General features: G+C 45.7%; 4 protein-coding genes across 24 annotated transcripts; 1 reads left to right on the top strand and 3 right to left on the bottom strand.

The window, feature by feature from the left end:
* Positions 1–22,764: 22,764 nt before the first annotated feature.
* Positions 22,765–29,370, bottom strand: LOC130883605 (uncharacterized). Its single transcript, XM_057784191.1, has 6 exons — positions 29,197–29,370; positions 28,516–28,677; positions 27,779–27,915; positions 24,455–24,520; positions 23,995–24,141; positions 22,765–23,848 (listed from the first exon to the last, which is right to left on the bottom strand). Exons 1-6 carry the CDS (start codon positions 29,368–29,370, stop codon positions 23,716–23,718), a joined length of 819 nt encoding a protein of 272 aa, XP_057640174.1. The 3' UTR covers positions 22,765–23,715.
* A 735-nt stretch (positions 29,371–30,105) lies between these two features.
* Positions 30,106–32,311, top strand: Tmem200b (transmembrane protein 200B). 2 transcript variants are annotated; one of them, XM_057785613.1, is made up of 2 exons: positions 30,106–30,191; positions 30,651–32,311. In XM_057785613.1, the coding sequence occupies exon 2, from the start codon at positions 30,671–30,673 to the stop codon at positions 31,517–31,519; it is 849 nt and encodes a 282-aa protein (XP_057641596.1). In that variant the 5' UTR covers positions 30,106–30,191; positions 30,651–30,670; the 3' UTR covers positions 31,520–32,311. The 2 variants fall into 2 exon arrangements, with proteins under 2 accessions (XP_057641596.1, XP_057641597.1); XM_057785614.1 differs by lacking the exon at positions 30,106–30,191 and having other exon boundaries at positions 30,242–32,311.
* A 517-nt stretch (positions 32,312–32,828) lies between these two features.
* Positions 32,829–184,570, bottom strand: Epb41 (erythrocyte membrane protein band 4.1). 20 transcript variants are annotated; one of them, XM_057785599.1, is made up of 22 exons: positions 184,452–184,570; positions 110,832–111,292; positions 108,837–109,043; positions 105,545–105,649; positions 101,159–101,201; positions 95,526–95,601; positions 93,412–93,630; positions 86,731–86,818; positions 82,792–82,944; positions 79,609–79,706; positions 78,778–78,950; positions 72,736–72,923; positions 69,207–69,263; positions 69,014–69,055; positions 68,050–68,112; positions 63,200–63,376; positions 44,368–44,817; positions 43,140–43,268; positions 38,905–39,006; positions 37,352–37,432; positions 35,269–35,373; positions 32,829–34,745 (listed from the first exon to the last, which is right to left on the bottom strand). In XM_057785599.1, exons 3-21 carry the CDS (start codon positions 108,888–108,890, stop codon positions 35,275–35,277), a joined length of 2,397 nt encoding a protein of 798 aa, XP_057641582.1. In that variant the 5' UTR covers positions 108,891–109,043; positions 110,832–111,292; positions 184,452–184,570; the 3' UTR covers positions 32,829–34,745; positions 35,269–35,274. The 20 variants fall into 20 exon arrangements, with proteins under 20 accessions (XP_057641582.1, XP_057641579.1, XP_057641580.1 ...); XM_057785596.1 differs by lacking the exons at positions 44,368–44,817; positions 184,452–184,570 and adding exons at positions 61,161–61,211; positions 156,675–156,861 and having other exon boundaries at positions 110,832–111,309; XM_057785597.1 differs by lacking the exons at positions 44,368–44,817; positions 184,452–184,570 and adding exons at positions 61,176–61,211; positions 156,675–156,861 and having other exon boundaries at positions 110,832–111,309.
* Positions 184,571–214,347: 29,777 nt separating this feature from the next.
* Oprd1 (opioid receptor delta 1) lies at positions 214,348–249,295 on the bottom strand. The gene is made up of 3 exons (XM_057784171.1): positions 248,970–249,295; positions 221,400–221,749; positions 214,348–218,432 (listed from the first exon to the last, which is right to left on the bottom strand). Exons 1-3 carry the CDS (start codon positions 249,194–249,196, stop codon positions 217,891–217,893), a joined length of 1,119 nt encoding a protein of 372 aa, XP_057640154.1. The 5' UTR covers positions 249,197–249,295; the 3' UTR covers positions 214,348–217,890.
* Positions 249,296–254,583: the final 5,288 nt, after the last annotated feature.

Raw genomic sequence — 254,583 nt, 5'->3', positions numbered from 1 at the left:
AATCTGAACTGAAGCCGCTGGGTTACCTTCTCCCGGTCGTTCTTGCATTAACTGCTACTTAGCTTAGGAGATCCCCAGACCGCTTCTCCAACCTGGTGCTTGAGGGTTAGCACAGCAAGGACGGTACTGGGCACCTTAGTCCATGTGACAAGCAGGGAGGACAGAGCTGCTGCACAGGAGTCTGCTGATCTGTCCCTGGAGTGCAAGCTGTTCATAGAATACAAAATAACTGTCCCCTTCCCAGAGTAGTGACCTGTCTGTAAATGGCCAACACTGAAGGCGGCCACTGAGGCTTAGGCTTGAAGACGTGTTCAGAAGGCACACTGGTTGGAAGGAAAATTGAGCAAACCGCCCAGGTTGAAAAGCATAGGCAGTGTTCCAAGGAATATGGGTTTGAGCAATTGGCAGGGCAAGCCCAACAATGGTGATACCCAGATAAAGGTATGGGAGGAGCGCCAACCTCTGACCTGTCAGCACTGAACAGGAAAGTGCTCACAGAGCAATGCTGGGGGCCTGCAGGCTGGAAGGTGCAAAATACCAAATGGCATGGAGCATGGTCAAGGCTATGACAGGAGAAAACATAAGAATGACCAGTGAGGCATAGTCAGTGGCCTGGGCAAGGGATTTGTGAGCAGAAGAGGTGGTGAACTGGCTCAGTTTGGACCATGGGACCCTACAACAGTCCATGAACAGTCTAGGCAGCTAAACTATACATCTCCAGGACTCTGGTGAGCTTCCCATACCTTTATCTGGGTTCGTTACGTGGTTGTGACAAGGTAAGGAATCCACCTCAGTATCATACAGGTCCCAATATAAAAATACACTCTCTCCTCACTTTACCCCTGTAAGGATGGGGACATTCGAGGCATTTTAAGTGTGGTGGTTTGGGGCTTTTTTGTGTTTTGCCTACATGTGCACACCATGTGCATGCCTAGTGCTCGTGGAGGTTAGAAAAGGGTTTCAGAGCCCCTGGAACTGTGCTGGGTACTGAATCCAGGGCCTCCACATGAGCTGCAGATGCTCTTGACATCGCGCTGTCTCTCCAGGCCCTACAATTTTTAAAATTCATCTGTATTTCACTCTTATAAGTTTTCCATCCCACCTTTCAAGCTTTGTCCGTTCCTTTGGCTTCTAAACAAAGGTATGCTTCTAAATTAAGCTTTGTATTGGACGTGGGGCGTTCACTTCACTTGACACATTGATTCTAACCAATGACCTTTAGGTGCAAACTTACGAAAATCCTGTATGTGCTCAGATCCCTGGTGGTGGGTTTCGCTGGCGGTTCCAAGTGTGAAGCTCTGAATAAAGATAGCCAAGAAGGTGTGGAGTCCTCGTCTCACTGCAGGGAAGACACACTCCCTAAACATCGTTAGCCTTGTTCTCAGTTACCCTCTGTTTCTGTGTCATCGGTCCCTGTGGCAGCAAGAAAGCTACATGCAGCATGCTATGCAGCCTCTCCAGCTTTAGAGTACCATTTGGAGGTTAGTTTTGGATGGGTCCTCCCTCTTCTGGTGGAGCATAACAGTGCTCCTTGGCTGGGATCCTAAGGACTGGTGTTTGCCCATTGAGTGCTGCTCACCCTCTTCGGCCACAAGTTTTTATTGTCAAGCAAATCCCTGGGGACTCGGGGACTCTTCCTGCCTCCCCAGTGAAGTTTGTCTACAGTCTTCACTTTGGATCACATTATGTTTCCTAGACATTGGGTCAGAGAGTTAAGTTCTTTTAAAAAAAAAAACAGTTGAGAGGGAAGTCCCCATTTCCAGCATTCCTTCTTACTGTGGGGTAGGTGTGCCCATGGATATTGTTAGGGTGCCCGTTACAATGAAAGCTTAGAGATGGAGTGGTTTAGCCAGCAGGGCACGGTGACAGCTACAGAATTCTCATCTGCAGTGGTGAAGTCACATCAAGTGAGTAACAGTTGACATTTGAGCCCCAATTGAAGTCAGGCAGGTTTGCCACGGGGCTGAATGTGCTTTCCTGCTGAAGACCTAGGACGGACAAGGTGGCACAGGGGGCAGAGTGCTTGGCCTGCATTTTGTTGGATCCCAGATTGCCACAAGGGGGCAGGCGAGAACCAACTCAAGAGCTCTACAGCTCTACTCATGGGCACCAAGGCGCATGCCCATTGCTGCACTCACACTTGGACTGCACAGTCACAACGTGAGAGCCAGGCGAGCAGGTCTGAGACCTTGTCTCAACAACAAAGGTTGTGACCATACAGCTCTCACCCTATTGTGAATATTTTATTACATTATCTGACCTTATTTGGGAAGAATCATGCATTTAGGAAATCAGTTTCCCCCTCCATGTGTTATGTGGACTGAACTTAGGTCCTGGAGCTTGGTGACTGGTGCCATATCCCTCTGAGCCATCTCAGCCCTTGCTGTGAAGATGTCAGTTGCTCTACCATTTGACCAACTAAGCCTATTCTGGGCTTCCCACCTGGCCAAAACCAGGACATCCCACAATAGCAATGGCAGAAACGGGGCCCATTTTCATCTCAGCGGTGAAAACAGGGCATGCATGCGCTACCACCCCCCAAATAAGCACTGGAGGGTCCCCAGGAAGCAGTCGCTGCCATCTGCCTTGTTGGGGCTCTGAGTTCACACATACCTCTTTCCCAGCGGCCTCTGCTCTCCACCTGTGGGGTAGAGGATGAAAGAGAAAACAGCACAGCCAACAAGCAGCACTGATAAGATGCTCAGATCACTAGGTCCCATGGGGTGAGGAGGTGACTGGCCGGATTGAAAAGGCAAGACGCAGCTGTGATCCATTAGAGACCACAGGAGCCGGGGTGTGCTCTGGTACAGTGCCTGCCTACCATCCTGGACCCTGGGCTTTGTTCCCCTTACCATTATATGTGAATAGTTAAAATGGGCACTGACTTTGGGGGCTAGAGGAAGACAACCATGGTAGTCCTAACAAAAAACTGGGGGCCAGGCATCACTATGCATTTAATCCTAGCACTGGGGAAGTGGAACCAAGCAGATCTCTGATTTGAGGCCAATCTGGTCTACACAGTAGGTTCCAGAACAGCAGGGCTATCTAGTGAGACCCAGTTTCAAAAGAAAAACCTCAACTACCCATATATCAAATTTTCAGATCATCTCTTGAAAATCAGTAGAACATACTTGAACAGACTCCTGCAGTCAGTTGGATCTAATGTTTATAAAGGACTTCATACAGCTGCTGGAAGGAGTGGCTCAGTTAAGAGCAAGTACTGCTCTTGCAAAGGACCAAGTTTGGTTCCCAGCATCCAAGTCTTAAAACTGCCTGATCCAACACCCCTAACCTTTGAGGTCACATGTTCTTATGCATGCACACACATTTTTCAGAACTCTGGGCTGGGCAGTTGTGTACGCCTTTAATCCCAGCACTCACAAGGCTGAATCTCTGAGTTTGAGGCCAACCTGATCTACAGAGCAAGTTACAGGACAGGCTCTAAAGCTAGATACAAAGAGAAACCCTGTCTCGAAAAACCAAAAGAACAAAAACTTGGCAGCTAGAGCAAAGACGTGGGTTTCCCTTCCAAACAACCCGTGTTTGACTGCCAACACCAACAACTATTGAGTCAGTTCCAGGGGATCCATCCCATCTCCCTCTTCTGGCCTTTGCAGGCACTGCACACACGTTATACATACATAATGTTCCAACAAAACACCAATTTCCAGGGGCTGGAGAGATGGCTCAGCGGTTAAGAGCATTGATTGTTCCAGAGGTCCTGAGTTCAATTCCCAGCAACCACATGGTGGCTCACAACCATCTTGTAGTAAGATCTAGTGCCCTCTTCTGGCCTGTAGGCATATATGCAGACAGATTACTGTATACTTAATAAATCTTTTAAAAAATTCCCAACTTAAATGGAACATTCATCAATATGGACCACAGTGGCGCAATAAAACAGACCTTAACATAATTCAAAAATAAAAATCATGGGCCGGGCGATGGTGGCGCACGCCTTTAATCCTAGCACTCGGGAGGCAGAGGCAGGTGGATCTCTGTGAGTTCGAGACCAGCCTGGTCTACAGAGGTAGTTCCAGGACAGGCTCCAAAGCCACAGAGAAACCCTGTCTCGAAAAACCAAAAAAAAAAATAAAAAATAAAAAAAAATAAAAATAAAAAAATAAAAATCATGGAAACGTTGCTAGAGTGATGGCTGAGTGGTTAAGAGCCCTTGGCTGCTCTTCTAGAGGGACTGGGCTCAGTTCTCAGCACCCACATGTGGCTCCAGCCTCCAGTAGTTCTAGTTCCAGGGGATCTGATACCCACTTCTGACCTTCATGGACACCGGGCACACAAATGCACAGACAACCATACACACCAGTGGGGTGTGGGGACAATGAAAGGTGCTCAGTGAGTAAAGGCCTGACAACCTGGAGTTTAATCCCTGGAGTTTGGGGTGGAGGGGATTCCACATGCCCCTACACATAATGTAATTTTAAAGATTTTTAAAACGAGAAATTTAAGGATGCAACTATGTCAATATTAAACAAGTAATTTTTTAAAGTGGATATCAACAGAAGGAATGCCATGAAAAATATTTAAGAATTTCTGCTTTGGGGGCTCGAGAAATGGCTCAGCAGTTAAGAGCACTGACTGCTCTTCCAGAGGACCCAGGTTCAATTCCCAGCACCCACATAGCAGTTCACAACTGTAACTCCAGGATCCTCAACACCCTCGCACAGACATACATGCAGGAAAAACACTAATGTGTACAAAATAAAAATAATTGAAAAGAATTTCTGCTTTTTTTTAAAAGATTTTTTTTAATATTTATTTATTTATTATGTATGCAATATTCTGTAGGCCAGAAGAGGGCACCAGACCCCATTGCAGATGGTTGTGAGCCACCATGTGGTTGCTGGGAATTGAACTCAGGACCTTTGGTAGAGCAGGCAATGCTCTTAACCTCTGAGCCATCTCTCCAGCCTCAAGAATTTCTGCTTTTTAAGACAGTCTCTTAACCCAGGCCAGATTCTAACAGCCTTCTTAACAGCTGGGGTTACAGAATGAGCCGCCACGCCCAGGTGAAAAATATTTTGAACTGAGGAACATGGAGGGGCTCAGAGTGCAGCTCAGAACCTAGCTCGCATGGAGCACTGCGGAAAAACCAGGTGTATGGGGCATGACTGATCACAGCATGCAGGATGTGGGCACAGATAACTTACTGAGATTGGCGACACAGCCTAAGTAGTCCCTAGGTGAACTTTTATAGTAATCAATACAAGAACAGAACTAAAATGAACTAAACTAACTTCTGCCTTAGAAAACTAGGCATGGGACTGGACCCAAAGCTCCAGGAAAATATAAAAATACAAGGGTATAAATGAAGCTGGACACAGGAAATTCAGAAAGCCACGAGAATTTTCTTTCTTGAAGATAAATTTGATCGACTAGCCAGGATAACAAGGTCAGCTGTGACACCGTGTCAGGGCTGAAGACAGGGTAGAAGCTGGGCCTGCTGTGGACAGTTCTTACCGCATTTCCTGGATGAATGGGACTGAAATTTGCCAGAACAGCAAACTCGTACCAAAAGGGCCATCGTGTTCAGGAACTTGAGTCAGCAGCTTCCAGAAGCCAAGCACCCAGAATACTACCAGTTCTATCAGTCAGACACTTACATCGGGCTGGGGGTGTGGCCTTGCTGGAAGAGTGTTTGGTGTGCACAGTGCCCTGTGTTAGATCCCAGCATAAACCTAGCACGGTCCCAGTCCTGCAAGGTGGAAGCAGGAAACCAGGAGTGCAAACCCATCCCTGGCTGCACAGCAAGCTTGATGCCAGCTTGGGATACATGATACTGTCTCAAGATTTTTTCCATTAAAAAAAAAAGTGAAATTTTTATGTGTATTTTTATGTGTCTGCATGTGTTTCTGTGTATCATGTATGTGCACTGCCCGCAACAGCCAGAAGAGGGCATTAGATTCCCTGGACCAGAGTTATTAACAGTGTGAGCCACTATGTGGGACTGGGAATTGAACCTGGGTCCTTGGGAAGAGCAGCCAGTGTTTTCTTGACTGTTGAGCCATGGCTCCAGCCTTCAATTTTTTTTTTCCCTTAAAAGGGAATAATCTTAGACCTAAACCTCTCAATTGAGGTTCCCTCTTCAAGTGATATTAGACCATGTCAAGTTGACACTGAAACTAGCCAGCACAACTGGTGTCTATGGTTCTCTCCCCCCACACTCGTCTCCTCTCTTCCCTTCTCTCCTCCCCTCTCCTCATCTCTCTTCTCCTCTCCCCTCCATCTCCCTTTCCCTGGCCCATCCCCCCCCTCTCTTGCAATATAGTCTCACTCTAGCCTAGTCTAGCCCTGAACTCACTTATTTCCTGTTCACTCAGGTGTTAGACCTGCAGGCATGAGCTGCCACATCTGCCTGTCTGGAAGAACTATGCAGCTGGGTGTCCAGCCACAGAGTGGGGCCCTGGGGCAGCTTGTGCAGCTGGGAAGGTGATGCTCCCAGCACCCACAGTGACTCATAACCATCTGTATGGTAGTACACGCCTTTGATCTCAGCACTTGAGGAGGCAAAGGCAGGCGGATCTCTGTGAATTCAAGGCCAGCCTGGTCTACAAAGTAGTTTCAGGATAGCCAGGGCTACACAGTGAGACTCTGTCTCAAAAAAAAAAAAAAAAAAAAAAAAAAAAAAAAAAAAAAAAAAAAAAAAAAAAAAAAGTTCAGTTTTAGAGGATCCAGTGCCCTCCTCTGGTATCTCAGGTCTTGTATGCAATGCACATACATGTATGTAGGCAAACATGTATAAATTTAAAAATTAAAAGTCAACTCTTGATGGTTTAATGACTTATGTTGGGGGCCGGAAAGATAGCTCAGCAGTTAAGAGTACTGAATGCTCTTCCAGAGGACCTGGGTTCAGTTACCTGCACCCACATGGCAGCTCACACTGTCTGTAGCTCCAGTTCCAGTGGATCCAACACCCTCACACAATCATACATAGGCAAAACATCAGTGCTAGGGCTGGAGAGATGGCTCAGAGGTTGAGAGCATTGCCTGCTCTTTCAAAGGTCCTGAGTTCAATTCCCAGCAACCACATGGTGGCTCACAACCATCTGTAATGAGGTCTGGTGCCCTCTTCTGGTCTGCAGGCATACACACAGACAGAATACTATATACATAATAAAATAAATATTTAAAAAATTAAAAAGAAAACATCAGTGCTTGTAAATTTTTAAAACATTGAAAAAAGTTGCAATTTAAAAAAATCACACTAACACCACTTAGAGTTGAATAACTAGAAATCTAATGAAATATGTAAAAGACATATGAGAAAAACTACAAAACTTCAATGAAGCAAGCTAGAGACCTAAACAAAGAGATATCCCATATTCATGGATGTTGTTAACATGTCCTTCATTCCAACCTGAATTACAGTCAGTACCGTCTCAATCAAAATTCCACTACATTGTCTCAAGTGCCCATAAACAAGCCAACTTTTAAATTACAAGGAAATACCACCACCACCCCAAAAAAAGATAATCCACACAGTATTGAAGAACCCAGTGAGAGTACCAATGCCATCCAGGCTCGAGGCTTACTACGACCCCAGAGCAGCTGAGAGGTTTTGAGAGAATAAGAGACAGAATGAGAAGAACACAGTGGAACTCACTGGATAAATGCTCTTTGCCAAAAAAACGACAAAAGATGAAATTCTTCCAGTGCTTCATTCAGAGAAGACTAGACAGCCACACACAGAATAATGAGTCCAGAATTTACAGCTTTAATAAATTCATCTGTGGTGGCTCACGCCTTTAGTCCCAGCACTCAACAGGCAGACTTCTGCGAGTACCACACCAGCCAGGGCTACACAGTGACATCCTGTCTCAGAAAACAAACCCACTGCCAGGCAGTGGTGGCACACACCTTTAATCTCAGCACTCGGGAAGCAGATACAGGGAAGTCTCTCTGAGTTAGAGGCCAACCCAGTCTATAAAGTGAGTTCCTGGACAGCCAGGGCTACACAGAGAAACTGTCTTTAAAAATCAAATAAGTAAACAAACAAATTCAACTCAAACGGCATCAATATAAAACAAATTAAGGCAGGAGACAGCCTGTCGCTCGCCTCCAAGCCTGATGACCCCAGGTCACCGGCAGGAGCCCGAACAGTGGAAGGAGAAACCGATTCCTGAAAGTTGACCTCTTCTGACCTTTCATACCTGCCCCATGACACACACACAAATTAAACACAAGACCATAAAAACTCTTAGGACACCATGGGAGAAAAGCCTAGATGAAGTTGGGCCTGGAGAGATTATTTTAGACATAATACAAGTAGCAATTCATATCAGAAAACTTGCCAAGTTAGACTTCATTAAAACATACTTATGGCCGGGCGGTGGTGGCGCACGCCTTTAATCCCAGCACTCGGGAGGCAGAGGCAGGCGGATCTTTGTGAGTTCGAGACCAGCCTGGTCTACAAGAGCTAGTTCCAGGACAGGCTCCAAAACCACAGAGAAACCCTGTCTCGAAAAACCAAAAAAAAAAAAAAAAAAAAAAAAAAAAAAAAAAAAAACATACTTATGGCTCTACACACACACACACCAAAAAAAAAAAAAAAAAAAAGTGAAGGGGTGGAGAGATGGCTCAGTGGTTAGGAGCACTTGCTGAGTTCAGTTCCCAGCATCAATCTTGGGTGGCTCACACTGTACGTAACCCTAGCTCCAGAGGATCTGATGCCCACTCTTCCAGACTCCACAGGCACCTGCACTCGTACACATATCCAAAATGTATAAAGTTCTTTTTGTTTTTTTTTTGTTTGTTTGTTTTGGTTTTTTTTTTTTTTTTCTTTTGGTTTTTTGAGACAGGGTTTCTCTGTAGCTTTTGGTGCCTGTCCTGGAACTAGCTCTTGTAGATCAGGCTGGCCTCGAACTCACAGAGATCCACCTGCCTCTGCCTCCCGAGTGCTGGGATTAAAGGCGTGTGCCACCACCGCCCTGTATAAAGTTCTTAAAACTCAGCAGAAACCAACCAATCCATTTTTAAAACAGGCCAAAATTTAGAATGGACTGTAGCTGACTTCCTTGGACCGCCAGTCCCCAAATCAAGACACAAGGACTTATTACCAAAGTTATGCCCTAGCTTACGCTTGCCCCGCTGGCTCTTTTTTTTTTTTTTTTCGAGTCAGGGTTTCTCTGTGGCTTTGGAGCCTGTCCTGGAACTAGCTTTGTAGACCAGGCTGGTCTCGAACTCACAGAGATCCGCCTGCCTCTGCCTCCCGAGTGCTGGGATTAAAGGCGTGCGCCACCATCGCCCGGCTCCCGCTGGCTCTCATAATTTAAATTAACCCATGTATTTTATTCTGCATTCTGTCACATGGCTCATCATTACCTCATCTCCATACTGCCTATGCTGCTTCCTCCACATCTGTCTGTCAACTCCCCCTTACCTTCCCAGAATTCTCTGTGTCCAGAAGTCCTGCCTAGCTATTGGTCAGTTAGATTTTTATTACATCAGTCATAGCAATACATTTTCACGCAGTGTACAAATATCCCACATTTCCCCCTTTTTGTCCAAATTAAAAGGAAAGGTTTTACCAGGCAGTGGTGGTGTACACTTTTAATCCCAGCACTCAGGAGGCAGAGGCAGGCGGATCTCTGAGTTTGAGGCCAACCTGCTCTACAGAGGTTCCAGGACAGCTAGGGCTGTTACACAGAGAAAACCTGTCTTGAGAAAAATTTTTAAAAAATGAAATATTTTAACTCTAACATAGTAAAACTATATATAATAAGAACAATTATCAAGTAAGAATTATATTTACAATATTTAGTCCATATGTATTTGGCAAATTTGAAGAAAGTTCTGTATTATCTTTCTAATATTGATGAGTCCAAAGTTTTGTACCTAATTCGCTTTCTACCCTAACTTGTATTACCAACACGAAAACTATCTTTTTAGATCTCCAAAGCATTTTCTTGGATAATTTAAGCTTTTATGCTTCTAAACCTTATATGCTTTATACCTCTCTTATGAAGTCTCTTTTCTGAATTTGGTAACAAGAAAAACTCTATCTAGTCTTCAACTCAGAGACCTGAGAAGGAAATAATATTACCTAAGTAAACAGGAAATGGAGAGCAAGTATTTTTCAAAACTATAAAAATGAAGCAGCCGGCTGCCTAGACAATCACCCAAAGTTCCTCTGTAAGGTTGAGGTATCCATCTTTAGCCTACAGGCCTAGATTATTTGAAAGACTTTTCTGTGAAGCAGGAATTTTGAAGGACTTTCCTACCTTGTCTTAGAAAAGTTTGGCAATCACCTTCTTTTGTGTTCTGCTTGTCCAATTTGAACAGCATTCTGTCAGCTGTCAAGACAAGGACAGTTTCTTTGCTCAGTGGTAGTTTTGCCACGCTGAAAGCAAACTCCATCTGGAGGTTCTCTGATGCCCATTATCCTCCTCTGAAGTAAACTGGTGCTGCTAGGAATAGATGTGTCTCACTGTCGTGAAAGCCTCATGCTATTAAAACATCTCAAATACCATATTCTGTAGGTCTCTGAAGTGTGTGGAGACCACCTATCTATAATATACATATATATATTTAGCCTCGAAAACACACCTAACATGACTTCAAGTTTGATTATCATAGGTGACCAACTTCTAACCTGTATTTGTTAATTACACACATTTTTAAATGAGCTGCATAGGTAGAAACCTTAAACAGAGTAGAAACATATACGATAACAAAAATAACCTTAAATTGGTATCAGTATCCAAAAACATACAAGAGTAGGAACATATATAGAGTATGTTCTAAGAAAAATAACCTTGCCGGGTGGTGGTGGCGCACGCCTTTAATCCCAGCACTTGGGAGGCAGAGGCAGGTGGATCTCTGTGAGTTCGAGACCAGCCTGGTCTACAAGAGCTAATTCCAGGACAGGCTCCAAAACCAGAGAAACCCTGTCTCGAAAAACCAAAAAAAAAAAAAAAGAAAAGAAAAGAAAAATAACCTTACATTTGTATCAATACACCAAAGTCCATACCAATTTGAGATTATTAGTTGCTTTTTTAGTTTAAAGTAGATTCAATAATCTACCCTTTTCCCTATCCTTTCCATATCCCTCCTTTTTTCTAGAAAGATTCTTAAACCCAACCTCCCTTGCTTAGTTTCCTCCTTTACCATGACCAGTAACAATTTACAATCAACCCTCCTGAACGATGCAAACATCCATAAACCACTGAACAACCAAAAAGCACCACTCCCACCTCTTGGGAATGTGGGCATTATTCTCTAGACTGCTTCCTGCTGTCAGGGTAATGACATCTTTAGGGTACTCTGAGAAAATTGCAATAATGGTCAAGTCCTGAGTGAGCTAGCTGTTGTCCAGTCTCTGTAATGGGAAAGTGCAGGCCTTATCGGAAGTCCTGGCTGGAATAGTCTGTGAGGCTGCACCTTCTCAGCTAGCAGCTTTGAAGATGTTCTAGATGTAGAATTTTGAGAAAACTGCAACAGAGGCAGTCTGTGAGGCTAGATCACCCGGGCTACTTGTTTTTATTGATGTTTGGTCCTTTTAATGGTAACATATCTGTATTAACAGAAGTCTGGAATGTACTGTGTGCACAAGTCAATTAAAGAAGACTGTTATGTTTCAGCAGGTTAAAGGCATCTGTTAACTTTATCATTTTGTATGGACTGCATAACCAAACTGTAGTATAAATATCCATTCCATAGGAAAGGGTGGCGTGCAATGAATCATAAGGACCCTATAGCCAACAAGATCTATCATGTCTTATCCCGTCTAGATGGTTCCAATGTCAAAGGATCAGTTATACACCATCCGTCCTGTAGTTTTTCTTTCTTTTTTTTTTAAGTTTGTAGCCAGGACTCAGGAGGTCTCCCTGGTTGAACCTAATCTCAATTAACTCTGAAGGAATTCATAGTTTTTCATTTTCTGTGGAAACAAAAGTACAACCTCCTCCCCAATGCAACACATTTTTTGACTTCCATTCTGAAGCCAAGACATCTCTAAAGTATATAGGCTGGTTTAATTCAGCAGTCCTTTTCATAATCCAATGTCTCAGCAGCTGCCATTAGCTCAGATTTAAAAAAAAGCAAAGTCAGCAAAGCACCATATTTTCCATCTTTATGTGGCTTATGTTTATATTACTTTATTCTCTCAAAGACTTTACTATTATTTTTAAACTATTTATTATGATTGCCTACACCCATTTTCTTTTCTTCAGCATCTGAGCACATTTTTAAACACACTGTACCTTTTTAGAGGTTTTCTGCCTGTTTCTGGCTCTACTAAGTACCTGCAGCATCCTCTGACTACGTGAGAGAAATCTTAAAGTGCCATGTCAGCTGCCACGTCACAGCTCAGTGCGAGGTGCTCACGGCCGACTCCAGCCTGCAGGCAGCAGCCCGTAGCTGTACCTCTGTATGTCAAGCACTGGCCTGCCTGAGACACTGCAGACTAGGAAGCCATGTCTGGCTCGTTATCCAGAACTTTTCTTAGCTTTCTCAGGCCCTATGTTTGGATATTCAAGCCTCCGCATTGGATGCCATACGTAGTGGGCATTCTTGGAACGCCAGCTCCCAAATCATGACACAGACTTATTAATTACGAAAGCTCGACTTTAGCTCAGGCTTGTCCCACTAGCTCTTATAGCTTAAATTAACCCATTTATTTTCATCTACCTTCTGTCACATGACTCATTACCTCATCTCTCCCTCCATTACTGCTCTTGCTGCTTTCCCCTCATCTGGCTGGCAACCCCCTTCTTCCCAGAGTTCTCTCCGCACGGAAGTCCCTCCTATACTATCTGCCTAGCTATTGGCCATTGAGCTTTTTATTACATCAGTCACACCAATGCACCTTCACACAGTGTACAAATGTCCCACAACAATGGATGCTGTCCCTGATTGCTATCTGTTGCTGCACTAAAACTATGACCAGAAATCAACTTGGGAAGGAAAGAGTTCATTACCTCGTCCAGGCTAAAGTCTGGCATGGAGCGGAGCCAGGGCAGGAACCAAAGCAGAACCATGAAAGAAGGCTGGCTGGCCGGCCTCAAACTCATAGAGATCCACCTGCCTCAGGTGTCTGAGAACTGGCATTAAAGCAAGTACCACCACACCCAGCTCAACCTATTTTTTCCTACAATCCAGGACCACGTGCCCTAGGGGTGGTACTGCCCACGGGGGGGGGGGCTGGACCCTCCCTACATCAATGATTAATGAAAGAAAATGCCCCACACTCTCTCGCCTGTCGGCCAATCTGATGGAGGAATTCTTTTAGTTGAAGTTCCTCTTCCCAGATGACTCTGGCTCTAGTCAAAAACTGCCCAGCAGAGACACTAAGAAAAACAGGCCCCATGGCGCACACCTGTAATGCCAGCACATGGGTGGTACCTTGAATATCTGAGTTCAGTGTTTTCCTTTTCTACGTAAAGGATATAGAGTTGGAAGCCAACCAGGCTACATGAGACCTACTTAAAAAAGGGGGAAGGGTTAGAGGAAAGTATAGCAGGTAGCTGATCATCGAAGGCCACCAAGGCCCAGCAAGGACATCCTAGGGGATCCAAGTTAATATGTGGCAACCAGAGGATACAGTTGTTTGTGCTAAAAGCCCTTCACACAGAAAGAATTTCTATTCCTTCCCTTGCTAAGGTCCCAAGGACAAACCAAGGCATGACTCCACCAAAGCTCACCCTGGGGAGCCACTGTGTCTGTTGGGCTTCCCTACAAAGCATGAGAGGGGTTTCTCACAGGGGTATAGGTGCTCCCGTCCCAACAGGCTGCAAGGCATGAGGACGCCCCCAACACCCCAGTCTTCCTGACATACTCCAGCTCCTCTGCCCGGCCCTGTGTGATTAGGACAGAACTGCAAGGACAGGTGGTAGGGAGTGACCGATGCTCAGGTGGCAGTCCCAAGGCCCTCCCTCCCTGCTGTGAGGATGGAAATGGGCCACCAAGCCCAGCTAGGATGACCTTTTGCAATGGGGCACAGCACTGAACGCCAGCAGTTGCTTGTCTCCCATGACAATCACAACACTCTACACCCCTCCCAGCTCTTACATTCGTTTTGCCCCCTTCTTCCACAAGGGTCCCCGAGCCTTGGAGGGGTGACATAAATGTCCAACTGTTCTCCAGCTCAGCTGGGATCCTGAACCGTCGTGTGCCCTCATCATGCCTGTTTCCAGAGTACGGCTGTTGGCAAGTCTTGGAGTTGTTTTTTCTCCCCCTCTATTACAAAACACGAATGAGGAAATGGATAAAAGCAGATGGGAAAATGTCCCGAGGGGCATGGGTAATAACCTATGATTGTAAACACACATGTGAGAAGCGCTTAAGCTGGTACATCACTTACCAATCAATAGCAGCTGTTTCTCCACCGGAGCCCGTGACAAGCTGGTCGCAGGATTTTTCCTAATTTCCCGGTGCCAGAAGCAATTTACCTCCTGTGGCGCGAGCGAGCCTTAAGTCCAATCAGAAAGCTGGTTCCGACAGTAACTGCGCACATGCGCACACTGTTGCTCTGGCTGGCACTTCCACTGCGACGAATGCCTGACCCACAGCTGGCGACCCACAGCTGGATATGTCTTTAAGCCTTCGTTCTTCCCCAGCATAGTCGCAGCAACTTCTGACACTTCAAGTTTGCTCTCAGGGGACACTTCAGGCCCATCCTGGATACTTCTCTAAGCCTCAACAGGGTCTCACCATCAGCCCCGGAATGTAACAACTGTGACTGTGAACTTCGTTGTCTTTGTGGCCTCTAGGGCGTCTGTAACAAACAACCCTCCTCAGGAGAGAACCCAGTCCTAGCACTGAGATTCCCCCAAACCACCCTACGGCCTCTGGGAACACACCTCTGCTGACCTGCGGACTCTCCCAGTTACAGGTGCAGGGTTTTAGAACTTCCCCAGGCTTTGCAGCCTTGGAGAACTGCCCCCACCCCATGCTTCCTTCTTCAGGTGCAGGCACGCGTCTCTTAACCGAGTCTCCAAACGGACAAAACACTCAAGGGTGAGCGCTATACTACCTGGACCCTCTTCGCCACACAAACACAAAAGCAGGTCTGACACCGCGACCCTGTTAGATTACTTACAGGCTCCCAGTGCTTTTAACAACTGCGCTAGACCTTCCGCCTGCCCGTACTTCCGGGGCTCCCACCATCAGGCAGGGGAACCCACTCCACACCACCTGGAAGACGACTGCCAGTCCGGATTTTCCCCGACAGCCCCTGCCACTGCTCCCGCAAACCCTGTAGGGACAAATCCCCATGTCAAAGTTTCCTCTTCAAACATGGCATCTCCCTCCCCCGCCCTGACTCAGCTTCATCTGTCCCATTCCCCGTATCAGGGACAACAAACACCTTTGCTCTTCCCAAACACTTCCTCAGTGGCTCCCACCTGATTACTAGGCCAAGTGTTACTAAAATCTCTTCCACGGAGGCGACAAAAGCAATGCCTACCCTTCTAAGGTCTCAGGGACAAACTGAGGTATGATTCCACAAAAGGTCACTCTAAAGAGCACAGATGAGATTTATACAGGTGTGGTCTCCAACAGACAACACCTGGGAAATCTTTACCCAGCAGCGATGAAGTCATTCAAACTCAGTCGGGATGATCCTTTACAAGGGGGCACAGCTGAATGTCCAAAGATGGCGACTGCCTGGTTCAGGGGACGGTCCGTGCTGTATAATAAATAGTGGTCGACTTTAGGAAGGAACAGAGGTGAGAAGTTTAGGGGGGCTCCTCTGACCGTGATGTTGGAGGCAGAGAAGCGTAGTCTCAAAAGCCAGGCTAGGCCAGGTACAGACCAGCTGAGGTGTGTAAGCCAGGAACCCACAGAGCTCTGCCTGTCTTGTCTCTAGAGTGCTGGGATTAAAGGCGTAAACCACCAAGCCAGGCTTTCAAAACTCTTGCTATGTATGTATGTATGCATGTATGTATGTATGTATGTATGTATTCATTTATAGGCAGTTTCCCATTCAGTAGCCCAGGCTGCCCTGGTACTCACTATAAAACCCAGATGGCCGCCATCCCATAGCACCTCTTGCCTGCCTCCGTCTTCTGAGAGCTGTGGTTACAGGTGTGAGCCACCAGGTCTGACTCTTGTCAACCAAACTGGATTGACAGTCACATAGAAATATACTTGAGAGCCAGGCACTTGGGAGGCAGAGACAGGCGGATCTCTGAGTTTGAGGCCAGCTTGGTCTACAAGAGCTAGTTCCAGGACAGGCTCCAAAGCTACAGAGAAACCCTGTCTCGAAAAACCAAAAAAAAAAAAAAAAAAAAAAAAAAAAAAAGAAAAGAAAGAAAACACTTGGAGATGGGGCAAGGGGTGGGGGCTGTGAGGATAAGGGAGTGTTTTCAGAAAAGTTCCTGAAGAGGGATGAACTCCCAAGAATGTGGGTGTCACCATTGCATAGGCTGGGATCTGGGAATGAAGGAAACAGAGAGCTGAGCCGCAGCATGTAGCCAGATACAGCTGCCTCAACAGCCGTGTCTTCCCTGTGTCTTACCTCCCATGACGGACAGTTTCCTCTAGCTGCCTCAGGCCGCCATGTCTTCCCTGCCATGACGGACAGCATCCTCAAATCGTGAACAAAGATAAACCTTAAGTTGCTCTGTGCGGTGCTCTGTCCCAGCGGCGGGAAGGAGTAGTTCATCACTTTAATTCCCCGCAGTCTGAGGTTAGGGGCTGGCAAGCCACAACCCGTGGCCGAAAGCCTGGTGCTCACTAGACGTGCCCTGTGAGTTCAGAAGGAGTCTAGCTTTTCAAATGGTTGAAGACAAAAATAAAAGCCATACCAAGTGAAGCCAGGTCCACTCTGGGCCCAGCCACACCCCCTCTGCTGAGTGCTTGTCTGTTGCAGGAGAGCTAGGCTGGAAAGATCTCGAAGCCTGAAATAATTACGGAGCAGGGCCGGCAGCGTGTAGTGCCTGCACTACGGGATGGAATGCGAGCCGGGAACGAAGCTGGAGGCTTAAAAACACACGCACACAGACAGACACAGGGACACGGGTCATCCTTGATACAAGAACGCCAACTTTATTGTGCGCAGGGGCAGCTTATCTAGGGCTCTGGCCACGCCCCAGCTCTCGGGATCTTTTAGTCGCAGCCCCACCAGAAACCACTCTCCTGCCATCAAGGTCTCGTGCTCAGAGCAGCTGCAAACACAGGTAAACAAGTTGTTTTGCTCAGTTCACTCCAGCAGGCAAAGGGTCTGAGGCCGGCAAAGAAAGTCAAGGGGCCAGGGGTCTACAGCCATATAATCCCTCTTTTTCATATAATTAGACCAGGCCTGTCTTGGGTTGCAGAAGCGACTCACAGGCTCCTGTCTTACCCGTCTCTGGCTCACTGGTCTTTCTGTAGCCTGCTAACCCATACTGCTCTCGGAGGAAGCCCACTTTCCTGGGCAAATCGCTGCTGGTGCTGCTGCTGCCGCTGCCGCTGCCGCTGCCTGTTGTGGAGGCAGAGCAACAGAAACCCTCCCGCTACAGGAGTTCCTAGCTGCTCAGCAAACCTAGGCCATATGGGAGTGGCTGGATTGGATAGGGCGTGGCACAAATACAATGAAAGGAAAGGGAGCCAACCGTGTGCTCCGACTGTTAGGTCAAACCGAAAAATGCCCTGGCGAAAATTATATAGGGAATTCTGGATCTCGAAGGCAGTGGCAACCTGTCTGGCTAGGGGATCAACAGCGCTAGCCACAGCGATTATCTGGTTGTCTCAGAGGCTGCAGCGGTGGCAATCCAGCCACCCACGGTGATCCCAAAGTCAGCACCAGTTGACTCACGGGAACAGACACCAAGCCTGGAACCCGGCCCACAGTGGCAGTCATCTCGTTAGCCCAACAGCTGTTCAAAAGACACAAAACTTGAGAAGAGTTAAGGGCAGAATCATGCGGCACAGACAGCCGCATGAGAAGCCCTATTTTGGCTCTGGTTTTCCATCTTGTTTTCTGTTAAACAAGGTAGAATCCTACACAGCCAAGGGTCCAAAATTTAAACAGGCACGAAGTAGGCACTGCACCCCACTGGGCTGGATTCCAGAAAGGAACTGAGAATCCTTGCTAACATTCTTGTAAAGTGATCACAGTCCCCGTCACCACAATGAATAACGTGTTCTGGCCATAAATCGTAGTACCGGGCCAACATTTAACACGAGAAGGAAAATTCGGCAAATATAAAACCCAAACTGCCAGATAGTTTCCACATACCAATAACGGCTGGCTGTTCCATAGCCCAATCAGTGGAAAGGAAGTACGGCCACACGGGACTATCCAGGCCTACCGACATCAGCACCGGAGGATTCCTGACCGGGGCCCATTGTACCTGTTGGCCGTGGCTGATGGTCAGGAGAACTGTCCATAGGACACACAAGCCATTCAGGAATCCAAGTGGGGCTTTCAGTACCCTACAGAAACACGCATGCACTCCCACACCGCCTTCCACTGTACCATCGATGAGTAGAGCCACGGGGCCGCCAGTGCCTCTGAGCAGCTGATGTTTGAGTATGTGATTCAACTGTTAGAAAATTTAATATATAGAAAACATTAGAAAGGATATCCCGGGGAGTACTATACTCCCCCTTTTTTGTTTTGTAAATATAGTTTTTGAGAGTTTGGTAAATCTATTCCACTATAGCTTGTTCCTGGGGATTGTAAGGAATTCTTGTTTTATGAAGCATGTCATAATGGTCACAGAATAATTGAGAGCCTTTGCTGATATAAGTTGGTCCACTGTCCATTTTAATCAATTTTGGGGCCCCCATGTAGGCAAAAGCTTGGAGGCAAAGGCTTTTCACATCCCTCACCTTTTCCCCGAGTGGGCAGAGGGAGGTAAAGAGCATGCCTGAATAAGTAGCCACAGAAACATGCACAAATCCCAATTTGCCAAAAGATGCCACATGAGTAACATCCATCTGCCAGATATGATTGTGCAAAAGACCCCGAGGATTAACTCCCAGATGAGGGGCAGGAGCAAGTTCTGCACACAAAGGACTTGCTTTGACAATCTTAAGAGCTTGTTCCTTAGAAATTTTATACGTGAGCCTCAAAGAAGTAACATTAAAATGGAATTTATCATAAGCCCACTGGGCAGAGACCAAGGAATCCTGGGGCAGAGAGATTAAGAGAGCATGGGTCATTTGATCAAGCTGTGCATTGCCTTCACTAAGAGGGCCAGGTAAGCCAGGATGTGCCCGAAGGTGGCCAATATAAATCTTACGAGATCTTTTCCAGAAAAGTAATTGAATGTTAGTCAACAATTCATGAACTGCAGAGGTAGTGGCTATATTTCCTGCCATTTCCAAACGGGGGAAGAACCTTAGCAACATATATGCTATCAGTAAAAAGATTCCTAAGTTCAGCTGGAAAGGTAACTAAGGCTAAATGAATAGCAGCCAATCCTACTATTTGTGCAGACTTGTAGGGCACTTTTATTTTACCAGTCTTCTGGGCTGTGACTGCAGCAGCCGTGCCATTGGAGGGTCCATCCATAAATACATTAAGGGCACAATCTAGGGGAGCTAGCAAAATAATTTTAGGAAAGCAAACCGGATGTTCCTCAAAAAGTTTTATTAATTTATTAGGGGAGTAGTGGTTGTCAAATTCAGCAGACTGAGTGGTTAGAAAGATGGTCTATTCTGGGCTAAATAACTGGAGCCAGCTAAGCTGCTCCTTATTGCACGGAACAATCACTTTACCAGGGATTTTGCCAAACGTCCTAAGACTTCCCAGGTAGGCAGTGTGCTACACCTGCAGGACAGCCAATTGATAGGGCTGCACAACCTTTTTGGGAGAGTCTCATCCATGAACACAGGGAATAGGTCCCTCCTGCCAAAAGACTGCAGTGGGATGCAAGGCTATGCAGAAGACCAGCAGAAGCAAAGGCTGGCGATAATGAATAAAATTCAGATGGACTTCTGCTAACTGCTGCTTGACTAATCTAAGACATTCACGGCCTTCAGGTGTCAATAGCCCGGGAGACATATGGTTTGAGTCACCTCTCTCTTTTTTTTTTTTTTTTTTTTTTTTTGGTTTTTCGAGACAGGGTTTCTCTGTGGCTTTGGAGCCTGTCCTGGAACTAGCTCTTGTAGACCAGGCTGGTCTCGAACTCACAGAGATCCGCCTGCCTCTGCCTCCCAAGTGCTGGGATTAAAGGCGTGCGCCACCACCGCCCGGCTTGAGTCATCTCTTAAGATTTCAAACAAGGGGGCTGGAGAGATGGCTCAGTGGTTAAGAGCATTGCCTGCTCTTCCAAAGGTCCTGAGTTCAATTCCCAGCAACCACATGGTGGCTCACAGCCATCTGTAGTGGGGTCTGGTGCCCTCTTCTGGCCTGCAAGCATACACACAGACAGAATATTGTATACATAATAAATAAGTAAATAAATAAATATTTCAAACAAGGGTTTTAATTCTCCTGTTGTTCACCCCATTGATGGTCTAATCCAACTAATGTCTGCCAAAAGCTGTTGAAAGTCATTAAGAGTGAGGAGCTGATCTAGTCTAAGAGTGATTTTTTTGTGGCCGAACTCCAGTCTGTAGGAGCTGATGGCCCAAATACTGAAAAGGAAACATAGTCTGCATTTTCTCGGGGGCAGCAACTAAAGCAGACTGTTACAGTCCTCATAAAGTGTCTGCAACTCTGCATGCAAATCACATTCCTTTGAGCCTGCAATAAGAATATAATCCATATAACGAATATAGCCGGGGATGTTGCTCCCTGAGGGGCCACGAGGCTCTGGAAACATAACTGGCACAAAGTTGAACTATTGACCATGCCCTGGGACAACACAACCCATTGATACCTTTGGGGCAGCTCTCTGAAATTATTAGAAGGAGCACTGAAAGCAAATTCGGGTGAGTCCTCAGGATGCAAATAGTAAAAGAGCAGTCCTTGAGGGCAGCCACCACCATGTGATAATCCTTAGGGAAAGCACAGGTCCTGGCAATCCTGGCTGTAATGATCCTATAATTTCCATGCATTTATTAACCTGCCTGAGGTCCTGCAATAGTCGCCAACTGCCAGATTTCTTTTTGATAACAAATATGGGGGTATTCCAGGGGGAAGGGGATGGGACTATCTGCCCAGCAACTAACTGTTCTTGCACAAGCTGCTGAGCAGCCAGTAACTTTTCTTCTGATAGGGGCCACCGTTTTTCCCATACCAGCCTAGTTTCTCTCCATTTGATGGGAATTGCAACTTGTGGCTCAACAGTGGCCCTCAGAATATTTTCCAACCTATTCTGTCCCCACCACGCTACATAGTCAACCCTTCCTCAGCAACAGCCTGTGGATGCCCCTGAAGATCTTTGCCCAGCCCCCACCCGAGGCTAAAACCCTGGTCTTCTAACATATGCTGCACAGGTTCAGTGGTCAGAACCGCCCCCATAGTTTGCAAATCCTACTGGCATGTGCCACCATAACGGGTAGGGGCAGCAGGCAGGCTTGGGAACCTTCACCATTAGCTACTGCGTGAATTGGGGTCCTGTGGGGAAGCCTGCTGCTCACGTTGCAGACTCCTGGGTGGGCAGAGCTGGGAACCACCACCTCCTTGCCCTGCTGCTGCCTTCTGGGCCTCTCTGTGAGAATTCACAGCTGTCTGCTGCCCTTGCCACGCTCAGTTCCAGCTGCCACCTCTCTGCTTGCGGGGACTCCAGGAAGCAGGCTCACACTTGGGAAGTACGGAAGGGACCCGAGCTCCTCCATTCCTTGGGTCCACAATGGCAGTCAGGCTCCCAATCCCCACTTCCTCCAATAAACAATAGTTTAGGGAATTTGGGTGTGCGTTTTCTCTGTAAACTAGTTCCTGCTGCTCATTGAGCAACATAACCTTGGGGGTATTCACAGGAGTCTGGAAGGATCCCACAGGTTCTCATGCTCAGTGGAAACAAAAGCAGAACGTCTTTTCCAAAGCAACATATCCTTAGACCCATATTTTAAAGTCAAGATACCTTTCTTAGCGGTTGCCAGAATCAAAATGTCTTTCTCCAGTCAACCAACCAAAAGACAACACAATAACATACATCTGAACACGTTCCATCTTTTCTTCTTTTAATCTGTCTATACTCTGTCTCTTTAAAAAAAAAAAAACTTACTCTTTTCTTCCATTCTTTTTTTTTTTGGTTTTTCGAGACAGGGTTTCTCTGTGGTTTTGGAGCCTGTCCTGGAACTAGCTCTTGTAGACCAGGCTGGTCTCGAACTCACAGAGATTCACCTGCCTCTGCCTCCCAAGTGCTGGGATTAAAGGCGTGCGCCACCACCGCCCGGCTTCCTTCCATTCTTTTAAAAACACACAGACATACCCATCTTCAATCCACCCTCACCATTCCTGAGGTGATCTCTCAGGATTCCCTGGTTCCTGATCTTGTGGTACCTGAGCCTTGGGTAACTAAGCTGGAGACTTAAAAACACACGCACACAGAGACATGGGGGCACGGGTCATTCTCGATACAAGAATGTCAACTTTATCGTGCGCAGGGGCAGCTTATCTAGGGCTCTGGCCACGCCCCAGCTCTCGGGACCTTTCAGTCGCAGCCCCACCAGAAACCACTCTCCTGCCATCAAGGTCTCGTGCTCAGAGCAGCTGCAGGCACAGGTAAACAAGTTGTTTTGCTCAGTTCACTCCAGCAGGCAAAGGATCTGAGGCCAGCAAAGAAAGTCAAGGAAGGGGCCAGGCGTCTGCAGCCTCCAACAGTAGTGTTGTGTGGTTATTCAATCACAGCCTCTACACACCACATTGAGGGCACGGGAAAGAAAGAAGGAAAAATGAAAACAGGGACATTTACACATGACATGCCCAGAAAAAAACCGATTTATTCAAGTCAGTAGGGTCCACAGTGCACTTCCTTCTCCCTCCCAGGACACATTTCAGTGACATAAGGCGACACTACCCTGATGATGCTGATTTACAAAAAAAAAAAAAAAGGTTTGTTGTGTGTGCCTAATGTCTAAAGAAGTCAAAAGAGGGGGCTGGAGAGATGGCTCAGAGGTTAAGAGCACTGGTTGCTCTTCCAGAGGTCCTGAGTTCAATTCCCAGCAACCACATGGTGGCTCACAACCATCTGTACTGAGATCTGGCTCCCTCCTCTGGCGTGCGGGCATACATCAAGGCAGAATGTTGTATACATAATAAATAAATCTTAAAAAAAAAAAAAAGTCAAAAGAGGGTGTCAGATCCCTAGATCCCTTGGAACTAGCCTTACAAACAGTTGTGAGCTACCAAACATGGGCCTGGGTCTTCTATACAAGCATCCAATGCTCAACCATGTCTCAGATTCTTGGATGAAGCTGAGTTTTAAGTGAAAGAAGGTTCTGTGTGTGTGTGCGTGTGAGAGAGAGAGAGAGAGAGAGAGAGAGAGAGAGAGAGAGAGAGAGAGAGAGGGAGGGAGGGAGGGAAGGAGGGAGGGAGGGAGGGAGGGAGAGAGGGAGAGACAGAGAGAGAGATTGAGATCTCAGACCTAGATTTTAATACAAGCTAGGCAAGTCTTGTACCCTCTGGTTTCATCACAAGCCTCTAAGGCTTCTTTTTGGTCCCTGTGGAAGCTGGAAGGTCTCCTTTGTTAATGGGTAGGATAGAGGGCCATTCATGAGAGCAGGAGGAAGTCAGGCCATGGTAGGAGCTAGAAAAGGCACTGGTTCCCCTCAGCTTCAGCAAAAAGGGTGAGGCAGGGCCTACTCCAAGTAGGGTAAGGCTGGGGGCTGGGGCGGTGCCTGCAACTTTGACACCCTGCAAAGCCCCTGCAGACCCTTAGGCTACCTCCTAGGAGGGGGATGAAGAAACGCTAGGTCAGGAAGACCCCTGGATGTTTCCCAAAATATGAAAGCCACACAGAGCCGAGTGCACACTCCAGTTCCACATGTAGGGATTGTCAAAACTGAACAGGAGCTATTAAAAACAAAACAAAACAAAAAACACTATCTTAGTAGAACCAGGGTATCCTCCTCTTAGGAGGAACTGACACTCAGAGAGGGGCCAGGTCTTCCCTGCTTGGCCAGTGTGTACAGGACTTTGCATTTATCTTTAATCCTCACCTTCCAGACAACCCCGGTTCTTCTAGTCCAGTGAAGAACCGCCCGAGCTGTTCTAAAGAGACGCCAATCACAACCACCGTGCGGGGTGCGCGGCACCTGACCCCAGTCATGATCCAGGGTTGCGGACCTGATTGTGAACTGCTGCTGCTGGACGAGAACCACAAACCACGCCGGGGGCGAGAGGAAAATCAGATTTGGCAGAAGCGGGATAGTTCTTGCCTCCTAGACATTAATCCCGAGAGGGCAGAGAAAAGCTGCCCAGGACAAAGGCGTTTACGCGGGCCTGATTTATAACCGACCTGGGGAAGGGAGGCCAGCCAAGCCCCACCACGCGGCCGGCTCGTAAATTCAGGCACCGTGCCGCAGCCGCCGCAGCAGAGCGTGGCAGTTGCCTCCCTCCCAACCCGCCGCGCAGGCTCCGGTAGCTCCCGGGGTGGGGTGGAGTGAACCAGGAACCTACCATCCAAGTTGACTGTGGAACTTTCGGTGACTTCGTTCATCTTCGTATTTGGCCCTCCAGCATCTCCTGGCAAGAGAAGATGAGTCGGTGAAGATGTTTGAAAAGCCTCCTGGGGCATCATGGGTGATTCTTCCAAACCAGGAATGTGGACCGCAGCCCATAACAAGGAAACACATGTAGGCAGGGTAATTTCGGACCAGCCAGCACAGGCTTCCGCATCGCTGAGCTCTGGGGAGACCCTTCTAGGACCTCAGCCCTCCGGGGACATTCTTTCCTCTCCCCTACAGTTTTTAAATCAGGGGTCTGAGCTTCCTGGGAGTATGGTGGGGGCGGGGAGGCCATTGATCTGGCCCTGGGCAAATGGTGTGCTGACGGCGTTTTTTTGCGGGCAGGGCTGGAGACTCAGTGGTGAGACTGCCTTTGTCTTCCTGCTGGATGGCCTTGGGTAAGTTTAACACTCCCGGCCTAGCTGTCTGCCAGCTCAGTGTGGAGAGGGCTCTGGACTCACACGGACTTGAGGTCCAGATCGTGTCTGCACCCGCTTCACCTTCAGGAATGGGCTCAGAGCTGGGCAGAGCGGCATCCTCTCCTCCCACCTCAGCCCACACTGGAGGCCGCCTGGGTACCATCTCGCCACTCAGGGCCTTGACATCAGGACGGTGACACCCATTGTGGCCTGCAGCCCTGCCCTGTGAAATGAGTGACGTGGCTGTGGACGCAAAGGTTCACCAGGCAGCCTGCTGTGCAGGGATGAGGGGGACTTGTGAATGGGCTTCTGTCCCCTGTGCTGGTGGCTGCCACAACCTTCAACAGACCTGTCTGATAAAGAGGGGCCTCTTCGGGCCTGCTGGATGCCCAAGCGAGGGCCGTGTCCACGCAAGCCGACAGGGAAGAATGGGTGAGTGGACCCATTCAGTGAGGTGGGATATAGCTGTCGTTATGGGGTGATCTTGCACTTCTTAACCTCAAGTTTCCCGAGGGAACCTCAGGGAGGCGAGCGGTGCAGCCCTCTCTGGCCTCTGAGAGCACTACCAAGCCGGCCGTAAGCTGCACGTGGCAAACACCCGGATGGACATCTGCTCTGACCTCTCCAGGGGAGCAGGGTGTTTGCAGGGAGTTCACACGAGGCCTGAAGGCGGGTGTTCCTGGCAGATCAGCAAGAACACGTGGGCACCAACGAGGGCAGCTGGCACACTCGGGCAGTGCTGAAGCCTGGCCGCCAGGGGGCACCCCACACCTTCTCCACCCCGCCCCCTTCAGGCTGGGCGCCTCTTGCCCTGGTGAGGGTCCAGAGCCCACTTCCCATGAGACACGGAGCCCACTGCTTCATTGTGGGCTCACTGTCACCAAAAGGAGTTGCCGCACGCCCGAGGTATCTGTGGCTGACTCCTGGTTGTCTCAGAATTCACTTCCCAGCTCCCCACGAAATTCCGGCTGTCCTCTGGGGTCCCCAACCCCTCTGCTGGATTTAGGCGCCTGGGGACAGGGGACAGCAAAGATCTTCAACCACAAAGGCAAGTGCCACAGCCTAGGGAAGGCAGACAAGCCTGCAGCCTCCCCAGCAGCTCCTCTACTAAAGGGTCCTGCTGTGAGGTCGGGAGACAGCCGCTCTGCCTTGCTTTTCCCAGCCCCTGTGCAAAACAATCCCGGAAACAGCTACACGTGGCACCATGGAGGTTCACAGCACACAGACCGCTACTAGGCCAGGGTGGGTAGAAGACCCGCTGCCCGGCTCCTCTCAACGGCTTAGCCTGTGTACAAACGTCATTTCCCAACCTTGCAGCCCAGGCCCAGAGATGTAACACCCCCCCCACACACACACACACACACACGCCCACACTAGCCAATTTTCTCTTGGTTTTGTTTCAGAGGTTCCTGCTGGGACCTGTCAGCTGGGAGCACTCAGGAGTAGGAGGGGGAGGATCTAAGGGACACACCTGTTTTGGAGAAGACCCACGGAGGTCAGCATGTGTCTGTGGCCACATTTCCAACAAGCGGCCCTGTTCCAAGCCCTTGGCAGATCATCTGTGAGCCCCCTCACTCCCAGGGTTTTGAGAGAAATCTCTTCCCAGCTCTTGCTCATCTTTGGACTTCCTATCCTACCCTCCTCCTGGTGTGTGTGGGGGGGAGAAGATGTCCGCTCTGAGTCGGCCCAGGTGGAACTTTCAGGACTGAGGTGGTACCCCTGCTAAGGTGACTGCCGCTCAAGCAGTTAAGGTTTCTGGGCACTTCACTTCTGAGCAGGGCTCGGCCAGGCCTCCTGGGGTCTTCAGAGCAGAGTGGACCACTTCCTGGAGGGACTAGATGGGACTCCCCGGGGCAGCTGCTGCACCCGCAGTCTTGGAGGGACAAAGTCCGTCGCCCCCAGGCAGGAAGCACCTGCTCTTCAACAGCCAAACTGATTGGCCTGGTTCTCACACATCCTTGTTTTGGCACGTGACCATAGGCAAGCCCATTACTACCCCTCCCTTCCCTGCTAGCACACATGCACCCGAGCACACACACACACACACACACAGGTGACAGCCGGGGAGCCATTTAGTCTTCCACCCAGGCACTATTGTGGAAGCTGCTGTGGCCACAGGGTCCTTGTTCCCGCAGTGGCTCCTGGGTCAACCAGGCTCTTCCTCCTCCTCGCTGGGCTTCAGGGAGCCACAGAGCCCACATTCATTTTCCCTAGGCTATGCCAGCAGCCTAAGGACACCTAGAAAGCCCATGTCACCCAGTGTAGAGCTTCCAGAGGGGGGGCATGAATTACACGGCACACAGCCACTACCCTCTAAAGGCCTGCACTCCGGATGTAACTGTGATTCAGAAGCCTGGATCCCAGCTTTGCCAGGCATTGGCTGAGCTGCCCTGGGCAAGTCACTACCCATCTCTGGGGTTCTGCTTCAGGAAATGGAGCCTGTGTTTGGGATTCTGGGTTCACCTTGTGAAACACAGCTCACTGAACTGTTCCCACCCCAACGCTGCCAGTGAGGTGAGGGATGCAGGGTAGATGCTGACGGGGGAAGTATGACTCCCCTACAGCCATTCTGCAAAGCTGGAGAACCACACTCCCTCCCCTGGGCGGCTCTGAAAGAGCCCTAGGCATCTCTGTGTTAAAGTCACCAGGAGCGGGGGCCATACAGCCATCAGCTGTGCCCTCTAGAGATGGGGCAGACTTTTCTAAAGTGATGAGAGAGATTCCATGATCTGAGCATGGTAGGGCTGTGCCTGTCCATCAGTCCGTCTTTCTCTGTAACTGTGTGTGTGTGTGGGGGGGTGCACTGCACCCAGTCCCCCACAGTCTCAGGGTGATGGTGTAACGTTTCCAGCTTCCACCTCATCCATCCCGGCTCCTCCTCCCGGTCCAGAAGGAAAGGCGTCCCGGTCACACAGAGGCCAGGGCAGAACTGCGTGGGATCCAGACGCCTGGGAAGCATCACTGTCCCAACACAGGCCACTGGCCAGCCACACATCTGCAGAGACAGGATGGAACCGTCAGGCTGGGAGGTCCCTCTGCAGGAGGCCGGTGGGAAGGAATGTGTGCTCCCCTCCCGGGTTCCTTATCTCCCCGCTTGTTACTTTCCAGAGCTCCGAAGAGAATCAGAGGGGTTTACACCTGGGAAAGGGACCTGTCGCCACAACCTTCACAGCTCAGACCCCGCCTGAAGCCCGCGGTCGCAGGGCAGGGCGGGCAGTTTGTTGGCATGCGCGTTGTGCCAGGTGTTCAACATGTGTGCTCTCCTTTCAACTCTGAAAACACTCCGTGGCGTTGTTTTTTGTTCTTATAAAGATGGGGAAACTGAGCCGCGGAGAGCTTAGGTGTTCTTTCTTTCTCTCTCTCTCTCCCTCCTCCTCCCCTTGAGCAGGGCCCCAGCGTGGAGAACAGGAGGAGTGGGGGAAGACACAGGCCTCACACATGTTCCTCCAGCATGGAGGGCCAGCTGGGACACACATTCCCCTGAGTACAAGGCTCCAGGAAGAAGCAGGGCACAAATAGCCTTGCCCCTCGGACTTCAAGGCCGGCAAGGACCCAGGAAAAGACACCCAGTCCCCAGAGCAATCCAGGGGCTCACCTGTGTGCAGAGAGAGCGCCAAGCAGGGAAGGCCTGGCCAGGGGCTGGAGCAAGGGCCCAGAGCCCCGCAGGAGCGTGAGGTGGAGCGGGGAATCGGTGTTTCTGACAGAAGAGCCAGGAACTGGCTGAGGCCTGGGGCCAGAGCTCAGAGGGGCTGGGGACCTAGAGAGATTCGGCCACACCAGCCAGGTGAGAGGGTCGGGGCATGCTCAAACAAGACGGGCTCGGAAACCTTTTGGACAGCACCAGGGAGCTGGGTTTCAGCTCAGTCGGATTCGTAGGATGCTCCGTGCAAAGCGCCCCTAGCAGGGGCAGGCGGTGCCAGACCACTGGGACTCTAAGAGATGGAGTGGCCTAGGGAGGACAGTGGCTACGGGGAGGGGAGGAAAGCAGGATGATTCTAGATGAAGACCGGGAAAAAGGGGGGGGGGGGGGAGCTAGACTAGGACTGACGGGCAGGGGAGAGAGCTGGGAGCCCGACAGGAGTGTGCTCTGGTTAGGGAGGCCCTCGCTGGTGGAGGTTCGGGTTCAGGGACCACAGAACGCCCCGGCCTCTGAGAGTGAAGCTGGGCTTGTGGCCCAGGTCGGGGAACACCCGGGAAGACAGAAGGACCGGGGAGGCAGGAGAGTCGCACAAAGGCCCAGCGAGTGAGTACGGAGCTGGGGTCAGCAGAGAGATGCCTCCGCACGAGAACACAGGGAGCGGGAGGTCTCCAGATCGCCTTGGGAGGCTCCGCGGCCGGGGGATGCCGGTCTCCGGGGGCAGAGGGGCGCGGGCCGCGCGCAGCCGGCTCTCATTAGCGCGGGCCACGGACTAATCAATCCCAGGCGGGGGCTCCCGAACCGAGTCGGCATCATGGAAACTGGCCGCGCGCCCGGAGGCGCGAACGGGGCCGTCGGCGGGGCCGGGCCAGGCGGGCGCCGTTCCGTCGAGGGCGCGGGCGGAGGCGGGGTCCGGGGCGGGGCTCAGTCACCCCGTGGCCTTTCTGGAGCCCGCCAGGGGGTCGTGGGGGTCGGGGCCGGGCCTGAGGGGCCCTAGGCGGGGATCAATCCGGGCTAGGCCCGGGCTAGGCCGCTTCTCACCGGGACCCCGGGGTCGTCTCCGGCCGAGAGCCCGTGGACGCCCCGATCCCCGCTGCCCCGCGGCCTCTCGGTGCCCGGGCCACGGCGAGTGGCCTCCTGGAGCGGCTCCAGCGTGCAGCCCCGACCCCTGGGCGGTGCTGCTCCGGCCCGGACGCGGCCCACGGAGGCCTCGGGCGGAGGAGGCTGGAAAAGAGGCCAGGCGGCGGGAAAGGGGGATGATTCATCCCCGGGAGCCCGAATCGGAAACACCGCAATCTGGGAACAGCCTTGCCTGGGCCGACGAGGGATCCGGGAGGACAGTCTGTCCCACGAGGAGCTGCGTCCCGCACTGGCAGTCCCCTGCCTCCAGCCCCGGTCCTAGCCCGGCCGTGGGGGAAGGGGGAGGTCTTTTCTGGAGGAGTGGAAAAGAATCCTGGACAAAGTCCGCCGCTGCCTCCTCTGCTCTGACTGGCTGGTCTCGGCCAGAACGGTCTTCCCAGAGTCTAGCTCAAGTCTCTCCTGCTGCAGCTCCAGTGCTGGCTGAGGAAGTCTGCAAGGAGTGGGCGAGCAAGCAGAAGCCGCTGTCAGAGACACCCCCGGCGGCCCTCGCTGCGGTATGTACAGCGCAGCACGGGGGGAGGTGGTACGCGGGCGCGCGACCCGCAGCCCCGGGGCGGTCCGAGCGCCCCCTCCCCCGGTTACTTCGGGGCGGCCACGTGCGGGGGTGGGGTCGAGCCCGGGAGGTACTTACCCGGGCCACGGTTTCGGGAGGAGGGGGGTGCCGGTGCGGGCGGGCGGGCGGAGCGCGCGCAGGCTGCAGGAGCCCCGCAGCCCCGGCTGCACCCGAGCCCCGCAGCCCCCTCCCTGCGCTCCGCCCGCGGGCCCGGCCAACGCTGGCTCCCAGCTCCGCTGCGGAAAACCCGAGCGGGGGCGGCTCCCTGCCTTGCGGCCGCGGGAAAATCCGGGGGTGGCCGCCAGGGATCTCCAAGCGGCCGACCGAGGCGGCCCCGCGCGTCCCTCCCCCGGAGCCCGGCCCGTCGGGTCACCGTCTGCCTCTCTGCTTGTCCCCGCAGAGCGCCCGGACGAGCGCGCGATGACGGCCGGGAGCCCCGGAGACGGCGGCGCGCGCAGGAGCCCCGAGGGTCGCGTCTCGCGCCTGGGCCGCCGCCTGGGCCGGCGCCGGAGACCGCGCTCGCCGCCAGAGCCGCTGCGGGTGCGGGCACGGCTGCGGCTGCGCTCGCCGTCGGGGGCGTTCGCGGCGCTGGGCGCGCTCGTGGTGCTGGTGGGCATGGGCATCGCCGTGGCGGGCTACTGGCCGGGCCGCGCTTCCCACGCCCCGAGGACCGGCCGCGCGCACGGGCCCCACGAACGCCTGCGGCTGCTGGGGCCGGTGATCATGGGCGTCGGCCTGTTCGTGTTCATCTGTGCCAACACGCTGCTCTACGAGAACCGGGACCTGGAGACGCGGCGGCTCCGCCGGGGCGTGCTGAGGGCGCAGGCGCTACGGCCGCCCGACGGCTCCGGCTGGGACGCGCTGCTGCCCAGTCCGGCGCCTGGATCCCCGGGCACCGTCGCGGAGCCCGAGACTTGGGACCTGGCCCCAAGGAGGGGTCCCTCGCCCGTCCCGTCGGTGCGCAGCCTTCGGTCCGAGCCTGCCAATCCTCGCTCTGGGTTGCCCGCGCTGCTCCATGGCTACCCGTTGAAGGGCCCGGGGCTGCCACCACCCTGGGGTCCTCGGACTCAGACTGGCCACGTGATCATCACGGTGCAGCCCTCTGGTTCCTGCATTGAGCACTCCAAGTCTCTGGACCTGGGTCTGGGGGAGTTGCTCCTGGGGACCCCAGCCGCTCGGGACTGTGCCCACCGAAGTTGGCCACGGCTGGACAGACTCAGTCTGGGGGGCTATGCCAAACTGGGTGGAGACTTGGGGGCCCGGGTCTGAGGTGCAAGGGATAACCTGCTGTGAGGCTACCAGCGTGGACCATGGGACCAGGACACCAGAAGTCCAGTGTCCACTAGCTGCTTCAGTCACTTCTGAGGCTAGGATGGATGCTGCGGTGACAGCCGCCGCTCAGCCTCCTGACCTGCAGTGCCAGCTGCACCGGCCAGCCTCAGGGGCATGTGTTAACGTGGATACCAGCATGGTTCAGCCTCAGGAATTTCTTCAGCCCATGTGGCCTTAGCCCCGGGACAGGTACCTGAGGGGCTGCAGGCTAGGCCAGGAGCATCCAGAGATGCGCGGGTACCTAGGCAAAGGCAACAGTGGTAGGTTGGGATGTCTCAGGCTGGGACAGCCCCCTCCAAGGTGGCAGTGGTGATGGAGGTGGGACCTCCAGGGGGAAGGCGGGAGATGAAGTGGAACAGAGACCGTCTGCAGCTTTCTGGGGCCGTGACTGCACCTCTGACTGCCACTTCAGGCCCATTCTTCCTCCAGCCATGTGGGCTATCCGGCAGGGCTCACTACTGCCAGTGCCCTGCTCCTGGGGTCAGACAGCTCCCCACAGAGACAGGTCTGTCTCACTTTCCTCCGGGGCCGTGCCGCAAAGTCTCCCCCAGCTGGCAGAAGGCATCCGCCAGTTGTCAGCAGTTACTTCCACAGCCCGGAGCTGCACTCTGGCCAGCGTGGGCTGCTTAGCGCACACACAGTGGCTCCCCTTCCCAGGTTTAATTTTTTCCATGCTTTTGTTAGAAATTTTAAAGTGGATCAATCCTCACAGAAGTTTTTTTTTTTTTGTCATGTTTATTGAAAAATGCCATACAAGAAGCAAGACCAAACACTTAGCTAAAACACTCAGCCACATCTGTCGCTATGAAAGGTGCGGACGGCAGGCCCATCACTGCCTCTCTCACCTAGGGTTTTCCAGTTGGCTCTACCGCCATCGTTCCTATTCTGTCAAATGTAAACAACTACTTGATATGATTCATAATTTTTAGAAAAATTTACAAAGCTCCTTCATTTTTGTCATCAAAATAATAGTAATCTGAGAGATTTGTAAAAACAACCAGCCTGGGGCTTGTATTTCCCATCAGCATTGGAGGTGCTGGCTAGGCCATAACTCCACCACCCGCCGGCCCCAGCTGCTCAGCATCCTCCAGAATACACTGCTGGCCTGGGGGAGGGTCCCTAGAGTTAGCCTCCTTGGGCCCTCAGCTGAGGAATATAGGGCTCGCTTTGTGGGTGGGTGGCAGAGATCTCATGTGGTTTGAAGGAAATCTACTTCTGGAGTAAAAATAAAACTGCAGTTGGGTTTGTTAACTGTGCTTGCCTGAGTCACTTTGGGAAAATTCCTGCCAAGTCCCTGACCCTGGAGATGGGATTCCCCTCCCCCTCGCTACTTCTACCTGGACAGAGTTTGTTCTTCACACCAACTGCAGAAAGAAAAAAAAAAAATCCAAACAATTACTATATCCCAAGATCTGTTGCCAGAGCTGGCAAAGGAGGGGGAGGAGGCCTGGGGGGATGTCAGAATTCTGGTCCAATTTCCAGACAAAGGCAGCAGAGAGGAGCAGAGGTCAGGTGCCCAGGTTTGAGGTCCTGATGAGGATAGCCCAGAGCACAGCGCTCAGTGGGCAGGCGGCCCTTCTCTTCCTCCTCCTGGGTCTCAGAGCTGGAGTCCATGCTAACCCCACTCCCAGCACAGCCTCCTCTGGCTCAGTCCCACCAGGCCCCGTACCAGTCTGTAGGCTTGTGTCTGGGAGCAGAACCCAAGGCTTTCCCTCCTGAGAGCAAGCTGCTGTTGCTAACAGTCTCACAGGAGCTAAAAGAAAAATGCACACTCAAAACCAGTTCAAGGTCGCTGAGTCTGTGTAAAGAGCACTCAGCCAGGCTTTACGCTGGCTCACTGTCCTTCAGCCAGTGCTGCTAGAGACCCGCTGTCAACCCTCATGAAGTTCATTCCTAGCCTAGAATTAGGAGTCTAAGAAGCTTCCCAGGCAGATCTGTTTGTAGGAAGTAAGCTGGAGGATTACAGAGGCCCTGTTTGGAGAAAAGGAAAAAAAAAAGGCCACAAATTCTCACCACCAATTGGGGATATCAGGCTCCTTTTTCAAAACCAATATTAAAAAAGAAAAAGGAAACTAAATCCAAAATCCACAATAAAAATAAAGTCCAAAAAAACCTGACAGACATCTCAAGACATCTCAAGCGTTGGGGGGATGAGCAGAGTTGCTCACACCCACCCCACTCAGGGATGACCACCAGGAGGTAAGCAATACCCTTGCTTCTGGAGGGCACCCTCAGGCACAGAGCGCACCCTCTTCCCTGAGCCACATCCCTTACCATGGAGGAGGCGGCCCGGCTGAGGCTGGGAGCACTCTCCGTGGGGTCCAACCAAGGTAAGGGTGCCACTCCCCTGGGTGAAGTGCGCTCCTGAACAGCAAGACCTGATTTTTAAAACCTCATTAACTTTTCCTTCCCAAACTACAACTAAAAATGTTCCACCGGCACTTTTGGCTAAGAGTGCCTAATTTTTCCGTAAATTCTGGTCTCCTGAGATGGGAGCTGGGGAACACTTGGCAAAGTTGCTGTTTCTGATGAGGGACAGGACAGCTGGGGAGGTGAAGGCCACAGATGCATTCAAATGTTCACAGTATTAGTTCTACCTGAAGCAACTGATGTCTCTGACCTACAGCTCCCAACAGAAGTAGGGTGTGTGACACCAGGTGCTCAGCTGAGGTCCCTGCCTCATCAAACACCCTGCAAAGGGACGTCTGTGACCAGGTCGTCTGCCCTGCCTGACATTCACTGGTGCATGAAGTTTCTGTGTCGTCCAGGATAGGAAGCTGCAGAAGGAGCAGGAGGTCCCATGAGCTGGCTCTGGCCTCACGGCTGACAGGGTCTCTGGAGGGCTCTCAGGAAGTCTGTGGATCCTGTCAGGGTCTGAGTTGGAAATGAGTGAGGAGAGGCTGAAGGGTCACCAACCACCCCATAAAAAACCCAAAATGTCTTAAAAACAGTTCATAGACTGAAAAGCTGACAATTTCTGTATCACAATATAGAAAACAGCTGTGGCATCTAGAAGAGTCTCGGTATAAATTCCAGTAGAAAATCAAGTTGGTTTTCTGTGGTGTGGAACAGTCTTCAAAGTCTGACTGTTGCAGGCTGGCTTCTTTATGATATGCTGGCTTCTCTTGGATGGGGAGGGGTGGGGACCGGGACAGGACAGTCCCTAGAGGGAAGAAAAGCACGAGTTTGAACCCCCACAAAGGAGCAAGCTTCCAGCACCACCACCATGTTCTCGTGGCCGTGACATGGTGAGCTGCACTGGCTTTCCTACCGAGCGTCCACTTTAGATATTCATCTGTCTGTATTTGTGCATGTCCCAACCCCCCGTGCGTTCATGCAGAAGTCAGGCCCTGTTCTCAGCTCTGTTCTCTAGCCCTCCCTGGTTCTGGCCCACAGATCCTGGAGTTGCCAAGAGCCAATAACAGCGAGTGCAGGGGACTCCAGAGGTGGGTGACAGTTCAGAGCCAAGTTTTAGGTATCTCCTCCTACCCAGTGATGCTGGCACGCTAAGGCAGAAGGACACCTATGACCTAGCTGCTCTGGTTGGAGCCACATAGTTAACTGCAGCTTCTGCCTTTACTTTCTTGAGTTCCAGAGTGGACCTGTCTTGGGGTCAGGGGCTCCCCAAGTGTCCAGAGCTCTGGCTGAGATGGTGGCATCCCCCATCCCAGCAGGAACACCCTTACCTGAGCTCACTCCTCAGAGATCTCGGTCTCCTGGTGGACGACCACCTTGGTCACTGACATGTCTGGGTGCTGTTCCTTGGCCTCCTTGATGGCTTGTACAAGGACCTGTGAAAGACAGAGGCAAAGCTGGTCAGAGAAGCCTGGTGCATTTCTGTTATGATGGCAGCACCAGAGCAGCACACTGTACAGCCCGAGTGGACCAGCACCTTGCCCTGCCCTGCCCTGCCCTGCCCTGTCTTGCAGAGGAGGCTACTGGACTTGGAATAAAAAGGCAAGGAAGGGCAGATGTTTTCTTCAGAGAAACAGGCAGTCTTAGGAGTGAAAAGATTTGTTCAGGTGGTGAACCTAGGGCACAAACCGTGTTCAATGTGGGAACAGGGAGAGTCAGGCCAGGAAGGTGAGAGAGCACACAGGTTTCTCTGGCGAAAGTTAAAGGCAGGCAGGAAGACAGGCTGACCTGTGGCGTCCTGTGCACTGGTTTAAGCACATTTATCTACCTAATCTTCACAGCCCAGAGAGTCAGGGCTCTGCGCTAAGTCCTACCCTGTAAACAAGAGCACTGCAGGCGACAGGCACAGACGCCAAGTTGTTTCACAGCTGAGAGGGAAACCGGGCTTTTGAATTTGAATTTGATGCTCTCTTGTCAGAGTCCCTTAGGTTCCAGGGTGCCGGTCTGAGCCTCTGAGTTTCTGTGACACCACTGTAGCCTGTTAGAGCCGGTTGCCTGATGGATCCTCAGGACAACCTCCAGCCAGTCAAGGGGAGTAGACGACAACTTCTGGCATCTGGATTTCCACAAAACCTGCTGTCTTTGCTGGCCCCTGCTCCTCTTCCCTGACCCAGCTGCTACATAGGTTTTCTCTGCGCTCAGCTCAAGTCCTCTCCCTGGAGGCTCCGCCTCTCTCTAAGAAAGCCTGGATTAAGCTTTTCTCAACAGAGTTCTTTCTAAAGTGCATCCTCCCAAGCAGGAGCAAACCACACCTCCTCCACCTTCCTAGAGTCTTCGAGGGTCCCAGGAGCTCTCCTCTGAGCCGTCTAGTATCACGACATTAACTCATGAGGATCTTCATTTTACAGGGTAAAGGCACAGCTCAAAGTGGCTGCAAGGTGTCCTCAGTAGACAGGGGCGGAGTCAGGGTGCAGGCCTGTCCTACTCTCTGCCTTCTACCCCACAGCATTGCTGCCAGAGATCGCAGGCAACACAGCAGGGCTCAAACCATAGGTGGCAGGCTGGCAGTAGGAAGGACCCACTGAGCTCAGCACCCAGGCTCAGGCCCCTACCTGGGCTTCCGGCCTTGCTTCTGGGACCCTGAGCACAGTATCCACAGCAGTGCGTCCTAACCCTGCAGCCCCTCTTCCTGTTCTTGGCACACCAGGGTCAGCGATGCTTTGGCAGGCCGGCCCCCTCCACCAGGCTCTTCCACCCCCTCTCCTCGGAAGCTTCACTGTTCCAACAGCACCCAGCAGTGAATTAGGAACATTAATTCTGACCTTATTATTTGCTAATTGCTTGTAGCACACAATTAGTACCTAATTAACATAAAAACATAGAGTTTTAGCACCCAGAAGGGCCCTGGAATTATCTGGATCAACCCACTCTCTTTTAGAGAGGAAAGCATCAGATGGAAAGTGATCTACGCAAGGTCACACAGCAAGTTGGCAACAGATCCAGGACACCACATCTCCTGGTGTCTTACCCTCCTCCTGCTGTCTGTTGAGCTACTGTGGCACTCTGGAGCAGGGACAGCACCTCCTCTTTGTTTCTGTGTCACCACCACCCCTGAATAACAACTGGGGATCCATGGACTTAAAGCCCACATGCACCCACCATCTCCTCCTGTATACACACTTACTTTTTGTTGTTTGAAACAGGATCTCACTGTGTAGCTCAGGCTGGCCGTGGTAAACTTCCTGCCGCAGCCTCCTGAGTGCTAGGACTACAGGTGTGGCCAACAGGCCCATGCACTGCCTGTCCACCCCACTAACAGCCTCGCCCCCTCAGGCTTCCCTGTTTCTTCCCAAGAGCTAAGGCAGCTGTTTGAAGACGCTGCTGTGCCCATCGGGGCCCCTCCTACATTCCCACCTGATCGTGGTCAACATCAGCATCTCCTGTGATCACAATTCTCTTCTCAATTCGGGTCTCAGAAATTCCACCTTTGACAGTCTGCAACCAAAGGAAGGGGCCAAGAGAAAGCCATTACACAGCGGGAAAGAAAAGCAAGACAGCCCAGGTAGTTCTAAAAGCTCCCTTCAAAATGTTCTGTTTGTTTGTTATGGTGAGGATGTGGCTCAGACTGAGCACCGTGATGCTGGCTCTCCAGCACAGCCTCCCACCACATCTCAGCACAGGTAGGACCTGCCAACAGGAGTGTCCTGCTCCCCTCCCCCTCCCCTCCCCCACTAGATTCTAGCACATGCACAAAACCACGCAGTTCATTATCCACTTTCTTTCCCTTCGTCCCAAACACTAAGAAGAGAAGAGCGGTGCCCCTTTTTGTTCGTCTATATTTTCACCTTCAACTGGGACCGCCTATTTTAAAGCATTTCACATTATTAATGTCAAAATAGCCTTAAATAATCTCAAGTGAGGACAAATAGGGAAAGCCGAGATTGAGACACACAGAGCCGGCTCACTGCATCTGTGTCTGATGATAACGTCCAACCAAACTTCCTCTTTCTAGATTTCTTCCTTATAACTGAGTGCAGGTCAGACGTGGGGGTGCACACTGCTGCTCCAGGTCAGCCTGGGCTACACGGCGAGTTTCAGGCGAGTTTGGTACAGAATGAGACGTCGAGAAAGAAAAGAAAAGAAAGGGGAGGGGAGGGGAGGGAAAGGGGTAAAGAGAGGGAGAGATGTGGAGGGGAAGGAAGGAGGGAAGTAAAGAGGGAAAGAGGGAGAGATGGGGAGGGAAAGGAAGGGAGCGCATTTCTTCTAGTGCTACAGCAAACATGGACTGCCTGATTGTGTAAGGATAATTCATATTTTTGACATTTTGTCTGCCTTGCTTCCTATAAAGTGGTCTAGTGATTTGAGCATTTCAGCTCCAAAATATGGTTTCCCATGGCCTCAGAATGCAACAAAAAATGATTCATCAGATCAGAAATCTGGTTTCTAGCTCAGAAAATATGGTTGCACCATATCAACAATCTCTACCCTTAAACTGTATGCCTGAGTCAGGTGGTGGCGCACACCTTTAGTCCCAGCACTCAGGAGGCAGAGGCAGGCGGATCTCTGAGTTTAAGGCCAGCCTGGTCTTAGAACTTAGCAAGTTCTATGTCTGGCTCCATAGACACTGGGAAACCCTGTCTCAAAACAAAACAAGAAAAAAAACAAAAATAAACACCTGTATGCCTGTGTATGTACACATACTGAGGATGGAGCCCACAGCCTGTGTGTGATAGGGAGGTGCTCTCCCACTGAGCTATACCCTACCCCACCCCAAGCTGATATTTAGACCTTGTCCACAGCAAGATGGACAGATGTGCAATGAGAAAGACTAAACATGGCTTTCCAGGTGAATTCTGGGGAAGGCATCAGGTCCTTCCAGCTGGGACAGAGCTGACTGCCTTTGCTTATGTTGGTCCCCTCTATCTAGGTGCAGCAGCTAGCCCAGCGGCCGCTGGAAGCTCCGGTACCTTGGTGATCTGAGTCGTGGTCGTGCTACTTGTCGTCTCAGATGTGATGGTCTGAGCCGTCAGCAAGATTCCAGGGTCCAGGTCCCCATTGCTGTCCTCAGTCTGCAGAAGAAAGCACACAAGCACACACAAGTCAGCCCCTCCAGAGGCCTTGGGCTGACACCCCCAGGGGCAGCGTGGCTCTTCAGCTCTATCTCCCGCTCAAACATCTACTTCCCTCACGCGACCTCTCAGCTAATAAGCAGAACCACTCTCGTAGGAACAGTTCTTTCTTCCTTTCTTTCTTTCTTCCTTTCTTCCTTCCTTCCTTCCTTCCTTCCTTCCTTCCTTCCTTCCTTTCTTTCTTTCTTTCTTTCTTTCTTTCTTTCTTTCTTTCTTTCTTTTCTTCTTTCAAAGATTGATTGATTGATTGATTGATTGATTGATTGATTTATACAGTATCCTGCCTATAGGCCAGAAGAGGGCACCAGATCTCATTACAGATGGTTGTGAGCCACCATGTGGTTGCTGGGAATTGAACTCAGGACCTCTTGCAAGAGCAGTCAGTGCTCTTAACCACTGAGCCATCTCTCCAGCCCAAACAGGTTCTTTCTTAACAAGTGGGATAAATGGGGCTGGAGAGATGATTCGGGGTGGTTGGGGCACTGGCTGCTCTTCCAGAGGATCTAGGTTTGATAGGGCCATCCTTCTGTAGCACCTACATGGCAGCTCACAACCATCCGTAACTCCAATTCCAGGGAAATCCAACAGCCTCTTCTGTCCTCCCTGGGCACCAAGTACGTGTGTGGTACCCACACATACATGCAAACAAAACACCCATATACACTAAATTAAAAGTTAAAACTAGGTGTAGTGATACATACACGCCTTTAATCCCAGCACTTGGGAGGCAGAGGCAGGTGGATCTTTGTGAGTTCAAGACCAGTCTGGTCTACAGAGTGAATTTCAGGAGAGCCAGAACTACACAGTAAGACCCTGTCTCACAACAAACAAAAAGTTGAATGAAGACAGGTGTGGTGCACATCTCTGATCCCAGCACTTGGGAGGCAGAGGGGAGCAGATCGCTGAGTTTGAGGTCAGCCTGATTTATAACTTCCGGGCTAGCCAGGGCTATGCAGTGAGACCCTGTGGCCCCTTGCCCCCCAAATGCTGAGGAATACAAGTTTCTCAGCACTAGGTCAGTAACTGGAGTGGTGCTGAAAGAGGCAGGAGTGTGGCACAGTTTGAAGAGTAGCTCCAAGCTACCCAGGGGCAACATCCCACAGTTCCAAAGGGGCATTAAGCATCTTTAGTAAAGCCAGCCTATGAAAGCGACAGAAGGGACGAACCATTCGCCTGCTCCGGCGAGAAAACTCAAGACTTGAAACTGCCAAGGAGTCAGTGCATTCTCCCCAGAGCTCATGCTCTTCACGCCCAAGGCAGGAGAGGAAGGGCTCCTGGTGGCTGAGGTGCGAGGGAGCGACATCACAGGATGAAACAGGAAAGACTGTGCTAGCCAGCGAGGGAACAGTTCCACCTCCAACAACTGAGCCGGGGACTGAGCAAATGAATCAGAATGCAGGACACATGCACAACAGGAGTTAGTGATGCTGCTGACAGCAAACTATTACTGTAAGGGCTCCTCTTGCTGGGAGGGGCTTAAATTATCTTACATGCCAGTTTATGCAGCTAATCTACATGGGAATCAAACAAGGACTGAGGCTGCTTATTATGATTAGCTAAGAATGACATTAGCGAGAAGCTACAAAGATGGTGACGGGGCCATCAGAGATGCTATCAACAGGTAGATGGGCAGTCAGAGCTGCACAGGTCTCCACGGGAACACACATAAAGGGGATTACAGCAAACACGCAGATGAGTGCCTCCTCCTCCTCCCGTGTCACCAGAACAAGCAAGCACTTTCAATTTTATTTTAAAAAGACATGGTGCTGCTCAGACTGGCCTTGAATTCTTAGGCTCCTGTAACTCTCCTGCCTCAGCTCCTGGGTAATTGAGACCTCAGGTACGGACAGTGTGACTGGCTTTACTTCACTTATGAGCAGGACCACATTTCATCCAGACTCTGAGGGACTGGGGGCGGGGAAAGGGAAGATTAAGAAGGCGCAGAATCCCTGGTGGAGCCTGGATTCCCGTCCCCAGGCTAATGGTGTATACAATTATGAAGCAATTTTTCTTCCCTTCCTCTTCAGTCCTCGCCCCTGCCAAGGCCTACTCGATAGCTTTTTTCCGTCTCTCTTGACTGACAGGCCTTTCTCTTCATTTCCAAAGGCGACACTTACTGCTGTTCTTATTATCATCCCCCAGATCTGCCCTGTCCCAGTCTCATCTTCAAGCCCGTCCCGACTTTAATACAGTCACCTGCAGCTTTAGGAATCACCTTTAAAGGCCATTGCTTTAATGATGCTACTTTACCATCTACTCCTGAACAACGGAAAGCAACTTATCACTCACCAAATTAAATTCTACGCTCTCGACCACAAAGAGAGCGGAGGGGAGCGCACAGACACAGACACAGGCACAGGCACAGGCACAGGCACTGGCTGACATCTCTGGAGACGCCGGCACTTGGCAGACACCATCTCACCTAAACTTCCTCCAAATCTTGCGGCAGCAGGGGTAGAGCCAGGGAATGGATGGGCTGGGAGTTTGTCTGAGGTTATTCATAAGCAGCTACCCCTTTCGGGACACACAATACTGTGTCTAACTACAAAGCACAGGCTTTATCTTCCAAGCTTCCCAAGGGTAAAACATCATCTGGTTCATGGTGCCAGGAAGACCGACTGAGAAGATCTTCAGTGTCCAGCTGCCTCTTTACACTGTGCCCTACCAGTGAGCTCCACCCTAGCTCCCTGGATTTACCCATTTCAGCTTCTACACAGAACTTTCTAGTATCTGATATTTGTTTACGTGGGTTTCTTCCTCCTTTTTCATTTTTGGTCGCTGTTAATTTTTCCAGTCAGGGTCTTTCAGGGTAGGCTGGGGATGGGGGGCGCAAATTCCCAGTCACCCTGCCTAGATTCCACTGTGGACCACTGTGTCTGGGTGTGGCAGGACTTATGGCAACCTTTCTCTCCTTACTAGAATGTTCCCTACAGAGGGTGGGGACTGCCTGCCCTTACATCACCACTTTGACTTAATACATAAAACTTAATAAACATGTTGTAGAAGTAAATTAAGAGCTCATCTCATAGAAGATTAACTTTTTACCTTCTGTGACTAATTACAGAGAGAGAGAGAGAAAGAGAGAGAGAGAGAGAGAGAGAGAGAGAGAGAGAATTCAACAGAACATAATTCTAGCATAGTCGGATTGCCAAAAACAATGAAGTTTCACTGTAACTAGAAAGTGAAAGACTTAAAAACAATTTGAACCCTCACAACAATACCATGACATGGACACTAACACTGTGGGCAGGGCTGGTCAAGGCGTGATGACGTGCCCAAGTTAGGACCCAGATGAGCAGAACCGTGCTCAGATTTCTCTGACCCAAAGCCCATGTTCTTCACATTAGAATAACTTTCCCAGATGACTTGGGTGGAGAACATACGTAGTCAGACCTGTGGCAACTTCATTTGCTCTTTGGTGTGGGGGAGTAGACTGGGGTTGCCCACATGTCAAGTGCAATGTTCTTCCACCAAGTTAAAACCCTCAGCCCTGACGTTCTGCATTTATTTCCTTTTTAAGATAAATTATTTTGAGAAAGGGTCTCACGTAGTCCAGGCAGGCGTCACACTGTATAACTTCGGATGACCTTGAACTCCTGATCCTTCTGTTCCCACGTCCAGAGTGCTGGCACCTCAGGTGTGCGCCAGTCACACCCAGTCTTCACTTTTATGTGTGTGCCCACACAAATAGGTGCAGGTGCACATGTGTAGAGGTCGGAGGACACCACAGGTCCCAGTCCTCGGGTGCTTTTCATCCTATATTTGAGACAGGCTCTTTCACTGACCCATAGGTCAGACTAGCGAGCCTGAATCTTCCAATAGGAGAATCTGGGGGTCCAGGGTCAGGTCCTTGTGCAGTGAACCATCGTCCCAGCCCAAATCAGACCCAGTTTTGTGTGGTTTAGCGACTGACCCCAGGTCTTCGTGCATGGTGAGTACACTGATTACCTGAGTGCCCAGAGTGCTCACTGGGACGCCCTTGTGCTTATAGTAAATGGGGGTCCTGAAGGGAGAAACCATCTACTGTCTTCAGCCCCATCTTTGTTCTGGAATGTCTGGAGTGTCAGTCTTACCTGGGCAGCCTCATAGGTGATGGTCTTGGTCTCAGTGTGGACAATAGGAACATCTTTGGTTGGGATTTCACTTTTCACAGCATTGGCAGTGTCTGAGATGGTGACAGTCTGAGTCTTTACCAGGGGAGGCTGTGGACAGTAAGGAAACAGAGTTGGCCAAACCTTCCTGCAGGCCATGGGGCGCTGAACCTCTGACACTGATCTGATCAAAGGCTGGAGCCACTCTCCGAAGACACAATTCCCAAGAAGCCCCTAAAGGGTGTCACACCTCGAGAAGGGCATTCAAAGCAGCATCACTGTAATTACGTTCATAAGCTTAATGGAAAACTATAACACCAGACAGTTTATGACCGGTGATATAAAACACTTTAGACTGACCTTCAGAATTTGAATATAAAATTATTTGCCAAATAGAAATCACTTTCATTCATCCTTGTGACTGTATATTATAATTAAGAAAACCAGGCACATTTCTCCACTGAGTACAAATGTACACGAAGCAGAGAGGCCTTGGAACGCATTTCCTTGGAATTCATTAACTTCTTTCAAATCAATGTCAGACATTCACTTTGGATTCACTAAGAAGAAATAGTGTTTGGAAAACCAGAAAGAAAAAAAAAATCAGTTCTCCCACCACCTGATGATTAATTTCAAAATTCCAAAAGAACGAGCATTAGTGGGGTGGTACAGACCCTCCTGATCATCTGTTCACCTCTTCCAGGACACCAATCACCCTAAAGCTACCATTGGATTGTGATAAGGTTAAGTGGTCATTCACCTCAGTGCAGAAGTTAGTGCCTATAATCACGGAGTCCCCTGGGGGGCAGTGGAAGTGGTGGGTTGCACAGTAGAGCAGTATAAACTGTCATTTAAAATCAAATGTTAGTAAGGAACACTGGAAAATGTCTGAGCGTGGTCTCAGAACCCTGAAGGCTCCTCCCCACAGGAGTAATTCGTCTCTTGCCATAGCTCATCCTTGAGAGAGGAGAGGAGCATTCTTACACCAGCTCCACGAAGGGAAAGAGCTGGAATTTACTCCTAAGAGTTTTGTTAAGTCATCAGAAGAGGAAACCATGTCTAGTTGGAGTTAATTCCTCTGATTGAGTTCCTTTACGACATCAAACTGCAGAGGCCATGTCCTTTACCACCACCGCTACCACCTCCTCCACAGATTCTGGCCCTCTCCCAAAGAGTGTCATTAGACCTGCATCGTCACATCAGTTACTACCTGGAAACTTCGAATGAGGGTGGGGACCTGGTTACCCACACGAGAGTCAAGAGAGGATCCGCTCTGGGTCTCAAGGGTCTCTGCTGGTGCAACTGGCTCTTCACTACTGTCTGCCTTTTTTCCACCATGTTGCAGCTGGCAGGAAGCTGGAGTTACTGGGAAACTTATGGTATTGGGCTGTTCCTCCACTCCTGAACATTCCCCACTTGGGCCTGTTGGCATCTCATGAGCATCATGATAGCCAGCTGGCCCCTGCTCCTTCTCTCCCGCCTCCTTGCTGTTTATGGAGAGGGAGCCAGAACCATAGCTCTGAGGAGACGCCGGTGGGGTGGTCATCAGATTCTGACTAGGGACCACTGACTGCTTGGGGCTCTCCCATTCGGAGGCAGGGCAGGTGGATGGCCCTTTTGTCATGACAGCCACCTCCTCTGTGCGAATGTCATTAACGCTCTACAAATGAACGAACACACACAAAAGCAAGATGAGTAAGTGGGGAAACAAGGGTGGAACTCTGAGAATCAGCAATGATTTTTAAGAAGTCTCAAACATATTATCACCAGACCTCTTCGCTCCAAAGATGGTCAGAAGAACTGCTATTCATATATGTATCAGGAGCTTAGGCAGTTTCGACTCTGGTCCTATTTCTGGACCACTGCTAATATGAGAACAATTGCAATGCGCCTCAGTGTTCTGTGCTTCATGCCCACAGCCCTCAACATACAGCATGTGCTTTCGTATCCGAAGGAGTTACCTGCCACCCCTACTCACCAGTTCAATAACGCAAAAGACAATGTAACTTGGGAGCTAATCAGAACACGTTCTCGATGAGTTCTCCTATCTCCAAACCATACATACCTGTAGAGATACGAGCGGCGGGCTACGTTCCTAGCGCCCAGCCGCCCGCATGGTTACCTTTATACCAGAAATAATTACACAGAAACTGTATTCTTATAAACACTGCTTGGCCCATTAGTTTTAGCCTCTTATTGGCTAGCTCTTACATATTGATCTAACCCATTTCTAATATTCTGCGTAGCACCGCAAGCTGGTTTACCAGGAAATATCTTAACCTGCATCTGTCTGGAGTGGGAGAATCATGGTGATTCACTGACTCGGCTTCTTTCTCCCAGCATTCTGTTCTGTCTACTCCGCCTACCTAATTTTCTGTCCTATTAAAGGGCTAAGGCAGTTTCTTTATTTAACCAATGAAATTAACTCCTCCATCACATATCATCCTGGCCCCTCAGAGAAAGCTAAAATGTAGACTTTTGTCAGCAAGGGGATGGGAGTTGAGTCCATGCTGCATGGATAGCTTCGGTCCCAATCCTGATGTCAGGCCCAATACCAAGGGAAGGGAAGTGACCAGCAAGTGACATGCTTTTATACAGATGAATGACACAGCGCTCCAATAGGAAACAGAGTTCCGGCCAGGCGGTGGTGGCGCACGCCTTTAATCCCAGCACTCGGGAGGCAGAGGCAGGCGGATCTCTGTGAGTTCGAGTCCAGCCTGGTCTACAAGAGCTAGTTCCAGGACAGGAACCAAAAGCTACAGAGAAACCCTGTCTCGAAAAATCCAAAAAAAAAAAAAACCAGAAACAGAGTTCCCTCCTGGCCACACGGGGTGGACATGTATGCATGTATATGTGCACACACGTACATATTTAGCTTTTGCAATGTCATTTTTTAAATTAGTAGCTCTGAAGCAGTTCATCATAAGAAGTTAAGCACTGACATATATAAACTAATATGAGCTTAAGATTCCCACACATTCATTCCCTTTTCTAGCCTGACTTTCTAGCAGTCTTCAGTGTCCCTGGTTCTGGCTGCTATGAGATTCTCTTTTGTCTGGAGTTAAGTCTACTCAGGCCTCAAACCTCAGAAAGACCATTTTACCACTTCACATGTTATATAGGAATGTAGCGACAGAAAGGGGGTCTTTTAAAGAAGGCATTCCAGGAGAAAAGACACGGCTGACACATTCCAGTGTCAATCAATCGTCTGTCTACCTACCATCTGTCTTTCTGATTATAATTAAAAATCACCGTGCTCTTCTCCCGTAAACCAGCCCATGTTGTATTGAATATAAACTAATCCCTCTTAAGGCTCTGAACTCTGGATCCACTTCACTCCTGAGCCATCTCCACATCTGGAACAGCTGCACTCGGAGTCAGACAAGGGCATCTGTCATTAGCTGATTGTGAGTACTATATAGTCATGCAGGAGAAGTGAGCAGTTAGAGAACTCAGCTGTCTGTAGAACAGACACATAAAATATTTTGGCTAATAGCATAATTTCCTCAAATTAAAATGAGACTAACATTTTAGCTGGGCTCGTAGAGGTCTTAGGATCAAATACAATAACATCTATGAAAACATTTTGCAATTCTAAGGTACCAACCCACTTTACGTAATTCAACCAATCAGCAGGGCAGCTCCAACGTGCTTGGCCTAGAGGGCACAGAACAGATTTGTCGTTGCTATGAGCACACTGGACTATTTTCTAGTGTCCTTCTCTCACAAGATCTTGGGGTTTTTTTCTTCTTCTCCCTAAGGAGTTGACCAAAAGTAGCTCACAAATGGGCTTTCTCAAGCTGTTCACCCACCCCAGCTCCGGGAAGGACCAAGCCCTTTTACATGCAGAGGGGTAGCAAAACTTCTCTGCACAATCTCCCTACAACTGGAAGGCTGGCTGATTATGACAACCGAACAACAAACAATTTTGTTGTCTGTTTGTTTTTAAATAGCCTCACTGTGTATTCCTTGCTGGCCCTGAGTTAGTGGTTAATCCTCCCAAGTGCTGGGATTATGGGCAGCAACACCACGCCTGACAAGCCAATCTGTGTCTGTCTGCAGAAATGATAACTGTCATCAAGACGTTATTTGCTAGTTAAACACTGCTTAGGCTAGCACCTCTTTTTGATTGTTTGTTTTGGATGCCCTTGGGCAGAGGTGATGGCTCTTTCTTTTCACTCTGTGGGTCCTGGGAACTAAACTCAGGTCACTAGGCTCGACAGCAAGTGCTTTTAGCTGCTGAGCATCTCCAGGCTGGCCTCTGGCTGAGTTGTGCACTGCTGAGCAAAATCAAACAGGTTGATTTTTCCCCTAATGCAAATATAGAAGCGATCAAAGGTTCAAGAAGTAGTGAAAGTAATGTCAACAATAAATACTCAGAGTGCCTAGAATGTTCTAGCTGTCATAAAGAGAAGACCGGCAGCAGCTGGGCTGGTCAGCTACACTCAAACACCAAATCAACCTTACTGGTTGGTGCCATTGTCTGATCTCAGGGGCAATAGAAAACCACTTACTGGACATCCCCCGGGTATGAGGAGTGTAACATGCCTGAAATTAAACTTCCTCTGTCGCTGCCTGGCCCTCTCGTCAGCTGCTTCCTTCATTTCTTCGCTGATAAAGGATAGCACTGTCTAGAAGCCAGGTCAAACCCTGAGTCAGCTCCCATGCTATCCCTACGCTCACTACCATTTTTAAGCACTACATTTATTTTACTTAGCGTGTATTTATGTACTTGTGTACAAGTGTGTAGGTGTGCACCTGCATATCTTACACGTGGAGGTCAGAGGATAACTCCACCACGTGGGTCCCGGGAATGGACCTCTGGTGGTCAGGCTTGGCAGCAGGCTCCTTTATTCCCGGAGCCACCTCACTAGCCTGTCATTTTCATTCAGTAACACTTACCCTGCCTGCCTGTCTCTGTGTTCACACAGTAGCTCCACTCAAGCTCCACCTGGTTTTAAGAGACGAAGGAAAGTCTCTGACTGGTGTGGAGCTTGCTGGGTAAGCTGGGCTGGCTGGTCAGCAAGCCCAGGAATCCCTGTCTCCATCACTCTGCTGGGATTTTAAGCACATGTCACCATACCCTGCATTTTTACTTGGTTTCTAGGGAGCAAACTCAGGTCCTCACGCACGCACAGCAAGTGCTTTCCCAGCTAGACCACTTCCCTGGCCCTCATTTAATTCTTTACAACCTCACTTTGAGGTAATCATTATCCTTATTTTATAAATGAAGGAACGGAGAGCTTAAGCAAGTTAGAGCTGGGGTTTCCATTCAGCTCTGCCCTGGCTCTGAGAGCCTCTTCTTCCCACAGCATTAAGCGGTATCCTGAGTAGGACGGACACGCACGTCTGACCGCGTCATAGAATGACCTCGACAACAGTCCAAAGAACCATAGAGGACCTACTTTAGTGGCTGGCATTAGAAGATAGGACTGGCCAGGGGGTATAAAGCCTCATGACAAGAGAAGCCCATGATCTGGCATCTAATGTCAGTGAAGAATCTTAACGGACAGAGCTGTTGCCTGTGGCCACGACCATCAGCACAGGCCACTGTTATATAACACTGCACCACCACATGAAACCGAATTAGCCTAGAAACTATGAAGGGATCTTGCCAGAAATATGATTTGACATATGGCTATGTCTGAACCATCCACAGTGAAAGGCAAAACTGAGGCTGTATGTGACTCAGGTGTTTGTTGGTCCAGCTGTTGCTTATCTGGACCACTGGGAGACACGTAGGAAGAAGCAGGCTACAATAATCGGCCAGATACCCGTACAAGGCACTGGCAATATCCAGCTGGTTTTAAGCACATGAATAAGGACCAGGTGCACACCTCTAATCCCAGCACTTGGTACAAAGCAAGCGTCAGTGAGTCAAGGCCAGCCTGGTCTACAGAGACACCAGTCTTAAAAAACCAAACCAACATCACAGTTTGAAAAACCTTTCTAAGATTTTGTTACTTAAGCAAGCTTTCCTGAGGAATTGATGTAATTTCTCCCATGTTTATTCTTTCACTTGTTCCCTACTTGGTGAAGGTCGGGTTGCCTTTAGGTTGCGGGGCTGTGATAGAAACCCAGCACCTGGCCGGGCGGTGGTGGCGCACGCCTTTAATCCCAGCACTCGGGAGGCAGAGGCAGGCGGATCTCTGGGAGTTCGAGACCAACCTGGTCTCCAAGAGCTAGTTCCAGGACAGGCTCCAAAACCACAGAGAAACCCTGTATCACCAGTTAGAATCTTGAAAAATCTCTGATAGAAGAACTGAAATAGGTACGCTATGCTTGTATCTAAAAGATATTCCTGAACCAAGTTTTAACAGACGTTGGCTAGGCTGTTTTGAGTGTGTGTGTGTACACAGTATGTGTGTGTGTGCATTCCTGTGTGAGTGCACATGAATTCCACAGGGGTGTGTGTGGAAGAGAGCAGTGGCCAGAAGACAGCCGCGGGTGATATTTGAGAGAAAGTCTTCTTGAGCTTTGCTGCTCTGTATGCCAGACCAACTGCCTCAGACGCTTCTGGAGAGTCTCCCGTCTCCTCCCATCTTGAAGGAGCACTGGGTTTGTTGATGCCCCCACCAAGACAGCTATCCGTGTGAGTAAACTCCTTGAGGATCCAAGCCCAGGTCCTCACGCTTACAGGCACTTATCCACTGAGCCATCTCCCCAGCTCCATGGGCTACTTTAAAAGATCACTTCTTCTAGGAGTATTCAATATCCAGAAGGATAGTACTGACTTAGTCACAAAATCTACCACCACTTTAATGTATAATTAGCTCATTGTTGTTTCCAAGCCTCAAAGCATATCTTTCTATATTGTAATTACCCAAACGTTTGCTTTCTGAAGTTAATATCCTCCAAGAATGCCTTAGATTTGTAATCAAGCCTACCATCGTTATTAAAAAAAAAAAAGACTTAAGGCTAGCTTCTTAAGTACATATATATATATATATATATATATATATATATATATATTTTAAGACAGGGTTTACCTATCTTGAAATTCAGTCTGTAGACCAGGCTAGCCTCAAACTCACAGAGATCCGCCCCCCTCTGCCCCTCAAGTACTGGGATTAAAGGCTGCGCCACTACCACTCAGACTTAAGTGCCTACTTAATGGTACAAAAAAACTCTGTTAATATTATCTGCGATGATTTGTGGTTTGTTGAAACACAAATATCTCAAGGAAGATTGTTGATACACTAAACACATCAATCAGCGCTTCTCTATGTTAAGAGGAAAGGAATTTGTTAGACTTTTTAAGTCAGGTACAGTGACCTGTGCGTGCACACGGAGTCCCAGGCTGACTTGAAGTCAGGTTCAGAGAGACTTGTGTGTGTGCACACCGAGTCCCAGGCTGACTTGAAGTGTCTTGCTCAATCGTTCTCCATCTTTCTCACTGAACCTAGAGCTGGCTGTCATAGCATCTTCCCTTTTCTGCTCACCCAGGCACCAGGGCTATGAGTGCACACTGCCATGCACAGCTTTTTAGGTGGGCACCAGGATCCAAACTCAGGTCCCATGCTTGCACAGCAAGAATTTCACCCACTGAGTCAGCTCCCCAGTCCTAAAAAGACAAGTTTTGATAAGAAAGGGGAATGATGGAGATGACAGGAGGATTGGGGGTAGAAGGTTCACGCAGACACAACACCCCCAAGAGCACATTACCCTTGATTTGCAAACCCAATAAGAAATGCACTGCGCTGCCAAGGCCACAGAGCCAGCAGGAGTCCAGGCTATCTTGCTAAGCACAGTGGGAAGACACCGAGTAGAAGAGTTCAGCTCCTGGTTCCTGACTAAAGTAAACAATAAATATTACAGTCACAAATATCATCAACAATGTGAGATTCCCAGATGGTCTGCAACATGCAAGCTAAAGATGTAGACTCCGCTCCTGATAACATCAGTCAACTGCAGTGCTCTTCCTGCATTCTTCCCTTTCAACAAAAACATGGCAAGGGTTCATGTTTCAAGGAAGAATGGCTTTAAAGGCCTCAGGAAAAGGCTTAAAAAATACAACATATGTCACTACATATTAACACGATAAATATTTATAATCTTTTTCCTATTTTGAGAAACTATAAATATCAGTGTTTGCCTTGATCGTATAATAACCAGTAGGAACATCAACCTGGTAATTAACAAAGCAGCATTCACTTTCAAAATCGCTTTTCAATGGGCACTTGCAATGAAAGATAAATCAGATGTGGCAGTGGCTTCTCTGGTAAAAAGCCAGGTGTAAACAGCACATAAAGATGACAAGGCAAGCAGCAGTAGCCCATACTTCAGCCAAAAAAGGAAACAAACGAAGAAAGAACAAAAGTTACAGAAAAGAAAAACATCCCTGGTCCCCACCCCCGAAAGCTTGTAAACAGAAGCTGCCGCCATATGACAACCCAGGCTGCCAGCAGCTTTCAAAGGGACATCAGAGTGAGGACCCTGCAGACGGGGATAAACTAACAACAGAGCTAAAGTGCCTAGAGGAGGTGACTTAGAGTCCTTCATCTTTACCACACAATGCTCCTCCCCGCTGTGTCTTCAGCTTGTGTGCTGGAAGTAGCTCCAGTGCTCACTGGCGTCCCCATGAGACACAGTCATGTTCAAGGGTCACTGCATAGAAAGCTTATAACTGGGTAAAAGAGCTGGTCTGGGCAGACGTTTCCTCATACCGTTATTTAATTAACTTGATAAAATGTTTCTAGGATAAGAACACACAACATGGCCTTTCTTTCTCAATGAAGGCGGTGAAGCTCGCCAATAACAAGAATCCCTCAGTTTTGACCTCGAACCTGCGAGGCATGGCTCTGAGCTAGCCTCTGCCTCCCCAAATGCAGTCTGTATGGTTTTCTAAACGGTACTGTTATTAGATTATCCCCGAATAGGTGACTGCAAAAGCAAACATCGTCAAAACCCATGCCTGATGCAAAATTTTAACTATTAGCTAATAGAAAATTTTGCTTTTGTACTGCACTCACCCGCACGAACTCCACAGATCACGTGAGAACCTCACACCTGGGCAGATCTGCAGAAGTCAGAGTGCTTAAGCAAATGTTAAAGGTTATGCGGAACACAGCTGAGAAAACAGAAACCTGGGGTGGTCAGTTTTACCATGTTACACTGTAAAGGGTCAAGATAGACCAACGGAAGAGGAGAGGAAGAGGCCAGAAACAGCAGACACTCCAGTCATTTACAATGGAACAACATTAAATTTGTGAGCAAGACTTCACAGAAACCTCACAGAAACTTATTAAAGTCTCTCTCTCTTTTTTCTTAAGAGATAGGGGCTCACATGGGTCTTGACTTCACTGTGTAGACAAAGCTGATCTTCCTGACTCCGCCTCCCAAGTGCTGGGGTTACAGGTGTATGCCACCACTCCTGGTTTGATTAAAATCTTAATAATCACTTAAAAAATTATACCCCAACCTGATGTCTAGAAAACAACAGCATATTGATTCCACAGAACTAAAAGCAACAGAAATTATTTTTAGATGCTAGCGATCTGTAGCTCCTCTCCATCAAAAATAATCCTGCAGTAATGAAATGGCTTTCTATGCTAACAAGTTCAACAAATTCTGAAGAAGAACGCGGCTCAGAGAGAGCACAGCAGCACTTTTCTGTTATTTAGACATAACCACAGGTTATATATTATATATATAATATATATTGAGCTGGTAAACAGACCACTTCAAAGTGTGGATTGTTTGGTGCTTTTAGCCATCAACAGAAAAACACAGTATGATTCAGAACTGTGACACCGAGAGGGTTTGCCAAGGTGAAGAATGACAATGCGTCTTAATTCCATGTGAGAGGAATAAGCTCTCTTCACACCCTCACAGCCAGACCCACTCCCCTCTTCAGTCTTCAGTCTGATCAGAGTGGCAATACTGGATGGTTAATAACTACTAATTTATTCAGGGCTCTTAAAAAAACACAAAAGGCAAATCAGCATAATCAAATGTGATAACTGCACGTTACTGTGGCGGGGTAAATTAGTTAGAAAAAATTATTTTTAAAATCTGACACAAATAAGTCAAATGAACACAAAGTGATTTAAACAATATTTTAAGGACTGAACACATGCAAATAGTTGCCTCTGTATCAGGAGTAAGCAAAAGACAATTACTGGGCGTGGGCGCTGACAGTATTTTCTAGGCGATCAACTGAAGCACACGTTCCCCTTCCCTCCCATCTCTTTTGGGTCTGCCTGTGTCCAATGTCACCAGCTTTAACTTCCATCACAATCACTAGCAACCAGAAGCTGACTTGCAGTGAGAGCTATTCATCATAAATCTACACAGTAACTGAGCAATTAACGTGAGAAAAACAATAGAAAAAATGTCCCTAAAGAGGAATTTTATAGCAGGTTTCTTTAGGCTTAATAACACACCAAACTGGTAATGAATAAACTATTTAAGTAAGTATGAGAGTCAAAGGATCTTGGACAAGAAAACAAAGAAAAAGGGGGTTGGGGTTTATTAAACACTTCCAACAAGCAGTTACATAGGTCAAATTACAGGGAGCAAAGACTCTCAAAAGGACATTATTTTCTGCTAACTCACCAACAAACTACTGCCCCAAGTAGACTCCAAATCAGGGACTTCTCATCAAAAAGTATTTTATTTTGACAGTAATAATTAGAAAAGCAAATATGTCCCTTCAAGGGCTAATCGTAAATTTATGCAACTGTCTGAAACACAGAAGGGCACTAAGTGCTCAATGGGGTATCAGTTCACTTAAGAGGGGCTTATTTTTGATTATGTGCACATGTGTAAGTGGGTGTGGCATCTGCAGAGCTTGCAGGTGTGAGCATTGGGTTCCTCTTCGAGCTGGAGTCACTGGCAGGCACAACCACTTAACATGAGTGCTGGGAACTGAACTCAGGTTCTCTGGAGAGCAGGAAGCACTCTAACGGCTGAGCTATCTCTTCAGCCCCTCGTTATGCTTTGTTTTTTCCCCACAAAAGGTTTAATGATTATCTATCTATCTATCTATCTATCTATCTATCTATCTATCTATCTATCTATCTATAATTAGGTGTACAATGTTCTGCATGCATGTATGAGGGTGCCAGATCTCATTATAAATGGTTGGGGTTGCTAGAACTAGAACTCAGGACCTCTGGAAAAGCAGCCAGTGTTCTTAACCTCTTGAGTCATCTCTCCAGCCCCCCTTATTATGTTTTTAAAACCATGCTACCTCTCAGTACCATGTCTGTATGCACGCCAACATGACAACAATGGACTAAACCTCTGAACTGTAAGCCAGCCCCAATTAAATGTTTCCTTATAAGAGCTGCAGTGGAGCCAGGTGGTGGTGGTGGCAGTGCACACCTTTAATCTCAGCACACAGGAGGACCTCTGTGAGCTCAAGGCCAGCCTTGGTCTACAGAGTGAGCTCCAGGACAGCCAGAGCTACAGAGAGAAACTCTGTCTCAAAAAAACAAAAACAAAACCCAAAAAGACGACGAGTTAAAAAAAAAAAAGTTCCCATGGTCACGGTGTCTCTTCACAGCAATAGAAACCCCAAGACACAAACTTATTACATAATTCTAGAATCTGGTTAGAGAGAAGGTGTATTTAGGAATTACTATTTCTTTATTTTATATGGGAAAATTGAGACAGATCCTTTAACCCCAAACAAAACAAAGAGGGTGGATGGGCGTCAGCAAATCTGTTCAGGCCTCAGTCAACACAGCACGCTGGAAGACGAGTCAGACACGGGCACGGTGGTGTCACGGACTTCACGTTCCAGGTAAGAGGCTCCTGGTGCCAATTTCCAATTTCTAGCCACAAACAAAACAGTACCAAGGCAGAACAACAAAAACAAAAATAACCAGTCAGCTTCCTAGTCTGTGAGGGAAATCCAAAAACTAGTCCCTGCTGACCGAATTCCAACCGATCCTTGTTTTTGTATGGCCGTCAGCTAAGAATAGATTGTTTTTAAATGGGTAGGGAAAATATTTAGTGGCATAAAAATTGTACAGAAACCAACCCTCAGTGTCCAATGAAGTCTGACTGGTATGCAACCACATGACTCCTGCTGCCGTTTTTGTAACTTTCACTGTGCTATGGCAGAGCTGAGCAGAGCTGACCACACAGCCTGCAAGGCCTGGCACCCCCTGTCACTGTACAGAGAACCACTCAGCGGCCTAACGTACAAAACTCGTGATGATCTGATAGTTTTTGTGGTTTTATAACATAAAACATAAGAAAAATGTATCAGATTGATGTCAGCAATGTATTTCAGATAAACACACATTCCCTTATGACATCACACTCCAAGATGAGCTTATTATCCATGTGAGCATGTAAACCAGTCTTGACAATATATTCTGGGGTGAAAATAGCTGATTATTAGCTGTAAGAAAGGATAACTAAACCAAATGACAGATGTTAACAAGGGAGATCAGCATTTGCCATAGCGGCATCCAACTTGAGGTCCTTTAAGTAAGACAGGGACTACCAAAGGTTCATAAAGAAGGCTCTGCCCTGGCTTTCTTGGCTCCCTGCATGTACTGATCAAGCATACAGTGATCAAATCTATCTTAATACAACAGTCCATGTCATTTATCCATTGCCATCTGCTATTAGTAATTTAGCCAACAGACTGATTATCTGTTATATACAAGGCAAGGTAGCACCTGGGATACAAAGGTGACAGATGTCAAACAAAGATGAACAAACCAAGGGCTCACCTTTGACCCAGACAGTAACCCTCAAAGGGCAATGACTAAGATTAACTCCATGAGAGAGTTCCCTTTAACTTTAACAAGAACTTTCATGTAGAGGATAGAAATTTCTTTCTTTTTTTTTTTAAAATTTATTTATTTATTATGTATACAACATTCCTTCCATGTATGCTTGCATGCCAGAGAGGGCACCAGATCTCATTATAGATGGCTGTGAGCCACCATGTAGTTGCTGGGAATTGAACTCAGGACCTCTGGAAGAGCAGCCAGTGCTCTTAACCTCTGAGCCATCTCTCCAGCCCCCTAGAAATTTCTTTCTCTTGTTTTTTGAAACAAGGTCTCCCTATGGTATCTAGTCTGGCCTCAGCCTCCCAAATGTCTGTAATACCTGCTCTGCACAAGTGCACCCCACTCTTAGTAAGAAACTCTTTATAATCCCTGCATTCGAGATCGATAAACTAAGCTGTGGAGAAACACCGTGACTTAATGCAAGAGTGACTTATATAAACTCTCGGCTGTCCAAAAACGCGATCTTCTATCTTGGGAGATACCGAGGCACAGCTGCAAGGCTAGTTTCTAAAGTTCTGAATGACACTGCACCTGACAGTCAAATGCTGGAGGGGAGGGGGCTGAATTAAGATCTTGTGAGACCCTAAAATCCAGAGATGCTATCTTTCTGCATCCGTGCAATGCACAGAAGAGTGCAGGAAGTACTCATGCATGCAACAGCGGGGCAGCAGTTCATTGTGGTTTGTCCTTTCTCAACAAATGGCCACTGAGTGAAGTGTAACTATACATTCTTATCGGTAATAACCTCTAAAAACAACTGAATCTCGAAGGCATAGACTGCCCCATAGGTTTATTCATAGAAGTGACTTAAGAAGCCCTAGTTTCTCCGATGACAGCAGGATAGTTCCAGATTTTACCCTTGCTCAACAGGAAGTCCCATAACAATGTAAATAAAGTAGTAATACTTCATACTACAAATGCCAGCCATAAGCAAACTGCTAAAAAACAGGTCTGAAATACAGAAGCTGGGCTTATTCCCAAGCACGCTCTATTCGACGAATACCATTTGAATTTATTGAGAGACGGATAAATTTGGAATGGCATTTTAAATTCCACTAGTTTTAAGTGCTTGGTCAAATACCAATCAGGAGCAGACAGAAACAAACATAGCTATTTGCTTACTTCCAAAAATAAGACTCTCAAGAGGTTCATATGTGATTGCCTTTTCCTTAAATTCTGTCTTCCTAGCACATCTAAGACTGAGGACGGAACCGGCATCGCTTCCTGAAACATGCTGAGGTTCGTCCTCATGAGGTAGATTTAGGTAAGGAACTAGCTGGAAATATGGGCACCAAATGGTTAAGCGACCCCCTTAAAAGTCACTCTGGAAATGACCCACAGGAAAACAAGGCAAAAACCCCAGACTTTACACAAGTCAGTGTAGATATTCTTAGTCCAAATTACTTCTGGATCTGCCATTAAGAAGCCGGTCCACGGTAAAGCAATATCCAGCAGTTGGAATGCCTGTGAAGCCGGGGGGGGGGGGGGGGGGGGGGCAATGCTGTCTGCAGCCTCATGTTACAAATACTGGCAGCATTAACTTGAGATCACACAGGGCTGGAAGAGGACGTGTGTCCTGAAAACTATGACAGATCTATCTTTTGAGCCACGTTGGTCAGTTTTGTTCAATATAAGGGTTGGCACTCTGCTCTTAGCAGCTTCACTAGGGAGAAAAGGCTTCTTTGTCAGCAAAGATCTCTGGGGATCCTTGCTATACTTCAGATCACAGAACAGCACCGTTGGCTCACACTAAATTTTTAATGGAGTTGAAATAATTCCAATATAAAAGGAAACAAAATTCAGGGTGACGTTTACAATAATTAATAAAAAGTTGTGTACAATGATGAAACTGGAACTTTAGGAAATATAATTTGAAAGTTACAAAAGTACTGATAAAATTTTTAAGATTATTTCCTTTTAATTCCTAAAAAAAGACTTACAGTAACATGACCAACGCTAGTTTCATTCGTTATTTCATTAAGGAAATCTTAACATCTGTTTCATACTTAGGATCATCAGATCCTCCCCGGAAAGCAGTTTTGCAGCACTTTAGGTGGCTTTGCAATCTTTTCTTACGAGTGAATCAATAAATATGCTTATTTACAAAATACCTGTTATAAATAGACATAACAACTTGTGACACAAACCATATATATTAAGATTTTTTTTTTTTTAAATCTAGCCTGGTGCTTGCTTCTTTTTCCAGTTGTTTTTTTTTTAACTCCAATAATGACAGTAATAGCAGTTTTCAGTAGATATATGATAATCACGTCGTCTGTGAAGGCAGCAGATCAATACTAGTGAACACTGAAGAACAACAAAAATCTTGGTTTTACTGTTTCTCTCTCTCCCTCCCTTCCATCGTTTCAAAGGCAAAGCCATCTTTAGAAATACTTCAGGAACCAAAAACACTAAGAAGTAATACAAAATGTAACAGTCTCAACACGACGACCCTAGCAACTCAGTCCAAAACAGAGTTTGCAAAATTAACAATTTGTCCAGACTGAGGCGTTCAAACGCCACAGGAAGCAAGCGACATCATGCAAGGTTAATGGTAAGGTGAAACGCCAGTTTCCGCTTCCGGGCGGTGCTCTGAGGAGGGCCTGCTCACCGTTACTTCAGGGAAGCCTCATAATCAACATGCAAACTGCACGCGTGTCACAACAGAAGCGTAGCTCTCAAGGCGAGTGATTAGAAACAATTGATTTCAACACAAGTATGAGAACATGTCTGAAGGATAAGGAAACAACGTATCTTTTAAGCTTATTATAACAGCTAAACATAGCTCCTAACAATAATTACTTTAGCCATAAGGAAATAATAATATTTTAATTTAGAGAAAAGTGTGTTTACATACAGATCTTGAGTTAATCTGTACTCCAGGACTTTAAAAGGTAGGTAGTCTGAAATTTTCAGCCCTGGCTGGAAGCCAAGGTACACCAGCACCGTTTCCCTAAACTAAATCAACTCTACATATGAAAAGACAGCATTTAACCTCTGTGTGACTCTTCCACATCCCAGGTGGGATACAGTTGTCTCCTGTGCAGCTCATGAACACTGACAAAAAGGCTGCAGGTGCCACAGCCCCTTCCAGAAAAGGCTTTGTATGCACGGATACATTACTCTAAGAAAAGGAGTGGTTATGGATTTTTGGATTAAAACTATCATTTTAAGGCTTTTGAAAGGTTGGGAAGTTGAATTTCTTCTTAAAACTACGGAGCCCATGCCACATGAATGGCTATATGAGGCTGGGAAAATAGTCTATCAGATGTTTTTAGGGTTTCCCAGCCTCTGTGAAACAGTGGAAAGGAGGACACAGCAACCGTTAACAGGAAGAGCATGCAGGGTAGCTTTCCAGTGAGTACCACCTGCCGTGCGCCTCAGTCTGATTTGCCTAAGTGTTGACTTTGGGGCAGGAACTCTGGCTTAGACAATCCATTGCTACTCCTTTTTCCTCACAATTTGTGCTCTCCAACAAAGTTCCACATTTTATTATTGACAGGAAACATGATCAGAAAAGGTCCCTATAACAGTGAATGATCAAGACCAGAGGCATGATGTAGGTAGGCAATTACACAGTTCAAGCCATAGACAAGAGTTCAATGGTTTTAGTCTTGACATGTCAGAGGAGCACCCTGTTTTCCAATCACAGAAAGATCAGCCACCAGACAGCCAGCGCAAGGACCAGGAGAAAAGACATCATGAAAGGGACACGAGGAGATGGGAAAGCACTAGAGTAGAGGTGGCACTTTTTGAGAGCCTTGTGTTCCTCAGGGATTGGAATAGAAACCTTGGGAGGACTCTCTTCATTTTCTTGCTGGGGCAAGGTTCTTTCAGTGGATCTCTCTGGCCTTTTAGTTCTATCTTCACCCTGTACTAACAGAGCACGCTCCTGCGTCTGCTTTCACAGTAGAAGATCAAGAAAGACAGAGAAAGATGAACAAAATGACAGATGGAAAACGCTTAAAAGTGACACTCGGGGATGTGCAAAGGTGTGGAAAGATATCTGGATGCTCTTGAATTTAGTTTCTCTTTACATTGGCAATTTACCTAGCAATTTCTATAACCCAGAAGGTTTGACTATGCAATTAAATTAAAATTTAATGTTTTGAATAAACTGGCATGGAAGCCTCAGGAGCTCGAACGGTCACTGACTTCCCTGCATTCTATCACTTATTCCCTCATTTCAGGTTACTCATACATTTCGTTTTGCTTTGTTTTTTCACTAATGGATTCCAAGTTGCTTTAAATTGCTTTAGTGCTGCAGATAATTACTGGATCAGGCAATGTCAAGAATGAAGTATTCTTGCCATGAGTAAAGTTACTTTTACTAACAAACAGAATGGTAGAATGTAAAGAACAATTTTCATATCTCTTCAAAAAGACTTGAAATGCCAATAGCTCAGTATGAGAATTAGATTTTGCTCAGGGAAACAGAAGTAGTAAAGACTGCAAAATAAGAACAAAATGTATAAAAATTTATAATGTGCCTCCAGGGTCTACCCTGGGGTGGGGACGGGGGCAAAGAAGAACAAGAAAAGAAAGGAAAATACATTCCCACAAGAGCTCAACTATTGCACAGCCTCAAAATCCTGACTAAAATAGTAATGATCATCATGAAGGATTATACTCTTAGTCAATACTTCTGAAAACTTTCAAGGAAAGATCCACGCCCAATTGGCCAGCTGAGACTTTTCTCCCCCTGCATCTCTGTGTTCTGCTTTCTGAAGTCAAGGCCGATGGTATCTACGAAAGGAAGAACTTGGCTCTGAGCTCTCTTAGTTGAGCCAGCCTTCTCTGGTCAGTTTGGAAGTTGAATACTGGTTCTTTGCACACCCCTAAGTGATATGTATCAGGGAGAAAGTAGCTAGGGGACTGATCAGCAAAAAGAATAAAAGAAAAAGGAAGGATGCAAAATCATAATGATTTTTAAATGAAAATACGGTGGGAGAAGAAAGACAACATAAAAAGAATAGGGTATAATTAAATTCATTTTCTCTCTGAGTACATAGTAACATCTTCATGCAGCTTTTTCAACCAGCCATGCGCCGAAACAAGCAAATTGAAAACTGCAGATGCTGCAGCAGTGGAAGTGTGATGTGTTAGGCCAAAGGCTGAGGGTGTGGATTTACTAGTGTAGCAAAAGAAAAACACTGTTCAGCCACTGCTGCTGAGTACTGGGTTCTCTGCTTAGAGCCATGGCCGGGGCAGGTTCTAGTGAGCAGCGCAGCCACAGCAGCAGCTTTACCTCGGGCCCACCAACCTTTCTTCCCGAGGGGAGGGCAGACGTTCTCTTCACCTGGTCACACACAAATCATATGAGGTTCAGTTGCCCTGCAATGCAACAACAGTGCTGCCAAAGGCAGGAGAGGTGTCCCCAGAGAACAGAAACGCTGGCATGACCAACCATAGAATTGTCCCAGCACAAAAGATTAAGGCAGTACAGTCATTTGTCCCATTATTCATTCAGAGGAAATATACATATGTATAGAGAGCTAAAATTATCTGAGTACCCCTCAGGGATCAATGTGACTTTATAAGAAGTCATTTCTTTCAAGTTTACAGAATGGCACCGCCATCCCCAAATTGGCCTTAGGATGATTTCTAAAGGGTTTCTATGTGAAGACATAAGCTATTTTCTGAAAATGGAGACCAATACAAATGTACCCAACGACATCTGAGCCAGCATCAAGATACTTTTTCAAGCTACTTTTAGAGTTCAAAACAGAACTAGAAAAATATGTAGGTGTGTGTGTGGGGGGGTGAAAGACAAGATAGCAACAAGCCACTCACATGCAGACACCAAAGTCAGCAAGGGCATTTAACACCATTCTGTAAGCAGGACCAACAAGACAAATAGCTTGTTGAGAGCATTTCATTAAGCTTTGACTGGCCAGACCCTCTCAGTCAAATCAAACCGCAACTATCCTTGAACCTTTATGATGAGTCTTATTTCTGAGGACACATCAAAATGACTTATCTGTTTTTCGGAGTGATGGTCTGACCCAGAAGGGGTTATTTTCCCAGTTTAAAGTGCATACTACAGACTTAGAACACAAAACTAATGGACGCGTATGTCTGGAAACAGGGTCTAAGAGGACAATGCACGGGAGTAGCTGTAACCTGTCACCTCGGTAACTATGCAGCTGCCTGTTACTGAGGTGTCCTCCCACCTCACTTGTGAAACTGTTAGCTAATTTTAATCTAAATTTGAAAAAAAAAAAGGTTATCTTGGAAGAATTTTTAGCCCTATCTGCAGCTACAGAAACTAAGTAATAAATGATTTAACTGGATAGTTTACCAAGAAGCCTGAAAAAAATTAAACCAATTTGTGTTTTGTTTTGGAAAAGAGTCTCACTATGTTATCCAGGTCTACCTCAAAATCCTAAACTCAGGCACTCCTTCTGCCTCAACCTCACAAGGAGTGGGTCACAGGGGCAGGCCTGCTAAATCTCAGGTTTTTAATGGGCACACTAGTTTGCCTTTCTCATCTAGAACTGCTATTGTTGGGGGGGGTGCAAAGTAAGCACATAATTAAAAGATATATAATCAGTCATGAAGTTATGGTCACTGCTTATACAAATGACATACTGGCTAGAGATGAAGACCTTTCAGATCTAAGTTCGACAAGATATCACCTTTAAACGGATTTATGTATTCTGAGGTAGGGATTCCAAAGCAGGAAAAATAATAATAATAGAGAACAGACTCTGGAAGGGACCTCTGGCCTCTTCTGATGGTAACTGTCTCATAAAACAGCTGGTTGAAGGTCTGGTGTTACGCAAGACAAATCATCAGTTGTTTTTCTGAAATTGAGTGTTCTACATTCTCTGGCTTCAGGGCTTCCTTGTTTCTTATATAACTGTGAGCAATCATTCCAGACATTTCTAAGTTGTACAAATGTTCAAATAAAGTTTTAAAAAACTATTACTCCCTTCCAATTGTGACCTTACTAAGTTTAGCTAACTGGTCCTGGAAGGCACATTTTGAATATAAACAAAGTTTTACTGGCATAAAGTCAACTTATAAACACAAACTAGCCAGAAGCAGGCAGCTTCAAGCAGTTCTCAGAGCCTAGACATCCACTTGTAATTCTAAAGGACTCCCACAATTGAGCTGAGCTGTGTAAATTATCAGGAGTGTTGTTATTAATGTTTCCTAGCAGCAACGAACTTCTAGGGCACCAAAGCCAACTTTAGCTCTATGCTTCCAGATACAGAGTGTTAACACACATAGCTAACATACTTATTGCCTTCAGCCTCACAGACATGTAGACAAAGGACTTACTCCATCTCCAGTAGGGACTTGCCCGTTGATGTTAAGAGTTCGGAAGGGCGAGTGTGTGGATAAGCGCTTGTCCCACTCACTAGGCCGTGGTTCGGGTACCGATTCCATAAAGTTCTTTTTCAGCTCACTGATGCTGGCGTGATGCTTTTTGATTTCTTCTTGACTCTTGTCTAAATCCTACAGTTGGAAGAACAAAGACGGAAAACAATAAATAGTTGGGACAAAACACACACCAAGGGCAACCTATCAGAGACTGGGCCCTGGTAGAAAACAGCACATCCAGGGCAGATGGTACTGGCCCGTACTGCATTAGCACCATAAATACACAACACTGTTTGCCCCCTTTCTTCTTTCACTCTTTTTAAAAACAAAGTGCTGTACTTGGCAGCAGTGAAGTATCACAATCCCACAGCTCTTGGAGGTTAAACAGTCCACAAAGAGCATGCTCCTTGATTGTGTAACTCCTCTGCCATAAAGGATGCAAAATCAGATCTCCACCTCCTCATCCTGAAAAGGTAACCCCATGATTCAGTTAGCTTCAGCTTGATAAGAACTAACTTAGGCTCAGCTCAGGCAGGATGGAGATAGCAACAGGGAAACCGATGAATGAGGGACATGACAAATGACCTCAGCTTCCACCAGCTGCTGTCCGTGGTGAGCTGCAACACTGCAGAGCCCCTCTCTGTCCGCTGCAACACTTTGCTTCTCTATTACTAAGACTTTTCTAATTCAAGAATTTATTATTAAAGTTCCTAGTTCCAGCCTCCAAAATCAATTGTTACTAACTCTAAAAAAGTGACTTTGGAGATTTTTGGACTTGTGCATGTGTAAGTGCAGGTCAGAGGTCAACCTCAGGTACCCCCCTCAGAAACACTGTCTACCTCTCTTGAGACAGGGTCTCTCATTGGCCTGGAGCTTATCAGGGGCGAGGCTGGCAGGCCGGGGGGGGGAGGGGGGGCTAGGGATGTTCCCACGCTCACTCCCCGGCTCTGGGATTACAAGTATGCAACCCCATGCCCAAAGCTTGTGCATGGGTTCTAGGCATTGAGCTTCGGTCCTCACACTTTACAATTAAATATATATATATATATATTTTTTTTTCTTTTTCACATTTTCCCTACAATATAAAAACTTTATGTTTTCCCGCTTCACTTCTCTTAATACAATTCAAAATAGGGACTTACTGGGGCCGGGGAGAGTGGCTCACTGGTAGAGTGCCCTGGGTTGGATCGTCAACACCACCCACAAAAGGGCTTCTAATGACCATCAATAGTGTCTCATCTTTCTCCTTGATAACTTAAAATAATACACTAGAGGTACATGAAAAGCTCTTTGAGGTAACATTCTAGGGAGAGATGATCAAAACTAAGGCGAATAAAGCATAGGCTAAGACATATTCAGATTTTTCTTGTTAGAAAGAGATACATAATATTTTTTTTTTTACAAAGGGCATCAGATGAAAAGGAGTCTGATAAATTTAACTTGAAAACAAAGACTCAAATGTTCTTTGTCTAACAATACATATTTACTTACACACACACACACAAAAAAAGAAAACCTCAAAAGTTTGAGTTTCAGGTCACAATATCTGGGGCCTGAAGCTATAAAACAATCTTGTGTTTATGATGCTAAATAATCTCCCCTCATGCTGTGTGAACTTTGGGATTCATCTATTTTTGGCATTGTGGGAAATAATTTCATTTTGGAAAAAAATAAAAACAAAATAAAATAATTTTTTTTTTGATCAACATGTGTCTACAAGTTTGTTTTTCCCCCCTGCAGGCAAGAAAGATCCTAACGAAAACCTTCTCCAATCCACTATCAAAGGAAAAAACAACAGAAAACCCAGGAACTCCCGTGACATCTGGACTCTGGAGCGGCTCCTTGAGAAACTCATGAACTAGTCTCTTTTCTCTCTCTGTTTGCAAGACTGACCTGACCCATGTGTATTTGCTTTGAGCGCAAAGAGAAGACTAACCCCAATAGTAACTGTAGCTCTCCACAAGGAGCATCTCTTGCTTACTAAGAAGAAACGTAAGTGTATCTCATGAACATGAGCTTCCCCAGGGAAACGCCTGTGTTAGAGCTGACAGCGAGGAGGGTATCGTTATGAGCTGAAGAAAACAGCACGTAGGAGCTCAGTACTCAGTCTTGGGCTGAAAACTGACACCCATCAGGCTTGTGAGAGTGTGACCCAGCTCCTAACTGATAGTAAATCTGTTTTGGCTCAGAACAACCGAACACATTTATGATGATTAAAAGCACAAACAGGGCAAAACAAAACCAACTAACAGATGTCGCGACAAGCACAATTCTGAGCCAGCCTGAGCTGAGCCCGCTGATTTGTAACTCTTCTTGCCTAGCTTTTGATTGGTTTGGATCCCGAGAAAAATAATTTTTTCAATAAAACTGATAACTTCTGAGGGAGCTTTCTCCATCCTTCTTAGCTGGCTTTGTTGGAAACCTGTGGGGGCACAGAATAAAATTAAGATCTCAAAGGGACCTGTTCCAAATAGAATTTGTCATAGACATTTGCTACAGGTTCTCTCTGGGAGCTGGAGGAGGAGGCGGTAGATCTAAAAATGAACTCGACCTTATTTGTGCCAGAACAAAGCATTAGTGAGGGTGTGATAAGAGAAGGAGGAAAGGGAGGCTAAAAAAAAAAAAAAAAAAAAAACAACCCTGCCAGATGGATAGATAACTTAAGAGAACTTTCTTGGGGGCACTTTTTACAATAATTGAGGAACGAGGGTCAAATTATATCAGGTTATATTCAGGTTAGATAATTTTTGAGGGCCATCATCTTATGATTTTAGCAGCAATAAAACCAAACACTTCGTTAAACGTAAAATGTTCTCAAAAGGCAGTTAGTAGTTTTAAATTCCAAACACACACTTATTCAGAAATCCCCTCCCAGGGCTCTCCAGAAGAAAAACACAGCATAACACAGGAGTTTTGTGAGTCTCAGAAGCCACCACACACCTCGTGGAACGAATGACAAATATATGATTGGCACAGCAGGTTCAGGAATGTGGGTATTGAGTGAGGAAATGTCACACCGAGAAGAGGGGATCACTGGACGTGTCTTGTCCTTCCTAATCCCAAAGATATGGGCTAAGACAGAGACATCCATTCAAGTTTTTAATAGGAATGCTATGTTATATGAGACAAATATACCTAAGGCACTTGGCATTGTGTCCATAATTCAATATGCAATTAATAAAGGACACCCAGAATTTTCATTATTTGTATTAAAGTACCTTATACAAGTACCTTACATAGCAGATATTCAAAATATAGTTATCAAAAAATGATATTAAATAATCTTTACAGGCATATTAGTAATGAGAAATCTATTTTTTTTATATGCCCAGGCTGTTTTCTTGTTGGTTTTTTGTTTTGTTTTCATTTTAAGACTGGCCTTATAATATAGAGAGAGCTGAGAATGACCTCTATTCCTTGATCTTCCTGTCTCAGTCCCTCAGGTGTGGAGATTAAAGATGTCCTACCATGCCTAACCAGAGATCTAGTTTTTTAAAATTTCTTCAAACTTTCAGATTGGAGATATTTAATACACAGTTTTTCTTCAGGTCGCAATTAAATGCTATCTCACTGGCTACACTGGCATACATCTGCAATGCCTTCAAGAGGAAGACAAGAAGGCTATGAAAATGCTCCCTCCGTAGAGACCATGCCTGTTTTAGAGCAGACCGCCTGTAGCACAGCACAGTCTTACCTCCTACATTTCTCCTTAACTGACTGTAGCTCTGCATTGCTCTTCGCTCTCTTTCCTCCTCCCCCAATCAGATCCCCACACTGTGAGCTTCCTGCAAGCAGAGACCATAGTGGTTGTTTCCTTCAGAGGGAAGTTAATCCCTGTGAGAGATGAGTTTATACTCATTTCTTCTGGTTCCGCCTTGAGTTGTTATATTATATAGTCTTCAACTACTATACAGGAGTTTTCCTGATGGACGAATTATATTGGTCTTCCTTTCCTCCACTTAATTTCTTTAATTTTTCTCACGGAGTTCCTCTAACCTCCAAACAGGCTTTAGATCTCATATCCAGTGTGCAGCTCCAGACCAGATATGTCTGAGTATATGAGCTGAGGTCAAAATCTGGTCCCTGCTGAATGTAATCGGAGACAGACCTTAGCACTCCTCTATGCTACTCTTTCTGAGAAGAAACCTGTTGTTAAAAATTATAAAACGCCTACGTCAAATCCAGCTTTCCCAAATTACCAGCTCTGGGGCCACAGAGAAAGTACTGACATTTCCTGGCTTCAGTGCTTTCATCTCTAAAAAAAATCCCACTCACAAGCTTGCTTTTACTGTTAAGCCAAAGTAACCACCCCTCAAAAACCGGGCTCTTTTCTTTCTTGATTTTTCTTTTTCCTTCCAACTTTCTTCAGTAATTTTTGCTATCTCCAATGAGTAAGCCCTTATCAATCGTGATCACGCACGTTCCCTCTATTTTTGATACTCTTCTCAGTTCAGGAAAAAAAAAAAACAAACCTGCAAATTTATTTCTTGGGAAATTTAGAGTTTATATTCTTGGAAAATTAAAGAAACTTGATGTTTGAACATTCTGAAAGGGGGTAAAAGAGCAGACATGAGAGGGAGAGACAGCTCCAATCATATATTTTTCTAGATCGTATGAGAGATGGAAACTAAGAGTTAGGAGAGGTGACTGCGTATCTTCATGTTTACCGGCATGCAAAAGCTCTTTAAACCTAGAAATCTTACATGCAGTGTCATGCAAAACCAAACGCAGCGGAGAATGCAGGGATCAGCAAAGAATGCAGAAGGTTCCAGGCAACCAACTGAAATAAGCTTCAAGTTCATACAAACCTCCAACATTAAATTGCTATGTCTGATATAAATGTTTTCACCATCTAGTCTCTCTCTCTTTTTCTGTGAAAATGAAAGGGGGAAAAACAGAAGCATAAAAAATTAAAATGTTGTTCTTGCGGGGGAACGAACTGCAAATTGGCAAACAAACAAAAAAAGCAGTTAAAAGTAAATGTCTGTGATGCAACATATGCCAACATGAGATGGTCACAGAACTACACGGACACAGAGAGTGTGGTTACCAGAGAAGAACGGATGACCTCGTTTGCGAACGATGGGAAGTGGTGATGATGTCATTTAAACAGACAGTGCTCCTGGCTCCACAGCTTCTAACACAATAAGCTGCTCGATGTTTGTTTTTGAAATTGAACTATCTGAATATTACCCATATGCATATCTCAAAAGCTCTGAACACCATGTATCATGGAGTGGAGAAATGCTGTAAAAAGAACTTAGTTTTTTGGAGAGTTTTATACTTATGAATACTGCAATATCTGGATCTCTACAGTGTTCTGTATCCAATCAGGTAACAAGTATATCCAGGAAGAACTGGTTCATCCCACTCTGAGGTTGGGAAATAAGCACGCAGCAGCTAACCCCATACTGTTAATGGGAGACGGTGCTGCTGTGGTAGCTCTTGTGATAACTGTGGATAAAATGCTCATGGGCCTAAAAGTGTGATGCCATCGGGAAAGTTTTGGTAGCGTCTGAACATGAAAGATAAGTCTGCCTCCATGACTGCATTTTATTAAGACACTCCTCTGCTGAAAACCTGTCAACAGTCTCAGGTTCTAATGTGTAAATACACATCACAACTACACTGTTTGAAGGTTCTCCACATCCTGGCTCTCCAAAGTAATTCCTGATGAGGGAAATCAAGGGCTGGACCACTGTCTTTTTAACACACTGTCATCAGCACGGGTGAAATGGTGGCGCAGCTGTGTGAAAGCAGAAAATGTCTAACCTTCCTCATTCTTATCAGATCTTCAGCTTTTTCTGCAGGCTTCTGTTTTGGCCACAATTCAATAAAGAAAAAAAATAGACAAAATATTGGTTCTTTGAAATTTGTTTGAATATTTTATTTATTTTTAATGAAAGAAGAATGGGGGAGAATTTAAAAACTGAGGGGTCTAAGGGGAAGGCCTGTTGGCACAAACCTGTGTTTGGTCACCATTTGAGGTAGGAACTGTGACCTCGATGTGGGTTTTTTCCACCTACATTTAAGAAATAAAATAGTGAAACATTTCAGGTTGCAGGCTTCCATGAACAGTTAGACAGCATCATGAAGCTGGGGGTTAAACATACTGAAAAATGATCACCACAGCAGGGAAGGTTTTATTCCCAGTGCAATCTGTTAGTTCATCATCATAGTGTCAAGGCTGAAGAGGTAATATGGATAGCCAAATTATAAAATGGAAAACTGAGTTAATCATTCCAATGATGAAAAAGCATTTGAAATCTTATTTATATATAAAAGTACCCACTAAAGCAATAATCTAGTCTTAGTACTAAGCCATATGTTCTTGTTTATGACCTGGAAGTACTTTAATGAGAGCGCGTGCACGCGGGTGTGAAAGCACTAGTGTGGAGGTCAGTTTTTATCTTCTACCTTGCTTAAGACAGGGTCTCTCTTGTCCACTGAGGTGTGTGTCTTATCATATTGACTCTGTCTCCCTTCTCCGGTAGGGTGTTGAGATCACAGACACAAATATTACTGCCTCTGGCTTTTTTTTTTTTTAATTCACATGAACTTTTTTACATAATTCATTTAACTTTATTTTTATGTGCATTGGTGTGAAGGTATCAGATGCCCTGGAACTGGAATTATAGACAGTCATGAGCTGCCATTGTGGGTGCTGGAAATTGAACTCAGATCCTCTGGAAGAGCAGCCGGTGCTCTTAACCACTGTGCCATCTCTCTAGTGCCCACCTCCGGCTTCTTATGAGGGCTCTGAGGATTTGAACTTAAGCAAACACCTCATCCACTGAGTCATCTTCCCAGCCCTAGAAGTACTTTAAATCATACTTAAGAACAGATTTCCAAATAAAAATATAAATGTGTGATCACATGATATAAATAAATAGTTTTTACAGCTAAAACACATGTAATAAAGCATGTAAGACACTAAACGGGTAAAGGTAAAAGTCAATCATTTAAGGAGATGATTTTACTCTTCAGATTATCAATAAAGATGGCAGCAAAGGAAATTGCGTACAAATTGTAACTGACGCATGCAACTACTGCCACCTCAGCTGCAGCATCCAGCATCGCAGCCTCCTCTCTGGAAGCTGGGACCACGTGCTTGGCAGATGGGCAGGATTTATGCTTAGTAGTAGCAGAAGAATAACTATCCTAGGGACGCCTGTGTATCTTTGGAATACCTCTAGAAATAACCACCTTACACCCAGAAACTGGAGTCATTATTTTAAAACCCGACTGGGATGAGGAAACAGTGAGTACTGCATGAAGCACCATGTATTTCAAATTTAGAAACCGAATTGTCTTTTCTAATGGTTAAATAATTTTTTCACAGAACTTCATCAACTTGTGATTTTGGCACATTCTTTAACTCATACAAAGCAGCATTGCTCTAGAGAACAATGCCACTTTGCTATCTTCCCTAGGTTGAATATAAATTAACACCAGGTAACAGTAGACTCTGCAATACTGCCAAACAAATATACATGCACATCCAACCACGACACTTTTAACTACAGAGTAACTAACAACTGGGTCATTCTGTTCTAGATCCCAGGGAACAAGTTAGTTCATTTGTCTGAGATTAACCGTCCTTAAGTAATAAAAAAAAGAATGTCTGCTTTCAGTTTGTTTGTTTGTCTTTGAGACAGAGTTTTACTATGTAGCCTGGGCTGGCCTCCAACTCCATTTCCCAAGATATGGAATTACAGACATATGCCACCATGTCCAAATTAAAACAGACATAATGTCTTTATAGAATTATGCAAATACTAGTTTTAAGTTATTTCATAAGCTTACGTTCCTTTTTTAAACAATAACATCCTTCTGGGTCCTTAGTAATCTAGCAGCAGAAAACAGGGAGCCACTACTTCAGTTTAAGAATTAAAGCTAATAGCTGGGAAGTGGTGGCGCACACCTTTAATCCCATCACTTGAGAGGCAGAAGCAGGTGGATCTCCGTGACTTTGAGGCCAGCCTGGTCTACAGACTGAGTTCCAGGCTAGCCAGGGCTATTACACAGAGAAACCCTGTCTCAAAAAAAAAAAAAAAAAACCAAAAAGAAAAATAAATAAATAAAAGAATTAAGGCCAAAAAGAAGGGAGCAGTGGCACATACTTATAGTGCTAGCTACCAGGAAGAATAGAGCAGAAGGCTCTCGTGAGTGCAGGAGTTCAAGGCTAGCCTGGGAAACATAGAAAGCCCATTTCATTCTGCCAAAGAGCCGAGAGTCAAATTAGCCTATTTTTGAAGTACCTGCATGTTTTTATGGGCAGAAGGAAAACTAGTGAGAGCTATCAGAAGACCAGGGGCGTCTCAACCATTCAGAAAAAGCCCCTGATAGCTTTAACCGCCAACACAGTCAGAAGTGCTAGCTGATATATTCCAACATTACAAACCACGCAGGTATTCCAAGGCCACACAGAGCCTGAAGACTAACGTCATGAACACCAGGCTGGTTACAAAGAAGCAAATACCCACCATTCATTCACTCAAAGACAGAGAATCTGATTGCCATATTTAACAGTTAAAAAAAAAATTAACAGCTGCCCACCGTTCTATGTTAAATAAGATATTAATCTGGCTCCAAAAGAACAGGTCTGATGTTATCAGTATGCAAAAGAGAAGGCACTTTTCCTAAGGCCTTAACATAAAATTTCTTTTTTCTTTCCTTCTTTTTTTTTAATTTTATTTTTTGAGACAGGGTTTCTCTGTGTAACAGCCCTGGCTGTCCTGGAACTCACTGCATAGACCAGGCTGGCCTTGTACTCATAGAGATCCACTGGCCTCTGCCTCCGAGTGTTGGGATTAAAGGTGCATGCTGGGGGGAGGGTGTGCGTGCCATTCTTATGAAGGCCATTTCTCACAGTCCCTGCATCTACTTTTACAGACCTAAGCTAGCACTGTGTAAACGTTATTTTCAAAGCTTGAACATATTAAAAAGATCAACCCAGTTACGGTGTCTGGGAGATCTGCTAACTAACTGGTGATTTTTCAGCTCAGTGCAGGGACTGTGGGTCCTCAGCGCAGCAGATCTTCTTCATAGCTAGCTGTGTGCTGTCTAAAGAGCTGGGCTGGAGATGGCTCAGCAGTTAAGAGCACTGGCTGCTCTTGCAGAGGACCTGGGTTTGAGTCTCAGTAACTATATGGTAGCTCACACTGCAACTCTAGCTTCAGGGATCCAATGCCCTCTTCTGACCTCTGAGGGCACCAGGCATACACATGGTGCACACACATAAATGCAAGCAAAACATTCATACACAGAAAATAAAAAATAATCCTAAATTTTTAGAAAAGATTTAAATAGCTATATAAACGTGCTTTATGCAGTATCTATTCTTTGGAAATCAAATTCTATAAAAATATACAAGAGGCTGATGAGAAACGATTTCTTTTAGAAACAATGAGAAAAAGCAACTTTGCTGGGAATCTACAGGATTCAGTTGCTCTGAAAGATGCGTTAGCTGATGTGAGGTACCTAAGACATACCTTCCACGCTTCTGTGGGCTCTGGCTCAGCTTGCTCAGGTGGTTCTTCTTCCCCTTTCACTTCAACCTTTGCATCTTCCTTCTGTGTTTTTTTAACAGGTACCCCTGGCCCTTCTGTGACCTGACTCTGAGCAATGGCTGGTGCAGAGGTGGGCCGAGGACTTCGGTCTGTGGGTTCAGCAGCTGCTGCTATGTGAGAAAAAGAAGGAAGAAGAGTTGAAGGCACGTGTCACTGTCCTGGCCTTCAGCCACAGGGTGAAACTGAGAATTCTGTAGTTATCATATAGAATGAAAGCAAACATGAACCATTAGTGCTTTTCAAGGTAGCTTATGGCAACAAAAAAAGGCTTCCTCAACAGAGAAACTAGGACATCTAATGACCACTTCATAAATGCTGAATTTGGGGGCAGAATGAAGAAAGGAAGCAAAACCAAAGTGTGGATTCAGGATGGTTCTCGCGATAAGCCTTTTTGAAATAAGTATCTGTTTATTTTTAGATGATCTCAGGAACCTAAGCATCTAATTTAAGGGGGGGAAATGAAGTCTCTTTATTTATTTTTGTTTTGTTGTTTTCTGTGAAATCTCTGCAGAATGATTACAAAATAACTTGATAAATGGCCCTTCCGATAAGACTAGGACTACTACTGCTGTTGATGTGTGTGCAGGCAAATCTTCGAGCCAGACATTCTCCTTTAATAAGCCATCTGATTAACATTAATTCAAAAACTTCTTTCATTCAAAACAAAGAATAAACTAATCGAGCCCCCCACCCCACCTTACCAATGTCTTACAGCCTGTTCTCAAAGTATTAGAACACTGGCTCTCAACTAGGGCTTATTTTTCCCCCAAGCACATCTGACAATGTCGGAGAAGAGAGAAAGGAGGTGCTGACATCTAGTGCGCAGAGACAAAGGGTGCTGAGGCTGAGAAACCCTAGTTAGGGGAGAAGCCTGTCTAGATCACTTTGGAGAGAATAAACGATACAGGCTGACAATAGAAACTTTGGCACATAATTAACTGCTGCATGGATTTGAACTATTTGGTGTCTATACATAAGGTAACTTAATTCAAAACAGGGACTGGAACTACAGCTCAGTAACAGACTGCTTGCCTAGCAAGGAGGGCCTGTGTGCCACCCCCAACAGCACAAAATAAATCAAGAAACGGTCATTATTTTTAATTTTTAATCTTCATTTTTTTCTTTTAGGACTTAAATGAAAATACCCATATATTTAGTCAGAAACCTTACTAATTAGACACTACCTAAGAAAGTAAGTTTTTAAAACATGATTTATTTTGTTTGTTTGAGGGTATTCTCTCCATAGACCTGGTTCTTCTGGAACTCAAAATGTAGACCAGGTTAGCCTTGATCTCTCAGAGATCTGCCTGCCTCTGCCTCCTGAGTGCTGGGACTAAAGATGTGCACTATCACACCGAGTTTTAGTATGTCATTTAAAATTGTGTTTAATTTCGATTACCAGTGTGTCTGTGGGCATGGGGTACAAGTGTGTGGAGGTCAGAGCATAACTCTGGGACATCAATTCTTTCCTTCCACTTTGGGATCAGGGACTGAACCCAGGCTGCCAGGCTTGCATGCCAAGTGCTTTTACCCACTGAGCCGTCCCAACCACTCTGACTTAATATTCCAGATAACGGACCATCATCCTTTCTTGTACTGAGACTTTAACTTTCACTGAAACCTCACAATTTTATCATGTACTTTCCTTCCTCTTCAGACTGCTGAACATAATTTGTTCTGATACATTTAGATTTATAAACTTCAAAAATGAAGCAAAACAAAGAAATTCTTTCAGCTAGAACAGACTGAAAAGTGGAAAGCTACACCTATCTTACACGTATGACACCAAGAGAGAGAGATGCTTATTAACCCAAAAGGATCTCCAGGGAAAGAATTCCTTAGAGGACGCCTAGCAGAACAGCAGAAACACAGAGCCAGTTTCATCTTGCAATGACAGATCTGTGGCCGCTTGCAAGTCCCTGTTGCTAATGCGTGCTCTCAGCTAGTCAAGGCAAGACTGGCAGATGGCAAAGCAAACCTAACAAAACAAGGGAAATGACAAAATATTTGTCTCACAGTTGTGCTAAAGCCTCATATTACATGTGTATTCACACCTCCTCCCAAAGAATTAATTCAACTCTGCCGGGAATCACAGAAGCACAGCCCTTGCTTGCACCATGTGCTATTTTGCCACATGAATTTGGTTCTAATCCAATACTAATACCGCAGAGCCGAGTGATTTATGTCTTCAGCATTCCTACAGTGTATGGGAACACAGACGCAAACACAAAAACTGATGGTCAGACACAGAGGTGGCGACAAGTCAGAAACTGGAAAGCACCAGTTGCAGTGAATTATCCCTCACTAAGAAAAGCAGCAAGAGCCGGGCGGTGGTGGCGCACGCCTTTAATCCCAGCACTCGGGAGGCAGAGGCAGGCGGATCGCTGTGAGTTCGAGACCAGCCTGGTCTACAAGAGCTAGTTCCAGGACAGGCTCCAAAACCACAGAGAAACCCTGTCTCGAAAAACCAAAAAAAAAAAAAAAAAAAAAAAAAAGAAAAGCAGCAAGAAACAGGCAAGGTCCAAACTCAGAATGACACACACAGCGGTGCTAGGAAAAGAGACTGGAGTTTCCTCGCCTGTGGAATGTGGAAGATACTAACTGTAGGAGCCCTGGGGAAAGAACACACAAAAGATAAAAAAGTATTTTGTGAGCTCTAAATATCAGTAACTTTTAACATCACACTTCAGTCCTCATATTTATTTTTTATAGGCTATATTATTTAAAGAATATGCTGGGCAAAAATTAATTATGCACATAGTGACATATAACTCAAATGAAAGCTATCACTTAGGAGCCCTGAAGAAAGGCAAATTTTCTTCATTTTCACAGTAGGGATACTACAAACTATAGATCACAATAAATATGGTAGGGGTTGGTTTTCAAAAAAAAAAAAACAGCTTTCTTGGGATATAATTTACATATTGTACAACTTGCTCATTTAAAGTATAATTAAGCGTTTATTAGTGTGTTAGTGATTGGTTTTTAGGATGCTTTGGCTTGGGCTGCGGAGGTGACTCATCTGGACTCATCTGGTGGTAATGTGCGTGTGGTGCAAGGGTAAGGACCTGATTTCAGATCCTCGGCGCCCACGCACCAGCTAAGCACAATCTGTGAACTTGGCCCTGGGTGTGAGATCAGACCCCTGGAGCTCACTGACCAGACAACCTATCCAACTGGGGAGCTCCAGGTTCAGTGAGTGACCCTGTCTCAAAATAAAGGTGGAGTGTGAGCATGGAGGGCACTGACGTCACCCTCTGGCCTCCACGTGCACTGTGTAGCACAGCTACTACAGCACACACTTTAATTCGGGGATAGAACACAGCTCAATGGCAGAGCACTTGCTAAGCATGCCTAAGGTCCTGGGTTTGATCCTCTGCACCAAAAAAAAAAAAAAAACAAACAAAACAATAACATTATTACTTCATTTTTAGCAATTAACAATTCTGGAGTCTGTATAGAGAACACTTAACTTTAAAAAGTCAGTGTCTTCCACTTCTAAGATTTCAGCTGTCAGGCCACTGCTGGCTGACAAGAACAGAAGCAGACCTGGATGAAGTGCCATTATTTTCTAATTGTGTGTATTGGTGTGTCCGTGTGTGTCCGTGTGTGAGTGGTGGGTGTGTTCACATGACTGCAGGTACCGACAGAGTCCAGAAAGGTTTGGAATCCCCTGGAGCTAGTGTTACGGGCAGTTGTGAGCTGCCTGATGTGGGGGCTGGAAATTGAACTCAGATTCTCTGCAATAGCCCCGCATGCTCTTAATCACGACATCACTCCAGCCCTAACCTTTTTTCTGATTTTTGAGACAGAGTTTCTCTGTGTAACAGCCCTGGCTGCTACTCTTCTGTCACCACAGCGGCTCACCTGAATCTATTGGCCCTAACACCCTCTTCTGACATCCAAGGGCACCCACACTCATGGCTACACACCCACACTCATACACATACGCACATAACTGAAAATAAAATAAATCTTATTTTTAAAGCACACATCTCAGAGGACCGTCCTGGCTTCTGTTTCTACTTCCAAATAGCTTTCTGACTTTGGTGAATTGCTTAAATTCTAAAGCTAAGAAAGAATGATAAATACTAGTAGACAACTATCTGAAGAAATCAGAAAAAAAAGGATTCAATAAAAGTATAAAGTTTCAGGGCAGTGGTGGTGCACGGCTTTCATCGCAGCACTCAGGAGGCAGAGGCAGGAGAGAACCTCTGAGTTTGAGGCAGCCTGGTCTACAGAGCGAGTTCCAGGACAGCCAGGATTACACAGAGAAGCCCTGTCTTGAAAAACAAAAAGAAAAAAAGAAAAGATATGAGTTGGGATGACTTAAAATAAAATACATAACAGGAAGAAAAAACAGTTCTAGCTAAGTGGTAAAGCATTTGACTACAGAAAAATACAGGCAATCAATACATATGGTTTCTGTAAATAAAGTTTTCTAATTTGTTTAAATTACCAAAGACCATTAGCACTTGAAATTTTAATTTTGACCATGTGAAGTCGGGTGGTGGTGGCGCACGCCTTTAATCCCAGCACTCAGGAGGCAGAGGCAGGTGGATCTCTGTGAGTTCGAGGCCAACCTGGTCTACAAGAGCTAGTTCCAGGACAGACTCCAAAACCACAGAGAAACCCTGTCTCGAAAAACCAAGACTACACAAAGGTATGGAGGGGGAATGAAAACACAAATGGAAACCTCACCTCTCTACATCCCAGACTCTGCCCCCTTCTGCAGTTCCTTCTTCCAGTAACTGATCAAACACAGGAATAAAACCTGATTTTCTCTTCCTTGCCATTTCCAATACTTAATTTATTAGCAGTGCTGTCAGCCCTACTTCCAAAACGAATCCCTACCTGCCTTCCACTGCGGTGGACAACACCTAAGCAAGCTGTCACCATCTCTCACCCATGTCCTTCTCCCCTAAATTACTAGAATTTACACCTGTGCTGTTCAGACAATTGTCACACGTAGTTTTGGATTTTTTTCTTAAATGAAAGCTCAGCTCCTCGGCAGCAGCCACATTTCATGCTCTTAACAACCACACACGGTGACTCTGAATCAGCATCACAACACGTTTCCTTGGGCACAGGAACGTCAAGGGACACAAGCTCATTCTTCCCTTCAAGAAGATGCACTTGCTACTCTTTCGGTTCATCTAGGCTTTCGGATTGCTAGTTACTTCTCATAGTTCACGTTTTTCTGGGGAACCTTCTGAATTTAACTGGATTACCTAATCTGAAACAACCTTTCCATGTCCCCATTTTGCAATCTACCTGTTTTAATTGTTTCTGTTTCTACCTATGGAATGAAAATTCCATGAAGACAGAGGCCATGTTTGATACCCACAGCAGTATCTCCAGGGAATACTAGGCACACAGGAAGTGCAAAATAAGAGATTGAACAAAGTAAAAATGAGTTAAATACTTATATAAGTCTATTGGTATTCATCCACTGCTGCCCTGCAGTGAAACTTCAGCTCACATTTTCTTGAGATGGCTTTAACTCAGTTGTTGGGTTTTGTGTTTGTGTGCTTTTGAGACAGGGTCTCACTACGTGGCCCTGGCTGGCCTGGAACTCACTGTGTAGACCAGGCTGGCAAAGAGATCCACCTGCTTCTGCCTCCAGGTGCTGGGAGTGTTAAGATCAAAGGTGCACAGCACCAGCCCCGCGTGTAGTTTTTAGGTCTGAATTAGACAGTAGCATCACTACCACTTTACCACCGAGGTTCTTTGTAAACCAGAGACAGTTGGATTCTCTTATAAAGAACCAGGCTTCCCAGTTGGGCATGGTGGCTCGTGTGTAACTCCAGCACTCAGGAAGTCAGGAGAGGAGGCTAAGGAACTTGAGGTCTGAGATACAGAAAGCGCTTGTCTCAAAACAACACAAAAACAAAACAACCAAACAAAACCCACTTATACTTCCTTTCTCTTTCTCCAAGGATCTCAACTACATCTAATACAAACCTCCATCAAGGCTCCTGGATGCCCGTTTGCTTGCTGTCCGCTCAAAGTGCGGGGCAGGCCTGTCAATCAGAGCACTGGCTTGTCTGGTCTGCGCCTGAGTTCGGCCACTGTATCGAAATTTAGATCCCAGGGCAAGAAATTTACTTTTGGGAATGGTGTCTGTAGAAGTCAGTCTGGAAGAGAAAAAAAGATCATAACAATTGTGTTATTTTATTATTTTGTTATTGTGACTATAAAACTAAATATCAACCAAATCCTTGTGGTTAAGAGATTTCTAGTCAAGTAATAATTATTGTAAATGTATGCTATATCTCAAACAACCAGAATAAGTTTAGTAGGGACCTATATTAAAACATCGTTAGGTCTCTATAGATAAGGTTTTATGGTTTTCAAAATAGCTGATAGCCCTGTAGAACTTACTCTACATCCCTGAAATGTTTTCATGGCTTTACAGACACAGGATACTGAAACATCCCAGGAAGAAGTTCTTTGCTTAAGGCTACAAAGCTATTAGGAAGTTGGACTGTAACAACCCAAGCCCAGGACTGAGTTCAGCTGCTGTGAAAGCACAAGAGCCCCTAGCAAGCACCAGTTCTCAACCTCACTTCCGCTGTCCTTTTATGGTGCATGGAAAGGCGCTGTGGGAATGCTGAGGCATGCTCTCCAACCAAAGAGGGGGGCTAGATTCACTTTCCTAGGTTAGTTTTCTTGGCTCACTCTCACCTGAGCTAAATAAAATGGCAGCCCCACAGAGAAGACAATTTCAACAGCAGGCTCAAAATAAATGTGCACAAATAACGCATCCTTGAGGACCACTGGTGAGGACAATACCTGAAAAACGTGTGATGCTCCACACAGACTTTCCATAATTTCTTAGCTGCTCGGTAACTTGGAAGCTTGAAGCCAATGGTACTTTCATATTGCTCTTGCTATAAAGATACAAAAACACACAGAACATAAGTATTATCTGATGACAGTGATACAGGGCCAGAGAAATATGATACCACCAAAGAGATATTTTTTAAATACAAAGAATGTCTTCGGGTTTGAGAGATGGCGTAGTGGTTCCAGAGGATTCTATGGGTTCCATCTCCAGAATCCACATGGTGGCTCACAACCAACTGTTGCTCTATACCCCAGGGATCTAACACCCTCTTCTGAACCCCATGGGTACTAGGCACGCATGTGATGCACAGACATACGTGCATGCAAAACATCCATACACAATATTCTCAAAAATTAAAAAAAAATACACTAAGTTTTTTTCTAACTAAAAGAAATCTGCTCAGTGTGGGAGACTTTTTCTAAAGGAAAAAGGGCAGGAAACAAGTCTTCTATTACTTATGCATCTTTTTTTTTTTAGAACACAGAATACAGGGGTTCTTCTGAGACACTTCATTCAGCTCTTCTTCTGGCTGTTGGAACTGCTTTTCCTTAGGCACATACCTGCACCTGTAACTTTAGATTACTCAATAATCAGAGAAGGAAACAGCCAGTCATTTCTCCAGCCAGTCTATATTATTATGCATTAGGAATTAGTAATGGGAGCTAAACATTTGTCTCAAACCAGATTACTCTTTTATTTTCTTTTTTCTTTGTAAGGAAGGGTCTCACTATGTAGCCCTCACCGGCTGCCTATGAAATCAGAGCTAGTGCACCCTCAGCAGTTTTCAAGAACACACTCATTTGTAACCTACAGTCACCACATTTTGCAATAAGTCTCTGACACTTAGTTCCTTATTCTTGGATAGCTACAAGTTTTCCTTCCCCATTTTTTAAAATTCATTTTTATTTTTTGGTGTTTTGCCTGTATGCATGTGAGGTTGTTGGATCCTGGAGTTACAGACAGTTGTGAGCTGCCATATGGGTCCTAGGAACTGAACTTGGGTTCCCCTGGAAGAGCAGTCAGTGCTCTTAACTGCTGAGCCATCTCCCCAGCCCCTTCTTTTCCTGATTAACTGATCTGTAAGTGCCTTTCAGACTGGTACTGTGACAGCTACTACAAACACATGCTTTGGTCAAGCCCACGTTGTAAGATGGAAAGGAAGCAGGCTTCTTTTGAGTGTGCCGCTGCCAGCAACAGTATGAGGAGACACTACAGCTATAACTTCACACACGAAGAAGCTGCGCTCTAGAAGTTATCTGCTCACTCAGCTACAAAATGGCGCAGATCTCTGCTGGAGTCAGCACTCTACTTCTCAGAATCCTGCTGTTCAACTGCTCTGAGAAAGAATTATGCATTTTACTATATAATGGACATTCGAAACTTCAATGCCAAGGATTTCCCACATTTATCAATATTTCTATACATGTATACTTTTCTCCTTTCCTACATTAAAATGCAAGCTAGTTGAAGAATGGCATATTTTTACTTACTGCTATATTTAGAGCCCCTAGAAGAGTCATTGGCACAAAAAAAAAAAAAAAAACCTGTTTAATAAACATTTCTTGGTTAGCTGGGCATGGTGGCGCATGCTTTTAATGTCAGCACTGGCAGACAGGGCAATCAGATCCTGCAGGTTCCAGGCCTGCTGGGTCTACACAGTCAGACACTGTCTTGAAAAAGTCTTTGTTGTTGAGACTCCAGGATTTTAACTGAGGAAAGATACTGATAGGCACTTGCACAGGTAAATGATGATGGTATGAAACAGTTCTTCAAGGCACATCCAGAATGTCCAGGTTGAGACAGTGCCACTTTTCACCAGCAGATGGTGATATACACACACAAAGCCACTTCCCATAGCACAGGACTTCAGGGGTTAAGAGCAGATACTGCCCTTGCACAGGACCCAAGTTCCATTCCCAACATGCATGTCAGGTGGCTCACAACTGCCTGCAGCTCTGGCTCCAGGGGATTCAGTGTCTCTGGTCTCCTGGAGCATCTACATTCATGTGTACATATCCATATCCACACCCTTCCCACATACATACTTAAATAAATCTCCAGGACAGTCAGAGAAATAGAGATCCTGTGTAAAACAAAACAACCTTAAACTCCAATTTAAACAAGTTTCTGTTGCACCACCATGGTACTTCAATATAAAAGCTAAGCTGATGGGTATAAAATGAAATTTGACCACCAGTTACTGAGGTTTTGTTATTGTTGTTTTGTTTTTATAGGTTTTGTTTTGTTTTCTAGGTATTACAGACAGTTCTTGTGTGTAGACTTGGAAGTCCTGATCATCCTTTCTTATAGTGATATTTTATTTATGTTTTAATAAATAAAGCTTGCCTGAATATCACAATGGCAAAGCTAAGTAACTAGAGGTCAGGCAGTAGTGGCACACACCTTTAATCCCAAGTTTTGGGAGACAGAGGCAGATGGATCTCTGTGAGTTCAAGGCCAGCCTGAGCTACACAAGATCAATGCAGAGCAAATCCAGGTGGTGGTACTTCACACCTTTAAGCCCAGCACTAGAGGGAATATAAAATGGGAGGAGAGAGAGGCTCTGTCTGCTTATACTGTAGTCGCCCAGCCTTGGTAGAGGTAAGACTTCTCTAGTTGCTTGGCTGCTTTGCTTTTCTGGTTTTGGGGTTGAACCCCAAGATCTGTCTCTGGGTTTTTATTATTTGTGCTACATTTCCCCCATTTTACAAGTGCTAGGATTAGCTGAATGAGAACTTCTTAGATGACATAATGGGAAATGGGAAGAAGAAATATTTGATTGATTCATTCACTGCTTTTCTTTCAAGACAGGGTTTCTCTGTGTAGCCCTGGCTATCCCTGGAACTCACTCTGTAGACCAGGCCTCGAACTCACTGAGATCGGCCTGCCTCTGTCTCCCAAGTGCTGAGATTAAAGGTGTGCATCACCACCACCACCCAGTAATTCATTCATTCTTACGACAAGGCCTTCCGAATAACTCAAGCTCAACCTGAACTTGCAGTTTTCCTCCTGCCCCAGCCTCCAGGATTACACGCAGAGGGATTGCAAACACTTGCTAATTATGCCCAGCTAGAAGGGATGGTTCAGTCTACATTTGGCTCGGGAGAAAAGAAACTTAAATTGTGTACCTCTCCAGGTCGGATCTTGATGAAGAAGCTGCTACGTTTGTAAGAAATCTTTAGCACTTTGGGCCAAGGAAAGCGGTTAATTCTCAGCTTATCTTTGTAAACCAAAAGGCCACTAGAGCAGACTCCTAGGATGATATCCACTCCCTCCAAGTCCTGAAAAAGAGAAGTATCAGATTCCACTTGATTGAAGTGTTCAACATACTGTTGCCTATTATTAAATAATCAGAAGAGATCAACGACCCAAAACAGCTACAAAGCATACAATAAAAACAATAAAGACGGGCGGTGGTGGCCCATAACTTTAATCCCAGCATTCAAAAGGGAGAGGCAGGCAGATCTCTGTGAGTGTGAGGCCAGCCTGGTCTACAAACCAAGCTCTTGGATAGCCAGGGCTACACAGAGAAACCCTATCATGAAAAAACAAAAAAAACCTTAAATAGTCATCACCCACTGGAGTATTATGTTTCAGAAGACAACTTCAGTGATCCTACTGGCACCATGGTAAGAGTCATCACTCTTAGGCCAGCGAGATGGTCCAGCAGATAAAGGCATTTGGCCACCAAGCCTGACAACCTGAGCGCAAGCCCCAGAATCTCTATGGTAGAGTGGAAAAATTTCCACATTGTCCACTGTGATGTGTGCGTGTTTATTACTGTAGAAAGTTAGCAAAGAGATCTGACAGCAAAAAAAACTTGATGCTAAGTATAAATTATAAATACTGTCCCTAAGCTTAGAAAGAACACTAAAGCATTATATCAATGTACCTAGTTATTGAGAAAAAATAAAATATTAATCACATAATTCAAAGAAAACAATCTGCACCTGAATTAGTTATATGATTATTTATCTAGTTAAGTAATCAAACCCAAAGCTAAATGCTTCCCAACTACTTTTCCTAAAATGAGTACAGAGGAAAATTATAATTACCTAAAAGTGTTAAAAGAATTACACAGATAAAGAAATCCAGCTTCAATTCCAAGACCATGTAGCTGAGAGTTTACCAGAAGATGCCCTCTTATGCTTTTTTTTTTTTTTTTTTTTTTTTTTTTTTTTTATACCTGGAGGGACAGCCGTGGGTGCTGGGAACCGAACTCTTATATTTTTGGTTGTGAGCCTAGCCTTGCTTTTTTGTTTTGTTTTGTGTTTTTTTGTTTTGTTTTGTTTTGTTTTGTTCTGACACAGGGTTTCATTGTAGCTTTTTGGAGTCTGTTGTGGAACTAGCTCTTGTAGATCAGTCTGGCCTCGAACTCACAGAGATCCGCCTGCCTCTGCAATGTGCGCCACCACCGCCCGGTACCCTCTCACATTCTTTTTTTTTTTTTTTTGGTTTTTTTTTCGAGACAGTGTTTCTCTGTGGCTTTGGAGCCTGTCCTGGAACTAGCTCTTGTAGACCAGGCTGGTCTCGAACTCACAGAGATCCGCCTACCTCTGCCTCCCAAGTGCTGGGATTAAAGGCGTGCGCCACCACCGCCCGGCCCCTCTCACATTCTTAAAGGCCACAGGTTACAACTATCTTCCTCTTCTTAATTTTTTTTTTTTTTAAAAAGGGCTGGAGAGAGGGCTCAGTGGTAAAAACACTCACTGACTGCTTTCCCAAAGGACCCAGGTTCAATTCCCAGCACCCACACGGCAGCTCACAATTGCCTGTAACTCTGATTCTAGGGGATCTGACACACTCATATAGGCATACATGCAGGCTAAACACCAATAAACATAAAAATGTTTAAAATTTAAACTTAATTAATTAATTATGGGTGGGCCCAGACCTGTCACAATGAAAGTACTTGTGGAGGTGAGAGGACAATTTGCCGGAGCTGGCTGTCTTCTTCCGCCATGTGGGTCTCGGGATCAAACAGCTCACCCGGCTTGGCACCAGGTGCCTTTACCCACTGAACCAGTTTGTTAGCTTTCTTTCTCTTTTGATGACATTACTGGGAGGAACATCGCTTTGCGACATTTTGAAAGGGCACGTGTTACCTGGCTCCATCCACTCCTGACGCCAGCCTCCGTTAGGAAATGAAAGCTGACACACGGGTCCTAATGGAGGCACGGTGCCCTGTGCAGAACAATGCAGAGCACAGCGAGGGCTTTAGAAAGCCATGGTCGTGCAATGACATTTTACTAGGATGAGAAGAACCCGGAAAATCGTCCACAGGTCTAAGTAGAGACCAGATGCTTGAATGACCTCATGCCTGAATGCTTCTAAATTCCTACCAAGTGATTGTTCTGCTTATTCTGGAATAAACGGAGCAAAAGAGAGTTCATCATCCTCTGAGATAAGCCTATCACATCTTTGAAGAGTTCTGCTAAACAACTTGTCACACCAAGCTAAAAAGTAGATTTCCCTGTAGTTTCCATGTTTCTATTTTTATGTCATTGGGTTTATGCCTGGAAGCCATGATAAAAATCTCTTTACTTTAAAACATTTATTTATTTGAAAAAGGGTCTTATGTATTCCAAGCTGGCCTCAAATTTCCAAAATAGCCAAGAATGATCCTGAACTTCTGATCCTCCTGCCTCTACTTCCTAAGGGCTGGGCTTATGTATGGGCAAGCACCAGCACGTCTGGTTTATGACTGCAGGGGACTGAACCCAGGAATTCACGCACACTAGGTGAGCGCTCCATCAGCTGAACTTTATCTCTAGCCCCATTTCGTGGCTAGGTATCTCTATTCCTTTATTTCTTACTGGCTGTGGCTTCCTCTACATCACAGCTACCAGTTCCTCTAAACGAGCTTCGGGATCATCCCTTTGCAGCACCCCTAGCCATTTTAGTAGCAAACGACCTGCATTAATTAGGCAGGTCTGTGATGGAAATTCACACTTCTGATTTCTGACCCCAGTGGCTCTCCAAAGAGCTACAGCTCAGCCAGAGTGCATGAGTCACTTGGAGAGCTTGTCCCAGACTGCTGAGGTCCTCCCCACCTTCTGACTATTAACTCTGGGAGAGACCTGAAACATGGACTTCTAACAAGTTCCTAGATGGTGTTAAATGCCATTGACTCAGAGACCACACTTAGAATCACTGGCCTTGGGAAATGGCTCTGATTCCGGCATCGTGAGCACCATTTGAATGCTCATTAAGTCTGGAGCGAGAGCCGCTTCTGAGCCAGCCTATAAATCTGGGCAGAGCTCTGGAATCCGCATATTTAGCAGGCGACCACGTGATTCTTTGCTTGTGAAACTGAAATATCCCTTGATGACTCTATGTATTTTATTTTTTTTTTTGGCTGTCTGTATTTTCAAATGTAGCTTTATTTTAGAAAATACAACTTATTTTCCTTTTGATGTTCATATTTTTATCTTTACATGTTTTGGTTGCAATTTTTTTGTAAATAGGAAACATTTTATTGATATAGAATTCATATAGCACACAATCTTCCCACTTAAAGAATACAATTTATTTTTCAATATTTAGAGGCATACAATCTCCTCCCCCACCAAAAAAAAAAAAAAAACCTTAAGAAGCTATTCTCTAACATGGCAGTGGTGGCATATGCCTTTAATCCCAGCACTTGGGAGGCAGAGGCAAGCAATCTTTGAGTTCGAGGCCAGCCTTGTCTACAGAGCAGCAATGTTCCAGTATAGCTAGGGCTAGGGCTACACAGTAAAACGCTGTCTTGAAAAACAAAATAAATAAATAAATAAAACACCATAAATAAATGTTGTTAAGAGGGATAAAACAAATGTATCATATACATTTTCTTGCGGGGGGGGGGGGTTCGAGACAGGGTTTCTCTGTAGCTTTGGAGCTTTGGTGCCGGTCCCGGAACTAGCTCTTGTAGACCAGGCTGGCCTGGAACTCCCAGAGATCCGCCCGCCTCTGCCTCCCGAGTGCTGGGATTAAAGGTATGCGCCACACCGCCTGGCTCACCATATACATTAATAAATCTGTGTCATATGCAAATACACACACATTAAAGGCAAAGTTATCACTACCTTTGCTTTGTGAAGATCAACTCCATACATGGATAACTTTTTGGCATTCTCAAGAAACTCCAAGTCGGCCTGAGCTGGAGTCATGGACCTTTGGCAGAATAAAAACAGAAAATTCATTGACACGGCAGAAGCATTTATAGCAGTAACAACTGAATATTCACTGTGCTTTATATGAACACACATCCCCCAACATATATGTATAGAATTGAGCCCTCAAAGCAATTATGGAATGAGACTCTTCTCACTATGTGAGTCTAAATAATTTAAATATGTCTTAGAAAACAAAAGTTTAAAAAAAACGGATGTCACCCAAAAGCTATCGGAAAGGCAAACTCTTATCCAACTACTTGCTTCAAGCGACCCCATCCATCTGAAGCTCAGCCCCCTCTCTTCGGCCTTTTTCTGTGTCACACATGAATTCCTCCTACTTTTTCTTTTTAACCAAGGAGATGACCAAATTAAATCCCCAGTAAAATTTACAAAATCCTCTTAGCTACCCTTTTCTCTCTATACCCTGAATTGAGTTATTATGGAAATTAAACTGGAGGGCAGGCTACTGTTACTTAACTGGGACTCTTAATGGGGGCAGATTTGATGAAAAGAAATTTTCTGGTAACAGATGGTGTCCTGCCCACTAATCTCAACAAATAAGCTGGCTAACAGAAGCATCCTGAAAATGGGACTGTTTTCTGTTATTAAGATGTCTTCACTGCCAGCCATATAATGAGTTAAACTTGTTTGGAAACAATCAATGCACTGGGTAAGCATTCACTGTGCCAGCCTCTCCTTTATAAGTTTCTTCTCGAAGGATGTGCTTGAGCTGTTCTGTTAGCTTTGGAGACAAAGACATCACTCATAATGATGCACAATCTGGACCAATTACGACAGGTTCACAGTAACAGCAAGGCAGTCGCATCCCCAGGGAGAACCACTCAGGACAAGCAGCCTTCCCCTAAGACTGCCTGGAGTCATCGAAGCAGCAGGGGCGTCTTCATTTAACCAGGAAAGGCCTCTGCCAAACCCATCTGTCTTTTACTAAAAAGAACAAAGGGTTTCTTGGAGCCACCAAAGGGAGAAGAAAAAAAAAATCCCCCTAGCTTTCCCGAATAAATGTTTCAAAAGCTCTAAAGCGTCACACCTGAACCTATTAATTGACGGTGTAAACAAAGGGGGTGGAAATCTGTGTGCAAGTTATTCAAACACCTCGGGCAACTTTTGTAATTGCATATATCTTTCCATGTAAGCGACGTGAGGTTAGTCTCAGCTATTTTGTTTTTGTTGTTCCTATTATTACGTGTTGATAAGTAGAACCCAGATAATGTCACCAGCAAATCAGAATTCAGTAAGAGGCAGTAGGTTCAAGTCACATCCTGTGGACTGGAATCCTGCCCTTAGAGTCATGACTCATCTCCTTCAGTTCCCTCTATTAGGTATGAATCATAATAATGTCTATTTGTACATCACAGGAATAAATAATGATTTTTTTTTGTCTCTGGTAAACACATGAAATGTGATTATCAAAATCAAATGAGATTATGTTTGTGAAACTGCTCTGTAAGCTATAAATGTTTATTACTAACTGAAACTTTAGTTTTCTAGTAGTTCAATGGTCCATCTACATACAGAGCATAAAATAAAAATACAAAAAAATACTTCGTAGCCAGGAGTGGTGGCACAGAACTGGAATTCCAGTACTTGGGAGATGGGGCAGAAGGACAAGGTGCTTGAGTCAGCACAGGTTACATGAGACTATCTCAACCCCTACCCTCACTCCCAAAACTTTTTTTTTTTTTTTTTTAAAAAGAGAAATAGCCAGAGGTGGTGGCACAGGTCTTTAATCCAAGCCTTAGGTAAACAGAGGCTGAAGGACCTCTTTGAATTCAAAGTCAGCCTGGTTTACATATTGAGTTTCAGGGAGGCAAGGCCACACAATCAGATTTTACCTCAAGAAAGATTTTTTTGGGGGGGAGGGTTAGATCACTTAAATTCATACACAAATTTTAAAACAATAAATAAAACACACAACAGAAGCCTTCCTCTACAGCTGGGGAGATGGCTCCCTGCTTGTTGTGCGAGCATGAGGACCCGAGCTCCCAGCACCCACAGAAAAGGTCAGCAGTGTGTGCCTACAATCCCAGTGCTGAAGAGGCAGAGGCAGGGGGATGCCAGTCTTCCTGGCCACTTAGTGCAGAGAGCTCCACCGTCGGTGAGGCTGACAGGAGCTGGCGGGCTGGTAAAGATATGGCTCAGTTGGTTCAGTGTTGACCGTGCAAGCAGGAGGTGCAGAGAGAGTTCAGATCCCAGCATCCATGTGAATAAAAGCAAAATATCATCCACATCTATAACCCCGGCCGAGCAGGACAGAGGCAGGAGAATTGTTGGGACTTGCTGGCTGCCGGCCTAGTTAAGAGAAGATGAGCTCCAGGTTAAGTGAGAGACCATATCTCAATGGCACAAAGTGGAAGAAAATGAAGGACACCTGATACCACCCCTGAGCTCTGCCTACACAGGCGCCTATGCATGCATATGTGCACATACACCACACACAAAAACATCTCTCACACAATAAGGTGGAGAACAACAGAGGAAGACATTGATGGTACCAGTCTCCAAAGATGCTTGCATAGATACATGTTATCTGCATACATTTCTCTCTCTGTCTCTCTCTCTCTCTGTCACACATACAGTTTAATTTTCCACTATATTCACTTTTCAACTCTAAGGGACATCAATTTGAATATACATATTCAAACTATGTATCTAGGTAAGTGTGCTTCTACACACGAGGAGGAGGTAAATGTATAGATCTTCATTTATTGATACAAATTTAAGGCAAATTTTGTTATATGTATATTTCTGCTTTTGACTAAGGCATTGTGTCTGAGCAGTTCATTTAAAAATGTAATGTATAATTAAGAAATAAAGGTTAATAGATAATCATCTATAATAGCCAAGATTGTAGTCATGTTAGTTAGGTTTTCTAGATATATAGAGATATATTTCAGTTAGATATCCTTCAAACTTTTCAAAGACTAACAGAATATGGCATTTAAAATGTTTTAAGAACTTAGTACTTTTCATGACAATGAGACACATCTGCTCCTGGCAGCAGCAACTACTTCAAGAGGATGATGGACAGCAAGGAGGCTCCTTATGGAGTTTGCTACCCATTGGGGGGGGAAAAAAAACCTTCTCTTGTTTGGATGGCTTGATGTTATGCTGTATGAACTGGACATGCAGGACCCACAGGAAAATGACTGCTCAACTTGCCTAAAGGTGAGACAGTCCTTTGGGGTCCCTGTTTCATGAAAGAGTCTGCCAGACATTCTGCAGGAATGCAGAAGAAAGTGACTGACAAACTGCCAATATAGGCAGAATTATCTTTGAAACTTCCTGCTTCATGGAAAAGTCCAGGGTGGTCCTAAAATCCTTGACCCAAATGAGCCTTCCACCTCACCCTCCAGAGTACATGCATCATGAAAGTGTACCAGTACAACAGTCTTAAATGCTATTTTTTGTTTGAAGGCTTGATTTTTAGTTTTTTAAAAAACTTTTAGTTTTTTTCTTCTAAAAGTACTGGCTCATTCCTTTTTTTAAAACGTATGTCAAATAACCAAGTCTGAGCGATTATAGATTGTTGATCTTTTTTTCCAATAGTGTTACAGAAAAACAGTGGTGAACTTCAGCCCACAATGTAATCATGATGCTTTTGCTGCTGTACACAGCTGTACTTGAATTGGCAGGCAGAGGGATGCTTTAAGTACATTTCATTAAGTCATAGACCATTAACTAAAATACATTCAAGATTTGGTAAAATGAACACTTTTTTAAACTATTTAATCAATATTGTCTTGGGCTGAGAGCGAAGCTCAGATGTACAATGCATTTGCCTGGCATGCTCAAGCTCCAGGTTTAACAACGGCATCTAAACTAAAATAGACTGTTCTTCAAATTGCTGGGCATAGTGAGGCAATGCTCATAATCCCGGCACTCAGGGGCAGAGGCAGGAGGACGAAGAGCTGCTGGCCACTCATACTCATGAAGAGTATGGAAGAAAGGAAAGATGGGAGGAAGATAGGTTAGTTTTGTTGTTTCATTTTTTAATTCATTTGTTTACACAAATGCAGGCCATAGCACTTCTATGGAGATCAGAGAACAATTTGCAGGAGTTGGTTCTCTTTCTCCCATGTGGGATCTAGGGATTGAATTCAGGTTATCAAGTTTGGTAGCAAGTATCTTTACTTACTGAGCCATCTCATAGGTCCCTGTAAGAAAATTCTTAAATGAACCGGCCTTTTTATTTATTTTTTTTTAATTTACACGTGTGTGTCTATGCATTACGTATGTGCATATGGGCACTCCCACTCACGTGTGAGTATGTAGGGGTCAGAGGTCAATGTCAAGAGTCCCCTTCTATTGCTCTCCAACTTACCTTTTGAGGCAGGGTCTCTCCCTGAACCTGGAGCTCTGCGACTGTTAGTGAGCATCCTCCTGTCTCCACCTCCCAGGGCTAGGATTATGGGTACTTATATTGCATACTGGTGAGAAATATGGCTACTAGGACAGTTTTGTGCCTTAGTTTGTGCTTCAGCTCCTTCGACACAGTGAAAAAGTCAAATACCTTAGAACTACCATGGAAACAATTCTGAGTTCAGAGACCTCTTTTTGAAAAGCAGCAGAGTTTGTGGACTATGCTTTTAGATCTGCTGGCGAGTTTAAAAGGTGGCTATAAAGGTTAAGTGTGACACTGAGCACAAAGTGCTTAGCACACTATCTGGCGTGTAGGAAGGGACGATTATAACTGATGACTTATAATTATCATGATTATGTAACAACGGTATAAAGAACAGTCAAGCGTTAGACGAGAGACTGTACAAAGTCCTTCCAAATTTGAATACTACTGTGATCAAATAACTATTAAAAGTATCATCAGAAGCCGGGCAGTGGTGGCGCATGCTTTTAACCCCAGCACTCAGGAGGCAAAGGCAGGCGGATCTCTGAGTTAGTGGTCTCACACATTAGTACCTTAGGACGCATAAGCCCAATGTAGAAGTAAATTTTGAGAGCTAGAGAGACAGATCAATAGTTGAGAGCACTTGGTGCTCTTACAGATGATCCAGGTTCAATTCTCAGCACCAGCATGGTGGCTTAATAGCATTCTGTAACTCCAGTTCTGAAGGTGACCCAGTGCCCTCTTCTGACCTCCATGAGCACAAGGCACACACACAGTGCATATAATACATGCAAACAAAACATCCGCACACATAAAATAAACAAATGTAGCTGGGTGGCATCTGAGATGACTGCTACACGGGCTATAAACTTTACACTTCTTAGTATGGGTCTTGGGGGGTGGGGGGCAAAGACACTTATCATCAAGTCGGAAAACCCGAGTTTGAGTTCTGGAACCCACACGATGGAAAGAAATCTGACTCCTGCAAGTTATCTTCTGATTTCTACACATGCACTCTGGAACACACATGTGTGGGGCATATACACACGCACACACACATACAATCAATTAATGAAATTATGGCTTTCATGACTAAGACATCTGAACCTTAAATGCAATAAGACAGTCAGAACCAGGCCATATTAAGGTAAAGATCTCTCATTAGAAGCATCTCATGATCTATTAAAACAAACTCAAAGAGAACAGGACAGTTCCACAGACAGACAGAACACTGTGGCTACCGCAGCAAGCTCCAAAGACCATACTTTGGACTTCTCTTTGAACAAACTGACCTTTTAAATCTTTGTAACACAGTGCATGCTCACACAGCTCAGGATGCCATGCTAATGTGATGTCAACCAAAGTCAAGATCAGACTAAAGCAGTTTGTGAAATTTAACTACAGTAAGTCATTCAAATAAAAAACAGGCATATGGAGAAAGAAATACAGCGGGGGTGGGGGGAGTTCATTTTGGTATTAGACAACAATTACTGGGTTTATACGTCACACACACACATTCTCTTTTCTAAACTTACTCTTTGCCTCATTTCTTCTAAAGTAATAAACTCAATTAGACACTCTAGGAACCAGATCAGAGAAAACTGAAGGGACTTAAGTTCACAGGGAAGGAACAAAGCAGAGGCATGACCTCAACCTGCCTCAAACCAAGGATAGGCCTTGCTCTTGGTCATGGTATGCTACCTCCCAACGTTACTAATTAACTTCATTAAAAGCAGTAAATCAGGGAATTTGATGAAGATGTGGCTTTAGAAAATACTTTCAAGGGTACCATGACCCTCTGAATCCACACCCACATGCACAGCACCCAAGTCAGAAGGTCTTGCTCTAAGGCTCTTAAGGCACCTAATATAGCATATGTCTAAAACCTGGAATAGAAAAGTTAAAGCAATAATAGTAATAGCTACCGTTTACTGAGCACCTACTATGTAAAGGCCTTGTGCTAAGTGGTTTCATACATACACACACACACACACACACACACACACACAAATTAAACCTGGAAACAAAAACAGAAACAAACAAAAAAAATTTTTCCATTACCCTGATAAGAAAAACAGTCAGAGGGCTTGAATGCCTTTCCCAAAGTCAAACAATAAAGGGAAATGAATTCAGGGTGACTCTCCCTATGATAAACAATGAATCAATAACAAGTCACGGGTTTAAACTCATGGCCAAAATAAACCCAGAACATCTGCAGACAAGTTCACCTGTACGATTTATGCAATTCCATGACCTTCTCTTCAAGTTCCCTGGTCTGATTTGGAGCCAGTTTAAATTCACTAACATAATCCACGCCATGCAGTTCCGGGTCATAGTCTCCCAGTTCAGACTGGATGGTGTAAGAGCCGAGGAGGGCTAAGGTTGCAAAGGAACAGGGTAGCCGTCCAGCAACGATGTCCTGCCGAAGCTGAAGACATAAATAATATCTACATCCAAAATAAGAAAAGATGTGAATATGTCAGTAATAACAAAAGAACACAATACAGACAGACAAAAAATAAAAAAGGGAAAAGAAAGAAGAGAGAAGGAAAGAGGCTAAGGAAACACAACATGATAATTGTTCAGTATAGGACAGGGGACACATGGCTAGTCATTGTGAAATTGTTTCTTCCTTTTATTTAAAATATTTTCATAAAAAGTTCAATAACTATATTGAACAGAGTTGGAAAGCAGTTTAGAAAAAGAGGAAAAGCAGGAAACATCTGAAGGAGGTAAAGAAATTATTTTATTGAGTACATACTCTTTTTGGGGGGTAGGGGCGGAGGTCTTGAGACAGTGTTTCTCTGTGTAGCCCTGACTGTCCTGGAACTCACTCTATAGACCAGGCTGGTCTCAAACTCACAGAGAGCCACCTGCCTCTGCTTCCTGAGTGCTGGGATTAAAGGTGTGTGTCACCACCGCCCAGTGAGTATACACTCTTAAGTATTATGCACACACATGTATACCATAAAAATGAAATAAACAGTTTTCTCAGGGAAGGAGAAGACGTCTCAAATGAGAATGACTTTACACAAAGTAACCTTAGAAAATGCTATAGGCAGCTGGGCGGTGGTGGCACACGCCTTTAATCCCAGTACTCGGGAGGCAGAGGCAGGCGGATCTCTGGGAGTTTGAGGCCAGCCTGGTCTACAAGAGCTGGTTCCAGGACAGGCTCGAAAGCTACAGAGAAACTCTGTCTCGAAAAACCACACTTGATCTTAGCCAAAAGGCTGAGAAGCGATTGCCTCGAAAAAACAGAAAAAAAAAAAAAAAAAAAAAAAAAAAAGAAAATGCTATAGGCTTTTCACAGCACTTAATCATCCGATTTTAGGAGTTTAAATTAGTCCCTCATTTATATTTTCTTGTATTTTTATTTTATAAATGGGTATTCTACATGCATATATCTGGGTACCATGTGCATGCACTGTCCGTGGAGACCAGAATAGGGCTTCTGAGTCACAGATAGCTGTGGGCCACCATGTGGGTGCCGGGAATTGAACCTGGGTCACTAGGAAGAGCAACCAGGGCTTTTAACCATCAAACCATTGCTTCAACCCCTCTCTCATTTTAGAGAGATGAAAACTGAATCCTAGACTGTAAATTCCTCACAAATCAGATTATCAACAACAAAATCAGATTGAGAAAGTATTTTCTTGGCAACCCAGCAATTCAATTTAACAAATTTTGCCAAGTATCTACAATGAAGAGGGCTCCTTGATGACATCACAGGTGTGAATGCTCACATCAGTACTGTTCAACATACAGCAGTTTTCCGTTTAGTTTTTGTTCATCTTTGATAAAATCAAAAATAATTTTCTTAAAAATTCAATAGGTTTTTTTGTTTTGTTTTGTTTTTGTTTTTTGTTTTTCTCTATAGTTTTGGAGCCTGTCCTAGAACTCACTCTTTAGACCAGGATAGCCTCAAACTCACAGAGATCCGCCTGCCTTTGCCTCCCGAGTGCTGGGATTGAAGGTGTGTGCTATAAATTAAATAATTTCAAAAATGGGTCAGTACAAGGGGACGGTTTAAAGGAGAGATAAAGAAATAATTATCATGTGATTTTGCTGTTTTCAACCCCATGGGGAATACAGTAAAACAACTGGGTCTTGCCAGGGGAGTGTGGTTTAAGAGAGGCCCCTCCCACGCTGTACTGTACTATGTGGTGTAGCACATAGTAAGCAGGGTGGCTCCTGCCAGGTTCCAGAAAGCCTGGTTTGAAGGCACCAGAAACTCTGTATTTTAGAGTAACCATTTAACATTTTCTCCTGTTCTGAGTGGGGAAATTCCCAGAGCTGATGATAAGAACACATCTCTGGATTTCTATGCCGACGAAGTACTTACCTTGTTATGTCTTCAGTCAACTGTGCTGGGTCAGGCGGATAAAACTTCACATTAAATGTGAAGTTCCAAGGAACACCTATAAAAATAAAGACAGGAGTTTTGTTTTTTATGTCTAAATTTGTGACTTTTTTTCTTTTTTTTCCCTTAAATCTTTCAACATTTTCTGTTTTAAAACACTATTACCTTGCTTAGATCCCACCAAGGAAAGCTAGAAGACCTCATTTATCTTTTAACCTTAGCACAGTCTTCATTATAGTGGATTAGAACCATACAGGCACAATTATATGAAGAAACAATCCTGCATCTTGACTTGCTCACAGAACTTATTTTAGGAATGTGATTTATATTTTGCTCTGAGCCATCAGAAGTCAATGGGTGCTCTTTTGCAATTTTGAAGATATTTATTTATGATATGTAAACACTACCTGAAATAAAAGTTCATGTGCACATATATACACACAATTCAATGTATGTAAAAGAAACAAAAATTTAAGATAAAATAAATTCAGCAAAATAATATTTGAGGAATTGGGTACAGGCCACCTATGAATTCTTATACTATTCTCTTTAATATTTTCCATAAGTCTGAAGTTATTTTAAAAATTTATTAATAATTTAAAAGATTTACTTCTAACTGTGTGCGTTCTCTATATATGCATGTGTGTGTATGTACACACACACACATGTATGCAGCTGCTCACAGAGGCCAGAAGTTGTTATTGGATCCCCTGGAGCTAAAATTCTAGGTGGTTCTGAGCTGCCTGGTATGGGTGCTGGAGACCAAAGGGTCCTCTGGAAGAGCAGGAAGCGACCACAATTGCTGAGCCATCTTTCCAGCTCTCTCTCTCTCTTTTTTTTTTTTTTTTTTTTTTTTTTTTTAGTTTTTCAAGAGAGTCTCTCTTACATAGTCCTAGCTGTCACACTCTGTAGACCAGGCTGTCCCCAAACTCAGAGACCTCCCCGCCTCTGCCTCCAAGTGCTGGGATTAAAGATTTACTCTAAAACATCCCAGCCTAATTAATTTTTTTTTTAATGGTTTTCTGGCACTGAAGAAAGTTTGGTTTAGCAAGTAAGAACAATTGCTACACAAGTATGAATTCAAATCTCCAGAGCCCATGCTAAGAAGCTGGACATGGCTGCACATGCTTGTAACCCCAGCACCAATATAGGGGCAGGCAGAGAAATCACTGGAGCTTGCTGACCACCAGCCTAGTTACAGCTTCAGTGAAGAGACTCTGTCTCCTGGGAATAAGGCGGACAGTGAGGGAACAAGACATTCAACTTCCAGATAGCCTGCTAAGCCCTATTTCCAGGCATACATCCTAAATCAGGGTTGTTTAGCTTTTTTTTTTTTTTTTAAGTGTAGGTTATGATCCATTGTAAACCATTTTGGTGGAGGAAATATCAGCACTAAAAATATGAAGTAGATATAAAAGAAAACATAAAGATGTCACTCACAGTAAGGGTAGGAATAGTTGGGTGAAATTTCTTTCTGATGAATGTTAAGTTTCAAAAATGATGCTGAGTAAGACAAGTCACTTAATTTTTATGGCATTCAAACGGTTTTAATACAGCCATATTTGAAAATAATAAAAACCCAGAAGAAATTAAAAACACTCCCAAAAATTCAATAGAATAATTATCTCAAAGTTCAAAAAAGTGGTGACCTTTGTGGGAAAAGTGGAGGAGGGTACATGGCTAAAGGTTTTTTAAAATGTAATTTGGGTAAATTACATGTAATTTTCAGCACACAGAAAAGGTGTAAGCATATCTTGCCTGTGGACTATCCCTTGTTTAAATTTTCTAAAATTCTGAAACTGTGTTAAAACATTTTATTAATAATTTTAAGTTAACTGGCTGTTTTTGTAATTTTTTTAAAAAAAATTATGTGTATGGGTATTTCTCCTGCATGTGTGTCTATGTGAGCAAGTTGGATCCCCTGAGATTTTGAGTTACAGGTAGTGTGAGCTGCCATGTGGGTGCTGGGAATTGAACCTGGGTCCTCTGGAAGAACAGCCAATGCTCTTAACTGCTAAGCTATCTCTCCAGCCCTACTAATAAATCTTTTAAAGAATTATTTCTATGGGTGTGTGCTGCATGTGCAGTTACTAACAAAGGCCAGAAGAGGTTATTGGATGCACTTGAGCCAAAATTACAGATAGTTGTGAGCTGCCTGACATGCCTTAGGATGAGGGTGGTTAGCCTGACTCAGCAAGAGAGAGCCCTCATCCAGAACCAAGAAAATAAAGGACCTTAAAGTCAAGTGGGCAGGAGAAAAAAGACAGATAAGCCTAGAAGAAGACACACAAAGCTGGCTCTGAGGAAATTTCACAATACAGGACAAAGCAACTTTGTATGTTCTGCACGTGGATGGCTATGAAAGGGACAGAAACAGAACTGGAAAGTCCCCCGGCTGACAGCAGACTTCTACAGGCAGGGGAGATGTGACTGGAAAGAAAGCCAAGGAGCTCAAACTGCTCTCTGCTGACAAACAGAAATGCTAACGCATGTTAATTCTGGATGGATGGGGAACATGGGCTCAGTTACATGGCCTCCATTCTTTGTTGAATTTCTATTACAATTTAAATTTTGGGGGTTTTTGCTCTGGTGTTTTTTTTTTTCCTTTGTTTTTTTTTTTTTTTTGGTTTCTGCTAGGCAAGTGCTCTATCACTATGCTATACGGCCAGTCCTGAACTTTACCCTATTTTTAAGAATCTGGATTGGGGAGATAGCTCAGTTGTTCAAGCACTTGCCTTTTAAGCATGGAAACTTCAACTTGGTTCCAAGAACCCATAGTAAAGAAAAAAGACTGTACATGATAACACACTTTTGTAATCCTAGCACTGTGTAGGTGGAGACAACAGATTCCTGGAGCTCACTGCCCAGCAAGACTAGCATACTTGGTGAGTTTCAGGGATTTCAAATAACAAGGAGACAGTGCCCAAGGAATAGGACCCAAGGTTGATCCCTGCCCTCCATACACAGGTACACACACGTGTACCTCTACAAAAACAATTACTCATACACATACCAAAAAAAAATCCATAGACACTTAGCGAATACAGAGATATATCCAAAAATGCAAACATGAATGCAAAGGAAACTAACGAGAGTAATCCAAAATACACAGAAATATGATTATTTATATATAGTGTATGTGATCATTTTTTTCTTTTCTTTCTTTTTTTTTTAAATATTTATTTATTTATTATGTATACAATATTCTGTCTGTGTGTATGTCTGCAGGCCAGAAGAGGGCATCAGACCTCATTACAGATGGTTGTGACCCACCATGTGGTTGCTGGGAATTGAACTCAGGACCTTTGGAAGAGCAAGCAATGCTCTTAACCACTGAGCCATCTCTCCAGCCCTGTGATCATTTTTTTAAAACAATGAAATATAGATAGATGGAAGAATAGATAGATGGACGGATGGATGGATGGACAGATGGATGGACAGAGAGAGAGAGATAGGCAGGCATAGATACCAATACCCTGTTATACAGAAAGATGAGTCACATATTTAAGTAGACACGACCATGGGTATGTGTTTAAATGTACTCAGACTTGTCTAGAAGGAAGACAGAAAATTAGTTGCCATGGTTGCTTCCAGAAAAGGAAACTGCATGACTAAGGCAGGATAGGAAGATTCACCTTGTGCTATTTTCGTTTGCACCTTTAAATGTTATATTGTATACCTGTAACATTTACTTTTATAATTGGGTTTTAAAACCATGTACAGCGTAATTGCTTTGGTCTGCTTGTTTTGAGAGAGGCCCTCAAGTAGCTGAAACCCAGAAATGTATATCTCTCCTGGGTACATTCTGAAAAATTCCTATCTGCCTAGAAATATCATACAGATTATACCAATCTAATTGATTAGATTTGATGATGTTTAAATTATTCATGGGTTACAGAGATGGCTCAGCAGGTAAAGGTGCTTGCCACACAAGCCTAGCTACCTGAACTGAATCCCTGGAACCCATGTATAGGTGGAAGAAAAAACTGACGCCACAAAGCTGTTCTCTGACCTCTGCATACAAGCGCATGTGCACACATACATGTATACTCACAATAAAACTTTCAAAATAAAATTGCCATGAGTATACACTAATTATATGAAGAAAAGGTTAAAAAGGAAAACTCCTTTGTAACATGCTTCCTGACAGTATATATTTGATTCACTAGTAAAGTTTTTATGGATTTTCCCCCATACGGTAGGAAGACTTTCATCATTATTTTTAATAGAGTCTTGGATATGTAGATTTATTTATAGCTTGCTTTGGACTATCTAGTGAGACTAGTCTCAAAATAGTAATAACAAAAATAGTAATTATAAAATAATAAATTCAAGCTTTTATCAGTGAAGAACAAATGTAGAAAGTTGCCAGTCCAAAGGGGAAAAATTTTTTTGCTTCTCTATTTTAAGAATGCTAAAACAAAAACAAAATGAAATAAAAGAATGCTAAAACAGTCGCTATCAAGGGCTAAAGAAAAACGTTTCATGGTAACAGAAATGTTTCAAGAAACAAGGGGACAATTCTCGCTGGGTGACAAAAGAGTTAAAATCCACTCATCAGGATGAGTAACAATCACCAAGTTCCCCGAAGGTTCTTCAGAAATAAATGAAGCTACAGTGATAGCTAGCTGGCTTTAGTCAAGATGCGCCATCTCAATGAGTCCACTGGGTCTGGAGCTATGAAGTACTAATCTGCACATTTTTCACACCAGAACAGCAGTCAGTATGGGTATGCTAGACAAAAGGGGACTCCTGGCCTAGACATGGTAGTGTAGGGTCACACAGGTTTCATTACCACCCAGAAAAGCACACAGCCCAGACAAAAAAGACACAAGAGTCTAGAACACTAAAAGAACAGAGTCTAGAACACTAAAAGAACAGAGTCCAGAACACTAAAAGAACACAAAGCCTAGAACACGAAGGGACGCAGAGGCTAGAACACTAAAAGAGCACAGAGTCTAGAACACCAAGGAGACCACAGAGTCTAGAACACCAAAAGAACTAGAACACTAAAAGAACACAAAGTCTAGAAGGCTAAAAGAACACTAAGAGGGTACAGAGTCTGGAGCACTAAAAGAACAGAGAGTCCAGAACACTGAAATAACACAGAGTCTAGAGCACTAAAGAGAACACAGAGTCTAGAACACTAAAAGAGCACAGAGTCTAGAACACTAACAGAACACAGAGTCTAGAACACTAAAAGAACACAACAGCATAGAGCACTAAAAGGACCAAGATCCAGCAGCAAACTCCTGCCGGTGGCTAGCACAGTTCCGTCTCTGCCATTTTGAGAACTGAGTCCCATTTTCATTTTCTCATTTTTGTTATTTTCCAACCTTCTGTTTACTCTCACCTAGTCCTACTTTTCCAACTTTGCCCAGTTGGTTTTTGTTTTGTCTTTTTATGGTCAAAATCTGACCTACATCTCAATATTGTCAACCTCTAGTATATTGTTCTACTATGGAATCAGCTCTTCCAGGAAAAAGCTTTATCTCTATTTCAAAGCAGTTTGCCACAGTCAGGACTCTCAAGCGAATGACTCACAGCCAGTGATGGCTGGGATCCTCTGGCCCAACTGAAAAAGAGAGATCCATAAGAGGGCTGTATCCACTTACCTCGAACCTGTTTTTTTATTTCTTTGGCAGAATCCAGCCATGTCTGTAAAAAGAAGAAAAGGCATTCACACGGAGCTCCAGAACACACAAGCAATTCAGCTCCCTGGCCACCTGGGGAAAAGGCTTCTGGTTGAACCTCCATTTCCCCCTGGAAGCCTTCCCGTTAACGTTACAGAGCATAGTGGTTTCTTAGCAGCAAAGAAGGGAACCAGAGGTTGGTTTGAATCCGTGCTCCAGTATGTCCTGGCTTAGTATCTAGAGACTCTCCATACCTAAAATGTAAATTTTGTCACAGTATCCATCTTACAGAGCTGCTCATATATGTAAGCCTGCTTGTAACAGCAAATGTGAAATAGCGTGTACTATTTATAGTATTAGGGAAAGATTAGTAAAGATCTAGACAGTGAGTGAGAGACATCATCCAAATCCTATTTTCTCCTCTAACCTTTGGTCTTGTTCAAATTTTCTATGTCAGCCCAGCTTCTGGAGCACGGTTCATTGCCCAGTTAATGTTTCTCCCCCTTCTCTGTTCTTCCACAACCCCACTATACATCGCCACAGCAGGCCTCTTCAACCTGCACATCCTCTGCAAGATGCTGGCACTTTAGAAAAAGTTTCACTATTAACAATCCTTCAAAGGCCTCAATGAAAGATGTTTAAAGACAAAACACCTAAATTTCTAGTATTATTTAAAACAGCTTTTTTTTTTCCTTTGCAGCTCTAAATGGTCTGAACTCATTATGTAGACCAGGCTAGCTTTGAACTCAGAGTTCTGCCTGTTTTCCAAGGGCTAGGATTAAGGTATGTACCACCACACCCAACTTATTTACATTAGATTTGAAACTATTAAAATATTTAAAACTGTAAGATACATACACATTTTGGGTACAAACTTGGTGATGGAATACATACTTGCATGTGCAAAGTTCCCAGGCTTAGTCACCAGTACACACACACACAAATAAATGAAGTTACAAAGCAAACACATAAGAATTACAACATTAACAAAATTCCAGATGCCCTATTCTTACCTAACTAACCCTTTTCTTTCCCTCATCCAAAAGATTTAAAATTGAATTTTAGTAATTTCCAGGGTGGAGGAAGTATGGTTTTCATTCCTTACCTTTTACCAACACAGACGGAACACAGAATGACCAAACAGATACCCTTCCAAATGGACAGGCTCAACCACTACAATTTTTACACTTGCTTATATACTTACTACTTTGGCAGTTATAGACAGTCAAAACCACAAACTATATGCATAAGAATGAGGAAAGTTTCCTTTTCTATTTCCCCAAAATTAACATAGAAGACTAAGGAATATTTATTAATAAATACCACTTAATAGGAAGCTATTTTACAGTATGAAAATGAATTACATACGTGACTGGAGATAGCTCAAGAGGTAAAATGCGTGTCATGTAAGCATGACGACCTGAGCTTGATTCCCAGCACCCAGATAAAAATTTGGGCTTGGTTGTGTATGCTTGCAATCCCAGTGCTTGGAGTGTGGAGACAAGAAGATCCCTGACCAGTATATAAAAACCAGGGGGCTCCACCTCCACTGAGAGCCCCTGTCTCAAAAACAAGGTAAACATCAAAAGAGGAAGACACCCAGTGTCAACCTCCTGGCCTCTATACACATGTATACATATGTACACACTTGCACAGACACACACATAAAAATGAAGCACATACATGTTTGAGCCTTGTTGTAAAGGAAGTATCTGAATGTTTTTTTCTTTGCCTCCCCTTTGGTCCAAAGGCAAGGGAATTAAACACCAATGCTAAGTCTAGTGGGACCTCTGAAAACCCTCAGTTTATATGCAACCCCAAATGCTTACTAATGGCAACTTTCTATCGCCTTGGGGAGGGTGCCTGCTCCAACAGCAGAGTGCTCTATATTCTCCACTGTTTTTGTTTTGTTTTGTTTTGTTTTGTTTTGTTTTTTTGGTTTTTCGAGATAGGGTTTCTCTGTAGCTTTGGTGCCTGTCCTGGAACAAGCTCTTATAGACCAGGCTGGCCTCGAACTCCCAGAGATCTGCCTGCCTCTGCCTCCCGAGTGCTGGGATTAAAGGTGTGCGCCACCACCGCCCGACTCTCCACTGTTTTAGGAGACTTCCCAGATCTTCCTTCCAGAAGTCCCAAGAGCATATATAAGACTGGGGCCAAAATCCCCACCAAGCTGACACTGAAAAAGTAAATCCAGATTTGTGTCGATCACATTGGAGCTTCACAGTCTGAGCTGTCTTTCCGAACCAGTAGTTGCTTATGATGTGAGATGGCTCAGCAGGTAAAAGCACCACTGCCAAGCCTGAGTCGAATCCCCAAACTCTTGTGGTAAAAGGAAAAAAACCAATTCACAAAAGTTATCCTCTGACCACCGCACCCCCCACAAAATAAATTGATGTAATTTATAACTTTTTGTTTTGTTTTGTTTTGTTGAGAGAGGGTTTCTCTGTGTAGCTTTGGAGCTTGTCCTGGAACTCACTCTGTAGACCAAACTGCCATCGAACTCACAGAGATCTGCCTGCCTCTTCCTCCTGAGTGTTGGGATTAAAGGCATGCGCCACCACCACCCAATTTATGTTTTGAAAATGATCAAAAGTAAAGGTTAAAAATAGATCAAAAGCAAAACTAAGACTTTCTAATAATAACAAAATCAATATGTATACTTTTATGCTCAATTTAAAATATTCAATTCTCGGGGCTGGAAAGATGGCTCAGTGGTTAAGAGCACTGGTTGCTCTTTCAGAGGACAGGGTTTCAATTCCCAGCACCCACAAGGTAGCACACAATTGTCTATAACTCCAGTTCCAAGGGATTTGACACCCTCACACAGACATATATGCAGGCAAAGCACCAACACTCATGAAATAAAACTACATTTAAAAAAATTCTCACCAGGCAGTGGTGGTGCACACCTTTAATCCCAACACTCGTGAGGCAGAGGTAGGTGGATCTTTGTGAGTTGGAGGCCAACCTGGTCTACAAGAGCTAGTTCCAGGAGAGGCTCCAAAGCAACAGTGAAACCCCGTCTCGAAAAAATAAATAAATAAATTCTCTGTATTTTATTTAGCCAACAAATCTTTGAGAAATGACTTCATATGGATGGCATTGTGGTTATAAAAAAGACTAAAAATAGCACTTAAGGAGAGGTCACTAATGAGAGAGATGATCGATGAACAACAATTTGCTTGCCCTGGGTATAAACAACTATGGCACTACGCTGATGCTCAGAGCATCTCAGAACACGGATCCAGGGGAATTTTAGGAAATGTTTCTCCAGGTATCTGGAGAGTCTGAGTCTTGAAATATAAATCAGTCAAAGATGAAAATAATTAGATGGGCACAAAAGTACAAAAGAGTTGCTCTGTGCAGTTCAGCATTACCTGAGCACAGAGGTAAAACTGAAAGGTACCGTGAGGGTCAGAACACGGAGACCGTATTTTGTGTGAAGAAACCAGGCTTCATTAAGTTCTAGGCAAGTAGAAGAAGCCAATGAAGGGTTTAAATCTTTCTTCTTCTTCTTCTCCTTCTTCTCCTTCTTCTTCTTCTTTTTTGATTTTAGGAGACAGGAATTTACTGTATAGCCTTAGTTGTCCTGGAACTTGCACTGTAGACCAGGCTAGCCTTGAACTCACAGAGATCTGCCTGCCTCTGCCTCCTAAGTGCTGGGATTAAAGGTGTGTGCTACCACTTGGCCACTGAAGGGTTTAAAATAAAGCAGCATTTGTTCTCAATTATAGTCTCTGTCTACCGTCACATTTCCTATAATTAATGCCATTCCTGTATCACTGAAGGGTCTAAAATAAAGGAATGACATTAATTATAGGGAGCGTGACGGTAGACAGAGGCTGTAATTGAGAGTAAATGCTGTAGTCAGTGAAGGATAAGGGTCAGGTATCTTAACTTTTCCACCACTCATTAGCTGTACAACTTTGATATGGATAATTGCGCTGAACTTCAATTTTCTTATCATTAAAATTGTAGGAATAAGCATGGTAGGTATTTTCACTTGATGATGAAAAAAGCACATTCATAATGTTCTCTCTTTAAAATAGAAAAGAAAATCTCTTTTAAAAAGAAAAATCTCTTTAAAAAAGAAAAGAAAAAATCTGAGACAAAATTTACCAGTGCCTTAGAGAAGCAGATACAAACATTGTTACCAACATGATAATAGGCAGGCAGACATCGTTACCAACATGAGACAAGGCAGGCACAGACATTGTTACCAACATGAGAAAAGGCAGGCACAGACATTGTTACCAACATGATAATAGGCAGGCAGACATTGTTACCAACATGAGACAAGGCAGAAACAGACATTGTTACCAACATGAGAACTGAAATTGCCAGCTGCTTATACTGCAGTCTCCTTACCTTAGAGGTTGCACTATCCCAAATAGCCAAACCAAAGTAGTCTTCCTCCAACAGATTGAGGTGCTCACAAACTCGCTTAAGCAAATCCTGTCCCTTAGCATGTTTCTGTGAAGATACACAAACATTAGTTAAGGGTTCTTATTCCTGTATTCATCACCAATTTTTTTCAAAAAATGTTCTTTTCCAATTTCCTTTTTTACCTTTGGTAATTAATATATTCTCAGTCTAAATAGAACATGATTTATAAAACCCCCCTCTTCCTGGATATGTCAGCTCATAAACAGAACATATTATTACAGCACTTTGGAAATAGCCACAATGCTAAGTAAAATCCCACCTCCCCTCTTTCTCCACTTCCATTAAAAAAAAAAAAAAATCACACCCCCAAACCAGGGTCTTATTCTATTCTGTGATCCTCCTATCTTAGATTCTTTTTTGTTTGTTTGTCTGTTTTGGTGGTGGTTTTTTTCGTTTGTTTTGTTGTTTTTTTTTTTTTTTTTTTGGTTTTTAAGAGAGGGTGTGTAGCTCTAGCTGTCCTGGAACTCACAACTCACAGAGATCCGCCTGCCTCTGCCTCCCAAGTACTGGGACTAAAGGTGTGCACCCCCACCACCTGGGTCTGCCTTCGATTCTAGGTGCCAGGACTACAGGCATGTCCTGCCACACCCAACTAAGCACATTCATTCATTCTCATTCGCTAATAATTTTTTTGTGCAGCATTTCCTGAGCCATGCTACTGGTCACTACCAGTTACCATGATCAACTAAATTACTAACTCAACCTTTCAAAACAGATGATAATTGTGGCTGTGGAAATTATTTTCAAAATAAGTATCAATAAGAATGAGTTATACCCGAACTCCCTAAAACCCCTTTCTGAGGAGTAGGAAACAGACAGCCTACAGACATTAGATGTTATAGCAGTTACTCAGCAGTGTTACAAATCATTTTCTTTACAAAGTCAAACAACTTCTAAAGCTGGCACTTAAGCTCTAAAGGAAGCATGCCGTAATTTACAGGCTGTGAATTAAAGCTAAAACAACAACCTGGCTCCTCTATTTACCAGCTAACCAGCTGTGTCATTCAATTAACACTAGCTCTTCAACTGTAAAATAAGAATTTTTATACCCATTTACTAAAAAAATCAGAAACAGGTTAATGCCTTCTGAAAAATACATATAAAAATACTTCAAAATTTACAAATCTTTCCTTCCCAGTTCTAGGTATGAACCCAGAGCCTTTCGGGTGTCAGGAACATGCACTATATTGAGCCATGCCCTAGCTACACAGATATTTTTAGTATATACAGTTGACACAGTCTCCTGTTAATGTATTATTTTAAATAACTATTAATAATTTGCATAATTGTTCATTTAGTGTTAACTCATTTATATAACATCATTAAATTTAATCTTTTTTTTTTCTGATTTCACTCTAAATGAGGGTCAATAATTTGAGAATTCAGGTACAAGTCCCTAAACACTTTCATTCATAATTCCCAAATCCAGGAGTTCTAACAATCAAAAAGTTTATCATTAAAACTTATTTGTTGAAAACTTCTGGCTGTTTATTACCCTCAGTAACCCATATCAGAACAAATATTTATATTTTCTCGTCATAGAAGTAACATGTTTGAGTCAGGCAAGGTGGCACACGCCTATAATCCTTGCACTTGGGTAACACAGGCAGGAGATTCAGGAATTCAAGATCATCCTAGGCTACATGACAAGACCAGCCTGAACTACATGACTCTCCATCTCAACAACAACTACAAAATTAAAATTATAGTTAGACAGTGGTGGCACACGCCTTTAACCCCAGCACGCAGGAGGCAGAGGCAGGTGGATCTCTGTTAGTTAGAGGCCAGCCTGGACAAATAAAATTCTAGAACAGCCAGGGCTACACAGAGAACCCTGTCTCAAAAACAACAGTATTATATACAGAATACATACATACATACACACACACACTATACATAATACTTTAGAATGCTTGTGATTGGATACATTTATAGTTGCACAAAATCTGATCAGTAATAATAAAGCTCAAGCACATGAACGACATGTTTTGTCCATAAAAACTACTAGTACTTGCAATAATTGTGCATATAGCAACCACAGCACAACTGGCAACTACTGGCAAGTTAAAGCAACAGTTAACAGATGTTTTAGTTCATCCTGAAGGAACAAAGAAAGAAGCTGAAAACTGACATTTGTTAAATCCTGATTCAATTACTGATTCTTTCATAAAACATTAGAGCTTTTATGATATGACATTATATTTCAGTCTCCTTCTAACTGGGAAAAAAAGAAATGGCATTATATAATTTATATTTCTATAGTCTATTCATGGGACTAAAAATATATCAGATTGATTGAGGCGTAGATCTGGGGGAACAGAAATGTTAAACAGAAACTGTGTGTGTATTTGTGTGTGTGTGTTTGTGTATACACAAAACTGTGTATACCACATGTTTGCAGGTGCCTGAGGAGGCTGTAAGTGGGTGCCCAATCTCCAGACAGTTATGAGTACTGGGAACCAAACTCAGTCCTCTGCAACTTCAAGAGCAGCAAAGTGCTCTGAGCCATCTCTCCAGCCTCATAACTACTTTCTATGTTAATTATTTGCCCCCACCCGTGTGTGTATATAACATGTATATATGTGTGTTTGAGTTCCATGGCATGCATGTGGAGCTCAGAAAACAACCTCCGGTGTCAGTACCTTGCCTTGTACCTTATTTGAAACATCCCTCATTTTGTCTCTGCCTACACCAGGCTACCTGCGCACGAACTTGAAGGAATTCTCCTGTCTCTGTACACACCTCACTGCAGGAAGACAAGAATAACAGATTCTAATGCAGCCAGCTTTGTGTGGGTTCTAGGGATTTGAACTTACAACTGAATTGCAGGTGCTTTTACCCTGAGACATCTAGAGATTTCATTTCCAAACATAATTATGGGGATAGCTGGACCTAGTATCAGAAATTCAGCCTACCTTGGGAAATCTGGTCATAGAGAAGTACTACACACACACACACACACACACACATAAAATCTTTTGAAAAACAAAATGATTCTAAAATTATAAAAGTAACCACATGCTTAAATCTCAAGACCTTGACAGATTCAGGGAGGAGAAAATAAGACTCCCATTTTTCTACCACTTCATCTCCAGAAAGTCACTGTTAACATTTCTGTCCACAGAATGGTCCTCAGAGTAGGTCTTATCTTTATTAGCCCCACACGCCACACAAAGCGATTGTAGCTCTGACTCTGGGACTAAAACACACTCACCTCCACCACACACTCAAAAACTGTGTCGTCCAACAGAGAGACCTTGCAGTGCATGTCTCGGTGCCTCCTGACCGGCTTCTGTGAAGCCTCGGGTTCTCTCTCCGCTTTTGACTCGGGGTCCTCCTTCACGCCTGTCCTGGAGCACTCTTCAATCCCTTCTTCCCTCGTTTCAGACTCCGGATCTTCTCTGTGTTCTTCCTGAGCTGGCTGCACATCCACCACACCAAGACAGTGAAAAGACATTCACAAAACAGGTTACACACTCCTACCTACAGTAAGCAGAACCCCACCAATAAAAACACAAACAGAAGCTGGACGGTGGTGGCGCACACCTTTAATCCCAGCACTCAGGAGCCAGAGACAGGCAGATCTCTGTGAGTTTGAGGCCAACCTGGTCTACATTAACAAGTTTAGCATATATTTTCTTACATTTTGGGGTTATTATTATTAAAGACAGCTAACTAGCCTCAAACCTGTAGTTCTCCTGCCTCAGTCTACTAAGTGCTGGGATTAGAAGTCATACTGGATTATTTTCTTGCTTTCAACACATTGTTGAAATGAGTTTTAACTAAATTCTATGAATTCTTTTCTTCCAAAACAATACATGGTTGGCATTTATTAAAAAAAAAAAAAGAAAGAAAGAAAGAAAAAGAAAAAGAAAAAGATTGAATTGTTTTCCTGCTATATTAGATCCAGGAGGTGGCCGACAGGCTGATATGCAGTTTTGATTATTAAGAACAATTAGAATTTATGCTACACTCCTGTCTCCACCCTCATCTTTCCAAAGGAATGCTGGGATTACAGATTTGTGCTACCACATTCATCATTTCATGGGGGTTCTAGGGATTTGAATTAGGTCACAAGGCTTGTGCAGCAAGCCTTCTTACCCACTGAGTCTCCTATCCATCCCGGGGTATTGTTTTTAATATTGTTTCACTAACAGCGAGTACCTATTATGATTTCATCCTAAAGTCAGCTTTTGACACCCTGAACATACAGGTAATATTTCCAGAAACACATGTAATAATTTTAGAAAATCCTAATGAAACTATATACCTCTTTAGACCTTTCAAAGAAGCACATACAGGACTTAACAATCCAGATAATGTTCAAAAGCTACAGAAGTAAAATCTGAAAATAACTCTTTGTAAGCAGTAAGGCTATAAACAAGTAAGATTCCCAGAAGACAGTCTGAATTATGCTAGTTGTGCTTTTACGTGTTTTTTGGAGAAAAGAACAACTTATGTTTAATTACACTGTGGCAAGGTTAAAGCCCTGCATGAATAAACACTACAGGAGGGGCCAATGAGATGGCTTATCAGGAAGCAGCACATGCTGCCAGGCCTGGCTACTTGAGTTTGATTACTGAAGGCCACACTGTGGAAGAAAAGAGACTGACTTCCCAGAGTTGTCCTCTGGTCTCCATATGTACACTATGATACAAGCATGTTCAAATATGTACATACACACATGCACAAATAAATAAATAAATAAATAAATAAATGTATGTGATAAAAAAAACTTAAAACCATTACACATGGAACGTAATTAACAGTGCAGTGATACGCTCCCTAGCATAGAGCCCAAATAGGGCAGGCGTGGCTCAGATTGACCACATGAATTAATTTTTCACAAAAGGGCCACACTGACTGGTAACTATCCCATCCCTAATTCCACCAAAATGAACTCAGAACCACTTCTTTCTTGCTCTCTCATTAAAACTCAAATTTGTTCTGTTGTTACAGCAAGATGATACATGGACTGAATAAACTCATCTGATAGTTTCCTTCATTTCTTTGATTTATAGAGCATATTTTTTTAAGTCAGGTTTCAACTGATTACATTAATTTCTTTAGAGCAGAAACTCTTTATGCTATTTATCACTATCAATGCCTAAGTCAACTGACTCATAAAAATAATAGCGAATATTCTTCTATGAAAAGTACAGATATAATGTATCTTCATTATACTCTCCCCCACAGGCGAACGCCTTACCTGTGTTTCTATACTGCTTAGTGAATGAAGATCCAAAGATGGGTCTGTTTTGAGTTCAGGCTCAGGAGCTGCAATGGGGGCCTTTAAAATGATGTCTTCATCAAGGCTGGTTCCAAATTCTATCTCCTTTGGACCTCCTTCACCTTTTTCTTTATCTGACTCTACTTCTCTGCCTTCTTCTTCAGAAACCTGAGATTTGGGCCTTTTGAGCAACGAGGAGAGCAGTCGTGACAGGCCTCTGCCTTCTGATGTCCGTTCCCTGTTCTTGGTCAAGTCTTCATGCGTCGGAGTGTCCCCATTGGATGCTCTCAGCTTTGGCTCACACTGATTAGCGCCCTCAGCTGCCAGTTGGGAAGCCTCTTCCAGCTGAGTTTCTTGTTGGCCTGAGTTTGTGGCTCCCTCACCTTCTTCCTTTTGTTGCTGGTGCTGAGAATCCTCAGCTTCAACCACCAAGCTCTTCTCTGTTGTCATGATGTCCCTATTAGAAGGAAGAGAAGGGGGGACTGTTATAAGCAAAACACCTTGCTAAAGGCCAAACCCAAAAACCTCAAAAGACTAATATATTTGGATTTGATCACCAACACACTTCCAATCCATTAAACAGAAGACCTTACATTAAAGCACAAAAATATTTTACCTATACATCCTGGATAAATTATTAATGCCTTAAGTTACGAAAGACTAGCTTAAAATAGTATCTACCAAGGCCACGTAATGAAACATACCACAGTTGAATTCAAGGCTCAGAGCTGCACAGGGCAAATGCGCCTTCATGCTCCTAGAACAGGGCCTTATCTGGACACTGTCCTTCCACAGGGTCAATGAGAAAATGCAAGATCTGCAGGAATCCCATACTCCAGAGACGACTGGATTAGAAAGTTCCGCAAATCTCTTTTGTTTTCCTTCCTCATATTTCTTAGCGTGAAGATTTCTCCATTAGGAGGAACTAATGCAGAATTCTGATCAATTGCTAGCAGAGTTGTCAACAGCAAGAATAAGTATGGAGCCAAAACAACCACATAAAAGATGCCCTTAGGTTTCATGATGCAACACCAAACTCCAACCTCTTTCAGTGGCATCTGATTTTAAGCTCTTCAAAACAACTTTTCTTCTGAGAAACATGATTTTGAATGCTCAGCAATTTTGAAAGTAGGAAGTAAAACCATTATACTGGGGGTGAGAAGTCAGAGAAACGCTGCGGGGGAAGTCTTAGGAAGCTAGTGTTGATTCACTTATTTGAAACTTGATGGTCTCTAGTCTTTTGATGTCGAATCTCCTGCATTGCCACTCAAGCCTCACAATAAGAATCAAAGGGCATCGCCACTGCTGCTGCAGTTCAGAGGTCAAGTCTCTGAAAGAGGCCTCCCAGGCACTCCAACTAAAGTGGCAGCCCTCATTCCCAAACACAGCCTCTCAGCCCTGCCATACCACAATCTTGTTGACGCACTTACTGCCCCTCCTCCATATAACCCTCTCTCCATAGAAAATACAGGATCTCATGAGGATAAGACCTTAGGTCTTTTTTTTTTTTTTTTTTTAACAGATTCATTCTATCTTTAATCTCTGTATGTGTCAGTATACATGTGTGCGCAGGTGCCCAAGGGAGCCAGGGAGGGGGTCAGATCTCCTGGAGCGAGAGTTACAGGCAGTTATCATTTTTAAGCCCTTCCAGTGTGGGTGCTGTACATCAAACTCAGGAGCTCTGCAAGTGAAGCAATACTCTTAACCACTGAACCAACTATACAGCCCCTGAGTCTATTTTACCACTTGCACACCCAATGGCTAGAACAGTACCTGCACAGACTAGCTACTAAGTGTTTGTGTGTGTGGTGTATGTATGTGAGGGTGTGTGTATGTGTATAAGGGAGGTCAGAGGTCAACTTTAGGTATCTTTATCAATTGTCCTCCACTTTGTTTTTGAGACAGGGTCTCTCACTGAACCTGGAGTCCACTGATTTGGTTAAGCTGGCTGTTCGATGAGCTCCAGGGAGCTGACTAGCCCTGTCTCCTCAGTACTAGGGATTACAGGAATGTGACACTGAGCTCAGCTTTTTTCCTGGGTGCTGAGGATCTGAACTATGATTCTTTTGCTTGTAGGGCAGCAGGCACTTTTTTGACGGACCCATCTTCACAGTTACTTAATAAAAGTTTAGGGGTTTTTGTTTGTTTGCTAGTTTGTTTCTGTTGTTGCTGGTGTTTTTTGAGACAGGGTCTCACTGTGTGGCTTTGACTGTCCTAGAACTCACTACATAGACCAGGCTGGCCTCAAACTCAGAGAACTCAGAGACCCTCTGCCACCCAAGTGCTGGAATTAAAGTGTATGCACCACGCCCGGCTCATTTTTTTTTTTTTTTGCATTTTTCGAGACAGGGTTTCTCCATAGCTTTTGGTTCCTGTCCTGGAACTAGCTCTTGTAGACCAGGCTGGCCTCGAACTCACAGAGATCCGCCTGTCTCTGCCTCCCGAGTGCTGGGATTAAAGGCGTGCGCCACCACCGCCCGGCTCCGGCTCATTTTTTTTTTTATTGTGAATGTCAGAGGGCAATTTGTGGGAGTCAGCTCTCATTCCAGCCACGGTTTCTGGGCTTAAACTCTAGTCAGATGTCATTATCCACTGGACAAGTAAATTTTTTTAATGACTTCATTTTATCTGAGTACATCTGATGTCTATAAACTTCAAAGGCACCCTCTAAATTTATTCAAGCATATTCATTCATCCATCAAGCACTTAGTACAGGACCAAGGTTAAGCGCTAAAGATGCCACAGTAAACAAAACAAGGTCTCTGTCATAAAGAAGTTTACTCTCTCCATTCAGCTTTGATACAATGGAAGAAGAATGCAACAGGAATCTTGTTTTAGCAAGAGCCACACCTAGAATAACTGTGCACACATGGAGTGAAAGGGGAAGCAGCTAATGCTTGCACTGGGTACTGTTTTCTGTGTCAGAGTCATGTTAGGGGTCTTACCTACATTACCTCAAATCTTTCAATAACCCCAACCCCCAAAAAGGCATGAATCATCTGATCTTGTAATTGAGGACATTTAAATTCAAGAAATACCCTGAATACGCTCTATCTCATAGCATCCTGGACGGTAGGTTGAGTCAGGAATGGCTAATACTTAATTGGGAAAGAGTAAACTTGCCCAAGCCAACACAGCTAGTAGGTTGTGCTACTACAAATGGTGCTGAAATAAATGAAGGCATAGTTATAAAAAGAAAGGCCTTAGAAGAACATTGACTCTATTTTGAAACATTAATAGTATTTTTTTTTTTTTTTTTTGGTTTTTCGAGACAGGGTTTCTCTGTGGTTTTGGAGCCTGTCCTGGAACTAGCTCTTGTAGACCAGGCTGGTCTCGAACTCACAGAGATCCGCCTGCCTCTGCCTCCCAAGTGCTGGGATTAAAGGCGTGCGCCACCACCGCCCGGCTTCATTAATAGTATTTTTAAAGTCATGATATTTAAAGACATAAATCTATTCTCATTTACTAAGCCACTGAAATGACTCTGAGCTAATACAATATAAAATATGGTCTTTGTAAATACTGCACAAAGCATTGGCCAATCAACACTCAGATTTATTTATTTATTTGTTTGTTTGTTTGCTCCTGAGGCACACCTGTACTTTAAGAGAAATAAAATAGTATCAGGAACACAAAACACATAGATCCCAAAGTATTTTTCCTTAAACTTCAAAGCAATTAAACAACACAGAAAGAAAATCTGGAGTAGGGTGGTGGTGGAGCATGCCTTTAATCCCAGCACTTAGGAGGCACAGGCAGGCAGATCTCAATGAGTTTAAGGTCAGCTTTGTCTACAGAGTGAGTTCCAGAACAGCCAGAGCCGTTACACAGAGAAACCCTGTCTCGAAGAAACCAACAAAGGAAGGAAGGAAGGAAGGAAGGAAGGAAGGAAGGAAGGAAGGAAGGAAGGAAGGAAGGAAGGAAGGAAGGAAGGAAGGAAACCGGGATCTGGATGCTGACCTATGTTACTATGCAAGATTAATGAGAGCACCACGATAGTCTCTTGGCAAAACTAAGCAAGGAAACTTGAGGATGACACACTATTGTCCATGGGTTGCACACACGCTCCCCATCTCCCTGATCAAAAGGGAACAGAAAGCATCTCTGCACTAAAATGTCCTGACGCAGAAGACTGTACACCAGCTTCTCTCATACAGACCTTCAAAACACTGCAAACCTGTCAGGAAAGTCTCAGCAGGCATGAAAACAACTTAGCCTCTGATAGTCCTGAACTTTAGTGGATAGAGTATTTATTCTTGTGTTTTAGGGCTTTTTCTTCTTCTGGTCTTTTTTTTTTTTTTTTTTTTTTTGGTTTTTCGAGACAGGGTTTCTCTGTAGCTTTGGAGCCTGTCCTGGAACTAGCTCTTGTAGACCAGGCTGGCCTCGAACTCCCAGAGATCCACCTGCCTCTGCCTCCCGAGTGCTGGGATTAAAGGCGTGCACCACCACCGCCCAGCTCTTCTTCTGGTCTTAAAGACAGAATATCTTCCAAGGATATCGTGATATCAGCAAGTGCCGAGTAAGTACTCTAACTGTTACACACGCATAGACAGTAACAGGCCATGTGCTATTTGTGTGCTTGTTAAACTTCAACCTACACAGAATCAATTAGTGATCTTGTTAAAATACAGATTTGAGTTCAGCCCACTTGGAATGTGGCCTGAGAGTCTGTCTTCCTATCAAGTTTGATACCTGTGCTACTGGCCCTCTGAAAACACTTTAAATAGCAAAGCACAAACCCCACAAACAGTCACTGAAGGAAGGTACTTCAAAACGCCTAGCAAACAAACAAGAGCCACTTCCAGAAAGAGGAAAATGTACGGTGGGAAAGCTTTACTCAACATGCTTGCTAAGCTAATGCAAGAAGCAAACAAAGCCCCATGTTATTGAGCATGCGAGCAGAACTATTCACATTCTTTAGAACTCAAAATCAGGCTTTGGAATTTTTCTAACCACAGAAGCATGGCCCTGCCACATTCCCCATGCAGACATGACATTTGCCCAGACTCAGCATTCTGGATATCTCTCCCCGTTCAGAAAATCTCCTTACCATTAGAACACAATGATTAAAACATGCAAAGAATTACGGAATAACAACGATCAATAAAGAATCAATATACTTTGCCACAAAACTGAACATATTATTTTTTAAAAAGAATGGGGTATGGTAGCCCACACTTTTAATCCCAGCACTCAGGAGACAGAGGTAGGTCAGACAGAGTTTGAGGTCACCCTGATCTATAAGTTCTAGGATTGCAAGGGCTACACAGAGAAACCCTGTCTCTAAAAACAAACAAACAAAAAATTAAACAAGTAAGCAAATAATCTGTTTTTGGCCTTTTGAGACAAAGTCTCATATAACCCAGGCAATCCTCAAACTGTGTAGGTAGCCAAGGTTGACCTTGAACTCCTTCCTGATCCTCCTGCCTCTACCTCCTGAGTACTGAGACTAACAGTGCCAGCATGCCACCAATTCAGCTCAATAAATAATTATTTTTCAGTAGCTCAAACTTGTCCTGGCAAATCAGTGATACACGCAATCAGGTTCTTCAGGTTACAGACGACAGGTTGGATAGTGAAGGAAGATACAGTAGCAGCAGAACCAGGACACCCTCTGCAGACTCGCCGCTGAATGGTGCTGTTCTCATCCTGGATACAAAACCCTGAGGAAAGTATCTATTTACTTCATGTCACAAAGAGCTCTTTTGATTGTTGTAAAGGAAAAAAAAATCCGTACAACATTGAAGACAAAGTGATGAGCCCCCATTCAGAATCAATCCTGCAAATCCTGAGACGTATAAGGCATCTGGAATCAAAGATGCATTTGTCCTAACAGTGTGAATCTGTTATCTTCAGGGAAATCAGATCGTTATGGCCCCATACTAAGCTGGTTGAAAAGGCCAAATGAGGACTTTCATCTTTTTCTTTTTTTTAAAATCTTTCTTAAATTAATACAGTTGGTGTTCCATTAATGCTTTGTAGGTAGAAAACTTTATGAGAACAATACTATTTGGTGGCATTTATAAAAGCTTTCCTTGCTGTCCACATTAATTATCTCCTTACTCCAGATATCTCTCACAGTTACCTCCCCATGGTTACTGACTGCTAATCAGGTGTGAGGTTTTGGCTTGGGTCTCTAATACACAATTCTAAGGTAGGTAAGAAATGCATGAATAACTAAAACTAAAAGGTAAAATACTGTTTAATCTGACAAGGTGTTCTGAGCGGAATCAGGACTCTAAAGTAACAGAGAACACTCTAAAATAAGAACTCACAACTCGAGTGACCAAGAAAAGTGACACTAAGAAGGTGGCTTTTAAGTTAAGGATGAATCCAGACGTCAGTAGAAAAAAACCTGAGGTGCATGAACAAATGGAATTCCAGGCAGAGGAATTAGTAAGAATTGTATAAGTCCTTAGGAACTAACAAGATCCCCAGACTGGCTGGAATAAGATCACAATAGGGAAGTAGGAAGAAGTACAGTTAGAAGAGAGCTATCATTTAAGATTAGATTTCAAGTGAAATAATAGCAGCAGCAAGCATTTATTATCTACTTGACAACACACATTATTCTTAATGTTCACCATGCTATCTTATAACCATTCTGTAGACATCCTCATTTCCCAGATAAGCAGTCTCTTCAAAGCCTTAAAAAAAAGCTTCAATTCAAAGTCAACCTGTACTTTAATAAAAATTTTAATAAACCAGGAAGTGGCAACTCTATAGTAAATTCTCAGGCTAGTAATTGTAAAAACGTGGCTGCTTGGATGTTTCTGCCCCAGGGCGGTAGGTACTATGGACCCACACATTTGTACAAATTTCCCTTTCTATGAGATCAAGGACACAAGGAGAGGACAGTGCGGAAAGACTTGGCTATGCTGAGCAGTGTGTCCTGAAAACAGGGGAGTCTCTGAAGTTCTCTGAATGGGGACGTGAACAAATGGAGACCAAGAGAAACTCCACAAACAGCTGTGTAAATTCAGGTTATCAGCGGATGCCCACAATGGGAATCCCTAGGGAAGCTGAAACTAATACTGGGTAAAGAATGTGCAAAGCTTGAAACCCCAGCCTTAAAAATCACCGCTGCCCTTATCTCCCGGGCTTTGGTTGCAGTTCAGTGCTAATCTTCAACACAAGCACTGCAGGTCCGATCCTAAATGCATTTTGTAATGTATTTCCCTTGGCCCACGCTGATAATGACTTAGGACACAGCATGCTGAGCGCAGTGGCACAGGCCTGTAATCTCAGCACATGGGAGGCTGAGGCAGGAGAACCTGAGTTCAAGTTCAGCCTGAAAGTTCACAGTGAAAGACGCTGTCTCAAACCCAAACCAAAACAAACAAAAGACATACAGCAATGGAACCAAACTAGAAGAGGGAGATCTCACAACTATCTGAAAGTACAATGGCACTTAATTCCCTGTTTTACCTAGCTCAGTAAGTAATTAGTCAAATCATACACCTAAGTGCCACCCCGTAGTTTTCCTGTCCTTCCCAGCCCCTTCTGTTACTTGCATGGATGTCACTGGGGACACAGAGAGAGGTGGTCCATCTCCACTGCCATCATGTTTGTCAAGTCTACACTTTTAGCTCGATCTACAGCCCCTTATAGGATCTGGCTCTTGCCCATCTCACCATCTCCAATATGACAACAGCTCATAAGAAAAGTATCTTAAGTCGGGCGGTGGTGGCGCACGCCTTTAATCCCAGCACTCGGGAGGCAGAGGCAGGTGGATCTCTGGGAGTTCGAGGCCAGCCTGGTCTACAAGAGCTAGTTCCAGGACAGGCTCCAAAGCTACAGAGAAACCCTGTCTCAAAAAACCAAAAAAAAAAAAAAAAAAAAAAAAAAAAGAAAAGTATCTTAAGCCTTGATGAACAGGACACAAGAGAAATACAACTCTAAGACAGAGCTCTTTAGCTGCATTTCTAAGGCTGTGGAGACAGAGAACTTATTTGACAATTCACTATGTATTTTATGAATGTTACAATGTTACAGGCACCCAGTAACTAGAAGGCGGCAGCTCTGGAAAGAACTCCTCCATTCACAGCAATTATGCTGTGACTTCAAACTCCCATTCGATTCTGGTGGTTCAAAGAAAAGACAAAATAGTAGAATTTAAAGGCGACACAGAAGTAATTCCTCCAGGAAGAATTCACTAGTTCCTGGAAATTATAAAGACAGTTTTTATTTATATAAAAACAAAAATATCCTAATAATCAACTACTTTTAATAATTAAGTGGTCTGCTTAGGAACTCAGTTTATTGTAACCATCCGTTGTTAGCCATGGGAGATGGGATCTAGGATTCTCTAATGATAACCAAAATCCACAGATGTTCAAGTCTCTCATGATTCCTATAGAAGCCCTCCTAAAGTTTTAATTATTGTTAGTGGGCAAGGGGCTTGTTTCTCAAAATGTATGCGGGTGAAGGTCAGAGGACAACTTTGAGAAATTGGGTTTTCTCCTTCCACTGTGGACTCTGGGACTGTGGAGCTTGGGTTGTCAGGCGTGCAAGGCAAGTGCTTTGCACACTTACCAGCCCTCCTACATGTGTTAACTCACCTATAGTTAGCTCACAGAACCTCACATAATGTGATGTTAACAGCTGCTGTGCTATACTGTTTAGAGTAATGAGAAAAATAGTACGGGCGCTATTTTTCCCATTTTCGGAGATGCTTGAATTGTAAAACTAGCAGACACAGAGACTCAACTATCACCAAAAACATTCAATCAGTAGATGAATGGACACGTGTGACAGAGGCCAGAGAAAGGATTCCACCAAGTGGAGCTTCACCTACATTAACTGAACTCAAGACTTTCTTCCAGGGCCAACATTTTACAAACAGAAAGGTAGGAAAGAAAACAAAAGGGCTATTAGAGTGATAAAACGAATGGGGTATTTTAGAAGTTTACATTGTAAAGTGAGAGTTACCAAATAGATTAGAATTAAGAAAAAACAAAAACACACCACAGTGGTAGCACGCGCCTTTAATCCCAGCACTCCAGAGGCAGGTGGATATCTGTGAGTTCAAGGCCAGACTGGTCCACAGAGTGAGTTCCAGGACTGGCTCCTTAGCTACTCAGAAACCTTGTCTTGAAAAACCAAAAACCAAACAGACAACGCACCTCCCCTCCACAAAAAAAAAAAAAAAGAAAGAAAAGAAAAAAAAAGAAAAGAAAAGAAAAAGGATAAAGGCCTTTTCTCAGAAAATGCAATCCTGGAACAGTCTTTCAGACAGAAAAAAAAAAGTTCAAACATTGAAGTTTTAAGAATATGCTCGAAAACAGCCTGTTTCCCAGTAAAATCAATTCTCCCCAAACCACAGGAAGGTGTCTTTCCTTTATAATTCAATTTAAGTGCACTAAACAGCACTTCTGGAAAAATGAGAGACACATCAATGTGATTTTCAAAATTAAAAAGGTAACCCTCCCTCCTTCCTCTTGAAATTATTTTGAGTTTCAATGACTCTCTAAGACTTATCTGCCATACTGCATGAATCAGGGGTGATACTCAGCATGAACAGGCTGTTTTCAACAACTTGATTTTAATTTAAGTCATTTCTATGCTGACTAATACCATTGGATCAACTCATTCAAAGATAGTTTTTAAATAAACAGATTCTTACTCATCTCCTTCTAAGAATAAAAAAAAAGTCCTATATTTCTATGTAGAACTCGAGCTTGCACTTAAAAAATGTCTAGGTACATCCTAGACGTATTAATACTCTGGCTTTCTGAGAAGAATATCTAAAGCCTGTTGACCGAGGAAAAACTGAGACAGCACCCAAACACCCAAAGCCATTTTCATAGAATGACTTTGCATTCTCTAAGTCTCAAAATGTGTAATTTTAGCCATTCTCGGTGGAAGTCTTTATAATCAGGTTCTTCTTTTTGGATTTTTCTAAATCTATAGAACATAATTAAACTTTACTAATTTAGTCATCACTGTGGGTTTCAATTACTATGCAGAACTATGTCCTAGAGAGAGAACGAGGTTCTCGGAGTGGCTGTGCTCTTCCAGTCTTGAAGTCTGCCTTTGAGAGTTGTTTGTTCGCTAGCTGTCAGCTCACACTGCTGCTATCAAGGACACCTGTCAACAAGCAGCTTGCAACATCTCCTGTTCTGACACACTAATCTACCATTTGCCGAGAAGTCAAATAGCCAGCCATGTTAAAATTGTGTCCGAATTAAGAGAAAGTCCTAAGAACAGAAAGACTGAGTCACATTTCTGGAAAGCCTCCAGAGCATGAATTTTTATGAAAATTGATTTAGTTCTTCAAATACCTCATAAGTCCCCACTGAGGTTTCCATTATAAGGCTATCAGATAAGTGACCTTTGGGAAAACCACATCAATACAACGGCCAGTCTCTTTCTTTCCAGAGTATTCTAGCTTGAATCTCTCTTGTGATAAACACCACAACCAAAAGCAACTTGGGGGTGTAAAGGGCTTCGTATATCTTATAGGTTACAGTCCATTCATGGAGGGAAGCCAAGATAGGAATTTAGGGCAGGAAACTGAAGCAGAACTGAAGTGGACTGTGGAGGGATGCTGCATTCTGGCTTGCTCAGCCAGCTTACTCATACAGGCCAGGACCACCTGGCCAGGGCTAACACCACCCACAGTGGGCTAAGTCCTCACACTCCAATCACTAATCAGAAAAACTGACCCACAGGCATGCCCACAGGCCAGCTGGCAGGAGGCAGTTCTTCAGGTGAGGCTCCTTCTGCCTGGGTAGTTCTTAGTTTGTGTTACATTGACAAAAACAAATGAGCAAACAGAGACAGTAAATCCCCCCCCTTTTTTTAATGTGCATTGGTGTTTTGTCTGCATGTATGTCTGTGTGAGGGTGTTAGATCTTGGAATTAGAGACAGTTGTGAGCTGCCATGTGGGTGTTGGGAACTGAACCCAAGTCCTCTGGAAGATCAGTCAGGGAAGATCAGTCAGTGCTCTTGACCGCTGAGCCATCTCTCCAGCCCCGACAATAGGTCTTTAATGCTGTTATTTCTAGAAGATGCTGCATCCATATAAACTCTTCGGCAAAACATGAGCAAAAAACAGCAATAATTTAGCCTGAAAGACCCAACACAGAAAGAAAACCACCCAGAAGGGTCTTTGTTTGTTTATTGGTTGGTTTCTTTTTTTGGAGACAGCATCTCTCTAAATAGCCCTGTCTGTACTAGAACTAGCTCTGTAGACCAGGCTGGCCTCGAACTCACATTGATCACTGGGATCAAAAGCATATGCCACCACTGCCTGGCATAAAATTCTTAATAACATAACATTAAAAAAAAAATCAAGATAAATAGCAGCCTAATTTCTAGCTACAAAGAGGTTTTAGCAGCAGAGACTATAGAACTTTTTACTCTCTTATGTGATCTCAAAAGAAAACAAAACACATGGGTGCACTTTTCTAATTCCAGCACTCAGGAGGCAGAGGCAGAGACACGCAGAATTCTAAGTTCAAGGCCAGCTTGGTCTACAGAGAGAATTCCAGGACAGCCAAAGCTACACAGAAAAACCCCATCTTGAAAAGTTGAAAGAAAAGAAAACACAAAAACAAATGTGCTACTTTTGTAAAATTGATTCTGACAAAGAATACTCATCCTAAAAATATTTTTAAATTTCTAAACTTGAGAAAGTCCACAAAGTTTGCTACACTGGTAAAGTTTACTTTAACCAGATCACTAGCTGATGCTTAGATGTGATGTGGTAACAGTACAAGGTAAAGCAGAAACCTGCACAGAATCGAGGCTTGTTTCAGAAGCAACTCTGGCGACTGGAAAAGATGTAGCAGCTATCTCTCACACTCTCAACATAAATATACTGCAGACTGCCACCAGATACAATACAGGAGGAGATGCGAGATAGTAAAATGCTGGGATATTTCAAGTAACTTGCTATTTGTTAAACTCATCCAATAAAATTATCAAGTAAATTTGATGATTACTTTCCTTCTTTAAAAGGTTCTTTTGGGGCTGGATAGATGGCTCAGAGGTTAAGAGCATTGCCTGCTCTTCCAAAGGTCCTGAGTTCAATTCCCAGCAACCACATGGTGGCTCACAACCATCTGTAATGAGGTCTGGTGCCCTCTTCTGGCCTTCAGGCATACACACAGACAGAATATTGTATACATAATTAATAAATAAATATAAAAAAAAATTAAAAAAAAAAGGTTCTTTTGTTGGACATAGTAGCTCATGCTTATAATGCTAACGTTTAGGAAGCTGAGATTGGAAGATTAACATGAGTTCAAAGAATCCTAAGCTATAGAGTGAGACTTTGTCTCAAAAAACTCACAAAGGGGAGGGGGCCCTATTATCACAGGCTGAGTTCTAAGCAATAAGTGGACACACAGAATTCCCAGAAAAGGCTAGCTTGCTATGCTAGGCAAATCATTGAGCTCTGGGCTCCTGTAAGACACCTCATCTCAATACAGGAAAGGGAGGCAGACAGTGTCAACCTCTGGTCTCCACAAACATCCACGTCTACCTGAACACACACAAATATGTAACATTCAAAAAAAGAAGTTTATTAAAAAAAAAAAAGACAAAATAGTGAAGTGGCTCAGTGACTTAAAGCACTTGCTGCATTTGCAGAGGGCCCAGGTTCAGTTCCCAGAACCCACATGGTTGGCTCACAGCCCTCTGTGACTAAGTTACAGGGGATCCGATGTCTTCTGACCTCTGCACACGGTACGCATACACACGTAAGTGCAGGAAAAATACTATGTCTTTCAAGACAGGGTTCTCTGTGCAGCCCCGGCTGTCCTGGAACTCACTCTGTGGACCAGGCTGGCCTCGAACTCAGAGATCCGCCCGATTCTAACTCCCAAGTGCATCACGACCACAAGGCAAAAATAAGTGTTTTTAAAAGGAAAAAATAACCTGCTCTACAAGTAAATTCCAGGATAGCCAGGGCTCTGCAGAGAAACCCTGTCTCAAAATAAACAACAACAACAAAACACCAAAAAGAAAGACAGTCTGCTAAAAATGGCAACATGGGGAAGGAAAGCAGGGCAGGATGGAGTGAGGGAGGGGAGAGGAAAAAGAGAAAGGAAGGTCAAATTCATACTACATCAGAGACAAAATTACCTGTTCCCTTTCAAACCTAGCAATATAAAGAGGAATCTGCAACCAAAGAATTCAAGCCAATATAATTAACCTTAAGTTAAACTATAGTGTTAGTCTTAGAAAAACTGTACTTCAAAGTTCAGAAATTGCAAAATTTTATCTCAGATTCACTACTATACTACGAGCTCTTAGAAAAGGTATAATTAGTAGGATTGAGTCATAATTCAAAACCATCTTGAGAAAGACAGAACTAAAACCAGTAAGGCAGAATTAAAAAGAAACCCAAAGTTTATATACTGAAGCTATAAAACGCTTTTTAAATTTTAATTACAACATTAATTTGTTAAATTTATTGTGTGGCAGCAGAAGGACATTAATTAATATGTCATCCCACACAGAAGCATAACACTTGACACTTAAGTTCTTGCCAATCATCTTCTCTTGCCCTCCAGTAGCGAAGATGTTGCCAGAGCAGAGTGAGGAGCATCCCCTCCAATGGCAGCGGCACTCGGCTCCACAGGGATGTGGTTCTTGGTCATCTGCCTGGAACCTGAGTCCACAGAGAAGCAGGCTAGCTATTCCTGCCTGACCGCCAGGCCACATCTCATTTACATGTGCTCTGAAAACATGAGGTTTTATTTCAATTTTGCCAAGATCATGAGTCACTCTAGACACTCAGACCCTGGTACTTCATCCCACACCTAGCCATCTTGCCTTCGTTCCATTTTACAGTTTCCAGACTAACGCATTACTCTCTAAACGAAATCTCAGCAGGAAATAAGTTTCAAATTTTTTCTTTTAAAATAATTATAAAATGCCATTTTATTATTATAAATGCTCTTCCAAAGGTCCTGAATTCAATTCCCGGCAACCACATGGTGGCTCACAACCATCTGTAATGAGGTCTGGTGCCCTCTTCTGGCCTGCAGACATACACACAAACAGAATATTGTACACATAATAAATAAATATTTAAAAAAAATAAAAATAAAAGAGAGGATGGGGGAAAGCCAGCTACCACCGATATTCTCTCTCTCCCCCCTCTCCTCCACCACCCTGCTTCCTGGCTGCAGCGACAGCAGGTCTGCTCTGCCATGCCCTCTCCGCCACACTGGCCTGAAGGCTATAAGAAATAATGAATAAATGAAGCTCTGAATAAAATGAAATAAATCCTTTCTATCCTTTCTGCCTTTACAGACCTAGTTCATCAGTTTCTCCTAAACTGGGAACTTGGGGACATTAAACTTCTTTAAACTTCTGTCTTTTCATTTGGGGAAATAGTATCGTACTTTAGAGGATCGCTGTCATGATTAAATGAGCTATCATTCTAAGAGAAAAAAATAAGATTAAGTTTTACAGACTATATTAACAAATGACAAATATATGTTTTAGTTAGTAAATTCATTCTGCCTCACTAAAGCATACTTGCTTCTCATTTTCTATATTTAACACAGAGTATTGGCAAAAATATACTTTCTCTTTAAAATATGCTGCTTTGGAATTCAGATTTGTAGTACAGTTTGGACAGATTAGATATAAAAATTTAAGATTCAGTACCAGATAAAAAGTAAAGTAGCAGAAGATTTTTGTATTTTGTGTCTCCTGTATCTCAGGGTGGCCTTGAATTCATGGAATCTGCCTGCTTCTGTCTCCCGAATGCTGGGATTAGTGGCACAAACCGCCATGCCCAGCCCTTCTCTTCTGATTAGAATACAAAAATAGAATCTAGAAATCTGCCTTTGATTGTTTATGTTCCATAAAAGCCTTCATTTTAAAATATTTTCACATTATTGGGGTTAGAGAAATGGCTCAGCAGTTGAGCATGCTTGCTGTCCTTGTAGAGGACCTGAGTTCAGATCCCAGAACCCACACTGGGCACATCAAAACTGCTTGTAACTCTAGTTCCTGGAGATCAGATGACTTCTTCTGGAGTCTGTGGGCACCTGCACTCATGTGCACATGAACACACACACACACACACACACACATATGTATAAATAACAAAATAAATCTAAAAATATTTCCATATCATTATTATTACTAATAATGCATTGGCATTTCTTCACATATTTCTAGCAGAATTTAAAATGTGACACATTGGACTGGAGAAATAGCTCTGATCTTCCAGAGGTCCTGAGTTCAACTCCCAGCATCCACATGGTGGCTCACAACCATCTGTAATGGGATCTGATTCTCTCTCCTAGTGTGCATAAAGACAGGTCACTCATAAACAGAAAATAAATAAATATGGGGAAATGTGATACATTTAGTGACAGAATTGCTGACACAATATCAGAATATCTACATGCAAAGGAGTCTAGATCTGGGGCTAGAGAGATGACTCAGTAGTTAAGAGCATTGGTTGCTCTTCCAAAAGACCCAGGTTCAATTCCCAGCACCCACAAGGCAGCTCACAATTGTCTGTGAGGGAAATGTAATCAATGGTTATTAATTTAAATAAACTATCAGAAAAATAAGTGCTGATGAGGTTGACTGGTCTCTCATACACTCACCGCTGTTAGGACTATAAAGGTACAGCCATTATGAAAAAAAAACTATGTAGGGCTACAGAGGAGGCTAAGCTGTTAAGAACACTGGATGACCTTCCAAAGGTCCTGAGTTCAATTCCCAGCAACCACATGGTGGCTCACAACCATCTGTAATGAGATCTGGTGCCCTCTCTGACCTGCAGGCATACATGCAGGCAGAACACTATATACTACATCAAAAATAAACAAATCTAAAAAAAAGAAAAACCATATGCAGTAATTCTTTAAAAAGTTAATCACTGAGTAACTACATTACCCAGAACTTTTACTCTTACAGATATATTCAAGTTGAAAATACATTCACACAAAAACATGTACATGAATATTCATAATAGTATGACTTGAAATACTCAAAAGTCTAGAACAACTTGAGTGTCCATCAATTAATAAATGGATAAAGGAAATGCGGCATATATACAAAATGGGTATGATGGCTATTCTTGGTTGTCAGTGTGACTACATCTAAAATGAACTAAAACCCAAATGACTGGGCACACCTGTGAATGACTTTTTTCTTAATAAATCATTTGAAGTGGGAAGATCCATTTTTCTTTTTCCCGAGACAGGGTTTCTCTGTAGCTTTGGAACCTGTCCTGAAATTAGCTCTTGTAGACCAACTGGTCTTGAACTCAGAGATCCGCCTGCCTCTGCCTCCCAAGTGCTGGAATTAAAGGCGTGCGCCACCACCGCCTGGCCCTTCCTTTTTTAAGAAAAGAGGTAAGTATTCCTTTGGCTCCTGGGATTTTGTTTATTTTTGTTATGTTTGAAAAAGCGTTTTCAAACCCAGGGCTTGTGCATGCTGAACCAAATTCCCAGCTACACCTCAATTCTAGGGGCTTGGGGGAGACAAGAAAGAGGAAGAGGAAAAAAGGAGAGGGAGTGAGGAGAAAGAGGAGGAGGGGAAGAAAGAGGAGGAGAAGAATGAAGATGAAGACCACCCCCAATAATAACTAGAGAAATCCATTTAGGAAAAGAGCAAAACCGGGGCTCAAGAGGTGGCTCAGCAGTTAACAGTACTTACTGCTCCTTCAGAGGAGCACACACACAGACACACACACACACACACACACATACATACATACACACACTGGGTGGCTAACAACCACCTACAATTCCAGTTCCAGCAACTCTCATAGCCTCTTCTGCTTCTGCAGGCACCACATGTACAAGTTTGCACATACACAAACACAAAATGAAATATTTTTAAAAGTACAAAACCATCTTAATACTTATCATAAAAAAATAGTATGTTGGATGTAATGTCCCACACCTTTAATCGCAGCACTCTGGAGACAGAGGCAGGTGGACCTCTGTGAGTTTGAGACCAGCCTGATCTACAGAGTGAGTTCTAGGCCAGCCAGGGCAACATGGTGAGACCCTGTCACTCCCCACCACACTCGCAAAAAAAGGAAAAGAAAAATATGTACATTAAAGTCATCTTTGCATAAAACCTATAAATGTAAGTTGAACTTATAAATGTACAGGATGCCATGTGTTCTTCTCGAGAAGGGAAAATAAGCTGGTGTTTCCTCTAAGCTCAAAGCTTCACTGAACCTGGACTGGAGGAACCACACCTGACCACACTAATCTGCATTGTTATAACACTGATTTTTAAAGTTTTTCTTTTGTGAAAGTATCAGAGTCATGTTAACCTATGTATTCCTGAGAGACAGGTTCGAGGCCATTTGAGGCCAGCCTGGTCTACAGAGTGAGTTTCAGAACAGCTAGAGCTACACACAGAGAAACCCTATCTTGGGAAGAAAAAAGAAGTACTGAGTGACAGACATGTTGAATGGAGGAGAAAATGGCACACTACTAATGCCTAATTCTTACAAGTTTTTACATGTGTGTGGGAGGAGAGTTGTCAGGGTCTCACACTGTAACCTATTCTGGTCTGAATCTCAACCTGCAGCTCTTTATATGCTTCTTCTAAAGAACTAGAAGAATGCAAAGGTTCCCAATTTAAATCAGCATCCCTGCCCTTGAAGCTTACTTTGTAACCCTGTATTTCTAATCCTCTGGCTTCTGCCTGCTGGATTACAGGTGACACCATCACACATAACATGTTCCCAACATAAATGCTAATTATCTTAACTTAGTCATTGCATACCGTATACAAGTACCTATCACAGTATGCCCCCATTGTACATACATAAACACAACTGCTATTTCAGCTAAAAAGGGCCACTCAGTAGTGGAATACTTGCTTAATATGCATACCATCCCCAGCAGTAAGAAAAGGATTTTGTAATCCTACATTTTAAAAAAAATTGTATCACTCTTTAAGAAAATAAAATTAAGATTTTGGCCAGACACGGTGACAAACAGCTTTAATTCCAGCACTCAGGAGGCAGACACAGGAAGATTTCTATGAATGAGGCCATCCTGGTCTACAGGTCTACACAGGGAATTCTAGCACAGCCAGGGCTATGTAGAGAGATCCTGTATCTAAATAATAAGTAAGCATGGTGAGTGTATGGAGGGGAGGTTGGAGACAGAGGCCAGAAGAGGGCTTCAGAGTTCCAGGGGGCTGAGAATTACTCTCACACACTGAACCACCTTTCTGACCCTCTGTGTTACTCTGTTCTTCACTCGGTTATCCAACGTGTACTAAAAGATCAAAGTCTAAAGACCTTTAGGAGTTGCAGCTAAGATTCCAGGTGTTTTCCCACTGCTGCGATGTGCCCTCGCTTTCCCAGCTCAGTCTCGCTTGCCAACAGCCCCAGCTGAAACTACTAGGGGTCCTCACACCCCTGTACTTGTGATACCCATCCCTTCCTCGCCTTCATTGACGTGCTAATACCTTCAAGGCTTAACCAGAATGCTGTCTTTCCCAGGAAACCTATAATCCTTCCTATCAGAATAAATCCGTCCACTTAAGTCATTGTTTACTTAAGACAAGTGAACATCTTTTCATAAATATCCACCTCGTTTCTTCAATCGTACGGTACTCCACTGTCTAAACACAATAGGTTTTATTCAAACACGACAGTTTTTCAAACCCATCAAATTTTAAAATAGAGGATATTTTAAAATCTTATACTTAATGGGTTGGAGAGATGGCTCAGCGGTTAAGAGCACTGAGTGATCTTCCAAGGGATCCAGGTTCAAATCCCAGCATCCACATGGCAGCTCACAACTGTAACTCCAGTTCCAGGGAATCTGGCATCCTTCCAGACACACATGCAGGCAAAACCCCAATATACATAAAAAAATAAATCTTTTTTTTAAAAAAGAAGTATACTCAACTCAAAAGTCAAGAGAGATGGCTCAGAGGCTAAGAGCACTTGCTGCTCTGGCAGAACCTGCAGCACAGCTCACGGCTATGTGTAACTCAGCTCCAGGGGGTGAGACACGCTCTTTTAACTTTGATGGGCATTGTATACCCAGACATACAAGCAGTTTAACACCCATAGAAATAAAATAACAAATAGTCTTTTTTTTTTGGGGGGGGGTTGTTTTTTTTTTTCAAGACAGGGTTTCTCTGTGGTTTTGGAGCCTGTCCTGGAACTAGCTCTTGTAGACCAGGCTGGTCTCGAACTCACAGAAATCCGCCTGCCTCTGCCTCCCGAGTGCTGGGATTAAAGATGTGCGCCACCACCGCCCGGCGAACAAATAGTCTTTTTAAAGGGAAAAAAGAAATTCTGATCATTTAAAACAATAATTTATCAAGCAACTTTCTAGGAGAGAACCAACCCACGACAGTTCTCTAGTTTAAGGGAACACCCGTCTCTTAAGGACACGCAGTTCAAATCTGCTGAATGAACTGGCAGTTCCTTACTTCAATTCTTAAAAACTAATTTTCCATACAGCTGTGTTTACTCACAGCGTGTCTCGTTTATGCTGGAGGTGTAAAACAGCAGAGCCCGGATCTCTCCCTTCTCCTTCTATTTCCCCCGCCTTTGTTATTGGCCTCTCTGCAGTTTCCCAGCCAAAGCTGTAATTAGTACCCCACAGGGATCTATACTTTTCTAATAAAGAGCAGCCTACTGAACAATGACATGTGTGCACACACAGTCATGTGTGCTCCTAACAAATTAGGAATATTTTTGCACAAGCAAGCCTTCAAAGGATTTTAATAACTTAATGAAGGGCACTTTACATAGCAGCTGCAACTGGCTCATAACACTGCCTGGATTGATTCATCCCTTTCTCTCACTGCACATGCATCCAATTGCAAGAAGGGAAACAACTCATTTGAGACTGAGTAAAATTATGAATTCAGTCCCAAAACAAACCTTCATAAGCAAGCCACATTTGTCAAGGAAAATTATCCTCCAATTAGTTCAAAAACTAGTGTTTGTTTCATAATAGTTTTATATATATATATATATATATATATATATATATATATATATATATATATATATTGGCAAAGTCACTGTTGATAGACAATTAATAGTGCTTCCAGAACTGGCAAGATAGCTTAATTCCTGGAATTCAAATGATGGAAGAAGAGAACTGACTCCCACCAAGTTGTCCTCTGACCTCCACAGGTGCACCATGCCATGCTGGCGCGTGCGTGTGTGCGCGCGCATACACACACACCACACACACACACACACCATAAATAAACAAACAAACAAACAAGCAAATGTAAAAAAAGAAAACGTAGATTTTTTTTTTTTTTTGGTTTTTCGAGACAGGGTTTCTCTGTGGTTTTTGGAGCCTGTCCTGGAACTAGCTCTTGTAGACCAGGCTGGTCTCGAACTCACAGAGATCCGCCTGCCTCTGCCTCCCGAGTGCTGGGATTAAAGGCGTGCGCCACCACCGCCCGGTGAAAACGTAGATATTTTAAAAATGTGTTTCAAAAGATAGTTAAACAAGCAGCAAGATGAATTTAGATCAGAAGTGGAATGCAGAGGTCAATCCCCAATACTGCCCCAAACAAAAACCATACAAAGCACATGTGTGTACCTGAGTGTGCATATGTATATACATATGCACACTCCAGATCCTGTCTCACATTCCCTTACTGCCCAGCCTCTTCTCTCATCCAACACCAAGCTTCCACAGCCTGCCATTAGTAAAGTCCTAATCTACATTTCTTCAGTAACCTGCAGACAGTCAGAAAAATAACCATCAGACTATAAAGGAAAATCGGCCAACAACTTACTTTGCCAAGCACCTAACTTACAAGAAGAACTTTGATGGAAAGACAAGCCTTCCCCTTCACTAGAGAAATAAGAATGAAACATCCTTCATTTGTGCAAGTCTACGTACCACAAGAAACACTAATAACCAATCTACTTCATTGCAAGTAAAGATTACTGACCCTTAGAGGTTTTTCAGTTTATAACAAAGGGTTCAAAAGTCATGTGCCCCAATGCTGTCTATAACTTGAATATCAGCTCCAATATATGCAGAGTTTAGGATCTAAGTTTTCAGATTTCAAAGGATGGGGAAATTTGTACATAGACAGACAGACAATTACCTTGGTATAGAACCCAAGTCTAAGCATGAAATTAACTTCACATATAACTTTCTATGCACAGCCGAAAGGTAGCGTTACACAGTATTTTCTGTGTACTTGCATTTTAAGTGTATTATGCCATACGTAGCTGGGGTAGATTTTCCACATGTCGTGTCAAAATGTATCGTTCAACAGGTTTTAGATTATGAACCATTTCAGACTTTTTATTTTTGGGTTAGAAATGCTTGATCTGCAAAACTATTTCTCATGTATATGTAGATGCTGCTGTGATTAATAAAATCAAAGCAGGCTTACAAGATTTATTGACACGTACTGGGTCTATCATAAATTTTATTAAACAGTAATTTTTTAAATTATTACTATCACATGAAGATCCAGAAAATATTTTACTTTGCAAATAAATCTACATAAGTAATGCTTGCTAATTAAGGCTGGGAATTAAAATTGGAAATTACTTCATGAGACTGGGCCCCTTGAACTAAAGCAGTGTCTGAGTCATCTTCTCACTCAGGGACAGACGCGCTAAATACAAGGGCTTCCTAGCCCTTCTGTGTTCTTTATTTTGGCAAAACGTTTTTAACTCTTAAAACTGAGAGGCACAAAGTATAAAACAAGTATTAATCAGGGAACTTGCCAAATGGCTCAGGGGGTAAAAGCACTTGCCACCGATCCTGACGCCCTGAGCTGGAGCCCTAGCACCCACATGATAGGAGAGCTCCCATGCACTATCTCCTGATTCACACGTGTGCACTCACAAGAAAATAAAAAAAATTTAAATGCAATGAAAATATTTCTAGCTGGGTGTGGTGGGGCACATTTTTAATTTCAAGGCTCAAGAATCACAGACAGGAACTCTAGGGGTTTCAGGCCAGCCTGATCTACATAGTGAGTTCAGACCAAAAGGGATACAAATTATTTGCCTCAAGTAATTTAAGAAATAGTATTAATGGGTGATCCTCAGGTTGGAGACTTTCCTTAGAAATTGTTATTCAAAACCTTAAAATTTGTTTTTGTCTGGTTGGTTGGTTGGTGTCTTGCTCATAGTTGCGTGAGACAGGATTCTTGCTACACTGCCCAGTCTGGCCTAGTAATCAGAATCCTCTTGCCGCAGCCTCTGGAATGCTGGGACTACAGACGCTCGTCACCATGTGGTAAGAACTTAAAGCTTTTTATCTCACAATTGTCACGTATAATCTGTAAGATTCTACTCTATAGAGCACTCCTAACTGATAGGTCAAAGGAAGTTCAGATTCTCATGCTAAAGTTTCTTTAAGGAAAAGCAACCTCAAACTAAACTAATTTTAATTTCTGTTTGAGAATAATTAATAATCTTAAAATAGCAATTATGCTTTTCAGCAAACAAGAACATTAATATTGATTGTACAGGTGCCAAGAGCTCTTTACTATCTGGCATTTTTTTACTCTGCCTCCTACAACGACAGACAGCTCACTGTAAAACAATGAATCATTGCTAATCGCCTGTCCTGTTTGCCACAATATCAAAAGTCTAGAATATTTTACAATGGGAAATGAATGAGCTTTTTTTAGAAATTATGGAGGGAAAAAACTATGACAGGAACAGTGAGTCTCAGCATGGAATATGCATCAGATTCATTGTAGCCCCAGCCTAGCATCTTTAAGAACGTTTTTGTTAAAAAGCTGATTCTAACACCAGCCCCTCAAGTCCCCTAACCAGGACCACCAACATCACCTGGGAGCCTGTTAGAAACAAAAATCCCTGAATGAGGGATGGGGAGTGATGCTCAGAACACTGTTTCACAGCCTCAAGCTACTTCAATGCCCGTGAGTTTTGAGAATCCTGGTTTTCCTCCTATAGGACCCACCTATTCATCACTAACTCCATTAAGATGAAAATGAGACTTAACTAACACAGTGCACTGAAGGCACGATGTTCTTATTTAAAAGCATTCGGTTTCATCTTAATCATTAAATTAGCACTAATGTGATCTCACTGGAAACCATGTCGATTGAGCAGGTTCTTAGATTGGGCTCTTTTTTAAAAACGCGGTGTCCTGATTAGCCAAGAACTTTAAAGCCAGTATGTTAAGGATTTCTCCAATCAGGATGTAATTGCACCCCCTGAGATGAAATACATATGTGTGTGTGTGTGTGTGTGTGTGTGTGTGTGTGTATTCTTTCATGACTTCAAGATTAAATTCAGGCTAGGCAAGGTGACTCAGATTTATACCAATGAGGTTGAGGCGAGAGAACTGCCAAGAGTTAAAGGCCAGTTTGAGCTGTGGAGTGAGACCCTGTCACAAAAACAACAAAAATGACTGAATTGTGCCTCAATTCAATTATCAATCTACAGGAAATGCAAAGAAACCTTGAGCTAGGCAAGCACTCCGTCACTGAGCTACACCAAGCCATGACCTCGTTTCTCAACAAACATAAGCAAAAGAAAAAGATCCAGATAAGGGTATACTTCTAGATCAAGATAAACTTAAAATATATGTCACTCACCTGCCACAAGGAGACCTTATTTGAATTGTAATTCAAGCATACCACAAAAAGTCATGAGACAACTAGAAATCTGAACACCATCTGATGGTAAATAATTATCTTTTTGTTAAAGATGGTAGTAATGATGTAATATATTTTATTTCTAGCCGGGGTCTGGTAATATAAGCTGGTCTCTATCTTGCTATAGTTAAAAATGGTCTTGAACTTCTGATCTTCCTGCCTCTACCTCTCTCTCCATGTAGTGGGGGAAGCAAGTCCAGAGCTTCAAGCATGCTAGATAACACTCTACCAAGTGAGTTATATGCACAGCTCTGTAAGGTTATTTCTAGAGTAACTGTCAGACTGAACACAATAGTGCACATCTGTAGTCCCAGCCTTTGAGAGGCAGAGCCAGGCTGATCTCTGAGTTCCAGGCCAGTCAGGGCTACATAGTGAGACTTCCTTGTCTCAGAGAAAAGTAATGACCTTTAGGGAGCTAGCAAATTATTTAATCTAAATTTGTATAATGTCTAAAATTTATTTCTATACAAGAAGAAAAGCAGGTGGTTAGAAAAAAGGGTGACTAGCCATGAGCTGGTTGCTGTCAAAGCTGGGTGATGAGAACACGTCACTGATTATAGCGTACAGGTTTTGTACATGTTTAAAATTTCAAACTTCGTAAGTTTGTTCTACTTATATATTTATTTAGGTTTTTTGAGACAGGGTTTTTCTGTGTAGCCTTGGCTGTCCTGAAACTCCTTTCTTGTCCATGCTGGACTCTAACTCACAGAGATCTGCCTGCATCTACCTGAGTACTGGGATTAAAGGCATGTGCCACCACTGCCTAGCTTTACAAGGTTTTTGGGTTTTTTTGTTTGTGTGTGTGTGTGTGTGTGTGTGTGTGTGTGTGGTTTTTCGAGACAGGATTTCTCTGTGTAACAGTCCTGGCTGTCCTGGCATCTGTTTTGTAGACCAGACTGGCCTTGAACTCACAGAAATCTGCTTGCCTTTGACTCCTGAGTGCTGGGATTAAAGGTTCACGCAACTACTGCCCAACCTTTCACCCAGCCACTTACAAGTTTTAAAATACAAGAAATGAAGAGAGACTGACTAATCTGTGATGATAGCATTTGCCTCATGTCTCTCAGGAAATACAGACTATAAAGCTATTTAGGGCTTTTAACGTTTAAAAATATACATGTGACTTTAATAAGGGAGATGATTCAAGCTCATTCTCTGGAGCTGTTCAGCTTTGCCTTTTCATTCTCAATAAATACATGGTCAGTATACTTCCATCCTCGTACCCAGGCGCGTACAGATATCATGCCGATGACCCCAGCTGCCAGGCCCACTAAACGACTGTGGATTCTATACTTACGCTCATTCTTTCTTGAGCCACTCCACCAACCGATCCTAAGTGAGATGATGAAGAAAGCACAGCTGAGGTCCTAAGAAAAACCTCATTTTCTTTATCTCTGCCTCACGTCACATAAGAAATTTACAAAGCAGGAAAAACTTCTAGATTAACAGTGTTTAATGGGAAATACTTTCTTCCAGATGTACTTAGTGGACATAATTCATAACCCGACACTATCACTATGGATAGAGCATGTTCATTCAAAAAACGCAGCCCAGTGGCAGAATGCAAGCTTAACATGAAAGAGGCCCTGAGTGTAGCCCAGAATCCCACCCACTGGCAAATACTCTGCTGAAAGAACACACCAAGTGAGGAATGGTTATCTTCCTGTGGAGAGATAGTCTTCTCTCTGTATTTTTCAGATTTACAACAATGAACATGAATTATTTTGGTAACTGAAAAAAGATATTACTCAAGAGAAGTGAATTTTTAATTTTAATTACATTTTATTGCACATGTGAAGGGCAGAGGAGAACTAACCAGGGTCAGTTCTCTCCTTTGATCACGGGGGAGCAGGACGGAAGCTGGGTTGGCAGGCTTAGCAGCAAGCAGTTTTACTCACTGAACCATCTTGCTGCTCCAAGGGAGAATTCTTATTTTGCCATATAAGCACAGGTCTCCTTACAAAATTCAGTTGGACTTCAGGATTTGGTGTTCTTTTTCTTCTAATCACATCCTAACTTGCATCTCCTAAACAAACTAGGTGTCTTTTTCCTGCACCCCCTTATCAGTGAGGAGGCAAGGTACCACTGAAGAAGATAACACTAATTCTCAAGCTACTTCCTAGTTTGTTAAAGACAGTCCCCTTTAGACCTCCTAACACAAATTCTTCCTGACCAAGCCACATCACATTCATGGCCAACCACTCTGCAAGTCTCCTGATTGGCTTCTCTGCTACTGTGCTCTAATGCTTTCAAACCACTGTGCTCTGGGATAACTCTCCTGTGGAGTCGCTGCATCTACGTCTAAGCACTGGGAGAGTAAATAAATTAAAATTCCATCTGGGACAGACTCATGTTCATCAGGTTCAGCTGATTAGGCTTCACATAATTTGGTTCCTCAATAATTAAAACCAGTAACTTTAATGCCATCCACAGCAAACTGAAGAGTTATTTCTTCACTTAGCCTTGCGATAATTGTGCAGAAAATGTGAGATGCCTATCCATATAATTAAAAGCAGAACCTTGCCCACTAAAAGGCTGTCCTTAATGACAGAGGCAGCCAGTAGGATATAAATGGAAGTCACTGCCCTTTGGCCTTCTCCCCGATCCCCAAGGTCTTCTTGCCTAGAGCACATATGGCTGTCTGGATGTGAGCATCCATCTTGGGACCTTCAGAAGTGCAGCCATATGTTAAAGTTCATAAAGTGTAATTTTAGAAGACAAGAGCTTTCTTCGTGCTTCCAAGAAAGCGTTTTTCTTATTAATATTCACATAGAGTTCGCTCTCTAAAATAGATCCATGACTCAAATATGCTCAGTAAAAAGCATCCCAGTTACACTTTTTTTCTAACGCCTAATCACACTTAAAAAGGCAAAACAACTTACAAAAGCAAACATGGATCTGAACTTGCTCAGCCACTTGCTACTTAAGTGGTTGCTTGGATACATGACATCTCTGAGCCAGTTGCTGCATTGAACTGCTGATGGGGTGAGTTGTTCTGAGTACCAAACAGAGAACTAATACTTAGGACCATTCTCTGATGATCTAGTAAGGCTGAGCACACACTGTGACACAACCAGTCTAAGCATCCCCTTAGAGAAAACACACACAGGCACACGCATGCAAGCATGACACAGATGCAAGCAGTCATGTACGGTGGGTTGGGAAGACAGCTCAGCAGTTGAGAGCAATGGCTGCTCCTCCAGAGGAGCTGGGTTTGATTCTCAGCACCTACACTGGGCCACTCACAACTGCCTGTAACTTGTTTCTGGGGATCTGACGGCCACTTCTAGGCTCTGAGGGCACCTGCATGCACATGGTAGGCAGACACTCAAGCATGCTATGTACATATACATAAAATGAATCATGTTTTAAAAGAAAAACTAGAGAGTAATTTTTTTTACATTTATTTGTGTGTTTGTGTACACATACACATGAACATGCAAGCATCACGGTGCACATGTGGAGGTAAGAGAACACCTTGTTGAGGCTGGACCTTTCTACCACGTGGATTGAACTTAGGTCTCAGGCTTGACGGCAAGCATCCTTAGCTACTGATCCATCACAATGGCTCCTAGATAACATATTTTTAAGGTTCTATCATCATATGTTCATATGTAATAATACACAGCAATTTTTTTTTTTTTTTTTGGTTTTTCAAGACAGGGTTTCTCTTTGGTCTTGGAGCCTGTCCTGGAACTAGCTCTTGTAGACCAGGCTGGTCTCGAACTCACAGAGATCCGCCTGCCTCTGCCTCCCAAGTGCTGGGATTAAAGGCGTGCGCCACCACCGCCCGGCTCACAGCAATTTTTTTGAGATGGAGTTAAACATATTACTCATGATGGCTTTAAAGTCTTAGGATCCGGTGACCCTCCTGCCTCCGATTTAAAAAAAAAAGTAATATAAAACATATGTGCTTTGCAGCCATTAATTCTAAGGGGGAAACACCCGAGCAGTTAAGAAAAGGTCCAGCAGGGGCTGGAGAGATGGCTCAGTGGTTAAGAGCATTGCCTGCTCTTCCAAAGGTCCTGAGTTCAATTCCCGGCAACCACATGGTGGCTCACAACCATCTGTAATGAGGTCTGATGCCCTCTTCTGGCCTGCAGACATACACACAGATAGACTATTGTATACATAACAAATAAATAAATAATTTAAAAAAAAAAAAAAAAAGAAAAGAAAAGAAAAGGTCCAGCAGTGTGGACAGTACTGAGGCAATGCCCCAGTTCTTAAGCTGGATGTGGGCTTGTAAGGCTCTCTTCTGTTGCAATATATCCCAAATTATACCTTATGTTCCATATGTTCCTTTAAAAAAAAAAAAAAAAACAGCTTAGATGTACAGCCCAGGCTGGTCTTGACTCCAGTCTTCATGTATCAGCCTCTGGAGTGTTATGATTACAGGTGTGCAACCACACCCGGCTTTGTTCCTTTCCAATATATTAACTGTCATATAATAAGGATATAAAAAAAGTATAAAGGGATATTGTCAACTTAAATCATTAAGAAATGACATCCATTCTTGCTACCATCAGTTTATTGCTTCAGAGAGTCAATAATCTGTTTCTCATCACTTAGTGGAAGACAGACAGTACTGTCCTCAGCAGCTTTTCAAGAACTATTTATTGATTTGTCTTATTTTCTGATGATGTATTAAGTTTCTTGGAGGAATAAAATTTCCACATAATTTGAAATATAGTAAATATAACTTCTAATAAAGTATGAATAGTACATGTTACCGCAAGTATATCTTACAAGGAATCTGGGACTGTCTAAAAAAAACATGAAAAACACATTTCTATTTATAAACCACAAACAATATTTCAATTTGTAGCTCACCAAAATACAATCTACTCAGTGAACTAACAAACTGAAACAAATTAGCTAGTTAGCAAAAATTAATATAAAATATCCTAAATTAACCATTGAGATGCCCATCCTATTCTTTGTATATCTAAAGTAACTGTTATTTTTAATGGCATTCAAACACTAGAAGAATTCCCCAGTTGCATCTAACAAGAAGAAAGCCATTCATCCTTAAGGGATTAAGGAGGCCTACTTAAGATTCATAATTAAGCAAAGAATCTCAAGTTACACTGACCCATTAATTTGGCCTCCCTTCTGCATTGCCGCAGCTGCTCCATTCCCACTCCCGAATAATGAGGCATTCTCCCTTGCCCCTTTATGCAGCCCACCTCGCTCCGCACACTCACTCTACAGACAGGGTCTGTCGCTGGGATGTGGGCCTCACCACCTCTCTCCTCTCACTGAGTTTCATTCCATGCTAAAAACATAAATACCTGAAGTATTTGCTAACACTCCATCTGTCTTATAAATATATTCAATAAGTCAAATCTGTTGTTTTAAGACAATGAACCTTAGAACAGTCCTGTGAGAGTTAAATGAGTTACCTACACTCATATTTTATTTTTACTGCTTAAAGTTGCATATTGAGAGAGGAGGCATGAGACAAAATATCATCCAATGGGCATCAATAGACCAAAAGAAGCAGAGTCTAAAATGTCAAATATTTCAAAGTTTCATCATATGCCTAATTATCTTAGATTATGTCCACATTGGACAAACATACAAGATTCATGTCTTGAATGAGAAACTGAAATAGGTCAGTCTTAAGGTTCTTTTCTATCATAATAACATTACATCTATTAGTAAAGGGCAACAAACACTTATTAAAGGAATAAAATTGGCCGGGCAGTGGTGGCGCATGCCTTTAATCCCAGCACTCGGGAGGCAGAGGCAGGCGGATCTCTGTGAATTCGAGACCAGCCTGGTCTACAAGAGCTAGTTCCAGGACAGGCTCCAAAAACCACAGAGAAACCCTGTCTCGAAAAACCAAAAAAAATAAAATAAAATAAAAAATAAAGGAATAAAATTTTACAAGTCAACAAAAATCCTAATCTGTGTGGTGATATTTTTATTCTCACATTCATTAACAATATCTTCTTGAAAGACAGAAGTGGGAAAATGCTCCTGTACGCTGTAAAGATATGTCACATCTATTGATTTAATAAAACATTAATTAGCCAGTAGCCAGGCAGGGAATATAGGTGGGGTGACCAAATAAAAGGATTCTGGGAAGAGGAATGGCAGAGATTCAGTTGCAAGCCAGACACAGAGGAAACAAGATAAGAATGTCTTACTGAGAGAAAAGGTACCAAGCCACGTGGCTAAACATAGACAAGAATTATGAGAGCCGGGCGGTGGTGGCGCACGCCTTTAATCCCAGCACTTGGGAGGCAGAGGCAGGCAGATCTCTGTGAGTTCGAGGCCAGCCTGGTCTATAAGAGCTATTTCCAAGTCAGGCTCCAAAGCTACAGAGAAACCCTGTCTCAAAAAACCAAAAAGAGGACTGGGTTAAACAGAAACTTCCATCTACAAAAGTCATGGACAGATCTTCAATGGTGAACTATATAGCATACACTATTAATTCTCCTGTTACAGTTGGGACACTGACTCACAGATATAATAGCAGCCCAAGGTACTACTCCAGTGGTTCTGGTAAATCTATTAGATGCTGATCTAAACCAAAAGCCAACGGGATTTGTAGCACTGAAAGGAAACTTATTTTGTTTTTGTGTCAAACATAGCTAAGGAGTTTACAAAACAATTAAACTTGAAAATATTAAGCTGTCAACACACATTACATTCTAATAACTCATCACATATAGGCTGTTTTCTAAATTAAACAAAAGCAAAACATTAAATACATAAAACTAATATATTTTACTGGCCCTCAAAACCCTTCTTCATTAGAGTTATAAAATTCCTTTTGTCCTTCAGAGATAAGATATTATATTATCTCTGTCCTTGTGTGTATTGTGTTTGGATCCAGGACACACCTTCTTTAAAAACCACTAACTTAAAACCTCTGAACTAAAAGACTAGAGAGATAGCTCAGTGGTTAAGAACACTTGATCTTGCAGCGGACCCAGGTTCAGTTCCTAGCACACAAACAGTAGCTCACAACAGCTGCAGCTCTATTCCAAGGGATGTGACCCCCTCTTTGGGCTTTCCTGAACCAGGCAAGCATGCTGTGCCCACACATGCATGCAGACTGTGGTGGCTCAAATGAGAAAGATCCCAAAGACTCATATATGGTCCCTAGTTAGCAGAGCTTTTTGGGAAGGATTAGGAAGTGTGGAGGAAGTGTGGTTTTGTTAGAGGAGGTGTATGTATCACTGGGGGTAGGCTCTGAGGTTTCAAAATCCCATGCCAGGCCCAATCTCACACTTTCTCTGCCTGCAGCTTCCCTATCAGATGTGGGCTCTCAGCTACTGCCACCTAGCTCCTGACCATGGTGATCACAGACCAACCCTCTGAAATTGTAGACAAGTCCCTAATTAAATGCCTTATTTTATAAGTTGTCTTGGTCATGATGTTTCACCCCAGCAAAGAATAACAACTAAGACACAGGCAAAACACCTATACACATAAAAACATATACATAAACTTTTTCTAATTCTAAACTGAAAAGATTACCTAGTCATTGTCATAAATAAAAATTAACTGAACTCCATTATGTGACAGAGAAATCCTTAAAGAGATATGCACACCACCTTTACCAATATGGTAAAAGTACAAGCCAGGAATGGTGGAAACTCTAGAGAGGTGGAAGCCTGTGGATGAAATTCAAGGTCATCCTTGGCTATGCAGTAAGTTTGAGGTCAACCTGAATAACACAATATCCAGTCTGGGGGGGAAGAGATGGATGGATGAATGGATGGATATATACACACACACACCCATCTATGTATGTGCAAATATGACAAAAAAGGGAGAAGAACTATGTCTCAGATTCCCTTTAGAAATACACAGTATCTACAACAGTGTTTGGCTAGATGTGGTAGCACACACCTTTAATCCCAGCACTCAGGAGACAGAGGCAGGTGGATCTCTGTGAATTTGAGGCCAACCAGGTCTACAAGGCGAATTCCAGTACAGACAAAGATACACAGAAAAACCCTGTCTCGAAAAACAAAAAAATGAAAAAATAAAAATAGTAAAACAAAATACTGTCTGCATATGTTTCTCAGCAGACATCTACGTATCGAGAGGGATTTCACATTCATAAGGACAGTACAGCACACTCAGAGTCAATTCAGTTCACAATATGACTAGGTAGAACCATTTTAGATAGCAAACTATTACACAGAAACATAAAGATTTAAAAATGGAATGATATTCTCAGTTTTAAAGTTAGTTTTTAAATTATTATTCCCTGGAATAAAGGGACGGTTCCAAAGTAACACCTTAATTTGTTTGTTCTGCTGATCAGAGCTGAAGCCTGCACTCGTTTAAGCATGCAAGCAATGTTTCTCTGCCAGTCAACTACACTGATATCCTATGACACTTAAAGGAATTTTCACTGGAACAAATAAAAGAAAGGTTGGGAGAATGAAATCCATAAAGCTACATGTTACCTAGTGTGGTGCTGTGATATAAAAAGAAATACACATTTGCTCTCTGTTCCAGCTCCTAAAATTCTTGAAATTATCAGTAGTGAGTAGCATTTCAATGAAACAGAGATAACTGACAGGGCTCCTGGAAAAGCCTGGGAAGAGGGCTGCTTACAGAGGGACCTACCCCTCAACCTCCTGAGAGAGGAAAATGGCTGAAGACCGGGTTAATTGCCAGTGACCAATGGTATAGTTAATCACGGCTCTGTAATGAAGTTGTCTATCTAGTGTCAGAATGAGGGTAAGGCTATCATGGATGCTCCAGCTTCAGGTCAGCCACTGAAATGGATACCCTTGCCTGTGCCACAGAGGAGAAATGAGCCATTTCACAAAGCTTTTTCATGGCTCTGACTGTGGATCATGAAAAGGTTTTAAGTCACTAAGTTGAAAGTGATTCATTATATAGCAAAGGTGAGGACTTTTAAAGAAAAACCTTAAGGTCTTTAAAAAGCACTGCACACAAAGACTGGCAGTACAGGGGAACTAGCAAACAAACCAACAAAAAACAGGAGCTAGGAAACAGCAGCAGATATAAAATCTCCCTTATCTGTAAAAAAGGACTTCACATGCACATACACTTGGTGGGATATGTAGTGCATGTCTGGCATGTTTGAGGTTCTGAATTCAATTCCTGACTTGGGGGTGGAGTGTGCTCCCATCAAAAGAGTGAAAAGACAAGACACAGAATGTAAAAGAACAATATCATATGTCTGAAAAAGATCTACTCTACGGAATATAAAATTCTTGGTTAGGTATGGTGGCACAGACCTGTAATTATAGCATGCAGAAGACTGAGACAGGAGCATGGGGGGGGGGGGACACAGGATAAAGGGTGTGTACCAGAGGGAAGAGGAAAATGGTTTTTCCACCAGAAAGCAGATATGCATTACAGGCCACGAAAGGGAAATATCCCAAACACAAGCACATCCTGAAGTGGGGCAGTGTTCCTTCTAAGCCACGTTACAGAGAGCCATACTAGTGCTGCACATGCTACGCCTATAAGATGGGCACAGAATGTTCCAGGCGGGTCTCAGCTGCGGACTACATGAGTTTTAAGAGAAGGCTCTCCACTGGGACGGAAAATGGAAGAGAAAGCTGCACTCCCTGAGGTCAGCAAGGAACTCCCCAGGGGAAGAAGAATCTTTAGGAACAAAAGTCCTTACTATGATCTCCAATTACTCTGCCCTACATGCAGAAACTCTTTCAAAGTCAAGTCTGGATGATCGTTTTATTTAGTGCAGTAGAAAACTTTCTTTTTCCTATCAAAACATAGCATTACTGAAAACCCATGTCTGACTCCAAAACCTGTATCCTTACTAGCTCCAACATCACATTACCCTTAAAATACTGACCAGGCATGGTGAGCACACCTTTAACCCCAGCACTCTGGAGACAGAGGCAGGTGGGTCTCTTTGAGTCTGAGGCCAGCCTGTTCTATACAGTGAATTCCAAAACAGTCAAAGATAGATAGAGATCCTGTCTCAAAAAAACAAGACAACATCAAATGTATCCTCAAAGTACTATTAATAGAAAGTATGGGAAAGAGTCGTCCTGAGAAGATGAAGAAAGGGGAGGAGAGAGATTTTCAATAAAGCCGTACAAAATTCTTTGTGGGACCGGAGAGCTGGCTCAGTGGACAAAGTGCTTGCTATGCAAGCATGAGGACCTGAGTTCAGATCCCAAGAACCCATGTAAAAGGCAGGCAAGGCAGGCGTGATGGCCACCTGTGATTTAAGCACAAGCCATAAGAAATCCCCAAGCTGGCTATAGACTAGCTGGAACTGGCTAGCTCTGGGTCCAAATGACTCTGCCTCAACAAATACAGAGTAATCAAAGAGAAACCCAAAGTCAACTTTGGGTCTTCATACACACCCTCCTCCCACACACCTCCTCCACACTCATGGACACATATATACAGGAACACACACCACACACAAAAATAAATAAATAAATAAATAAATAAATAAATAAATAAATAAATAAAACTTCTTTGTAGGCTAATATCAAAGAAAAATATTTGGCTGGGTGTGGTAGCGGGCACACACCTTTGATCCCAGCACTGGGGAGGCAGAGGCAAGGAGATCTGTAAATTTGAGGCCAGCGTGGTCTACATAGTAAGTTCCAGACAGGCCAGAGCTACATAGTGAGACCCTGGCTCAAAAAATAAAGAAAAGGATAGAATACTTAATTAGTCCAGAAGGCCTGCAGGGTAGTACCGGATTTATAGCTAGCATTCAATATGATATTCCCTCTGTTAGGAACAAAGACCCAGAGTAGAAAAATACTGTCTTAAGGGCTGTACTTTAAGCTCAAGCACAATACCACCAGAACAGATATCCTAAAAAGTCAAAAACTCCACATTTCCTTGTTGAAAGTTCCTCCAAACAGAAAGAGAACCTAGGATTAGGGTGGTTCTAACATAATCGAGGGCAGGAGCATAGCTCAGGGGCAGAGAGCCAGGGGTCTTGCTAGCAGAAGAGGCCCTTAGTCTTGATACTCAGCACTATGAAGAAAAATCATCTCAGTTCTTTGTTTCAACTTAAAATAGGAACATTAACTACTTCTCCAAAATGTGTAAAAAGCAAAAGTATATTACATTCATGACTGACTTGATTAAACTGCATTTTCTTTAAATATTTACTTTTAAAAAATGAGGCACCATATCTTTTCTAACAGATTCGAGACTCTTAAGATTATGTGGCTTGAATAAAAGCTGCCGTGAAAAGCACCCTCCCAGAGAAAACCCCTTCCTGTTTTTCAAGTGTGTATGTTTACTTTCACATCTGCTTCAAAAGATAAAAGCAACAATGGAGACACCAACCGCATAACTGTGTCCTACCAACCCGGAAATGAAGCTATGAAGCCAGACTTGCTGTGAAATGGGTCTTTAGAACACTCGCGCACAGGCTAACACTCAAAAGAGAGCTTAAAAATTTCAGTATGAGTCTAAATCAAAACCAAAGACCAACACTAGACAAAACCTAATGCTTTTTATATAAATGTATTACATACTTACATATAGTAATTATACAGACAGATATCCAATTTCAGTAGAAACAGGTACAAGTAGAATGCAAAACTGAGCTGGTTCAATGGGTAAAGATTCCACACAAGCCTGGAAACCTGGGTTCAATCCCAGAACCCATATAAAGATGGAAAGAGAACTGATGCTACAAAGCTTGCTTCTGGTCTCCACACATGCACACATCATGCACATGTACACACACACAACTACAGTAATAATACACTAGTCAAAAATATTTAAAAGAGCCGGGCGGTGGTGGCGCATGCCTTTAATCCCAGCACTTGGGAGGCAGAGGCACGCGGATCTCTGTGAGTTCGAGACCAGCCTGGTCTACAGAGCTAGTTCCAGAACAGGCTCCAAAACCACAGAGAAACCCTGTCTCGAAAAACCAAAAAAAAAAAAAAAAAATATTTAAAAGAGGGGACTGGAGAGATTGCTCAGAGATTAAAAACATTGACTGCTCTTCCAGAGGTCCTGAGTTCAATTCCCAGCAACCACATGGTGGCTCACAACCATCTATAATGAGATCTGGTGCCCTCTTTTGGCGAGCAGGCAAACATGCATATGTATGTGTGCATATAGGTGTGTATATACATACATACAAACATACATACACACATATATATAAACACACATACATACATACATATATATGAGCCTAGAATGATGGCAAACACCTGCAATCCTAACATTTGAGAGATGAAGGAAAGAGATGTGGAGTTCAAAGTCATCCTCAACTACATAGCAAGTTTCAAGGCCAGTCTGGGGGTACATGAAACTCTGGCAAAGAGAAAGGAATGAAGAAGGGAGGGAGGGAGGAAGGGAGGAAGGGAGGGAAGGATGGAAGGAGGGAAGGGGAGGAAAGAAGGGAGGGAGGGAAGCAGGGAAGGAGGGAGAAAGGCAGGGAGAGAAGCAAGGATAGAAATGGGAGGGAGGGAGGGAAGGAAAGGCAGCTACTAAAAAAAAAAAACAAAAACAAACAAAACAAAACAAAAAACACAGATTATTCCCCCTCATGTCCATGAGGTTGTAGTTTATCAAAGGGAAAAGAGAAGCAGCATTTATTTAGTATCTTCGTGTGATGGGCACATACTACACGTGTATTACCTGAAATAAGGATGTCATCCTCATTTTACACAAGAAATACAAGCAAAGAAAAGAACTTTCATAAGACAGCAATTACTAAAAACTCATCAATTTTGACAGGAAAAGGTTTATATCCAAATCTCCTATCCCCCACTTGCTCATGGACGTGCTGAGCAAGCAAAAGGGTCCTAGTAAGACTTCCCTCTTGACGCCAATTTTCAACTGTGAAATTTTAAACAAGTCACTTAACTTTTAACTTGCTACCTAAAACGTAAAGCAGGATTGCTAACACTCCAAAGATCTGTGAAAATCATGTTGACCAGCATCTGATGTCAGCATGACTCTAAGAACATCACACAGGACTAAGGACGTGGCTCACAGCAGGGTGCTTGCCTAGCATGTGTCAGCACCTCAAAAACGTAAATACTTAACATCCTACCTTTTTAGCTTATTTAATCATAACAACATTAAAGGTATAGAATATCCCCATATTATAGAACGGATAAAATGTTACAGATACGAATTAACTTGTCCATGGCCGCTACTTAAAGACTGACACTAGAATTTAAAACAAAGCATTACCCCAAAGCCCATATTCTTTAACATCTACATTATATCTACACAGCACCCAGCACAGAGTCTGGACCACACTAAGCAATCAATGAAGGGGCATACTAAATAGGCCCCAGTGAATCCTGTTGGGGATGTGTTGAGCCAGAGAAGAGCCAGAAATGTTAGCACAGGTTGACTCTGCTTTTTCTGTATGTATGTGCCACTCCCACTCCTCTATGTAGGTGCCTAATCAGTCCTACTCAGACCAGATCATTAAACTCCTTTAGGGCGGGAGCATGTCTTCTACATTCTTTTATGATCACATATATTCACAGGATCCTGCTCATCATGGATAATCAATATGCAGTGAACGAATGAGTACACCATTCCTCTTCTCAAAATCCTTCCAAGAACCCTGCTTACGTTAACATGCAAAGACATTAACACAAAGAACTGAAAGGCTTACCCTTCCTACCTATGACATCTGAACTCGACGCTGACCCTACATCATTCTGACTCACTGTGCACACTAACTTAATGTTTCTCAAACACACCAAACAAGGAAAGTGAGATGGCTCCCCCTGATAACCTGAGCTTGACCACGGGAACCCATGGTAGAAAGAACCTGACGTCTCCACCCACACCATGCATTTGCTAGTGTTTATGTCCATATACACATAAACATACACAGTAATAGATAAAACTGCAAAGACCACACCAAATAAGCTTAATCCTTTTTATGCTTAAACCTTGCCTACACTGCTGGTCCTCCAGATGCCCCTTACTTCATCCAGAATTCTGCTCAAATGACACCTTGGAAAGGTTATCTCTGACCTCTATGATCTAAAATATTAACCCCCCCACCTTACTCTTTGTTCTCTTACTCTGCTTTCCCCATTCCTCAGTAAAATCTAATGCCTTGTTTCTTATCACCAACTTACTATTTATCTGTACCCTCTCACTAAAATGTAACCTATAAGCAAGGTGTGGTGTCAGTGTTCCCCTATAATCTCAGCACTCAGGGTGATGGACAGGAAGACCACAGGTCAAAACCAGCCTGGGCTACATAGCCCTGTCTCAAAACATCAAGGACTTGGGATGTACTCAAAGGTGGACTGCTTGTCTAGCATGCACAAGATGCTAGAGGTTTGATCTTCAGCATCATGTACACACAAAAAATAACAAAAATCAAGAACAAAACGCTTAGGGGCTGGACAGATAGCTCAGTGGTTAAGAGCACCGAGTTTAGTTCCCAGTATCCTTGTCAGACAGCTCACAACCACCTGGAAACCCAGTTTCAGAGAAAAAGACACCCTCATGACATATCTTGAGAACATTTAGGCCCACATGTTAGGAACCCCAGTGGTTATGTTCCACTCCAATGAAATATAATCCTCTAAGCCTAATTTTAGGAACAAATCGGGGGGGGGAGTACAAGAAATCAGATTTTCACAGGGAAACCAGTGTACTTGAACAGCAAAAGGAGTTCATTATCTTTCTTTTCTTTCCTAATTTAAATCCTCCAGATTCATTTCCAAGAGCCAACAACATATATAAACCCCCAAGGATCCATAGATGCCCAAAACCAATGGGAACAGGTAATTGGGAACAGGATATTTACAATGTCAAAGTTTCTCCACAAATACTAAAGCATACACCACTACACGGTAGTTACCACTTTAACCAGGTGGCCAGATTAGCAACACTGATTGTGAAACAGCCTGACATTCTGAACTTCCTGATGATTCAAAACAAAGAACACATCATGCAGAAAGTCTTGCCAAAAATGTTTAACCTACGTCTAATCAAAGCTACAGAGATAAATTTCTAGTTTATAGGAAACAAAGCAAATAGAAGAACAAATTAAACAAAACCTTAAGGGAACAATCAGCCAAATTCAGAATAGAACATTCTACAATCAGCTGGCACCAGGACTTACCAAAGTTAATGACAAGTGTGAGGGGGTAAGTACTGTTCTAGATTAAAGGAAATGAGAGAGATATGATCTAATATTTACATTTAAAAATCTAACGAGGGCTGCTGAAATAGCTCAGTGGGTAAAGGCACAAATCTGGCAACCTGAATTCAATCCCTGGAAAATACATAAGATGGAAAAAGAATAGAACTGACTCCACAGAGCTGTCTTTTGGCCTCTGTCCACGTACCCACACATACGCATCATAGATATGCATGCCACCAACAAATAATTTTTTTTTAAATCTAACTAGGGACATCTAAATTTGGGCTAGATATTGACTGATATTGTGGAATGCTATTACTGTCTTAGGCATATAACCATGGGTTATGCTTATGTAAGGTAATAGCTTTATTCTTCAGAAATGTACACTAAAATGTTTTGCAAGTATAAAGTACCTGACTTCTTCAACTTCAAGAAGAATCACACAGCCGGGCGGTGGTGGCGCCCGCCTTTAATCCCAGCACTCGGGAGGCAGAGGCAGGCGGATCTCTGTGAGTTCGAGGCCAGCCTGGTCTACAAGAGCTAGTTCCAGGACAGGAGCTACGGAGAAACCCTGTCTTGAAAAATCAAAAAAAAAAAGAAGAATCACACAGAAGGACAGAGGAAGGAAGGAAGGAAGGAAGGAAGGAAGGAAGGAAGGAAGGAAGGAAGGAAGGAAGGAAGGAAGGAAGGAAATACGAATCTAGAATAGAATTACAACACAGATCATAAATCTTAATTATCCTCTCATTCACATCATACTATGCACTCTATGTTGTAAGTCTAGCTAATGCACTAAACCGTATCTGCATTGGGGAGGGAGGTACAGGAAGGGGCAATAGTGATAATCCTTTGCTTTCTAAAAGCTGACTGTCTTACTGTGAGTACCAGCATCATATGACATATCTAGAAAATATGCAAATGCTGCAAGAGCTCAAAAGAACACCAATAAACCTTTAGAGACTAAAATAGCTTTGGAATCATTGCCTTGCCCTAAGAACATATCTTTTATCTACTTGGTAACAACCGACTTTTTTCTACCTGACAAAATTACCAGAGACTATGGAAACATAAAATGTCTGTGTTTTGCCTGTAAGGAACACAGGGTATGATTTTAAAAATAAAACACTGCTTCCATTTCCACCGAAAAAGCTACTAATAGACTATGTGGATGTTCTCGCCTCCCAGAGCAATTGTGTTATTCTGAGTGTTGAGGATGCCAAGAAAGCTGGAAGATTTAAAAATAACCTAACAAAGAGCTCATTCCAATACCAGATGGAAAAAAAATTACTCTAAAGACACATGTGTGGGAGGGCATATATACAATTATCATATGACACTATGAAAAAAGGATTTATGTAATTGCATAATACTATCAGGATTGGCAGGACTCTGCAGGTAGTAAGCTAGCAACAGTATCAATTCTCTGAATCATTTTCTTTAAAAGAAAATGGGCAAGAAACAGCAAGTGGGTGGTAGAAAGGAAGGGAAAAGCGAAAGAGAAAGCCTTCCCTGTAAGGCTGCCTTCATGTGTCCCTCTTGCATGCTGAAATGGTTGCCAGGTAAAATTTGAGGGCTTAAATCCTTGGAGCCCTTGACAGTTCTGCCTGTGAGTCCATATGGCTAAAAACTAAGGTAGTAGTAGGGGGTGAATATCAACAACATGTTCCTAGTGCATTACCAAGGTGAAATACCCTTCACGTGAATGAATACATGTAGCACTTCAAACTGGCAAATTAAAACACATACTTACAGAGAAAACATGTCTTAAAAAACAAAAAATAAAAAAGTGAAAGATATGTTTGACACACAAGTCAAATAGTATTTCATGGCAAGTACTAGTTTCATAGGACATATCTGGCATATAAGCAAATGCTGCAAGGCTGGGGAGACAGATGGCTCCCTGGTTAAAGCCCTCACCATAAGCATAAGGACCTGAGTTTGGATCCTCAGAACCCACACAAATGCCATAGTAGAGAGAGTAAAGTATCAAGAGGCTACTGATTTTTTTCCAATCTATTTTATCAATATAAATTCATGGTCATAGTTCTTACCCATTTCATCAAACTATCTTTCCCCTTCAAATTCACTCTGTCAAGATTACTGTAACCATATCTAAGCTCCAAGTCACATAGCCAAAAAAAAACAATTCTAATGTTTATAGGCAGTGATCACATTGGGAATCAAGAATGATTGGTGAGAGCCTAGATTAACTGAAAGGAAAAGACTCAAAGAATCCATAGCCATGGAAGGTAAAGAATGAGAGCCCAATAAACAATCAAAGTTTAATTTAATCCACATGGATTTATCTTGGAGATAATAAAGAGATAATTGAAAAAAACAGAACTGATTCTCATAAGTGAAATAGTAGAATAAAAAATAGAAAAATGAGGGGCTGGAGAGATGTCTCAGTGGTTAAAAGCACTGACTGTTCTTACAGTGGACTCTGGTTTGGTTCCCAGGACCCATAAGGCAGCTCAGAACACGTTACTCCAGGTCCAGGGAATCCAACGTCTCTTCTGGCCCCGGTGGGCACAAGGCACACAAATAGTACACATATGTACTTGCAGGCAAACACTCAAACATATAAAACAAAAATAAAATTTTCAATGTAGTAGAGTAAACATGATGCTAGAATTTCTATAATGAAAGAACATCAAAGGAAGTTCTCTGACTGTAAAGAGAGGGAATATTTGCACATCACACTCCAATTTCTCTATTCAGGCTGCATATTTACTTTCAGTTACTTTGGCGGATGCTGATGACAAATGGGTTAGAGATATTAAAGTTCTCTCAAGCCATCCTTGACATTATACGAGCCACATGGTATTTTTCTTATTCTCAAATAATTACCTATTTTTCTAAACACTTCAAGATGTTTGAAATCTTATTCAAATAAAAATAATTCAAGTCAGAAGATGGTGGCACATGCCTTCAATCTCAGCACTTGGGAGGCAGAGGCAGGTGGAACTCTGTGAATTTGAGGCCACCCTGGTCTACAGAGCGAGTTCCAGGACAGTCAGGACTACACACAGAGGAACCCTATCTCAAAAAACAAAATACTCAGAAAAATAAGTGAAAACAAACTTAACCATAATCTGATTCTCCTACTACACTTTCCTAAAACTGGTATTTGAAGGATCAGCAAGATTGTTCTAGATGAGATCATCACACGCGTTCTCCTTCCCAAGGCCTCTAAACTCTGAACGGTACTCACTGTTGTGGTTCTTCCTTTATCCTTCTCACCACGCACTCATTAAACAGCAGCAGAGGAAGCCAAAGTGCTAATCCAACTCCGTGTGCTCTCCAGAGTATTGGTTACACTGCGTTTACCTGGCACACCATGAACTCGCTTAGGAAAAGAGCACACGGTGTAGGCGACGCATCAAGAACTGTAACTGACAACAAAAAGCTACACATAGATTTGGTGTCCGGCCTTACCGCTAGTTGAAAGCTACCACGAATGCAGCAACTACCGTCTAGTAATTCTGGGTTCTTTTAAAAATAATGCCTGAGCCAGGCGATGGTGGCACATGCCTTTAATCCCAGCACTTGGGAGGCAGAGGCATAGGCAGGCAGATCTCTGTGAGTTCGAGACCAGCCTGGTCTACAAGAGCTAGTTCCAGGACAGGCTCCAAAATCACAGAGAAACCCTGTCTCGAAAAACCAAAAAAAAAAAAAAAAAAAAAAAGCCTGTAATTGATCAATACAGGGGAAATCCTTGTAAAAATTTCATCTTTGCAGATTTTATTCAGAGAAAAAAGTGAAGTTTTTCATAGAAAAGAGTAATTGAAATTATTATTGCTTAGTTCACAAACAAAATAAGGTAAGTGATGTTGTGTCCAAGCAACTGGAGGAAAAACAAATCCTTGAGAGGTAGCGATGAATCCACTTCTGAATATGCATTTGACTAATCGCCAACCCAGTAACTCTTGGAAAAATATGCTGGCAGCACCACAGTGGGCACCAGCCCGCTTCTTAGATAACAAGGAAACAGACTGTGGTCTAAACATATGCTACTCTTGACTTCAGAACCAAATTCAGGTCCTGATGGCCACTGATATTCCAGAGCTATGCAATCAGGTCATGATCACCAATTTTGTATATTCAAAGAGTAATGGAAACTCTACCTATCCCACCAAAATCTACAGGCAGAAGAATATCACAATCTAATGGCAAGCACATTAAAAGCACCTGCAGAATTCAAGAATCTCATGGCTTTTAGACAGGGTCCCTCCCAAACAATTTAACTCTGAAGCTTTCTTAGGAACAGGAGGAAGGCAAAACAAATAGCATCTTAAGTATGCACTTAAGAGTATGAATTTGTGCTGGGCGGTGGTGGCGCACGCCTTTAATCCCAGCACTCGGGAGGCAGAGGCAGGCGGATCTCTGGGAGTTCGAGGCCAGCCTGGTCTACAAGAGCTAGTTCTGGGACAGGCACCAAAGCTACAGAGAAACTCTGTCTCAAAAAACAACAACAACAAAAAGAGTATGAATTTGTTTGAAATAAAGACCATAAACACTCGCACTAGAGAGATGGCTCAGTGGTTAAGAGCACTTGTTGCTCCTGCAGAGGACATGAGTTCAAGACCCAGGACCTACATGATAACTAACAACCATTTGAAACTCTAGTTCCAGGGGATCCGACACCCCCTCTTCTGACCTCCAAAAACACCAGGCATACACAGGTACACCAGGCAAAATATCCACAAACATAAAATAATTTTGAATACTATAAACCTCTCTACCTTTAATCCTATTAAAGGAGCTGCGGCCAAGGATCAGCAATTAAGGCCACTATGGGCAACATACTGAGTTTGAGATCAGCCTAAACTATGTAATCATACCCTGTTTCAAGACAGCTATACACACTGAGCAACCACGAACTAAGGGATGAGATGATGGAAAGCTGGATATGTAATTTTCAATTTTGTTAGAGTTGAGCTAGGTGTGATGACACACACATTTTAATAATCCCAGCACTGGGAAGCTGAGGCAGAAGGATCTTGAATTTGAGGCTAGACTGAGTTACATAGCAAGACTGCTGGAAGGAAGGAAGGAAGGAAGGAAGGAAGGAAGGAAGGAAGGAAGGAAGGAAGGAAGGAAGGAAGGAAGGAAGGAAAGAAGGAAGTTAGAGAGGTAGCTCAGCAGTTAAGAGCTCTGGCTACTCTTGAAAAGGACCTGGGTTCAACTTCCTGCCCCCGAGTGGTGGTTCACAACTGTAACTCCAGTTCCAAGGGATCTGATGCCTTCTTCTAGCCTTCACAAGCAACAGGCATGTCTTGCATTTACGTACATGCAGCCAAAACACCCATACACATACATTAAATTAAAAAAAAAAGTAGAAGTTGGAAATTTAGCTTACTAGCAGAGAGCTTGCCTAGGTCCTCAGCTCTGAAAAAAAAATTTAAAAGACCAATGAAAAATTTAAACTCAAGCTGAACACAAAAATGTACCTATTTGATATAAAAACACTGGTATAATGCTGAAAGAATTTTAGTGAGGTCTAAAGATTTTAAGTATTTATTTCTAAACCTGCACTTATACAGTGGGGGATATGACTTCATTAGCAGAAAAATCAGGTTACTATGCTGAGCCTGGGGGCAACATTGGTTTTACTTTTTAAAATGGCAAAGACATGCAGTACTTCCATCCCAAGGCATCTGAACAATAGCTATCTTAGTCATAAGGAAAGTGGCCAGCTACAGTGTCAAATGCCTTTAATTCCAGCACTCAGGAGGAAGAGGCAGGTGATCTCTCTAAGTTGGAGGCCAGCGTGGTCTACAGAGCGAGTTTCAGGACTGCCAGAGCTACACAGAGAAACCCCATCTCAAAAAACAAAAAGGGAGAGAAGAAAAAGGTTAGGAAAGCGAAGAGTAGAAACTTCTTCAAAAAAGAGCAAAATTAAGATGAGAAGAATTACATAAAGGGTGTGGTGTCTATCCGCTTCACTAAAAGGGTCAAACCAACTGCAATCTTTCTACCAGAATAAGAACAGTGAGAACAGTCATGAGCAACCGCATGGAGTACAGTGGGTCCCCAAGAGAGCACAGACCCGCTGTAATAGCCCTCAGGACACAAACGGAACCATTTCTTGCAATTTTCCCTAAAAACAGAAGGAACAAAATAGTAGCTGTGAAATCACCCGGACTACTAAAATTAAAAGAAAAAAAAACCTCTCAGCATCTCTGAAAAACACAAAAACAAACCAACAAAACAAACAACAAAAAAAACCCTAGTCTCCACAGGCTAGTCATTTATGGTAGGGGACAGTTCAGGGAACAACAGGAAGACAGTCGCTGCCGTGTGACCCCAAAGCAGCCCGCCAGCGATTTGTTCCAGGTAAGACCGCTTCCTGCCTGCAGAGAACGCGCGTCCCCAGGGAGGACGACCCTGTTTGGGCAGAAGCTCCCTCCAGGAGGATCCACCTGGAGATGAAGTCAGAGGCGAGCCCAGCTCCAGGATCGCCACAGGTACAGGCAGCCCAGCAAGCCGGGAACGATTTCCAAGCCGACAGATGCGCGAACTGAAAAAGGAGGTCACGGAGCTGAGAGAATAGCTTTAACCCTTGGCTCGCTGGGACCCCCGAAGATCACGAAGCAAGGCACCGGATCCGGCGGGCTCTGAGATCCGAGGGGATTCTGGAAGGCCTGGGAGCGCTGCGAAGCGCCCCGCGCCCTCGGATGCCGTCCGACTCCTCTGCCCAGCTTCCCCGTCCCCGGCGGCACCAGCACCTTCGCACCGCTGCCCACCTGGTTTCCTGCCGGGGCTCCCGCCCACCGCGCGGTGACTGACAGGCCGGCACGGGCCGGGGACCCCTCCGCGGGAAGACACCCCAGGCTGAACTTTGAGACGCGAGGCCCGGTGCTCTCCCCCCTCCCCGCGCTCTCCACAGCAGCGCCCGGGCCGCCGCCGCCCCCCTCCTACCGGCTCCCCAGGCCGCGTCCCTGCCTCTAGCCCCCCGGCTCCCCGTGTGAGCCCGCACCCCGGCTCCCGGGCCTGCAGGGGGGGGCTGGAGACAAAGGCTGCGGCGGCTCCGCGGCCGCCCGGACCGTCCCCTCGGGGCCAGCGCCGCGCCCCCCACCGGCTCGCCTCGCGCCTCGCGCTCCCTCGCGCGCGCGCCTCGCCTCACCAGTGGCTCCCGGCCGCGCCAGCAGCAGCTTCAGCCCGACGAACAATGGCAGGAGGCGGCGGCGGCGTCCGAGGCTCCGGTCCTCTGCGGCTCGTCGGCTGCAGGCGGGCTGACTAAACCCGCCGGCCGAGGAAGGGAGCGAGCGAGCGAGGGAGGGAGAGAGCGAGCAGGCAGCCCCGGCGCGCGCCCTCCCGCCTTTCCTCGGCGAGCAGAGGCCGGCGCGGCCCGCGGCCCGCCCGCGCCCCTCCCCCCCGGCTCGCCACAACATTGTAGTAAATTCTTATTGGGCCGCGCGGGAGGGAAGGAGGGGGCCGGGCCCGCGGCCCGCCAGCGCATTGGCTGAGGCCCTGTTCGGGCTCCCGCGTCTTACCTCCCCCTCCCCTAGAGCGGTAAGGAGAGGGGAGGGGGGGGGGAGAGGAAAAAAGAGAAGGGGGGGTAGCAAGGGTCTGGCGGCTGTGCGCACGCGCAAATCGAACCCGGTCTGGCGCTGGAGACCCCGGGTTCTGGGCTCCAGAAGAACCCGTGTGGAGAATGGGGCAACTAGTGACCAGAACGCTGGTGAGACCTTTCCACCCCATGGAGGGCCAGGGAAGAAGCTGAGATCTGGGGGCCTCAGGGAAAGCAGAATTCACATAGATGCTGCTCAGTTGACCAGGCTACCCCAAAAGAACGCCCCACCCTCAAGCCTTTAGTAACCTCAGGTAAGTCACTCCCCTTCTTTGAGCCTCAGTTTACCTATCTACTACCATGACCCTATGTCTCTAGGCTCTCTTCCAACCCTGACATTCAGTAAGACTTCACCTCTCCTGGCAGCTATGCAAGACCTAAAAGTGCTGAGGCCACGCCAAGAGCTCACCTGTCTTCTGTCTTCACTGAAGAGTCTCCTATTTCTGCCTGGCATTCACAAAATTATTTTCAAAATCTAGCTTCCACGGTCTGGCCTCCAGATGAATTCAGGGTTGCTCTGAGAAGTGCACACGAGTATATTTCTCTCTAGAAGTTTCAGAGGCTGCCTGACCCTTCTACTTCCCGCCACGCTGATGTCTGAAAAGGGCTGCCTCCCCACAGGCAGAAAGAGGGTTCTGTTGCTGGCACATACTTAGAAGATAAGACAGGTCCTGCTATTTCATTTCGGAGATGAGGAAACCAAAGCAGAAAGGCTTAGCCCTGCGGAGATCAGAAGCCAGGCAATGTGACCCGAGAGCCTGCACACGCCAGCTAGACTGCCTACTGCTGGAGAATCAAAGCCGTTCACAATCTCAGCTCAGCCTCTGGGATCAGACTGCTCAGGTTCAGTGCTCAGGCTCAGCCCTCCCTAATTGTCTCACCTTCTTTGTGCCTGGTTTCTGAACCCATAAAAATAGAATAAAGGCTGGGAGTGGCGGTACATGCCTGTCACCCTAGCACGTGGGAAATGACAGCAGGAGTAACACAAATCCAAGGCTAGCCTCCATGCACAGTAAGTTTGAGGCCAGCCTAAGCTACACGAGACTCTGTCTCATAAAAGAGGAGGAATGACAACAATCCCACCGCATAGAGTTACTGTAACAATTAATTAATTGATTAACTGATTAAACTATGTACAGGGCGCAAACAGTGCTTAGGACATAGTAAGATCTCAGTTAAGTGTTAATTATACTACTACTTAGAGATGAAAATACCAACTAAGAAGCACATGGCAGGCAGATAAACACTCAACTGCGGTCAAGTCTGAGCTCATTTCTACAGTATAAGTCATAAAACCCTTGAGAACCACCTGACTATCTAAAATAACCCATTCACACAGCCTTCCTCTGTTTTTGATTTCAGTTTTGGTTTGGTTTTTTTTTGTTTTTGTTTTTGTTTTTTTGAGACAGGGTTTCTCTATGTAACCCTGGCTGTCCTGGAACTTACTGTGTGAGACCAGGATGACCTCGAACTCAGAGATCCACCTGTCTCTGTCTCCTGGGCACTGGGATTAAAGATGTGCGCAGGCCACTATTGCCTGGCTTCCTTCTCTGTTTTAATCACGGCACTTTTCATAGCCTTTACCCCTGCAGCCTTATCTACTGAAGACTGGTGGAATCTCTCAAACTGGATCCAGAAGACTAAGCTGGAGAGGACGTGGACTTTGTCCTTCTTGTTTATTGCACAGAGTAGTGCAGGCATATTAAATATTTATTGAACCAGTGAATGGACTGTCCTCGTTTTATTAATAAAGAACCCAAACATTTAAGTGGTCTGGGCCAAGGAGCACCCATTTTTACATACCTTGGTTCCCTGCTTGGAGCCCTCCAGGTTTAGCTGTGCTTTTGATTGGAAAGTTCCAGGGCTCCCACCTCTGAGCCTCAAAGGCTTCCTCTACCTCCCAGACAGGAAAATCTGGTACCATGAAGGATAGATACTGAAAATCCACCACCAGACAGATCGTTTCCTCTCCTACCACATTATCCAGGAAATTCACACCTGCGGCGCTAAAGGCTCTGTACGCTAGCCAATGGCGCATCACATGTCAGGATGCTTGCAGTATTCATAGTGTTTAGTAATCATCACCCTGAAAAGACGTACAGGTCTTAGGCTACAGAAGCAAGGCAGATGTAAATCACTCCTTGAGTGTTGTGTAACCCCACACCAAAATCTGTTGGTCTAACTTTTAAAATCTCTAAGTCAACTGGGTGGTGGTGCATGTCTTTAATCCCAGCACTTGGGAGGCAGAGACAGGCAGATCTCTGTGAGTTCAAGGCCAGCCTGGTCTACAGAGGGAATTCCAGGACAGGGCCACACAGAGAAACCCTATCTCAAAAAAAAAAAAAGAAAGAAAGAAAGAAAAAGAAAAAGAAAAGAAGGAAAGAAAGAAATCTCTAAACCATGAATTCCAAAGAATTCCAACAGTGGCTTTTCGTTCTTAGCCTGGAGATGAAAGTGTCTGTGACGTGCATCTGCACATAAGAGATTTTCTTGTTATTATACTCCATCGCCTGTTATGTGTCTGATCTCTGAGTATGGCTGAGCTCAACCAATAATGAGGACTAGGGATATAAATAGCATCCACTCAGAAGACAAAGAAACTAGCCTTACTCCTGGGCCCATCTGCTGAACCAGAAATCCAGTCCCAGCTCACCCTACAGAAGCTCCCACTGGGTACTAAGGGTAAAGGTCCCAAGCACCATCTCTTTGGCTAATTTCCTAGGCAGAAACACTTCTGGCTCCATGCTCACATCTGGGCGGTGGCTGTGCCATGCTCCAAGGCCCAGGATAGGGTCCCTCAGGACCATCTCCATCCCGTCTGCCAGCTGAGCCCCAGCACTACCTCCATTACAGCCCTGCTCCTTTCTAGGGAATATAGACCCCACTAGCTGTTGGTTAGCCCCAGGAGCGGTTCGAGAGCTCTGAGATTAAAAAAAAAAAAAAAAAAAACCAGCGTGAAAGGATCTTAATCCTTCCCCATTGCAAACTGAGCGCCAGCAAACACATACACCAGCTGCATGAAACAGGATGAAATGAGATAGTGAAATTAGGTGATGGCCAGTGGGGAGAGTCAGGGAGGGAAGATGTGACCTGGAAGAGATGAGATTGGAAGGAAGAGGGAGGGGGGACAGTTGGAGTCTGACCCATGCTCAAATCTGGGACGGGGGCGGATTAGGGACACAGCTGGTCTGAAGCCCTGGCAATAGGGCTCATGGAGAATGTTCATCTGTTGTGGCGGGCTTTGAAAAGCTGGGTACGTCGGCAAAATGTTCTGAACAGTCATTACGGAGTAAAAACCAGCCCAAGCACTAAAGGCACAGAGAGAGCAGAACGCACCTCCCATATTCTCATTGCCATCAAACTTCCACCATTTATTAAGTTATTTTATTTGAAACTAAGGGCTCGCATATGCTAGGCCACCGTCCTGCTAGGCAACCGTCCTGCCACTGAGATACTGTTTCACTCTATAGTCCAGGTTGGCCTATCACTTGAAGCAATTCTCCTGCCTCAGCCTCCTGGGTAACTAGCAGCCCAAACCTGGCTTTTTAGGCCTTTTAAACACAAACAATCAAACTACACTGGGATGGAGGAAATTAATATTATACAAAAGGAATGTCTTTCTAAGGGAATATTTTTCTTAGGAATGCTTGGATTTTAGAAAGTACAGTTAAGAATAAGTGTGGATCAATAAAAATATAAATCACCATAAGTCACCAATTAGAAATATAACTACCACAAGGTCCCAATGTAAGACTTTCCCTGTGAATACCTTTCACACATGGGCACACACACACATATTTACACACACACACATTTTCATTTATACATCTTAAATTAAATAATAGGAAACTGCTGACTTTAAGGTTAAAAATTATTAAAAATCACCAATTTCATATGCCTCAGCCGAGTGCATTTTTCTTCTTTGTGTGTGGCACTTATCCATGCTTGTTTGTGCCCGTGAAGGCCAGATGTCTTCTTCTATCTTCCCATCTTTGTGTGGTTTTGTTACGACATAGTCTCTCATTGAACCTGGAGCTCACTGTTTTCGGTAAACTGGCTGACCAGGGAGCCCCTGGGATCCGCTTGTCTCTGCCTTCTACAACCCCCACCTCACCCTCAGCACTGAGACTCCAAACACACACCAGCTCTTACACGGGTGCTGGAGACCAAACTCAGGTACACACACAAATATGGCAAGCACTCCACCCACTGTCAGCCTGAAGTATTTTTGTTTTTGGTGTTTCTGAGACTGGGTCTCTGTAGTGACAGTTTTGTTTGTGATCTAGCAAATGAAGCTTGCCTGAAGATCAGAGTGCAAAGCTAAGCCACTAGTTAGCCTTAGAGGCCAGGCAGTGGTGGCACACACCTTTAATCCCAGCACTCGGGAGACAGAAGCAGATGGGTCTCTGTGAGTTCAAGACCATCTTGTGCTACATGAGACTGAATCTGTCTAAAAGAGAAACAGAGCTCAGGCAAAGGGCTCCCTATGTAGCCCTGACTGATCTAGAACTCACAGAGATCTGCTCTTCCTCCTGAGTGCTTGGCAGCGAAGGTTGATTTTTATTTGTTTGCTTGTTTCCAATGCATTGTTTGGAGCTGACTTTCTACTTCACAATAGATTGCAAACATTCAAATCATCATCTTTTTTTTTTAACAATGCTATAGGTGTTCTGTAATTTACTTAACCCTCTTGTGATAAAGTTAGGTTTGTTTCCCGTTTTCTCCTCTTACAAATGATCCCTGATAACTGTCCCTTTGTGTAAATTATAGCTGTAATTATTTTTTAAGGGTACATTAAACATAGCATGTTACTTCTTTTAATTAAAGCGTACAAGACTGCCTGTTCCCATCTTTTCTGAAACAACACAAAGGAAGCTAGCAGATGCAGTAACTTTCTACAATATCTTGTCTTTTGTGTTCAAAAACACAAAGCCTGTTTTTAACTCTTGGACAGAACGTACTTTTCTAATTAAAACTTCTCTTAAGCAGCTGGAAAGATGGCTCAAGTGGTTAAGAGCATTTATTGTTCTTGCAGATGACCAGCATTTGGTTCCCAGGACCCATGTCAGGTGACTCACAAACCCTGTAACTCAGCTCCAAGAGATCTAATGCCCTCTTCTGACCTATGCAGGAGGTACCTGCATCCATGTGTACACACACACTCACATAATTTTAAAAATGAAATGAATCTGGGGCTAGAGAGATGATTCGGTAGCTAAGAGCACTTGTAGCTCTCACAGAGGTCTTTTTTTTTTTTTTTTTCCGAGACAGGGTTTTCTCTGTGTTTTTGGAGCCTGTCCTGGAACTGGCTCTTGTAGACCAGGCTGGTCTCGAACTCACAGAGATCCGCCTGCCTCTGCCTCCCGAGTGCTGGGATTAAAGGCGTGCGCCACCACCGCCCAGCGTCTCACAGAGGTCTTGGATTCAGTTCCCAGCACCAACATGGCAGCTCAAAAACTCCAGTTCCAGATCTAACACCCTCTTCTGACCACCTCAGATACTAGGCATGCATACATACATGCAGGCAAAACACTTATACACATATAATTTTTTTTCACATATAATTTTTTAAATCTAAGAAATGCAATAAATCTTTATAAAAAAATCTTTAAAAGTTTTCTGTCACTAAGAATGGCAAGACACACCTTTAATCCCAGTCTTTGGGAAGCAGAAGCAGGTGGATCTCTGTGAGTTTGAGGCCAATGTGGTCCATAGAACAAGTTCCAGGACAGCCAGGGCTACACAGAGAAACCCTGTCTAGGAAACACACACACACACACACACCTTAAAACATAATCCAATCCAAACAAATAGTGATTTGGAGGTCAGGGCCCCTCTTGCCTCTGAGTGCTGGAATTATAAGCATATGTAACCACACTCTCAGCTGGACATACTAATTTGATTTTTACAGCCTGAGGAATGATGTGGGAAAATATTAAAAGCCTTAAACCAAAATGTTTCTATAAGAACAGAAAAGTTGGTATGGATAATTCAAAATACTGCAGTTTATTGTACACTGAAGTCTCAAGTCTGAGCCAAGGCATCTTAGGCAGCACTCACCGACATGGCATAGGCACAGTAAATCTGTCAGATGTTCAAAGCCAAGGCTACAGTGAGGTCGGGGTGAAGTCACACACTGTAACATGGGGTCATGGGCAAGTAATGCCAACAATGCTCCAATTCCTGATGCATCTGATTTTGAAACTGATTTTTGGTTGTTAAATGATGGAGGAAGGTCATTGGTTAACTAATAAAGAAACTGCCTTGGCCCATTTGATTGGCCAACCCTTAGGTGGGTGGAGTAGACAGAAGAGAATGCTGGGAGAAAGAAGCCGAGTCAGGAGTCGCCATGATTCTCCCACTCCAGAAAGACGCAGGTTAAGATCTTTCCTGGTAAGCCAGCTCATGGTGCTACACAGAATATTAGAAATGGGTTAGATCAATATGTAAGAACTAGCCAATAAGAGACTGGAACTAATGGGCCAGGCAGTGATTAAAAGAATACAGTTTCCGGGTAATTATTTCCGGGAATAAGCCAACCATGCCGGAGGCTGGGTGCCGGGGACGCAGCCCCGCCGCTCATAGTACAATGTAAATATTGTAATTTTTACTTGATAACTGTTTTGTTATATGTAATTTTGCTGTTAAAGTTAAAGCCTTCTTTTTTTTTGTTTAAACAGAAAAAGGGGAAATGATGGAGGAAGGTCATTGGTTAACTAATAAAGAAACTGCCTTGGCCCATTTATAGGCCAGCCCTTAGGTGGGTGGAGTAAACAGAACAGAATGCTGGGAGAAAGAAGCCGAGTCAGGAGTCGCCATGATTCTCCCATTCCAGACAGACGCAGGTTAAGATCTTCCCTGGTAAGCCAGCTCATGGTGCTACACAGAATATTAGAAATGGGTTAGATCAATATGTAAGAGCTAGCCAATAAAAGGCTGGAACTAATGGGCCAGGCAGTGTTTAAAAGAATACAGTTTCCGGCCGGGCGGTGGTGGCGCACGCCTTTAATCCCAGCACTCGGGAGGCAGAGGCAGGCGGATCTCTGTGAGTTCGAGGCCAGCCTGGTCTATAAGAGCTAGTTCCAGGACAGGCACCAAAGCTACAGAGAAACCCTGTCTCGAAAAACCAAAAAAAAAAAAAAAAAAGAATACAGTTTCCGTGTAATTATTTCGGGGCATAAGCTAGCCATGCGGGCGGCTGGGTGCCGGGGAAGCAGCCCCGCCGCTCCTATTACAACAGTTAAAGGTTCAGACATCTCCTACATTGCCAAATTTTTCATGATACCTATTTAATTACACAATCATAACTGGGATTACAATCCATAGTTTTAGGAGTCCCGCTAAAAGGAGAGGAGGCAACAAGATGGCTTAGCAGATACAGGTGCTTGCTACCAGGTCTCATGACCTTAGCTTGATTCCCAGGAGCCATATGGTAGAAGTAAGCAGCTCCCAGAAATTGTCCTCTGCCCTACACACACATACAACCACACACATAAATAAAGAAACAGAATTTTAAAAGGCTGTGATCTAGGTTCCCCTATTGTTTTTTGTTTGTTTGTTTGTTTTGGGTTTTCGAGACAGGGTTTCTCATAGCTTTTTTGGAGCCAATCCTGGAACTAGCTCTTGTAGACCTGGCTGGCCTTGAACTCACAGAGATCTGCCTGCCTCTGCCTCCCAAGTGCTGGAATTAAAGGCATGTGCCACCACCGGTGGCCCGGCGGTTCCCCTATTGTTTATTTCCCCTTTATTCATATATTTTTACATGCAGGTGTTTATCAAAAAGCCTCAAAGGTCTTGTTCAAGGCCCCTGTCTCTGCTGTACCGTTGATGCTGGGCCCTCACTGAGACTCTCCCTGGACATCCTGCTGCTGCCCTGTGTCATGGAGATTCTGTAGGCCTGGGTTCACAGGACTGACCCCCCTAACCTCCCCACCCCCATGTTCCAGTTGATCACAGATGGGGTGGTTGTTGTGGGACCAATGTATAACCCTGGTTCTGGGACTGGGCAGTTAATTGCAGGGTTGGTCAGTCCGCCAGCTCTCCAGCATCTTCACCACCAAGAAGGGCTCTCCAGCATTGCCCTGGCCAGTTCACCCCTTGCAGTGATGAGCATGGGGCAGGGCCAGTTCTCTGGCTTTCATGCCCTCAGGATCAGCTCTCCCAGGCCTTCAAGGGCAGCTCTACTGTGCTGCCCAGGCATCGTGGAGGGCTTGCTCTCCCGACTGTGGCAGCCAATGTGGGGAAGGAACAGTTCCCTTGTCCTTATGACCTCAGGGCCAGCTCTCCCATCTGCCTCAGGCATTGAAGTGGGGGTACCCCCCCCCCATGCCACCACGAGACAGATGAGTAATGGGGCCAGCTCTCCCATGCTCACAACCTCAGGGCTGGCTCACCTACTGTTAATTAGGCCTTTAGAGACTACCAAGCCCAAGCTGCTAACTTTTGAGCATTTTGAGAAACGATCTTGAAGACTACAGCACACTTGGCCCAAGGTCACACAGCACAATGATGACGGAGTCCAAGCTTGAACCCACCTTTTCCAACCCTTACTACAGGTCTCTGCTCGTAGCTTTTTAAAAAGTCTAGCTATATTTACTCTACAAAGCTGGAGACCAAATTAAATTCTGCAGCCATCCAGGCACAGTGTTATCTGCATGTAATTCTGCCACGGGGGAGGCTGAGGCAGGAAGATAATGAGTTTGAGGCCAGCTGAGCTATAGAGTGAGCACTGTCTCAAAACATTTATAAGTAAAAATAATACAGCCAGAAAACTGAGGGATAGCTGAGCTGAAAGAGACCTTTAAGGTAATTTATTTTTAAGCAAGAACTGGTAGTGCAGGTCCATAATCATAGCTACTCAGGTAACTAAGGCAGAAGGATCAAAATTTCAAAATCTTCCTGGGCAACTTAATGAAACCCTTTCTCAAGATCAAAAGCAGCACGAGGGCAATAACTTAGTGATAAAGTGCTTACACAACATGCACAGGCCGCTGGTTCAACTAACACTACTAAAAATAATACTAATAATATTTTACCACTGAAAAGAAATAACAATTGGGGATGAGATGTAGCTTAGTGGCAGGATGTTTGCCGAGCATGCACAAGGGCTTGGTCCCCCAATGCCACACATAAACAATAGCAAACGATCGTAGTGGCACACGCCTGCAAAGGGTTGTAAATCTGAGGGCACAAAGTGAGTTCAAGGCCAGCCTGTGCCATATAGACTGTGCCTCAACTCCTCTACATCCCCCAAACCTAAAGATAAAAACTACATTTATCAGGGATTTATAATGTATTAGACACATACTGAAAGTTATGTGTATGTTATTGCATTTAGCTACTAGCGACCCTTCGAAGAATTATTAGTGTCAATTACATGTGAAGACACTACAGCTTAGAATTTATGCCACCGTCCTCAAATTGCCCTCAAGAAAGCCTTTAAGCCAGGTGGTGGTGGCACCTGCCTTTAATCCCAGCACTGGAGAGGCAAAGGCAGGTGGATCTCTGTGAGTTCAAGGTCTACAGAGTGAGTTCCAGGACAGCCAGGGCTACACAAAAGAAACCCTGTCTCGCAAAGAAAAACAAAAGAAAGCAGTGACGTGGATGGGAAATGCCGACATCTAACCAAGCCCCTAGAGAAAAACTGTTCCTGTGCTTCTGATCGCAGCTCTGAGACACCTGAAAAAGGAACCAGGAGGGTCTGACCTCCCGTGACCCTCCCCAATCCTCTTCCCCCAAAGCCATAAAGAGCCCAGTGACCCTGATCCAGCAAAGCCTCCAGCTCCCTCAGGCTTAACTCACTGTATATCTCTCCCAAGAGCAGGAAACTCCCTTGTCCTAAGAGGTTTGCTGGGGGACAGAGAGAGGGTCACGTGACACCTGCTCACAGAGGCCCTTCTAAAACTTGTAAAGTCGGCCTGGCCCAGCCCTCAACTGAGCCAAGAACAAGAGAGAAAGAAGATAAAGGGAGCAGGGGGATTGACTGGGTATCCAGAAAGGGCTGTTAGACCTGCTCGAAGAGCTTCCAGCGCTGAGGTGCAGGACGGTCCCTGAGCCACCGAGAGAGCATTCAGCTAACTTCAGTTTCTAAGCTATGGTGTGACTGGGGGTGTGTCGGAGAGGGAGACGGAAGCCATAAGAGAGCCTAGAAAGGCCTACAACCTCAACCTGCTAGAATTTGACTGTGTGACTCTGGGTAAGTCACTTCTGAAGTATTGGCCATCACCACACAGTGGCGACAGAACTCAAAAGACAACAGGCACCACTTCTTCCCAAGTTCACCTCTACTCATCTTCAGAGCTGGAGAGCAAGCTCGATTCTAGAGCCATGAAGCCAAGAAATACCTGAGCTGGAAGAAGCTTAGAGACGAGGCCGCCGAGATGGCGGCTCTGCAGGTAAAGATGCTACAGACAAACTTGACATCCTGAGTTGGATCCCCAGAACCTCCATCGGGGAAGTGGAGAATCAACTCCCACAAAATTTCCTCTGACCTCCCCAGCAGCAAGCACAAGTAATAAAGAAATAGATAAATGTTTAGCAGGGGGAAAAAAGCCTTAAAGATAATTTATTATTAAAAGCAGTAAGAATGGGGCTGGAAATGTCACTTAGTGGCAGAGCACTGGTCAGGGACATCACGGCCCTGGGTTCAATCCTCAACACCAAGCCCCAAAGAGGAGGGGGAACAGGCATAAACCAGATGGTTAAAACAACTGGATGGATTTTCTCACATTTTAGGAAGCTAAAAGTTCAAGATCAGGATGCCAGCGTAGGTGAAGGCCCTCTTTCTAGCTTGCAGTCACTCTCTTCCTGTGTCCTCACATGGCAGAGTGACTTTTCTGACATTTGTTCTCATGAGGGACCTTCATGGTCTTCAAACTACCATCCAAGAGCTACATCTGCAAGCACCATCCCTAAGAATTCTGTGGACACAAATACTCAGTCGGTACCACCTCCTCCGATCTCTGGCTCCCTCACCAGTCAGATGAAGGGGGTTTGCTTACCAGGCTGTCTCACAGGGTGGCCAGAAGGATCAGATGGGGTGTACAGGAGTTCTGCAGATTACAACACACACTACCCTGCACTACACCTGATATTTTTTTTGAGGCAAGGTCTTGCTAGCCCCAAACCCTGATCTGCCTACTTCTTCCACCTCCCAAGGCATATACTATCACTTTGCCCTAAGTAAGACTTTTTTTTTTTTTTTTTTTTTTTTGGATTTTTCGAGACAGGGTTTCTCCGTAGCTTTTGGTTCCTGTCCTGGAACTAGCTCTTGTAGACCAGGCTGGCCTCGAACTCACAGAGATCCGCCTGCCTCTGCCTCCCGAGTGCTGGGATTAAAGGCGTGCACCACCACCGCCTGGCTAAGTAAGACTTTTTTAAAAGAAAAAAAAAATTTTAAGGGGACTGGAAAGATGGCTTACCAGTTAAAAACATTTGCTGCTCTTATTGAGGACCTGGCTCAGTTCCCAGTACCCACAGGGTAGCTCACAACCATCTGTAACTCCGGTTCTAAGGACCCAACACCTTCTTCTGGACTCTGTTGACACCAAGCACATACATGGTACACATACATGCATACAGGCAAAACGCTCATATAAATAAAAACAATCTTTAAAATATATTTATGTGTAGCCGGGTGATGGTGGCGCACGCCTTTAATCCCAGCACTCGGGAGGCAGAGGCAGGCGGATCTCTGTGAGTTCGAGACCAGCCTGGTCTACAGAGCTAGTTCCAGGACAGGCTCCAAAGCCACAGAGAAACCCTGTCTCGAAAAACCAAAAAAAAAAAAAAAAAAAAAAAATATATATATATATATATATATATTTATGTGTGTGTATGTATGTATGCTCCTATGAGTTTATGTACATCACATGCACATGGAAGCCTACAGAGGTCAGAAGAGAAGTCAGCTCCCCTGGAACTGGTGTTATAGGCAGCTTTGGGGTAACTGATGTGGATGCTAGAAACTAAACCCTGGTCCTCTACAAGAACAGTAAGGAAGCAATCTCAAACAATGAACCATCTCTCCAGCCCCAAGACTTTTATTTTGGGATTTTTTTGGGGGGAGGGGCGTCAGTTTTCAAAACAAGGTGTCAATATATACCTTTGTCTGGCCTGGAACTTGCTATGTAGATCAGACTGGCCTCAAACTTGTAGCGATCCACCTGCCTTAGGGCCCTGAATGCTGGTATCAACCCAGCTTGACTTTTAATTTAAACCTATTATAGACCACACAGAAAGAACCCTCCAGTCAAGGCAAAAGACTCCAGAAGTGAGCAACCCACATTGAGCTCCTCTTCCATGCAGATCTGGGGATGCCACCAGGAGCACGCTGAGCCCCTGGAACTACAGTAACAACCACCAGCACCATCGCACATGTGGGTGACGACGACGGCAGGAAGAGGCAAAAAGATTGTGGGGTTCTGAGCAAGGAGACTGGTTTCAAACCAAAGTTGCAGTATCAACATACTATGTCACCTTCCCACCCTCCTTATCTATAAACTGGGGGTGGCACGTGTCAACCTCAGCGTCAAAGTGTTACATGCAATGTCACTACGCCTCAACAACAACCTCCTGAAGAAGGCAGGATTACCTCCTCCCATTTATAGATGAAGCAGAAGCAGGAAATTTGCCCAAGATCCCTCAGCTAGTCAGGCCACTTCAGCTCCGCCCTGCCACGAGTCCACTAGTCATTCCCACGGCGGGCTCTGTAATAACTCCAGCAAAGGCAGACAAGCTTCAGTGCTGGGCTCACACGCTTGGGGAACTTTCCACTCACCTCTGGAGAGGGCATAAATAACCCTATTTTCTAACTTCAGAAACTGAAATCAGGTGGTTCATCCTCACAGCAGGAAGGAATGTAACTGCTTGTATGACTTATCTAGTCCCTTGTCCATGCTACTCTCCTGTCTCTGCCAGTGAAGCCAAGCAGGCATCCTTATCCAGTTTGGCAGATGAGAACACAGAGAGCTCATAAGAAATATTGTTGTAGCCGGGCGGTGGTGGCGCACGCCTTTAATCCTAGCACTTGGGAGGCAGAGGCAGGCGGATCTCTGTGAGTTCGAGACCAGGCTGGTCTACAAGAGCTAGTTCCAGGACAGGCTCCAAAACCACAGAGAAACCCTGTCTCAAAAAACCAAAAAAAAAAAAGAAATATTGTTGTGCCTGCGGTGGCCCAGCAAGTCAACAGCTAAGAAGACTTAACTAGGCTCCTAGCTTTGTGTTTTTTTAAAGGTTTATTTATTTATTATGTATACAACATTCTGCCTCCATGTATGCCCGCACACCAGAAGAGGGCGCCAGATCTCATTACAGATGGTTGTGAGCCAACATGTGGTTGCTAGGAATTGAACCCAGGTCCTCTGGAAGAGCAGTCAGTGCTCTCAACCACTGAGCCATCTCTCCAGCCCCAGCTTTGTGTTTCTTTAGATTTGTGTGTGTGTGCACATGTACGTGTGCGCGTGTGTGTGTCTGCCTATATGTGTATGTGTGTGTGTGCACTCACACCTTTGGAGGTCAGAACAGGATGCAGATCCCCTGAAGCTGAAACTGGAGTCACAGGAGGTTATAAGCTGCTGGAAATGGGTGCTAGGAACTGAATTCAGATCCTCTATGAGACTAGCATGTATTCTCAACCACAAAGCCATACCCACAGGTGCCAGCCTTTTTTTTCAGTGCTGGGGACCCACGCCAGGGCCTTGTGTCTACACAACAAGGGCTCCACCACTGAGCTGCACCCCTAGCCCCACATTCCTGGTTTTAAACCTAGTGGTATTTTCTCTACTCATAACTGCTGAATCCTGAACATCTGAACATGTATATCTGAAAGCCCTATAGCCAATCAATACCATAGGAGTGTGAGAGCCCTCGCTACACCAGGCTAGGCCCAGGAAGCAGAGAGTCCTGGGGAGAAGGTGCAGGATACAGTTCAGGGAGACAGCAGCTGAGCTATTGACCTATGAGTCTCCTGCTTTGGAAACCTCCATCTTCATCTCCCTAAACTGATGGCTCAGAGCTGGGAGCTGGGTCCCCACTCCGTAGCGCAGCTGTCTGCTATGATTTCTGCTGAAAAAACAAAAAACTTCATCATGTGGGCCTACGTGGTAATTACCAATAATGACATAATAACCATTGTGGGCCCAACAGCCAAACAGCCCCAACTAGAAATTCTGCATAGCTCAGACTTAGTAACAAAAGACTTGGACACACCAACTGAAACTGATGCCCTGGCAGAAAATATCAGGAGCAAAAGGGCCTCAGAGTTGACCGAGCCAAAGTATTATCTGGCAAACGGACAGGGGAATGGGCACTCCTTCCTCAGGTCATAAACACTTGTGTGCCTTTACTGAGTATCTACTACACATCCGATGCATTTGAAACTTACACAGAAGGAAGGCTTCATTTACTCATCAATACACAGACAGTTATTAACACATGCTATGTGCCACGCATGCTCTTCTAGGGACAAGGTAAAACACTGAGTAGGCAAAGCCAGCCCCATCACCAACCTTACATTACAATGAAGGAAAACAGGCAATAAGTAAATAATCTATAAAAGATGGTAGATTAGAGCGATAAGCGATATGGAGAAGAACAGGCATGGGAGGGAGGGAACTGGTGTCAAGGTTCAGAGAAAGAACAGTGTTTAGGTGAGTGTGGTGTGCACACCTTTAATCCCAGCACTCAGGAGGGAGAGGCAGGTGGATCTCTGTGAGTTTGAGGCCAGCCTGGTCTACAGAGTGACCAGGACAGGCTCCAAAATTACACAGAGAAACCCTGTCTTGAAAAACCAAAAAATAAAAAATAAAAAGAATTAAAAATGAGTAGAGAAATGCCACTAAGGGGATGCTCCCTAAACTCAATGAACTGCTTTCCGGATAGCCTTTTCTTCTCCTGCTAGTTATAGGACAGCGACAGTAGCCGCCCCAGTGTGTCCACCTGGATTAGCCACTTTACATGGATTACATAAACACTCGTCCGTGGGAAGGCACTAATCTGCTTCCCTTTGATAATAAGGCAGCTGAGACTCACTGAAGTCAAGCAATGAGGCTCCATGCCAGTGAGTGGTGGAACTGGGGTTTGTTTGTTCGTCTGTCTGTTTGTTTTGAGGCAAGGTTTCCCTTTGCAGCCCTGGCTGTCCTGGAACTCACTCTATAGACCAGACTGAACTCAAACTCAGGGATCTACCTACTAGGGTTAAATCACTGCCTGGCTGGGACTTTTTTATTTTATTAGATTTATTCTTTTTACTCTATGTGCTAGTGTTTTGCCTGGAGGGAGGGAGGGAGGGAGGGAGGGAGGGAGGGAGGGAGGGAGGGAGGGAGGGAGGGAGGGAGGGAGGGATAAATGGGTACCACGTCCATGCCTGGTGCCCATAGAGGTCAGAAAGGGCATTGGATCCCCTGAACCACCATGTGGGTTCTGGAAATCTTTAATCCAGGTCCTCTGCAAGAGCAAAAAGAGCTCATAACCACTGAGCCATCTCTTCAGGCCTTAGGCTGGGATTTAAACAAGGTCTCCTATAGCTCTGACTGGTCTCAAACTCACTATGTAGTTAAAGTTAACCTTAAACTTCTGATCCTGCCTCTACCTCTGGAGTGCTGAGATCGCAGACTTGTGCCACTATGTCCCATTGGGCTCATGTGATGCAGGAGGTGCTGGGAATCTAACCCTCATGCATGCTGGGCAAGCACCCTACCAACTGATATATATATAGATATAGATATCTATATCTATGTCTATATCTATATATCCTAGCCCCCAGGAATCTACTCTTAAACCTATCATGTGTCAGGAACCTGCGATCACTCCATACCCTTTCTTGTAGAAATCAAAGCAGAGGCAAAGAAGCTGGTGACCCCCAAATCCTGGCAGAGGAAGAGCTACAAAAGCTGATGCTGCTTCCACCCTCCTGCAGGCCAGATGTTCTCTTTGGAGCCTTCATGACTTCTGCAGAAGTCTGTGTCATCCTTACTCCCAGAGGTTGGTTCCAAGGAACTCACAGTCTATCTCTGTCCCTTTGGCCCAGACCTGGCAGGGCAGGACCCTTGCTACTATCTACCTTTCCAACAAGTGTGCAGAGGTGGCATCCAATCAGGGGAGGCTGCAGAAGAGAAACTGTAGTGGGTGAAGAGATGATATCCTAGCCAACCGAGAGAGAAGGTTAAGATGCTGAGCCTCTGGCTTCAAAACTGGCTCTTCGGGTTCCATTTATTCAATAAGAAACCCATCAGACAGGCGCGGTAGCACAAGCTTGTAATCTCAGGAGGTTGAAGTGAAAGTATGTGAGTTCAAGGATAGCCTAAGCTATGTAGAGATTACCAATCAGCCTAGAATATATATCAAGACCCTGTCTCAAAATCCTAAGAAGAGGGACTGGAGAGATGGCTCAATGGTTAAGAGCATCTGCTGCCCAGCCATGAGGACCTGAGTTCATATCCAGCACCCACATAAGACGGGCATGATCTGAGTGTTCCTCTAACTCCAGTCCTGTGCAATATGGGACAGAGACAGGAGGATCGCTGGGGCTTGCTGGTCGCCAGCCTAGATGAACAATGGGAACTTTGCACTCAGAGAGAGACCCTGCTTCAAAGGTATAAGATGGAGAGTGACAAAGGATACCCAACACCCTCCTCTGTCCTTCACACACATACATGCATGCACTTATATACCACATACATATACACCACACACACACACACACACACACCAGATATACACATATCAAATCCAAAAAGAAACCATATTAAACTCCAGATGGGATAGGGTAGAAGTTTAAGAGATAAAAGTCTGTGATCCTAGAACTCAAGAGGCTGAGGCAGGAGGATTGCTGTGAGCTGAAGGGCTCATAGTCAGAATATGTTTCAAATAGACAAAGCAGTAGCTGTAACAACAACAACAGTAGCTTCCCACTCTCGAGGAGCTACTGGCGCTCCCTCCCTCTTCACCATCAGCCATCCTCACAGCAAGATCAGACCCATTCCACAGCAGAGGAAACTGAGGCTCAGAGAGGTGAAGCCAGAGCCAGGGTACACATATGCATTGGGGACCAGAGCAGGGACTCCAGAGAGCTGAAACCCTTCCAGGAACACTGACCTCCACACCAGTCCGAGGACCCAGGGTTGCACTGGCCATGGCCTTCAGAGACACAGACCTCTCACCTACCTCCTGTCCCCCTGCCAGAAGAGAGGGAGCCTGGTCACCAGCTTCCAGGGAAAAAGAAAAGCTACAAATTTCCTAAATGTCTGTCCATGTTTCCGGACCACTGCTGGCTTTGGCCTCCAACCAGAGAGGGTCATCTAGGGTAAGGGACAGAGGGTGCCCAGGCCTCAGGACTAAGAGTCCTTGGCCTGAGTCCAAAGGGGGTCAAGGAGCAGGAAGGCAGCCAGCTCGGCAGGAGGCCAGGACCCCCCTGGAGACTTAAACTTGTTTCTTACTCTTTTCCTTCCTTTGGGAGCAGCATGGCTGCCAAGACAGACAGGGGAAGCCACGGGTGGGGACAAGGAGGTGGAGAGGTTCCATGATTGCTTTACTAGAGCTCCTGTGGGTGGTGACACAGGACAGACATGGAGCCAGTTCTCAGGGGTCACCCACTGAAGTCTGACCCGCACACTCTGAGGAAGGCCAGTCCCCATTCCCTGACAAGGACATGAAGATGCAGAGAGGGCAGGAGTGCCTGAAGCCCACACAGCTCATCAGCGTCGGGGCTGGAAGAGAACCCAAACCGCTGGTCTCAAAGGGAACCACTGAGTCACTCGGGGTAGAGATTGGAAGGGGGAAAGCAAAGAGATGAAAATACAGTGTTAAAAAAAAAAGGCCCAGGCTGTCTCAGCAAGTGGGGGTTCAGGAAGGTGTGGAGAGTCAGAAGTCAGCCCCCAAACCCCACATAGTGTGACCCCATTTCCCTTCCTAGCTTCATCTCTCATCTCTACCTGTCCCTTTCTGCCCCAGCCACACACGGTGTTTATCCACCCTGATCACATTCTCCAGGCTGAAGCCTTTTACTCACGCTGTGCACAGCACCCAAAAGATGGTTCCCTCCACCGCCCACCTAGAGAACTCATTGTCTAGCTCTTCAGTCTTTCCTCTGGTTCCTAGAAGGAGTCACTGGTGCTCTGGACTCACTGCGCATCCGAGGGACAGGAACTCATGGGAGTCATCTGGGCCCCAAGACTCTAACCCAAGCCCATGCACCACAGAGATTTATTGTCTCTGAAAGTCACGCAAAATAGGTTTTTATATGTTTGCATTCGAGAAAAAGGAGGGTAAGAGAGAGGGTGGCGTGGAGAAGTCTAGAAACCCAGGGCTTCTCTGTACCACACAGAGCTTGCCAGGCACTGACACCCAAGAGCACATATCCCTGCCAGCCCCACCAGCATCACACAAAGGACTCCCCGAGATAGGAGGATAAGTCCTGGTGGCTGGAAACCGAGACTCCATGTCCAGCTCAGACAGCGCTGGAGAGGGAGGGTGCTGAGACCCAGACAAGTGGCTTCCTTCCCTATCCCTGCTGTCTTCCCTGTCTCCCTCGGCCAAAGCATCCAAATCAACCCCCAGACCCCAGAGCCTCACTCTCCTCAGTCCTCGCTAGCCTGTCCACTGTAGTCCATCATTATGCCCCCCGTCCCCGCCTCCTACACAGACCTGACATCTCCCGCGGCTGCGTGGCACAGTTCCCAGACCAGTATCTCAGCCTTCCTCCCTTAAACAGATGGCCCCGCCTCTCTTCTCCCTGTGTAACACCCCAGGGCTCCCACTGCCCTGAGCTCAGGCCTCAAGTTCTCCCGAGCCTGTCTTTGGAGGGACATTTCCCCAGGTGCTGGTCCCGGCTCCACATCTTGGCATGTACAGTTCCTGCCGGGAGGAACGGCCTTTCTTCCCCCCACCTAATCACACTTCAGTGGCAGTCAGAGCTGGACCTGGTGCTTTCGGGGCACTTCAGCCCAACTAGACACTGCGCTTGCCCAGGAACCGAGAAAGAGTCTGCATGGAGTCAGTTCTAGCCCCATGCCAACATAGGGCCTGGCACAGAGTACGCACCAGAAAAAGCAAGTGGCAAGGACATGAAGGCACATTCTTACCTCTATGAAGCCACCTCCCTCTCTTTACCCTACAAGCACCTTTTGGAACCTGTCAAACTAGATTGCTAACCACCGGCTCCCAGCAGTGCCCTCCCAGACCCGATTTCTCCTGTCCCGAGAGAGACATCTTTACATTCCCGGAATGGATGCCCAGACTCATAACTGTGGTAATAACAACCATTACCATCATTTATTGGGTTCTCATTGTGTGCCTGGTTATTTAACCCTCACAGGAACCCTAACAGGGAAGGAGCTGTTTTATTGTCCTCATTTAACAGATAAGGAAACTGAGGCTCCAAGAAGCTATCTTGCCCTAAGGTCACACAACTAGTAAGCAATCAGTACTGGGTTAGCAGTCAAGGTCTGTCTGACTGACCTACGGCCACCCACCCCCACCCCCTGCAGCCAGGTCTGTTTGACTGACCTACAGCCCCCCCCTTGCAGCCAGGTCTGTCTGACTGACCTACAGCCCCCACATCCAGGTCTATCTGACTGTCCCACAGCCCCCCACAGCCAGGTCTGTCTGACTGACCTACAGCCCCCACATCCAGGTCTGTCTGACTGACCCACAGCCCCATACTGCCCAGCGGCCTCTTGCTTTCTACAGTCTCACCTCTCAGAACCTAAAGCAGCAGCTCCGCTCCCACCAGCCTGAAGCTGGGCATCAGAAGTGGATAGAGAGAGCACTGACACAGTACTGATCCTTTAGGGGCAATGAGATGGCTCATGGGGTAAGAGCACTGGCTGCTCTTTCAGAGGACTTGGGTTTGATTTCCAGCACCCACATGGGAGCCAGCAACTGTCTGTAACCCCAGTTCCAGATGACCGACACGCTCTTCAGGTCTCCAAGGGCAGCAGGCACACATGTTGTGCATGGACATACATGCAGACAAAACATGCATACTGGGCTGGAGAGATGGCTCAGAGGTTAAGAGCACTGACTTTCCTTCCAGAGGTCCTGAGTTCAATTCCCAGCAATCACATGGTGACTCACAACCATCTGTAATGAGATCTGGTGCCCTCTTCTGGCATGTAGGCACACATGCAGACAGAACATTGTATACATAATAAATAAATCTTAAAAAAAAATGCATACACATAAAATAAAAAACAATATTTTGTGTAGGAAAAAAGGGTCACATGATGGGGAGGCTTTGTTAACCAATTATCTTTAAGAGGTGGGGCTAAGTTAAGGTGTTACTTTCTGGGACCAGAGAAAAAACAGGCTAGGCTCAAGGCCCAGGTGCACTCTCTCTTTGATTCCCGTGGGGCACAGTGGAGCTTGGACTTCTCATTTCTGTTTCTTTAGTTTTCCCATTATAATAAATAAAAATAAGATTGTTTTATCCTTTAACTAGCCTGGTTATTTCCCGAATCAAGCTAATTTCTACAGTCCTGGGTCACTGGGAGGAAGACAAGAGGTACTGTGTCGTCTGGAAGAATAGATAGGGCTAGTCAGAGAGATGGCTCAGCTGGTAAGGCACTCGCCTAAGGACCTGAGTTCAATCCACAGGAAAGAAAACCAACTCCCAAAACTTGTCCTCTGACTTCCCATGCGTGCTGTGGTACAGAAACATCCAAACTCCCTCATTCACACACATATATTCTCTCTCTCTCTCTCTCTCTCTCTCTCTCTCTCTCTCTCTCTCTCTCTCTCACACACACACACACACGATAATAATACAACTTAAAATTTAGGAATAAATTTTAAAAAACAAGTTAAAACAAAAAGATTAAAATAAATCCCAGCACTCAGCAGGTAGAGACAGCTTGGTCTACAGAGCGAGTTCTAGGACAGACTCCAAAGCTACAGAGCAACCCTGTTTCGAAAAACCAATACCAAAACTACAAAATTAAAGGATTAAACTAAAACAGCAAATAACCAGACAATTGGCAGTAATGCAGATAACTTAAACTTCTCAGGACACCTACACCTAGGGAACAAAATTCTCTATGACCCTTTGTTGTGGAAAATTACTTTAACTAGGCAAAGATGTATTACATTAGTTCATGCTGCATTTGTTTAACAATGTAAAGATGTGCTGTTTTGCCTGCTTAAGGCACCTGATTGGTCTAATAAAAAGCTGAATGGCTGCCGGGCGGTGGTGGCGCACGCCTTTAATCCCAGCACTTGGGAGGCAGAGGCAGGCGGATCTCTGTGAGTTCGAGACCAGCCTGGTCTACAAGAGCTAGTTTCAGGACAGGCTCCAAAACCACAGAGAAACTCTGTCTCTAAAAAACCAAAAAAAAAAAAAAAAAAAAAAAAGCTGAATGGCCAATAGCTAGTCAGTAGGAGGATAGGTGGGACTGGTGGGCAGAAAGAATAAATAGGAGGAGGAGGAGTCTAGGCTCGAGAGAGAACAAGAGGAGTGAAGGAAAGAGAGAGAGAGACACCTGGGGCCAAGAAGCAGGCAGACAGACACAGAGCAGGACATACAGACTGAAAGAAAAGTAAAAAGCCCTGAGGCAAAATGTAGATGAAGAGAAACAGGTTAATTTTAAATTCTAAGCTAGTGGGACAAGCATTAGCTCAGGCCGAGCATTCGTGATTATAATAAGTCTCCATGTCGTGATTTGAGAACTAGTTGGCGATCCAAAAGAAAGTCTGCTACAGCCTTCCCCAGCTAAAGCCAAATGGCCAGTAATGCTAATTTAATGCTTATCTACCTGTCTGTTTGAGTCAAGCAGCTCTCCAAGGGAAGAGCCCAGGCAACCAAGGATAAGAAGGGTAACGGAGCCAAGTCACACAGAGCCAAGTCGCATAGTGAATCACACCAGGCAGAGCCCAGTCCGTATTCGGGGTGGGGAGGGGCGCTCAGGGACTCCTGACCCCTGGATTCTAATCCAGCTACTAAGAGTTAAAAATAGGGAGTACGGAGAATAAAGGATGAACACTTATTTGAAACCTCCTCCAAAAGAAGCCTAGGGCAGAGGAAGCCCCATATTGGACTGCTTCTGGCTGCTCCTTCCCACAGCCACTGGGGGAAACGTCTTGTGATATGTCTGTCACAGATAAAGTCACAAGATCCAGAGACGTTTACCACTTGTCCAAGGGTACACCACGAGGAAAATGATAATACCTTGGAATCCCTCCTCACCCCTCTTACCTTCAACCCAAGCCTTCCCAACTGCCCCTTGGGAAGTTTCGCATCAGAGGAAACCTAAAGGCTCTGCCACGCCCTCCCAGGAGGTCCAGTTGCCTTTCACAGTCTCTAAAGAATTCACAATTGTGCGGTGATGAGATAAGGGTCGTTCAGTCTCTGAGCCTCAAAGATAGTGGACACTTTGTATCCATCTTAAACTTTCTGAGCCTCCAAGAAGGTGAATATTTTGTATCCATTAACTATTTAGTCCAACACACAGCACATGGCTGGGTGGTAGTAGAGTCTCAACAAACATCTTCATTTATTCAGAAATGTCCACTGAGACCTACTACACCCAGACCTTGGTGCTAGAAACATAGGCATGGAACAGATGAACAAGCCCCCGCCCTGGTGGGCTCTGTGTATAGGAGCAAATACATAGCTATTATTGAAGGCTATCGGTGTTCTCACTCTGCAGAAATGAGACTGTGATTCAAAAGCCATCCATTTGTAAGTGGCAGAATAAAGATTCTGTTCCAAGCCGTCTGCCCTAAAGCCCTCTAGGTCTTCGTCAAGTCACCCAAATCACTACGCACTATGTCAAGCAAGAAAGAAACGACTCGGTATCTTATAATTCCAGAGAGTACCTTCTCTCTGTACTTCTGCCCTGACCTCTTGTGCCTCCCAGTGGCCTCAGAGGCACACACATGCATCAGAATGGCACAGTGCAGCCGGTTATGTCAAAGCAGTACTTACCCAGAAGTAGCAGGTGTGGGCACACAGCCAGTTGGGGAGAGACAGTGGAGCCATCATCACAGCAGCACATAGAAACAAAGGACAGAAGTGAGACACAGCACAAACAACAAACTGTCCTGATCAGCTAGACCCCGGCCAGCGCGGCACCTGCCCCCCTAACCCCGGTGTGCCTCTGGCATTCGGATGACCAGACACTATCCAGGAAGCTACTATCTGACAACCCACCCTGAGCTCATCAGGCCACCCTGGGCCCAGTCTCCAATGGGCATCCACAGCAGCACCAGGTGCCAGGTACTGGGAATGGGGTCTGGTCAGACAGGGCCTTACCCCTGTGAACCTTCAGAGCAGCACGGAGGTGTAAGTTTGCTAAATTCCTGCTGTGATGCATGCATCGAGGAGACCTTGAGGACCTGGGGTCAAATTCTGCCTCTCTCATTTACAGCTCTATGCTGGTGTCATCCAGGGGGTTTCCTAATTTCTCCACACCTCCTTTACTTACCTGAATCATAGAGGGTAGCCCAGATCCCTCGCTTAGGTCTAGGCAGGAGTCTAAGAGTTCACATACTGAAAAACTTTTCGAACGATACTTGGCATACAATTTGTTTATAACTTGTAGCTCCAATGACTACAAAGGGCTATGGACAAGGACTTTGGAGGGACCTGGTGTGGGTGGGGCTACCATCTCCCTAAGAGGAATGCTGCTGTTGGGGACGAGGGAGATAACAAAAGGTGAAGTCTGGGCACAATGCCTGGGTGCTGCGAAGACTCTGTAAACGCTGCTGTTGATCGTAGGGTGTTCTTCAGCATGTCCCCACCACGAGAAGTCCCATCAGGGCTGTGGCAAGTGCCCCTCCCCACAAACACACCCAGGACTGTAACTTCAGACTGAAAAATGACCAGCCACCATATGCTCCCAATTCCACAGATGTTCCAGTTTGATCGTCAGTCACCCAGGACACGGTGCTAGTGAAATTGATACTGCTCCCATTTTACAGACAAGGACAGAGGGTGAAAGGCCTCCCTTCTCCCTTGGTGGCCTCATGTGGGTCTCCAAGCCTATGGAAGTGATCAAGCTCTCATGTCCGCTTGGATTATGTTCTCTAGATTTCTCTGACTTCTCCCGCTGGGTCTCAGCAGAGTTAGCTGCATGGCCCAGGCAAGCCTTGGAACTCTTTGATCTGGAATGGTCATTGTCAAACAGCCAGCTTTAGGATGCAAACTGTTCCTGAAACCACCCTCCAGGCTCAGTCATTAGCACCACGACCCCCCGTCTATCTCTATAGCTGACCGCAGCCACTAACTTATAGGTCAAGAGATGTCTACATTCACTCAAATCCACATTTTATAGATGAGGAAACTGGGGTCCAAAATAGACCCAAGATTACTTTTCAATGTCCAGCTCTTAAAGCAGACAGTTGAGAAGATATGGCCTCTAAGTAAACACCACTGGGCCCTGAGATGTAGGTGTCTCCTCTCTCTTTTTTCCAGCTCCCCAGCTGAAACACCCCAGAGTTCAGAGGTCCATCCAGAAACTATTAGGGGTTTCAATAGGTTAGGACTGAGGAATGGCAGCACCTCGGTATGGACAGAGTACTGAGACGTGAAGGTTTCCTGTCTTAGGGAGGATTGGCCCTAAGTCAGCCACTTCACAGCTGTGTGGCTTTGGTCAAATCAATTTGCCCCCATGAACTCCTAGGAAACAAGGGTGATGCTTCATGAGGTGCTAAAGATTTAATGAGTTAATGCTACATGTGACACCCTTAGAACAGCAAATAGGCAATAGCCCTAATTAAAGAACAAAGCCAAAAACAGGGTATGTGGCCTCGCTACACACAACCTCAATCTAACCCCATTCTATTTCCTCACAGTTATGAGTCTAAGTTCTAAACCAGTTCATGGGGTGTGATCATTTCCTACTGTCAAAAGTCACCAATACAGGAAACAGTAGCAATGGTGTTAGAAGACACATAGAAACTTTTGGCTCATTTCCGTCTCCATATTACCGAGGGAAACTGAGATCCAGGAGGAAAAGCACCTGACCCACAGGCCATGAAAGGATAGAATCCTGCCCTGTGATAAACTGTAGAACCTGGGGAAATTCTGAACACACACACACACAACACGAACATGCACACACACATACACACACACCTCCCTGTCATAAGAACCCAGTCTGCAAACCCAACAGATCTCAGTCACTACGACCTTGGCAGCCAAGCCTGTGTGAGTATCCTTTCCAGTTACTGGGAAACCTGTATGGCACACAGTAGGTACTCAGGAGGCTTAGAAAACAACCCAATGAGGTTTTCTGGCTTCAGGCTGAGGGTCCCTGTTAGGCCTCTCTCTTTGAATCCTCCCTCCTGACTCCCACCATAGCCTCTGCCTCACCCTGTACCCGGGTCCTATTAACTGGGCCTAGTTCCAGCTCACAGAGTACTGGGCCTGCCCGGAGTCAGCATCTTCCCAGCCAGCCTGGGATATTCCTGTTCAACCCAGCCAGCCAGGCTCCTGGCCAGGGTCCACTCTGCAGAGTGGGTGCTGGCTCTACCAGACCCTCACACCCACTAACCTATAGGTGGAGCAATCAGGTGGTCCTAGGAGCTTCTATCGGCACCCAGGGCCTACAGAGGGAAGTCAGCCTGGTCTAGACAGTGCAGGGACATGTTGATCAGGAGACAGTGGGGTGTGCCACCCACACAACCAGCCGCTCCACCCAAGTCCCATGTTGCTGGGACCTAGCAAGCACTGACGAAATCTCCTGCGTACACAGGGAAACCTAAGGGTTCCCCACTCCATCCCTTTCCTAAAACACCCCACACTGGTGTGTTCTCATACCGACCACCAATCTGGCCCCGCATACCTTCTGATTCATTTGATTCTGCTAATGCCTGTAAGGTCCAGATTATTGGCTAAGGGGACTGGGAGAGGGGAAGTGACTTATGCAAGGTCACAACGTGACGACAGCTGGACTGGGATTCAAACCTAGTTCTTCCGCATGTAAAATCCGCGTGGTACTGATGCTGCCCTCCCTCTCTGTTCCCTATGGTTTCCGGGTCCCTTTCTTCCCCGACCTTGCACCTCCATCTGCAATCTCCCTCCCCCATTCCGACCTTACACCTGATATCACACCTTGCTTCTGTGCACCCAACAGCAGCAGGTACCACAGGCTGACACTGAAAGTTATTTCCGAGATCTCTGGCTTAGGAGGGCCTTGAGTGCAAGCAGTAACCCCAGCAAATGCTCCTTAAACAAGTCTGTTGTTTCTACCTCTTTACTTCCTCCATCCCCAAGCCAATCTCCATGGCCTCCCTTCCCCACCCCAACCCCCTGCCAGCATCCACCTCCAGGCCTGTAACCCGGATGGGGACGTGGGGACAAGAATTTACTAACGTGTTGGGAGAGAAGGGGTTCTGAGACAGTGCTCTGGCCTCTCCCTCTCCCCTTCAGTAGCTGAGGACCCGACTCTGACTTGGCACCAAGCAACTATGGCCGGACTCTCAGCTGCCCTAAAGCCCATCCCAACCAGCCGTTCTCCCAAAGCCTCTACGTTTGGGAGAAGGTTCCAGAGGAAGAAAAGCGGCTATAGCTTAAATTCAGTCATTCCCTCCCAGGGGACTCCAAGGGCGCTGGAACAACTCACTACACCACCCTCCCTAGTCTGTCTCAGCAGATTCCACCTAGGGTCCTTTGGAGCAAGTCCCCGCCTCCAGCCTGCAGGGCTGCAGGGGTCCGGTCCTCCCCAAAGAGGTGGGGCCTGCGGGGAAGTGCGGGTTGAAGAGCAACACAACTCTTAGGGAAACACGGAGAGAAGACCGGGAAATATGTAAGACAGAGAACCCAGAGACGGCAACGTAGGAGCCTGGCCCTGAGTAGACTAGGAGACCCGAGGCAGAGGAAGTCCCAGCCTGGACGCGAGTACGTGCGTCCGGGCGGCGACCCGAGGGCCACCCTGATCAGCGGAGCCAGGGTCGCACCTCGCGGGTCCCGGGGTCCGGAAACTCAGAGTTAGTTACGTAAGGACCCGAGCTGGGCTCCCGGGGTCCCCCTCCCACCGCCCTCTGGGCCGCCAGGAGCACGCGGGGCGCGCAGGGCGGGGCTGGCCGGACGGCCTGGGGCTGCGCCACGGCGCAGAGACCCGCAGCGGACACCCACGACTGGACTCCAGTTCCGGAGCGAGCTCCTACACGCCGTCTCCCGAGCTCCGCGTACCCTCAACTTTGAGACTCCAGAACCCCTGGGGACCTCAAGTTAGGAGCATGCAGTCCAGGACCTCCAGCACCCACGCCGGGGATCCGGTGACCCTCGGCTCGCTGCTCCCGGGATGGCCCGGGCCCTTGGGAGTGGGTTTCTGGGTCCTGCACCTTGTCCCTCCCAGACACCGGGGGCCACCCCCTAAGGCGGTCCAGGCTCACCTGAGCTGCGTAAGGCAGAGACCTGGCAGGGACCTGGCCAGGCCGGGCCGGGCCGCGTCCTCGCTCTCCGCGGCTCTCTCCCTTTAAGAGGTTCCTGCCACTTTGCCCCGCCGGGGGCCTCCACCTGCACTGACAGGGCAAGTCTGATGCGAGGCCCCGCCCTCTCCACGGGAGGTCCTCTAATTGGTGCAGACAACTGCCAATCCTTGGGGCGGCGGGCAGGCCCCAGCAAAACAGCCCGACTGTCGCAACTGGGAAGGGGCGGGGGCTGCAGGTGCGGCCAGACTGGGACGCCCAGCCTAGGACAGCTCCTGATAGACCCAGAGCGGTTAGGGGAGGGGAAGCATGGAGTTCCTGGATTGGCTGCTGCGGTCCTTGACGTCATGTGGCAAAAGTATAAAGCAATTTGCAACGTGGTGCTAACCCTAAGGCTGCTAGGTTGGCTTGGAGGTTGTTCTAAGGGAGTTAGGAAAGTGACCTTGACATAGACTTACCTGGACCACAGGTCTCACTATTCCATTCTGGGTGACCTCGAGCAAGCCACTTCTTTGAATCTGAATTTCCTCAACTAAAAATCCTCGGATGTTTTCTTGAGAATGAGTGATATTTGCTAAATGCCAGTCGCAAGCCTGGGGCCCAAGAAGGTGTTCATGAGCTGGAGTTCTGGCTTCCCTTGTGCCCACCTTGTCCCTCTTCTTGGGGTAATTAGAAGCAGCTACCCTCTTCTAACGATCTGCCCCGTTTACCCTGGAAGGGGTTAAGTGGTAAACCTCAGACCCTCTTCTCCCTTGCCCTTCAGACCTGTCCTCCCTCGCTCACATAGTGCCAAGGTCAGGAAGCTGGCTGGCTCCCAGCGTGGATTCATCCTAACTAACCCACCCCAGGGTTTCAAAAGCTGTTCATGAGATTAAGGCCAAATCTGCCTTAGGATTCCCACCTAGAAGAGACAAACATAATCCCCCTTTTATGCGGAGGAATCAGAGAATCCTAAAATCATGGAATAGTCGTGATACCAGGGAGCCCTGGTGAGTTAGTCTGTTGTGTGGGTAAACTGGGAAACTGGGGATCACCAAGGGCAAAAAACTTCCTGAGTTTTGGTGACATGGAAGAAGCTCACTCAGGACACCAGAGAAGCCTTTGAAACCCTCTGACCAGAAATCTAGATGTGTTTCGGTCTCGGCTGTATGAACGCTGTACAGAAACCTGGGGCATACGTACCCTCAGGCGCCAAAGCTGACTGATACTCCGCTCCCCGCCTATCCATGGCAGTGTTGGCCATTGGTCAAAGCTAGAAACTCAGACAGCGGAGGCTAGACTCCTTGCTTAACTCAGCATTGAGTGTTGGTAAAACCTCTTCCCCTCTGGGGCAAAATATGCTGTAGCACCAACCTTAGGTAGAATTACTGTGCTGATTGGAAGTGAAAACTACGTATGTAAATATTCAATCTTGGATCCAGTACTGTTTTTTAATTGCTCTCACATGTATCCATGCCTGCCAGAAAGAGCAAACAGGCTATGAATTCGTTAATTTGGCCTCAGGAAACGAGGGCTCCCCAGCCAACTGCCTCCTCTCCTGGACTCAGTCGAAGGGCTGAGGAGAGGAAAACCCCAGCCTTGGGGTGGCCGGAGTTATTCTAAAGGGCTGCAAGAGGCCCCACCTCTCGGCTGGGGCACGTGGCTCCAGCGCTGCCGGGTTAAGCTGCCAGTGGGTGACTCAGCATAGGCAGCATCTGCCCCAGCCTGATAAGCGAGTGTGTGCGTTTGTACTTGGGAAACACGGAGGAGAATGTGAACTTCTGTGTTGGCTGTCAGTGTCCTGGGGCTGGGGCTGGACTGGGGGCAGGTGCGTGTGAGCTTATACACAAAGGGACGACTCTTTATGTTGCCTGACCCTGGAGAGCTTTGTCCTGCCCCTGGGACCTGTGTGCCCAGCCATCCATGTGCTTTTCCTGTTGAGGTACTCTGTAGCCAACCAGGACCTTCTCAGGAACTCTGCAGGGGTAGAGGTTGCTGTCAAGGCCTCTTCCAGGGAATCCGTAGCTTCCACGGCCTTCCTAGAGAGAGGCTCCCTGTGAGAGATGATCTCCTGAAGGAACAGCTGGTATTTACTCATCACTGGTATTTTATGTTATCTGCTCCTTTTACAGCGTCAAATTCTTCCAGTCAGAAGTGCTTGGAGCTCAGAGAGTCGAAGTGACAGCGTCAAGTCACACAGTTCTGAAATAACTGTGCAGGTGACAGGCAGGGGGCAGTTTTCCTCCTCCCGGAGGCTGAGTGCCCATTCTGCTGGGGCCTGTGAGCGACTGATAAGCTGGGGGGAGGGGAAGGGACCTGTTTGTGTCAGCCGCCCTCCCCTTCTGAGAATATGTGAGCCTTCTTATCCTGTCAGAGCCTGGGTGCTGTCCTCAGCTTCAAGTGGGCTTGAGCTGGGTGATAAAGTGATCAGGAATGGGGGGAGGGGTGAAGTGTGGATGGACATATATGGGAACATCTGTTTCTTCAACAGAACTTCATTAAGCATTTTACTGAAAGTTAGCGCCTCCCCACACATATCAAAACAGACAAGGTAGTAGCATGTCTACAGTACATAAAGTCCTATAGCAAACAAACAGAAAGTTAATCCCTTACTGTGTGTGTGTGTGTGTGTGTGTGTGTGAGAGAGAGAGAGAGAGAGAGAGAGAGAGAGAGAGAGAGAGAGAGAGAGAGAGAGAGAGGCTATGCTCATGCCATGCCCTGGGTCTCTAGTCACATAGAATCTCAAGAGGCTGAAGCAGGAGAATTGCTTGAAAGGATTTCAAAAGCCTCTTCTACCCTGTCTCAAAACAAACAAACAAAAAACACAACCCAAATAAATAAACAAACAAAATTTTAACCTGCCAGGAGGACTCGCGAGATGTCTTATTGGGTAGAGGCCCCAGCTACCAAACCTGAGGTAGATGCCCAGGATCCACTGATGGAAAGAGAGAACCAACCCCTTAAGCTAATCTCTGACCAGCACACACACACACATATAAAAACAATCCTAGCGCTTAGGAGGCACTGGCGGAAGAATTGGGAGTTCAAGACCATGCTTAGCTACACACTGAGTTCAAGGTGAAAAGCTTTCAGAAAATCCTGTCTCCAAAAATCAACTAGTTCAATAAGCAGAAATGTTGACCCTGCTTGGTCCAAGGGTAGAAAGAGGATCTCAACCAGGCCCAAGGCATGGTGGGAAAGAAGAACCGCAGGCCTCAGACAGCCAGGCAGCTCCAATCAGCTGCTGTTTGAATCCTGCCTCTGCCACTCACAGGCTTGTGGCTTCTGCTTAGACTGTTTCTTCATCAAATGAGGTAACAGCGCTCACACCCTGTTTGTCTTTCCCAACCACAGCCACTGGAAGAGAAAGCTTTGGTAAGTTACTCTCTATGGGAGAAGCACAACCCTGCGGTGATTCATGGCTCCAGAGAAGACAGCCCTGAACAAATGTGTATTCAGATCTGGGAAGGCAGTGTGGTCCCGTCTGTAGGATGAAGAACATTTTCTGCCGGGCGGTGGTGGCGCACGCCTTTAATCCCAGCACTTGGGAGGCAGAGACAGGCGGATCTCTGTGAGTTCGAGACCAGCCTGGTCTACAAGAGCTAGTTCCAGGACAGACTCCAAAACCACAGAGAAACCCTGTCTCAAAAAAACCAAAAAAAAAAAGAACATTTTCTGGAGGAGGCGACCTTCTCGCTGCCTTCTGTAGGATGAATTTACTACATAGGGATGGAAAAGTACATTCCACGGGGAGGAGTAGCCTGCACAGACTCAAAGATAGGACAGTAGTAAAAATATGTGTTCCTGGAACAAAACACGGGCTGGCAGAGCTTTAAAACGGAACAAACCATGAGACCAATGTATAGAAGGTTTCAGATGCCAGATTTGGAGACGGCTGGGCGGTCCTTGAAGTGGAACCACTCATAGACTAGTGGGGGTGTGACCGCCATTGGGGGAGGGAGGCGTGGTATGGGGTCGACTCTTCCAGAAGGACAAAGCTCCAGATAAGCATATGGAAGATGACATAAATACAGAAAAAGTTAAGCGTTTTTTGCCCCAGCCTAGGGCTGGGATGGCGGAGGCAGGAATGGGAGAGTGGGGGTGTCCCCAGACAATTGTGTTTAGGGCACCTCTCACCCTACCATCAAACCCTGAAGGTTCTTTTTTTATATATTGATTTTATGTTCATTGGTGTTTTGCCTGCATGTATGTCTGTGTGAGAGTGGCAGACAAGTCTGGAGTCACAGACAAGTGTGAGCTGCCATGTGGGTACTGGGAATTGAACCTGGGTCCTTTGGAAGAACAATCAGTGCTCTTAACAGCTGAGCCACCTCTCCAGCCCCAACACTGAAGGTTCTAAAAGGTCACTCGGTCCAAGAGTTTCTCTGGTTTTGTTGCAGTGTGGCACTGGTGCCAAAACTGCCAGGAAAACCCCTGTCGGTGGAAGATACCACCTCCTGTTGAAACAAGCCTGGGTGTTTGGAGATGCCCGGTGCCTCATCCCCTCGAGCCAAGAGGCACCTTGTTTTATGGAAGAATAAATGGAGCGAAGTAACCTTCTTCCCAACACAGCCATTAAGCAGACTGAACAGGACTGGAAGACAGCACCTTGATTTGTTGGGAGAGTGGGAAAGATTTGATAGTGCATGGGAAACAGCTGAGATTCCAGCTCTTAAAAAAAAAAAAAAAAAAAAAATCCAGGGAGAAGGAAAGATGGTGTTTGGCGCCACCTAGTGTTAGCGAGTCGAGATGCCGCCGAGGCACAGAGCTGAGCCATCCGGGCTGCCAGGAATTAGTGGCAGTGATTTCAACCTTATAAAAATAGGAGTACGGGCCGGGCGGTGGTGGCGCACGCCTTTAATCCCAGCACTCGGGAGGCAGAGGCAGGCGGATCTCTGTGAGTTCGAGACCAGCCTGGTCTACAAGAGCTAGTTCCAGGACAGGCTCCAAAAACCACAGAGAAACCCTGTCTCGAAAAACCAAAAAAAAAAAAAAAAAAAAAAAAATAGGAGTACGGGTTATGAGGGAGGTGGTTTTCAAGCAAGACTGTCCTGGATTGCAGAGCCAAATCACACAACCTGCTAAGAGTCGTTAAATATAGGTCATTATCCTGCCAGACAATGGGGACACAGGTCTTTAACCTCAGCACTAGGGAGGCAGAGGCAGGTGGATCTCGGACTTCAAGGCCAGCCTGTTCTACAAAGCGAGTTCCCAGATAGCCAGGGCTACACAGAGAAACCCTGTCTCGACAAAGCAAAACAGAAAGCTTATTATCCTGCTCCTCAGCTCCTCCCTAAGAGTCCTCGGTGGATTTAGCTCGAGAACAGCAGGTGGTTGGCAAGCAAGAGGCCTAGGGTTTGTGCTTCGTCACACACTAGAGAGATAGCGAGAGGCAGAAGGAGATGGGCTGGGGGATGACTCACTAGGCGGAGCCCAGACTCTGGAGCAAGCAGCTTGTTTATGGGCCTCTTTAAGGAAAACAATGCAGCCAGGCGCAGAGGCAGGAGGATCACTACCAATTCAAAACCAGCCTGGTCTACCCAGCGAGTTCCAGGCAGAGATAGGACACCAGTGAGACTCTGCCTTAAAAAAAATAATATATAGGGCTGGAGAGATGGCTCAGTGGTTAAGAGCATTGACTGTTCTTCCAGAGGACCTGAGTTCAATTCCCAGCGACCACATGGTGGCTCACAACCATCTGTAATGAGATCTGGTGCCCTCTTCTGGCCTGCAGGCATACATGGAAGCAGAATGTTGTATACATAATAAATAAATAAAATATTTAAAAAAAAAATAATATATATATATATATAAAATACAGCAAGACATGGTGTCTCAGATCTGTAACCTCAGCACTTCTGGATGCTGAGGCAGGAGGACTGCCATCAAGTTAATATCAGTCTAGCTGGGTGGTGGTGGCGCACGCCTTTAATCCCAGCACTTGGGAGGCAGAGGCAGGCGGATCTCTGTGAGTTCGAGACCAGCCTGGTCTACAAGAGCTAGTTCCAGGACAGGCTCTAAAGCCACAGAGAAACCCTGTCTCGAAAAACCAAAAAAAAAAAAAAAAAAAAAAAAAAAAAAAAAAGTTAATATCAGTCTAAACTACACCCTGAACCCGCCTGCACTTCCTTCCCCTAAGAAAGAGCACAACTGGACATAGTGGCTTGGACCTGTACTGCTTAGCACTCAGAACACTGAGGCAGGAGGATCTTGAGGCCAGCCTGACCTACATGGTAAGACTGTCCTAAAAAAAAAAAAAATAGGGGGGCTGAGAGGTTGCATGATCTGTAGAGTGCTGGTCTTGTAAACTTAGGACCTGAGGGGCTTTGTTAAGTTTTATTTTTAACTTTTAATTATGCGTCTACATGTGTGTCCGATGCCAGCAGAGAAGAGAGCATTGGATCAGCTGGAGTGGTTGTGAACGGCCTGATGAGGGGCCTGGGAATTGAACCTGGGTCCTCGGCAAGAGCAACCCGTGCTCTTAACTACTGAGTCACCTCTCCAGCCACAGGACCCAAGGTTTTTGTTGTTGTTGTTGCTGCTGCTGTTGTTGTTGTGAGGCAGGGTTTCTCTGTGTAGACCTGGCTGTCCTGGAACCTGCTCTGTACACCAAGCTGGCCTTGAACTCAGAGGTCTGCCTGCCTCTGCTGGGATTAAATGTTACAACCTGGCAGTCCACTGTGCCATCTTACTGACCCAGCTTGTCAAATTCTTAACCACAGAAGCCAGAGCAGGACACGGAGCAGCAGGAGGGCAGGCATGCAGGGGTGGGTAGGGAAGCCATCTATGTCCTCTGCCTGCCCTTTTCTTCTTCCCTGCCCCAGTAAAGAAATCAGATCTTAGTTTTAACAGTTGAGAAAAGTTTTCTGGAGAGATGGTTCAACTGTTGAGTGCTGACGGCTCTTACATCAGACCCGGGTTCAATTCCCAGCACCCACATGGTGGGTCAAGGTCATCTGTAACTCCAGTCCTGTGAGATCTAATGTCCTCAAGGACTAAGCACACACATGATGGACATAAAGTAAAATGAATATTAATCTGTAAAAAAATTTAATGAGAACAGCAAGGCCAGGCAAGAGCGAAAAAACTGGACCAAGCTCACAGATCATGCTGGGACCATGGTTGGGTTCCATCTGTTGGACTTAAGCCCAAGGTTCTCTTTGTTCACCTTTCATCCCAGACGGTGGGGATCAAACCATCCCTGCAGTCCCTGGCCCATCTCTCTTTCCTGGATCCTCCATCCCTTCAGCAAAGCCAGGTGGTAAAGAGTTCAAGGGGTCCCCAAAGTCCTTAGGAGTAGGGCATGAAGGAAGGAGCCCATTGGGAGCCCCAACATTGGGTCGAGGACAGGGGTTTGGCTTGGTCAGTTTCATTCACTACTTCCCTCTCTGAGAGCAGCGCCTGGCTCGCCATAAGCTATGCCTGTGGTTGACTGAATGAGCTGGAGGAAGCAGCTTCCTTCCGGGGAAATCATCCTCCTGGCAGCTCTCATCCTCCTCTGGGTACCTCCTGACCTAGGGGAGGAGACCTTGGCTGAGCTTCCTGTGTCTCAGCACACACTCTCAGGTTGGCCCCTTCCTTCTGCTCAGAGCGCCATCCTAACAGAAGCAGCCATCCTCCCCCATCTCCCCATTTGGTGCAGATGCTCACTTCGCTGCCAGGAATGTGGCTCAGTTGGTGGAATGCTTGCCTCAGATGCACTAAACTTCATGACTGATCAAATAAAACCAGGCATGGTGGAATATGTCTAGAATCTTAGAATTAAGGAGGTAGAGGATCGGGACTTCAAGGCTCTCCTCAGTTACTTGGCCAGTTGGAGGCCAGGCTGGAGAACATAAGACCCTGTTACAAAACAAACAACAGCAACAAAAATAAAACCCCACTTTTCCCCCTTCAAATTTTCCACTTAAAGTAGAATACAAAATAATGGGTTTTGGGGGGCTGGAGAGAACTCAGCAGTTAAAATCACCAACTGCCGCCTTTAATCCCAGCACTTGGGAGGCAGAGACAGCTGGATCTCTGTGAGTTCAAGGCCAGCCTGGTCTACAGAACAAGTTCCAGGACAGACTCCAAAGGTACACAGAGAAACCCTGTCTCAAAAAAACAAAAAAGAAAAAGAAAGGAAGGAAGGAAGGAAGGAAGGAAGGAAGGAAGGAAGGAAGGAAGGAGAAGGGAAGGGAAGGGAAGGGAAGCGAAGGGAAGCGAAGGGAAGCGAAGGGAAGCGAAGGGAAGCGAAGGGAAGCGAAGGGAAGCGAAGGACCAGCTGCAGCCAGGTAATGTGGCAGCACACGTCTTTAATCCAGGCACTCAGGAGATGGATCTATGTGGGTTTGAGCCTGGTCTACAAAGGGAGTTCCAGGATAGCCAGGGCTGTTACACAGAGAAACCCTGTCTCAAAAAAAATTTTAAAAACAAACAAACAAACAAACAAACAAAAAGCACCAACTGCTCTACCAGAGGACCGGGTTCAATTCCTAGCACCCACAAGTACAAGGTGACTCACAACCATCTACAGCTCTAGTTCCAGGGGATCTGATGCCCTGTTCTGGCTTCCAAGGGCACCAAGCATGATGCAAAACATACGTACAGGCAAAACAATGCAAAAAGAAACAGAAGAACAACCGAAACACCCATACACATAAAAATTTTTAAAAATTAAAATAAAATAATGGGGTCCAGGAATGGGAATGTAGCTCAGTATGCAGACTGTGGGCCTATCATTGGATACGAGCCATAGGTTTGATTACTAGCCACCATGCAAAGCCAGATATGATGGTTTTTGCTTGTGACCCAGCTCACAGAACATGGAGGCAGAAAGATCAGAAATTCAAGGTAACCCTCAGTTACATATAAAATTTGAGGCCAGCCTGGGCTACAGAAGAAAGCTCGAAAATAGGGGACATCATTATAACATCACGCATGTATGTCATGTAATGTGTTCATAGCCACATCCACACATGGATGGATGGATGGATGGATGGATGGATGGATGGATGGATGGATGGATGGATGGATGGACAGATAATTTAAAATAGTGCTTTGCTGAGTGTGGTGATACATGCCTGTAATCCCAGTACTTAAGACACTAAGGCAGGAGGTCGGGAGTTTAAGGCTAGTCTAGGCTACACAGTGAATTGGAGAACAGCCTGAGACACAAGACCCTGTCACCAAAAAAACAGGAAAAACTAGAGTGTTTTTAGTTCATTCAATTAATGTGTTTGTTAGGAACCAACAGCTCCAGGGATGAGGCACAGATTAGGCCAAGTTTATGGGCAGAATGGAAAAACTAAAAAGGAATGCGAGTGCAAGATGTGCCTCTAGGTGGCAGCAGTGCCTGTGAAGTTAGTCGTTCCCCGGCAGCAATGTCCCTGAAGACTGTTGGACTGTTTAAGAGTACCAACACAGGTGTGTGAGCATGTGCCCAGTGAGAGGTGCCGTACAAAGTGCATAGACATGTCTATAGTGTCAGCACTCATGGGCAGGTGTAAATGAGCAAAAACACAACCTGGGGCCAAGAGTGAATCTTTGTGTGTGAGCAGAGTCTGGGGATGTGTGTGCATGGTCCAGGATGTGTGTACATTTTTATGTGACTGTGTGATGCAGCACCTATTGGATGTTTTTGGCCCTGTCTGTGCCTTTGGAACATCTGACGAAGGTTTATAATCCTGCAGTAAGATGCAGTTCATGCCCCATTCCAGAAGGTCCTAGGGTCCCCTGGAGACCCCATGGTAAGGGAACATAGCCAAATGTTAATGGAATAGTGAATATTACTGATATGTCCCTTTCTTATTTTCCTTTTTTATCATGTTTCTCAAGTTTTTATAATAAGCACATTGTTTTAAATAATGTTATATGTATATTTACATATATAATCACATTATATAAAATATGCAAATATGCAAATATTATTATGAGAATGTTTTGCTTTGCATGTGTGTCTTTTTTCCATGTGTGTACCTAGTCCTTGTGGAGGTCAGAAGAAGGCATCAGATCTCCTGAATCATGAGATGGAGGTGTCTGTGAGTCACTGTGTGAGTGCTGGGAATTGTGCCTGGGTCCTCTGCAAGAACAGCCAGTGTTCTTAACACCTAAGTCATCTCTCCAGAACCCCATGTTTATTCTTTTATATATTTATTTGTTGTTTATTGGTATTTTGAGACAGGGTTTTTGTAAACAGGGACTGCTCTTTCATTCCTGGCCTCCCAGACTATCCTGTCTTTTGAAACATTTAGCAGTCACTTTTCTGTGGGTCCTGAATGTCTAGTTCATACAGCATACCATCAAACGGTACAGGCAAAAGCAGTTTCTTGTCCAAATGATTAGCCTTGTCACATTGAAGGCAAATTCTATAACAAGTTTCTTCAATGACCATCAACCTCTCTGAAGTAATTGGTGCTGCCAGAAGTAGACGTGTCTCACTGTTGAGAACAGTCTAAGTTCCTAAAACATTTTAAATGCCATATTCTGTAGGTCTTTGAAGTGTTGAAGATTAGCTATCTAAATGAAATGTATCTCTATATCTCTAGAAAATCTAGCTTACATGATTACAAGTTTGAGTATTATAAATGATTACCTATTAATCAGCATTTTTTAATTATATATTACATTTTTAAATGAGCTGTCTAAACATAATATCATAAACAAGAACAGAAATGCATATAACAAAATTGACCTTAAATTAGTATCAATAGACCAAGATCTATACCAATGCAAAGTATTCATCTCTATATAATATCGCCCTTATTTTTACAAAAAATGAGATTGCCTAGCTGGGTGGTGGTGGCGCATGCCTTTAATCCCAGCACTCGGGAGGCAGAGGCAGGCGAATCTCTGGGAGTTTGAGGCCAGCCTGGTCTACAAGAGCTAGTTCCGGGACAGGCATCAAAGCTACAGAGAGACCCTGTCTCGAAAAACCAAAAAAAAAAAAAAAAAAAAAAAAGGAAAAAAAAAAGAGAGAGATTGCCTGTAACCATTTAACCATTTATAATAAACTCTCTTTAAATGAAAACAAACATTTATAAACAATTATTTTGGGAATTTGGGCATAGTTTTTTCCAAACTGCTTTCTGTTGTTTGTTGGACAAAGTATTTTTAGGGGTTTACAGAGACCTCTTGGGAGGTCTTGATCCATCAAACAACATTAGCATGGAAGGAATCCACAGGTTTTCATCCTCTATGGAAATAAAAGCAGAACTTCCAGAGTAACATATCCTTAGATTCAAATTTTGAAATCAAGATATTTTTAAAATATATATGTTGGTTTAGCTTAGCAGCCCATACAATGAAATGTTTCTCTGTACTTAGCTCATTCACAGTCAAAAATTTTAAAGAAAACACAATAATATACATAATCCGGACTTTCTATGTATATTTCATCTTTACACGGCTTATTGTTTTACTCCTTTAATCTATGATTGTCTATACTCTGTCTCTTTAAAGACTGTTTTATTTTTTTAAATTAGCATTTTTTTTCTGTCTATACTCTTTTTTCTCTCTCTCCCAAGCTTACATACATTTTTAAGCACACTATGACCTGTTCACAGGTTTATTTTTGTCTGAATCTGTCTTTATTGTGTATCTGTAATCTTTTTCTGACCAGGAGCAGTATTTGAAATGCTAAGCAGCCTGGCTAAGACTAATGCAGTGACTTTGCATGTTGACTCCACCCAGTCCAACATGGTGGAGATATGTTCATCACGTCTGCAACCCATACACACTGCCCCAGCTCCAGGGACACAGCAACTCTATGTCTCCATTAAGCAATTTGTAACATGCTGCTCACAGAACCTGCTTAAGTACTCCACAACTACGCCAGTATGAACCAGGAAGCCAGTTCTTAAAGGAGCCACACAGTTTTTGTTGCTAATGCTATCAGGAAGCCTTTTCTTAAAGGGATCATGCCTCTGCTTGCCTCTAGCAAGCAGAGTCTGCCTGAGAAAATGCTGCTACCAAGAAGGCGTGTTTAACTCTGTTCTTTTATGTCTAGAATTCCTTTCCACATTGTCAGGTTTTGTTTGTTTGTTTTTGTTTGTTTGTTTGTTTTTGTTTTTTCGAGACAGGGTTTCTCTGTGGGTTTTTTTGCCTTTTTTTTTTTTTTTTTGGTTTTTCGAGACAGGGTTTCTCTGTGGCTTTGGAGCCTGTCCTGGAACTAGCTCTTGTAGACCAGGCTGGTCTCGAACTCACAGAGATCCACCTGCCTCTGCCTCCCAAGTGCTGGGATTAAAGGCGTGCGCCACCACCACCCAGCCTCTCTGTGGTTTTGGAGCCTGTCCTGGAACTAGCTCTGTAGACCAGGCTGGTCTCGAACTCACAGAGATCTGCTTGCCTCTGCCTCCCAAGTGCTGGAATTAAAGGCGTGCGCCACCATCGCCCGGCTCTGTCAGGTTTTATGTGGATGTAGTCACCCAGTGTTGGGTGCCTTATGTAAATGAAACTGCTCTTTCATTCCCGGCCGCCCAGACCCAAATAATCACACAGAGATTATATTAATTACAACACTGCTTGGCCAGCAGCTCAGGCATATTTCTAGATAGCCCTTTTTATCTTAAATTAACCCATTTCTCTTAGTTTGTATTTATTTTATCACAAGGCTGTAGCTTACTGAGCAAGGTTCTGGCATCTGTCTCCTTCAGCAGTTACATGGTGTCTCTCTGACTCCACCTTTTCTCTCTCTCTCTCTCTCTCTCTCTCTCTCTCTCTCTATATATATATATATATATATATATATATATATATATATATATATATTCAGATTTCCTGCCTCACTTTACTCTGCTAAACCATTGGCTGAAACAGCTTTATTCATTAACCAATAAAAGCAACACATATACAGAAGGACATCCCACATCAGGTTTCTCTGTCCTGGTTGTTCTGGAACTCATTCTGTAGACCAGGCTGACCTTAAATTCAGAGATCTGTCTGCTTCTGCATCCCCAGTGCTGGGATTAAAGGCACCTAGCTTCCTTTTTATCTTGGGAAAATCAGGCCTCATGTTCCTAGCGATTTGTCGGGGACCCTAGTGGGGACCTAGACAGAAATTGTGGGAGTGCAACTGACCTCAAAAGGCAGTGAAGTCAGCATATGGCAGGAGACTGAATTCCCTGCCCAACTTCTCTGAGTAGGGCTTACAGTTTTTTTTTCCCATAATGGGCCCCTCATCTTTCCATGGAAACCTGAGGATGCAGAAAACTTGAAATTTAAATCTGTAGAGCCCATCCATCCCAAAGGGGTCTAAGAGGTCATCGTTAAAAGCAGAATGTTCATACCCTAGTTACCATGTGTAGCTGCCGCTGCTGTCTTACTGTGTCCATAGCAGAGGCTTCCTTGAAATAATTATTTGTCCTATTTTTTTTTTTTTTTTTTTTTTTTTTGGTTTTTCGAGACAGGGTTTCTCTGTGGCTTTGGAGCCTGTCCTGGAACTAGCTCTTGTAGACCAGGCTGGTCTCGAACTCACAGAGATCCGCCTACCTCTGCCTCCCAAGTGCTGGGATTAAAGGCGTGAGCCACCACCGCCCGGCTTATTTGTCCTATTTTACAGAAGAGAAACAGGCCTGGTGTTGCTGCAGAATTGTTCATAGGCCCATTCCACTGTGCCAATAGAGCCACCTTGAATCAAAGGACAGAGTCAGCCGTTGGCTGACCAGGATCGTGATGGAGTTGCTGGAGGACTGAGGAAGTCAGCTAGAGAGGGACAGGAAGTGAGAAGAGGTATTCTGGGGGAATTTCCAGGGCTGGTGGATCAGGAAAAACATGGAGAGAGGGTCGACCAATGGACTCTTTGTTGTTCTTGGACTCATCAGGTTTTAATCTCAATTTCTGACTCCCAAGCTTTTATTCTACTGGAACAATTTAGGTAATCATCTCATCCGAGAGTCATCATACAGACATGACCTCACTCAGGACTCACAGAAATCACTGCATACACATGCTTGCGTAAGCACCTACATGTTCTCAAACTTGCCACACAAACATACACATTCACATGAACCTTCAGAGTTATTCTTCCCAGCTTTGGTGGGAACTGAGTGGCTCCAGGAAGAGCTCACAGGCCTCTGTGACATCTCCTTGGTCAGAGTGTCTCTTTGAGCAAGGTGAAGCCAAGGAAACAGCCCCACCCCGCCCTGGGCTGGCTCCCCTGCAGTCTACACTGAGGACTCTTGACATCCGCCTGGATGCTCATTACCCGGCCCCTAAGGCTGAGTCAGGAGTGATGGAGAGGCAGATCTGGGTCAAGGAGGAAGTCTGTCCCAGAGTTACTTAGTAACCAGTAGGAACAACCAGTCCTCTGGGAACTAGGAAGGGGGCAGAGGAAAACTGCTTTCTTCCCGCAGGGTTTCGGTGAACCAGAACGGGAACCACATCGTTAAGTCTCCATACCTTACAAGAATAAGTTTTTGTTTCCTATACCTAATGCACCCTGCAAAGCATGTCTTTCAGCCTGCACTGAACTTGTGACCCCATGATGTGTGACCACCCTTTGCCATGCTGAACTCATGACCCCATGATGTATGGTTGCCCTTTGCCTTACAACATATGTTCTCAAGACACCTTACTCTACACCGTGACCACCTATCCCACAGCATACGACTCCCCTTCCACATGATGTGTGTTCTTGCTTTTATCCTCACCTTCCATTGGGTTTTTCTAACAGCTGCTTATCCCGCCCCTGCAAACAGCTTACAGCTGTTCTCCGTTCTTCTCAACCTTTCCCTACAAAAGGGACCTCAGAAAGCCGGTAAGGGGCTGCTCTCTAAGCAATCCTGACTCCGGGTGAGACAGGCAGCTGGCCAGTCCCAGGCCATCTCTAACATAAAGCTTGCTCTGATCAGACAGCTGTGGATTTGGTCTTTCTCCTGGTGTATTCAGGTTCCACATTTGGAACTTGCTAGCAAATCAGACCCTTCCTTCACACAAATTCTGAAGCTGGGCCCTTCACTCCAGACCTGAACAGAAGTGCTCCAAAGGGAGATAGCAAACTTTTTTTTTTTCACACAAACATGTCTATGGATGCTTCCCCAGGTAAGTCAGAGAAGCCTCTTTAGTTTTTGTGACATCTTTTGTTTTCTGTTCTGTCCTGGTTCTGTGGGATCCCAGTCTGGGAACAGAGAGCAGGTATGAGTGATGAAACTCAATAGTCCCCATTCAGGGCACAGTGAGACAGCACATTTGGCCCTCTGGTTATTTCTGGCTATTCGGGAGTTCAGCCAGAGCTACCAATTCTTTCTTTGACCTACCCTGAGACGCTGAGGATGCCCTAGTGATGACTAGGAGCCCGAAAACTTGGAGAGGCCTGGCATCTGGGCACCCACTAACACCTAGGCTGCCCAGCAGAGCTGAGGAACCATAAGGATGTCCCATGACACAGGGGGCCAAGTCAAGAGTTTGAAGAGGCACAGGAGGACGTCATGCATTCCAGGAGCCAAGGAGATCTCTGAAAGGCTCAGCCTAAGTGAACCAAAGAAACTGGAGACTTAGGAAGCCTCTGGTGTCTGGATAGAGCAGGGAAGAATCTCTAAGAAGAGACCTCCTAGTTGTTAAAGAAATTTCTTTGGTCATCTGGTGAATCTCTGAATGATCCCATCTGTTGCTTTGTCCCTGCTGTTATCTTTGCTCTGTCTTTTGTCTTGGGTTTGGTCTGTTTTGTGTGCTCGGACTTGAGGTGACAGAAACTGATGAAGGACATGGATAACAAGACTGGTAAGCTGGGCAGCCCTCTGGCCTGGTTCTAAAAGACTTTTACAAATTTATCCCCTCTAGTTAAGGATGATTTTGGCTATTCTATCTCCAAGAGCCGACTGCAAACATACTGTGAACTTGAATGGCCCACGTTTGGGGTCGACTGCACACCCTCCCCAGGGCACTTTTGACCCACAAATGACCTTGGCAGTAGTTTATATGGTCCTGGGAAATCCCAGCCACTCAGGTCAAGTTGGATACATTTTTGCCCCTGGCTGAGGTAACTTCCCTCCCAGCCACTCAGGTTAAATTGGATACATTTTGTTCCCTGCTGTGGTAACTTTCCTCTCCATGTTCATGATCCAGACCAAGCAGATGGCCGCCTTGTTCTCCTAGTCAGTAAAAGAGCCCTCAGGGAAGCAGCTGCCCAGCCTCAGGCTCCGCCTCCAAAGCCTGCTCCCCAGTCTCCTTCCCCCTCACAACCACCACGTCTCCCCACAGCGCCCTTCAACAGCATCTGAGTCTCCCACCCAGGCTCAGGCCCTCTGAGAAGACTCAGTTGTATCTCCAGAACCCGTTCCTGCCCCACCACCTGACTTCCCCAGATACTCTGGTTTCCCACACCAAACCTTTCCATACTGTCTGCTCCACCTTCCTGCTCCATCAGCTCTTCTCTCCTCCTCATTTGTTCTGCCTCCCATCTTTTCCCAGCTCCCCACCTCCCCAGCTCTGTACCTCCCATATCTCCCTGCCCTCCCACCCTCCCATGCCAGCAAGGGGCCCACGTGGGACTCCTATTCCAGGTTGGGCCCTGGTTCCCCACCAGGTCTCACGCCACCTCCTCCTGTTTCCTCTCCCTCCCTGCTGCCAATCTCCTCATTTTTCTCCCCTCCACATCCCTATCAGGGAATCCGCCAACAGGATCCCACTCTGAGCCCCCTGAGTTCTCAAACCCCAACTCAGAGGCAACACCGTCTTATGCCTGTTATCTCTGTATTGCCTTTTACACCACAGACCTCTACATCTGGGGAACCCAGAACCCCCCTTTCGGTATCAGCCCTGACTCCCTGATTTCTCTGGCTGAATGTTTTTTTCAATCACGTCCCCACTTGAGATTACACTCAACAGATTCTCCACAGCTTTCTTCTCACTGTTGGACAAATTGAGGGCTGAAAAGATTGGCTACGTCTCGCCAAGGCTAAAGCGCCTTGGAATTACAACACTGAGGGAGGTGGGGATCACTTAGTCGTGACCACTAGACTCTGAGAGAAGGAACGACAAGGACAGTAGGAAGGCTCACTAATCTAGGCCCACAAATCTAAGGTAGCTGACATAAAGCAGGGCCTGGACAAATCGCCTTCAGCTTTCCCAGAGTGCTTCCTGGAAGCTTATCAGCTAAACACACCCATAGATTCAAAGGACATAGCAAATCTCAAGGGGATTAACTTGGCCTTTTCCACCCAGTTGGCCCCTGATGTATGTAGGAAAATCCACAAGATAGATGGGCTTGCAGGGATGAAGAGGTCAGAACTGTTAGAAACAGCCCCAAAGGTATTTGACAACTGAGACAGTTAAGAAGACCAAATGGCCAAAAAGGTGGCACAAGCCACCTGAGTGACTCTATATGACTCAGTCACTCTCAACAAGAAAAAAGCCACTACAGAGAAGTCAATGTGGCTACTGTAAAGAGACAGGCATTGGAAGGTTAAATGCCTGCATTGGAAACAGGTGAACCCTCCTGATGAGCATCAGAGAGATGCAGGCCCACTTCAGAAGCAGGCAGAGCCCCCCTCAACCTAAACCAGTACTATATATGGAAGACTAGCATGGCAGAGGCTTCTTAATTGGGTCCCCAGGAGCCCAAGGTAACTGTTAATGTTGGAGTCAACTTACAGACTTTCTGGTTGACACTGGGGTTACTTACTCAGTCTTATAGGGGTACCTGGGACCCCTCAACAGTCAATGAAGATACAAGGGGCAACAGGGGATTTAAAATAATACAAATGCACCACTGATCAGACCGTCACTCAAGCGAAGGGACTATAAGTCATTCCTTTACGGTTATCCCTCAATGCCCCTTTCCATTATTGGGGTGAGATCTTCTGAGCAAAATTCAGGCTATGATTTCATTCTCAGGGGATACCCCCAAGTTCCAGTTAGGAGAGCCTGCAAAAGTCTTGACTGTAGCTACAGCCTGCCTAATAAGTGAGAAATTCCTGCTCCTCCAAAATCCTGTTCATCCCCTGGGAGGGAAACGGAAAACCTTGCTAGTCCAAGAAGTTCTCACAGTAGGGGGCAGAGGACAATCCCCCCGACATGGCAGAGCATGTGCCGCCTCTCATAATATAGGTAATATCCAAGGCTATGCCCATTTGGGTTGAGCAAAACCCCATCAGCGCAGAAGCCAGGGAAAGAAAGGGTCAAGGTTCACATCAGGCATTTTCTTAAAGCAAGGAGACTCACTGCCCCACTCAGCCTCAAATGCAGCTTGTTGCCTGTCTGGAGATCAGGAACTCAAGACTATAGACCAAGACAAGCCTTGAGGGAAGTAGGCTAACGGGTGGAGGCCATTGACCCAACCGTTCCAAACTCACACATTCTGCCCAGTTTGTCGGCACCAGAACGTAAGGTTTACACCGTACTGGATCTAAAAGATGTATCCTTCTCCATCCTCTGTCAAAATTTAGTCAACCTGCTTTCTCACCTGGGTGGGCTGACCCTGCAGGAGGACTATAAGGACCACTAACCTGGACCAGACAGCCTCAAGGGTTCAAGAACTCTCCCACCATCTTTGATGAGGCCATCAATCAGGACTTAAGCCTCTTCTGCTGTAAATACCCTGAGGTAACCTTGCTCCGATATGTGGAAATTTACTGTTGGCAGCAGACAATATGGAAGACTGTTTAAGAGTCAGTGAGGCCTTTTAGCCCCATTAGGCTACAGAGTTTCCAGAAAGCATCTCAAATTGCTCACTGCAGGTTACCTTCTTGGAGTATAAATTAAAGGAAGGAAAAGGGGAGGCTGGAGAGATGACTCAGTAGTTAAGAGCTCTGACTCCTCATTCAGAGGACCCAAGTTCAATTCCCAGTATCCACGTGGTAGCTTGCAGCTGTCTGTAACTCCAGTTCCAGGGGCTCTGACACCCTCACACTGACATACATTCAGAAAAAATACCAATGCACATAAAAATATTTTAAAAAAAAAAAGAAAGGAAAAAGATTGTTGTCCTAAACCTACATAGTGGACATAATGCAAATCCTAGCTCCAACTACTAAGAAATAAATCAGGGCTGGAGAGATGGCTCAGAGGTTAAGAGCACTGACTGCTCTTCCAGAGGTCCTGAGTTCAATTCCCAGCAACCGCATGGTGGCTCACAACCATCCGTAATGAGATCTGGTGCCCTCTTCTGGCCAGCAAGCATACAGACAGACAGAACACTGTATACATAATAAATAAATCTTGAAAGAAAGAAAGAAAGAGAGAGAGAGAGAGAGAGAGAGAGAGAGAGAGAGAGAGAAAGAAAGAAAGAAAGAAAGAAAGAAAGAAAGAAAGAAAGAAAGAAAGAAAGAAAGAAAGAAATCAGCGCTAGGCAGTAGTGGTGCACGACTTTAATCCGAACACTTGGGAAGCAGAGGCAGGCAGATCTCTGTGAGTTTGAGGTCAGCCTGGTCTACAGAGAGTGTTCTAGTACAGGCTCTAAAGCTACAGAGAAATCCTGTCTTGGAAAAAAAAAGAAAAGAAAAGAAAAGAAAGAAAAAAGAGAAAAAGAAACAAGTCAGGGAGTTTCTGGGAGCTGCTGGATGTTGCCATCTTCTGGATACCTGGGTTTGGGGATTGCTGAGCCCTTGTTGTGTGCCACAGCTGGGGATAACATCCCTTTAAAATGGGCGGAGGAACATGAACAGTTCTTTAAGAACTTAAAAGAGGCCCTCGTACAGACCCATCTTGACTCTCTCTGATGTCTCCAAGCCCTCTATGTGCAAGAAAGAAAGACCAAGGGGATCCTAACATAGACTTTGGGTCCCTGGGAGAGGCCAGTGGCCTATATCTCAAAGAGACTGAACCCTGTGGCCTCTGGATGGGAAAACCGCAATGGGTGGTGGGTCTTGCTGGACGGAAGAATTTGCATACCCCAGGTGTTGGGCCAGAACTGGCTAAATGCCACCCCATTCACTTATCATCTCCACTACACTCTGCATGGACATCAAGAAATCCTTAGGCCGGGCGGTGGTGGCGCACGCCTTTAATCCCAGCACTCGGGAGGCAGAGGCAGGCGGATCTCTGTGAGTTCGAGGCCAGCCTGGTCTACAAGAGCTAGTTCCTGGACAGGCACCAAAGCTACAGAGAAACCCTGTCTCGAAAAACCAAAAAAAAAAAAAAAAAAAATCCTTTAAAACACTTCAGATTGTCGTCTCACCTGCGCTCAGGTAAATGCAAAGAAAGGATATGTGCTCCCTCTAGGACAATGGAGTCAAGATTCTATACCTGGTGAATTTTGGGAAATGGATTTTGCTGAAGTCGAGCCAGGACTATATAGATACAAACAGCTGCTGGTCTTTGTCGATACTCTCATGGGCTGGGCAGAGGCCTTGCCATCTGCACAGAAACAGCCCAGGTCAGAAACTGAGGGTGGAGCTTAGGCACTTATCCCCCAGATTTTGGCTTCCCTTTCCCTCTGGTGTCTGACAATGGCTCTGCCTTTACAGACAACTTGTCTCAATTACTCCCCAAGGCTCTTAGCCACAGTATGTGCCACCCTCGGAGCTGAGGGAAGATAGCAGGGATACACAGCATTTGAGGGACATTTTTAACTAAGTTCACTTTTTGTGGAGGGGCTTGAGACAGGGTTTCTCTGTAGCTTTGGAGCCTGTCCTGGAGCTAGCTCTTATAGACTAAGCTGACCTCGAACTCACAGAGATCTGCCTGCCTCTGCCTCCTGAGTGCTGGGATTAAAGGCATGCACCACCACCGCCTGGCTCTAAGTTCACTGTTGAGACTGGTAGAGACTGGGCTGATTCCTTGCCTTCTGCCCTTCTCATGATCCTCTGCAGCCCCTGCTGAGAAAAGTTTACCCCTTACAAAACAGTCTTTGGAAGAGCAGCCCCCATGTTTCCTTGGGTGCATGACAGACTGTTTCCAGAGTGCCCCAATCTCTGAGTCCTTAAAAGGACCGTAATTAACTTTGGATGAGATTTTTCCCTCGGGTCCTAGCAGCTCAACCTGTTGGGTACCAGCCCCCTGATCATCCCATGCCAAGCCAGGCTTGGAGAGCACCTTACATCGTAATTCTCCGGATTCCTATGCTGGCAAAGTCACTGATATGGCTGTCTGGATTCATCACTCCCACCATAAGAAGGCACCAGAGGGCCAAGAAGCTCCAAAGGAGAAAGAGAAGAAGAAGAGGTGGGCTGTGCCTGAATGTGGCCCCGGAAAAGATTTCCAGTTGTCCCCACTTCCTGACAGCTGCCTCTGGTTGTCGCTACCGTTGCTCTCTGGTTAACAATAGTGCTCCCATTTGCCTTAGTATCTGACCCCGACTGTCTTTGAACTGTGAAACCTGTTATAGGAAATACCTTAATATTACTTTGAAAGGCTAGGGACTGTTCCCACCCACCAGATCCCACTATTTGACTGAAGGAAGGAAAGCAAATTGTTTTTACCCAAAAGGAAGGAGGGCAATTGGGATGGACTAATGTAACTGACCAGTCAGTATCAATGTGCCAACATAACTACATATCTTCAACAAATTCTGAAAATGGAAATTACAGATGTACTAAGATGATAAAGAGAAAATAACTCCTTAGGCACGTCCATGGGTCCATCAGAATCAACATACCGAAAATGCCACTGTCTACAGCTAACGGACTCGATACCAATCTTTATCTCGATACCGCCTAGCATCACACAGCAGACAGACAAGTTCCTTTTGTGTCAAAGGTGATCCTTCAATTCCTGGGCTCCTGTGAAAAACTGATATGGGGTACGAGTCACAAATGAACACATATAAACACATACCAACTCACCCGGAGACTCAGTGGAACACGGCTGTACACGCTCCCAAGGCTGATGCCCCTGTAAACAACGCCCTTTTCCTTCGCTGCCTGTGTTCTGATTGCACAGCCGTCCCTCCCCACTGCAGCCCCACTTCCAATCACGCGCTCGCCAAGGGAAGATCATTCCGCCTGGGATGGACCTTTTTCTGTGAGAATAACACTGATTCTGCCTTGAGTTATAAGGTCACACGTGGGTCAGGGCACATCACAGCTAATTTAATGCCCCTGCCGTCTGTTATTCGGATTCAAGGTCTCTCCCTGAACTGTGATGACGCCCAACACCTGTGCCCATCTCAGCAGCCATTGCCGCTGCCTTTGTGGCACCTGTGCCTGGACTGTTGCGGGGATGCCAAAGGACATGTCTACAACGGCCTGCTTAACAGCTAAAGTCACTAATACTCAGCAAAGATACTGGCAGAAATGAATCAAGAAACGGGAAGATTAACATAAGAACGGCAGTCTTACAAAATAGAGCTACCACAGGCTATCTGTGGCTCAAATATAGCCTTGGATACTATCAACAATCCCCTTCACTGCCTTGGTTTAAAATATCAGACTTCACTCACATCATTGATTACCAAATCAGGGAAATAAGCAAAATCTCCCAGGCATAGGTTGAATGGCCCTGGAATATAAAACCAGAACGGGAGCCGCATTGTTAAGTCTCCATACCTTACAAGAATAGGTTTTTGTTTCCTATACCTAATGCACCCTGCAAAGCATGTCTTTCAGCCTGCACTGAACTTGTGACCTCATGATGTGTGACCACCCTTTGCCATGCTGAACTCATGACCCCATGATGTATGGTTGCCCTTTGCCTTACAACATATGTTCTCAAGACACCTTACTCTACACCGTGACCACCTATCCCACAGCATACGACTCCCCTTCCACATGATGTGTGTTCTTGCTTTTATCCTCACCTTCCATTGGGTTTTTCTAACAGCTGCTTATCCCGCCCCTGGAAACAGCTTACAGCTGTTCTCCGTTCTTCTCAACCTTTCCCTACAAAAGGGACCTCAGAAAGCCGGTAAGGGGCTGCTCTCTAAGCAATCCTGACTCAGGGTGAGACAGGCAGCTGGCCAGTCCCAGGCCATCTCTAACATAAAGTTTGCTCTGATCGGACAGTCATGGATTTGGTCTTTCTCCTGGTGTATTCAGGTTTAACGTCTCCAGTACCCATGCTGCCCTGGCTGCCTTGGCCACACAGAAGGTGCTGTGGCCAAGGGACTGAACTGAGGAGTTTGGGAGAAAGGATGCCCTGGAAGCTTATGGGGGTTGGGCAGGGCTCTGGGGAAAGAGGCCTAGATTAGAACGGCAGAGAAGGGTGGGGAACAGGGCCGGGGTCAGGCTCTTGGGAGTGCCTACAGAGACCCCTGTGGTGTCTGTCTCCTCCATCAGGCTAGGGTCCTGGGGGCCTCCCTGGCTTCTCTGCCACACTCTCACTAGAGCCTGGTCGTAAAGCTGTTATGCCCAGATCCATGAAGTCCCCCAAAAAATCAACAAGAAAACCAAGTCTCGTATGTAAAAGCAAAGAGCCTTTATTTTATACAAGTTTGCAAACTCGGTCTCTCTGCGTGTCCAATGTATTGGAATAATTGGAGAGCCCCGAGCTCAGTTAGAGCTAGGTTTTTATAGTATGAAAGGTGGGGGTGAGGAATTTCTAAGGTTCATGACACCTGATTAGCTGACATTTGTCTAGGGGTGTCCTGGTGAGTGTGTGCTGGCAGGTGATCCTATCTACAGCAGTTGGAACTTTAGGCATTTAGACCATTTGGATGGTCTGTTCTTGGGTGGTGCTCAGATAATCTCAGCTTGTGGTTCTTCCTGCAACCAGGTATTGCTTTAGGGCAAACTGCTGAGACTCAGGCCTCCATTAAACTTGGCTGAGTCCTACTCTGGCAGGTGATAATGGTTGGAAGAACTTCCTTTGGGTGGTCTGTTTCTATTTAGCTTATCATGGCTGACTCCTACAAAGGACCATGGAAGGAGAACAAAAGGAGAGTCAGAGGAAGCCACCAAGAGACTGTCAGTGGGCAAAGACAGTTGCCACACAAGCCTGACAACCCGAGCTCAATCCCCAGAGCCCGTGTGCCGTGGTTTGCTTTCAATGGCTGTGATAAACACCAGGGACAAAGGCAGCTTGGAGAGGAAAGGTTTTTTGTTTGTTTTTTGCTTACTATTAGGTATATTTCTTAAGACAAGCCCCTCTGCCGATGCAAATAATTCCAATTAGACCAAATTAGACTGGATAAAAAAATGTCCACGTTTAATGCAGCGCTCCCAGGTGGCCCAGGAAAGCATGGCAAGGAACAAAGAGTAGGGGAGACCACGTAAAACCCGGAGACCACGTGTTCCTTTTCTAGGTGGCTGGGGTCTCACTTTTGACCAAACACTTACATGTCCCAGGTCACACTCCATCACTGAGGGAAGTCAGGGTTGGGACCTAGAGGCAGGAACTGAAGCAGAGGTCATGAAGATTGTTGCCTACTGTCTTGCTCCCTATGGCTTGCTCACCACCCACAATAGGCTGGGCTCTCCCACATTAAGAAAATGACCCACAGCCTTGCCTACTTGACGTTCCCTCTTCCCAGATGACTAACTTATGTCAAGTTGAAGGAAAAAAAAAAAAACCCTGCCACAATGTAAGGGCAGAAAGAGAAACAAACCCCATAAAGTTGTCCTCTGATCTCTACACATGTACTGTCAGAACACGGTCATAAGAATGACCCATGGAGCTGGGCAGTGGTGGCACACGTCTTTAATCCCAGCACTTGTAAGGCAGAGGCAGGCGGATCTCTGCGAGCTCAAGCCAACCTTGTCTACAGAACGAGTTCCAGGACAGCCAGGACTGTTACACAGAGAAACCCGGTCTGGAAAAACTAAAAAAGAAGAAGAAGGGGCTGGAGAGATGGCTCAGTGGTTAAGAGCACTGGCTGCTCTTCCAGAGGTCCTGAGTTCAATTCCCAGCAACCACATGGTGGCTCACAACCATCTGTAATGAGATCTGGTGCCCTCCTCTGGCATGTGGGCATACATGGAGGCAGAATGTTGTACACATAATAAATAAATCTTTAAAAAAAAAAAAAAAAAGAAAGACACACGGTGAACAAGCCTTGGACTGTGAGAGAAACTCCAGGAAAAAAGGCAGAGGGCTTTTTACCTCAGGTGCATTTTGTTCCCTGGATTGTTCTTGGGTGTGATTTCGTGCCTCTTGTGACATTTGCATTCAGTTTATAAGACATGTTTACTCTTGTTGGATGTGAGAACACAGCTATAGAACCCAATCTGGTCAGTGTACCTTGAATACGGATATGGCCTTCTGTCTTGTGTTCATGTTTTCCCAGATATCTATAGCACATGCCAGGTAATCATGTTTAAATTGTCTGTCCTGAGAACGTTCTGGGCAAGGGCTGCTCTGTTAATATTTAGTATGTGCCAACTGACGTTTATTTACATGTTCTTTCTGATCATGTTTTTTTCTGAACGCAAACAACCTCCCTTAGCCAACGGCTTTCTCTGTTACATTGGGGTATAAATTGCTCTGGGACTGAAGTCAGGCTGCCGACGGCAGTAGACTATTCCGCCTCGCTCTTTCGGATTCTCAGATCCCAGGTCCTGCAGACAAGATCTGCACAGGTCGGCTGGAAAGTCGACCGTGTACCGTGGCACAAACCCCCTCCCCACATACACAAACACTAATAATAGACCACTAACTAGAAAAAGAACAAGACAAAGACAGCACTCAGGAGGCAAAGACAGGCAGCTGCCTGTGAATTCCAAGCCAGCAAGGACTACATAGTGGGACTTTACCTCACACACAGAAACACAAAGCACAGAAAGGAAGATTCAGAGACGCAAGTGTGGAGAACTTTATTCGAAAAACAGAAGCTGGATGTTAGTACCGGGATGGGGTCCGGGGTAGACCGAAAACCAAGAGTGTGAGGCAGTTTCTGTCTCTGCCACATCTGCCTCACCCTCAAACGGGACAACGTCAATGACAAACATCACCCCATCCCACCCCCCACATGCTCTTCCATCTCTGGATAAGTACCCGGGATTTTTACCAATAGATGTCTGTTTTGGGGGAAGGTCAAAGAACAAGTGGTGGGGGGATCTCATTTCTCTCTCAGGATGGCAGATTCCTTGGAATCCTTTAATTTCAACCTCTACTGGTCCATCATGTAGAGGCCCTGAGAGAGAGAGAGAGAGAGAGAGAGAGAGAGAGAGAGAGAGAGAGAGAGAGAGAGAGAGAGAGTGGCCCAACAGCGAGGAAGTAGAGGACAATGAAGTAAAACCATGTTTCTCTGCCTCCATCTTGGGATTCAAGAATCTAGAAGCTAAGTCCCAGGTGGGTGTCACCTCCTGCTTGGAAGCCTATTCAACAGATTCCGTCTCTGTGACTAAGTTGTTCAACCAAAGGCCACCAGCGACCTCTCTTCCCTCTAGGTTGTCCCTCGTGGGTCTCAGGAAGGGACAAAAGAGGACAGGAACACAGGAGGGGAAATCCTTTGAAAGTTGCTTCCCCAAGGACACAAGAAAAGGTCCTTTGCTGCTGACCTGCCGACAGCACTGAGAAACAGAGGTGGCAGGGCATGGTGGCTCGTGCCTGTGATCCCAGAATTTGGGAGGATCTTGAATCCTGGCCAGCCTGAACTACACAGAGATCTTATCAAGAAAAGAAGGGGGTGGGGAGGAGAGGAGAGAAGCAAGGGTTGGTCTAGAAAATCTAAACATAAGGTAATAAAAGACACCCATTTGTTGAGCGTTTGCCGCTTATGATTACTAGAAGCTTCCATGACCAAATCATGCAAGGCCTCTCATTCGCGCCTTCTTTTTAAATCATCTCGATTTCTCACTGAAGGGACTCTGGCCAGCTCGACCGTGGCAAAGGTGGCTCTGGCAGGACTTGCCCTTCTCCCAGATTCCTTCTACCTTGCTAAAAAAAACTGTTAGACTAAAGCTAGTCACCAAGGTCTATCTATTCCCTTATTTGGCCACTTCCTCCTCCTGAGCTGACTACCAAGGTTCAGCTATCAAAGTTTTGAAGTCCAGCAATCAGAAGCCCCCTTTGGTTACCCTAATTAAAATTAAACACCTCATCCTAACACAGGTTTATCCTTGTTCCTCTATAAATTGCCATTTTCCTAGTGCCACGTCTGTCTCCTCTCTATCCCGAAGCAGTCCTTTGTCCCTCTGGGACAAATATCCCTGCCTCCTCTCCTGTTCCCTTCCCCTTCTCCCTCATCCCCTGTCTCCTGTCTTTGTCTCTTATTCCCTGCCCTCTGTCCCTCTAGGACGGCTAAATCTCCTTTCCCTGGGGTCCTGAGCCCATTTTTCCTTTCACTAGCCAAGGAAGCTTCTTTTGTAGTTATTGTCTGTTTCAGGGTTGGTTGGGTTTTTTTTGTTTTGCTTGTCTTATTATTTATTTATTTTGCACAGGGATTTTCTGTGTAGCCCTGGTTGTCCTGAAAATTACTCTGCAGACTAGGCTGGCCTCAAACTCACAGAGATCCTCTTGCCTCTGCCTCCTGAGTGCTAGGGTTAAAGGAGTGAGCCACCACCACCCAGCTTCCCACACCATTACTAACAGCTAGGACGACCTGCCTAGTGCCCCAGAGAGCATCACGGGATAAAAAGTGAATAGACCAATGAGAACTAGCGTGGTTGTGCACACCTATAATTCCAGCACTTGGGAGGAAGGAGAATCAGAAATTAGAGGTCAGTCTTAGCTACCTGTAGAGTTTGATGCCAGCCTGGGCTACATGGGATCGTGACTCAAATAAATGAAGGAAGGTGGGGGGGAACATGCATAGAGTTCATGTATGTGTATGTCTCTGTAAGTGTATACTGCATATATGGGGATACCTGCAGAAGACAGAAGTGGTCAGATTCCCTAAAACTACAGGCAGTTGTAAGCTGTCTGATTTGGGTGCCAGGAACTGAACTCAGGTCCTCCAGAAGAGCAGTACCTGCTCTTACCCTGTTCCGTAGACGGCTGGTATGCAAGCACTGAGGCCAGGACCCACCTCACTGTCTAGGTTTAGAGTATCCGGAGCTGGCTTTGTATGGCTCTGCAGTTCTAAATTCAGAATCTGTTACTGATGTTGAGAGCTGGAGGCTGGCTTTTGGGACCAGGAGGTACTAGGCTGGGGTACCTGCTGCTCCAGCAATGCTCCAGGTATCCAATGCCCATCTCCAACTTGCCAGGCATTTCCAAGGCAAGCAAACTTCCTTACAACAGGCAGCTCTGGTACCCACAGAATTGCTAGACTCTGTATTGGGGGTCCACTATGTGCTAGAATCTGTATTGGGGTCCACTATGTGCCAGGAACTTCTGTAGGAACTCAGTTTGCAGTATCTAAGTGCCCAGAAGGGACTCTTGAAGATGATGTGACTTGCCTAAGACCCAGCTGCTACAAGTGGCCATGAATTCAACCAACCCAAGAGGCTGATTAGACACCAGCCACCGTATGAGGGACCACCCATTCTCTTGTCTTAGATGTAGGGGAAAACAGAAGTTTGGCGAGGGCAAATCCTTTGCTAGTTCATGGGCCTATTTAACTTTATTTATTTATTTATTTATTTTTGGTTTTTTGAGACAGGGTTTCTCTGTGGCTTTGGAGCCTGTCCTGGAACTAGCTCTTGTAGACCAGGCTGGTCTCGAACTCACAGAGATCTGCCTGCCTCTGCCTCCCGAGTGCTGGGATTAAAGGCGTGCGCCACCACCGCCCGGCCCTATTTAACTTTAGAGCTGAGATTTGGAGCCAGGTTTGGGGGTCACTCAGGACATGTAGGAAACTAAACTTGAGGTCTCTGGTTTACTCTCATCACCCTCCTGCCCTCTGCACCCCCGTCCTCTCTATTATACTTGACATTATCCATCTCTCCCTCTCTCTGGGAACGCCCTCCTCCTCCTGTTTCCATGACAGCAATTCTCCCCTTATTCCTTCTGCTGCTCCAGTAGTTTCTTACTCTCCATGGGGGCTCCAGAGCTAGGAGAAAAGGGGGTCCCCGACTAGATTCCCGTTCTCCTCTCTCCACTCTTGAAACGGATGCATCCTCTGGGTCCTGGGCTCTGACCTTCCACTCCAGCTCCGCTTTTCCAGTCACAGCGCCTTGCCGGGTGGCAGGCCCCATGGCTATACATATACATTACCTAATCGGTCCTCACAGGCTCTCTCTAAAAGTCCACTCTACAGGTAGGGAAACTGAGGCTCCGCTAGGGAGAGCCAACTTCAGATTCTAGCCTTCATCGGGAGTTCTAGGACATCCAGAAGAGCCTGAAACTGTAGGGCATTTTTAAACCAAAGGCAAAATCTTTCCTCCCACCTCCTGGAGAGAAAGGAATGGAAATTTCGGGGAGGAAGCGCTCTGTGATAGTCTAGAATTACACTGTCAGTTTTCAGCTCTAAAAATCCACTGCACATGGTACATTTTGAAAAGCAGAGATTTGGAGAACTTACGGAGGAACAAAAGTTCACAGAAAATTGCCCTTTTCTCCCATTTTGTGAAGTCTTCAAAAGCCTCATCCCGAGGTTCCGGCAGTAGCTGGGTTGTCTTCCTACTTCACTGATGCCCACTGTTCACAGCAAGCTTGGACCTGGGAATTTTCTTCTGGCCTGAGTCCTGCCACTCCTGACACAGTCTAAGACTCAGGGGATATCAGCATGACCTCTCCAAGCCCAGTGTTCACATCTAAAATAGGGATACTAACCAATAAAGGTACACACCTTTAATCCCAGCACTCGGGAGGCAGACCAGTCTGTGAGTTTGAAGCCAGTCTGGTCTCTATAGCAAGTTCCAGGACAACCAGTGCTACATAGCAAGACCTTGCCTCAAAAACAAACAGCGGGGTGGTAGTGGCACACACCTTTAATCCCAGCACTCGGGAGGCAGAGGCAGGTGGATCTCTGTGAGTTCGAGGCCAGCCTGGTTTACAAGAGGTAGTTCCAGGACAGGCACCAAAGCTACAGAGAAACCCTGTCTCAAAAAACCAAAAACAAACAGGCAAATGGGGGTCGTGCTACTTTTGCCCCCTCTGCTGTCGAGAGGATGAGCTGAGTCACTGTGCCCAAAGCACTTGGCATCAAGCCTGGTGCTCCACGGCACTCGGCCGGTTCTCGGCCTCCCCCACTCAAAGCTTGTGGTTTTGCCATGCTTGTGGACCTACCCATGCTTCCCCCACTGTCTGCCTTCTTGGTAGCCAATTCCTATGCATCCTTTAAAACCCCCTGGCCCTTTGCCACCTTTTAGAGAATTGCTGCAAACGTGTTTAGTTAAACAGGCACTTCCCTGGAACACCCTTCTGGGGTTGCCACTACTTGTCACACAAGCATGCAATCCCCTGCGAGTGATTCGCCTCCCAGCACTGGCTGGAGCTCTCAGAGAGAAGAGGCATGGCTGACTATTTCTGAGTCTCAGTGCCCAGAGTGCCCAGTGAAGGAAGACTTCAGTGTGCTTACATTACCTTGACCACACATGGTCTGGGCCAGCCTCAGCTGATTCCAGAACAAATGTCTGTTAGTACCAGAAAGGGGGAAAAAGCAGCCAGATCTTGTTGGATGTGGTAATGCATGCCTATAATCTAAACACTTGGGAGGTGCCACAGCTTGCCAGTGTGTACACGCACAAACACACGCATATGCAAACAAATAATAAAAAGAAAAAAATTAAATTGGGCTCAGTGGATAAAGGTCCTTGCTGGCAAGCCTCATGACTTGAGTTCAAATTCCTAGAAACCCACGTGGTAGAGAGAATGACCTCTCCCAAACTGTCCTCTGACCTCCACATGTGCGCTGTGGCAGGAGCAATGCCCCCACAGAGACACAATCAATCAATCAATCAATGCTTAAACAACTTTAAAACCTACACTCTGGAGGCTCCAGCTGGGAGATCAGGAGTCCAAGACCAGCCTGGGCCACAAACAGACAGACATACAGACATATATACATACATACATACATACTGACAGACAGACAGACAGACAGACAGACAGATAAATTGAGTTCTCATTTCCACAGGCAAGAACAATGAGGGAACTAAAGCAGCTTTACAGCCTGCCCTGGGTGGGACACAACGCTAGAGTCCTTGCAAGGAAGACACACAGCCCTTACTCCTGTGTCACCTGCTTCTGGAGTCTGCCCCTGTGTATTTGTCCCCTTCCCTTGCTATTCTCCAGTAGCGAGTGTCGTCTTTTGCGTGGTGACCACCTCACCACCACCACACTCAAACAGAATCTCTGGTCCATTTGGGTGGCAAAGGTCATTTATGTGGCTGGGTTGCAGGCTATGGTGGCTGAGCCGGCCTGATGTCAGTGGTGACCATTACACCGCATCCCGGGTACGGAGATCCCAAGGTTCTGGGCTTTTAGGAACTTCCCACTGAGTAAAGGATGTGCTTTGTCCATCGAGGGAGCCTTCCCCGATTGCCTAGCTCCTGCCTCCCTGGAAGCTGGTTCAGTCCTTGCTGGAGTGACAGCCTCCAGCTTTTGTTCCAAAGAAATGGCTGTCAAGAAGAAAAGAGGTATATTGTCTCTCTCCTTTTTTTTTTTTTGTTTGAGACAAAGGCGTCAATTTCTTTCCATCTGTCCCAAAAAAGGAAGAGAATTAAATTTGTTTTTACAGGGATGTCAGCAGGCTGCTTCAATACGGAGTCAGGCAGATTGCTCAGGCAGTGGGGGAGGCACGGGGGACAAGGGAAACAATGATATCCAGGGGAGCTGGGATCCAGGAGTGCCTGGATGCGTTCCTATGTCCACCCTCAGCAGCTTGAAGGGGGCAGCGAGGGCAGAGGAGAGACCCAGGGGGCAAACGGAGAGGCAACAAAGGGCCATGCCGACGTCATTGCTATAAGAAAAAAAAAACCTTCTTACCTTAGTGCTTTCAAAGTTGGCTCCTACTTGGGCAGCTCCAGTCCCTGAGAGCCACTAACACCAGACATCTGATGGGCAGGGGAGGAAGGGGAAGGAATTCTTCCAGGTTCTTATCCAGGGTCCAAGTATTTGGTAGTTCTGATAACCCCCACTCACGCTAAGGTACCACACGTGGTGTGCTCAAACAAGGGGGCATCTCTGGGCTCCAGTCCTGATCCAGACACTAGGGCCCAGCGAACTCCAAAAGTATCCACCCTCAGGCTCCACGACTAACCTGGAAGCAGAAGCCTGCCTCTCTTTCTAGTCTCCTCTAACAAACACACACTTTTGTTTTCATTTGGTTTTTGAGACAGGAACTCACTCTGCAGATCAAGCTGGACTCGAACTCAAAGAGATCCTCCTGCCTCTACCTCCAAGGTGCTGGGATTAAAGGCGTGCACCACCATGCCCAGCTCCATTTTGTTTTTGTTTGTCTTGATATTTTGAGACAGCATTTCATCCTAGTTGTCCTGGAATTAGCTCTGTAGACCAGGCTGACCTGCCCCAGCATCCCGGTATTAAAGGCATGCATCACCACTGCCTGGCCACATGTTTTTTTTTAAAGACTTATTTTATGTCTATGAGTGTTTTTCCTGCATGTATGTGTGTGCACCATGTTCGTGCCTGGTGCCCACAGAGGTCAGAAGAGAGCATCAGATTTACTGGGACTGGAGATGGTTGTGAGCCACCAGGCGGGGGCTGGGAACTGAATCTGCGTCCTCTGTGAGAATAACGAGTGCACCTAAGCCCTGAACCGCCTTCTGGCTTTACTTCGGTTTCTCGACACTAAGGCTTGCTGGGTTTTGGAGTCCCAGAACCTTCTCGCTCCTTCCTGAGCCTCAAAGATCCTGTTAGAACTTGATTCTGGGGGCCTTGCTCCAGTATTCGGTGAGCCACTGCTTCTGCCCCACGACCTGTCCTCAGCCCCACGGAGTCGCCAGGCCATGGATGCTATTCAATTCAGAGTCACCCATACGGTTTATTTTTTGTTTGTTTTTGCTGTTGTTTGGAGGGTTTTTTGTTTGTTTTGTCTCATTGATCCCAGAACCTCACACAAACACCCTGCCACTGAGCTACACCCCCAACCCTCTTTACTTTTTATTTTTAAGACACTCAGGTGCCCAGGCTGGCCTTTAACTCTCCAGCCTGCGCCTCCAGCATCACTGGGATTACACATACCTGCCCATCAGCCCAGCTTGTATTCTTTATATAAAGAATTAAATTGGACCTAGCCTCAGCGAGTTTAGTCGGTCGGTTAGTTAGAACGCGGTGAGAGTCTGTTCTCTTCTCCAAACTGAGGCCCCCACCTCTGCCCCGCCCCGGGAGGTGCGTTTATCTCCTGACCCTAAAGTGCCCTTCCTGACTGCCTGCCTGTTGGGTCTCTTCACCTTCTCTAAAAAGAGTCTGCTCCCCATAATACAAAAGCCCAGAGATCGCTGCCACCATCCTTCCTGCCCCTCCTGGTTTCTAGAGCTGGAATCCTCAGGTCTTGGACTGAAACTGGGTGTTCAAAAGGCCAGAGCCTGGGGCTGTCCCAAGGCTTGAAGCGCTGCTCCACTGGATCCAGTTTAGAGCCTCAGGTGTCACTCTCTCTCTCTGGAGTTGCCAGCTCTGCCCCCACCCCTCCAACCCCATAGCCTAGGATCCCTCAGGTCCCCTCCCTGCCGGAGGCCACCCCTCTGCGCAGGCCCCATTCCAGCTGCCCAGATGGTGGCCCGGGCCTCCCAGGGGGCTCGGTGTGGCCGCCAGGTCACTTCACTTGGGTGGGGTGCTTAGCGGGAGGTCAGGCGGCAGCACCACCGCCAGGGCCATCGGAGGGGGTACAGGCGGTGACGCGCTCACGCGCGGTGGTCTGGCGGCCACGGCGGAGGCTGCCGGGTTCTTGGCGGCCGCAGGGCCCGCGACAAAGCTGGCGGAAGCAGCGCTTGAAGTTCTCGTCCAGGAAGGCATAGAGCACGGGGTTGAGGCTGCTGTTGGCGTAGCCCAGCGCAATGCACAGGTGCAGCGCGGCCACCACGAGTGGGTCGCGCCGATTGATGTCCACCAGCGTCCAGACGATGACGAAGATGTGGATGGGCGCCCAGCACACTACGAAGGCGCCCACCACCACCAGCACCATGCGTGTGATGCGCCGCAGGCTGCGGTCCTTCTCCTTGGAGCCCGACAGCAGGCGCACACTGCGCAGGCGCAGCAGCATGAGGCCATAGCACACGGTGATGATGAGGATCGGCACCACGAAGGCGAAGAGGAACACGCAGATCTTGGTCACCGTGTCCCAGTACCAGCTGGGGCTGGGGAACTGGAGCATGCATACCACGGCTCCATCTGAGACCGGGAAACAAAGACAAGGGTCAGAGGTCTGTGTGCCTAAGGGGCCCTGTCTGCTTGTTCCCTTTCAAGATGATTGACTGATGCCTAGATTGTCCCTTTACTTGCTGAACTCCTTCTTATGCTTAAAGACCCCAGGATTGTTCCTCATCTGGGAGGTCCTCTTCTGTGTCTTCTCTCAGGCCGTTTGTAAGCCCCTATGTCCTTGGACGACATTAATAATTTATCGCGGCCTGGTAAGGGCAGTCATGGTGCTAACTCAGCAAATCCCCTACTACCGATTTCCAAAATCGCTCCAGTGAGTTGATTAATACTGAAGATTGATTCTGAGGGTGAGTTAGGGCTGGGGATGTAATTCAGTTGCTAGAGTGCCCAGCATGCCCTATGCCCTGGGTTCAATTCCCAGCACTGAATAAACTTGACCTGGTGGCACATGCCTATAACCCAAGCACTCAGGAGATTGAGGCAGGGAGGAGCAGAAGTTCAAGGCCATCCTTGACTACATTAACTTCTAGGCTAGCCTGAGCTATATAAGATCCCCCTGCTCCCCCCAAAAAGCCTGGGTTAGGAGTCTAACTCCAGCCCAGATGTGTATGGCCTTGGGCAGACTACTCACTGTCTTCAAGTTTCCTTATGGTGAGGCTAACTGCCAAATGCACATTTATTTAGTAATGGTTAGATATATTTGTTCTCTGTGTGTATCTGCCACATACACATGTGGAGGTTATAGGACAATGTGCAGATCTCAGTTAATGTCAACAACAGCCCTGTACCAGGCGAGGTAGCTCAAACCTCCAGTCCCACCGGCTCAGGAGCCTGAGGCAGGAGCATCCCAAGCGCAAGGCTAGGAAAAGGTACATACCGAGACTATGTCCAAAAGTAAAATAAAACAACAGAGCCCTTCCCAACAGCCAGCACTGTAGAAAGAGGAAGGGAAGCATCCTGCTCCTGGAGAACAGGATTGGGCCACACGAGCGTCTCAGAGGATGTCTTAGGGTTCTGATGTAGGCCGGAAGCTGACCCAAGGGATGCTCCAGATCTCTTGGAGCCACACAGTAGACTTGCAGCCCAAGAGTCATGAGAAAGGGGCTGGAGTCCTTCAGGCTGTCAGGAGCCCCGGGGATGACTGAGGACCAGTGTGTCGTGTGAGCAATGGTGCTCCAAGAGGGAGGAGTGAGGTCCATTTGCCTCGGCTTCCAGCAAGGCTGCAGTTAATGAAGCGTAAACTGAAGGCTGACATTGAGCAATGGGCCCTGCTGCTCAGTTAAAAGCAATTGCTCAAAGTCTGTATAATGGCACTGGGGGTCTGCCCTTGTGGCCGTCAAGGTACCTACTGCGTCTCCCACCAACCCTCTTCCCTTTCCCTACCATGAGAATCAAGCTTCTACAGACTTCTACCAGGGGAGCAAAAGAAAGGAGAGACCTGAGGGCAGGAGCCTTAGATCAAAGGTCATTCCATCCAATGGCTGCCTGGGAGGCTGGAACTAAACCACCCGACTTGATTCTGTTTTCTTTTGATCAGGGTCTGGATATATAATATAAAGTGGCCTTGGATTCAGGGTCTTTCTCAGTCTCCTGTGTGCTGGGGTTATGGGCAGGTATCATCACATTGTGCCTCAGTCAGAGGAGGGGGATGGGAAGGAGAAAAGGGAGAGGTATCTCCTGCCTTGTCTATGAGGAGACAGGGCTCAGAGGTTGGCTGCTAATGCATAGGCACCCTTCCTTCCTTATGTCATGGTGGGGCCATGTGAGCAGTCAGCACTAGGAAGGGATGGACAAGAACACTGAGGAGTGGTCATGACTTCTCCTGATTTCCTTCTCTATGCACTGACCAGACACCAATAGTGGAAGACGTGGACACCTTCTCTGGGAGCCTGGGTTACCCCCAGACTATCCTCCTACCCAGTGGATTGTAGTGGACTGAGAAGTAAACTTCCATGGGTTGGGGATGTTTGTTACAGCAGCTACAGAGACGAGTACAGATACCCCAGGAGATGTGCCTGTCGCCACTCCCTGCGGACCACTCTCTAGGTCTTGCTTTGGTCATTTGGACAATGGTATTTTTTTTCCTCCTTATTTTTCTTTCTTTGTTTTTGAGACGGTTTTAGGTAGCCCAGGGTGGGCTAAAGCTAGCCATGAACTTTTTATCTTCTTGCAAGGTTTATGGGTATGCAGCACCTGATCTGTGCTGGGGATTGATCTGGGGCTCTGTGCATTCTGGACAAGCTCTCTACAAACTGAACTACATCCTCCCAGGAAGTCCCTCTCTCCAGGCTCTTAGCCCATAGCCCAGGCTGGTCTCTCAAGACCTTCCTGCCTCAAGCTCCTCATGTCAGGATTAGAGCCCTATATGTATTAGATACCCAACTTCCAGCTGTCTTCTTTTTAAATTTTTATTATTTTAATTATGTGTATGGGGGAGGGGATGGGCACATGAATGTGTGTGCCCACAGAGGTTGGAGGTATGAGATTCCCCCTGGAGCTGGGGTTACAGGCAGTTGTAAGCCATCTGATATGGGTGCTGGGAATCAAACTCGGGTTCTCAGAAAGCAGTGTGTGCTCTTAACCACTGAGTCATCTCTCCAGGCCCCGCAGTGGTTTTCAGAAGTGGGATAAATGGGAGTTTATGATGGGCCTGAAGATTCCGTAGCCTCTGCTGTTGATTGGCCAGTGACAATCATACCTTGACCATTTATGCATCTCCCTGGCCGGTATTATTCACAGTCCTGGCCAGTCAGTCCTTAAGTCTATTATAAATTCCTTTTGGCCAGCAACCTACCAACCAGACGTTCATCTTCACGACAGTCTACCACCCACACTCCCCATTGGCTGACTCTCCACCCCACTAGCCAATCCACTCCTTTCATTGCTCTGTAACCCCTCCCACTTGCCCAAATAAACACTGAAATTCACAGAGGTCAACAGGTGGTCGGGACCTCTGTTACAGCTTCCTCGCGCACTCACCCCGCGGTCGGGTCACTGCCATGACCATGATGGGAACCCCAACACCTGAAGCCAGGACCCAGATGCAGATGTTGATCAGCTTGGCCTTGGCAGGCGTTCGGAAGTCCAAGGCCTTGACCGGGTGGCAGACGGCGATGTAGCGGTCCACGCTCATCATGGTGAGGGTGAAGATGCTGGTGAACATGTTGTAGTAGTCAATGGACAGCACCGCCTTGCACAGCAGCTCTCCGAACGGCCACGTTTCCATCAGGTACTTGGCGCTCTGGAAGGGCAGCGTGCTGGTGGCCAGCGCATCAGCCAAGGCCAGGTTGAAGATGTAGATGTTGGTGGCCGTCTTCAACTTAGTGTACCTTAGAAGGAAGAGCACGGGTGACTACCCACTTCGTGGATTTCAGTTTTCATTACACTGGGGGAGTAGAGGGAATTCATCAAAATTCCACAAAGGACTGGCCCAGTGTGGTGTCAATGCCTGTAATCCCAGCACTCAGGAAGCTAACCCACAAGGACTGGGAGTTCAGGACGAGCCTGGGCTACATGAGGCCCTTTCTCATTAAAAAAAAAAAAAAAAAAAAAAAAAAAAAAAGGGCCTTGCACCACCCAGCTGACCATCACTCCTTCTCCCAGAAGCAGATGGGTAAGGATCTCTTTGGTGCCTACGATCCCAGCACTGGGGAGGCTGAAGCTGGAAGATGATGTGTTCAAGGCCAGCCTGAGCTACCTATGACAATGAATGTGACATGAGGACCTGAGTTCGATTCCCAACACCCACATCAAGTGGCTTACAACTGCCTATAACTCCAGCTCCAGGAAGAATCTCACCTTGTCTCCAAAAAAGAAAAAAAAGGAAGGAAGGGGTCAGGGGTCAGGGAGTGTAAGGTTGTGAGAATTTAGTGCGATGATAGACAATGTAGCCCTGAGCCCAGGGATGTATAGAATAGAGTCTGTAGAATCTAGAATATATCAAATCTGGATTGTATAGAATGGATAAATAATGCACCCCTGAGCCCAGGGATTTATGCACTCAGGACACAGGCAGGGTGCAACTCGGCTGTCAGAAGCCTTGCCCAGCAGAGGTCAGAGGAAAACTTATGGAGGTCCGTTCTTACCCACCCTGGGGTGTTATCCATCTGTATAGGATGCAGTTAGGAATTAGGCCATTTTCCTAGTCTTTGGGGAATATGATTGTTCAGCTTCGAGTGAGGGGTTCTGCTGGGACCTTACACCTTGAAGTGTCCTCTGTGGTAGCTCGGGGCTTCTGGTTCTTTCTTGGTTCCATTCAGGCCTCCTAACCCCACACAACTGGACCCATCCCACTGTGAATGCCATGGTTCATTCCCTTTCCTGTCCCCGTGCTGTGAGGAAGGCGAGCCACATTTACCATCACACATCATAACCCAGGGTGTGAGACGCCCTGAACACTCCCAGCATACTTCACGCTCTGGGCTGCAGACAGCCATCCACAATGCAGCAGGCCCTTGCATGACCAGCATATACAGGCGTGGTCCCTTAGGTACAGGGCCTGGGCTGGGTACAGGGTGGTATGGAGGAAGCTGTTCTAGAATAGCACCGTCTTCATAAAAACCCAGCCACAGGCTGGGAGGCAGAGACAGGCAGTTCTGTGAGTTCAAGGCCAAACTGGTCTACAAAGGGAGTTCCAGGACGGACTCTAAAGCTACAGAGAAACCCTATCTCAAAAAAACAAAACAAACAAACAAACAAAGCCACAGCCATACTGGGGCAAGGTAAGAATCGCTCTTACACCTTGGACTGGTAAGAAAGGGAAGGGCAGGCTGGGATTAGCGATTCCTAGTGTTTCAGGTTATAGCTGGAAGTCTCTGAGAGTGGGGAAAGTGAGTACCCATCATTGTAATCCTAGCATCAGGAAGCTGAGACAGGAGGATTACAAATTTGAGACTAGCATGGGCTTCATAGCAAGACCCTGTCTTGGAAAAACAAAGAAACAAAGCCAAGGATAACCTTGAACTCTTTTTTAAAAATAATTTATTTAATTTTATTTGCATTGGTGTTTTGCCTGTGTGAGAGTTTCAGATCTTGGAGTTACAGACAGGTGTGAGCTGCCATGTGAGTGCTGGGAATTGAACCCAGGTCCTCTGGAAGAGCAGTCAGTGCTCTTAACCACAGAGCCATCTCTCCAGCCCCCATTGAACTCTTTTTGTTTGTTTTTTGAACCCTGTCTGTCCTGGAACTCACTCTATAGACCATGCTGGCCTCGAACTCACAGAGATCCACTTTCCTCTGCCTCCCAAGTGCTGGGATTAAAGGCAGGCATGCACTCACCAGGCCCTGCTTGGTACTTGGTGTTTCTGAAGGGCTAACCAAACTTTCCTCTGTTAAAAATTATCCGTGATGCAGCAGATAGTTTTTTTTTTTAATTAAAAAAAAAAAAAAGGCTCCCCTCATTGTCCTCCAAGACCAGCATCTGTCCCAAAATAACTACTCTTTGCTCTGAGTCTGGAGCAGAGAAACTTTTCGCTCGGAGAATTGTGAGTCTCGGAAGTGTCTTCATCAGGCTGTGGATCACAGCTGTGTGGGAGGCGGTCTCGAGCCCACAGCTGACTCGTCTAATTTCTCTGCTCTTACACGGAACAATTCGAGGCTGTTCTTCGCCTGCTATTTTGATTTGTGATGGATCCTTCCATCCCCAGAGGGGGCTGGGCTGCTGCTGAGTGAGAGCCAAGGCTGCTGGGCTGGTCCATGTGGGGCTGAAGGGTCTCCCTCTCTCTTGTCCTCCATAACCACGCCCTGCCCTGGTGGCCTCCTTAGGCTCCTGCTCTAGCCAGAAAACAAATCGTACCCTATTTCTGCTCTCAACCCCCAGGATCTCCCCAAAACACCATCTATGTTCTATAAGTGGGCTCCAACTTTACCTCTGGGGTCCAGGCTCCCCAAATCTATTTGACGAATGTCCTGGGTCACACTAACCTTTCTGCTATTCCTCAGACATGTCAGCCCAGTGCCCCCTCAGGACTTCTGGACTTACTGCCATCCTCATCAGTCAAGTGCATTGTCACTCCACTTGGCTCATGTCTCTTTTCAGACCGCCTCTTCTGAGAGGCTCACTCCATCACCTTCTCTTGGGCTGTGTCTTTCTAGCACACACCACTGTCTCGTGTTTTCCCTGACGGAATTCTCTTTACTCCCAGGACTCTGGCCTCTCTAGGTTCCCCAAGTTAGAGGATTTGGACCATTCTTTCCCTGGAAGCAGCAGGCTCCCCCAGACAAGTATCATGTCTCATACCAGGACTCGGGGTGTCACCCCGGAAAGGCAGATCTGCGTGACCCACTATGTGAACTTCCACAGTCCTCACCACCAACCCCGCAGACCGACATGCCTTCCCATGTCTGGTCACGTGTGAATTCCTCGGTGGGGCTGTCTAGCAAGCTGTTTTTCCTGGGACACACCTCTGTGGACAATTTGTCTGGTGGACCAATTTCCAAACTACAAGCACCAAAAATTACAAAGTTGTATTCCTGCCAACGTAACACAAAGTGCAGAGTGTCAGAGTGTAAACACCACCCTCTGTCCTCTCTCTCCTCCGTCCTGCTCCCCGCCAGCATCCACGGCGAAGGCTTTATCTGTCCTCTCGACTATTAGATCTCAAATCCTGAGGTCCATCCCCAGGACCCACATAGTAGAAGGTAAAAATCAACTTTTGCAGGCACACCATGGCGCATATGTCCCCCACCCATACACAAAGAGATGTTTTTAATATCCTGGAGCTAGGGAGACGGGCTCAGCAGTACGGCAAACTGACTACTCTTCAAGAGGTTCAATTCCCAGCACGCACATGGTGGCTCACTGCTGTCTGGAACTACAGTTTCAAGAGGATCTGACGCCCTCTTTCTGCCCCCCATGGGTACTGCATACATATGGCACAAATACATGCAGGCAAGACACTCAAACACATAAAATAAAATATAAAAATAAAAAATGTCAAAGAAGATGCTTAGATGATGTTCTCATTTGTCATCTTTAGACAATACTTCTTGGACTTTGCATGTGGTTAAGCAAGACAATGACAACCCCAGAATCTCAGTGGCTGTACTCACCAAAGGTTCGTGTCTCACCTCACAGTCTGCCCAGCTTTACATAGACCTCGCATTCTATGATGTAGTCCTGGGTTGCTCCACTTTTCAAACCCTGTCATTTTAACCCAAGTCCTTCCTGAAGCCAGGAGTCGCGACCCTGCCACCTGCAGGGGGCTCAGTCTTCTCTATGCCCAGAGAACCAGATAAGCATTTCAGAAAAACATCCAGGGTTTGTTTTTTTCATTATGTGTGTGTTTGTGTAATTATCATGTTTTAATATTCATATAGAGAGTCTCAATATGTTGCCCAGGCTGGTCTCTAATTTGTAGGCTCAGAAGACCTTCTCACCCAGCTGCTGAGATCATAGGTGCACCATGCGTGCATGCTAATTTCACCTGCATGGAGGCCGTCAGGCTTGGTGGCAGCACCTTACCTGCTGGGCCGTCTCAGCAGCCCAGCACTGACATTCTTCTTACGCTAACTGTCTGCTTCTGTATCAGAGCCCATCACGTGTCCACTTACATTCAACTGTCTACTTCTGTATCAGAGAGCACATCACACATACACTTACACCCAACTGTCTGCTTCTGTATCAAAGAGCCCATCACATGTCCACTTACATTCAACTGTCTACTTCTGTATCAGAGAGCACATCATGTGTCCATTTACATCCGTGTGCAGATTTTCCCCCTAAAGTCAGCGGCCTCTTTTTCTTTTCTTTTTTTTTTTTTTTCGAGACAGGATTTCTCTGTGGTTTTGGAGCCTGTCCTGGAACTAGCTCTTGTAGACCAGGCTGGTCTCGAACTCACAGAGATCCGCCTGCCTCTGCCTCCCGAGTGCTGGGATTAAAGGCGTGCGCCACCACCGCCCGGCCAGCAGCCTCTTTTTCATCATTGGCTTTATTAGTTTGAATTTTTGAAAGCCCATTTTGGTCCAGGCTGACCTGGACCTCGATATAACTGAGGATGACCTTGAATTCCTGATCTCCTGCCTCCACTTCCTGGGTGCTGAGGTGATGGGCGTGCACCTCTGCTCCAGGCTTCAAATGCTCCTTTCATTTATTTCTATGTGCATCTTGCTAAACTTCATCGGACCTGTAAAATGCTTCTCTGTTTAGCCACATCATCTATGTATTGCTTTGTTTTCCTGTGAGCTCCCTTCTAGACCCTTCCTTCTCCTGTTTGCACCTGAGTCTGGATGCTATCTCAGACCAGCTACCTATCCTTGTTTCCTGGATCCAAAGTCTCCCTGCATCGGGTTCATGCCTTCATTTTGGCGGAGCACATCCTGTAGCCACCTTCTGAGAAAAGGTTTATAGGTGGCAAAGTTTTTATCACTTTCTCTGTAATTATCTTTATGTTGACTTCTAATTCCTTTGAATGCAAGTATGATTATGAGTAGAAATAATTTTCCATCAGAACTTTGAGTACATAGGCCGCTCATCGCCTGCCTTGCAGCATCTGGAAGTACTGGAACCATTCTGATTCCTGATGCGATCTGACCCCCTTACCCTAAAATTCCTAGAATGTTCCCTTTAAGCCTAGTCGTCTACATTTGGGGAACTCGTTTTCATGTGCAGTCTGCAGACTCATCTCCTGTTGTATAAAACAGGCCTCCTGCCTTGATCTTCTGACTTATTTTCTTTCCTGATATTTGTGAGAGCCAGGGGTGCTCACACATGCATGTCTGTGTGGAGACCACAGGTTGGCCTCGGGGGTTCCCCTCTATCAATCTCCACCTTATTTTTGGAGACAGGGTTTCCCACCGAACCTGGAGCTTCACAGTCCCACTAGACCGGCTGTCCAGAAAGCCCCTGGAACCTGCCCACTTCCGCCTCCCTCCTGCCTAAGTACACTTGCCATATAGCACTGTGCTTTGAAGTGAGCACCAGAGATACGAACTTGGCTCCTCCAGCTTACACAGCAAGCACTGTTGTGCACTCAGCCACCTCCCCACCCTGGCCTTCTAACTTTCTTATAAGGTCTTTTTTGATATAACCTCCAGAGAATGACCGTTTTGTTATCTCTCGAACATTCTGTTTACTTGTTAAAACTTTAGACTCTGGCGATTTATCTTCCTGATGCTTTCTTCTCTCGTTATTCCTTCTCTCCTAACAGTTACAGCTTCTTGTGTCATGGCCATAGTGACAGCTCTTAACTCTCCGGGGACACTGGTCATTTGTGGTTTATGCTTTCTTCCGCTCTGCATTGTCAGCCTGCGTCACTGCCGTAGCTGACCTGTCTGCTTTGGGCTCTCTTTTATCCTGGAGAGTCCCTTCAACTGTCTGGTGAGATGGGACTAAAATTCGATCGTTGAGCAGAAGCTGAATAATGAGCTGGCAGCTGTGAGCGTGAGGATTCATGGGAAGATCCTGAAAACTAGCCCTGTAGGGACTGGTTCTAAGGGACTTCCACACCGAGGACGTGTAAGCATCCGTTTCTAGAGCTGGGCATAAACGCACATGGCACTGACGCTGGTACTTGGGAGGTAGAGGCCGAAGGATCAGGAGTTCAAGGTCATCCTCTGCTATATAGTGAGAATGAAACCCTGTCTCAGAGAAATAAGGAAGAAGAAGGAGGAGGAGGAGGAGGAGGAGGAGGAGGAGGAGGAGGAGAAGTAGAAGAAGAAGAAGAAGAAGAAGAAGAAGAAGAAGAAGAAGAAGAAGAAGAAGAAGAAGAAGAAGAAGAAGAAGAAGAAGAAGAAGAAGAAGAAGACGATGACAAAGGAAAGGAAAAGGAAATTAGTGCCTAAAGTTCTCTCCTCTCCCACCTGTGGTGGGGACTTGTGGTTACAGAGCTGGGGAAGGGGCTGATGGGCTCCTGACGGTTCCATTTGGCATTTCATTCTGGCCCTGAGTTTGCTGACCCTGGGTCCAGGTCTCCAGGGCAAAAACCCTGCTGTCCTGTAGGGGGAGGGGATAATTACCTGGCTGTGCAAGGGGCATAGGTGGGGTGGAGGGGGCAGTAATCCCACACCTTACCCTGTTCAGTCGCATCTCTGTCACGCACTTAGAACCTTCTAAAACGCATATTGACCTCTTCCAGAGAAGAAAAACTAAAGCACACAGATGAAGTGACTTTTCCAGGTTGTGTGTCCAGTTAGCATATCAAGAGGGCATTTAACTCTGGCAGTACAGCCCGGGCACCGCTAACCACTTTGCCACACCACCCCTTCTGTCCCATATTATAAACTGAAGTCTTTCTGTTTATATACTTGGGGTTTTTTGTTTTGCTTTTTTCTCCCAGACAGGGTTTCTCTGTGTAGCTTTGGAACCTGTCCTAAAACTTGCTCTGTAGATCAGGCTGACCTCGAACTCACAGTGATTCACCTGCCTCTGCTTCCTGAGTGCTGGGATTAATGGCACGCACCACCACCTGGCCCCACTTTGGTTTTTTAAAAAAGATTTAAGTGTAGATGTATATGTGCTTCATGAGGAGGTCAGAAGAGGGTATCAGATCCCCAGAGTTGGAGTTATAGGCAGTTGAGAGGTTTGGGAACTGGACTTGGGTCCTCTGGTTCTTAATTGCTGGACCAGCTCCCTGGCCACGTGGTTTCAAGCCACTGAGTCTGCCATAGAAGAGTGATGATGTTGAACATCTTTCATTGTAGCACTGGGTTGTGGCTCAGTGGTAAAACACCCACTTAGCATGCACAGAGTCCTGGGTTTATCCTCAGCACTGGAAAAAAAAAATACCACCCATTGGACCAGACCCAGAGAAAGCTCTGTCTGAACCATTATTGACTCTTTGATGCTTTTAGGAAATCTTTTTTCCCTCAAGTCAAAAATCCCCATTAGCTGATCTTGAATTATGTAGCTGCCTGGGCACTTGCTCTGTAACAGCCACCTCGGCATTCTTCCTCTTCTTAGAACACCGAGGGCCTGAACACCTTCCCTCCTGAGCCTGGAAATCATTCATTCTTCTGTCAAAACAGCCTAACTCAGGAGGATGGGTACCACATCTTTTCATAATTCGGGAGGACGGGTACCACTTCTATTCGTAACTTTGGAGGATGGGTACCACATCTTTTCATAATTCAGGAGGATGGGTATCACTTCTATTCGTAACTTGGGAAGATGGGTACCACATCTTTTCATAATTCAGGAGGATGGGTACCACTTCTATTCGTAACTTGGGAAGATGGGTACCACATCTTTTCATTTTTCTTCTTCACATGGAGACTGGGTGTGCTCTGTGAGGGGACCTCTCTGCTCATGCATACAACCAGAGCCACAGGGACTTCATAATGGTCCGTGGAGTCTGGGGAACTGGGTTTCCTCAACTCAAAACCTGCCCTCACGCAAACTGAATAAATGAAGGATTTCCTCCCCAGGCAAATTCAGGGTAGCTGGTCAGAGTGCCAAGAACCTGACCCTGGGAGCCCAGAGATGGTCGAAACTTCCCCTCCTAGTACAAGGCATTCTTGGGACTGGTCTGACCACTTAGTGGGTTATTTGCGTTCTTCTGTCTCTTTCTCTCTTTTGTTTTGGTTTCTTTGTGTAGCCTTGGCTGTCCTGGAACTCACAGAGATCCACCTACCTCTGCCTCCTGAGTGCTGGGACCAAAGGTGTGCACCACCATTGCCTGATGCTTTCTTGAAGCAATACTCTTGGAGTGATGGGGCCACAGGAGTGCATGCTGTTAATCTTAGCACTTGAGAGGGAGAAGCAGGTAGATCTCAATGAGTCTGAAACAAGTCTGATCCACAAAGTAAACTCCAGGCCAGCCAAGGCAACATAGCAAGACCCTGCCTCAAAATAAATAAATAATAAATGAATAAATAAATAATATAAAATTCTTGAAGTGTCTTTTCTCTCTTTCACGAGCCAGACACTATGCTAGAAGCAGCGAATGCCTGATCTCTGTCCCGCCTCACTGCAACCTTGGGTTAATACCCTCTTACGGGATTGGCAGTACATGCCTGTAATTCCAGCACTTAGGAGACTGGAGCAGGAGGATTGTCAAGAGTTCAAGGCCAGCCTGGGCTACAGAGTTAAACCCTGTCCAAAAGAAAAAAGAAAGAAAGGAAGGGAGGGAGGGAGGGAGGGAGGGAGGGAGGGAGGGAGGGAGGGAGGGAGGGAAGGAAGGAAGGAAGGAAGGAAGGAAGGAAGGAAGGAAGGAAGGAAGGAAGACGTTCTCTTTCTACATGATGAGCTGTGCAGATCTCAAAGATGTGTGGCTTAGGGGAGGGACAGTGAGAGAAGTCAGACTCAGACCTAGACGGTCCCCAGAATGCTAACCCAAAGCCCCTGCCCTACAGCTCCCTAGTTTTCCACTATCGCTCACTTTGTCAGGGTTTTCCCTGCTCTGATCATGGGTCCAAACTCGGGTGGTGTTCACACATTCCAGGCCCCTCTGGATAATCAGAGATAACCTGCTCACAGGTCAGCTGCTTAGGTATGACCAGACTTATTGATAATGTCACAGGCACAGTGACAGGTCCAGGGGGCAAGGAGGAAAAGGTCCACTAAGAACAAACCACTCACCTATGTCTGAGGTTTCTGGGCAGCGGGAGTGCCTCTGCCTTGGTTTGCTTCAGTAGATGCTAAACATCTATTAGACATTTACTGTGTGCCAGGCACGCAGACAAGCCATTTACATCACTTAATCTCCACAGCACTCCATGGGGTAGCAATTACAGACCTCAATTTATCAAGTGGGGAAATGAACCTGTCGAGGTCACAGTCAGGAAGAAGAGGTGTGGCGAGAGCCTAGTGGTCTACCTCAAGACTGGTGTTTCCTCTGAACTCAGGATTTAGCTTCTCCTCCTCTGAGCACTCAGTGGGGGCTGTGCGTGTCCCTCACATGCTCCGTGTCCATTAAATATGAGATCACAAGACAGGGACAGCATTTGTCTCGCTTCACTAAGAGCCTCACGCCTACAGAGCAGGCGCCCAGGCCAGATCTGTGGAATGAGTATATATAAAGATGTCTGTCTTCCACACCAGGCTGGCACTGTGACCTTCTCCCTGTTGACCCCAGCAGTCTGGGTAAGGACAGGTAGAGTTGACACACAGTATTCACTGTAGGGTACCAATGGGAAGGTATCAAGGTACCTTAATCTTCAGAAGTAAGAAGCCGCAGACTAAAGGCTCAAATCAAGATCTCTTCCTTCTTCAGCCCTCCTCCCGCCTCATCTCAGACGTACCCAGATTCCCTGAAGGATGACCCTCTCTGCCCTGTGTCTAAAGTGAGTCAGCCCTGCAGGTGGCGAGAGAAATCTTCACTCATCTATCTGAGGCAGCTAATTTGATTTTAGCTAAATGGAGGTGGTAATGATGTTGTTTTTCTCCAAAACAGGGGCACGAGACCAAAAATCAACAGACACATAAACCATCCAGCCGACCTTGCGGGACCTCAGGATGTAGAGGCTTCAGCCTGTAAGAAGCCCCACCCCCAACCAAACCCGCTGTGGGTCACTGAAGTATTTACATTGAATATTCCTCCTAGATGCTTTTTCAGCTCTCAGATATAACCGCTGTTTACTGGAGAATATTCGCATACAGAATCCTATCCGAAGGAAGGTATGAAAACCAGTGTTAATACTGCAGAGATCCTTATTGCTGACACCGTGCTAACATGCAAACACCACATTCCATGAAAGGGAACATGCTCCAAGACTGTTATAACCCTCTTAGCGATATGCAGTGGCCATCTTTCTGTGTTCATATACAAAGCAGTACAATTCTTGGTGGTTTACAGTCCAGAGGCCACCAAGGTTTTACTGCATAGGGCCAGAAAATGAATATTAGATAAACAATAGTCATTTTTAGGAGTCCACTAGCTCTCTGTCCTGTATTTCTCTTCTTTCTTTTTTAATGTATGAATGTTTTGCCTGAATGCATGTATATCTGTGCACCATTTGCATACCTGGTACCAGAAGAGGCCAGAAAAGGGGAGGGGCTGCTTGGGATGCTGAGGGCGGGGTCTGGAATGGGGCTCCAAGCTGTAGATTCCAAATCACCCAGGATCTTGACCATGCTCAGTCTCTAACACTGAACTATTTTTTGAGCTATTATTTTTCATGTTTATTTATTTATTTGGGGAGGAACATGCGTACCACATCATGCATGTTGAAGTCAGAAGACAGCTTTCAAGACTGAGTTCTCTTCTTCCACCAAATAGATCCCAAGGATTGGATTTACATCATCAGGTTTAGCAGCAAGCTCCTTCACTAACTGAGCCGTTCCCCACCCTTCTTCTTATAAGCCAAAGACAGGACACACGCAGAGATGAACATGAGAAAATAAGGAGCCAGCCCTTGTGCAAATGGAGGGAAAACCGGAGACAGTTACAAGCAAGGGATGGAGCTGAGTACTGGCAGCGACCAGCCCAGTCAAGGAAGGATTCTTCCCAGAGCTGGACCATGCCTTGAGTTTGGGCCTCTAACCTTTTGAAAGAAGACACTCTGGAGGCTTTGAGGAGGTCTAACTTAATATCAGTGCAGCCATGACAGGCTGCAGACCAACAACACTGGGGATGGGCCTCACCTCACAATAACCAGGATAAAACACAGTGTACCCTGTGGGGGACCAATCAGAATTGAGACAAACAGGTACTAGAAGCTCCAGAGCATTAAGGATAGCTGACCTGACCTGTATATAGGTTGCCACTTTCATTGCAGCAAGGCCAGTACCAATCCCTGCTTGACAAGACTTCTGCTACCCCACTCCTGCCCAATCAGGAGTTCAACCTCCATCTGAATCCGGAATTACCACACACACCCCATCCATTACTCCTTAAAAACCCTGCCACAGTCGAGCTCAATACTCTCCCCGATCCAACCGCTGTGTCAGAGCAGAGAGCCCGAGCTTGGGCTTGCAATAAAGGCTCTTTGCTTTTGCATATGAACTCGGACTCCTGGTGGTCTCTGGGGGCTCATGATGTGGGCATAACAGCTTCTTGCTTTGATTTTAGTTTTGAGATGAGGGGTTTTTTTAGTTTGGTTTTAGGTTTTTTGGTTTGGTTTTTCAAGATAGGGTTTCTTTTTAGCTTTGGAGCCTATCCTAGAACTCGCTCTGTAGACCAGGCTGGCCTTGAACTCAGAGATCTGCCTGTCTCTGCCTCCTGGGTGCTGGGATTAAAGGCGTGCACCACCACTGTCCAGCTGTTTGTTTTGTTTTTACAGGGACACAGATGTGCTATTGTTGCCTGAGACAGGGTTTCACCTGGTAGCCCAGGCTACCCTTGACCTTGCAGTCCTCCAGCCCTGTGCTATATCTAGACCATTAACACTGAACAGAAACCTACCTGGGTGTGTGTCTAACATGTAGATTCCCCCCCCCTTTTTTTTTTCTTTTGAGACAGGGCCATCCTGTGTAATGTGGCTATCCTAGGACTCATTCTGTAGACCAGCTTGGCCTCAAACTCAGAGATTGGCCTACCTCTGCTGGGATTAAAGGTGTGCACCACCATGGCCCAGCCACGAGCAGACTCTTAACTGTGGGACGGGCTTACTTGCTGAGGATATAGGTCACTCATTCTCCCACAGACCCAACATAACCACCCGAGAGGGCTGCATCACTATCCCATGGAGGCCAAGGGGCAGAGAGGTAAAGCTGTCTAGCAGGCCTTGAATTAGGTTTCTAGTCCCTGGGGTTCAAAATCTCACCTCCCTAATCACTATCCCTAACGGCCTCCCTGGGGTGGAGTCAAAGCCCTCTGTTTTACAGATGAAGGCTGAGGCCCTGTTACTGCGGAGATCCCAAAGGCTGGGTGCATTGTGGGGAAACAAAGAGCAGTCAGCATTGCAACCCCAGCAGCCAGGGGTCCAGCTGGAGCTTCCTCTATTTGCAGACAAAGGGTGATTGCTCTCCCAAAGGACAAAACAAGCCTGGCTGGGCAGCAAGGGCTGCAAGCTGTGTCCCTACCCGCCATTTAAGAGGGATGGCACTTGGCCAGAAATTAATTAGTTGTCTCAGTTTTGGCAGAGCTGGGGGAAGGAAAGTGGTTAATTATAATGAAGCCCAGCGAGCTCATCACAGGAGAAGATTATGGCTGGGACGTGGAAATAAAGGGCCCCTGGGTTGAACATGAGTGGAGAGACCAGCCAGGCTATACTTAGCCATAACTAGGCCAAAGGCCCAGCTTCCACTGGAGACCCAAAGCACACTCAAAGGGCTCTCCATTCCGATCTTTGATTCTGTTTAAGGAAGGTTGGATTTGTGCTGTGGGGTGTGTAGGAGCCAGCCATGATAAGCTAAATATGAGCAGATCACCCAGAGGAAGTTCTTTACTTCCAACCATTATCGCCTGCCAGAGTATGATTCAGCCATCGATAAGTTTAAGGGAGGCCTGAGTCTCAGTAGTTTACCCTGAAGTGATACCTGGTTGCAGGAAGGTCACAAATTGAGATTACCTGAGCACCACCCAAGAACTGACCATCCAAAGGAAATGCCTAATGTTCCAACTGCTGTAGATAGAATCACTTGCCAGCAACTCACCAGGACACCCCTAGACAAATGTCAGCCAATCAGGAGTCCTGAACCTTAGAAATCCCTCACCCCCACCTTAACTACTAGAAAAACTGAACTCTAACTGAACTCGGGGCTCTCCGTTTATTCCAATATGTTGGACATGTGGAGAGACTGAGTTTGCAAACTTGCATAAAATAAAGGCTCTTTGCTTTTACATACAGGACTCGGTGTCCTTGTTGGCTTTTGGGGGACTTCGCGGATTTGGGCATAAGAGGTGGACTGGATGCAGACACCATGGGAGCTCCAAGGGAGTGGACTCTGGGGCTGGGGAGACAGTTAGGTTGGTAAAGAGCTTTCTGTGAAGCTTGAGGACCTGAGTTCAATCCCCAGGAGCCATGAGAACAAACCAGGCGTGGCGGTGCTGAGGAGGCAAGACAGACAGTTTTTGTTGTTGTTTCGGTTTTTCAAGACAGGGTAATGCAAACAAGATTTGCTGGGACTTGCTGGCCGGGCAGTCAGGCTCCCTAGGCCATGGTTATGGGCCCCAGCTTCCAGGTTCCAGTGAGTGGTGCATCTCAAAAAACAGGATGACTGGGTCCTGAGGTTGCTGATATGATATCAGGTTGGTGTGTGTGTGTGTGTGTGTGTGTGTGTGTGTGTTCGCTCACATGAATGTGTGAGTGTGTGCATGTGTATGTGTGTGAGTGTGGAGAGATGGAGAGAGAAAGATCTTCACTGTGATAAACAACTAATCAGGTAATCCAGAAACAGGGCATGACATTCCTACAAACCGCATGTGCCAGACTCCCTCACCCTGCTCCCCATTCATAGGGACAGAGAGACAGATGGACGAGTAATTGGGTGTTTGCAACAGCGTGTGGTGGCTCAGGTGTGCTTCGATGGACAACTGCCTAACATGTTTCTGAGATCCAGGGTTAGATACCCAGCACGCAGAAGGAAGGATGGAGAGGAGGAGGAAGGAACAGTCTGTGGTCCCTGCTTTGATGGGTGACATAGTGATCACTGTTACCAACCATCAGAGAAAACTTCCCGGAGGAAAGAGTTTCTGAGGGAGAAGATGGGCTGCCCTGGAGCACAGCAGCCTGCTAGTCTAGCATGGCTTACTTCCCTTTTATCTGGAGACTGTGGGCTTCTATGGTAGAGCTCAGCAGCTACAGAGGGAACCAAGTGCCAGTTAAAGAGGCAAGAACTATTTAATGATGGCTTCTTAGGGTCAGGGACCTAGCTGGGAACAGGAATGGAGGAAGCAGTTTCTGATCTCTACAGGAAGCCAGAGAGAAAGGGAGGAGAAGTTAAAGGGAGGGAGGAAGGAAGGAGAAGCCAGAAAAGGAGAAGACAGTGAGAAGGAGTAGTCAGAAAGGGAAGAGAAGCCAGAAAGGTAGGAGAAGCCAGAGGGAGGAAACGCCAGAGGGAGACAGAGGGGTAGAGAAGAAGCCAGGAGGGAGGGAAGCCAGAAAGGGAGGAGGAGCTAGAAAGGGGGAGGGGCCAAAAGGGGAGGAGGAGCCAGAGAGAGGGAAACAGAGTGGATACCACTATAAAATCTTGCTTACTAACCATCTGTGTGTGAAGACGCTTATGTGAAGGTTAGAGGTCAATTCCAGGATCTTTCTCTGTTGCTCTCTACCTTAGTTTTGGGGACATCACTGGTCAGCTAGGTCTGCCTGTCTGCCTCTGTCCAGCACTGGGGTTACAGAAGATGCTGTCACAACCAGCATTTGTGTGGATGCTGAACCATCTCCCCAACCTGGGAAGCACAAGTTTTTGTTTCTGTTTCTGCTATTGTTTGAAGGTGTCTCCCAAGGCTCCACCTGCCAAAAATTCCCATTGGGTGTGTTTAGACGGTGGAAACAACCAAATACGGTGTCTGGTCAGAGGGGCAGGGGGCTTCACGAGGTGAACAGGGTAAGATAGGGGTGTAGGGAGTGTCCAAAATAGATCCTGGAGGACACAGAACACCCACCTATAGTACCGGAAGAGCGTGAGGCCAGTCAGGTGTGGCGGTGAATGCCTTTAATCCCAGTTATCAGAAAGCCAAGTGTATGGAGATTTGCCATACATATGCCATAAAGGTTTCTCTGCTCAGTGGGCTTCCTGGGAGTCGGGGATAACTAGGAGTCTTGTTCCAAGTCACAGTATTTGCCTGATCTTAGGGACAAGTCCCAGGTGGGACTTTCTTTTTTTTCTCCCCTCCCCCAGACAAGGTTTCTTTGTGTAGCTTTGAAGCCTGTCCTGGTACTTGCTCTGTCGACTAAGTTGGCATTGAACTCACAGAGATCCACCTGCCTCTGCCTCCCAAGTGCTGGGATTAAAGGCATGCACGACCAGCAGCCAACTGGGAAAGGACTTTCTAAAGGGCCCAGAAAGGCAGTCTTCTGGCACCCACCATGCTAAACCACAAATTCTGAACATCTTTTGGGGCGCAGGGGTGTTGAGACAGGGTTTTTCTGTGTAACAGCCCTGACTGTCCTGGAACTCACTCTGTAGACCAGGCTGGCCTTGAACTCACAGAGATCCACCTGCCTCTGCTTCCCAAGTCCTGGGATTAAAGGCATGTGTCACCACCACCCGGCTACAAATTCTGAACCTCTTTTAAAAGGGGGACAGTGTTCCTAAATGCCACGCAGCTCTGCTCAGGCATCGTCTGGCAAGACTAGAAAGCTCACCACTGTCACTCCATCGCCTTCTTCTAAGTGGTGATAACTGGGAGGCACCTGAATGACGTCATTGCATTTAATCCTGACAAAACTCAATGGTAGTGAGCACTGCCCCAGAACTAGGGGGCTGGGAGACTGGGGCTCAGAGAAGTAAAGGAACTCGCCCAAGGCCACACAGCACCACCTAACCTTTCATTTTGTGCCCCAGCTCAGCTACACAGCAGTATCCAGTTCTCAGGTACGGCTGGCGAGGACTTTATCATCAGCTGAGCCAAGTGAAGGATAAGTTAACCTTGATCACTGGAATCCCTCACCCAACCAGAACAACACTGAGGGCCTCTGAGATGGCTCGGAGGGTAACGGTGCCTGCCTCCCAACAACGCAAGCCCAACAGCCTGAGTTCAACTCTCAGAACCCAGGTAAAGGTGGAAGAACTGACTCCACAAAGCTGACCTCTGACCCATGTTGGGGAAGGTGCCCCCCCCCCATAAAAATAAATTTAATTAAATACAGTTTTTTTTAGAACAACACTGAGATCTTCCTTCCCCTAGAAGAAGACTCAGTCTCCTGTGGAATGCAGCAGCTTTGCTGGAGGGTTTCCAACCCGGCAACTGTCCTACCAGACTTAGTTACCCGCACCCCACAACCACTGAAGCCCCCCAGAATGGTAGCCCACGGGTTCTTTTTCCATGATAGAAGCAGAACTAATAAGGATTCAGGCTAACCTCAGGGCCAGTGAATTAGGGTTTCCTCACACATGGGCTGTGTTGTGGGGGTCAAGGTTATAAAAGCATCATGACAGAATGTCGAGAGTGAGGGGCTCTGCCATCAGACACCGGCAGGGTATCCTGGGGCAAATGTCTCTCCTCTGTGAGTCTTAGCTTCCTTGCCTGTGCAGTGGGCATACGAAATTGTTCCTGCTAAACAGGAGTGTTGGGAAGATTAAGGGAGAATCGGTGTCTCGGATTTTCTAAGCCAGCATCTGGTTGGGATGCATTTGCCACCACACTGGGCTTTGCTAGGCTGCCCTGGGTGACCCGGGGTGACCAGGTCTAAGGAAGTAGGAGGGGTGTCTCATAGCTACCTGCTCATCTAGTGGCTCTGCTCGTTCCCCCAGAGAGCAATGGAAAATCACCAGACACAGGGCTCTGGCGAGATAAGCATTTGTAGCCACGGGAAGCAGATGTTCCCCCACAGGTCCTGCAGGGTCATCTGGCTTGGCCAGGAGCTGCAGCTTCTCTCTTTACTTAATCTTTGTCCCTGAGTCCGAAGTGTTGGGCAGGCAGCCCACTGGCATCACAGAACCAAGTCTTCCCGTAGGGGTCAGGCCCGGTGCTGAGGTCACGCGAGCATCATCGTTGTCACCACCTTCTGCCGGAACACGCTCCCTCCCAGCCGTGGGCCTCTGCTCACCTGCTGCACCCCCAGCGCAGCATCTGCCCTGCCTGTTTTTAGCTTCCTTGATTCATTGTCTGTGGATTGTAGCATGAATTCTAATTGTTCTTCATAATAAAACCCCAGAGTCAGATATAAGGGTTAATGCTGGAAAATCAGGGAAGCAGAGCAGCCAACCACTAGAGAGTTCTTACCTCTACCAATGCTCAGCCCAAAGGGGAGATCCTATCTCTACAAATCCCCAGACTGCTGCTGTATCTACATAACTTCAGGCTGCATCTGTCTCTATGAATCCTTAGACTGCCTCTGTCTGCACTGAGCCCCTGTCTCCTTCTGCCTTACATTCCTCTCTCTCTGTCCAGCCATATCACACCTGTCTCCACCTCCCTAGTGCTGGGATTAAAGGCCTGTGACCCCAAGTGCTGGGGTCAAAGGTGTGAGTTCTGTTTCTCTTAGAAACTGATTCAATCTCGTGTAGCCCAGGGTGGCCTTGAACTCACAGAGATCCATCTGCCTCTACCTCCTGAGAGCTGGCTTCTATGGCTAACTAGTGGCTTAGCTCTGCACGCTGATCTTCAGGCAAACTTTGTTAGATCACAAACAAAATGTCACTACAGTGGCTGGTGTTTGCCTAGCCCCCACAGCCTGACCTTCTGAACCTCTATTTCCCTAGGGCTGAGACTGCAACTGTATACCACCACTCATGACTGGTGACAACCTGGGATTTGAACCCAGGGCCTTCCAGGACACTAGGCAAGCATTCTTCCAACTAAACTACGTCCCTAGCCCTGTGTCTGGTCTTTTGCTGGCTAATTCATTGTCTATATTTTCTCTACTAGAACAGCAGCTCCGTGGAGGACAGGGACGGTGTGTCTGTCACTGTCCACTGAGGTGGGCTTCAAACTCAGGAAAAGCTGCTGATGGGAAAGTTCCACCTGCTGGCAATGAAGACATTGTCCTGTCGTACCCCGTTCATTGATAAAAAACAGGCTCAGCTAGCTGAACACAAAGACTTGGATCCGAACCCGTTCATCTGCCTCTGAAGAACGGAACTGCCTCTCCAGCTGCTGGCGCTGCCCCAGGGAAATTCTACCTGTCTGGGTGATAAGTCAGCAGCCCCCAGAACTGCCCTATACATTCCCAGCACTACTTAAATTGGCTGTGCTGTAATAGCTACAGTCCCAAGACTTGCACTTGGGAGGTTTAGGAGGAAAATCAGGTCCATCCCATTACACAGGGCATCAGAGGGCAGTGTGACCTAAGTGAGACTCTGTCTCAAAAAAATCTTAAAAAGAACTCACTTTTTTTTTGGGTTTTTTGAGGTAGGGTTTCTCTGTGTAACAGCCCCAGCTGTCCTAAAACTAGCTCTGTAGACCAGGCTGGCCTCGGACACAGAAAGATCAGCCTGCCTCTGTCTCCCGAGTGCTAGAGTTAAAGGTTCACCACCTGGCTGAACTCAGTTCTTCTACGTTTTTAATCTTGTTTTTAAAATTTTAACACAATTATTAATTTTTGTTCTTTGTATATGGTGTTTTGCCTGCATGTATGTCTGTGCACCACGCATATACCTGGTGCCCGTGGAAGCCAAAGAGGGCATTCAATCTCCTGAAACTAGAATTACAAACAATTGTGAGCCACCATATGGGTGCTGGGAATTGAGCCCAGGTCCTCTAGAAGAGCAGCCAGTGCTCTGAACTGCTGAGCCATTTCCCCATCTCAAGAACTGCTTCCTTTTTTTCTTTTCCTTCTTTCTTCTTCTTCCTTTTTTTAATGCATGCTATCCCCTATGCAAGATAAACAATAAAAATATACTTTAAAACCTTTTTGAATTTATGTGTATGTATGTGTTGTGTCTGTGTGAATTTATGTGCACCATGTGTGTGCAGCAGCCTGTGGAGGCCTGAAGAGGGCGTCAGAGCCCTTGGAACTGAACTTACAGAAGTTGGGAATCCCCATGTGGGTGCTGGGAACCTAACCGAGTCCTCCACTATAGCAGTAAGCAGTCCTAATCACTGAGACATCTCTCCAACCTCTGAATAAACATAGTTTTAAATTTCTTAAATTAATAGTGTTCGCCGGGCAGTGGTGGCGCACGCCTTTAATCCCAGCACTTGGGAGGCAGAGGCAGGCAGATCTCTGTGAGTTCGAGACCAGCCTGGTCTACAAGAGCTAGTTCCAGGACAGGCTCCAAAACCACAGAGAAACCCTGTCTCGGGGGAAAAAAAAAAAGGAATAGAAAAGAAAAAATAGTGTTCCACCACAGTCCTCCATTTTTCAAAGCTTTGCATTTGGTGACAAAGTTGCTTTTGCAGAGGAAGGAGACATACCCTTCCTTTGCTGCAGTTGTTTGGGGTTCTACTGTGGGGCAGGGTCTCATTCTGTATGTAGTTCTGGCTGGCTTCGAACTCACAGAGATTCACCTGCCTCTGCTTCCCCAATAGTGGAGCAAAGGCATGAGTCCAGCTGAGGTTTTTGTTACTGTTTTTTAAGATTTTTTTAAAAATGAGGTATGGGGCTGGAGAGACAGCCGGGTGTTTAAAAGCACTGGCTGCAAGCCAGGCAGTGGTGGTGCACAGGCAGGAAGATCTCTGTGAGTTCGAGGCCCAGCCTGGTCTTCAGAGTGAGTTCCAGGACAGGCTCCAAAGCTACAGAGAAACCCTGTCTCTAAAAACAAATAACAACAACAACAACAAAAAAGCACTGGTTGCTCTTTCAGAGGGCTTGGGTTTGATTCCCAGCACCCAAAAGGTGGCTTGCGATCATCTGTGCTTCCGGTTTCTGAAGATCTGATGCTCTTCTGTGTTCTGACGTCACCAGACAGGCAAGTGGTGTGAACACATGCAGGGCAAATATCCAAACACACAAATAAAAACAATAAAATCTTTAAAAAGAATAAAAAATTATTGGTGTGTATGTATCTGTGTGTGTGTGTGTTCACACATGTGTACAGGAACCTGCAGAGGTCAAAAGAACATGGCAGACTCCCTGGGGCTGGAGTTACAGGGTGCTGTGAGCTGTCAGTGCTAAGAACAAAAGTGTCCTCCAGAAAAGCAGCAAGGGTTTTGTTGTTGTTGTTGTTATTGTTGTTTTGTTATGTTTTGTTTTGTTTTTTGAGACAGGGTTTCCCTGTAGCTTTGGAGCCTGTCCTGAAACTTGCTCTGTAGACCAGGCTGGTATTGAACTCACAGAGATCCACCTGTCCCTGCCTCTGAGTGCTGAGATTAAAGGTGTGCGCCACCACTGCTCGACTGTTATTGTTGCTTTCTGGTTTTTGTTTGTTTGGGGGGAGGCTTCTTATTGTTGTTATTGTTTGTATTTCAAGACAGGGTTTTTTTGTGTATCCCTGACTACCTTGGAACTCTCTCTGTAGACCAGGCTGTCTCAAACTCAGAGATCCACCTGCCTCTGTCTCCTGAGTACCAGGATTAAAGGCATGAGCCACCACGGCCCGCTCAGCAAGGGCTCTTAACCACGGAACCTCTGGCAGCTCCTGAGTAGGACTTCTGATGCCCTAGGACTTTGAAGCTGAAGTTCTTTCTCCTGGCTCATCACAGAGACTCAGAAGGCTGTGGGGGACAAGCCGCTTCTTCACACAGCCTTCCCGGCCTGAGACAAAGCCGTTGATTTCTGCAGCTGCACTGGAAGCTATAAATCAGTCGAACACAGGCAGCCACCCCACCCCACAGCCTCCAACTGGAAACGGGACCGAAAGCCTGCACGTTGGTAACTCGCTAATTTAAGCCAGGCTTTCTGTTCTACCCTGCGATTACCCTCCTTCCGGTGCTGTGAAGATATTCTGGGTAGCCAATTTGATTTCAAAGTCCCAGGATCCTGAGTCTAATGAAATCATGCTTTGCCCTTGCCTCTCAAAGTCCAGACATCTGGCAAGGGTGTGTGTGTGCAGGGGATGAGCCCTTGGGTCACGGCTGGTAAAGACTCATTCTTGCAATCCCAGCTGTGGTGGGAGAGGCCTGAATTTTTGCTTCCCTTTTGTTCTCCATCTATCTGAACCTCGGACACCACACTTGCACCCAGCGGCTTTCTGGGGTCTGCTTTATCCCTTCCGCCACAGGAAGCTCCTTAGAGGGCAGCAGCCACAGGACAGCAGCCACTTCATCCTTAAAGAGCTCTGACTGGGGGGGGGTCTATACAGAAACAGTGGGAGGGGTATACAAATCACACATATTCAAAATACTCATGGGAACACCATGTAGACTGCCATGATGGTAGAAGAAATTAGGGAGGGGGTGGAGAGCTAGCTCAGTGGTTAAGGAACCCATGCTGCTCTTCCAGAGGACCCAAGTTCAGTTCCCACATCCCACCCACATCAAGCAGCTCACAACTGCCTGTAACTCCAGGTACAGGGGGATCTGATGCCCTCTCCTGGCCTCCTTGGGCACACACGCGTGCACATACACATGCACACACATACATAAACACACACATACCAGAAATTAAAAAAATAAAAATTAAAAAGAAGCTCCCAGCTGACCCCCTCTACGCTGGACAGATGACTCAGCATTGAAGAGCTCCTGTTCCCAGCAGCCACTGGGTGGTTCTCAACCATCTGTAACTACAGTTTCAGATGATGTGATATCCTCTCCCGGCCTCCAGGTGTACCAGGCATGGACGTGGCACACATACGAACATGCAAGCAAAACATTCACTTGTAAAAATAAATAAATAAATCTAATTTTAAAAATGAAAGAAAATTACAGTGACAGAACCAGAAAGACGGTCCTGAGGTTAGAAGCACTTGCTGGTGTTGCAGAGGACCTAGGTTCGGTTCCCAGCACCCACATGGAGGTTCACAATCATTTGTTAATTCCAGTTTCAAGAGATTTGACATCCTCTTCTGACCCCCTTGGACACCAGGAATGTACATGGTACACAGACATTCATGAAGGCAAATACTTACACCCACAAAAATAAAATAAATAGATCCTTAAAAAATAAAAATAGCAGCTGGGTGGTTGTGGCATTTGCCTTTAATCCTAGCACTCAGGAAGCAGAGGCTAGAAGATCTCAGTGAATTCAAGGCCAACCTGGTCTACAGAGTGAGTCCAGGGCTACACAGAGAAACCCTATCTCAACTAAAACCAAAACAACAACCAAAAAATCCATGGACTTTTTGAAAATACTTGTTTTTGTTTTATTTATTTATTTATTTATTTATTTATTTATTTATTTATTTATTATGTATACAATATTCTGTCTGTGTGTATGCCTGCAGGCCAGAAGAGGGCACCAGACCCCATCACAGACAGTTGTGAACCACCATGTGGTTGCTGGGAATTGAACTCAGGACCTTTGGAAGAGCAGCCAGTGTTCTTAACCTCTGAGCCGTCTTTCCAGCCCTGAAAATATTTGTTTTTATCTTTTGTGTATGAGTGGTTTTGTGCCAGCTAGTTTATCTGTGCACCATACTCATGCAGTACCCTCGGAAGCCAGAAGAGGGGGTCAGTTGAATCCTTTGGAACTGGAGTCACAGACAGTTGTGAGCTGCCATGTGGGCGCTGGGAATGGAACCTGGGTCCTCTGGAAGAGCAGCCAGTACTTCTAACACTGAACCATCTCTCCAGTCCCATAGCAACTTTTTAAAAACTGTTTCTCTTCTCCCTTTGGTCTTGTTCATTTGAAACAAGGTTTCAATTCTGTATTTCAGGCTCCTTAGAAGGCGAGTGTAGGCTACAGAGTAAAAATCCTCTATTACCTTCACACAATCTTACAAAATCCATATACCCGGATCCTGATTTTACTTCGTGATCCTAATTTCATAAAGACATGTGTGTGTGTGTTTATGTATGTGTCTGTGTGTCCGTGTCTCTCTGTGGAAGTTCATGTGTGTGTGCATGTGTTCCTGCAGAGATGTGTGTGCCCGCATGTGTGTGTTTCTGTATGTGTCTGTGGGTTTGTGTCTCTCTGTGTGAGCTTGTGTGTGCATGCACTTGCGTGTTTGTGTGTGTGTGCGCGCGTGTTTGTATCTCTCTTTGTGTGTGTGTTTTTGTATGTGTCTGTGGGTTTGTTTGTGTCTCTCTGTGTGAGCTCATGTGTGTGTGTTTATGTATATGTCTGTGGATTTGTGTTTCTCTGTGAGTTCATGTGTGTGTGTATGTGTTCAGAAACAGAGATGATAAAGAAATACACATAAATGACTAAGCTTTTCTCTGCAGTAGGATTGAGGGTAATATCAAGCTCTGCTGGAACATCTCCCTAAGTCCTGAAGTAACTATCTAGTTATCTTTATTATAAATGAAAGCTTCTAATATTGACCTGATAAGCTTTTCCTGAAGCATCCACCCTGAGCTCCTCTGAAACTTAATAAACGTCAACACGGTGAATGAGAGGAAAGCCTTACCCCTCCCCTCCACAGTCAGATTTACAGAAATCGCTTCTGAGGCGATTACAAAACACTTGGTGCAGGTTCATGTCCCGTGATCTCCTCACACTCATCCCTCGAGGGTCTACCATCCTCCCCTTCCACAGAGTAGAGCCCTAAGGCTGAAAGAAATAATGTATGTATTGTTTAAGCTAGCTCCCTTTGGAAACATCAGTCTGCCCTGATATTGGGCTTTTGGCTTCTGGTATCACCCACTGAGGTCTCGGAGATTTGTACACCCTGACCTCCCCTCTCTGTGCCATCTCAAGCCTAGCACAGGCAGAGTGGTTAAGGATGGTTTGGGGAGCCAGGCGGTGGTGGCGCACGCCTTTAATCCCAGCACTTGGTAGGCAGAGGCAGGTGGATCTCTGTGAGTTCGAAAGAGCTAGTTCCAGGACAGGCTCCAAAACCACAGAGAAACCCTGTCTCGAAAAACCAAAAAAAAAAAAGGATGGTTTGGTTTGGGGGCTCAGAAAGACCTGAGTCTATGCGGGGTGTGTTTGTCTGTAACCCCAGCACTTGGTGGGCCAGAGACAGAAAGATGAGAAGTTCACGTTCATCCTCAACCACATAGCAAGTTGGGATCAGCCTTGGCTACAGGAGGCCCCGTCACAGCTGAGCTTGTGACTCCTCTATACCCCTCTGCAGGGAGAGGCACCTGCTGCCTCCGCGCCTATGTCCTGGGCGATGAATGAGAATAGAAAGCCCCGCTGTAGATCTGTGTGCAGGCTGGAGAATCCCTGGAGCCCAGGAGAAGCTCAGGAGAGACTTTGGTGTCCTTGGTGACTCCTCCCACTCACTCAGCTGTGTCTGTGAGTCACACAGGCTCCCCAGGGAATGATCCTAAGACCTAGGAAATGGCAGAATCTGAGCCAGGCCAGCAGGCTCTCACTGCTGCTCACTCTGCCCTCCTCCTGTTTGGTTTCATCCAAAGTCATCAGCCCAGTTTCTGCCTTCCTGTTAGGTCTAGAAGGCTTGAGTTTCAGAGAGAGGCCATAGAAGTGGGAGGCAGGGGTTTGGGTTACCTGTCCAGGGTCACAGGGCTCCTCCCATTGCCTGGCACCAGCCTCCAATTCCCCAACACTCACTCTCTGCCCATCCAGTGTGCCCCTTTACCAAATGCATCCTCTTGCATTCTTCACGGATCTCCCCCTCCACAGACATCCCCCTGACTTCCCAGCATGGCTGGCCTTAGCATGGGCCCAAGAACCTGTCCAGACTCCAATTCCACATCCAGATTAGCAGCCAGAGCCCCAGCACGCTGTCTGTCCCTAACACATCCACCCTGGTCTGTCTCCAAGACTCTCCTCAAGCTCTCCCCAGGTCAACTCCTTCTATTGCCTAGGGTCCACGGAGCTCCTCCAGCATCTGCACCCTCTTGGACATTCTGGAAGACAGACACTAGGCTGGTAGATTCATCACTGGCTCCCAGGCCCTTCTGAAGCTCAGAACACAGCAGACGCTTCTGACAACCCCAGGGAGAAGGACACACTGTTGCTGCTTTTTATGCCTTTGTCCTGCAGCTTCTCTACCTTCTGACCACCCAGACCCCAGGTGAAAGTCCCTGCTCCCTACCGGACCTCTCTCTGTCTTCGCTGTTCCTCTGCCTAAGATGCTCCACCCCACCTCACCCTAAACCAAATGCAGCTCCTCCTTCACCACTCAGTCCAGGCATCACCACCTTGCCCTGGATCCCACAGCCATAGAAAGCTGCATTTGATCCTGGGGTAGCATCTAACCTGGGGACCCTGGAGAATGGCTGTTAGGAGCTAGAGGCCAACTGAGGCTTGGGCTCAGAGTCTGGGCATCAGAAGCTCCAGTGGCCAGGAGTGGTGGTGCACACCTTTAATTCCAGCACTTGGGAGACCAAGGCAGGTGCGACTCTATGAGATGATTTCAAGGCCAGCCTGGCTCTACACAGTGACTTTCAGACCAGCCAAGGCTGTGTTAGAAACAAAACAAAATGAACCTGAGACTGGACAGGTGTGGCAATGATTAACATCAACAATCTTGATGTCCCTTGCAGGACAGGAGAGAGGGACCAACAAGGAAACCATAGACAACGAGGCCCCAGCAGCTTCCCACTGCAGAAGCTAATCCCAGCCCTCAGGACACACTGAAGGCCTAGTACACTCCAGGAGCCTGCCATTAGGCCATTCCCTGCATCACTCCACTTAATCTTCCCAACAGCCTATTGTAATCACTGTACTTTCTCAAATGAGGTAAACGAGGCTCAGGAAAGTTGAGCTATTTGGCCACAGCCACATCAGTAGGACACGTTGAAGAGGCAGTAGAAACTGGGTACAACCTGACCCACAGTCATGACCTTTACCTCAGCACCGTATCCTCTTTCTAGAATGTCTTCTGGCTGGGAGTACAAGATCTGAGCCCCTAATCTGAGCAAGACAGGGAACAGAGGCAAGGGACACATACTGAACCTGTCTAAACAGGACAGGGTTTAGCGCTCCTACATCTCAAAGGTGTGGTTGAGGACTCTTCCCAGCAGCCCCTGACACCTTGGCAGGATACAGAGGGGTCAACCAAACCTTTCATTTGCATACTGCCATCACTGTGCCCCCAGGCACAGTGAGTTGGAGACATTTACTTCGTTTACTTCGTTAACTTAAGCCGTATTCTGTGTTGCCCGTTGGTGGGCAAGCGCTCTGTCCATTTACTCCAAGCCCGTTATCCTAGGCTGGCTTCCAGCTCTCTGTGTAACAAGAGCTGACTTCTGGCTTCTGAGCCTTCTGCTTCCATGCCCCTGGGGCTGGGATTACAGCCCTGGACCACCACACCCAGTTTATGGTGTGCTGGGCATTGAAACCAGGGATTTCTGCAAGCTACACAAGCTCTCTGTCAACTGAGCCACATCCTGCCTCTCTCAGGGTCTTGCTATATTCTCTAGCTGGCCTTGAACTCGTTCTGTAGCCCAGGCCTCAAAGAGGATAGCCTGCCCTGAATCATAGCCGGAGTTCCTGACCACATGGCCTCTGGGGAAGGGAAGAGGGAACCCACGACCAGTGGGCAGGAACCGTGGGGCTACTAGAGGCCACACAGCGCAAAGACAGGCGCCCAAAGCCATCCCGGGTGGCTCCCTCACCTAGGCGCTTTAGAGGTTTGACAAGAAACAATTCAAATACGATCTCATACAGAATTACAAACGTATTGTTTGGGACAAGCCCACACTGCCACAGCAACCACAAAAGATGACTACCAAATGTGATTTGGGGAGGGTCCCCACAGCATGGATCCTGACCCTGCTGTATGCTCTGAAGACCCAAGGCATGGTGTGGAACCCCCTGTGAGGTTTCCCGAGAAACAAATACACACGCACACGCACGCTCGCGCGCACACACACACACACTCCTCCTGTCAAATTGCACGGTCACAAAGTGTGGCTAATCTCTACCCCACTTCTCTGATGCAGAAGCAAAGGAATGTCAAGGATGATTAAATGTAATGTAGTTAAGCTAGTGCAAGCACACACACACACACACACACACACACACACGAGCCCCATCCTCACCTCAAAGGACTTGGCCTCTGTGTGCGGGACAGGCAGGAACCCGGGAGTCGGGGCTGGGGATCCGGGTCTGCAAAACGTAGTGTCCACACTGACCCAGGGACAAAACCCGCAGCGCCCTCGGCTGACTCACCGGACGATGCCAAACATGACAAGCACGTTGCCCAGCAGCCCCACGGCGCACACAGCAGAGTAGAGCGCGGTGATGGCGATGGCTAGGGCGAGGGATGAGGCGCTCCGAGCGCCCGGCGGCCCCGACGCGTTGCCGCTCGCGCTGGAGAAGGCGCTGGGGTAGGCGTCCGAGGTGTTGGCGAGGAGCGGGGACTGCAGCTCCGCACGGGCAGAGGGTACCGGATCCATGGCGCCGCCGCGTCCGTCTCCACCGTGCGCCCTGGGCGCAGGGACCCAGCGAGTGGCGCGCGGAAAGCGGAGGCCACGGCCCCGACGCCGCAGGCTGCAGCGCTTGCTCCCGCCCCCTCCGCCCAACCGGCCGCCCGCTTCGCTCGCCCCAAGCCCCGGGAGCCCCGAGCCGCCGCACCACGTGGCTCGGAGGCGGCCGCCAGTCTGCGCCCGCTATCGGGGGCGGGCGCTGCACCACCGGCTCGGGGGCTGGGCTGGAGAGGCCTCCCGCGAGCTCCCTCGCTGGGCTCTGCAGGCTCCAGGCGCCCCCGGTCCGGACTGGCCTCTCGCCCCACCCCCGTGCCACTTTGGAGTCAGAAGAACCTGGATGCGAATCCCACCTCCCGCCTCTGCACGGACGAGGGAAATAACCTTGAGCGAGTCGCTTAAGCGCTCTCAGGTTCAGTCTCTGTATCTGCAAGATGAAGAAAATCTCCCTTCTGCCTTCATAGGGTTTGGGGGAGATGGAGACGACGGAATAAAGAAAACTCAGATTTCTTTCCTGATACTCGGTGTTGTGTGCGCTCTACTCCTCGCCATGTCTTCTCCCAAAACAACTCAAGTGATTCCTGACCAAGAGGCAGAAACAGCCGGCCGGTTCCCCCAAAAGATCCTAATGAGTTCATAAAATCAGCTACAACTTCAGGGGAGACACTGGAAATGGGCCCACCTGAGTTTGTAAGGACTTGCATAGGAGTTGGCAGTAACCCCTTCAAGGTCACTGGCTTCTCACCCCGTCTAGCTGAGCAGGTCACAACTATCAAGACAGTCGGGTGTGAGTTACTAGAAACACTACTTTCCTGTCCGGATCTGTGCTCTGAGCTAGCAGAATGCTTCAGCGATAAGTGGAAACTGAAGAGAGAGGGAAAGAGAGATCCACAAACATCCATTATCAGCCATGCTTTTTTATGCCCCATTCATTAGCTCCCAGATTCTCCGAGGGTGCCTAACCTAAGAGGCAGGCACACTGGTGTACATAATCAGATGAAGGCCGGCTCCCAGGGGCTTACAGCTCAGAGGGGAAGCCTACATTAACTCTAAACCTCACACTTAATGAGGCCCTAGTTGAGAAAGGGGGCACGGCAGTGAAAGCTGGAGTCGGGATAGGTTTCCTAGAATTGACACTTGAGGTGATGTGTGAGTTTAGAAGTGGGGGAGATTAATTTATGGAAGAAATCAGGATAAGGGTTCTAGAAAAAAAGGAAACACAAATACAAAGGACTGAAGACATCCGGGGACACCAACAGGAAGTGAGGTGAAGAGAAAATGGAGCTCCGTGATGGGCAGGATATTACAGACCCTGTGCTGCGTTGGTTTGTTTGTTGCCCTCGATTTGACTAGCCGTATCTGGGCAGAGGAAATCTTAATTGAGAAAATGACTCATCAGATTGGCCTGTAGGCAGGTCTGTGTGCCATTTTCTTGATTGATGATGTGGGGGCAGGGTGCCACCCCTGGGTTGTATTGGAAAGCAAGCTGAGCAAGTCAGTAAGCAGCTTCCTCCTGGCTTCTGCTTCAGTTCCTGCCTCCAAGTTCCTGCCTTGAGTTCCATAGAGGACGGGCTGTGATGTGGAAGGGCAAACCAATTAAATATACCCTTTCCTCCCCTAGTTGCTTTTTGTCCTGGTTGGTTTTCGTAGCTGTTGTTGTTTTGGGTTTTTTTTTTTGTTTGCTTCTTATCACAACAATCGAAACCCTATCTAAGACAAGCAACGTGAGTGGGGCTGGAGTGGTTAAGAGCACTGGCTGTTCCTGCAGAGGACTGGGGTTCAGTTTCCCAACACCCACGTGGTGGCTCTCAACAGTCTGTACTCGGATTCTAGGGGTTCTGACCCCCCCCTCTTCTGGCCTCCATGGACATTGCATACACATGGCACATAGAAATTCCTGCAAAGATTCAACAAACAAAAAAAGATCTCCCAGTGTGGTGGTGCACGCCTTTAATCCCAGCACTTGGGAGGCAAAGGCAGGCAGATCTCTATGAATCCAAAGCCAGTCAGGTCGGCACAGCCAGTTCCAGGCCAGCTAGGACTGTCCAGTGAGATCCTGTCTTAAAAACAAGACCACCTTAAGGTCCTCTTGTGTTACTATAAGAGCAAATGAAGGGGGCGGAGTCTTAACTGACTTTGCACACTTGCTCTCCAACCCAGATCCTAAACTATCCTTTTCCTCAAGGTCCCAAGCCATTCCAGAACATTCTCTCTACCAAATTGTTGCATGCCTGGGAAGTCTGTTTCTAGTCAGACTGAGAGGGCAAGGACAGACCGAAAAAGCAAGATCTATCCAAATCTAGTTTGGTTATTTGTTTAATTCCTTACAGGAGCTTGAATGCAGGGTTACCTATGGAAGTAGGAAAGCCTAGGACAGTTACATCCCCAAGAATAGCCCCACCAAGTCATGAATAACAACCTAAGGAAAATCCCTGGTGCAGCTCTCAGGCACCTACAACACTAAAGCATCTCCTCTCCCCAGCAACTCTTTGCTGTTTACGTGACCTGAGCCAAGAAGCTCAGGGTCTGTCATAAGCCTGCTGGGCTTCCTACATTTTTATTTCTTGTGAGTTTCATGAGCCTTTCCACAACACCTTCCAAAGAGACAGCTTTTGTTTTCTTGTTTTTTGACACAGGGTTTCTCTGTGTAGCCTTGGCTGTCCTGGAACTTGCTTTGTAGAACCAGGCTGGCCCCAAACTCACAGAGATCTGTCTCCCAAGTTCTGGGATTAAAGGTGTACCACCACTGTCCAGCTTTTTTTTTAAAGATAAAGTCACACTGTGTAGCCCTAGGATTCACTATGTAAACTAGGTTAGCCTCAGACCTGTGGTAATCCTCCTGACTGTGTCCCTCAAGTGCTGGAATTACAGATGTGAGCCACTGTGCCTGGCAGTCAAGGGGAGGTTTGAAGGATGAAATGGCTACACAACCTGCAGTGGAATAGTACTTTAACTATGTAAAGGTGTCAAAAACAAAACAAGAAGTCAGGCAGTGGTGGCATTTGCCTTTAACCCCAGCACTTGGGAGGCAGAGGCAGGTGAATATGTTCGAGGCCAGCCTGGTCTACAAAGCAAGTTTCAGGACAGCCAGGACTGTTACACAGAGAAACCCTGTCAAAAAAAAACAAAACAAAACAAAACAAAAAACAAAAAAAAAAAAACAAAAAAAAAAAACCAACCTATGTAAAAGTGTGTTGCATTTGTTTAACTAGGTAAAGATGTGTTGCTGTTTCATCTTGCCTGCCTAAGATACTTGATTGGCCTAATAAAAAGCCAAAGAGCCAATAGCTAGGCAGTAGCTAAGCAGGCCTGGTGGACAGAGAGAACAAATAGGAGGAAGAATTTAGGCTGGAGAAAGAATGAGAGATAAGAGAAGATAGAAATAGAGGCAGACACCAGGGGCCAGCAAGGCAGCCACCAGGCAGACACAGAAGCAGGGAAAGTAGAACATGCAGAATGAAGTAAAGGTAAAAATCACTTTGGCAAAATATAGATGAAGAAAAACAGGCCAAATTAAGTTACAAGAGCTAATGGGACATGCATAAGATAAGGCCACACATTCATAACTAATGGCAAGTCTCCAATCATGATTTGGGAGCTGGTTGGTGGCCCAAAAGAAAGCCTGTAAGTGGTTGAATAAGAGTGGCCAATGCTTGGGGGGTGGGAGGGTGGCGCGTGCCTTTAATCCCAGCACTCAGGAGGCAAAGGCAGTCAGATCTCTGTGAGTTTGAGGCATGGTCTACATTGTGAGTTCCAGGACAGCCAAGGCTACACAGTGAAACCCTGTCTCAAACCACAAGTCAACTAAAAAGAATGGCCCAAATAGGCTCATGAGGGAGTAGTTGCACCATTTAGAAGGATTAGGAGGTGTGGCCTTGTTGGAAGAAGTGTTTCACTAGGGATGGGCTTTGAAGTTTCAGAAGCCCAAGCCAGGCACAGTGACTCTCTCTTCCCCCTGCCTGCAGATCCGAATGCAGAGCTCAGCTCCTTCCCTAGCACCACATCTGCCTGTGTGCTGCCATATTCCCTGCCCTGATGAGATGGACTAAACCTCTGAACTGTAAACCAGCTCCAATGAGATGCTTTCTTCCGTAAGAGCTGCCATGATCACTGTGTCTCTTCACACAGAACAGGGACTAAGACCCAACACCACCATTACTGTGCTCCAAGCACTGTGGTGAGTACTTTATTCAGGCATCACCACTCAACAGTGGAGTCTGATTATTGTCCTACTTTACAGATAAGAAAACTGAGGATTGACACTAAATTATCCCATATGGTAGCTTTGCTATATGATCTTTTCACCATCATGACCAAGTCTGATTGGTCCCCTGAAGCCAGGAAAGGGCTGGTCATATTGGGTGCTCAAGAAATGTCATTTGAAATGATAAAGATCCTGAAGTAGATTGGAGTAAGATCGTATTGGGGCTTCTTGGTTCTGTGCTCTTGGGTAATGTCCTGGGCTCTGAGAAGTTAGCAGGGAAAGTTCCTTCCTCCCCCCCCACCCATGAGTCATTTATCAAGGCATTTATTCTTTCCCAGAAAGAACAGAGCCAGGGGCTGGAGAGATGGCTCAGCAGTCAAAAACCAGTATTGTTCTTGAAAAAGAACCAAATTTGGTTCCCAGCATCCTTGTTGGGAAGTTCACAACTGACTGTAACTCCAACCCCAGGAGACTCAGACACTGAAGGTCTCTCTGTCTCTCTCTGTCTCTGTCTCTCTCTGTGTGTGTCTCTCACACAAACACACACATACACACAACACCTGAAAGAAATATTTGTTAAAATGCTTCCCAAATATATTTTTTAATGAACATATCAGAAGCCCCCAAGGCCACACTCCTCTTCATTCTCTGAATACTCAGCATGCACACTTTCATGTATACTTCCACGCGTACTCAGCATGCACACTTCCATGCATACTTCCATGCATACTCAGCATGCACACTTCCATGCATACTTCCATGCATACTCAGCATGCATACTTCCATGTGTACTGAGCATGCATACTTCCATGTGTACTGAGCATGCACACTTCCATGCATATTTCCCTGCGTACTCAGAATTTACACTTCCGTATGTACTGAGTATGCATACTTCCATGTGTACTGAGCATGCATACTTCCATGTGTACTCAGCATGCACACTTCCATGCATATTTCCCTGTGTACTCAGAACTTACACTTCCATATGTACTGAGTATGCATACTTCCATGTGTACTGAGCATGCATACTTCCATGTGTACTGAGCATGCACACTTCCATGCATATTTCCCTGTGCACTCAGAATTTACACTTCCATGTGTACTGAGCATGCACACTTCCATGTGTACTGAGCAAGCACACTTTCATGTGTACTCA

This window comes from Chionomys nivalis, chromosome 11, assembly GCF_950005125.1.
Source record: "Chionomys nivalis chromosome 11, mChiNiv1.1, whole genome shotgun sequence".
Taxonomy (NCBI): domain Eukaryota; kingdom Metazoa; phylum Chordata; class Mammalia; order Rodentia; family Cricetidae; genus Chionomys; species Chionomys nivalis.
Note: the sequence above shows the minus strand (reverse complement) of the source record. Positions and strands in the feature narration are given on the sequence as shown.

Bases quoted from the DNA above. Each gene is read 5' to 3' on its own strand.
- Oprd1 (XM_057784171.1), bottom strand. From the start codon at position 249,196: ATGGATCCGGTACCCTCTGCCCGTGCGGAGCTGCAGTCCCCGCTCCTC. The intron at 221,750-248,969 runs GTGAGTCAGCCG...CTTCCTTCTAAG, and splicing joins GTCATGTTTGGCATCGTCCG to GTACACTAAGTTGAAGACGG. The intron at 218,433-221,399 runs GTGAGTGCGCGA...TCCCGGTCTCAG, and splicing joins GGCAGTGACCCGACCGCGGG to ATGGAGCCGTGGTATGCATG.
- LOC130883605 (XM_057784191.1), bottom strand. From the start codon at position 29,370: ATGCCGACTCGGTTCGGGAGCCCCCGCCTGGGATTGATTAGTCCGTGG. The intron at 24,521-27,778 runs GTGGAAGCTGGA...TTCTCTTGCCAG, and splicing joins GAGGAGCCGGGATGGATGAG to GAGATGCTGGAGGGCCAAAT. The intron at 24,142-24,454 runs GTAGGTTCCTGG...GTTCTCGTCCAG, and splicing joins TTCCACAGTCAACTTGGATG to CAGCAGCAGTTCACAATCAG.
- Tmem200b (XM_057785613.1), top strand. From the start codon at position 30,671: ATGACGGCCGGGAGCCCCGGAGACGGCGGCGCGCGCAGGAGCCCCGAG.
- Epb41 (XM_057785592.1), bottom strand. From the start codon at position 111,302: ATGACAACAGAGAAGAGCTTGGTGGTTGAAGCTGAGGATTCTCAGCAC. The intron at 109,044-110,831 runs GTAAGGCGTTCG...GTGGATGTGCAG, and splicing joins TAAGCAGTATAGAAACACAG to CCAGCTCAGGAAGAACACAG. The intron at 39,007-43,139 runs GTAAGACTGACA...TTTCTTCTGCAG, and splicing joins TCACCTATGAGGCTGCCCAG to ACTGAGGACAGCAATGGGGA.